The sequence below is a fragment of the Eretmochelys imbricata genome, chromosome 2 (genome assembly GCF_965152235.1).
Source record: "Eretmochelys imbricata isolate rEreImb1 chromosome 2, rEreImb1.hap1, whole genome shotgun sequence".
NCBI lineage: Eukaryota > Metazoa > Chordata > Testudines > Cheloniidae > Eretmochelys > Eretmochelys imbricata.
The window spans coordinates 208191235-208414799 of NC_135573.1; the positions used below are offsets into that span (position 1 = coordinate 208191235).

At 42.2% G+C, this 223565-nt stretch overlaps 2 protein-coding genes across 8 annotated transcripts; both read left to right on the forward strand.

Moving 5' to 3' along the window:
- Positions 1 to 16985: 16985 nt before the first annotated feature.
- OSBPL3 (oxysterol binding protein like 3) lies at positions 16986 to 153699 on the forward strand. Of its 7 annotated transcripts, none has more exons than XM_077811363.1 (24): positions 16986 to 17093; positions 62752 to 62903; positions 66080 to 66326; positions 84227 to 84343; positions 84509 to 84562; positions 84763 to 84876; positions 86001 to 86171; positions 94790 to 94916; positions 96563 to 96666; positions 96784 to 96876; positions 97465 to 97618; positions 103928 to 104058; positions 110542 to 110649; positions 118040 to 118174; positions 118947 to 119040; positions 124541 to 124791; positions 130223 to 130360; positions 133147 to 133210; positions 135848 to 135926; positions 144411 to 144555; positions 146409 to 146553; positions 147215 to 147341; positions 149945 to 150067; positions 151956 to 153699. In XM_077811363.1, exons 3-24 carry the CDS (start codon positions 66234 to 66236, stop codon positions 152050 to 152052), a joined length of 2664 nt encoding a protein of 887 aa, XP_077667489.1. In that variant the 5' UTR covers positions 16986 to 17093; positions 62752 to 62903; positions 66080 to 66233; the 3' UTR covers positions 152053 to 153699. The 7 variants fall into 7 exon arrangements, with proteins under 7 accessions (XP_077667489.1, XP_077667491.1, XP_077667494.1 ...); XM_077811362.1 differs by lacking the exon at positions 16986 to 17093 and adding an exon at positions 18173 to 18369; XM_077811365.1 differs by lacking the exon at positions 62752 to 62903.
- Positions 153700 to 181582: 27883 nt separating this feature from the next.
- Positions 181583 to 207033, forward strand: GSDME (gasdermin E). Its single transcript, XM_077809339.1, has 9 exons — positions 181583 to 181793; positions 183404 to 183596; positions 194129 to 194300; positions 195537 to 195657; positions 199612 to 199800; positions 201687 to 201814; positions 202016 to 202208; positions 204753 to 204826; positions 206312 to 207033. Exons 1-9 carry the CDS (start codon positions 181583 to 181585, stop codon positions 206540 to 206542), a joined length of 1512 nt encoding a protein of 503 aa, XP_077665465.1. The 3' UTR covers positions 206543 to 207033.
- The last annotated feature ends 16532 nt before the right edge of the window (positions 207034 to 223565 follow it).

The window sequence follows — 223565 nt, forward strand, 5'->3', positions numbered from 1 at the left end:
CCTTTCCAGGTATGTGTTGTCTTTCCCATTTTTCTAAAAGTCAAAAGATTGTGTGACAGCTGTTGCATCTAGAGGATGCTCTTGTCACTGCACTTCAGTATTTATTACTCAGCAGTACCATAACACACATTGTTCTTTTCATCTTTAGTTTATTACTGCCTTTGGCTTATCGCAGCTCTGCATATTGCATATTATAATCCACGTGTAAACCTCATGAATTTATAGAAATTGGAGCACCAGATGAGAGCTATGTCAGTAATCAGACTGGTCACCAATTTTACAGACTCAATTAAAAAGTTGCGAAAACAAAGGATGCACATAAGAAATTTAGTTCACTGATTGTTTGTTTGTATTAAAAACCTGACAGCACTGCTATGTGCTTATCTGTAGTGTATTCTAAACCTACACTATGATCCTTGCCTATTCTTGCTCCGAGCACTCGGGGCAAGTCAACACTATGGTGCTACATCGGCACCGCTGAAGCATGTCTGGTAAAGATGTGCTATGCCGATGGGAGAGCATCTGCTGACGACTTAGTGCCTGTGTGGACAGCACTTAGGTCGATGTAACTTGCGTTGCTCGGGAGGGGTCTTTTTCCTGAGTGACGTAAGTTACATCCACTTAAGCAGTAGTGTAGACCAGCCCTGACTTATGTCTCTGCCAGCAGCAAGGTCTCATCGATTTGTTCTTTGCCTCTGCATTTTTGGAGTGCATCTGACTACCCATGTTGGAGCAACTGTTCATTTCTTAGTGTTGGCATATGAATTTCAAGCTTTGACCCCAACCCTGTCCAATGTCCTGTATGGACAGACCTCACTGTGCAAGCAGAGCTCCAATGAACTGTGGATGTGGTGGTGCTAATCCTATAAGGATTCATTGTGAAGCATAAAGACTGAGAGCTCTTGTACATTTGGTCTTCGCTAGGGTGACTGGAGGTGATTCGCTCACTCCTATAAATGTCTAATGTTTCTCTTAACCTTAAAATGTTTCTCTTAATATTATCTGGTGGGACTAACTCTGGGATTAATTCTTCTGGAGGGGCTCCCTAGTATACACCAATTACTTCTACTTGGTAGATCAAGAAGAGATGGACCCTGGTGAGAAGAATTGATCAGTACCGTTAACATTAATAAAGCTATGATATTTGAGGCCCTTGAGACAGTCTGCAGCCTTTGGTAAGAAGAAACAGTGAGACTGGGGCTTTATTTCCCAAATTTATAGTGGTGTGTGTTTTTATTCTAAAAGAGGTTTCATTTGACAGTCCTGAATGCCCAAAATACTTCTCTTTTAAAGAAGCTGGATTGCATGCTAAACAGTATATTAATGCACCTGTTAATGACTTGGTCTCTTTCACTTCTCCTTTCTTGTCTTCCCCCCTCCCCAAATCCTGATTTCCATTATCTGTTATATTGGCTTCTTTAACAGCAGTGGCTGGAGGGACAGATGCAAAAGGGCAAAGCTGTTTGAATTTTTAACACAATAAGAGCCAGTGTTTTCTTGCAAGAAAACAGCTTTGCATCCTGAAAACCAGAGTAATGAGGTAAGAGAATGGAAAGAGAGAGTATTATTGAGCCACAACTCTAAGGGGAGTGCTCAGGTGGTGGTTCTGTTTATCATAGTTCCTTTTCTTACAGCAGGCTGTACAGAGCTGCCTCCTACAGGTAGAAATTGAGACCAGTAGTGTATCTGGGTTGGGATGGTGTGCAAATTTGCAAAAAACCCACACAATATACGGGTCTTATCTAGCAGTGACCTTGAGAATACTGTTGTTCTCCAGGAGACTAAACCATGAGCATCAGTGCAGTTAAGGCAGAAATGCTGAAGCCCTACACCAGTAGTCCAGCACAGAATTGTTTCCTATTTGATGGATGTGTGGTGGTTCTCTCACCTGGCAGTACTCGTGGCTCAAAGCTAATTCCAGTCAGATATCAGGGGCTAGACTGGATCAGTTCTGTATTTCCGAAAATAAGAGGTCAGTGGTCTTTCTCCCTCTTGGCAAGTCAGTGTTATGATTAAGGACTTCAGCTTCACAGAAGTGTTCACACTTTGGGGGAGAACTGTCAACAGCAGAAACATTTCTTTGCGTCTCTGAGACAGTGGTGGGATGTAGGGAAACCGCAAATGCAACTGTTTGTGGTAAGCTGGACGTACTATTCACAAATCTACTTGACTCAGGCCATGCAAGGTCTGGAATGGGGTATCCTGGAACTTGACAAGACCCTAAGCAGGGAGACTAGTATGAGGCTATACCAGACCTTATAAGAGAGGAAACCACTTTGGGGAAGCCTGTTGCTGGAGAGGTACCAAAGGCTCCATGTAGGGCCCATTTTACCAAATTGAAAGATGGGCTGCAGCAGGGTTCTTGACTGGTTTGGAAAGCCTGGAACACAAAGCATGGCAAGCTGGCCAGTGGTCTCGAGAGAGAGTGGGTGCTGCAGAATTTACAAAAGCTGCCCATGCTGATTCAAGACTGTGAAGCACTGGCAATGGAGGAGCTGCTGCACCCAGAATTATCCGGCCCTGGTTTGTAATTCCTGTCTGAATTATCAGTTGGTTTTTCCTCATCTGTGCAACGAGAGAGCTTCTGACAGCAAAGGTTGGTCCAGTATGTTCTCTAAACAGCTTTGCACATAATTGGTAATGACTTATTATGTATTCAGGAGAATGAGCTGCCTCTCCACTGCTGCCAGAGAAAGGAGATCTGTAATTTAAGGAACTGGAGACCTAACTCTTTACCCTGCTCCAATTACAAGCTATTGTTAAACTCTAGCAAATTGTTAAAGCAGAAAAAGTACACGCTCAGCAGCACCAGGTGATCCATCTTATTGCGTTGTAAATCCAATTTTTGAGAAATTGTTTTTAATCCGACATGATTTAACTGTTTGCAGACTTCATAATATTAAGCTCCTTTCAGTACATCTGGAAAAAGCTCTTCTTGGGGTTGATCGGAACTCTTGGAACGGTACCAGTTTTTACCTCTTGTTTCAGAGTAACAGCCGTGTTAGTCTGTATTCGCAAAAAGAAAAGGAGTACTTGTGGCACCTTAGAGACTAACCAATTTATTTGAGCATGAGCTTTCGTGAGCTACAGCTCACTTCATCATGCTGTAGCACAATGTAGGTAGCTTTAAAGATTAATAAAGGTCTCAGCCAGTGTCCACTGTCTCTAATGCATTTGTTGATAAGCCTCTCGAGTGAATTTTCTGTGCCAGGTAGGTCAATAGGCACATCTGCTTGTCAGTGTAATCATGTTACTTTTTTAAAAAAATTTCCACAGACTGATATGCAGGCTCTTTGCAAACAGGCACAGAAGTAGTCTATTCTGTCTGCCCAAACTGGGCTAAAAAGAATACCTTTTAGCAAGTTCTTGGCAGGGCAGCAGCTCGCCAGCTACTCCTCATGGCAATTGCTTGGGGTGTTCTTTGGATGCGATCAGATTATGACTGAAAACTGGGAGAAACCATGAAATGAAGATCTCATTGCAGAACTGTTGCTTTGGCTCTTTCAGAGGAAAACCTTTTAGCTAGTAATAGTTTGACAACTTCCATGTTGGGGCACAGTTGAGTGTATGTAGGCTGTCCTCGGGGAGGCTGCTGGGACATTACTCTTTTTGTAATGTTTATTACTGGTTAAAACCCACTTCACTGTGTTTGACATTGGCTAAAGGAAGACAGGAGTTGATTGATTAGGGTGGCAGCATTTCACCTGCAGTCTGCTCTGTTGTTGCATTTACACTCTCCTTTTGCTTTTTCTTTCCTCTGTCCTGCTGGGTGCTGATTTAAACACTTATTTCAGCGGGATCACAGTGGGTTGTATAGCAGGAATTTGCACCCTGTAAAATAGAATCTTCTAAATGCCTGGAAACCATTACAATGTCGAGTACTCAGGTTGAAAAGAGACCCTACAACACAACGGCCCATGGCATTCAGAGGAGCATTGTTTTTTACTTTTCTCTTGCCTTCTGTGGTTTCTTCCCTTAAAGTTTGTTGCTATTTTTACTAATGCTGGGTTAGCAAAGCTATCTCATGTGAATGACTTTGATCTTTTAGGTTGGAAGGCTGGAGGAAATCATTGCTGTTCAGACAGGGATTAGATCTTTGTTTTCTGGATAAAATCCTCCACAGGCTACTCAGTTCTTCCAGCACATTTTCAAGGAGAATATTTTAGCAGAGAGAGGATGCTGTTTTTCCTTCATTGGTTCGCTCTTCCTCAGTGGACAAGATTAATGTGCAACAATGGAGTGGAATTGTCTAGGGCACTAGCCAGGGACTACAGAGACCTGGGTTCAATTTCTTGCTCTGCCACAGACTCCCTGTGTGCCCTTGAGCAAGTCACTGTGGCCCAGATCCTCAATGAGAGAGGCGCCTAACTCTCATTGATTGCAGTGGGAGTTAGCCATCTAAATATCTTTGAGGATCTGGGGTTTAGTCTCTCTGTGGCTCAGTTCCCCACCTGTAAAATGGGACAAAAGCACTTCCTGACCTCACAGTGGGGTTATGAGGATAAATATATAAAGATGGTAACCGGGACTGTACAACCATCATAGAAGGGGAAGAAACAGTTTTGTGGCTGTATAATGTTGCAGCATTATATCCATTGCTTAAAGATTTCCTTACTACCGTTTGGTGGACTTATTTGTCCCTGTATGATTCCATCTCCTGTCTGCAGAAAGCTGTTTAAAGCCACCTTTATCTGCACCCTCTCCCTGAGCTGCACTGGGGGAGACCACACAGAATCTCAACCAGAATATTTCAGGTGGGTTTTTTTTTTTCTGATTGTCCATGCCTCTTTCTTCCTTCATTCTGGAAGTGGTGTGTGTGTGTGTGTGTGCGCGGATACACACACATACTTTGTGCTTAGCCAATTCTGCACTTAGGATAAATTGGCAGTTTTGCAATGGCAAAAGAAAAATTTAAGCAGGAGCTAAGGCATACAGGGTATATTTCATATGTAAATCATAACTAGAATGAACACAGAGTATTTTATAAGCATTTTATAAGTGTATAATTTGGAAACACTTCAGATGACCTTCCTGATTACAGACATATTGTCAATTGACTATATTCAACAATGTCTGATTTGTAGATCTGTTCTGTGTAGAAATTTAACTGCTTTTAAAATTTTAGGATTTTTTTACATGCCTGTTTAAATCAAGGTGTCTTTCAAAGTGAAGTCTCTCTCAGAAGTGAGGGAGAGTGTCTGGAAAGGAAGAATGGGTGAGAAGGAGAGGAATGGTAGAGAGGAGACAGTGAATATGGTTATGGAATGAATGGGGGTTGGGAGGGAGGGAATAAGTGATTGCAGGGGTTGATGGAATGAAAGGAATGGGGGAAACTGCACTCATAGGCCTTGATTCAGGAAAGCACTTAAGCCTGTGCTTGAATGCTTTCATGAATAGGGATGTTTTCCTGAATTGCCTTTTAGTTTCAAACTCTTTCTGTAGCAGTTCTCTGTTTCTCTCCTAGGAGGAGAATAGAGGGGAGCATTGAATGACATTGTGCTATGTGGGGTTTTTACTCATGATTCCCTTCTTTATACATTTCCACATTTCACTCACTCTTTCTTTGATATCTGCCGAGCCAGATGTTGACTGCTCATTGAAAATGGTAACACTTAGCTCTTTCTTGAGAGGTACAGCTAATTCAGAACTCAGTGTGTCAGTGTGCTGTAGTTCAAGTAAGTTCCTTCCAATGAGCATCACCTCTTTCTCCACAATTTCATTTACAGTTATGTCTTCCAACTACTTACAATAGTTTTCTTAGATCCTTCTGGTGCTCTTAGTCATCCTGCCTAGTTTTGACAAACCAAAATAATTCTGTATCTTGAGCAAATTGTATTACCTCACTCTTTATCATCACTTGCAGACCAGAAATAATATACTGAACATTGGTTCCAACACTGATCATTGGGGCATTTGGTTAATAACCTCTTTCTTTCTCCAAACTAGTTTTTAATTCATGACAGGACTTTACCTCTCACCCCTGCTTATCAAGTTTCCTATGTAGTCTCTTGAGAGGGACTTTATCAAAAGTTTGAAGGTCTAAATAAATTATATTCACATTTCTCCTTTATCCATTATTTTAATTTATTTTAAAAATAATTTTAATAGCTTAGACTTGATTTGCCATCATAAATGTTATGGTTGTTTCTCTATTCTAATATACTCATCTACCTGCCTTAGAAATGCATTATTTCTCCCAATGCTGAGGTCAGGCTCACAAGTCTATATGATTCAACAATTCACCTTGGCTCCTCTTTTAAAAGTGAGCACTTATATTTTCACCTTCCTCTGAGTCCTTCTAAATTACATAGTAAAGGGCCTGATCCAAAACCCTTTTCCACTGTTTTAACTTTGTTCTGGATCAGGACTGTAGTGAGAAGTTTAGTTACTTCATTCTTTAGTTCTCGGAGAACTCTCTCCTATAACCTGCTCCCAGTGATGTAATGGAATTTAATCTCGCTAACGTTTGCATTACCTTTTTAAACACACACCTCTGACGGTGTGTCCCCTTCTTTACCTGTAAAAAAGTAACCTGTGTGTAGATATGGCCTCCCTCTCCCCTACCTTTTGACTGGGGTGAAGAACAGTACAAATAAATCATTTGGCTTTCCTTCTGTTTATTTTTCCTCTTTGACTGTAAATGGAGGTGTTTTGAAGAACTTCACTATTTTTAAGATTTTAAAAATGCACTTGTTTTCTGCATTCTTTAAATATGTACAAAGCAATGCATTGCAAATGTTTGCTCTGGAATTTAGTATAGCTGCACAATGGGATTGAGGAGGTTTAATGCTAGGGGAAGATTACATTTCCCATAGTTAAAGACTTTCCTGCGGGTAGGTGTTTTTTTTTTTTAAATGCTCATGTGGTTTCAAATGGTATCATTTGAGATTAACCAAGTAATGATCGGGTTTCAAAAGCTTTCCACCCTTTGTCTAGGAGGTTGCAGAATGGCGAGGCCACTGTATATACTATTATGCCTGTAGGGAGGTGTGGCTGCACACATTCCAAGCAACCATTTGCCAGGTCCATGATTTGGCTGGATTGGGGTGGCCACGTTGACCTGACTACATATGGGCTGCAGGTGAATGAGTCCCTTTCAAACCTGTAAGCAGTGACCTTTATCTTTGCTTGCTCACATACTGGACCAGTGGGAGGGTGTGGGATGCTGTTTTGTTTTGTTTTGCTTGCTTTGCTCCTGTGTTAGCCTTGTCAGTCACTTGTGTCAAATTCTAGTAAAATGTGCCTGTTATGGAAAGGAAGGGATTAAAGAGCAGCTCCAGGTGACTCCACCCTGTTCCACATGCAAAGCTTGCACAGACTCGAGGAGTTCAGTAATGGTAAAGAATGGAGGTGGGATGACCTGCACTCTGAACTCCTGGGAAGGAGTCCCACAGGAGCTCTTGCTGCATGAAGCCTGGTGGTAGTGACTTTGCCAAGCCAACAAAGAAGGGTCCTGTGGCTGTCTGAAGGTTTATCTTTGTGTTCAGTTCTGTAAGCTCTTTACCCACTGGAAAGAGAGAAGGTTGGGAGGAAGTGATCCAGAGAGGCAGCTGCATTGCACTCTAGGGTGTGGGACTTATTTGCTTACCACTGGTCCCTGGACTGGAACTGGGTTCCCTACCAAACCCTTAGGAATGGTTGACTATGGAAGCCTAAGATTGGTGTGGGGAATATAGTTGAGGGAAGGCCCTGAAGCTAGAAGAGCGCAGATCATGAGACTGGGACCCATGGTCAAGCCCAGGGTCCCTTGCCTAACCCAGAAGGCTATCCCATTGCTGGGCTCTTTACATGTACTCTGAAAGAGGTGGACTTGAACACAGGACCTGGATGAAGGAGCAGATCTTTGCAGAGCCAGAGCAGCCATAAAAAGGGGAGTGCCTGGGAAGAGAAACGTCTGCCATGCCCTTGCCTGACCCCTGGGCAGTGCCAGCAGTGAGTATTCCCTTCACAGTACCATGTATATTTTTTTCTCTCCTCCCCACCGATAAATGTGTTTCTATACAATTGGTGGTGTTTGCGGCTCTGCTGCTACAGCTTTCCTCCACAGAGGGACTCGGAGGCCCATCCCTCAGCAGCCAACACTGCTGCACAAATGGCATCTGCAGAGTAAAGCATGGATGGAGGTGTGCCTGTACAATGGCCCTGTTTTATATGGTATTGGGCCAGAGAAGGGCTTGGCTGAATTATCACCAATGGGAGGTCCAGCATCCAGTTCCTGACTGTAGAGATGGTTTCTCCTTGAGGGTTGGGGACACAAGGAGTACTGGTGAAGTTTCAGCTGTTAACTATTTTGATCCTTTAGCATGAAGTGCCTAATCCAATATTCATGCTAGTGAAAATGAGGTAGGATCAGATCTAAAATAGGGAAAGAACAAGTTTTTTAAATTACTTTAGACAAGTTAGATGTCTTCAAGTCACCAGGGCCTGATGAAATACATCCTAGAATAATCAAGAAGCTGACTGAGGAAATATCTGAGCCATTAGCAATTATCTTTAAAAAGTTATGGAAGATAGGTGAGATTCCAGAGGACTAGAAAAGGGCAAATAGAGTAACTATATCTATAAAAAGGGGAAATAAGGACAACCCAGGGAATTACAGACCAATCAGCTTAACTTCAATACCTGGAAAGATAATGGAGCAAATAATTAAGCAATCAATGTGCAGACACCTAAAAAATAATACATAACAGTCAGCATGGATTTGTCAAGAACAAATCATGTCAGACCAACCTAATACCTTTCTTTGACAGGGTAACAAGCCATGTGGATGGGGAGGGAAGAGGTAGATGTGGTATATCTTGACTTTAGTAAGGGTTTTGTTACTGTTTTACCTGACCGTCTCATATCTAAACTAGGAAAATCTAACCTAGATGGAGCTACTATAAGGTGGGTGCATACCTGGTTGGAAAACATTCCCAGAGAGTAGTTGACTGTCAACCACTGATAAGGTGGAAGGGCATATCAACTGGGGTCTGCAGGGATCAATTCTGGGGTCTGTTTCTGTTAAATATCTTCATCAATGATTTAGATAATGGCATAAAGAGTACACTTATAAAGTGTGTGGATGATACCAAGCTGGGAAGGGTTGCAAGTGCTTTGGAGGACAGGATTAAAATGCAAAATGATCTGGAGAAATGGTCTAAAATAAATAGGATGAAATTCAATAAGGACAAATGCAAATACACTTAGGAAGGTACAAACTGGAAAATGACTGGTAGTACTGCAGAAAGGGACTTGGGGGTCATAGTGGATCACAAGCTAAATATGAGTCAGTGAAACACTAACATTTTGGGATGTTTGGGGATCATTTTAGCAGGAGTGTTGTAAGAAAGACATAAGAATTAATTCTTCTGCTCTACTCTGCACTGATTAGGCCTCGGCTGGAATATTTGTGTCCTGTTCTGGGTGCCACATTTCAGGAAAGATGTGGACATATTGGAGAAAGTTCAGAGAAGAGCAAGAAAAATGATTAAAGGTGGTGTTTTCTAGACCTATGAGGGAAGATTGGAAAAAGTGGGTTTGTTTCAGCTGGAGAAGAGAAGACTGAGTGGGGACATAACAGTTTTCAAGTACATAAAAGGTTGTTAAAAGGAGGAGGGAGACAAAATTGTTCTTAACCTGTGGCGATAGGACAAGAAGCAATGGGCTTAAGTTGCAGCAAGGGTGGTCAGGTTGGACATTAGGAAAAACTTCTTAACTGTCAGGGTGACCAAGCACTGGAATAAATCGCCCTGGCAGGTTGTGGAATCGCCATTATTAGAGACTTTCAGGAGTAGGTTAGACAAATTCCTGACAGGGATGGTCTAGATAATACTTAGTCCTGCCATGAGTGCAGGGGACTAGACTAGGTGACCTCTTAAGGTCCCTTCAGTCCTACAATTGTATGATTCATTGATGTCAAATGGTAGAGGGTTTTCCCCATTATCTTTAGTGACTTTTGGACCAGCCTCTAAGGCCCAGATCCTCAAAGGTATTTAAGCTCATAACTGCTATTGATATTCATAGAATATCAGGGTAGGAAGGGATCTAAAGAGGTCATCTAGTCCAACCCCCTGCTCAAAGCAGCACCAATCCCCAATTTTTGCCCCAGATCCCTAAATAGCCCCCTCAAGGATTGAACTCAGAACTCTGGGTTTAGCAGGCCAACGCTCAAACCACTGAGCTATCTTCTCCCCTCTTGTCTTTTAGGAGCTGGGCCTAAGTAACTGCCTGGAATTGTAATGCTAGTTTTTCCTCCCTTTTGCTGTATCTTGCCTTTGGCAACAAACTTTGCCTGGGGTAACTGACCTATTCTGTGCAGTCAGGGTCAAGAAAGATTTGTACTTTTCCTATCCTCTAAGGTCTACAGCCAGGTGTAAAATGGGAAATATGCCATTCTAGCTCACTTCTAAATCTTTTTAAAACTCAGCCCCTGAAGCTAATGGAAGACTTATAGGTGAGGTTTCTACTGGACAATAGCAGAATTCTGTCTATCTAACTTCACCTTTCCACCAATGAAAAACTAACTGCAGCTTTCTATTAATGCAGCAAGGTTCAAGCTGGACTGAAAGTGTTTCCTACCAGAACACTCCACTCATTTACTTAAGCTGTGGGCAACCTTTCCAGTTTGTTCTAATTTGGTTCTTACATGGTGCTCTATGAGGGCTGGGTACAAATGTGGGGGTGGTGGAAAGATGTATTATCTTTTATTCAGGTGTTATGGTGTAGGTGGTGTGGCCTATGCATGCTGAGACTCCCTGTAATGCAGCCCTGGTATAAAGAGAAAGGGGGAAAATGTAAGTCAGAGTGCATCTTTTATTTAAAAAAATAAAATGGTGAGCTAGTGTGGGTGGAGGAAGGAAAGGAGTGTCGAAGTAGGGGTGTAGCTACATTGCCATCATAGAAGTCATCAGCACAGGCATGAATTCAACAGACCCAACCAGTCAGTAACCACCACAACTAACCAACAAAAATCAGGGAAACCGTGAGGACTGATCCAGTACAAATACCCACCCAGTTACTATGTACTGAGCTGTGGCTATTGCAGCAGTTCACTGTTTACCAGAAAGTATCAGACTTTGCATGTGCACGAGCCTGGAACAAATGCCAAGTACAGAGCCTTCAGCTGCTTCCTTATAGGGACTGGCTATACACCGCGCAGGGCAGAGGTAAGCAAGCATTCAGTGTCCCAGCACTTCTTCAGGAAAAAGGGTAACCATAGGAGGTCTCCAGGCTGAACAACATCACGGTGCACTGACCAACACAAAGGGCAAGCCAGGAGTAGATGTGAGATGTGAGCAGCCCTCACCAACACACAACATGTAGCCTAGGCACTGATAGCATTAGCCAACCAACCATTTTCAGTGTTGCCAAGGCCATGCGTACAAAAACCAGGATTTAGACCCCAAAATCATGAGATGGCTTAAATAACTGGATTTTAAAAATAATAAACGGGGGCGAGGGAAGGTATCTTTCTTCTCAGTTTTGAGGCTTCAGGATACTCTTAGTTCATGTTTGCTGGCTCTTCTCTTTAACTCTGAGGGTTAAAAACTCCTTAAAACAAAAGCTGTGACTTCCACAAAATCACTTCATCCAGGTGCTAGGCTCTGAAGAAAAATGTCATCTTGTGACTTACCTGATTAAAATCACAAGAGCTAGCACCAGTGACTTCTCCACAGCACCCATGAAGCCCAAGCATATAATAGAATATCAGGGTTGGAAGGGACCGGTCATCTAGTCCAACCCCCTGCTCAAAGCAGGACCAATCCCCAACTAAATCATCCCAGCCAGGGCTTTGTCAAGCCTGACCTTAAAAACCTCAAAGGAAGGAGATTCCACCACCTCCGTAGGTAACGCATTCTAGTGCTTCACCACCCTCTTTCAACACCGCTTTCCCACTTGCTGCCTTTGCAGATGCCCCCGGCTTGTGTGTGAAAATGTCATTCTTGTGGGTTTTATCAACCTGCGGAGCATCTTCCCTGACAGTCCTGGTAGTGAACCACACCCACTGATTTGGGCTACTAAGACACCATAGCAGCATCCCATTTCCAGTTTTACATGCTCCAGAGTATCTACTTTATATAGTGGGGGCTTATTTCTGATTAACACTGAATGGGGGAGAGCAAAGAATCAAGTCTATTAAAGTCTACAAGGTTACACTGGTATAGGAGAAAAGGATTAATTAGCTTAATTTACAGTGCTTGTACATGTGATTTTTTTTCAGCATTCTTTAGACCACTGCAGATCAAATGTACCCCTGGTGTAACACCATTGCTTTCACTGGGCACACATCAGGGATGAATCGGTCCCAGGCAGTCAGTAAACCATCTCATTGTGGTTGTGCCTCTGAGCCCCAGTCAAGGAACAGGACCCCATGGTGCTAGGCCCTGTCCATTCACAGAACACAAAGATAGTCCTGGCCCCAAAGAGCTTACAAGTACATTTTCCATTTCTCATGTCTTTTAAAGGAATTGATATTGCATTTTATTTGAGACTCCTTCCTTAGGAATTGGCTGTTATTGCTTCCTACTTTCCAGGGGTAATGTCCAGACCATGAATGTGAAAAATAATTTAAAATAATGGAGGCGTCCACTGGTCTGGACAGACCCTCTCTATATATCAAAACATATGTGATAAAAATTAAATCTTCTCTTCGGTGGGGTTAACAACTTTTCTACCCAGTTTATATAGTTCCAGCTTTGGAAGGGAGTTCCTGGAGTCAGAGTATAATTCTGCGGGACTCCAGCAGAGGGAGTCTGAACGTGAAGAGGGAAAAAATCCTAGGCTGCCTCCTTTGTGGAGGAATCCGCAGGTCTAACCTATGGGAAAAGGCCAATCCAGCAGAAAGTGATTTTTCTCTTTCATTCACCTCCTTCCTCTTCATGTGATCACTTCTGGCCAAGTTCCCTTCCCCTGCCCCTCCCTTGCCAAAATGGAAATTTCCAGGTTTCCCTCCCATTTTGTGTTAGAAAGCTGGGGGACAATCAGGTGATTTGCAGGCGGGTAAGGGTTGGTGCAGCAGATGATCTGGTTGCTTGCCTCCACAGCTATAGACAAGCTGAAACGTCCATTGCAAACTTAGTAAGGCAAAGACAGAGTCCTCTTTTTTTCTTTTTTTTAAACTGGTATGAAATATTAGGCAAAGTTCATTGTTCTTGGAACAACATGGGTAAGCAGCAGGGCCAGAGGCATCGACATTGTGGCATAAGTGCTCGAGAAGGATAACTTGCACCCCAGAGACATTCAGCAGGAATGTAACAGGAGTATAATTGCACATTGACTTGCTAGAGAGCAGGGGGAATAAGTGAAGGAGGCCATGGCCAGGTGAAAGGAGGGACAGACAGATTAGGAAGATAGCCACATTCAGCAGTAGTGCAAATGGCTGGAAACATAACTGAGGGGGAGATGCAAACTAGTTTTACACAAGATCATGGAGCTACTTAGTCTGTAAACACAGCAGAGTGACTAGACACCTTACTGTGTCCAGCCATTTAACACAACAGTGTGGATGAGATGTTATCCTTCCCGGTTCTCAATGGTCACCAACACATACTGGAAAGTAAGGCTACCACTAGGTGGTTAAGATGAGACTCCCCAGGGAGGAGGAGGAGGAAAAGGAGTACTACTAGGGGAGGATGAACAGATTTTAGACAGTGAGCCTGGAGGGACGCTATAAAAAAGGGTAACACGCAAAATGCTCAGACAATAAGCAGTGATGAAGCTGGTCACTTCACTGCTCACACACCTCTGCCACTATTCAAACTGCCTAAGCCACCAGGACACTGCACTGAGTGTAGATGCTTTGCACAGGTGCATTTTTCTTTCTCTCGGTTGCCTAACTTACACTTGGCAGCATAACGTGCACCTGGCACACCATGCCTTTTTCTGTCTTTGGCCCACTTAGTAACACACAAGTCTGACAAAAATGAAAAATCTTAACATCTCATTGAGTAGGATACAGGAGAGGTAATTGTGTTAGGGTTGGAAAGGCTGGAAATCAAAAGGCAGACTCTTTCATTGGACTAACTGGACTTTAACTGTGTACTTTTGAGAATCAAAACCTGGGAAAGAGCAAGATAGATACACACAGGTAGTGTCAGGGTCTTAATTCAGACCATATAATTTAATTCAGAATTACATTAGATCAAAGGGAAAGTGAACAAGGAATATGTAGAATGAAGTTCCTCTTCTTAATAGCTCGGGAAGAATTACAGTGGCATACAGCTCTATCAACCAGAAGAGGAAAATCAAAGCATGAGGATAAAGTGAAGGTTGAGTGCACAAGACCGAGGAATATCTCCCCAGCTTTCCTTTCATTATTGTAAATGGGATGGTTTTGTGGTAACAGATCTATTTAAGAAGAAAAACACTAGTCTATATGTGTACCTGATTTTTGTGTGTCCACACAGTTTCCTCTGATGAATGATAGATACATCTAACTTTAATTTTGTGGTCTGAATTTACATACTGCCATTATATCTCCGTCTTCCCATATCTGGTGGAGATAACAATGTGATTCTTGAAAGTGTGTCCATTTAATGTTTATTTTAGTTAGTCCCACAAAAGGGATCACCTAAAATAGCTGTTCATTATTTGTCAAACTGTAGAGTAGAACAAAAGAAAAGGGAGGGATAGCTCAGTGGTTTGAGCATTGGTGTGCTAAAGCCAGGGTTGTGAGTTCAATCCTTGAGGCCCATTTAGGGATCTAGGGCAAAAATTTGGGATTGGTTATGCTTTGAGCAGGGGGTTGGACTAGATGACCTCCTGAGGTCCCTTCCAACCCTGATATTCTATGACTCTGTGAAAAAGAGGCAGACATCTGAGCCCTCAAAGAGCTTTGTCTTGTCCAAGGTTATTGCTGTCCAGAGGGACCGATTTACACACGTAGGCCACATTCCTTCCTGGTAGAACTGCAGTGACATGAACCCCAGAGATGTGTTTGGTCCATGATGAATAAGAGAACACTAAATCTTGGTAAGAATATATGGAACTCTAAATATCCCTGCCTTTAAGACAGGCTGAAAATCAATATTTTAGACTGGAATTCAGTTTGTCTTTGTTTAGCGTTTGGCTTTGATTTATTTCTTATTGTAGAGCTCTGTAGATATCATGGGCACTTAATCACTTTGCAGCTGGAGGCTATCATAACTTCAGTGCAATAATGGCAATCTTTAAGGGGGTATTGCCAACTTTAATATGCCCCAAAACTTATATTTGGGGGAAAAACAAGCTTTTATATGACCTAAAACCAATAGAAATCTTTACTCATTATTTTAAAATTCCAATTGTTTTCAGACCAATATACATTTTCTTGCAATGTTTGAAACCCATACACTGCAGCACTTGCAACCTAAAAGTAGAAAAATATAAATGAAAGTGAAACTGACGTCAGTGCTTTTCATTGGCCAAGAAATGTAAAAATTGGCCATAAAAAGTGACAAATTATTTGTCTCCTGTAAAGCATTATGAATTATAGTCTACGGTGATTTTAGTAGCATAGGTAAAATCTATATTGTGTTACAATATAGTTTTTCCGCTGCCTGTCTTTTTTAAAGTGCCAGCATTCTCTGATGTATGTACTTCGAACAAATTCATAAGGTACATAGCACAGCGCTGCACGAGTTTTCCATTAAACTGCAGACATAGTTAAGCTGTATTATTTGACATAAATATGATACTGAGTTGGGTCCCACACATTTATGTGGTCGACAAAGTTCCCCCCAAAACTAGGGGCACTGCCACGCTCTCATTTTTTTTGCCTGCATTGATTCCTGTCCCTGAAAACCTCTCCTCTCCCTCTATCCCTCTTTAACTTAAACCCCACTGCGATGGGGCACATTAAGCCCATTTTGTCAGCCTGCCTTTACTCTTCCCTAACATCTTGGCACTGAACCCTGCAGGGCTGCACAGAGGTGTTTGAGGGCCCCAGGCAAAATCTGAAACTGAGCCCACCCACACCCTTCCAAAAAAAAAAATTAACACTGAGGGGGCTTGGAGAGCAAGCCTGCCACTCACTCACCCCATAGTGGCGGCTCCTGTCCTGTGGGGTTGGGCCTGCCTTCTCACTCTGGGTGGTGCGAGCTGGCATATGGGGTCACAGGGCCTCTGGGGTTTGGCCCAGCTGCTCCTCCATCATGACAGAGGACAGTGGGGCAAATTTGAGTGAGTGGCATCACGACCACCATGTGCTACATCGCAATGCCAGTAGGGCCCTCTCAAATGGGCCTTTTGCTTTCCCCCGCATGCAGCCCTGGAACCCAGTATAGTGGCACATCTGAGCAGGAACTTTGTCCACTTACCACAATCATCCCAATTAAGGAAAATGCAAAGCTCAGAACATAAGTTGAAAGTAACTGATTTCTTGGTCAAAGAAAACTGAGTACAAACCCCCAGTTCTCTCTTCCAAGCCCGGGCGTAGCAAGTATTTACTTTGAAAATAAAAATTGTGTGCCATGGCACACACCTGCCCACATCCCTGGAAGCCTTGAGCTAACAATTTGGGAAAGATTTAGAGCACCCATTAAAGAGTACATAGAATCCGCCTAGCACTTCTAACCACGTTTGAAGCACCAAAAAAAAAAAAAAAAAACAAAAAAACTCATTAGTGATTCGGCTTGCTTCTTTTTCAATACAACTCAGCCAAGCATGTTAATTTTAGGGTGTTAATGGCTTTTTTTTCTGTGCGGGGGAGGTTGGATTTTTTTCTTAATTGAGTCTACTGCCTTTTAGAGAGAGCCCTACAACTCAGATTCCTTGTTGACCCAGCCGTTCTCAATCTGGAAGTTGACGGAGCAGATCTTAACCTTAGCATCCAACATGTTCTTGTTGGATGATGGAATATTTATGTCCTGTCACTAAAGACTCCAAGTATTTAATGCGAGGACTAGAAAAATGCAATGTGCAAGCAACTCCCCCTCCTTCCGAGGAGCCAGTAGCGGCAGCCGCCCCAGCGGAGGCGGGACTGGCTAAGGCTGTTCTTTGTTAGTGTACCGAGCGAAACCACAGGATGGGCAAGGACGGAGCCTGTTCGGGGAAAGGCAGACAGAAGTTAGATCTCTGCCTGAAACAGTTTAACAGGGGCTGGGGACCATTCCTGCCTCCTTTTAAGAATTAAGGTATAATCTTGACTCCTTCCCTTACGTTGCTCTTCTTTTCTAGCTCTGCATTGTACTTGTTGGTGTGCGCAGTAAGGTGGGGGTGCGATCCTTGCACGTGTGAACGGACATGGGTAATTCAGCGCATGGACCTTCCTGGTGTCCTTTGAACGTTCCGGGGCGTGTTTGTAAATGGATCTGCCTGGCAGCGTCTGGACAGCCCGGTCCTGTCCGCTCCGCTCCGTGGCTGGGACCGGAGCCCTGGCAGCTCGCGTGACACTTCTTGTCCGCGCCCTTGGGGGAGAGCCCCGTCCCCGCGAGTGTGCCGCCTGCTGGGGGCACGGTGACCGGCCTCCAGCGGGGGCTGCGCGGGAGGAAGGGCACCACACACGTGCCAGGGGTGCTCAGATCTGCCTGTTACCCCATGGGCAGCAGGCATGCTCCGGCCACGGACAGACCGCCCCAGTGGTTGTGGAAACCGCCGTCTCTTGGCTCCGACAAAGGTGCAACAAAGTTCGGAGTCAGTTTGGTCCACTGAAATCCAGGCTGTGCAGCCTTCGGCGCCAGGCTGCTGGGGGCCCAGACCCAGCCAGCTGGGTGCTGAGCACCAGAAGTGCTGGAACGAGGGGTGCTGCCGCACCCCCTGGCTTGAAGAGGTTTCTGTTATACACAGGGCTTGCGGGTTTGGTTCAATGGCTCTCAGCACCCCGGGCGTAGAAACTGATCCAGCACCTCTGCTGAGCACCGGGCTTTGCTGTGCTGCCGGGGGAGCCGGCCCACCCCGCACTTGTTTCCACTAAAGTGCCAGCTGCTGCTCAGAGAGGGGCTGGGAACCTGTCCCTCCGGTTGGCCCCCTGAGTGACAGCTCCCCACGCCGCTGGCAGCAGCGTATTGACCGCCCGCACGCCATCCTCTTTCTCCACCTGTCCGAGAGGCGCCTCTCGCTGACATCATGGAAACACCCGCCCTCCTCAGACTGGCCGGGAAGGCGGGCGCTAGCGCCTCCTTTGCTTGGCCCAGAGTAGAGGTTCTCGTTGGTCAGTCCAGCTGTCAATCAATGAGATGAAGCCCGCCAGCTCTGGAACCTCCCTTGGAGTCAAGAGACCCGAAGAGCCGGTCCCACTGCTCCCTGCTCCAGCAGGCACCCAGGTGGAGCCGCTGAGTTTATGATTCTGGTTGCCATCCCCCGCCCACCTCCTTTTTTGCTGGCGCCTGTAGCGGCTGTTTGGGGAGAAGGGCTGAGCTGCTGGTGTCTGCCTGGGAGCTTCCATTAGCCCGGCTGCGGGCACGCGCTCAGGTAGGTGCCCGGCTCCCACCCCGCTGTGACCCTGCGGGGGGTCAGGGACCCGGCTGGGGTTTGGCACCCCCGACCCCTGCCTGCCCTTGGGGCTCGGCGCCCTGGGAGTGAAGGGACCTTGTTCCCCTCCCCAGCCGGTTGGTGTCCCTGGGGTGGGTGCATTGCTGCTCCTGAGGGGGGTCTTCCTGGGGTGGGGGCTTGTTGCATCTTCTCCCGGGGATGTGAACTGGGGGGCTTCCAAGGGGCGTGGGATGTTGCTGCTAACTCCCGAGGAGCCCAACGCGCGGGGGATCAGTCGTACGGTACAGGTAAATGGGTCTGGTTAGATTTTCCCCCTTGCTCCGTGACACCCCCCCACCCCCCAAAGCTGAAGAGCTGGCTTGGCTTACTGGGAAAAGAGGAGCTGTGCCTTTTGGGGTGTCCCCTGCCAGCCCGGAGAGAGAGTGAAGAGGCTGCGAAAATTGAAGAGGCACCAAGGAAACTTCGTAACAACGAAGTGGCTTTTAAAAACAACCACACACACACTTTTCAGTATGTGGCCGTTGGGAATTAAGGTTAGCTGGAGACTTGGGAGAAAAGAACTGGCTTGGGGGCGAGCTACTTATGCTCAGCCTTCATGTCGCTGCTTGGAAACCTTTGCATTGCCAGAGCTATCAGCTGTCCTGTAAGTTTCAGTGCAAATGTCTGAAGAGGGTTTAGAGACTGTTCCCTCTTATGAAATACAGCCAGTCGGGGAGAATAGTTCCTTTCTTCCTCTAATGTATGGGGAATCTTGACTTGAGATATAAACAAAACACATTACCATGTCAGTCGCTGTATATTCTGGCCCCTCTACTAACGTGTCCTAAAAAGAAATAGGATTTATATATCAGTCTAGTCATCTCTTGAAATTCATTGAGATCCTTAGATGTGCTGTTACAGTACAGAGTATTTATTTTGTTTTGATCACACAATTTTAAAAACAAATCTTGACCAGCTTTGAATTGTGCACCATTCAAGATTTTCATTATTTGTTGGGTTCATTGTGTTTTCTTTGTGGCATTGAAATAGACCTAATTCTAGATTAATTGATATATTAGCATCTGTTTCTAAAACATAATCCTGTATCAATTACTAAGTCTTCAGGGTTGAGAGGTGAATTTCCCGGGAGTCGTTCAGCAGGGAGCCACTGCAGATTTTCCCCTCTTGCTGTGTGCTTTGGAAAATATAACTGGAAGCCAGCTGGCTGCTAAATGTAACTTCAGAGATCTTGAGGATATTTCCAAGTTACTCACTCTCAGCTGATTCTGTGATTCTCTTTAGTAGTAAAAAAACAAAAGTTGCCATGATTTTTCTTCTCTCCTTGTCCACCTCTTTAAGGAAAAATAGGTTAATTAAATCCAATCACTTCAGTACAATTTCCAAACCAGTGTAATTTCCATCAGGACTTTGAGTCCAAATTAGTAAATGAGCATTTAAGTATTCTACTGCATGAAATCCATCTGGTACTCTCAGCTCTCACTTGCTGACTTTCAGTAGTTTAATATTGTGCACCATTTGGAATGGGTATAGAAAAGACTATTTAACTACATCCATCTCTTCCTTGGGAGGTAATGTGTCTGGCTTCCCTGTCTCTTCCTCCCTCCCCCCCCCCCCCCCATTCCCCTAATGATTGTGAGAGTGCTGTTCAGCCTTGACTTCCTTGAGAAGAAAGGATGTGGGTGGCTGTTTTGTTTGTTTGTTTTATCTTTTCATTTTCATTTTCATTGATTAACCACAGATTTTATAATGACAGGTTTCAGAGTAGTAGCTGTGTTAGTCTGTATCAGCAAAAACAACAAGGAGTACTTGTGGCACCTTAGAGACTGACAAATTTATTTGGGCATAAGCTTTCATGGGCTAAAACGAATGTAATGTAATGTAATGTAATTTTGACCCTACTGAATTTCAGAAGAGTATGCAGGTGTGATTAAGTATTTAAAGCATAAGAAATACTCAGGCAAACAGGAAACAATTCTAATTTCCATGATCTTTAATGTAATTATTGGGACCATCTCCTGGTTGAAAAATGTACCAATAATTAACAAATACACTTTAATCTTTTTTTAAAGTTCTTCCTAGAATAGGAAATAAATTAATGAATTGGTTGAATGTTCTGTAATTAGATTTCACCAACCAAGTAGCAAGAGTAAACTCCACAAGCCCTATCACAGCCTTACCATGGAATCACAGACAGGCCCTTGGGGCACTTCAGTCTATCTTGCCACCCAGGTAAGCCTGCCTTTGTGGTAGCTGATCCCTTGCACCAAAAATCACAACAATATTCAGGCTACTCCAAGTCCCAAAGGATGAGTCAATTGTGCCCCAAATCTCTCACCAGAGACAACTCTTGTAGCCAATCCTGTAATTAACTAAAGATTTATTAACTGAGAAAAGAAATGAGTTATTTACAAGGTTAAAGCGGGTGACATGTACACACAAATGAGTTACAATCTTAAATTCCAAAAGATAATAACTTCTATAATAAGCAAACTCCATATATTCTCTAGAGCTAAACTGGGTAGCGTGGGGTGGTGTTTTTTTGTGCTTAGTAATTCTTCCCCTTTAGGATATGTCTACACTTCAATTAGACACCTGTGGCTGGCCCATGCCAGCTGACTTGGGCTAATGGGCTGTTTAATTATGGTGTAGACATTTGGGCTTGCTGGAACCAAGGCTGTGGGACCTTGCAAGGTGGGAGGGTCCCAGAGCTCAGGCTGCAACCCAAGTCTGCGTATCTACACTGCAATTAAATAGTCCCTTAGCCTGAGTCAGATGGCATGAGCCAGCTGCAGGTGTCTAATTGCAGTGTGGACATACACTTGTAGTCCAAGCAGCCAAAAAGAACCCAGTTTCTCCTTGTCAGAGATGTTTATCCATTTCTCCCCATAGTCCAAGCTGGTGTGATGAGTTTGTGAACCACTCTCTTCCTGGAGGGGCTGAAGAATGCAATTAACAAAGTCTTTGTTCTTTGACCCTCACATCTGCTCATTTGGTTTCAAAGGCCTTCTTGTTGGCCGGGCCCTAAAGTTTTCTGGAGGAAGCCAGCATTTGCATTAGAGAAGACTTCTCTTCTGTTTGAGTTCCACAGTTACAGAGGTTTACAATGCAAACACTCAATGTAACCTTATACCATGGGCTACCGAGGTTATAAGTGAGATCAGTAATGTGGCATCCTACAACACTAAACACATTCTTATCAATTTAACATCAATTCTAACAATGCTAATGTGCTGATAAGCCAGACTAGTTTCCAGCTATGCATTTGACAGTGTTCAGTGAGGCCTGGGGGGGGGCCTTGGCATGAGCTGGCACCGGGTCTGCTGATGTCACACGCTACTCCACAGGGAAGGTGGGCCTATTCATGGAATAAACTATTACTCAGTGGTGCATGTGCATGCTAGGGGCTGGTGCAGAATCAGGCTCAGAACAAGGAGGTCGCAGCTGAGAATTATGAGCTTACGTACCAAAGACAGGAAACGCTGGTGAGACTTCAGGTGGGGTTTATTTAGTACAATGATTAACATATAGTTTTGTGGTGCACTTTGCAAATGCAAACACTATATATAAATGCTAAATATTTGACATTTGTCTTCTCACTACAGCTTGAGCAGTTAAAAGCACGACTATAAATAGAGTACATTTCATTCAGTAATGGGCCTCCCCTGCATACATTTGCTGTATTATATGTACTTTTGTTGCATACCATCTAGAGAACAGATGAAAAGTTGCATTATTCTGGCATGCTTAGATTTCATGGATTCTAATGGCAAAAAATGAGTTCTCAGTTGCTACAGTGGTGTTAGCAGTTTATATATTAATTAGTGTTTTGAGTATCAAGGTTTCTGTTGGTTTGTAGCAATTAACCTTTTAGCTAAATTTCATCTTGCTGTGGTGGTCAGTTCAAAGGAATGCTATGATGAATACGGCTGCAGTAGGTTATAAAATTATGGCTAGCTTTTCTCTTAGAAGAGGCTTATTTACTTCACCTGGGGCCACTGAAGCCAGTGGAAACTTTTGCCATGGTTTCAATGGCATTAGGATCTGATGTTGGTGAACATCTTAGTGGTAAAGGCCTGGAAACTCTGCAGTATCGTCATATGTAGTATGAGTGGTGTTGCTGCATGGACTGTTAGCGTAAAGGGCCTTCTAATTAGATCCTCTTTCCCATTCACACACCTTCTCTATTCAGGGCTTTAGGGAAGGTGCCCCATCATGTGATTAATGCAGAATTAGATTGGATAAAACAGTAGCACATATTCTGTTGTGCAGGGGCCCAGAATCCATGCCTGTATCACAGATTGTGCTCCGTAATAAACGTTCATTTTTAAATTAAAAGGTTTTCTTTGCAACAATTTTTTATCACATTTTGTTCATGCTTTAATTTGTCCTCTTCTGTAATTTGCAGATAGCATGAAATGGTAGCTCAGAAATGTGAAATGCATTTCAAAGTGGTGTTAACTCTGAAATCTACAGAGGACAAACTGAATGTCATTTAACTATTTCAATGTTGATCATTTTAGTTTCCTATTAATGTACTTATCCCAGAATTCCATGCTGCTTCTCATGCCTTCTCCGGTACCAACAACTCACGGTGTCTCCTATGCACCTGCCAAAAGCTTCAGCTTCCCCCTGATGGATTCTAGGATGCAGTTTATATGTTGTGCAATATATTTTTGTGGTGGTTTTGGAAAATTAAAGATTTGGTGATAGCTTGTTAAATGTAACATAAAAATAACTTGGGGCTACAGTACTGATTGTTTCATATGTAATTCAACAAAATACTTAGCTTCATTTATATTAAAAAGCAGCTACAAAACTTCCAATCTCCTGCACCAGAGTAAAGGAGTACTTGTGGCACCTTAGAGACTAACCAATTTATTTGAGCATAAGTGAGCTGTAGCTCACGAAAACTTATGCTCAAATAAATTGGTTAGTCTCTATGGTGCCACAAGTACTCCTTTTCTTTTTGTGAATACAGACTAACACGGCTGTTACTCTGAAACCTGCACCAGAGTGGCACAGAATCTAGGACCAGTTTGATATGGAGTTCACAGGGCCTTGACCACAGAGAACAATCCTGTATTGACAAAGAAAATGAGGTCACTTCCATATCTAGCTTCAGAGTCTGTAACTTGGCATTGGAGCTAATTTGTCTCTTACAAAATGTTACCGGACCAAAACTTTGCTGGTTTGGCACTTTCAGTCAGTTACATATATAACTGGCTGAAAGTGAGTGGGATATAATGTATATGGTTTGTTTTTATATACATCAACCCCTACTGGTATTTGGAAGGGGTACATTCTTCAGGTTGTGTGGATTTAGACTTGTGCAAGCTAATCATTTGTGGTGGAGGCATTTAAATCCCAACACACCACAGAGGTGCCTGGAAGTAAAGAGGAAGCTAAAATAATGAAACAATAGCCTCTCTGGGAGTGGAGGAAGGGTGTGTGTGAGTTAATATAGAAACAACTAAGAGAAATTTGGTTAAATTAACCTTGAGCACCTAGACTGACATACAAATCAACAAAAGTAAAAACTGGGATATTATGCTGATGAGTGTGCTATAAGTACCTGTACAGAACAGAAAATATGCCTCTTACCATTGGCCTGATCCTGAGAGATGCTGCATTTCCTTAACTCCTATTCATTCAGCTTCAGTTCGTAGTCTGCTACTCTTGAAGAGTTCTTGAAGCTGCTCATCTCTCTTTATATAAAGAAAAGGAGTACTTGTGGCACCTTAGAGACTAATCAATTTATTTGAGCATAAGTTTTCGTGAGCTACAGCTCACTACAGATGCTTATGCTCAAATAAATTGGTTAGTCTCTAAGGTGCCATAAGTACTCCTTTTCTTTTTGCGAATACAGACTAACACGCTTACAGGCTACTCTGTAATACAGACTTACAGGCTACTCTGAAACCTCTCTTTATATAAAATCTCTTACTTGTGATGTACTTAAGGTTGAGACATGAGTCAATGTTATACTTTTTGCAGCTTCTGAGTGCTACCATAATACTAATAATGAAAGTAAAGAGCTAGTGACTTGATCCAGTTTTAGTATTGCAGGTACTGTGCAAGCTTTACTGTGCAATTCTGCTAGTTCTCTTCAGATACAAAACCCCTACTACTCAATCCTAAGTCATTTCTAAAGAAATTCATATTCCCGTCAATTGTATATCTGTGGTGTGTACAGATGGAAACTAGAATAAGTCTGGAAGCTAACTTTCATTGAGATCTAAGGCATCACTTGAAATGGAGCAGCTAGCCCCATTGTGAATTTCTGGATTTCAAAGTAAATCTCATGTTCACTCATTTCAGTATCGTCTCAAAATCCTTGTGCTTTCAAGAATGGCTCAACATCTATGTAATCAGTAAAATCTAGATCTTAGTGTGCTTTTGATGAGCCATTCAAAGACTGTTGCATCTGTCTACACTTTTCTCGTAATGAAGTATGACGTTGCTATTGACAGTAGAGGCAAGAGAGAGCATCTCTGACATCAGTGTTTATTTTGAACCATTCGTTCAAGTCTGTTTATCTTATCAACATGCCACACGCAGTTAAAAAGCCTAGCTGGTGGTGGTGGTGGGTTTTGTTGGCATACCATAACACTGCAAGATGTTGCTGAGTGACTCCTGATGGAGGCTGTCGAACATTTTCCTGAAATCTATGAAGTTGGTGTAGTTTTGCCATTCAATGCTCTCTTCAAGGATTGTTCTTAGGGTGAAAATCTGGTCAACAATGATCTTCTGGGTTGCAATCCAGTCTGATCATCCCTTTGCTTTGTCTCACCTACTTGCTTTATTCTGCCTAAGATGATACTACCGGAAATTTTACCTGTCACCTGAAAAGACCGTTATGCTTTGCCAGTTGTTGCAATTGCTTAGGTACCTTTCTTTGGTGACTTATTATAATGCAGTTTCCCCATTGTTCTGGAGCTTTTCCTCATCCCAGTTTCTATAAATATGGTGGTGTTCTGACCTCAATCTGGTCTGTCATTTAAAAAAAAAAAAATTTAAAATTACTTTTTTTTTTTTTTTTTGCTTGTATTTGTTTAATTGCTGGTAGAGTTGTGTTAAGTTCCAGGACGTTACAGTTAATTATATGCTTTCCGTCATGCAAGCCCTACAACAGACCACACACAAAGCACACCCACACTGTCACTTCTCCCTTGACGTACATTTGTACACGCTTTGCTCAAACAATAGAGGCATCCAATGCAAACACAGACTCTTAACATCACATCAGCCACAAGTGGAGCCACATGTATGCATGAGACTTCACTCATCTCTGCTTGTGCACACATCCCATGTGTCATTCCCATGAAGTGGAAACCTTTGAGTTTCCTTTCCCTCTTTCTTCTCTCCCCTGCTAGCTTCCTGAATGAAACGTCCCATGAGCCATTATGTTACAAAGCGTTGAGAATAGCAAAGAAAAGCAGGAGGCTCATATCTTGCTACAAGAAAGCTTGTTTAATAATCCGTCTTTTTAAAGTGCTGTGGATTTTATCTTCTGCTTCCCCATCATTTGTCTGTTGCACAGATGGGACTGGATTCTCATTTACCCAAAAGCCCTTTTACACTGTCTTGGCAGTATAAAGAAACCATAGAGTGAATGTAAATGTAATTTTTGCTACCAGGGCCTTCATGTAAATCTGAATCAGGCCCCTGGGACTATTCTTCCCAGAAAGATGGAAGCATTTTATTGTAGGTGGCTGGCTGGCTGAGTTCCTCCTTGAAATGACTTATTTTTAGTGCTACTGAGATTTTATTGTATTACAAGGCTTGAGGCATCCTTATATGTAATTAGTATTTCAATCTAAATAAATCTAGGAGCTGGACTGCACAGGGAAGAAGAAACCAAAGTGCATGCCCTGCGTACCACTGTAGATAGTGGCAGGGTAGCGGGGGTGTTTGCCTGAAACCAGATGTTTATCCTTGTGGAAAACTGAAGTGGGTTTTGCTGGCTCACTGATGCAGGTCCCTTATTACCCCGCTTAGATATCAGAGAGGTAGGTGTGACTCTCTAAGGGAGGGGTAGATCCAGCTGTGGGCAGACCAGACCTACTAGAGAACACAAGGAACGGCCAAGTCTGAGAAGAAAATTTTGAGCTGAAATATACTAACGGAGTAAAAATAACTTAATTTCAAACTCCTAGATAAGGCATTAGAACTTTACATGTGTGATATCTGTGCCTGTGTTCACTGCATTTCACAGCTAACATTTCTATATATTTGAATGACACCTTAAAGTCCTAAATTGAAATCCTGGTTCCGTTGAAGTTAATGGTAAAACTCCCATTGATTTTAGTGGTGCCAGGATTGCACCCTCGCATGAAACTTCTTGAAAATAAAAAATCTAGTAGCAGTCTCCTTTTTCTTTTGCGGAATACAGTATGTTAAGGGAAACGTCTGAAACATTTCCCCCTGTACGAAGTAACAAAAACGTGTACAAGCTGGTTGCCTGCTACCATGACTTCTGTATGTAACTCCTTGTGCACTGAAGAACCCTTATTGATGATCTTCCCTTCTAAAAGATCAAATTTCAAGTACTAGGACATCATTTAATGTTTTCTTATGCATCAAAAAAAAATGGTCAGGCTTTACAAAAGCTGCTTTCAATCTGAGTTGATTAGCTTGATTAGCTGTAACAGGAAAGAAGTACAACTTCCTATTTAAGATCTAGCTGTGGGTTCAGCTATCTCTTTTATTTTCAAACAAACAGCTCATTAATGTTTCATTGCAGTTGAATTGTAAGGTATTGTTAATATCCTGGTGTCGTCATGAGTTGAATTTTCCCATATTTGGAAGTAGTAGGCCACTTGCCTAAGACAACAGCTACTCTCCACTGCAGAGCTACAAGAAGGATAAAGTGGGTCTGTGATGGAAGATCTTCTGTGAAGATTCTTAACTAATGGTTCCACTTCACAGCCTTGATAACTTTGATATAACATCACTACAATAATGACCATTCATATTATGTTGCCAACCATATCTTGCAAAATGACCTTGCATTATTTATTTTCCCATGATTAGGTTATGGGGGAAGCATAAAACAGTACTTTGTTTAATGCAGAAAGACAAATGTTTACCTTTGATACTCTCCAGCTGAACTATTAAATGGTAGGTTTCAGAGTAGTAGCCGTGTTAGTCTGTATCTGCAAAAAGAACAGGAGGACTTGTGGCACCTTAGAGACTAACCCATTTATTTGAGCATGAGCTTTCGTGAGCTGCTTCCGATGAAGTGAGCTGTAGCTCACGAAAGCTTATGCTCAAATAAATGTGTTAGTCTCTAAGGTGCCACAAGTACTTATTAAATAGTTGTTGCATATGGAATGGCTATTCAGATTAATCTCAACTCACTGCAGAATAGAATGCCTGTTTCATTAGAGCTTTGGCTGAAAGCTTTTCTCTTTGTATCTTGCATGTTGGCAAGGATATAGTGCTGTTTTAGCATGGTCTGTTATCTGCTGACTTTATCACTAAGGTTGAACTCTGAAGGGAATTTCTTTCCTAGTGTCATTGCTCAACAGTGGCAAAACTTGTTGCCACTTGCCCAACTATGAGACAATGTTTCTGAACTGCAGGAGGGAACGTGGGCATATGTTGAGCACTATGCTTCACTTCTGCCTACATAACTAGAGACTAATTAGCTTCTGTATTTGCAGACTGATATTCCTGAAATGAGGGAGATGGGGAAGGCAGGAGCTAGGAATCAAAATGGAATATTTTTAGAACTGTTGTCTTCTGTTAAAATGTACTTTTCATATTGCTTGACTGAGTGCCTTCTTTCCACTTCCCCCCACGGCTCTGCCTCCCTCTCTGTAAGCATTCGCGTGTTCTGGCCTATCTAGATAACTGTATGGTTCTCTTTCCCACTATGTGGGTGCCTCAGCTGCTCCTGCACATAGCCCTTCCAGGAGCAACAACATGAAAATGACAATGTTTGTGGTACTAGGGAGCACGTTATAGACAACAGATACAAATCACGAGACAGGGATTAAAAAACAGTGCTAGTGATTGTGAGAAAAATCAAGTATTTCCCTGATGCCAGTGCTAAAATTGCCCTAGGGTATATGAGTAGATGTAAAGAAATGTGTATTACAATTAAGGCTTCTGATTTTTGGTTTTAACATATCACACACACACACACACACACACACACACACACACACACACACACACACACACACACACACACACACACACACACACTCTGAAATCGGTGTTTATCCAATAAACCCTGGAAATGGTTACTTGTATCTAAGGGTTTGTCCACACAGTAGTAATGTGGACTACTGGGGTGTGATTTTTTTATTATTATTTTTTTAAAGCACACTAACATGTTGTGCATTGATTGGTCCATGAAGACCCTGCTGGTGTGTACTAAAGGTTCACTAGTGCACTTGAACATAGTGCTGTTTGAAACAATAGTATGTTAAAGCACACTAGGGAACCTTACAACAAGATTACACATTACAATATGGACTACAGTAACGTATATAATATATGTAAATCATTACAATATATTAGATGAGCTCTGAAAGCCCCCAATTGTTTTACATCTACATAAAACTCAGTGCCTAAAAAATGAAATTAATAAACCCCCCAAAACAAGCCCTAATTATAATATGTATGAGGTTAAAAAAACTAATATGGAACTACAAATAAAAATAACTTTAGGACAGAACAGCAGTTTTAGATTTGAGACTTTACAATCTAAATTTATGACAGAAAATATCTGGTGACTGTATGGAAAGCATATGACCAATGAATCAAGGGACATTGCATTCATCCTACTGTATATTGTCAAGAGAAATGGACTGTATGGAGGTGCACAGAAGATCGTATATGGATATGACCTTCTAGTATATCAAACTGTTCCATTAGGAGTGGAAGGAAGAACTCATGTGATTTCTAGAGCAGTGACCTAATGAACATGGTGTAGCTATGACCATGTACGTGAACAGGGATGTAGAATTAATTGGCCCAAACTATCAACTAAACAAGACACCCAGATAATTGGGGGCAAGGTGGAAATAACTGTACACCTAGTTAGAGGGACTATTTTAATATGTGGGTTTTCTGAACTACAGTACATGCAAGCTATTCAATTCGATGGTAAGTGTTTTTTTGTTTTTTTTTGTTTTTTTTCTTAAAAATGACCTATAAATTTTCCACAATGGCCTCAAAATGTAGTAATAGGTGCTGCTGGGGCTACAATTTAGTCATTCTTGTAAGAATATTAAGAAAAGGAACTGGACAGTGAACAACTTCTGGGATGTGTATGTATTATTGCTGGAAACATTAGATACATTTTTGTTTTGTTTTTTCCAGGAACAATTTTCCGAATAAGCTTAATATCAGTAGGCCTCAGCTACTGGAGGGTGACTTGTACATACTGGTGAAATTTAGGTTATTTTAACATTGTAAAAAAATAAGGGGGCTTCTATAAAGTCTTGAGAATCATCCAGATTTCCAGATGCTTATCAAAGCCTATAGAGCTTGGACTCATAAGATTCATTTCCCCCACCCTCAGACTCATACTTGGAGGAGGAAAATAAATCCTTTCTGGTGTGTTCAGAGGCAGGACAGCAGATCAGTTTCTTCTTTCCTGGTGGGGGTTCCTCATCTTTAGAGCCTTGGTGGGTACAAAATTTGTATGTTCAGCTGATCTGCGATCCGCAAACATGGTCCATGGATATAAAGCTGAAATCCGCAGATTTGCAGGTCTCTACTCTTCTTTCTCGCCTGCTGAGATCCACCCGTTTCCTTCCTCAATGCGTACTCTTCCCCCCCCACTCCCAAAAATCTGTCATCTCTTTTCTCGCTTAGCCCTGGTCTACACTAGAGCTTTAGGTCAAATTTAGCAGCGTTAAATCGAAGTAAACCTGCACCCGTCCACACGATGAAGCCCTTTATTTCGACTTAAAGGGCTCTTAAAATCGATTTCCTTACTCCACCCCTGACAAGTGGATTAGCGCTTAAATCGGCCTTGCCGGGTCGAATTTGGGATACTGTGGACACAATTCGACAGTACTGGCCTCTGGGAGCTATCCCAGAGTGCTCCATTGTGACTGCTCTGGACAGCACTCTCAACTCAGATGCACTGGCCAGGTAGACAGGAAAAGAACTGCAAACTTCTGAATCTCATTTCCTGTTTGGCCAGCGTGGCAAGCTGCAGGTGACCATGCACAGCTCATCAGCAGAGGTGACCATGATGGAGTCCCAGAATCGCAAAAGAGCTCCAGCATGGACCGAACGGGAGGTACGGGATCTGATCGCTGTTTGGGGAGAGGAATCCATGCTATCAGAACTCTGTTCCAGTTTTCGAAATGCCAAAACCTTTGTCAAAATTTCCCAGGGCATGAAGGCCGTAACAGGGACCTGAAGCAGTGCCACGTGAAACTTAAGGAGCTGAGGCAAGCCTACCAGAAAGGCGAACGGCCGCTCCGGGTCAGAGCCCCAAACATGCCGCTTCTATGATGAGCTGCATGCCATTTTAGGGGGTTCAGCTACCACTACCCCAGCCGTGTTGTTTGACTCCTTCAATGGAGATGGTGGCAACACGGAAGCAGGTTTTGGGGACGAAGAAGATGAGGAGGAGGAGGAGGTTGTAGATAGCTCACAGCAAGCAAGCAGAGAAACCGGTTTTCCCAACAGCCAGGAACTGTTTCTCACCCTGGACCTGGAGCCAGTACCCCCTGAACCCACCCAAGGCTGCCTCCTGGACCCGGCAGGTGGAGAAGGGACCTCCAGTGAGTGTACCTTTTAAAATACTGTACATGGTTTAAAAGCAAGCATGTGAAAGGATTAATTTGCCCTGGCATTCGCGGCTCTCCTGCATGTACTCCCAAAGCCTTTGCAAAAGGTTTCTGGGGAGGGCAGCCTTATTGCGTCCTCCATGCTAGGACACTTTACCACTCCAGGCCAGTAACACGTACTCGGGAATCATTGTACAACAAAGCATTGCAGTGTATGTTTGCTGGCATTCAAACAACATCCGTTCTTTGTCTCTGTGTTATCCTCAGGAGAGTGAGATATCATTCATAGTCACCTGGTTGAAATAGGGTGCTTTTCTTCAGGGGACACTTGGAGGAGCCCGTTCCTGCTGGGCTGTTTGCCTATGGCTGAACAGAAATGTTCCCCGCCGTTAGCCACGGGGAGGGGATAGGGTTGAGGGGGTAGCCACGCAGTGGGGGGGAGGCAAAATGCGACCTTGTAATGAAAGCACATGTGCTATGTATGTAATGTTAACAGCAAAGTTTACCCGAAAGAGTGTAGCCACTATTTTATAAAATGTGTCTTTTTAAATACCGCTGTCCCTTTTTTTTTTCTCCACCAGCTGCATGTGTTTCAATGATCACAGGATCTTCTCCTTCCCAGAGGCTAGTGAAGATTAGAAAGAAAAAAAAAAAATGCACTCGTGATGAAATGTTCTCTGAGCTCATGCTGTCCTCCCACACTGACAGAGCACAGACGAATGCGTGGAGGCAAATGTCAGAGTGCAGGAAAGCACAAAATGACCAGGAGGAGAGGTGGTGGGCTGAAGAGAGTAAGTGGCAGGCTGAAGACAGGGCTGAAGCTCAAATGTGGCGGCAGCGTGATGAGAGGAGGCAGGATTCAATGCTGAGGCTGCTGGAGGATCAAACGAGTATGCTCCAGTGTATGGTTGAGCTGCAGCAAAGGCAGGTGGAGCACAGACTGCTACTACAGCCCCTGTGTAACCAACCGCCCTCCTCCCCAAGATCCATAGCCTCCACACCCAGACGCCCAAGAACGCGGTGGGGGGGCCACCGGCCAACCAGCCACTCCACCACAGAGGATTGCCCAAAAAACAGAAGGCTGGCATTCAATAAATTTTAAAGTTGTAAACTTTTAAAGTGCTGTGTGGCATTTTCCTTCCCTCCTCCACCACCCCTCCTGGGCTACCTTGGTAGTTATCCCCCTATTTGTGTGATGAATGAATAAAGAATGCATGAATGTGAAGCAACAATGACTTTATTGCCTCTGCAAGCGGTGATCGAAGGGAGGAGGGGAGGGTGGTTAGCTTACAGGGAAGTAGAGTGAACCAAGGGGCGGGGGGTTTCATCAAGGAGAAACAAACAGAACTTTCACACCGTAGCCTGGCCAGTCATGAAACTGATTTTCAAAGCTTCTCTGATGCGTACCGCGCCCTCCTGTGCTCTTCTAACCACCCTGGTGTCTGGCTGCGCGTAACCAGCAGCCAGGCGATTTTGCCTCAACCTCCCACCCCACCATAAATGTCTCCCCCTTACTCTCACAGACATTGTGGAGTGCACAGCAAGCAGTAAGAACAGTGAGAATATTGGTTTCGCTGAGGTCTAAGCGAGTCAGTAAACTGCGCCAGCGCACCTGTAAACGTCCAAATGCACATTCTACCACCATTCTGCTCAGCCTGTAGTTGAACAGCTCCTGACTACTGTCCAGGCTGCCTGTGTATGGCTTCATGAGCCATGGCATTAAGGTGTAGGCTGGGTCCCCAAGGATAACTATAGGCATTTCAACATCCCCCAACAGTTATTTTCTGGTCTAGGAATAAAGTCCCTTCCTGCAGCTTTTGAAACAGACCAGAGTTCCTGAAGATGCGAGCATCATGTACCTTTCCCAGCCATCCCATGTTGGTGAAACGCCCCTTGTGATCCACCAGTGCTTGCAGCACTATTGAAAAGTTCCCCTTGCGGTTTATGTACTTGCCGGCTTGGTGATCCGGTGCCAAGATAGGGATATGGGTTCCCTCTATGGCCCCACCATGGTTAGGGAATCCCATTGCAGCAAAGCCATCCACTATGACCTGCATGTTTTCCAGGGTCACTACCCTTGATATCAGCAGATCTTTGATTGCGTGGGCTACTTGCATCACAGCAGCCCCCACAGTAGATTTGCCCACTCCAAATTGATTCCCAACTGACAGGTAGCTGTCTGGCGTTGCAAGTTTCCACAGGGCTATCACCACTCGCTTCTCAACTGTGAGGGCTGCTCTCATCTTGGTATTCATGCGCGTCAGGGCAGGGGAAAGCAAGTCACAAAGTTCCATGAAAGTGCACTTACGCATGCGAAAGTTTACGCAGCCACTGGGAATCGTCTCAGACCCGCAACACTATGCGGTCCCACCAGTCTGTGCTTGTTTCCCGAGCCCAGAATCGGTGTCCCACAGCATGAACCTGCCCCATTAGCACCATGATGCATGCATTGGCAGGGCCCATGCTTTCAGAGAAATCTGTGTCCATGTCCTGATCGCTCACGTGACCGCGCTGATGTCGCCTCCTCGCCCGGTATCACTCTGCCAGGTTCTGGTGCTGCATATACTGCTGGATAATGCGTGTGGTGTTTAATGTGCTCCTAATTGCCAAAGTGAGCTGAGCGGCCTCCATGCTTGCCTTGGTATGGTGTCTGCACAGAAAAAAGGCACGGAACGATTGTCTGCCGTTGCTCTGACGGAGGGAGGGGCGACTGACGACATAGCTTACAGGGTTGGCTTCAGGGAGCTAAAATCAACAAAGGGGGTGGCTTTACATCAAGGAGTATTTCAGGCAGGACTTCACGGAGGGTTCCAATAAGAAATGGTGCACCTAAGTTATTGTTCTTATTGGAACAAGGAGGTTAGTCTGGCCTCTGATTGGTACATGGCTAGATTTACCTCGCTGCACCTTCTCTGAGTGACTGCAGTGTGACCTAGAGGAATGAGTCCCCTAGACAGGGGAAGGGGGAAGAGCAAATGAGTACAAAACAAATCTGGTCTATTTCTTGTTTTGATACACTCCATCTATCTTTTACATCTTTGGCTGGCAGCAGACGGTGCAGAAGTACTGCATGCCATCTACATCTCAGGGCTGCTCGGCAGAAGATGGTACGATACAACTGCTAGCCATCCTCATCTCTTGCCTGCCTGGCAGAAGATGATGCAATAGGACTTCTAGCAATCCATATCGCCTGCCTGCTCATCATAAGATGGTTCAATAGGACTGACTGCAGGACTAAAGAGAGTGACTTGATCAAGTCACTCCAAATTTAGTCCCTGCACCCATGTCTGCCCAGGCGCTCCTGATCGACCTCACACAGGCGACCAGGAGCACTTCAGACATGACGATGACGGCTACCAGTCCTATTGCACCGTCTACTGCCACAAGGCGATGGGTTGCTGCTACTGTGTAGCAATGCCGTACCGCGTCTGCCAGCACCCAGGAGACATAGGGTGACGGTTACCTGAGCGGGCTCCATGCTTGCCGTGGTATGGCGTCTGCACAGGTAACTCAGGAAAAAAGGCACGAAACGATTGTCTGCCCTTGCTTTCACGGAGGGAGGGAGGGAACGGGGGCCTGACGATATGTACCCAGAACCACCCGCGACAATGTTTTAGCCCCATCAGGCATTGGGATCTCAACCCAAAACTCTAATGGGCAGCGGAGACTGCGGGAACTGTGGGATAGCTACCCACAGTGCAACGCTCCGAAAGTCGACTCTAGCCTCGGTACTGTGGAAGCACTCCGCCGAGTTAATGCACTTAGAGCATTTTGTGTGGGGACACACACACTCGAATATATAAAACCGATTTCTAAAAAACCGACTTCTATAAATTCGACCTAATTTCGTAGTGTAGACATACCCTTAGATAGGAGGCAGGGAGTCTGAAGCTCCCACTCTGGTACTAGGTATGGGGAGGATGTAAGGTGCTTGGGAACTCAAGTCACTATACAAAGCATGCCACTGTCTGACTCTTCTCCATCCACTCCTTACTTAGCTGCTCTGCTCATATCTGATTGGTCTCTGCTATCAGAGAATGTAAGGCAGGGAGGAGAGTGGAAAGCCCTTGTCACCAGCCTCGCATTCACTCCTTGGCCGCATTATAGGCACACTTTAAAAGTGTGTTTCCTTATAATAGATGTTCAGTGTATTATTTTAAAATATATATGAATACGCTGAAAAGGCCACTCCGCCTTGGCTGGGGCCGGTTTTAAAACCGGAATGACTCCTACCAAAACAGAGCAGTTTGTAAGAGTGTGAGGCAAGAAATTACAGTGTAGAACAGGGGTTCTCAACCTTTTCCTTTCTGAGGCTCCCGCAACCCGCTACAAAATCTCCAGGGTGGGGGGGGACAGGGACTTGGTGCTCCAGGCTGGGAGCAGTGCTTGGGCATAGGTATAGTTTGACTTGTATTTTTGGGGGGCAGAGGACAGAGGGGCTCGAGCAAGCTCTGCATGCCAGGGTCTGGGGAGGGAGTGCCACCTCTACCCCCGACTCACTTCAGCAGGCCACCCAGCACGTCTGGGTTGTGTGTGTGTGTGTAGGGGATGGTGCAACCAAAAATTATAACTCAAAGTGGGGTGCGGGGGCGCAGTTCAAAAAGTTTGAAAACAGCGCAGGGAGAGGGTTGCTAGGGGCTGTGTGCGGGCTGGGGCGTAGCTCAGGATACAGGGAAAGGGATAGCTAGGGGCTGTGCAGGAAGGGTGTACCTCCGGGTACAGGGAGAAGGGTAGCTAGGAGCTGTGTGCAGACAGGAGGGTAGCTCATGATGCAGAGAGGGGGATAGCTAGGGGCTGTGTCCCGGGAGGGTCCCCTCTTGCGGCTGCTGTTTCCCAAGGGCTCTGCCGGTCCTGGAGCAGGTCCTTCCTCCTGGGAGACTCTTACCAGCTGCCCAAGCAGTCAAAGAGGACTGGGAGCTGAGGAGCAGCCACAACCCTGGGCGGCAGCAGCAGGAGACGGGGAATGCTACGGCTTCCTGCTCCATGGCACCAGGAAGTGCATTGCCTGGCTCTGGCTTCCCGCCTCCAACCTGGCCAGGGAGCAGGGCCTCAGGGGTTGGGAGAGAGGAGGAGAGGGGTGGAGCTGCTCTTGGGACTGCCCTGCTCTGGGTAAGGCACTGCGGTTTGGGGTGGCAATGCTCCCCGTGCCCTCCAACTCCACCCATGTGCTCAAGGCTTCTGCCCTGGGAAGAGCATCAGGGCTGTGGGATTCAGCCCCATAACTTCTGGCTTTAGCCCCATGGGGGCCGACACAGGGCTACGGACCCCTCGGTTGAGAACCACTGGTGTAGAAGGCGCCTACAGAGCCCATGAACTATATACTGATCCTTATTTTATGAAACTGTTTAAATATTTTAAGTAAACTATTAGGTCGCTGTCCTAGCTACTTGTAGTAATTTCCTTATTCAGAGAGTAAATTGAGGTAATAAAGTCCATCTAAACCAGTGCTTCTCAACCATGGGTTCTCAGAGGCCTTCCAGGGGGTACATCAACTCCTCTAGATATTTGCCTAGTTTTACAACAGGCTACATAAAAATCACTAGTGAAGTCAGTAGAAACTAAAATTTCATACAGACAATGACTTATCTGTACTGCTCTAGTATAGTATACACTGAAATGTAAGTACTATATTTATATTCCAATTGATTTATTTTATAATTATATGGTAAAATGAGAGAGGAAGAAATTTTTCAGTAATGTGCTGTGACACTTCCGTATTTTTATGTTTGATTTTGTAAGCAAGTAGTTTTTAAGTGAGGTGAAACTTGGGGATCTGCAAGACAAATCAGACTCCTGAAGGGGGTACAGTAGTCTGCAAAGGTTGAGAGCCACTGATCTAAACAACTTTAGTAGCCTTTTTATGCTCTAATGCAGAACTTTGCTTAAGTTCTCAGTGTGCCTCCTTGGCTTCCTTTTAAAGGGAAGTTAAAGAATAAACAACATTCCTCTGAGTGTTTTGCCAGTCCAGTTTGTGGGTGGGGGAAGGGCCAGGGCAGTGAACAGAGTAAGTTGTAGCACCTTGGATCCACCTCTTCTTAATGCAAACATGCTGCTGTAACTATGTGTAATGCAGGTAACAGCTCTTTGAAAGCCACCTTCCTTCCTTTGCAACTCCCACAGTAGTCCTTAAGGCAGATGATCACAACTCTATGACGTTGGCAAGGCTGCACTCTTAGGCAACCCACAGATCCATGTTTTTTCTCTGCTCCCGTGGCACTCAGCTAAAACTGTATGCAACTAAGCTTATGGAGCCCCAATGAATGCCCATGCCCACCTTAGGTAGCTTTCCACCTTCTGTGAGTGGGGAACAAAGAGGGGAAACCCCAAAACAAGAGCAAAAGAACAAAAATAAGTTCAACATATGAAAGAAAAAGAGGTGGGTTGGTGAAATGGGAGAGAGAATAGGCAGTGGGGAGAAGTTGGTGACAACTGTGCAGCAACATGCATGCATGAGAGGAAATGGGGTACCTAACTGTCAGTTATTAGGGGTCTCCTTAAGAAAAACATTGGATGCCAGTGCATCTTGAAAAACAGAAGAGGTGTTGGTAGGGTATCTTGCTGTCTCACTTCAACTTTTATAATTTGCTTTTTTTTAATTACATGAGAAATGCTGAACCCATATATTGTTAGCTGACAGCTAGAAATAAATCTTCAGAGGTAGGTACTGGTTATGAATTCTTGAGATTTATCATTAAAACTGGAATTCTCAGATATCTTTGTTCCGTGCCATGAGACAAGAGTCTCTTTAGTGCTTTTGCATTAAGTCATAGAGAGGACAAATGGCTGACTAGGTTTGAAGAAGGATAGGTGTGCACGTTGCAGTACAACCTGTAGACCAGCATTTTTCAAACTGTGGATCCTGCCCCAAAAGGGGATCCCAAGCCTGTTGTAGGGGTTGCGATATTGCCACCCTTACTTCCGTGCTGCCTTCAGAGCTGGGCTGGCAGAGAGCAGCGGCTGGGCACCCAGCTCTGAAGGCAGTGCAGAAATAAGGGTGGCATGGGTAGCACTAAATACTGACTTCTTGTAAATAGCTTATCTGCGGTGCAGTTCATGCAAACTACTTTAATGTGCAGTTTCTCTTAAAAATCAAGTCCACTGATGGCTTTGATACATAAGCCTTAGTGTGATTTTTAGAATGCACTTAGATCACTCCAGGTACCTGTTGAAGAATGTCTGCCTTTATTACTGCGCAGTGTTTAATTTTTAATGTTGACTTAGTTTTGTTGGGCTCCGTGGTGGACTTTTTTGCCCCAGAAATACTTTCAGGAATGTGCAGTTTCTGTGAAACTGGCACTGTAGATAAAAGCTTGATTGCTTTGTGGTTGTGAAATGGGCAATTGTGTTGCTGGTTCCTCTTTCTTTGGTACCAAACAATTCTTTTGTATCTCTTTCCTTGGCTGTGGTCACCCATGGGCAAACATACTTTATTTCTTAACTTCTTCTTCAATGACTCATATATTAAATTCTTCTGAAATCTCTCTTTGGAAACTTGTGAACTTGGCATACAGATGTGTTTAATCTGTCGGGGCGACCCCTCAATTCGAAGATGACCTTTACCACAGATTTACATATGGGTCTTGAGATGACTCAGGAGTCCGATCCTGGATCCACAGATCTGTCCGTAGTAGGCACAGACATTTTCTGGCAAGGCAGCTGCCTGCTGGGAGAAAATTTCCTTCCTTCCTTCCTTCTCTCTGTCTTTTCAGCTTCTGGGGCCAGGCTCTTCTCCTCGAAGCAGGCCACTGTCTGATGGAGGATGTGGTGCCATTGAGGTCAGTTGGTGGCTTGCTCCTCCCAGCTTGTGATACACTTTGTGTGTCTTTGTAGCATTTCTTCTGACCACCACAGGATCTCAGACCATAGGTGAGCTGAGAGTAGAGGGCTTGTTTTGGGAGGTGAGATACAGGACTTAGAATTCCACACAAGTAGTCACTTTTCTTCCTAAAACTAAATAAAAAGGTGAAAAATTGTCTGCCATTCAGAGTTACAAAATGTTTGGAGGTGGATGCGGTCAAATTAGTTTGTAAATTTCAGTGGAGATTCAGAAGGGCACTGCATTGCAATGGTATTCAAGAATTCAGTTTGTGTAAACGTGGATTATCAATTGGTCCACCAAAAAACAAGCAAAGTGATTTGTTGAAAGAACTTGCTGAGGTATTCAGGAGATGAAGAGCAAGCTCTATAGTCTTATCAGGCTGGTTGATATATCAACAGATAACTTGTGTGTCACACAGGCATGTTCTGTGTTACAGGCTGAAGTTTTGGGGTCTTGCTTACAATGCCAAGAAGAGAGCAGAGCTTGGCTGAATGGAGGAAATGCGCTGTGTGCTGAGGTATCTGACCAAGGGTATATCTTCACTATGGAGTTAACTGCAGTGATGCAGACTTCAGTTACTCCTCTCCCGTTAGTGTCGCTCAAATGAGAATCACTCCACTGCAGGGCAACACTCAAGTTGTTGTATCCACACTGGTGCTGCACTATTTGTGTGTGTTGCTAGGACTTCTGGGGCGTGTCCCATGGTTCTTTGTGCTGCAGTAAGCTGGGCTGTTCTATAAATTCTTTCCCAGTGAATTGTGGGAGAACTTGTCTGTTCTTTCTGGGTATATTGGCGGGGTAGGGGTGGATCGGAGAACTAGTTGCACTCAAGTGATGCTAGCCAGCATCCATGCTACAGAGCGGTTGTAGCATGCTAGCAGCTGAATAAGGCTATGTCTACACTAGCACTTTTTTCGGTAAAACTTTTGTTGGTCAAGGGTGTGGAAAAAACCACACTCCTGACAGACAAATTTCACCGACAGAAGTGCTGGTGTGAACATAGCTCTCCTGCCGACATAACTACTGCCGCTTGTTGTGGGTAGTTTAGTTATGCTGACAGGAGAGCTCTCTGCTGTCGGCACAGAGCAGCGGTACAGCTGTGCCACTGTAAGGTCTTTAGTGTAGACATAGGCTAATGCTTGAGTAAGGCTATGCCCCCGATGGGCCAGTAAAAAAGAACCACCACATCCAAGTTCTGGGTTGTTGGGTGTGGGGAAGACTCAAATTAGGAGCAAAGCTCTAGTTATAACTCAAGTTAACTTTGCAATAAAGACAAGGTTGAACAGTCCTTCCTACGCAGATAGGTCTGCTCAGAAAGCCACCGCTGTAGGGCTGTGGAAAATTCTCCAATTTTGTTTTCTGTGGCTTTTAGTGAAGTGGGATTTTTGGTTTTTAGGCAGAAAAGCAGCTTTTTGGAGAGCAAAATAGTGATGCTTTCTACCTGCAACTCCCTTCTATTCCCTTGACCCATGAAATTACTGTCTAAGGCCTGGGCCTTGTAGGCCATGCTAAAACTGCAATTGTTTTTGGTTTTCTTTGGGCTTAAGCCTCTCCCATTTTTTTTTTTCCTGGTTTGGTTTGGGGATGACTTACTAATGGCGGGGTAGGTGGGAAATCTTTCCTGCCAAAACCTAATTGCTCATTTGTTTTGTTTTAAAATAATCAGGCCAAAGTCTACATATTTTACTTTTTGGAAATTTGAACACTTTCGCTATACATGTTAATTCATCAAACACTTCTGTGGTAGAAGTGCATTAAAAGGTACTCTTCTGCATATGTCACTTTGCTGAGATCCATATTAGAGTCTCTAATGGAATGTATACAAAATATATCTCAATTATAGTTTGATAAATAGCCTGTTTCTAATCAGAATATTTTTGTTTTAATTTTTACAGATATAAATGGTACAAGGAGTTGAAGCTACAAGCTTCTTAGTTTCTCAAGAAGGAATTTTATTACCTAAACAGTGAGGGTATTTAACATAGGATAGTCTAATTTGTGTGTCATTTGGAAAAAATGCTAACCAATGGATTTAGAAGTGTCTGACTAATAAAACTTCTGTGTCACACTATTTCAGCCACCCCTACACATTGCAAGTTCCTGCAAGTGAAAAATGCTGATGGTCTTTTGCTTTGTTAGCTATTTTAATTATTTAATCTTGTAAGGCAACACAAAACAATGAAAAAAAAAGTTTGGATTGATAACATTTTGTAACTATGATTCTGTCATACATCACTTTTTTTTAATCTACCTTTTTAAAACGTCCAGCCCTGGTATTTAACTGATGCTTTTTATCAAAAATATATTAAGAACTAATAAAGTGAAACAGCTAGTATAAAAATACCAAGGAGTCTAGCTTCACAGGCAGCTTATGACTCGGTAGTGGTAATTTCAGGAATATAATATAACAAATGGGAAAAGGGAGAAGTTGATAGCAATGGCTATACGTTAGCAGGTATGAAATGTAGACAATTGGTACGAAAACCTAAAGTCTATGGGTTGATGACAATACGGATTTTTTTTTTAAAAGAACTCTTAGCCATCAGCAATGATGTAAGCCAATTACTAGACAGGGATGGTAATATCAATAATGATTCCTAAAAGGCAAAAGTGCTTAATAAATACTTCCATTGTGTATTTGGGAAGAAAATGAAGTACTTTAATATCTTCTTTAGTTTCTGTCAAAATAGAAACAGCAACTGCTAAAGCTAAATATTTTCAAGTCTGCTGGACTAGAGAAATGAAAAGATCTCTGAGCCATTGATGTTAATATTTAATACATCTTGGAATACTAGGGAAGTCCCAGAGGACAGGATAAAAGCGAATGTTGCTCTAAGAGTTACAAAGGGTAAATGGGATGACTCAGATAAATTGGCTAGCTTGATTTGATCCTGGTTAAAAGGCTGATATAGGATGGCAACGTTATTTTCTTCATGCAGGAAGCACTTTTAAGTTCTATGGTTAGACTAGATGATAATGGTCCCTTCTGGCCTTAAAATCTATGAATATAGTTGTAACCTAAAATTATTTATCTACCCAAGACCTTGTCAGAAACAGCCTCCTGGCACAGGGCTTTCATTACTCTACAGGTGTATCTCTGGGTATGTCTACACAGGAATAAAAAGTCCATGACTGACCTGAGTCAGCTGACTCAGGCTCTTGGGGTGAAAAATCTGTGTAGATGTTTGGGCTCAGGCTGGAGCCCAAGCTCTGGAACCCTGAGAGGGTGCAGCGTCCCAGAGCTCAGGCTCAAGACTGAATGTCTTCATAGATATTTTTCGCCCCACCAGCCCAAGTCAGCTGACCCAGGCCAGCCATGGCCATGCCGTGGGTCTTTTATCCCTTTGTAGACGTACCCAATGGTGCCACTCTTCAAGCCCCTAAAGCTACAAAATGTGATTGTCTTATCAACAGGGGGGTAGCTTTAACTAAAGGTCAGAACTGAAAACCTTGGGTATATTTTAAGGTAACCAATTTAATAATAGGTGGAGGAGGTCAACATAGGTCACTTTTTTTCCTTTTCCTTCTTTCCTCTGTTTGCTAATATAACTCTGAAGCCATTGTACAGTGTCCTGGAGCCTTGGGGGTAGGGATGGCTTCCATTAAGAAATCCACTACTTATTTATTTTATTGACTTTAATCTCATTCCAGGCTAAAATTTCACTGTCTTCCATGGCAGCGCTCTGCTAATTTGGACCTTTGATGCGTTATGATTGGAGAGGGGATCTTAAAGATTCAGAATATGTTAAGAAAAGTCAGTAATGTACTTTCAGCCTTGGTAATAGCCTTGAAAATGCAAACCGATCTTCATAAGGAAAAGAGCTAGAAGCTAGTTACATTTTTTTTTTTTTAAATTAGAACTGACACTGATATTTGTAGATTTTCCCCTTCCTCCTCCACCAGTCATAGTGGGTCACAGGCTTCATGGGACCCCAAAGGCCAGATGTGAGAATCAACTTTCCTTTTCTCCTCATATGTTATGTCTCTTTCTAGTCTAAAATCAGTTTAATGTGTGAGGTTGTCAGACTTTCCTGACGGGATTGCTTGAACTCAGAATGGCTAGAGAAAGTAGATGTTTAGATTCATTGCACTTGTGCAAGTAGAGGAGTGATCCAGTGTAAGTTCTTTGTTATGGTTGTGAATTCTCTCTCCAGACTTCAAGTAGAAACCAAGTTATTAGGAAAAAGAAAAGGAGTACTTGTGGCACCTTAGAGACTAACCAATTTATTTGAGCATGAGCTTTCGTGAGCTACAGCTCACTTCATCGTAGCTCACGAAAGCTCATGCTCAAATAAATTGGTTAGTCTCTAAGGTGCCACAAGTACTCCTTTTCTTTTTGCGAATACAGACTAACACGGCTGTTACTCTGAAACAAGTTATTAGGGAGCCTAATTTCAGCCCAGAGGATGGACTTTGTTGCTCTGACAAGCTTTCATAAAGAAAGAAACTTCCTCAGACATACAGAGCTGGAGACAACTAGGCTTTAAATTTTCTCCACCATCAAAAATAGGCGAGGGGAGGAAAATCTTAGACATTGGGAGAACTTTCATTTTCTTTTGGGATGATGCATTATACTTATTGGTGCTGCCTAAAATGGAAGCCTGGGGTGGAGAGGAGGAATGAGCTTGTTCATAACCTTGGGGCACACTGGGTGTATTTTATGGTCTGCCAGTGGGAGGGAAATTGTTCAATTCCCACCCATGAAGGTATTGTCTAAGGTTCATTACTTCCCAGAGATGACTAGGAAGATATTGTGCATATAGATAGTGTTCTGGAATCTTTGAGAACAATAGCTCCATGTATCATCTTCTCATAAAAATGTATATACTTCTGTCTTGCTTCGCTAGTTTATTGCACTGTTTGTCGTATTAACCAACAGTTCTGAAGCTCGGCAAATGAAAGAATAACAGACAAACTTTTCTGTGGTATGCTAAACCTGTAATTTTAATGTGTGTTTTGAGTTGTGAGCATGTGCAGGATTGTTAGCCCCTACTTGATCTGGCAGAGCTTATTTCACATTCTGTCCTCAATAGTTTCAGATAAGAGTAATGAAAAACATAAATATGTAGCAGGCCCCCAGCTATGCCAGTGATATTGCATCTTTCCTGGAAACTGCCCATCTAAAGAAAATATGACTTGTAACGTCTGAGAATTGAAAACAGACTCACAAGACAAAGAATAGCTGAAGTGGGGGGGAGGAAACCTAAATTGTGCATATATTTTGTTTCTAGAAGTAGCCAGAAATTTTCAATAATTTTATTGCTAGTTGTAGGAAAGGCATGTGAGGATTGCAAATATTATTTCTTATAATACTAAGAATTAATACTTAACTTTCCTATAGCATTTTCATCCATAGATCTCAAAGCACTTTACAAAGAAGGTTGGTATCATTATCCCCATTTTCTTCAGGAATTTGTGAGGACTGCCTCATTCTCAGCTGTCTGGCCTAAGGGAAATTGATGAGTAGGTGCTGGTTTTTTGTTCTCCATGCTTCCCTACTGTGATGTTCTATAGCTACACATTATTTTCTAAGGAGGATCTAATTAGCTAGAAATGACAGGTTTCAGAGTAACAGCCGTGTTAGTCTGTATTCGCAAAAAGAAAAGGAGTACTTGTGGCACCTTAGAGACTAACCAATTTATTTGAGCATGAGCTGTAGCTCACGAAAGCTTATGCTCAAATAAATTGGTTAGTCTCTAAGGTGCCACAAGTACTCCTTTTCTTTTAGCTAGAAATGGCTGCCTTGAGCTATTGACTTCCTTAAGGCTTGGCTCTCTCTCCAATGCGCTCGTAGCATCAGGTAGCCTGGAACTTTTATCTGATTAAGTATCAGGTATTCCTCATATTAAAAACTCTTCTCCAGGACTACAGCAAACAGGACACTTTTAGTATCTCAGACTCGCCAAGTTTGATGCACAGTATCAGACTTTCAACCTCTAAAGCAAGGACAATTCTCTTCTTTTTACACTGAGAATTCTCATCCCAAGAAGTGCACAGTGGTTTTTAGTAAGACTGGAAAGCACAGGACTCAGTCTGGTATAAATGCATGCATACACACACACATGCTGTTTTAAAAACACTGGTTCAGCAAATTTTCATAGCAACTATATTAAGATAAAATTATAGTGTAAAATCAAATCAGTTGACTACATGGGCCCACTGCCTTATGCAATTGGAGACCTACTTTAAAGGCCAAGGCACTCTCTGACTCTTGGTCCAATAAAGCATAGTCATGTAGTGAGAATGATACACCTGGATTCTGTTGAGGGAAATGTCTGGGTGCTGCATGAGCTCTTAACCCTGACAGAAAGTTGCATTGGTCTAATGCCTTTTAATCAAGAATTTCAATGAACATCATTTAATAAAAAAGCTTCCCCCCACGATGAGGCAAGTAAATGGACTCATTTCACAGACTGGGGGGGAATGAACAGAGTGAGTGGTTTGTACCCAAGGTCACACAAGAAGTCTGTGACAGAGCCAGGGCCATCCCTAAGTCTTCTGCCCCCAGTTCTTTACCTTAAAGAAAAAAAATAGACTGGAAGAGGTCTGTTACGGTAGGGTCACTAATATCCTACCTTTAGCCTGTTTAAAAACAAAACAAAAAAAGGTATAAACATTTTAATTCCTGAATTTGTAAATAAATGGCTGCAACTCTTCCATCAACACTTATTTCTCTTGACTGGTACTAACTAGAACAAGTGGCTAAGGTTTTTGTCTAGTGGGTAGTTTTAAATGTGTTTACTGCTGCTCTCAATGCCCATAATCCTGTGTAATTAATCAAGGCCATGACATTTTTTTCTTGATCCTTCTGTATTAGGCTATAACAAACTACTGCCTAGATTCAGGATGGATTGCAATTGGTCTAAACCCTCCCGTTTCAATGCCTTACAATTGTTCATACTCACAAGGTAGAGAGGAACAAAGAGCTTCTAACAGAGTCATTGTAACAGAAGCAGTAATTAACATAACTAAACACAATAGATCTATAAAGAATATGAGCCCTGTGTACTACATTGCAAACTCTTGCAGTAAAGTTTGCGTGCAAGGAAAACTATGGAAAAGTAGTGTCTGATCATTTTAGAAGGAAGTTTTCTTGGCTGGCCTGCACTTTAGGAACAGGAGTAAGTTAACTTCTGGAAGCATTACAGTAGGACTTGTGCAACATGGGATTCTTCACCACCTTTCCAAAAGGCTTTGGAGGAAGCCAAAGTTCTTTCCACTCAAAATTCTTCCACCTCTCACTGAAGTTGTGTATACCCTTTTATCTAGAGCTTATCCACTACTTCAGCCCCATGATTAGATAGACTTTGTGGTTAAAGAAGCCAGTAGTAACCTAGGCACTGTGATAATACAAATAGCAGCAACTTATGTTCCTTGTATCTCGGGTAGTGCAAAGATGTCTTTATTTGCATGTGGTTGAACCCCAGTCTTCAATAAGTTCACATCCTAGTAAACATGGTAGACTCTACCCCGATATAATGCAGTCCTCGGGAGACAAAAAATCTCACCACATTATATCGAACTTGCTTTGCGCCCCCCACCCCGTTCCGCATTCCCTGACCGCCCCCTCCAGAGACCCCCATCCCTAATCACTCCCAGGACACCCCCCCAACCCAACCCCCCTGCTCCCTGTCCCCTGACTGCTCCGACCCCTATCCACACCCCCCGCCCCCTGACAGGCACTCACCGGCAGCGGCAGGAAGCAGAGCGACGCAGCCCCAGCCCGCTCCACTCTGCCTCCCACCCGCGGCGCTCCACTTCCCGCCGCCAGTGAGTGCAGGGAGGTTGGGGAAAAGATGCCCCCCCGAACTCACCTGCGGCGGGAAGCAGAGCGCCGCGCCTGGGAGCTGGCAGAGTGGAGCGGGCTGGGACCGGGCTGCTCCGCTTCCACTGCTGCCGGTGGGTGCGGGGGCATCCCTTCCCCCAAGCCTCCTCCCCCGAGTGACACGGCTGGGGCTGGGGTGAGGGAAGTGGAGCGGGCTGCTCCCAGCCCCCCAGCTAATCTCCCGGGCCACCAAAAGTGCCCCCCCCAGCTTCTGCCTCCCAGACCCGGGGTGGGCGGAGAGAGTCCCTGACCGTTCCCAAGACCCTCTGCCCCTTATCCAACCCCTCGGCCCTGGCCCGGCCCCCTTAACACGCTGCTCAGAGCAGCATTTGGGAGCTTTACCGTGTTGTATGCGAACCTGCGTTATGTCATCACATTATATTGGGGTAGAGGTGTACATTCTATCTTGTTTTATTAGAATGAATATTTACCCAACCCTTCCATGTTCTTTTAAATCTGCCGAGATTCTGAGGAGCTGCTTACAGCAGGTCTACACTTAAAACGCCACAGCAGTGCCACTGTCGTGCTTCAATGCAGACGCAACTACATCTGTGGGAGAGCTTCCCTCGTCTGCGTAATCAATCAACCGCTGTGAGACGCAGTATGTCTATTCCGGGGGTTAGGTCGGTATAACTGTGTCGCTCAGGGGTGTGGCCTTTTTCACACCTCTGAGCGAAGCAGTTTTACTGATGTAAGTTTTTATAGTGTAGACCTGGCCTTATTTGTCTACCAAGAATGGATGGATTAGCAAAGAAGAGATTTGCCACTTTCTAGGTGTGTAGGTCTGAGAAAAATATCAACAATGAATAATTGTCACACTGGAATTTTCAGAAAAACGAGACCTCTTATTGGACTGTATAAGATATTTAAAGGAGTAAAGCAAGCGTGGCTTAGATTTAGAAACAAGTGCAATTGCTAGATTTCCCCTTTCAGTTTTGTAGTGATGTAAGTACTTCAGTGTGGAGACAAGGAACTGAAATTGTGGTCCTGGCATGGGAATTTAGTTGGTGAAGGAAATATATTTGGCTGTTCTCTAGTGACTCCCATTCTCTCTCCCTTTCATCCTCCAGGTAAATGTCATAAGTACTGTTGTCTCCCTTTAGGAATGGTCATTTCCAGCTCCGCTTCCAGATGGAGGGTCACAGTAACAGGACTCGAGAGGCATTTGAGGGAGGAGATTGGGGTGCCAGCATCTATTCGGATTTGAGACGTATGGTATGGAAGCTCTCCTGCGTCTCTTCTGTTAACATGACAGACAGGGGAAAACAACAGGTCATTAAATATGCAAAAGCTCTAACAGTGTCACACAAATAAAAGAATGAGCCAGTTACTTGGTTTCCAAGAGTATATTATAATGGTGGAAACTATAGAAGGCTCTTACATAGGAGCTAGTTAGATCTCAGTGATATAAACTGGCATTGTTGCTTTTTGAGAGATCCGATGAGTACAATGAGTTTCCTTACAGAATGGTCATGAGTAAAGCCTTCTAGAACAATGGAAATGTAGATTATGGGGAAGTTTCTCTTACAGCAGTCTAATGGGCACAAGAATGATTTGTGGCATGCTTTCTCAGACATGTACAGGGTATGTATGTAAATGCTCTGCACAATGAGTGAATGAAAATGTTTGTCTTAATTTGAAATGTGGGGCTATAGCATGGTGTGTTGCTTTAGAAAATTAGCAAGTGGGAAGGAGACCAGTTGTTTCTTTTGTGTGACCAAGTCTACATGTTTTATTTATTATATCTCCTAGAAATGCACTGTCTCTCTATTCCTCGTTTTTGTTTCTGAACCATGGACTACATCTGCAAAGTAATATTTTTTTTCTTTAAATTTGACACATCCAATCAGTAGTAGTGGATGCTGCACTTATTTTTATGGGAGTGGTTAGTGCATGGCTTTGAATGAAAATGAGCAAAGTCCTTTCAATCAGTAATTTTGAAACTTTTTTTGATCTTCTAATCTATAAAATGTGAAAACGGTGTACTCCCCCCGCTTTCCCCCCCACACACTTTCTTTTGTGCTGTACCTTACACCTGGATCATCTTTGCTTTCTTCCTTCAACTTCATTAATTCACATTTCACTCCATAAAACTCTCTGGCTCTGTTCTTGATCTAGTGCCTGGTCAGACCATTTAAAATGAAATAATAAAAATGAACATAAATAATTGTAAATAACTGCAGAGACAACAGGTGATCGCTCCTGAGCATGTATCTCCTTTCTATTGTGCAGTCTCCCTTTCCCTCGCTAACCAGCATGCACATTGTCATCTTTTGTGAAGATTTCTGCCTAGCCTAGGTTATGAACTTCTTAATGGAAGGGCGGTGACACAGGAACATAGAAATTATCATACTGGATCAGCCCAGTGGCCCATCTATTTCATGATCCTGTCTCTAGCAGTGGCCAATAACAGATGCTTCAGAAGAATCCCTGTACTGGACAGTTATGGAATAACCTGTCCTTAGGAAAAGTTTCTTCCTAACCCTCCTTAGGTGGAGGCTGACTATATAATATTATATATTGTAATATACAATATTATAAATATTGTGGCAGCATCTAGAGGCCCCAATTAGTATCAGTGTCGCATTGTGCTAGGCACTGTACACACATGTAAGAGAAGATTGTCCCTGCCACTAACCGCGTACAGTCTAAGTCAGTGGTGTGCAAACTTTTCCAGTTGTGCACAGCCAAGGCTTCCTCCACAGCAGAGCTGCGGGAGGAGCTGGGGCTAGAGGCAGGGAGGGAATGAAGGCAGAGCTGGACTGGGGGCAGAGCAGAGCTGGGATGGAGTGGGATTGGGGGTGAAGCTGGGCCTGGAAACAGGCCTGGGGGCTGAGCAGGGTTGGGGGCAGAGCAGGGCTGGAAGTGTGGTGCTCCCTCCCCACCCTCTGTAGGGTCTGTCCTGGGCACCCCTTCTCCCCCCCACACCCCCAAAAGTTACTCCATGCTCCTCTGGTAGGGCACCACCCCATAGTGTAGGATAGTTACTGTTGATTTGGAAAGGGTTAACTGCACTTTGAATCAAACATTGTCAATGTTAATTCACACCTAGTTTCTTTATTGCCAGTATGAGTTATCCTGACCCTCTGACTTCATCCAGGTGCTACTACAAAAGTTCTCCTGTTGATTGGGTAGAACATAGCACCATCAAAAGTCATCTGGTAACCAAAAGCTGACCTAGAGGAAGAGTAGTGTCAGCTTGTCTCTCTCTTGTAGGCTGGGGTAAGAGTGTGGCAGATCTGCAAGGACAATGGCCAGGGCCATAAAAATGTGAAAAATTGATACAGATGTTCAGTCGTTGTTGTCATCTTCCACACTAAGCTAATCAGTCAGATGCAGCGTTCCTTTGCCATTTGGTCTGTTCCTGTGCAGACGCTAGGACTGAGTCCAACATTGGAACAGACTTGATAGATGTTCAGTGAAATGTTCAAAGATGTTCAGACTCTTCAATGACAAAGTCTTAATTCATAAGTTAGTTGCCTTTTAGTTAAGCACTTGAAATATGTGCTACTTTCTCTGACCAGGATCATCTAATGTACGGTGACATTTAATTGTCTTTAGGCCCTGAGGAATGGGATTGAGTGCAAAACTTCAGTATTGCTTAGTTAATGAAATTCTAGTCTTTGACCTAGAGACAGAGAACATAATGTTTTTAATTTTTCATTTCAAAGGTTGGCTTTATTTGTGATCCAGCTAGGAGCCTTAACATGGTCTCCAGTTAGGATGTGGTTGTTATAACAGGGGACAAGATGCTTGCTGGAATTATTATTTATGCAGGGTATTGCTGCAACACTCATTTAACCATAAATTCCTTTATTAAACCCAAAGGCCAAATGATATTTATGCAATTGCTGTAAACATGCATAAAAAGCCTAAATCAATTTACTACATCCAAACAGTAACAAAACACTTATCTGCATTTGATCAAGATCTTTACAAATGGGTGAAACCCAGGGGTGCTTAGACCCATATTGGCTTGCTCCAGTGTGGTCAGTCAGGTATTGGCAATGAATGCGTTAAGAGTTTACTTTTTATATACCTTTCAACAAACAAGTGATGTCATTGCCAAGTACTGACCTCCGCTAAAAACCTGTTTGAGCCTGTTGACCCCTTTTTTCCAGACTTAATCCCAGATAAGATTTGCAACCTCCTTTCCTCCCTATCTCTTCTCCTCCTCCTCCTCCTCCTCCTCACTGAGCAACAATTTTTCCTTTGCACCTGGGTTCAGAGGCCCTAATTTTTGAGATAACACTGCTATGTGGGATGGGCAGGACCATATTGGCTCATTTTAAGATGATTTTTTGTTTTATTTAAAATAATCTGCAGTTACCCCTGTTGATCAGAGGCCTTCTTTTTAGAAACCTCCCCATGTTTCGTTATTCATTCTTTGAACCAGACCTTCCCCCTGCTTCATTCCTTCTGACCTTGTAACTGATTATTTTCAAGGCCTTCCTTCTGCTTGCTAAACAGGACCTTTACAACACACACACACACACTTTCCTTAACCAAAGTTAAGATAATCCTAATTCTTTAATTTCATATTTATCCTACAGTGCTAATGAATGCCATTTAAGGATTCCCTGCCCCTCTTTCCTTGTAGGGAATATTTCATACCTGCCAACAAAGCAAACGTTAACACTTCTGCACCTAGACCATGAAGTACACCCTTGAAATTTTGAGATACAGGATGTTGATTTTGCCTCTGAAATATGTGAGTAAGACCTAGTGTTATACCAATAAAATAACAACCAGCAGGATCTTATTAAAGAGGAAAAGGCAAAATACCACATTTATTGTGAATACAGAAAGAATCATAGTAAGCAGTTATAGCTATAACATTCCATTCAATCTCATTTATTCACACCATACACACACACACACACACACACACAGATTCTACAAGGTTGTTGTTATAGTTACCAGCCTTAGAGTTGCTCATGCCAAGCCACTGGCCAGGTGGCCTGGACATGAGGACGGAACAGGGCCTTGTCAGATGCTCATCTGATGCTCCTGGAAGTTGGTTTGCAGAATCAGACCCCAAAGTTCTCACTTTCTAGAGTCCATTTTTATAGGAATTTCTTCCTATGCCAGTCTGTGGGAATTGCTTCATCATGCTGTTGCTGAATCAATCAGCAGATGGCACATTCCTGATGGCTCCGTGCTGCCAGATGTTATCTTGTTCTTTGGTTCTCCCATTCTTGAGGCTGTTGGGTGGATTCCAGTCTGCCCTCCGGGGGTCCTCGGGTTATTTCCACTTGACACCTTCTTCAGCCGCCTCCCTGATCGTTCAGTTATTATCCACACCAAACATCCATCCACATACATCCTCTATCTCTATTTTAATCACAATTGTTAATACAACAAAAGGGCGGGGAGTCTCTGGGTGCTGTTTCTGTTAGAGTACTGCTTTGAGTCTCTCTCTGGGCGAATTGCTTTGAGAACAGACTCTGTCTTAGAATGTACTAACGCAATTAGCAGCTTGCAAGTTTCACACAGAGGGAGAGAAACAGTACCAAAAACCAAGAGACCTCTTAATTAGTAATACCCTGGAATTTAAACTATGGGGAATCAAATTCATTTGTGATTTTAATACAGAACTTCTTTAATATGATCCAACACTAGCCTGTGCAAGATAGCTCTACAAAAGCTCAGATACAATGTCATTTGTTCATTGTATTTGGACTGTATGGTAGACAACTTCGAGACCTTAATATTTAACTCCCTATCTAGGGGAGAAACCTATGTTCTTGCATAAGGACGTGAGGCCTGATTGTCCTTTTTCATTTACATCAGGGTAACTCCTTACTTAGATCAGTGTTGAAGGAAGGAAAACCAGGCCCATAGCATTTCTAGAATTGATTTTGCAATGTACAAAATCTAAACATACTAACAAATGTTATCGCTCTCCTGGTGTAGACATAGCCAATCTGTGTGTATTCAGTTTCATTTACTGAGAGAGAAGGAGGAATGCTTGGTTTTTAAATGAACAGTAACTGGATTACTGTGCTTGATTTACTTTCCTATGCACGTTGTGTGGCATCCAACTAATGACAATTCTCGTGTGCTCGTTCGTGCAAGTGCTGCTAGCTTCTTAGATGTGCCTGGGAAGTACGGGGAAAGCGGTATGACCTCTCCCATGTGGGGAATGTAGCTAGCTGTGACACCCACCTGAAACGCTTCTGTATCCAGTGTTCTGGGCTACCTGTAGAAAAGAATTTCAAAAATTAGGTATTTGGCAGGGAGGAGAAATGAGGCTGATAGTAGACAGATTGGCCGTAACAGTTGAGAGACTATTAAAACCACGTGTGGAGTCCCCAGGCAAACAGGAAGACGGACCAATTTGTGGAATGAGGCATAGGCAGTAAGTTACAGCACTTACTGGACGCTGTTTATGCAATTCCAGTACACGGCCCTTCAGGGTAACTGAAGTGCAAGACCTGACTTAGGCTCTCTAAAAATCAGCTTGTTAAACACCACGAAGAATAAATGCAACTTTATTTCTAGTGTTTGGAAACAAGAAAGAAATTCAGAGATGGATGGGAATTTGGGTGCCTACGAACATGGTATCATTTACAGCATATTAAAAATCCAAAGTGGGATAGAGAATGCAGTTCTTGGGTCAGATGAGTGTTTTAAACACAAACTGAAAACTGAGCTAGAATTAAGGGGAGATTCTCAAAACGTACAGAAGGCAGACAGGTGCCCAGCTCTCATGGAAAGTCACCAGGAGTTGGGCACTCAACTCCCTCCCATTCATGCCTTTGACCCCCCCCCCCAAAAAAAACAAAAACACCCAAGCTAAAACCTAATTCTACAAAGATAAAAGTTCAGTGTGAAATACCAGAATCTCTCAGTCTAGGTATTTGGCAGAATACAACTATTTTTCCCTGCTCCTGAATCGTTCAGGTTACTATTATGTAAGCGGGGGGAATGGTCCCACTATTGGGGGGAACTTTCCTGGCTTCTGCACTACCCCGGTGAAGTGGGCTAGCAAAAGGATCTGAGTCCTCACTCCCACTTCCTTTACCCAGTGGCCTCCCTGCCCTTGAGGACTCCCCTTCCACTCTCCTGTCTGGCAGAGTCCTTGTAAGTCCAACAAGGCTGGGCCCAGGATTCCTGGGGGCACTCGACCCCCAACCCTGTTGTGGTCACCTAGGACAGGGGCTAGGGTGTCCCCACTCCAGGATACCCTCTCTGCACTGGGCACTTCTGACCCACTGATTATTACATGCAATTTGAAGCAAATGCAAGTTATTTAATCCACAATTAATTTTAAAAAGAAAAAGGGGAAATGGGAAAGGTTAAAGGAAACACATCAACCCGCTCTGTGGCAGGGAACATTACAAACAGTGTCTCTGGAATGTCAGGGCAGTTCAGTCTGTTCCGTGCAAGTCCCAGGCCTTCTTCTCAGGCCCTGGCTGTGCTGCAGGGATGCTGCGGGTTGGACACTTGCTCTGGTGGTGGCCACAGGCTCTAGGTGGCAGGGCCCTTCTTCCCAGTGTTGTCCCCGCCCTGTCGGGGTTACCAATCCCTCTTCGAGTCTGGCCTGCAGAGCCTGCTGGCTGAGGCATCTCCCTGGCTGAGGCATCTCAGCTGCTCTGCCTCCAGCTCCCTGGGCTGCTTTTCTGGCCCCTCTGGCTCTGGTTGCTGCAGCTCTGCTCCCAGGACAGGGTCTGCTCTCTCTGGGCTGCTTTTCTGGTTTCTCTGGATCTGGCACAGTTCTGCTTCCCAGCTCAGCATGGGCCCCTGCTTTCTCCTTAGCTCGGCCCCACTCTGTCTGACCCAGGCAATTCCAGCTCACACGGAGGACGGGACCTCCCTGGCCTCCTGACTCCCTGATTAGCCTGCCCACCCTGTCATTCAGGCTGACCTGGAGCATTAGCCTCTCTCCATTGTTCCTGGGGACTGGCAGTCTCAGGGTCCTGATTCCCCATCGACCCTTCCCCTTTGAGTACTGGGAGCTAGCAACTAAAACACCCCCACTGAATGTTAGTAAGGGGGCAACAGTCCCTTACATATTATTGACAGAACTCAGTTTACTAAGATGGATCCAAATCAAAGGTACCGAATTGTCTCCTGCTGCAGTCTATTTTTTTTTTATTATTAGCTTTTGTAAACTGCTGAAAGCAATGATAACCTGTTAACATGATGAAATGTCCTATATCTTAACTGTCTTCTTCCAGAAGTCACAGATGGAACTAGAGCAGAGGTTCTTACAACAAAATTTGGGTGGCCTCAGAATGCAGCCATCAACTCTTGCTGGTGGGCACTCTGACCCTGAGAAGTGGGGCCCCCACCAGCCCGAGCCGCCCCGCCCCAGGAAAGCTGGGTTAGGAGCTCACTGGCTGCCTGCAGAGTTCCAGGTGCCCTGTGCCCCAGCCAAGCTGCAGCTGCCTCTGCTGTGCCACACACACACTGGCCCCATGTGTCTCCAGAGGCGCTGTCCAGAGCCACCTAGGAGACTGTGTGGTGCAGGGTGCAGATCCTTGCTGGCTCCACCAGTGCAAACACCAAGGCAGTGTATCCAAGAGCAACACCTGAGTGATTCAGGGCGGGGTCGCAGTTTTGCCTCCCCTCTCCCTAATCTCCGCCATCCTTTGAAGTCTGTCATGGCCGCAGTAAACTCTGCTGCTGGCTGCATGCGGTCACAGTGGCCGCATTTGAGAAATGCTGAGCCGGAATGATGCAGGAGGCCTGTTGCTTGTGCTTTTCATCAATTTTATGGTCCAGCCTCCTGGCCACTGAATGATTTGGCAGGAGTTGTCTCATTACTTAATCTCTCCACCCTCAGCAGTTGGTATTGTAAACCCTCCCTTAGGAGCACCCTCCCTTCTCAGGCTCTAAATCGCTGACCAATTTAGTAGTAGCAACAGCAGCCTGTCTGTTAATTCTCCAGATTAGGGCCAGCTTTAAAGCACAAAATGTCATTCTGACAAAGTTCTGGACGTACATGGCCTTTAGTTATCAGCAGAACTGCTTGGGCTGTAATTCTAGTCTAATTTAAGACCCTCTCCTCCTTCACATTGAAGTACACAGATACACTGTGCGTTCTTTGCTATGCATACTGTGCCCTTTCAACAGCTGCAAGCTGCTAACAGCAAAACTTGTTTGGTGTATGTCAGCTACAGAAATCTGTCAAAGTGAACCTTTTTCCTCATCTTTAAGGAAAGCCTAGAGAGATGAACCAGAGATTCTTTTCCCACATTCACAACAATAAAGCTTCTTTTCAGAGCAACCCTTATCTTGCAAATGAAGGAAGTGAAATCTGCTCAAACTCCTTCCAGTTTTGCTGATCTTAGTGGGTGGTGGCAAGTAGTAGTGAGGGAGTTGGTAATCGGAAATCTGAATTCAGTGGGACTCCCCACTCTTTCCTTTGCTGCAGCGACAAGCATATGACTTGCTTTCTTCAGTTAGAGCGGAGGTGGGAAGATCTACTGAAACTACAAATGCTGATTCATGTAACGTCTTCTAATGTAATCTTTTCAGCTATTGCTCATCTCTCAACATTTATATTTAAACAAGCTTCCTGCAGCAATGCTTGTCATTTTGGGATGATAAAAATAAAAGCTCAGCCATTTTTTGACATATTTTGTGATATCTTCCCAACACAGTACAATAAGATGTTGTTAAGCAGAAACTGAACTTGTCTTTTCAAAGACACTTAAGTTTCTTAAAGGAGAGCTTAGAGAGCCGAGTGGCTTTAACACTGGTGTTTTGAGTTCTGTTTACTTATGTTACTATTCAAAGTAATTTTCTCTTTACCTTTACTCTTCCGTATCTTTGTTTTGCTGCAAATGAAGTTTCATTTTTCCTTTTCACAATTAAGGATTTTTTGAATTGAATATACATTATATTTTAATGTTAATATCATATTGTTTAAAATAACAATCTCAAGAAATGCAAAGCTAAGGTTCCAACGGCACTGTTAAATTGTCTGCATTGCATGTGTATAATATCTATTCCTGACAAAGTCAGTGCTCGAGTTATGCATAAACTTAAGTGTTTGCTGGAGAGGAACCTTATTTCCCCCCCCCCCACCTTAAATCAAGCAAAGGCAATAACCTTCCCTGGAAACTATGTATGCAACAGGTTTCAAACTTCATGTTTGTCTGAAAAACTTGTGTCTGTGTTTAAACATTTCCCCCCCCTTTCCTTCTACACACACTTCCATATATATATATATATATATATATATATATAATGCCAGAGAGATTTAACAAAACAAAAATTGCATGCACGCGCTCTGTCTCTCTCTCTCTTTGGTTTTGGGTTTTTTGTTTTTAATTACATAAATATCTCTTCAGCTAAAGACCAAGCATAGAAAACAATCACTGAACATGAATGTTTCAGAACATTGTCTCTAATAAAAAAAAAAGTTCTTCCTAGAATGGACACAATCAGCACCGGCTTAGAAATTTACTTTCAATGTTGATGTTTCCTCAACTTTACACCCTAGTCTTGTCATGTGTGGAATTATTTTTATGCTTTTAGCTCTTTGCTTCTACTAAATAGGTCTTTTTGCCAAAGCACATTTTAATGAATTTAGTCAGATGGATTAGTACAAATAAAGGAAAATCTTTAAATTGGTCAGGATTAAAGTTTCGGAAAAGTCTAAAACCATAGGTGTAACTATCTTTGTGGCAACCATATTGATTATCTAGAAAGCCATCTTGCTTATTTCCCCACACACACACTTGGAAAAATAGAAGGGAGGGAGGAAGAAAAAGAAAATGGTGGGACTTCCATTTTTTTGGCGGTGTTCAGGAGCAAGTTTAAAACAGGAATTGAACAAATTATGGAGGAAGGTTGCATTTGCTCTTCTGTATAATCTAAAAATAAACCCCAGATAACTGAGTTATAATAGAACCATAATTTTAAAACAGCCATGGAAATGCTAAGCAGCGAGAAAAATAGTAAACGGTGAATGAATTATAAAGTGTCCATGACAACTCTGTTGCTAGTCTTCTCAGTATTTTCATTCAGTGGTGACTGGAGCTAGAATTGAAGTGATAGAGCACTCCCTAGCAGTAATAAGACAGATTGTTAAATTATAGTACTGACACGCCCAACTCAGTTGAGGTGCACTGTAAATTCTGTTTTAAACACAGTGCTGGTAACTCATTTTAGAGCAACTTCAATCTTAACTTCTAGAAATTCCAGGAAATGAGGAATGCATCTGCAGCTTCTTCAATTACTTAAAGAAAAGGCAGTTATCCAGTAGGCTGCAATAACCTATACAGATCTTGATTCTGCAAAGCGAGCCACCAGTGCAGACCGTAGGCCCTCATGGAAACCCATAAAAGTTTCCATAGGAATAAGGATTTGTACCACTGGCTCCTCTTCCTGGAGTGGCACCATGGTTTGCATTTGAGTGCTATACTGTAGTTGGAAGGATTGACTCTTTGGGAATAAGGCAAGTCCATTAAGGCTCACGGACATCTTTCATATTCTGGTCTGTCTGCAATAGTGCTAAATTCATTATTAACTCAAATCCTTCCTTGTTGGCCAATTTCCTATTTACAATTTACAGACATCATAGATATTAAATTGACCTAGGTAAAAAAAATTTAGCTTCTCAAAATCATGGAATTTACTACCTTCAATATAAAAAGGAGTATCAGACTTAAATTTAAATTCTAATAATGCCCATCTTTTCAAATAGTGCATCCCCTTAGTGGGACTCCAAGGCATCCTGGAAAGGGCAGTGGAAGCGAAGGGTCCTTTTTTTTTCTTTTAAGTGAATCTCTTTAAATTACACTAACATTTTCCCAAATTCAGGAAAGGCAGGTCCTTCACTAACAGACAAAATTCTGAGTAAAATTTTCAAAGGCAGCTAATTCCCATTTTCAAAAGTAACTTTAGGCTCCCAAGTCACTTACATACTTTTGAACAGTTTATTTTTTAAAAACAGTACAGTATCACTTAATATAACCTTTGCTTAAACTAGAAACTTTATAACCAAGACTTCACAGACTTGTACATTACTGTAACTGTATCAGTGGGTAATCTTGTCACAAACCATGAAGAAAAGAGTGAAAGATCTGTTGGATCAATAAAATGGAATTGCCATCCATCTCCTTGCCTATTTTAGAAAAGTGAATTTCAATCCTACGTGAGGTCGCAACAGCTGTTTAGAAGATTTTTTGAGACCGTGAAACCATTTTCCCTTTGTTTTACATCCTGCTTGTCATTAGGCAATTTGGTGTGCAGGAACGTGTTTATAATCTAGCTGGAACAGGTTCTGTGTTCTACTGCATAAAAACAGCCATTGTGACCTTTCCCTTCCCTTTAATGTCCAACTCTATGTTTAAGATCATATTTGCTCCATCAGGCAATATTTGTAAATTGAACATGTATATATGCAGTTCTATATCTTGTGGCTGTTTTGTTTTGCACATTTTCCAGTGTTCTTACAAAATAAAGATGAGATGGTGACCAGGGCACTTAGTTCCTTTATCTAATAAATTACTATATTCATAGCACATTAATTTAATAGTACAGAATCTAGTAATCCTACAATCCAGCAAGAGGGTTCTTCATGGTTACAATGACAAAGAATCAGTCAAAATCTATGTAATGGGTATAATTATGTTATTTCAGTTTATGAAACAGAATTTGAGAGATGTAAGCACACTAAAATAAAACTGATGAGTGGGAAAATTGATAGTGTGTGCGTGTGGTGGCTGGAAGGAAGGACCATAATTAGATAGGAGGAGGGGAAAATGTTTTCCTGTCGCCATTTGTTGTTGCCTGAGTGCTGTTGAATGGAGAATCCTATATTTATTCTGAAGTATGCTTCTGGGCAACTTCCCTCCATGCATAACTATACCAAAAACATGAGACCTCAATCCCACAAAAGCCTAAGCATATGCTTAACGTTAAGCATATGAGAAGTCCCTTGGAGTACAGTTGCATTGAGTTTAATGGGACTACTCTCATGCTTAAATTTAAGCATGTGCTTTGTGTGATTGGGGCCTTTGCAAAGAGTGTTTGTTTTTTGTTTGCACGCTGGCTCATTTCTCCGGGGCAAATGTTTTTGTAAACACAGTATTGTTGCAATTTTCCCATGGCCCACTAATTTATGGGGGAGGGGGGAGAGAATTTTCAGATACAAGTTCAAGAGCTCTTTCAGACCATTTTTTGTCATGTTTATCTCGTTATTGTATATGAACTAGAGTTCTTAGAGGGTTGTGTTTTGTTTTTTTTTAAACTTTCCTGGCATTAAGGGAATAGCTGTGGAACTTTTCACATACCAGTGCAGTTGATTGAAGTGGTGAGATCCTCCAGTAACTCCCTCACTCTGTGAGCAGAGCAAAGAGAGAAGTGAAGCCATGGCATATTGAGTTGTGGAGGATTAAATTATCTTCTGTAGATCAAAGGAAGACCTGTGTCTAGTTACCATGCTCATTGGTGGTGAGCTTTAAAACCCTAGGTGGTGATAGAACTTCTCAAAGAATGGAAAAATTAAAAATCTGCAAAAAGTGCAGTTTTTTTCCTAATTTATTTTAATTGAACCTCCATTTTCAAAAATTTCCTGTGATGTCCACTAGACAGGTATGTAGCAGAGTTCCAGTAGGAATTGGAAGAAAATACATTTTGCTTGACAGTATTTAATTCCTAGGATAGATAGCCCAGTCCTCTCAAACCTTTGTGTTCCTTCACTATTTCCAAATTATTGCCTCCAGAAGACATGCTGGAAAAAGTAACCAATGCTCCTGAGTGATACCCAATATTACTGCTTGAGAGGGGTTCATTAGGCAAGTTACTGTAGGGTCCAACACCCTTTCGTAAGTATGTTCACTTCCCTAAAGTGGCTGAAGCATCTCTGCTCTTGGCTTACCTTTAATAAACCCAGAACTATCTGTGTCATAATCATACCCTGTTGCTTTTTTTCCCCCTTCTCCCTTTTCTCATTGCACGTCAGGATGTAGCCTTGGAATTTCAGAGAATTCCCCACCCCCTTTTTTTAAGGCTCTCCAATGGGTTCTGATATGAAATGATAGAATCATAGGGTTAGAAGGGACCACAAGGATCATCTAGTCTAATGCTGCCAAGATGCAGGATCTGTTGTCTAAACCATCCAAGACAAATGGCTATCCAGCTTTTGTAAGCCTCCAGTAAAGGAGCTTCCATAACCTCCCTAGGCAATCTATTCCATTGTCCATTGATAAAGAGACATTGATGCTTCCAGAGTTCTAGCAGCAGAAGTGACTTTGTCTCAGTTCAGACACTACCAGCTTAAGATGCTGATTTCTTTTGCTGGCATCTGCCATGTTACGTGGCCACGGGAAGGCATGCCACTGAACATCAAAGTTTAGGTATGTTTTCATCAGGCTGTGGTATTGAAATAACCCTGTAGAAACAGGACGAGAACTCATTTTTAGAAATCTGGGATGAGGGAGAGATTGCTGCTTTAAAACTTAGTTCTCTTCATTAGATACACTACTTCCATTATTTCCCAAGGCCTACTCCTTTTTAAACAGTAGGCGATGACACCCCACCCCACCCCCCAAAAAAAAGCAGCCAGCCACTTCTGAAATCTGGAAGCTTAGTGGTAAACATTTTACATTTGTAACCCATCTCTGGGTTCTAATAATTAAGTATCATAAGTGATTGCTTCAGAGCGTTCTTACTGTAGATGAGGTGGGTGTATGCCCTAAAGAGTTACATCGTTTTCAAATGTGCTTTCCTCACTGAAAACTACACATTGTTCTCCTGTATGCTCCCTTATCTTCTGTTTCTTGCTGCTAGTAAGGCACTGCCTCTAGCTGAGGGTAAGAAATGCACTTTCTGCTGCGGCTGTCTTTGGTACCTCTGCATTAATTGGTTGCAAGGGAGTGCTTCAGAATGATTCTGTCTGGGTTCCCTATTTATGTAACAGCCTTGAATGCTGTATGTTTGTGTATCAGCTGTCAAGTGATGGTCTGGAGGCTTCTCTTGTGTTCTGGTGGCCTTCCACGTTATAGTGCAATGTGCTGCCTACCACTAGCCAAGAGTCTTGAAAAGGATATTTTAAACTCTTAAGGCCTAAGACTGGCTGGAGGTAACTTTGGTCATATTACTTAAATGTAGCTGAAAATGAAAACACGTTATCAATTGGATCATATGGCTAGTATGAGTGAGTTGATTAGATGTATGATACAGTCATTACAACTTGCAATTTTGTCTGACAGGTTTTTTTTCTTTATTTACAGATTAGTGCAATCTATATATGCAATATATTTCACACATCTGTTGGATAGCTCCTTGGATAAAAATTAATGCCTGTATAGTACATTCACAATTATCCTTGTCACACCATACATCGAATACTCAATTTCTGGGGTGGGCAGGAAGGAGGTAATTTAAATATTTTTAGGGAGTGCACATTGACTGACTTCCGAATGTATGTAACATCTCGCTAATATGAAAGACTGAATCAACCCAAGGGTTAAGGAAACAGCAGACATGCTTGTCTAGCTCCACGAGAAGCTTGACATTAAGGAAAATATCAAAGAAAAATATGCCTCAGACTTATTCTAGTGCAATGTTCCTTAAATTCTCCTGTTTCCTTTTGGATTAGAATAGGTACTGTCTTTTCTCATGGGTGATTAACTACAAGCATTATCCATCAGCTACCAAATGGTCTTTAAATGGTTTATGCTTTTTGAAGCTAGTTTGTAAATAACCTACTTAACTTTCTTCATTAAAATAGTGGTGCCTAGGTACTATGAAAGCCTGACCCAGGACTCAAGGAAGGGTTTAGGTAAGGGGAATAAATTTATATTGCAGTAGCTCTCAGGAGCCCCAGTCATGGACCAGAACCTCCTTGCTCTAGATACTGTAAACACCTAACTAAAGTAGTCTCTGTCTCAGAGGTTACAATCTAAGTAAGCTCCAGTCAGGCTCTAGCTGAAACCTGTTTTGATGAATACAGCCTGTTTATTTTTTTAATTATGGGTTTTTTTTGTTTCCAGTGGAGTTTAATAAACTGGTACTTTAACCATCAGAACTGCTTCTACAAGCATTTTCTTCAAAAGGCAACCTAGAAACTTAACAGTATATACATAATACTACGATTTGTCTTTTCTCCTTCAAGACTGAACCTTGTAATCCCTTGGAAATACAGGTATCTTCTTCCAAAAAGACACTACCAATATTTCTCATGTTTGTATTCAATTCTTTTCTATATAGATGACTCTTACCTTTGGGGAACTATGTTAGGCTGTCAGATTAAAGCTGATGTTTTCATAGTTTTCTGTGACACTTTACAATTTAAATTTTTATATGGTGGAAAAGATGTTTAAACTAATTGACTTATTTTCCAGCACATAGACTAGGTAGATATGAAAGCACTTTAATTGGATTAACACTAACTTTCAGGGCAAAAATCTGGTTTGTTGGTTGTTTTTCATCTCCAATATAACACTTATCCAACAAAATAATTTGAGAATTTTGTTTGCCAGCTAAATGTATTATTTTAAAATAATACCACACAGAAGACTGCTGACTTAATGTGCAAAGGTTAGTGCACTAGGAGTGCTGCAATGACTTCCATTGGTTATTTTTTTATTTTCCCCTGCCTTCCCTGTTCCTCCATTCATAAAGTGGATTTCAGTGACAGAAAACTTGCATCTTACTCTGTCTCCACATTTAAATGCTCACTATAGCACTTTTTACCCTAATTAACTCTGAGCCAGCTGCAATTAGGGTAAAAAGTGCTATAGTGAGCATTTAAATGTGGAGACAGAGTAAGATGCAAGTTTTCTGTCACTGAAATCCACTTTATGAATGGAGGAACAGGGAAGGCAGGGGGAAATAAAAAAATAACCAATGGAAGTCATTGCAGCACTCCTAGTGCACTAACCTTTGCACATTAAGTCAGCAGTCTTCTGTGTGGTATTATTTTAAAATAATACATTTAGCTGGCAAACAAAATTCTCAAATTATTTTGTTGGATAAATGTTATATTGGAGATGAAAAACAACCAACCTTCCCCTCCCCCCGGACTATTATCGGATGCCTGAGCCATCCAGTCTTGTGAGGACTTTGTTTTAATTTGACTTTAAAGAATGGTAGGGCTAAGTATCTCATTTAAATATAAGGTGAATTAGGTAAGAAAAATACTGTGGTTTAGATGAAAAAGGGGTATTTTGGTAGAAACTTTATAGTAAGTCTTCCATTAAGTTTTCTTAGAGGAAAATAAGTTTTTAATTTTCAAAAAGATCCTCTGATATCTAAATTCTGGTTTATAGCAGCACAGAGGTATTGTCTGAAGATCTGGGGAAGACAGCACTGTATTAGGTTACATTTGGACCTTATTTTAAACTAGCTTTTTCAAAAAGGAAGCTTGGATTCTTTAAAAATGTGTGCCTTAGGCCTCTCCATTTAGTAGGGTTGCTCTAATTCATCTGGCCTCTGAATGTATTTCAAACAAAACAAAAAAAGCAAATTAAACAAAATAAAAAAACCCTGCTCAGTGCACACTGAGACTAATGTACTACTGGAGTGTAAGCTGGCACAACTATTTATTTAAGGCAGTGATTTATTTAAGGCAATGGAGTCACATGCACTTACATCAGCAATAAATCTTCCTCCACTGTGTAGAAACTTCCTTACTTTTCTAAGCCCTTCCTCCTATCATGGAAATTCTTAGGCTGCTTTGTCCATGAGCAGTCAAGTATGAAGTGATACACAACTTGCACAATACTTTTTTTCCCCAGGTTTTGAAAAATATGACTGTCTCCTTTGTTGGGTGAAAAACCATTGCCATGGCAACCATTGCCAACACTGCAAATCCGTCATTTGGGGTTTCCATCAAGTTTTTTACACGCACACTGCAACCACCACTGTTATTAGACAAGTTATTAATTAATCTTCCTGCCACTCAGTCACAGAAGTGATATAGTTACCAATTTCTAACTCCAGGTACAGTTAGTCATGCCCACCTGTAAGTAGCTAAGTTTGCACAATTCTTCGCTAAAAATGAAAGCAACTTCTGGAGCTGCAAATGTGCACTGTATCAAAATTCTCAAGGAACCTGGGAAGTTAATTGTGTTCTGGTTTTTCCCTTTTTGTGGGATATTTAGTTTCTCCACACCATTCACAAAGGTTCTGTTCTTTTCTAACTTTCTGAATTTCTTGTTTTTATGTAATAGCCTTGTTCAGGTATTTTTTTTATATTTCTTGTGATGGGGTTAGGACTCACCACCGCTGGCGCCTCCCACTGGTTGCTCCGGGAATTAGCTCTGTCCAGTCATTGAGCACCTTTTTCACATGGTGCCTTGCCCTTCATCCGCTCTGTTGCTTTGGGGACACTCATTGCTCCCTGCTCAGCAGGGTCCTCTTCAGGACACTGCCCTCCGCCCATGCCCACTGCTCCAGTCCCACCTCCTCCCAGGAATTTGGTGTTACTAGCACTCCACAATCTGTACCTGTTGTAGTGGCTGGCTGCAGCCTGGAAGTCTAGCCCCTTATCGCAGGGACCAGCCACAGCCTGGATCAGGCCACGCTCCTCTTCAGCCAGGTGTAGCACAAGGGGAAGAGGGGGACCCAGGCCCCGCGCTACTGAGGGTCCTTGGGTCGGGACCCATAGCAGCAGCCTCTCTGCCCTCCTTCTTTCCCCTTGCCCTGCTATTGTCCCTGGGCCACTTTCCCTTTGACCCTATGCCCCTGCCTGGCCTAGGCCGGCAGCCTCAGGTTTTCCTTGGTCAGAGCTCCCCAGCACTGCTCTGTCCAAGATGCTACCTTTCAGCCTAGGAGCCAGTCCTCCTCCCTTGACCACCAAAGAGAGACTACCCACTCCCTTCCTGAGCAGCCTTTATATATGGCTAAGTCTGGCTCTGATTGGCTGTCTCTAACTCAGCCTCTAATTGGCTCCCTAGCAGGCCTTCTCTGATTGGCTGCCCACCTGCACCGCCTCCCTGGCCTGCTGAAGCCCCATCTAGGATAGGAATGGGGCAGCCACTCCTCTACATTTATATATAAATAAATAATGCAATATAAACTTGCTCATGGTTTGGGATAATTTAATCTTTAAAGAGATGCTTGATGCTGCATTTGAATTGTGTTCTTTACAAGCAGTCAGATGGTATCATGACTTTCAAATGTCAGAGAGAAACAACAAGACAGTGGGCTCTAACTACTTGTTTTAAAATTATCCTAAAGCAGTTGTTCAGTTAATTTCTAATAACAAATAGTAGTGCAGTCCAACTACATAACCAAAGACTTTCTTATGAATTCTCATGTTTCCAAATAACGTGGACTATATCTGCTGCTCATGTGTTTTTGGTTTGTTTCTCTTAGGAATCTCCTTGGGGCTCCAAGGATGCCATTGGAATGCATATGGGTAAACAATGACTCTTGCCCATGTCTCTCCCATGTCTTCCAATACACTTGCTTAATTCCCTTCAGATGGTGTTCTAACTGAATAGACACAAAACAAACTGTCTCTGGGATCATGAGTGAAGAAAAGAGCTTGGGTATGTCCCAGAAAGTGTTGTCACCTTCAAGAAGTACCAGCAGCTGCTCCTCCAAACAGGGAAGTCGACAGGTAAAGTAAACTTCACTCACTCCTATTTGTTTGGGGGGGTGGGGGTGGGAATTCAAAGTATTAGGAGAAATGGTCCGTTCTAGTAACCTTGATGAACAAAATTATGTGTTTATGGGTCTGTTGTGCAGTTGTTTGATCTTTTTTCCTTTCTTTTTCCATTTTTCTTTTTTTTGCCAGTGGCAGCATCTTGTCTTCAGTCCAGTGAAATAAACAGATATTACTGAGTAGCAGATACCTATAACATTGGAAAGGGCAACCGGGAATTCAGTTAATGCCATGCTCTCGCTCTCTAGATGCAGTGTGCCTATAGCAGGGGTGGGCAAACTTTTTGGCCCGAGGGCCACATCTGGGTATAGAAATTGTATGGTGGGCCATGAATGCTTGTGAAATTGGGGGTTGGGATGCAAGAGAGGGTTCCTACTGGGGGTGCAGGCTCTAGGGTGGGGCCAGAAATGAGGAGTTCAGGGTGCGGGAGGGAACTCCGGCTGGGGGTGTGGGCTCTGGGGTGCAGGAGGGTGGGACTGAGGGGTTTGGAGGGTGGGAGGGGGATCAGGGCTGGGGCAAGGGATTGGGGCACAGGAGGGGGTCAGGGTGCAGGCTCCATGTGGCACTTACCTCAAGCAGCTCCCGGAAGCAGCAGCATGTCCTCCCTCCAGCTCCTACGTGGAGGCATGGCCAGGAAGCTCTGCACACTGCCCCTTCCGCAGATGCCGCCCCTGCAGCTCCCATTGGCTCCATTTGCTGGCCAATGGAAGCTGCGGGGGAGGGGGGGGTGCGGAGCCCCCTGGTTGCCCCTATGCATAGGAGCCAGACGGGGGACATGCTGCTTCCGGGAGCCACACAAAGCAAGCCCCAGACCCTGCTCCCCAGCAGGAGCTTGAGGGCTGGAATAAAACATTTGAAGGGCCAGATGCAGCCCCCAGGCCGTAGTTTGCCCATCCCAACCTATAGTCTGCTGCTGAATGCTTGGCTTCTGTGGTTTGGTGCTTAGAACCCCTAAATCTCCTGTAGAAAAGGTCACCACAGTGATAGCTGCCTACTCAAGCCTTCAGTGGCTTGTGTGTGTGTGGAGAGGGAGTGTGTGTGTGTGTGTGTGTGTATTTCAGTTAGGAACATTCTTTATCTGCCTATGTTGCCAATATTGATACTGAAAATCTGCCCATGAGTGCAGATTGCTGCAGTGGCACTAGGGTGGCCAACTGTCTAATACACAAACCCAAACACCCGTGCCTCTTCTCCGAGGTCCCACCCCATGCACTTCATCCTCCCTCCCTCTGTCGCTTGCTCTCCCCCACCCTCACTTACTTTCATGGGGCAGGGGGTTGGGGGGACCTAAAAGTGGCAATACTTCAACAAAAAAACTTCAAAAACAGACTCCAACGAGAGACTGCTGAATTGGAATTAATTTGCAAACTGGATACAATTAACTTAGGCTTGAATAGAGACTGGGAGTGGATGGGTCATTACACAAAGTAAAACTATTTCCCCATGTTTATCCCCCCTACCCACCCCCCACTGTTCCTCAGACGTTTTTGTCAACTGCTGGAAGTGGCCCACCTTGATTATCACTACAAAAGGTTCCCACCCACCCCCCATCCCCCCGCTCTCCTGCTGGTAATAGCTCACCTTAAGTGATCACTCTGGTTACAGAGTGTATGGTAACACCCATTGTTTCATGTTCTCTATGTATATAAATCTCCCCACTGTATTTTCCACTGAATGCATCCGATGAAGTGAGCTGTAGCTCACGAAAGTTTATGCTCGAATAAATTTGTTAGTCTATAAGGTACCACAAGTACGCCTTTTCTTTTTGCGAATACAGACTAACATGGCTGCTACTCTGAAATCTGTCATTTGCTTTTAAGATACTTTTTTCTTTCAAGCATTCTTTTTTTTTTCATTATAAGGTTAACTTTAAAAAATTACAAGATATAAATGAAGTTTGTTCTTAGAGATAATGTCAAGCAAGCATTATTAGCACACAGGATTTCAGTTATAACTTAATAAGATTTACATGAGCATGGCTAAATCCCACTAAAAGTATATTGCATAGTAAAAGCATTCGTACATTTGCAGGCACAATTTCTGTAAGAACGTGCACAATAAGACTTCAAAATAAATACCCACTGGCATGGCTCAGCTTTGCTGGCCAGAGCATTGGGGTAGAACTCACTATCCACCCACTCCATGCCTACCTTCTCTATGAGGATGGGGGGGTTGCGAGGGAGTTGGTGCTGTGTATTCTTACTCATGGTCTGGGTAGCCTTCACACAGGGATTTAAGGAAGGGAGTGTTTCTTATATGGGCATATAATCCAAGCTATAATCTAGCCCTGAGTGTGAAAAGATTACAAGTCTAGCACATGGAGCATACCTTCACCCTACAAACCTTTGTCTGGGTTGTCTTAGCCATCTAGCCTTCAACCAAGCCATGTTGTCTGTTAGGCACTGGCTAAATTGCTCAACCAGATCAGGTGAGATGGAGGTATAAAGCTGGATGCCAGTTGTATCCAGGAGGCACCACAATTCATATCTCCTCCTCATAAGAGTATGAGACCTAGTGATATACCATCTTCCTGATTTAATTAATACTTAGACCTTTCCTCTTCTAAAGAGTGTGATAAATGTAGTCAATCATCACAACACTCTAAATGGATATTATCTCAATTTCACATATGGGAAACTGGAGCATGAAAGTTGAGTGACTTGCCCAAGACCTCAGAGAAAGTTAATGTCCGAGTCAGAAACAGAATTCAGCAGGTTTCTTTGGTAGAGGAGAACATTGGTAATTGGTAGAACATGTGACCATTAAAGCATGCTATCAAGCTGAGATATGGAGGAGGAATGCTGAAAGCTGGGGCCAATACTGCATTATACAGTTGAAATGCAGAATGCTTATTTCTTAGAAATGTATTGCTGAAGAGCATATGTTATCAAGTGTGGGTGGCAGTGAAATCTTTTCTGAAGGATTTTTTTTTTAAATGTGGATTTGTAATTACTTATTGCCAGATATTTTTAATATTTTTCTCCCCTTTTTGGGGGTGCAAATATAATAACTTAGTAGGCTTGACACTTAGAGTACAAGCTCTACCCAACTGCCCAATACAAGCAGGAGATCAGGAGGCCTTCTCTCAGTACAGTCTATTCCTGTCAGAAATGTAGTACTTTGAATTGAATTGGTGGACTTTCAGCATCAGTAGTCAGAGTTCCCGGAAGTGAGCTTGTCTTGACTACTACGTTACTGGTGCTCATTGTTTAACTCCACAATGATGTTGGTGTGCCATAAATGACTGATTCTACACTAGACTGTACAAATCAAGATCTGTTTTGTGGAATATTTTAAATATTGTTTTGATTCTACACAAACACGGTCTTTCCCGTTTGGATATTTACCTGCTAATAACCAGTAGGTGGGAAATACAAGAAATATAAAATTTGACTAAGAAAGATGGCTTGATCACATGTAACTTTTAAAAGTTAATATGTTAAGTATGACTGTCAAGTGTTCATGAAATTCAAAAAATAATGCAATGTTATAGAAAATATTTCTTTTCTTTCTGTTGCATATGAAAAAGACAGACACTTTGGACCAAATAGTGCAGTATTCTACACATTGTAGATCAACTAAGAAGGAGGAGGCATGCTGCTAGATGACTTGCTGTTCATGTTTAAATAGAAATGTATTCTGTTCTCTAACTGTTTCGGTGCTAGTGAGGAGAGAGTAATCTCTATGTAGCTCAATTTAAATGGGTTCTGAAGTTGATTCTCCCAAAGAGAGGGAGGGAGCCCAGAAAAGAAAAGGAGTTATGAGTCTTCACAAAATCTGCTCATTCACCCTTTAACATGATACTGATACTGATGCTGATGATAGCCACGCTGAAAGTTATCTGGTGGGTTTTTCTGGTAACTTGTGGGGGAGCAGAAATTTGTGAGGCTGGATTATATGGGGAGTTTCTATTTGGTACTGTCAATTGGATTTGACAGAATACACATCGCATTGTTAATTAATTGCCCTCTTCTCCCCAAACCCTTCTAACTGGTGAATAATTGCTGCGTTCCCATCCCTGCCACTGTCCAGACATCAGACAGACATTTCCCTCCTTCCCCATCCCTAGAGACAACACCAATCCTTAAATGAAAGAGACTGGTTATTTTTACTAGGTATTTAGGTTTCTTCTCCATCACTGAAGAATTTAATTTGCTTAAATTACAGCATTTACATTGCTTGTTTTTCTAAAACAACTTTTTTTTTTACCAAGGTAGTTTTATGAAACTGTAGGAACTAAAACCACACTAGCTGAAAGAAAAGATCCAGCAGTGCTCCAGAGGGACAAATAGAGTACACTCCACTATTTTTATTAGAAGGAGCCCCAAAACTACAGCTTACAATTTCAGATCCTCTGTGGGAAGGTGAAGAATATTGTTTCTAATCATCTAGTATTCTCCCCTTCTTCCATTCCAGTGAGGAATTTATTCCCCCTCCTTCCTGCACGCACACCCATATGCCCCTTCCTGATCCGCTTCAGTCAGAACTGTCCTCTTTATTTTCTGCTATATCAAGACAGTGTTGGCCAGCCACCTCTTTCCCCTTTGCCTCAGGGTCTCTGCAGCTGATCTCATAGGACAGGACAGTCCTTTAATCAGATTAAGTGAAAAGAAACTGTTACAAAGCACAGGGGAGAAAGGGATCTTGGCAGACGTTTTGTGGAGTAGTGGGGTACGCGTTACCAGTTTCTCAAACTCAAGCAAGCAGGGAGTGCTACCACAAGTGCACTCGGGCCCCAGAGAAAGGGAAATTTATTTGGGACTGTGGTATTGTGCGACTGATGGAATAAGGGCACCTCCTGGGATCAGAGTATTTAGTCTGATGTGATGTGACTGCTCCTTCCCACAAAGCAGCATATGGCACTGGTGACACTTATGTAAAGATCCCCGTGATGCAGACCAGAAATCGTTATGGCTTGAGAGATTGGTTCGAGTGGGGTTGCGGAACTTTCATTTTAGGACAGTCTTCCTTCCGTCGCTAATCCTAGTGCCCTGTTTCTGGCAGCCTGAATACATTTGCAGCATGACCCTGAAAACACTGACAATTTAATCCCTTCCCAGGAAATGGGACTGACCTTCACCTTTAAGCCTCAGTAGTTGGTGTGAAATGATTTCCATTTCCACACCTCCCACCCCCACCCCCCGTAATGCAATATAATATTAGGCCATAATTTTAAATATATTTGAGGGAGGGAAAAACATCATTATCTTTTTCAAAGTTTAAAATTGACATGTACAAAATAAATAGTGTGGATGGGAAAGCAATACATTTGTGAAATAAGCAGATACAGTAAGGAAAGGCACTGAGAGCTATATTAAAATCTTGTACTAAAAAGAAAATTCAGTAACTTTTGCCAAAGTTATGAACCATAACAAATGCTTTAGTTGCTGCTGATGCAAAACCTTATCCTCCACGAAGCCGCTTTCTATTTTTGGCACTTTAAAACATGCAGTACATCTGGCTGCATTTTATACTAGAAGGAAGTCTGGCTTCAACTATATTCAGGCATCGATCTGAGAGCCACTCAAACTCGTTACTTCATTCTTTTCTCCAGAAACAAAATATAGCCTTGAGGAGTTTCTGATGTGCTGTGTGGTAGAAAATCAGGGGGGTTTTATTTGATGAGTTAATTTAATGCCAGGTTACCAGACCTTGAGACCAAAGTCCTTCAGAACTGTTCCATGGCTGACCCAGACCGCAGCAGTGCAAATTTCTTCTGCTGACCTGCCTCAGCCCTTGGCCTTTGTTGTCACTGCTGTCAGAGGTAATGGTTTTGCTCATTCTGTGTTGATGTTGGTCCACAAGGAAGTCAATTTTTGTTCTAACTGAAGTCGCTTTCTGCCGCAGCATTGCATTTTTGCATCCCTGCCAGTCTGGACCCGGACTGTGCTGCTGCTATTTACTTTTTTTTAATGTAATTGAGCTTCTCCAAACTTAACCTTAGTTTTGAGTCCCCAGCAGGGGTAAGAATCAGCAAGAGAACATGCTATAAATGCTGCCTGTAACTGTGAAGAAATCTTATGTTCCCGCTCTGATATTTCAGACAGATTAGAACAGAGAGACAGCCAGACTGATTTATTTGACTTCATTTTAAGATCATTGGCTGAGCAGACCTGTCTAACTGCAGTAGTTCCTTCGAGCAGCATACGACCATAGATCCTTTTTCTCTTTTTCTTTTTTTTTTTCTCAAGATGAGACAAGTTGTGGATAAATTGCAGGCCACATCAGTTCCGTTCTGTTCAGCGTGGTGTGCTCTTTAAGGGGCATAAGATTCAAATCAAGGGAAAATTGCATCTTCCAAAAGAAAAGGAGAGACCAAGGAAATCAAGGGTTCATCTGGGAGTTATTTGATTCCTGGACCTTCTACATGTCTGAGGTCTTTCATCGTTGCTCAAGTGTTGATTATTACTGCAGGACAAGAACCTGCTAGTGGCTGTGTGATCACCCACCTCTCACCCTAACCATTTGGGAACTATAGAAACTGCCTTTTCCTATTGCCACATATCTCTAGGGTGACCATATTTCCCTATGCTGAATACGGGACACCTGGTAAAATTACTCCTTCAAGCGAGTTCAACGACAATCGTACAAACATTCAAATTAACATTAAGTTGACTGAGCCTCTGTTAAAAAGAAATACTGGGTAGTTGGCTTCTTTTTATTTACCTTTTTACATGGGGAGGGTTGACACACACCCCAACCCCCCCCCACACACACAGACAGGGAGGGGTGACACACACATACTCCCGCTGTGTGAGAGAGGAGTATGGGAGTGACCGACCAACCTGACCCTCCATGCCTGGCTGAGCCCCCGGACAGAGCTGCCTCTTCTGGTACCTGGCATCACATCTTCCTGAGGTAACACATATGGGGGGCATGCAGGGTCACATGCCCCCCTGCCTGATTTCTGCCAGAATGTGGCCAGCAGCAGCCTTTCGGCACTGTGCAGGAGGGAAGGGATAGGAGCTGCTTCCAACCGCAGGGGAGGAAAAGTGGGGGTGGGGGGAAGGGATGACCTGGCCTGTGTCTTTGCAGAGCTCATCTCTCTCCCACTGCTCCGGTGTGGCTGGAAACAGTTTGTCCCTTCCTGCCTGCATAGTGTCAAAAGGCAGTTAACACCTCCAGGTGGTTGCTGGCCACCAACATAATTCAGCCACCTCCTGTCCCCTGGTTACCGTGCAGGCAGGAAGGGGTTAAGCCCTCAGGATGCATGGTGCACCAGGGCCCAGGGAGCCTCACTGCAGGGCAGTGCCGTAGCCAAGTTCTAATATCGGGGAACGAACACACAAAAAAAGGCACCATCCAACATATCAAATTACTAATTACATACTTTTAAATTCATTATACATATTTATTTTGTACTTAAAATAAAAACACAAGAATAATATTGTTTTACAAGTACATGCTTTGCATTTAAAATATAAAAACAGTTTTACAGTATGACATCTATTTATATTGTATATAAAATCAAAACATAATAAAAACGTGTTGTTTACTTATTTTATATTTCAAAGATAAGATCAAAACAATATGATCTATGAAGCAACTACAACAGCCTCTTTCGTCTAAGCTTCATTCTAGCAAAGTTATCTATTACTTTATAATAATCTATTTCAGTAGCCAATTGTCTTTCAATGGAGAGCAAAGCAAACCCAGACAATCTATCTTCACCCATTGTAGAGCGCAGGTAGGACTTTATAAGTTTGTCGGCTAAAGGATCGTTCCGCCAACTGCTCTACTTATTGGCAAGGTCAGAAAAATGTGGGACAATCTTGAAAGGTTAGGATAAATGGAACACATCATTGGCGATCATGAATTTCAGTACACTGTTGATGGTGAGTTTCTCGTCGACGCTTGACTTTACCCTAGTGCTAGTGCTCATTATCTCTTTGTACATGTCTTTAAATGAAAGAAACTCTTCCACAATTTTGGTTTGACTGTCGATCACATCTGAGTATGTCTGCCAAAAATTCTAATTTGTTCACATTATCCTCTTTGTCAAAATGCTTTGGATCTAAACCACTAAATTTGGCAGCCACATTTTTAAACTGCTTGAATCTTTTACTCGTGCTATTTATAATAGAATCTAAGGACACTAAGTAGGATTCTGAATTTCTCCCGGGCATCAGATATTCCTTCTTCATCCTCTGCAATTTCCTCATGGAATCTTTTTCTCTCTTACATATTCTGTGCTGCTTATATTCCGTAGTAATATCACATTTTTGAGCCAACTCAGTGGATTCATTCTCAATCTGCTTGAATTCAGATTCAAATTCACTTTGAATGTTTTGCATATCATTTTAAAAAATCTGAAGCAAACAAGAAGCTGTTACCAGATCTAGACTACTTTTCTGTAAATATGTGGATAAATGGAAAGCCTTCTCTAGCACTTTACTCCAGAATATAAGAACAACTAAGAATTCGTAAGTATCGACTGTTGCCAGAATACCCTTTGCCTCAGTGAGCTGTTTAGGCCTACAGTTTATCTCACCATCCACAATTCTTTGCAGGGCAATTACTAGTGCTGGAAAATTTTGCAAGACTGCCTCTACTGCTGACTTTCTAGACGCCCATTTGGTATCGCAAAGTTTCTTTAGAGTTAATGCAAAAGATTTGATAAGATTGCATTGTTCTTCTTTTAGTAAACTGCCAGGAAAAAGAAATATACAGACTTTCTAGAGTTCCAAAAAACAACCGAGTTTGAATATTGGAGCTTAATGCATCAATCAGAATTAAATTAAAAGTATGCGCACAGCAGTGTGTAAAGAGTGCATTTGGAGCAATTTCCCATATGCTAGTTTGGAGACCTGATATTTCACCCGACATGTGCTTGCTCCATTGTAAGACTGACCGTAACACATAGTTATTGATAGCCCCAAGTTTTTGATTGCTGAAAGAAGAATGTTGAAAAAATCTTCAGCACTTGCTCCAGGTAATTCGCTGAATTGTATAAATCGTTCCACTGCATCACCGTTTACTGTTCCATATCATAAGGATAAAGAAAATTGATCAGTAGAGTCAACAATTAAGGCAAAGTACTTTGATTTCAGCTACTATCTTTGATAGAAGTTCGGCTGATAAGGACTGTATCAGATCATTTTATGTGTCAGGACTGAGATGTTGCATTTCGATCACTCAGTAATAAATGTTGTTCCAGTAATGTATCATTTTTAGCCAACAGCTTAATAAGTTCCAAAAAATTGCCGTCATTTGTACTTGGGGAACCTAAATCTCGATACTCGCGATGACCACGGAATGCCAATCCCTGAATTCCCAAAAAGAGAACTGCATCTATAATACGTCATAAAATCATCCTATTTTTTCTATCTCTTTCCTTTCCACTATTAGAAGACCAGCCAAGACTGTTCTATCATTGAACAAATGGAATTTGGTAAGGAAAAGTTCTTTCTCTGCTTTTTTATGACTTTCACTTTTTTCATGATTTTCAGTTTTGTGCATACCTTTAGCAAAATTCTTGCAACCAGTTTTTGGATCACTTCAAGCATCCGACCGATTTGCAAAAAGCCAACAAGCAAAACAAATCATAGTGTTTGCTCTTGGTGAATAAACCAGCCAGTGCCAGTCAACTGTACGAATACTTGTTTTTGTTTGTACCAAGTTGCACTGAAATGACGTCCAGCTTCATCTTTTGGAAAACTGTCAAAATTATCTTTAAGTCCTGGCTGACAAGGGCCTAACTCAAGCAGAGCACGTACTAGATCAGGTGTTACAGGTGTGTCACAAAACAAGTGTGGATCTGTTGGGTATTCCCTATGTGTGTCAACGATAGCACGGAGTCTTACTGTGTCATTCTTGTCCTCTGCATGATAGTCTGCTGAAGTAATCAGGTCTTCTGAGGACTCTACTTCCACTACCTGTGCAGCCGCAGCAGCCTGGATGCTGTAAGCAGCTCCTAGGTTGAAGGTAGGTACTAACAAGTCTTCAGATGGTTTTACCTCTGGTGAAGCCGCAATGGCCAGGGCACTTTCTCCAGCTCCTGGGCTGAAGGTAGGTAGCAAGTCTTCAGAATGTTCCACCTCTGGTGCAAAAGACGTCGTGGGTGTGTCGAATGAAAAGTAGGCCTCCAACCTCACATATTTTGATGATTCTTTTACTCGATTTGCATCTTCCTTCATCTTCTTTCTGTCCCACCTGGATAGTTTCTTCTTAGTGCGCTTATCCATCCTTTATCAGAAACAAATAAAATAAATATGAACAATATACGATTGTTTTAAAATGTGATTTATTTAAAAAACTGTCCACACAGCAGCCAGGTCAATTTCACAGCTCTATGAATTTGATGCCCGTCAAATTGGGTCAGCAAAGTTGAAAAGGCACCACTTCATTCAAAACTAGAGGAGAAGCGAAAACAATCCACACACTAAGAAGTAATCAAACAGACTGAACTATTTGAAATTATCCAAAGGGTTCAGCATTTCTTTACACTGCAGGAAACCATTCTTAGGAGTATGCACAGTTGTGTGGGTGCCTGGGTGAGTGAGTGTACGTGTCAACCGATTTAAAAAAGCGCTGACAAAAGGGCAAAGACAAAATGTTTAAAAAAAAAAAATTGTGGGCCTCTTGGCCCTTGCAAGGGATTCACGTGTTACAAGACTGATGCTGGAGTGGTAAAGTGTTACAGATATACAGACAACATTTCTACCGCATTTGATTATGGGATGGAAGCTTGTCCAGAAGAAAATGAGACCGCTCAAAAATTACTTGGAGGTACCTGTATCGGAATGTGCTCTTTCGTCGGCGTTCTTTTGTCAGCACTTTTTTTGTCCTGCGTCACACAGGCGCCAACTTTCCTTGGTGCCGGTGGGTGCTCGTGCCCCTGCCCTGCCCTGACTCCGCCCCCTCCCTGCCCCTATTGGACCCCTCCCCAAATCCCTGCCCTGGCCCTGCCTCATTCCCCCTCCTTCCCCACCCCCGGCTTGCCGCACGAATCGTAAGCGCTGGGAGTCAGGGGGAGAAGCAGAAGGCGGCGGCACACTCAGGGGAGGAGGAGGTGGAGCGGAGACGGAGGTGAGCTGGGTGAGGGGGCAGAGCAGGGACTGGGGAGCTGCCAGTGGGTGCTCAGCACCCACCAGTTTTTCCTTATGGGTGCTCCAGCCCTGGAGTCGGCACCTAAGGTGCCACTTTTGGAGAATGTGCTCAGTGGGGAGCGGCTGCTTCCCCCTCCGCCCCCCCGAGCTACATTACTGCTGCAGGGGCTTCAGCGAACCCAGCCAGAGAGGTGACTCAGCAGGGGAGGCTGCCTAGGGGATGGAGCAGCCCCGTGTTCCATGGAGACAGGACCCAGGGGAGGGGCGGGGCAGGTGGGTGGTGAAGAGGGTGCTAAGCCCCTGGCTTGGGAGCTGCTGTGGAGCCTGCAGGTTCAGGGTGTGAACAGGCTGGAAATCGCTCCCCGCCCCCGACCATGCCAGAGCTTAGCTGAGGGGCGGAGAGGCTTCTCCGTGCCAGCACTGTGCGGGGCTTTGGCATGTGCAGGGCTTGCCTCCTCCTGGCCAGTGCCCCAGGCCCAGCCAAAGGCAGTGGGGGAAGGAAGGGGGCTGCAGGCCAGGCTGTTAGTAAGCTGGATGCTCCGACCAGGGGCTGGTTCTCTGCACAGTGCTGGGAGCAAGAAGCGTCCCATTGTAGGGGATATGGAGGAGCAGCAGTACTGGAGGTAAAGCAGGGAGAGAAGAGCAAGAGGGGGAGCATGTAAAGGGTTGATGGGTGGGCAGCAGCTGCCACCTGCCCACACTCGCCAGCCACTGGAACTTGCAGCCAGTGCCAGCCAGAAACAGGACAGGGGCAGAGCCCTGCTGGCTGAGAGCCGGTACACAGTGGGGGCTGCGCAGACTGGCAGAGGGAGCGGCTGGCTCCACGTGCTGCATCTTCACACCACCACCAGCCTTGCATACCCACCCCCATTGTCGGCCACTGGACATGCCCCCCACTCCTCCCCCAGCCACTTGCTGCTGGTGGGCGAGTGGTTGGCGAGCAGGGATCCGGCTAGCGGCAGGACCCGCCAGTCCTGATGAGGGGGAGACAGCAAGTACGGGACAATTTGTCTGTTTTTAAGAAAAAGTCGGGACACCTGCAAAAGGGCTTAAATACGGGACTGTCCCTTTAAAAACCAGACATCCAGTCATCCTACATATCTCTGAAAGTTCAAACAAGAAGTCTTGTGACCTTAAAAGCATTTTCTTGTGTTTTGCCAATCCAGATTCCTATTGGAGCTGATGCCAGCTCCGACTGTTGTTCAGATTTGGAGAAATATGAGATCTGAGAAGACCCCTCTCCTGATCTCAGCTTTTCAATCACCCTGACCCCGAAGAGCATGGCAAGAAGCGTGTGCTATTCCTCAGTGCATTTACTTGAGCTATTGCAAACAAATTTATGCCTCCAAATTGATGCATTTTGATGAGCCTTCTTTCTAGTCTTTCCTCATCACCTCATGTGCCCCCATCTGCTATGACCCTCTCGTCACCTGTGGACTCCACTTCTTTGTAACCTTCCCCCTATACAAGTGTCCTGATTCCCCTGTGCTCAGGTGTTGTCCAACCTGGAAATTGGATAGTATTCTGAGGAAAAGATTAGGCATGAGCTCTATTATGCTCTGATCCTTTTCAATATGTTCTTGTTGGTTGAGAGGAGTGCAGATTTAACTATGAATAACTAATTTGAAATGATAAGGTTCAGCTTCTCTCCCACCCATCCCAAGTGAAAGTGTTTGTGGTTTGCTAAAGAGCTTATGTGAACATGCTTGGTTTGTTTTCTTCTATGACCATTAGATCAGTAGAAAGTACTGTAAATCTCCTGCACTTAGGAAATTATTTGCCTTCCAAAAGATTGAAGACCTTTCTATCAGATCTATTCTCTGCTTATGCTTAACAAAAATGCACAAGGACTGAACCCAGATGATCAAGGACTTCCTCAAACTTGTCAAAAAAACAAATGATCTGTAGTGCACTAAGAAGGCTCCATGTTCAGTAGTTCAGTTCTTATTGGATTTATTCTTTTTCATTATAGGCTATGATGTTGGGTGCTGCTATCAAGTATGTTTGGGCTAAAGCAGTGGGCGACAGTTGCTATGTATAATGCTTGCTTGGGAATTTTTTTCTCTGAAGGGAGTAATTTAATTGATGGGGAAGCCAATACAACTCTTAAGCAGTTGGCTCATTCCAAGGATAAAAATCTGTAGAAATACCAAGTACGTTTTCAGTCTTTTAGCTACATTGGTAGGCTCTCCAGCCAAGGAAGACTTCAGTTAAATCCAGCAGCTTTTCTCTAGGTTTTTTTTCTTGAGCACCAAATTCGAAAGCAACCCTTGTAAAGCTGAGCTTAGTGGAAAATTCTTCCTTAACAAGGAAATTTATCCATTAACCTTTTGCAACGGTTAGTATAATTGTGACATTTTAACGTATTCCCGTTACTTAACTAATGTAATTGAAAATCACTGGTTTCCTGTTGAAAACAGCACTTGCTGTCAACTACTGTACTTGCATTCTGTTGTGTGCAGTGTTTCAGTTTACACTGCATAACTGTATGCTTTAGTCAGATTACAGTGCTGAAGCTAGAATGAAATTAAATGATTGAACACTTCTGTAAAGCATGTCCACTTCTCTGATATATGATGCGGACAGCTTGGAGCTACTCCAGTGGTGCAAAGATGTTGTTTAGGTTTAGGACTAGTCTCTAAAACTTGGGTGGTGCAGTGTGAGGCTGGACTTCCTTATGCCCAGCTGCCAGAACAGCCTTTTCAGGCCAGACTAGCATCCAGATGGTGCCAGGATTACATAGCACTGCTTTCTTCTGGGGTGGCACCTGGGGCTCTTTGACAACGTCTCTGTGAGTCACTTTCTGTTTTTAGCCTGAGAAACTTACTGAAAAATCCTGGATGAGGTCAGAACGTTTTTGGGCAGAATGATGACGACATGAAAGAAGCCTTGACTTTTTTCCAAACCAAGTGTAGCAGCACTTCACTGGGCAAAAGAACCTTCAAGACTAAGTAGGGAAGACGTAGTCTATGTTAAAGCTTAGTCTCCAGCTTCATAGCCTCATACAGCATTTGCTGAGTTTCCTGGGAGCTGCTTCCTAATATCATGCTTCTTCAATGATTTAAAATGGCTGGGATTATGTGAGAGTCAATAGACCCCAATAGACTCCAACCCCTTAGAGGTTGGAGTATTCCATCCTGCGTCACCATGGAGGCAGTTTCATTATAGACTCAATCACCTTTAGTATAGAAAGGATGGTGGAACATACACTTTCTTTGGCTTTAAAGAGTATACATTAATACATGTTGTTGGGATTCCCTCGGAGACTTACCTACACGCACCGCGAAAAACCCACAACACCTTTATTTATGAAATTATAGCCTGCTTTAGTTTTTGCATATATCTCTAGCAGTAAATAGTCAACTAAGGCCATGGTTCTCAACCAAGGGTACCCCCTGGAAGACCTCTGCATATGCATACATCAACTCCTCTAGATATTTGCCTAGTTTTACAACAGGCTACATAAAAAGCACTAACTAAGTCAGTACAAACTCAAATCTCATACATACTGTCAAGGTTCCTCCCCCACTCTGAACTCTAGGGTACAGATGTGGGGACCTGCATGAAAAACCTCCTAAGCTTATCTTTACCAGCTTAGGTCAAAAACTTCCCCAAGGTACAAAATATTCCCCCCGTTGTCCTTGGACTGGCCGCTACCACCACCAAACTAATACTGGTTACTGGGGAAGAGCTGTTTGGACGCGTCCTTCCCCCCAAAATACTTCCCAAAACCTTGCACCCCACTTCCTGGACAAGGTTTGGTAAAAAAAGCCTCACCAATTTGCCTAGGTGACTACAGACCCAGACCCTTGGATCTTAAGAACAATGAAAAAGCATTCAGTTTTCTTACAAGAAGACTTTTAATAAAAATAGAAGTAAATAGAAATAAAGAAATCCCCCATGTAAAATCAGGATGGTAGATATCTTACAGGGTAATTAGATTCAAAAACATAGAGAACCCCTCTAGGCAAAACCTTAAGTTACAAAAAAGATACACAGACAGAAATAGTTATTCTATTCAGCACAATTCTTTTCTCAGCCATTTAAAGAAATCATAATCTAACACATACCTAGCTAGATTACTTACTAAAAGTTCTAAGACTCCATTCCTGGTCTATCCCCGGCCAAGACGACTACAGACAGACACAAACCCTTTGTTTCTCTCCCTCCTCCCAGCTTTTGAAAGTATCTTGTCTCCTCATTGGTCATTTTGGTCAGGTGCCAGCGAGGTTACCTTTAGCTTCTTAACCCTTTACAGGTGAGAGGAGCTTTCCCCTGGCCAGGAGGGATTTCAAAGGGGTTTACCTTTCCCTTTATATTTGACACATACAATGAATTGTTTATACTGCTCTATATTCTAGACACTGAAATGTAAGTACAGTATTTATATTCCAATTGATTTATTTTATAATTATACAGTAAAAATGAGAAAGTAAGCAATTTTTCAGTCATAATGTGCTGAGACACTTTTTTGTATTTTTATGTCTGATTTTGTAAGCAAGTACTTTGTAAGTGAGGTGAAACTTGGGGTATGCAAGACCAATCAGACTCCTGAAAGCGGTACAGTAGTCTGGAAAGGTTGAGAACCACTGAACTAGGGGCTAGCTTGATTGATTGATGGGAGGCCCTATGCCCCAGGGGTACCCATCTAAGGCCTAGTTACCTCTCTGCTTGGATCCTTGCTCCAGGGGAGAAGGGTAGTAATTTGCTGTGATCCTCAACCAGAAGCAAACTACAATGCCCACTACTCTGGCTCACTTTTGGCTGATTCATTGGAGGACAGAGCCAAGAGTTCATCAATTCACCACCTACTCCATGTCTACCTGCTCTGTGTGTCGTGATCAAAGGTCCAGGTAACTTACTTAGAAGTGTAAGGGGGCAGAGAGCCTCCTGTGGATGTATAGTTCAAGCTACAATCTAGCCCAAATGAGGAAAGATTAAAAGGATAGAACGTGGAGCATAACTTCTGATTTCTAGTAAGGAAAACCATGTTTTTATAAGTCTTATTATAAATAATACTTAAGTGATCACTTAAAAATATTGCAGATTGGAAGGGGTGAGGAAAATATTCTTCTATAACACAGCCAAAAAAGGAGGCATAACCAACAAAGGGCAACATGCAAAACTTTTCCTATAATAGGAATTTAAATTAGGGAAACTGGACATTTAGCTCATCTTTGGTTTGTGGAATCCCATTGTGAGTTAAATATTGTGTTGTGTTATGAGATCTGATTAGTGCCACCCTTCTAACTCTTGTGGACTGTTGTTTAGTGCTGGGGAATATTGATTCTCAGTGCAGGAAACTGTTCTGAAGTGCAAGGCAGGGAAAATAGAGGAACAAATTGAGGAATCCTCACCAGGGACACAAGTAAATGGGGGAATAATTTTGCTTAAACTGTTTATGGAATGCCTGCTTTGTGGTATCTTGCTATTCTACATCATTACTTTATTAATGAATATATTGCTTTACCTAGCTTCCCAAGGATTGTGGGGAGTGGATTATTGTACCTAGACACTTGTATTTACTGTAGCTCCCATGTCAACTAATGTTGCACAAAATGAAGGATTGATGTGCCTCTATATTTGTTGACCTCTTGTCTCTATGTGCTGGTCTAGTTTGGCTCTACCGAAGGGGCAGTGTGATGGTTCAGACTAAACTCTTGTTGGGTGTTCTAGATATAAAAATCTTTTGCAAACCAGAATTGTTTGAACACCGAATAAATAGAGGAATGCAACAAATACCATTTTAGAATTTTTTGGTAAAGATTTCTTGGAAGTGCTGTGTGACCCCTCTGCATGTTACTGCTTTGTATAATTTAAGTAGGGAAGCCAGGTACCTAAAATATTCCCCTTCCTGCTGTCATTTGGTAGGGCCAGTGTATTCCATTACAGTAGTGTTCCAAATCATTAAAAGCCAGAAGGTAAAGGTAAGATTATCTAGATTTTTTTCCCTCCCTCTTTTCCTCCCTCATCCTCCCCCTCCACTCCTGCCAAATATGTGGCTATGACACAAAGATCATGTATGTACTACTGTGAAAAATAAATTTCCCCCTATATATAGAATATTTTTCACATCAACACCTAACCAATAAAATAAAATAAATTGTCTGGTCCAATGATAGTTGAACCAAAGTCACTACATTTATAGGAGGATGCCTCTGGTCAGAAATCTGGGAAGTTGTTATACTTTCATTAACATTTTTCTATAAATAAAAAATCATGAACAAAAATCATAGAATCAGCAGCAGCTCTGTTCCTACCTGTATGTCAGATTACTTCAAGGTCACTCCTTTAGGACTGTCATGCAGAAGAAGAAAACGTTTTCTGTTGGCATTTTCATTTAGGTTTTCCTCCTTTGCTCCTGCCTCTTGCATGTCTCAGTACTTGAGTTGCTCATCTAGCTTTGGGTTTGTTGGTTGGTTGGTTGGTTTTTTTGGGCGGGGGAGGGGAGGACCTTGAGTTGCTCACGTGTGCTGAAAAACATGCCAGAAATCTAGGTTTTTATGGTCTGCTTTACAGGCAATGATGCACTAAGGAGATCTTTTTCAGTAAGAGTTGTTTTTACCCATATTAATATAAAGGTTTTATACTAAACTGTGGTGTCTCCTGTGGCTATGTACTATATGTAAATAATCCTGGTAGGCACATACATTCAATGAGACATGGTGTCAGAAAAATTGCACTTCTTTTACTCACTCTCTCAAGGTGAGACTCTGGTCTCACTGCGTTTTATTCAGAGAAATGTTTTCATTCTGTTCCTTTATTTAAAAAAAAAAAAAAGCAGGTTTGGATTTTGTGTTTTAATAGGACAGCTGGGAAGTTGTAGAAGGACTGCGAGGAGTCATGAATTATACTCAGGAACCACAGAAACAGGAAGGCTACCTGCTGAAAAAGAGGAAATGGCCTCTGAAAGGCTGGCACAAGGTAGGAAAGAAGTGTGTATCTTAGGGTTAGTTGCTATTTAAACTTAACTCACTTGGTGTGTTGTCCTTTGTTGAAAAGTTAACAGCAGAAGATGCCCTTTTAGTGGAATATATTGTATCATTTCCTGCTCTGCTATAAAAGGTTTCTTTGCACTTCTGATTACAGAGATACTTCTTCTTGGACAGAGGAATTTTGAAGTATGCCAAGTGTCAAGCTGATGTAAGTTGTCTCTCCCTCGATTTTGTGGTATTTCATATGAATAACAGGACTTGGGTCATGTTGTGAAAAGGAAAGATAGATTTTGAATTTCTAAACTACAAGATGAATTAAAAATGTTGGTCCTGCCAATCAGTGCATCTCTTCTCCTACCCTGCCTCAGGCATTAATGCTAATTTTCTATATAAAATCTTTCTTTGCAGGTAGAAAGAGAGAAGCTGCATGGCTGCATTGATGTTGGACTTTCAGTGATGTCTGTAAAGAAATCAACAAAATGTATAGATTTGGATACAGAAGAATACATATACCATCTAAAGGTAATTCTTCAAGGCAATCGTATTCTGTATCTTACCAATCAAATTGTAAAAATATTAAAACATTGTGATGTACCTAGTGATCTCTGTGTGTGTGTGTTGTTGGCCTCTTAATAAAGGGTGCTGGAAATGTTGGTTAACTTGAAGGAAAAACGTTTTAAGTTCTGCAGCGGTTGTCAAATTTGGCAAAACTTTATAGTTTGCTGAGAAGCAGTTGATCTCCTTTATTTTGCTGTAGTTCAGTTTCTGGAATTTGTAATTTCTTTAAAATCTCTCTAACTTTAAATTTTGTCAAACACAAAGTCTCATTGTTGGCAGCAATTTTTAATACTTAAATTAGGTACTCCTTTTTGTGAGATGAATATGTTGGGGGGCGGGGAGGGAAATGGACCAGAGTAATTAGATGCTGCTGTTGTGCCCTCTGGCATCTTTTCCATTATGTGAGCGTACTTGCACTTATCTAATCTATTAATAGGACATAATTAAGAAGGAATGTATTTATTTTATCTGTGGACTATATTCTGTAGTTTTAAAGTTGTAAGTTTATCTTTTTTTTTTTTTTTAAACCTTTAAAGCAAATAAGTTTGGAAGTAAAACTGAAAACATATATACACATAGACACACAACTATGGCATGTGCAAAGATTTAATGCTGCCATGCTTCTGTGAGTCTAAGTTGAGCCTGTCTTCTAGATGACAGGCTTACAAGACTTGTATTTAAGTTCACACTATCAGGCCCTATGTAGTAAGGTACACCTTTTTAGGATAGCACTTAAGCGTGTGCTTAAGTCCTATTGAAGTCAGTGAGACTTAAGCATGTGTGTCAGTGTTGCCCTGAATAGGGATGGACTCAAACATTTGTTTGTGCTTTCCTGAATTGGGGCCTTACAGAGAGACTTCAGCTAACATAGTGTTCCTCTTAAACTGCTCCATGAATTTTTTTCTATGTTGTATTCAGGCAAGTGATGAGTACTATTTAACAGGCACACTTTATTGACGCTTTGTCAAGAATTCAGAACCCTTTGAGGCCACCTTATAAGAAATAAGAAAAAAATAAGATCTAGTTTTGTCTAGTAATTTAAGGTTGAACCATGACTCCCTATCATATAACTTAACTATTTTCTGTAGGTGAAATCTCAGGAACTGTTTGACGAATGGGTAGCAAAACTGCGTCACCACAGACTGTATCGTCAAAATGAAATTGCCATGTTTCCACATGATATCAATAATCATTTCTTCCCCGCGTCCTCTACCGCAGACTCTGTACCTGGTGTGTTCGACTCTGTCTCAGGTAGAAAGGTAATGATGAGCTTTCATCAAGGATTAATGTAGCTTGAGTTCCTCTACCAAACCAAAAACTTAATTACGGTCTTTCACAAACTGATAAAGATTTGGTGTAAGATGTAAACAGTAAAATGGTCTAAGGCAGGTGGTCTCAACCTTTTTCTTTCTGAGGCTCTTCCCCCCCCCCGCCACCCCCTACCAACACACTATAAAAACTCCACAGCCCACCTGTCCCACAACAACTGGCTTTCTGCATATAAAAGCCAGGGCTGGTTTTAGGGGGTAGCAAGCAAGGCAATTGCCTGTGGCCCCCATGCCACCAGGGCCCCTGCGAAGCTAAGTTGGTCAGGCTTTGGCTTCAGCCCCAGATGGCGGGGCTCAGGGCCCCAGGCTTCAGCCCCATGTAGTGGGGCTTTGGCTTTCTGCCGTGGGCCCAAGTGACTGGCCATGCTTGATGGACCCCCTGGAGCCTGCTCAAGGGGCCCCGGAGCCTTGGTTGAGAACCACTGCTATAGAATACTGTACAGTTATCCTGTGTTTTTAAAATATCATTGTTTAAAGTTGTATTAAAATTTAATTTTATTTTGCTTTATTTAAACAGTAACAAGGCTAGTATCGGAAAAGTTATAATCTTTTTATGGTTGCATAATAAATATCTTTGGTACACATGAGTTTTGCTGTCAGAATGGGAAAAGTAACTCTAGATTTTTACTTAAATTTAAGCTTTGTCCATTCATGCTAAAGTGGTGAAAATGTGTGGGTTTAACATTAAAACTTAGATACTTTATGAAATTGTTTGCTATAAGAACTACAAAACATTAGCAATCCAATATTATAAGTAATTAGGCTTCCTTTAAAAAGGTGCAGTGATGATAAAACTGTAAATCATAAATTTGCCAATGTGTTTAATTGACATGAAATTTTCTTCAAGATGAGTTGTTCACACAGATTCTAGTCTTACCATGCATGCACCCCATGTGCACGAGTTTGGATTCTTTTGGCCAGCCGCAGCAATTGGGGCCACGCCTGCACCATAGATATCCTTGTGCTAACCACCCCATACGCACACGCTCCTGAGGGAATAAAGGGCAGAATGGGTCTTTTGGTTCCTTTTTTACCGCCTGTGGCAGCAAGTCAAAACTCCTGCAGTGTTTGCCTGCTTTTCTGTATACTGTGCTAGCGTTAATTAGCTAGTACTCTCGCTAATTATTTACTAGTTGGTTATTGCCCACTTCTTTTTTTTTTTTTTTTTAAAACAAATATCAGTTTAGGCTAGATGCACCCATCCTACCAATATAGCAGAAGCTTTAAGACCTGTAAATGCTGGGTACTTCTGGTGCCTAATCTGCCTAGGATAGGGACATGTAGAGCATTTTGGGGGAGTATGTCACTCTTTCTCTAGCTACACTCGGAAAACTAGAAAAGTCCATCTGAGCTGTTCCACCTTGAGAGCCTGATGCTCTCCTCCTGGGACACTGAAGGAAGTTCGGAACTGGACCATAGTCATCTGGGTGGCCCCTTTCTATTAGTGCACCGGTGAGCCAAGATTCTAATCTGCGCTCCCAGACCACTATTTCTTAGAGGCTTTGTTTGCTATTCCAGCGTTAACAACTTCTGATGGGCAGAAAAGAGCACCACTGCGGGGCCAAGATAGGTGCAGGTCACCTTCACCCTAGCAAGCAGAGACAGAAGAACCATCAAACTTCTGGCTTGGCTTGGTTTAGGCTCAATCTCCCAAAGCCCAAAAGCATAACCAGGCCTCTTGAAGTACCCTAGTACCAATTACCAAGACAGCATCAGCAGTAGTCCCAGAGTCTATGGACCTCTCTCTCTTTCTCACCCAGTGTTGAGATTGATGCCGAAGGACTGGTAATCTTGGTATCCAGAGCCTTGGCACAGTGTGTCTCAGTACCCTGAGTCCTGGTACCTATTGCCTCCATACCAGTCATCTCAAAAGAGTGTTCCCCAGTACTAGCTATCTTGGTACCCAAAGCATACACTGTACCCAAGTGACTTAACTGTGAGCCCAATACCCGAGTCACCCCTCCTTAAAAGATTGAAGGTGGTGATATTCAAGCCACCAGCTTCTGAGTATCAGTTTATCAGGTTAAGAAAGTATTTGCAGTGGGGTGGGCAGCCATACTCTAGAAAGCCTGCATCTTTTACTGTCTCCAGAGCTAGATCCTCCTCCCCAAAGAGGTAATATAGGTCGTTCCAGCCATGCCATCTGGTGCGGTCTCAAATATTGGTAAGGCAAGAGTTGGAAAGTGAGGAAGAGCATTAGCTGCAAGGAGGAAAATCATCTCGTCCTCCGTGCCATCTTCGCATCCTCCCCAGATGGGGCAGTGAATTCTGCAATGTCTTCCTCAGTGGATGACTTCAGGGTGTTCCAGGAACATGGCAAAGACCCTGGGTATACTACTGGAAGTGGTTCAGGAGAAACGATATCAACTCATGGACATCTAATACCTTTCCACACCTGGCAGGCTCACCAGGCCCACAAAATGAGGGACTATTGGAGCCTGAAACACACCCAAGTGAGCCAATAGATCATTTTCAGATACTAGCTCCTTTCCAGGGAATTTAGATATTTCTGTTCATAGCCAGTACTGGGTTTGCTTGTAGTGGCCACTGTCCAGGAAACATAAAAACAGGGACCTCCCAAATGAATATTATTTATTATGAATTATATATATTTATTTGGGGTCCTGAGAGAAGACCCCAAATAAATTGGACCTCTTTAGGTGTCAGGTATACTCCTCAGTCAGCTTCCAGATGCATATAACTAATTATCAGGCCCTCCTCTCCAAGTATGGGATAAATTATCAGGCCCTCCTCTCCAAGTATGGGATCTAGCTTATAGATAAGCTTCCAAAAGCACATCAAGAGAAGATGAAGGTCCTTTTGCTGAAGGACCAATTGACAGACTGTGCTGAACACATTTAACATATGTAATATGGCCACATTGGTGGCAATGAGTAGGTCTTCCTGGCTGTAGTCTGTAGGGATCCCCTGGAAGGCCTAAACAACAATTGACGACCTTGCATTGGCGGGTAGTGAATCTCTTAATTCTAGGATGGATGAGGCCCTCTGTTCCCTGAGACCTTGAGGACAACTCTGTTCTTGAGACTGGAACACAGCAGCCCAAAGAAGGAAGCAAACATGTCAACAATTGTCCTTCAAGCAGTGCTTCTCTGCCTAGTGCTGTTGTCAGCCCCAGAGGACCTCAAAAACACAAGAAAGATGTAGCTGAAGCAGGAGAAGTAGAAGTTCCACTAGAGATGACTCTCTGCCCTTCTCTCTGCTTCTGCACATGCTGTGATGTCCACCAGGCAGCAGGTCTGATGCCAACTTCAAGAGCCCAACAGAATTTTCTGGAATCTTTGCCAAAGGGGGGTAAAAAAGGAAATTGCATCTTATTTTTGGAAAGCCTGGACTGGATCACCTTGGGCTGGTGGCTCCTAGAGATTGCGAAAAAGGGATCTTTCCAGTTCCAAACCCTTCCTACCCTTTATCCCCACCCCATCAATTTTCAGGGACCTGTCTCGCAAGATACTGTTAAAGCAAGAAGTGGACTGCCTTCTACAACTGGGAGCAGTGAAGGAGGTGCCTTCAGGGACAGGGGGTCTATTTCTATTATTTTTTCTTCCCAAAGAAGAAAGGGGGTGTCTCAGACCTTTAATGTCTGAATGAAGTAATTTTGTTTCAAGTTCAGGATGGTGACTTCCCTCATCAGAGCCTCAAGACTGGTTTGCAGCTCTTGACCAGCAAGACACCTAATCATCCAGCCCACAGGTAATTGCTCAGAGTCTTGGTAGGAACACAGTAGAGTATCCTGCCCTTTGGTCTTTCCACAACACCAAGGGCATTACCCAAATGCTTGGCAGTTGTGGCTGTTCATCTAAGGAGACAAGGAATCCAGGTTTGCCCACATCTTAACTGTCTGATCCAAGAAAGATCACACCAACAGGTGACCAACTTGAATCCAAGTAACCTTAAAGCTCTTTACCTTATTGGGTCTCAAAGTCAACAGAGCGAAATCCACACTGACTCAGACTCCAAGCGTAGCATTCATAGGAGCAGTGTGAGATTCCAGGTCAATGAGCTTACCTTCCCAGCTTCAAGCGCACACATGAGCATCCATGAGAACTTACCTGGGATTTATGGCCTCATGAACCTAAATGATATAGTTTGCCAGACTTCACCTCCACTCCATACAAGAGTGGCTGAAATCAATGTATCTACAGCAGGCATCACATAGACATAATGGTCATGGTCCCACAAGAAGCCCTCTTCTCATTAAACTGGTGGAAAGACCCTCTTCATGTGTGCAACCCCTTTGCATCTCTACCCACTGAGACTGTGAGGATGGACACCCTGGGGAGCTTATCTAGATCACCAATCCCCCACTACAATAACCTTGCAACCTCCCCTCCACACACACACACACCCCTCTTTAGGTCAGGACCCCTACAGTTACAACACTGAAATTTCAGATTTAAATAGCTGAAATCATGAAATTTACTATTTTAAAAATCCTATGACCATGAAATTGACCAAAATGGACTGTGAATTTGATAGGGCCCTAATTATGACAACAGACAAGGGGAAGCAAGAATGTCTTTGCTCAGTAAGGAGGGCATGCAGCTCTGGAGTTGGTGCATTTTGAATCAAATTGCACCACTGGCTGTGTACCTTCCCAGCCTTCAGAACAGCTTGGCAGATCAACTAGGCAGACAGTTCTCAGACAACTAGTGGTACAGTACATCTTTCACAAGTAGGGATTCCCAGAAGTAGATGTTTGCCCAGACCATGACAAGTGTTAGGCATTCTGTTTCAGAGCGGGGGCTTCAGCTCAATGGCCCGTGACAGATGCTTTTTTCACCCCTGGACACTGGGACCGATCTATGCTTTTCTGCTGATCCCCACGATACAGAGGATTCTTCGGAACTAAGGCAAAAGGCAGGACTGAGGATTAGGATAGCCCTGGCATGAGCCAGGCAGTTCTGGTATTTGGATCTGATGAATCTCTCAACATAGCCACCAAGCACATGACTTGCTGTGGCTGACATGGTCTCACCGAACAATAGTCAGATCCAGCATCCAGACCCAGCCTCCTTACATCTGGCAGCCTGAAAAGAAGCTGCCCAGCTGGAGTTCAGAACAATCTGATCCACAGCAGAAAAGCCTCCGCTGGACTTATTTAAAGCAAAGTGGAGGAGGTATTCCAGTTGGACATTTCAGCACCCGCTTTCTCCCCTGACAACACCCATTTCAGCAATTATGGACCCTCTATTAGCCCTGAAACAAGTTTGACTTTTTATCAGCTCCATGCAGCAGCAATAGCTGCACTTACAATATGACCCTGAATAGGAGTGTATATTCCCACCCTACAGTGGTAGGGTTCCTTAAGAACCCTCATTCATGTATTTCTCCCAGTTCAGGAGCTCCCTCCCCCTTGGGACCTCAATATACTATTAGCAGGCTTGTTGGATTCTCCCCTCCCCTTCCCCCTTGAGCCAAAGCTATTTCAGAATTCTGGGTGAACCTATTCACTCATCTCCCAGTATTCTTCCCCAGGCCTCGCTCCACCTCCAGGGAAGCAAAACTTCACCCACTTGATGGAGTGAAGGGCACTGTTTCTCTACAGTGATGGGACAAAGCCATACAGAAACATACCTAGACTGTTTGTAGCCTTTGTAGAGAGGGTCCTTTCAGGCTAGGTAAGTGGGTCTCCAACTGCATAAGGCCGTGTTATGAGTTAGCCAGGCAAGAGCCAGCCCCCTAAGCACATTAGAGCTCATTTCACTAGAGCTCGTGCAGACTCTGCTGCCTGCTTGAAGAATATCCCTATTTCTGAAATCTGTAAGGCAGCTACAGGGAACGCAGTCCACATCTTTAAAAGACGCTATTCTTTTGTAGCTGTGTCCAGATGGAATTCCTGCTTTGGTAGGGATATCTTGCACTCACTTGTTTAGGTAGCACTCCTACTACCCACCTCTGAGCAGAGACAACTGCTTCCTATGGACGATCACTGAAAAGAATGGTTACTTACCTTAGAGTACCTGTGGGCCTTTGAGATGTGTTGTCTGTATGGATTCCACGAACTGCCCTCCTTCCCCGCTGCTACAGAAACCTACTCCTCTGGGATTCTGTATTGGCAAAGAAACTGAAGGATGGTTGGATCCACTCCACCCTTTATGCACACGGGTGGGGAAAATGCAAGGATATCTAAGGCATGAAGGCTCCCCCAACGGACACTGCTGCCTGAAAGAATCTGATCACATGCATAGCAAGAGTGGAACCTGTGTGAATAACGCTACTTGAAGAACCAGAGGTACAGTAATGTAACTTTATTTTTAATATGAAATACTTTAGTGTACTGCCAATTTATTAACCCAGCTTTGAAGTCAGTGGAGGCATGCCAGTTTACACCAGCTGAAGATTTGGCCCATGGGCAATGTTCTCTGCTACACATTGTAACAACTTGTAGAATGTTTGCATTCTAAGGGTTAACATTCTCTTTGCGAGTCAGTGTGTCCAGCTAGATGGAGCTATAAAGGCGTTTGCTTCCTTTCCTGCCTCTTTTTTGGCAACTTCTCTCCCCCCCCCCCCCTCACTCCCCCAATTTGCATATGAATTGTAGGGCAAAAGTAAGTTTCACATTATGAATTTTGGAGAAGTAAATGTGGAATGTGTGTACGAAGTTGTTCTAAATTGTACATCTTTATAAACTCCATCTGTACATTCCAGAAGGTGGGTAACATGTTTAATACATATGGATGGTTACAGCTTTCTGCAGTGATTTTAACGAACTAGAGCAGCTGTATGGCTGAGCAACCATACATTAATTAATGATAAAGTTACTAATTGATATTTACTGTCTTGGTTCTGACTAAACAAGCTGTATTTAATACAGTTATTCTAATGTCAGTATATAAAACCAATAGTATCAATAGATATAGTATATTCAGTTTTCTTCCCACTCCATAAGTAAAAAGGACTAAAGAAAGGCAACAAGCTTATTACTATAGAGGGATAGAAGAGACTTTCATATGAAGATGGATTTAAGGCTTGTATTGCTTAGTTTAGAGAGGAGCTGAGCAAGAGGAAACATGAAAGAAGAGTATAAAATAGGTGATAGAGATTATCTGGGCCCTTCCAATTAACCTTTCTCATAATACTAGAATAAAGGGGACACACAATGAAATTGCAAAGGAAGCAATTTAAAATGGATTTTAAAAGAAATGTTTTATGAAACTTCTAAATTAGCCTGGGGAACTTGCTCCTGCAAGAGTCTACTGAGGGTAAAAAGCTTACTGGGACCCAAAAAAGGCTTAGACACTTGTATAAATAAGAAGTTCCTCTGTAGTTATTCTAGATAGGATAAGAGTATTATTAACCAACCACCAACTCATTTTAGTGTTAGGAAGAAACTTCCCCCATAAGCGTGTTACTGCATAATTGGCCTTTATGGGGGATTTACATGTTCTGAGGCATGTGATACTGGTTGCCGTTGGAGACCAGTAATAGAATAGCAGACTACATCAGCTATTGGTGGATATAGCATGGTAATTCTTATGCAGCAGAGGCATATAGTCAAAAGGATACTAAGGACTATCATTCAAGATCCTCATAATTGAGTCAGACCAATGGTCCATCTAGGCCAGTATCCTGTCTTCTGACAGTGGCCAATGCCAGGTGCTTCAAAGGTAATGAACAGAACAGGCAATCATTGAGTAATCCATTCCCTGTTCAGAGGTTAGAGACGCCCAGAGCATGGGGCTGCATCCCTGACCGTCTTGGCTAATAGCTATCGATGAACCTATCTTCCATGAACTTATCGAATTCTTTTTTTGAACCACATTATAGTTTTTGGCCTTCTTAGCATCCCCTGGCAATAAATTCCACAGGTTGACTGTGTGGTGTGAAGAAGTACTACTTTGGTTTTTAAACCTGCTGCTTATCAATTTCATTGGGTGACCCCTGGTTCTTTCCTTATTCAATTTCTCCACGCCAGTTACAATTTTATAGACCTTTATGACATCCACACTTAGTCATCTCTTTTCCACGCTGAAAAGTCCAAGTCTTTATAATCTCTCCACATATGGAAGTTGTTCAATACCTTTAATCATAGGAATATGAACATTAGTCAGTTCTTCAGATAACATCTGGTGAAACTTGCCCCTTTCTTTAAAATCTTCCTAACATTTAAACTATTTGTGGTTTGTTCCTTGTTTTGCTGAGTCGGAAATGGGGAGAACATTAAAGGCAGATGATGTGCTATTCAATTTACTACTCTGACATAACTGGTTTCAAGTGTTTAAACCTTTTTAAATCTACTTTTTAGCAAACCCAGTTCTTGTTGGTTTTTCTTCTGTATTTGGCTTTCTGTTGCTAGTAGCTGCTAGTCAGCTCACTCCCTTATTCAGATTTTCACATATCTATAAGGGGTGGTATTAAATAAAAAATGTGCATATCTTTGTTGACTCATATATTTGTGACACCTTTGGTGCATATAATCTTCAGCAGCTTCTGAACCTGGTCCTTTGCATCTGGATGCCATAATGTATCTTCACCACAATAATAGATTGTCTTTGTATTAATCATTCATTTCTGTTTCTTTGGAACAGGCAGACAGCATGACAAACCAGAACTCATTGCGAATTGGAAGTAGCTTACAGTTTTCCTGTCCAAGTAGTGAGTCCAAGATTCCACCTTGGCTGCAGTCTTCTGAGGATATGGAAAAATGCTCAAAAGGTTATGTTATTTGAAGGAACTTCAAACTATTAGGTTATTTCAGATTTCCTGACTGTACCTGGAATTGACTGACTCTGTAAGGGCTGTCCTCGTGTAGTGTTTACGTCTGAAAATGATGGTGGTAGCTTTTTTTTTAAGTGAATGATGTCCACATTTTATAGGAATAGTCATTTTCGAGTACTTCCATTTCTGGGCAGCCAACATGAGACCTCTTAAAGAGGCCTGACTTTTTCAGAAAGTTTTGGGCATCAATCTTCCGATGATCAGGCTTTGAGGTGCCTCAAACGAGGCACCCAGAAATTGAAGCATCCAAAATTACTAGCCATTTTTGAAAATCTGGGCCTTTGTGGACATCACAAGTGCCAGCCATATTTACAGTCCAAGAGCTTGAGGTTCTTTTGAAGTTATTTCCCTGTAGAACAAAAATACATCAGGAGCAGTTTAAGCTTGCCCAATCAATATACCTCTATCCTGACCTAGAAGGACCCACATCTAGGGGTGAGAAGATAGTACAGTCTCCAAGCCTGTGGCATCATTGCCCTCTCCACTAAGGGGGCTGACTAATGCCAAACTGTGGTAACAATCTTTGTGCTGCTGACACCAATCTGTTACAAACTAGACTGCAAAGACAAGGTGAATCAAAGTAAGACTTTAACTCTGAGGTGGGCAAACAACGGCCCACAGGCCACATCTGGCCCACAGGACCGTCCTGCCCGGCTCTTGAGCTCCCAGCCGGGGAGGCTAACCCCCAGTCCCTCCCCTGCTGTCCCCCTTCCCCCGCAGCCTCAGCTCACCGTGCCACCAGCACTCTCAGCTGCAAGCTCCTGCCAGGCAGCGCGGCTGCCAGTCCTCATAGAATCATAGAATATTGGGGTTGGAAGGGACCTCAGGAGGTCATCTAGTCCAACCCCCTGCTCAAAGCAGGACCAATCCCCAACTAAATCATCCCAGCCAGGGCTTTGTCAAGCCTGACCTTAAAAACTTCTAAGGAAGGAGATTCTACCACCTCCCTAGGTAACGCATTCCAGTGTTTCACCACTCTCCTAGTGAAAAAGTTTTTCCTAATATCCAACCTAAATCTCCCTCACTGCAACTTGAGACCGTTACTCCTTGTTCTGTCATCTGCTACCACTGAGAACAGTCTAGATCCATCCTCTTTGGAACCCCCTCTCAGGTAGTTGAAAGCAGCTATCAAATCCCCATTCTGAGTGGCATGGTAAGGGGGTGGGGCGTGTGGGGGGGTTGGATGAGGGGCAGGGATTCCCGGGGGGCAGTCAGGGGACAGGGAGCAGGGGGTGGTTGGATGAGGGCAGGGGTTCCCGGGGGGCAGTCAGGGGACAGGGGTGTGGATGGGGTCGAGGCAGTCAGGGAGCAGGAGGGGTTGGATAGGGCTGGGGGGTCCCAGGAGGGGGCAGTCAGGGAGGGTTGGATGGGTTGGAGGTTCTGAGGGGGGCAGATGGGGGTGGGGGCCAGGCTGTTTGGGGAGGCACAGCCTTCCCTACCCGGCCCGCCATACAGTTTTGGAACCCCAATGTGGCCCTGGGGCCAAAAAGTTTGCCCACCCCTACTTTAACTGCATGTAAAAAATTACATCCCATGTCTCCATTTCTTGGGAGAAACTGGAAGTATTTTCTCTTTCAAAACAGATCTCTCGTATTGTCACACATATTTAATGGAAATGAGCCAGCTGTTACAGAGCATGGAAGTTCTCCACAGGACATGTTCAGCACCTGCTATAAATGCCATGCAGGTCAGTTGTGAAAATTATTACGTCAGGGAAGTGGGAGGGGTGTCAAGGTGTTGTTTCTTCTTAGCAGTATTGTTTTATGACACCTTCCATTATTCTTGTTCCCTGTGTTGTTAAAAGGGGGGACCTTTTGAAAGTCCAAAAAAGGAAAAAAGAATTCACAGGAGGTGGCGGCCTAGAGTTATTGGGAAAGATGCTAAAGGAATGTTGCAGGTAACTGGAACAGCCTCTTTCCTGCCCTAACCCAACTTTCTCAAAATACTAACCTGCTTATTGATCCTTTCTTGCTCTATCGCTTTTAAGGACATTTGAATCCTTCTAAATCAAGTAATATGTAAGATTGGATTTCACAGTGACTGACATCCATAGCAAAAATCCCATTGATTTAAAAGTGGCCAAGATTTCACACACGGTCTCAACTGACCCTCTGTTTCTGGGCCCAGAAGCCATTGCAAATCTTACAGTGCTGTTTAACTATCTGTTTACCTAATGGCTTCCAGAAATCATGTTGTTGGGGACTAATAAGTTTAAACCATGGTACAACAATATTCTCTCCAGCACTCCCCAGACCAAAAATAATGTTTCCACTAAATTTTTGCCAAATCTCCAAGTTTGAAACCTTTGAGCATGTTCTTTCCTATTCTTTGGTTTGCCAAATGTACTATCCATGCAAAAAACCATTGCTGATCAACAGCAGTTCTTCACATGCTGTTGTCTAAGGCCTGATTGTACATTGTCTGCAATGTAAATGCAAAACTTTGTCTTGTCATATTTTACCAATTGTAAATGTCCTCCATTTAGGTACCTACAGTATTTTCTGCCCCCATGCGACTGCATGCTTCCAATCCTAATTTATCTACAATAGATTTTGGGGAAGAGAAAAATTACTCTGATGGCTCTGAAACATCAGAATTTTCTAAAATGCAAGAAGACTTGTGTCACGTTGCACATAAAGGTGAGTGAGATTCTATGTGTTTCTTGTATGGCTATGTGAAGTGTCAGCTAAAATAATAATGTCATACCTGAGCCTGGCTTATGTGAAAATTTGAAAGTCCTGGATAACGTCACTTCCCATCCCCCTGCTTCCCAGGATGTGACAGGCACTGAAATGCGGTGGGCTCAGGTCATCAAAATAGTAGCTTAACTGTTGAATTATTTTCTTTTCTTCAGAATTTTAGATTTGGAGCCAGAGTACAGTCTGAGCCCTGTCCAAGTCCAGAAAATGTTGTGGTTTCACAGTTAGAGCCCTGTGCAATGCAAAATGTGGATCCCACATCTGATCTGCAATCCGTGGCTATAAAGTGAATATCTGCAGATTTGCAGGGTTCTACATGTAATACATAAATTGAAACTCATTTTGTGTATACTTTTTTTAAAAGTTGATTCTTTTTAAATAGACTTCAGTTTTCCTTTAGCTGCTTTTCAGTTCATAGTACACTCCAGTGGTCTCTTTTCAAGGGCAGAACCCCATCAAACCCAGAGACCTCAGAGTAATAAGCCAGTTTGAATGGAATTGTTGGAATTTCCACTCCCCGTTGAATGATGGCGGCCTGCCTTTCCACCCAGTTTTGTGTGTAATCACTCAAGACTCTGTTATCCTGGGAAGAAGCAGTTGTTCTAAAATCAGTTTCTATAAATGCAGCAGTATATTGCTCCTGTGTGTGTGAGCGAGAGAGTGCCAACTCTCTCGCTCATGTGTGTGTTTTCTCTCGCTTGCGTGTGCACACACAGTAGGCATTCAGGATGGTTTCAGTATTTCAGAGCTAACATTTGTTTGTGATGCAAGGGTTGCTATGGTAGTAACCTATTTTTAGTGAATACCGAAGAGTAAAATCTCATGGTAAGCAACCACTAGTTCAAGCTGCCACTGAACAGCCGTCTCTGCAAAAGCTCTTTTTTCCATAGCTATGCTTTGCTAACATGAAATAACCAGCCAGCCAGTCTTTCTCTCTCTCTCTTTTCTCCCCCCACATCCCCACCCCACCATCTACTGTCACACCCTAGCAGTATCTTTTTATTTGGAGGGTGGGGGGAGTAAGGAGAGTCCTAGTAAATAAGGCTGTTATGAACAGGAAATTAAATGACTTTTTTTTGAAGCATTCCACCATTCTCAGTGGTTTGAGCATTGGCTTGCTAAAGCCAGGGTTGTGAGTTCAATCCTTGAGGTGGCCATTTGGGTCAAAAATTGGGGATTGGTCCTGCTTTGAGCAGGGGGTTGGACTAGATGACCTCCTGAGGTCCCTTCCAACCCTGATATTCTATGATTCTGTGATTAATAAGGACATCTCACAGAAAACCCACTTTCGCTGGCTATGCAGCAATGTTATCATAAACATTCCTCATTTGTTTTTCCCCTGTGGTGGAGGTATGTTTTAGATACTGTACTTACATAAGTGAACTCTCTTACCATTGAGCTTTGCAAAATCACATGTGGTCAAAATTAGATATGTTTTTTTTTTTTTTTAAATGCAGTAGCACCAAATAAGATGTTTTAAGAATCTTCTTCCTTGAGATAATCGTGGCAGAAATATTGCTCTCTTAGAAATGAAAATATACATCATGGCTATAGGCTTTATGCTAGAAACCCAAGTGCAATACCTATTTTTTGCTGGGGTGATTGTTGGCTCAGTGTCATTTAATGCCCTTCTGTGAAGGGTATATAATAATTTCTTAATGCTGCTTTATTTCGCGCTGCCTCATCTATACTTCTGAAATAGGAAAATAATATTTTGAATGGAGGAGAGGTTTGTTTTATCTTTTGTGAATTAAACAAAATGTAGCATTTAAAAGGCATAGTCTCTTTAATAAGTCTAAATATGTGCTGATACATGTCCTGGAGAGTAGAGAGAGACTTTTTTTTTAAGGCATATATTATGTGGTTGGAGATCAGACATGTTGTCATTTCAAAATTAAGAATTTGGGCAGTGAGAGTAAAATCAGCCTTTAGTTTCACATCTGAAGTAATATTTTTTTGAGAGATTAATCGAATACACATTCTAGAATGTTATCTAAAATGGTTCTGCCCCTCTGACTCTGAGTATATCCTCAAATAATATTTGAGGAGAGAAGAGTTCCTGTGGGAACTGCACTTGTAAAACTAGCTACAGCTGATATACTTGTCTTTCTGGTGCATTTCTCTAAAACATTTGAGAATGGTATAATGAATAAAAGCTGAGAACCAGAGCATGATGATGACTTACAATGCGGCATTTTAGCATAAGAGCTCAAGAATAGTTCCTACTCCTCGGGGAGTTTAGATACACCAGCTCACATATTTAACTCAATCCCCAGGTGGGTCGGTAGAGGGCCCGTCTATTTTTCCATCTGCCAGAGGTAATCTCAGCTTACCAGTCAAGGTCTGGAATGTGGCCAAAGAGCTAGTACACTTCTCGGTCTGCCCTGCCTGTTTTGCTTTCCCATATCTGGTTCCAAATGTCTACTGGCAGCCACCCTGAACTGTGCCTCAGTTTCCCCAGGTTTGATCCTTCCATTTCATCTGTAGTCTTGGTCACAGCCACCCTGAGCTAAGCCTCAGTTTTCCTAAACTTGGGCTTCAACTTCAGGTGGTGCCTTGGATGCAGCCAACTTTGACCTGTCCCTCAGTTCCCTCCAAAGGTGGTCCTCAGTTATGGCTGTAATCTAAGCCACAGCCGCCCTGAAATGTGCCTCCATTTCCCCAAGAGTGGTGTCAGTTATGGGTGGAGTCTTTGGCCACTGCCACACTGAGCTGTACCTCAGTTTCCCCAGTTTTTGTCACTTGCAGAGATGCTCACCATACTGCATGCCCCCTCCTTGCAGGGGAAGCACTGTGTCCTTTGGCCCTGTCCCTAAGCTCCTTCTCTGAGTTGGATCAAAAATGTTTTTGATCTGTAGTATTCTGCCTGCTGGGGAGACCCCCCCCCCACCCTCCAGGCATTCACTCTGCAGTGGGGGGAGAGCCCAGGCAGCCACCCAACCGGTCCCCTCTGCGGGATGGGGAGCCACTCAGTGGCACACCCATTGCCCACTCTGTGGTATGGGGACCTTGGTCAGTACCCACCACTGCAAGAGGACACTCACCTTTCCTACTCTCGCTCAGCCTGCCCTCCCCCGCTGCACATGCTCTCATGTATGGATGAGGAAAACCCTCCGCCAAAGGAAAACAGCCGCCCTTCTCTGGGTCCTGCAGCTGCCTGTCACTGCTGCTACTGCCCTGTCCGACTGTGGTGTGATCCTGGGGTGACTTCAGCCAGTCCTCCACTGGGACCCTGCTGGTCACCCTGAGGCTCCTCTGGACCCCCAACGCCACATGGTGGGGCCCTGGCAGGCTCCTCTGCCTCCTCCTTGTTGCAGCTGCTACTGATGGGCGATTGAGAGCCTTGTGGTGTCCCCCTTACTGACTAGGAGGGGGAGGTCCCCTTCCTCCTGTGCCTCTGCACCCCCCACTGCCTGGGGTACCCTAGCTCTGCATCCTGTCTCATATGTTTAGGGATCCTCACCCCTCCCAGGCCAATCTGAGGTCCCCCATGTGCTGGGTGGGGAGGATTCCCCACCCGCCCAATCTCACCATGCTGCTGCGTCTGGAATTGGTGCTGTTGCTTCCAGCTTGATCCTGGTAAAAGGGCTTTTCTGAGGCTGCATGGGGTATAAATCACCCCATTGTAGGGCGGGGGTCTTAAAAGGGCCAGCACCCCTTTTCTTGACAGCCAGGCAACGACTGCCCACATGGAGGCTGTGCGGCACACATTGTAATACTTCCATTAGGAAATGCAGAATGGCTACGTACAACTTAATGCAGTATTGAAGGCTCATCACCCATGAGTCTTGTAGTTGTTGTATCCTATTAGCTTGACTACAACTTGCTGTTTGATGTTAAAATCCGATGCACCATCTGAGGCACACTGCGCATACGCTAAGAAGATTGCTCTGGTAATCTCATGAGGGTTGGAAATCAGATTTTGCACAGTGCTGTTAGAACACTACAGTCCATTTCTTTTAGACATGTGATAAATTATTCCTCTGCTCTTAGTAACCACTGTAAAATTGTGAGTGGGATTTCATAAATGGCTTCCAGTGCAAAGTAAGCTTTGCACTGCATATGGCACAAAAAGTAATTAGGAGTATGACTAGAGTATCTTCTCTACATCGTAACTATAGGCAAAGATTTTCAAGTTGGGCACCTAAAATCACTAGTTTCTTTTGTAAATCTTGAGTGCAAGTCTCTGGGACCCAGTACCTGAGTCTGATCCCTTGGTTTTAACTCAAAAGACTCACTGACAGCATAGACAGAGCTGGCTGTACAGCACTATAGGTTTCCTCCCAGTAGGGGCTGAGCACACAGCATTCCCTTTTGATGGTTACTGGGAATTGTGAATGTTCATTCCCTTTTATGATCAAGCCCCTTTAGGGCTTTTCTTCACTGCAGAGTAAACCTGGGCTCTTACTCGTGTGTTGCCCCAACATCTCTCCCATCCACACATACAAACCTCTAATCTGAGTTGGTGTTTTACACCCCGGCTAACTGGTCCATCCAGTGGTATAGGCTAAAGCCTGGGTTAAGCTTTCACTTGGGATGGTAACCTGTCCACTTTTCAGTGAGGACACAGGCTAAGCCAGTCAGGGACTGATTTTTCTCCAGTGCCTCCCACAATTTCCCCCATATACCCAGAAGGACAGACAAATTTTCCCGCGATTCACTGAGCAGTTCAACTTACTGCAGCGCTCAGAACCATGGGATGTGTGCCCAGAAGTCCCAGTGATACATACAGGTGAGTGCAGCACCAGTCTTGACTCAGTAACTTTGCAATATGATCACTCACACCTGAGCTAGGCTGACCCGGGTGCCGACTGCCTAAGATAACTCTGCAGTGAAGACGTACTCTTGATAGAACTAGTTGCTTTCCTCTCCATTTACCTTTTCATTTGGCTCTGTCATCCTCACTTCTCACAAATCTTAAGCCCCCATCTACTCTGTGAGCATGTGAATGTAGTGTTGCCAACTCTCAGTTATGTGCAAGTCTCATGATATTTGGTCCTACCCCTAAATCTGCAGCTCCTGGAATCAAGTGAATAAAAAAGTACTGTATGAGAATTTCAGCAAAGTTTCTAGCCAACATGGTTGAAGAAAAGCTTGAAAAAAAATGAACCCATGTACCCCCAAAATCTCAAAAACCAGAAAGAAAATGAAAGGATTCCAGAATGTATTACTACTTGAAGTCTTATGTTTTTTAAGCTGATCTCATGAAATTTTTGGGGCCTGACTCATGATTTGTGAACACTTGAGGTAGGAATGGAAATAGAAGTGTGAAGTTTGCATAGTATGCAAGTTACCTACTAAACAAATTCAATATCTTGTTGTTTGTTCCATTTAGTTCTTGTAACTTAAATGTAAATATCCCCACACAGATAGATACAGCATGGCCCAAAACCACAGAGCCCTGTTCATGAGCAAACTATTAGCCTATGCACAGTTGGATTGCTTCCCCTGTGAATCAGTTAGCACAGGTTAGCGTGTCTCCTTGATTTTTCACTGGAAACGTTACTTATTCAAGGAATGCAGGATAGATCCTCAAGTGTTTGGAGGCTAAAACCATACTGAGGAAGGGAAGCAAGTTAATGTAGCATGTGCAGTTATAATGCTACCATTTATAATAAAGAATCAAAATACTTTGAAAATACAGGAGCACAGAGCATTTGTCATATAATAAATACTTAATTTGCAATATTGTGGAAATTGCAGATCCCTCAATATTCAGCTTCTACCCAGGCAATTTTGCCAGCCGTCTGGCTGATGGCAGGAACCCTGGACATCCCAGGCAGCTGGCGGCCAGGGCTCCCATTGTCAACCCCATACAGTGACTGTAATATAGTTTCAGTAAAATGTCTGGTTATCAAAAAATTTAGCAGACATAACATAACACTTGAGGGTTTATATTGTTCCAGCAAATTTGTCTTTTAAAAAAAAAAAGTGTCTTCTCTGGCTTTTCCAAATTACCACAATTAATAAAGATCCATTATTACTTTACTTTTTCTATGTCTTGTCCGTAACTCAGCAGCAATTATTTGACAATCATCCGCGATCAAAGTAGGGCCTTTATAAGGAGCATTTTTCCTAGTAAAAATCCAGGTCTTAACCTTGGGTAACCTTGCCTATCTTTAGTGCTCTGTCCCCACAAGTCTTATTTCTGTCACTGTATATTAAGCTGCATTGAAATGTTGTTTCACAACTGGCTATACAACTGGTGGCATTTTTCTAACTGTCTACTTTTTAAAAAAATTATTTTAGCTTACGTCACCTTAAAGTCGGCTTTTAGTACAATCTCCGTTGAAAGAGAGAAACTGAAGCAGCTGCTGGAACATGATGCAGCCTCATCTCCATCTGCACAAATAGCTGGGTTGAAGAATGCCTTATCATCCGTAAGTAATATGTCGAGTTCAGTGAAATTCAGAGGGATTGGTTATAACAGTTCATAAGATCTCTCATTCTTCAGTATCTTGGGTTATATATCTTATTAATACTAAAGCAAACAGACTATGTATATGGTGTTTCATATAATCTGCTTATTCCAAACCTTGGAGGTGTGGATGTGCCCCTCAAATTAACAGGACATTACTGTGCAGAGTTAATCTATCAATCATGTATTTTATTAAGTATTGGAAATACTCTGTTGAATCAGAGCTGCTGTTTGACAGTGATCCAGAGTTACTATTTTCTCTAATTTGGTGCTTCGTACTATACTAACAGTACAAATGGCTGTTGGAAACTGCATAACCCGATGGATCATAGCTGTGAAATTATTCATAATCCTAGCTGTGAAATTATGAAGCCATGTGGCATTATAAACAGAACGGTCAGAGAGCAGATTCTAATTTTAAAATTTCTATTTTATTTTTACAACCAAGGTGTGGGGAGGTTTGTATTACAGCAGTCAGGCATTGCACAACATGCTTTGGCCTAAAGTCATTTCTTGGACGGCTGAAACCTTTGGCTGCCCCTGCTAAACGAATCAAAATGCAACTAAAAACAGTAGTTCTGCTTTCGCTAATGCTTGTTCATAGTTTTGCATTGATCAACTTTTTTCACTGGATTCTGGTGAAGAAAAGACTGCTATAAAATACAATCCCTGGTCTGGCACCAGCTTAGTCTCAAGCAGTCAATTTGAGATTGATTTTGAGATTCCCACTCCCAAGACTGTTGGTGATCAAACTCCCGAGATTCACATTGGTTGATCTTCAGAGAGGGGAGAGTTGTCATTGCCTCTCTCTTAGATTGTAACTTATCTTGCAACCTTCTGGTTGGAGGTGGTAGGGACTCTGCTGTGGGTGAACTGATATAACTTGGTGCACAGCTAGAGTTAGCATAGGTGGTAACTACGATTCGCTTTCCAGAATCTCTGCTTATGGAAAGAGTTTCTAGCTCATAGCATCTCTACTAGTCCAACTTCTAGCTGCCTCCTCTCTCCACAGAAATCAGAGGCAGCTGAAGCTTCTTGCATGCCAGCTGTGTTCATTTGACCACACCTTTCTGTTTGCTTCCCATGAGGCCTGCTTCTGAGAACTAGATAGGTCACAGCTGTACAAGCTGTCATTTTCCAAAGTTATTTTCTTACTACTTTTAAATCAGTAAGGGGGAAAAAAATGCTTAGTTTAGGCTCTCTGCACAGAGTGGACAGTCAGTTAGTTGAGTGTGTAACCTTTTCCCAAAAGGCTAAATATTGATCTGCAGATGCTTCCTCTTGGATTCCCCGTGAAAAACTCTCTGCCAGCTCCCATCCCCTTCTGTTGCATAATAGGACTAAAAAAAGGGAACGTCACACTGAAAAGAGTGCTCCGTCTGTGAAGCTCTACACTCCTCAGCTCAGAATCCACTGTGAGACCTGTTCTCAGCCTGTAAAGCTAGAGAAAGTGATAGTGCAGCAGTAACCTGATCATCCCATGCAGCAGGGAATGTTCAGGAAGAAGCCAGGAGCTTTCTTTGCTGGCATTTGGAAGGGTGGATGTACATCAAGAGTGCAGCAGTTATGATCCAAGTACCAAAACTCTTCCTGGCTAAGATCTGCTTCTTTTTAAATAGAGCTCCAGTCAAAATCCCCACAGTCCTTACCAAGATGTTTAAAGGATTTCTGGGCAGCCTGAGTTAAGTGCTCAGTGTAGCAGCCTGTGAAGGTGATCAGGAAGATTTAAAGAGAGAGAAATCATTCTACTACTTTCTTCCTGGCTCTGGAGAGAGGGAGGCTGAAAGACAAACTCATTCCTATCTTATCCTGTAAAAGGCACTCCGCTCACAAACAAAAGGTACTCTCCCTTGCTGAGAAGGCAATAATCCTGTCCTTCACAAACAAACCAAGAGCAGCAAATAATCAAAGAAAAATCCCTCTCCTTAGGCTGAATGCTACAGGAAGGAGAACATTCTGCAGCAGACCATAAAAATCAGGAATGGGATACATAGGAGGGTGTCAGTTTTTTCTTCCTTTCCATTGCTTATGTAACACTGTAGATTAGTAATAACTAGTGCTGTTCATCTAGCTAGTTGAAGGGGAAAGATAAATACCTACCTTCTGAATTGAAACTCATTGATTCTTGGTGGTGTGTATGTTGTTTTCCCTCCTCCATCATTTCCTCCCCCTCTCCCCCGCCCCAATATAATCATGAATAGATCAGAGGAGGCATTTCTTTGGGAGAGGGGGGAGATGAGTAAACAAGATCAAGAAAAAAAAAAATCTGGTTCAGATCCTGAAAGAAGACTCAGTGATGGCTTCTGTAGCTGGGGCCATGGTGCTCCCATCAGAAGGTGATTTTTCTTTCTAGTAAACATACTCAAAGAAGAACTGAAAATATGTTTAAGGACTCTTGAGGCCTTCATCATCAAATATTGACACCTACTTGCTTCATGAGAGTGGTGTTGTACTGGTGCAATCATTTAAAAAATACAGACCTCTCATCAACCCAGAGGATTTTTTTGTCCTTTTATGGATAATGTCAGTGTCCACATTTTTCATAAGACACTAAATATATATGCAATGTTTTTCACCCCCAGGGCTGTGGTCTGCAAAACAGTGGTTAGGGGAGGCTACTGTGGCTGAGACCATGGAAATCGGAGGGACTCACTCAAAAAGCCAATAATTATGCATCCGATGAAGTGAACTGTAGCTCACGAAAGCTCATGCTCAAATAAATTGGTTAGTCTCTAAGGTGCCACAAGTACTCCTTTTCTTTTTGCGAATAATTATTCCTGTAAGCTTGCAGATGAAAGGTGGTTTGTCTGGTGGTCATTTCCATAATAGGGTTGTCAGGAATCCATCTGCACCTCTTCCTGGCTGAGAGCTGGCTCTTTTCAGTATATCTCCAGGAAACACTGGAGAAAGTGTTGGCAGGGAATATAGAAACATGCAAATGACCTTTTGTCAAATTATTCTAAGAGCCAGAGGAAATATTTCAAACCCAGTTACAGTAAGCAGTCCTTTGGCTGTATTCCTAGCAGAGATTTCCCCCAGAAGATATATGGTATCCAATAATGAAAATTCTGGAACAAGAACACCGGAGGCTGACCTTGTCTTTCCCCCTCCTCCTCCTCCTGACTAAAAAATCCTGCACAGTAACCGGAGAAGATGACTGAGGCTGAACACAGAATTGAGGGTATTTCTCTTCTTTGTGATCCAGCTGGTCAGCTTCAACAATAAACACCTGGGTCTGAGAAATTTTGTGGCAAGGATATGTGATAGTCCTCCTCCCAGCTCCCTCTCCATACTTCACTCAGCCCTGACAAGCATCAGACCTTCCAAAAGATAGATGGCCTATACTTCACTCAGGGCCATAGAACCCATCTGACCAGAAGAGTCTCCTGGCACTGCTCCACCTTCTTCATATGGGAAGAGACCCAGGAGAGTGATGGTTATACTAAACCCCCAGTACCTTATTAAATGGATAAAGAAATCCACATTCAAAATAGGAAACTGCAAGATCAGCAGTAACTGCAAAATCTCCAGAGACTATAACTGGCAGAAGCATTTCCGGTTTTCAGGGGCGGTCATTATGAGATTGTGTTTCTCATACAGATTAGGCCTATACCTGGACAAACCCCAAAAGGCTTCATGAAGCTACTGAGGGGCAGACAGTAATGAATTTTTGCCAGAGCAGAGCTCCTGTACCTCTGTTTGCTGCATCAGTTATGAATATAAAAAAATTGTTTGAGCCCCAGCACCTCTTCCATTACAAATTAAGCACTAGTGGCAGTCATTATTAAGCTAGGTTGTCAGGCCCCCTGCTCTATCAATTCCAGGATGAACCAAATCTCTTCAAGAATCCAGGGAACCAACAGCCAAAGCCTTAATTGATCTCTAGGAGTACTGTATCCACCCAAACCTGAAGAAGGGACACTAAAAGAGACTGTCCAGCCTCAGAATGGAAATAGACACCACAGGATGCTTATAATACTTACAAACCAAGAGAGAAAGGGATAATCAGACTCCAGAATAGATCATGCAGATTCCCCAAAAGACCAGTTCTCAGACATTCAGACGTGTCTCAAAATTTTGGGATCTGTGATGACGCAAGTTTCTTTTATACACCATTGCAATCATCTCTGTGCATCCGGTTCTCAGATGGATCACAGCCTGTTCAACCAGGTGAGTATCAGCCACCAGGGTTGAGAGGTCTCAGGCAACGGCACATATATGCAGAGGCCACCTAGCTATGCATGTCTACATTCACCATACATTATGCAACTGATGTACAATCTTCCACATATGAAAGCGAGAGTGTCCAAGAGGCAGTCCATACATACGCTCCTTAAAATGACTTTAGTTTTTGGGTTGCACTATTATTTAGATTATATGCGTTTATCTGAGCCTGCCCTATCTTATTACTTATAGTTTGTTATTCCCTAGACATTTCAGGGCTAGTGGAAATGCTAAGAGCTAGAATTGAACGTTCTTAGCTGAAAACTTCCTTTCTGGGGAATGGTGTGTCCACTAGTCCGTCACGCCCACTTAGATTACACTGTAGACTTCACATTTTATCCAGCATCGATGCTGCCTTTGTAACCTCTCAAAACTAATTTTATATAGTTATTTAAATATTTTCTATATGCAGTTTAAGGGAAAGTTTATTTCCAAGTTATCAAGTTTATTAGTGAAGTTTTTTAAAGATATTTGTGTTGTAAATTCAGCTTCAGAAGCACTTATTTGGGAACTAAACAGGGCCTTGGCCAAAAAGTTATGGCTTCCGGGTATTGAGTTTCAACGGCATCCAGTTTCTGCAGTGAAAGTACACACTCAAAAGTCAGGACTTAATGAAGGCTCTATTACCAGAAGGGTAAATATCGGGAAGGAAACGTTTCATAGTGCCTCTGCAAATCTTCTAATGTTTAATGTTTCCTTCCTAAAATTAACAACTCATCTTGTTTATGAAATGGTGAGGGAATATTTGTCAGGGTCTTAGGCACCTGATATAAGGGGTTTGTTTGTTTTTTGTTTCATCCTGACTGAAACAAGTGAACTCACCTCCCCGTCTGTCTTACTTCAGTATTTAAAAACTACCCACTCATGTTTAAATGTAAAGAAAACATTCCCATTTGATACAGTGTCGTCATGCTATATGTAAGTGGTTTCTTTTCATAATAGATCACCTTTGTATTATTTTTTTTTTATTATTATTATTATTTGAAGAGATATCTGCTTCTGAAATGGAGTATAGAATGGGGCATTCCATTATCACTGGTATGGAGAAATTTGTGTTTTAACTGTTAGTGAAAACTAATTTCAAAAATTAAAAATATATATAATTTCAAAATGTTTAGTAATAAAATATTTGCACTAAACAAAGTCTCACAATATCTTTCTCAGTTTGAGGGAGACAGAGCTAGTCCCATTAACTTCATAATTCTGTTTGATCTTGCTCAAACTACATGAACAAAACCTAATGTTGTTGAATTTAGGTGTTAAAATATGAAAAGTGCCTTTCCTCACTTTCACTTCTGTTCCCCAGTGTTCCAGCCACTCTGCCAATGGAACTGTCCCTCTGCCATCACTAGAGTTCTTGGAGAAACACGCTTGGCCTCTGGTGCATAAGGACTGTCCTGTGCTCTCTAACACTGCTTGCTCCATCCTTGCCCAAGTAGCATAGTGTTTATAACCCACAGGTTCTGATGCAGCAGAAAGAAGTGGATTTGGGGCAGTTTTAGAGTAGCAAAGCCAATCATATGGCTGCTCTGGGGATTACTTTTAGGGAAAGTGCCAGTAGTCTGGATGTGCTGTTAGAGATGCAGTGGCAAGCGAAGGGAAGTGTTTTATGTCGGGCTGAAAGGAAAATGCATGTTTCTAATTGCACAGCTTTATAGTTCTGGGGGAAATAGTTTGAGTTAACAGACATGATTAGACAGGATAAGTTGTAGAAGGGGATAGAGGAAAAGACCCATAAACTTTAAAAAACCAGCGTATAGCCTCTGGTGGCCTAAGATTTCCCATAGAATCATAGAATATCAGGGTTGAAAGGGACTTCAGGAGGTCATCTAGTCCAACCCTCTGCTCAAAGCAGGACCAATCCCTAATTTTTGCCCCAGATTCCTAAATGGCCCACTCAAGGATTGAACTCACAGCCCTGGGTTTAGCAGGCCAATGCTCAAACCACTGAGCTATCCCTCCCATCTCCCCATTGTGTTTATTTGAAGTGTCTCTTCCCTCTTCCCCGCCCCCAAATACTCATGTTTGAGAGAGGAGCAATGTCTGAAGTATTTGTGATATACTAAATGCAGGACCAATAACAGGTCATGTATCTAGTGACCTTTTTTTCTTTTTTCTGCTTCATTCAAAGTTTTCTTCTGCTCCTTTTGCACAATGAAGCCACTGTCTACATTAGCTAAGAAAACTTTATAGCCACAATACTTTTTGTTAAATGTTCCAGGCCATAGCACAAAACACAGATCTTAAAGACCGGTTACGCAGAATACATGCCGAGTCTATGCTCCTTGATTCAGCAACTAATGCAAAATCAAGTCCCAGTTTGGTGAAGGTGGGTATGGATTTCCTGTTTCAGTGGTGTCTGTTGCTACAAACCCTTACACTTCGACTGTTGCATAGCTGCGTACTGTCTTGTTCCTCTGTTCCCCATGCAGTGAGTTGTATTAGCAAAAGGAGCTCCTCTTCCCTCATGCGTGTGGCTCACATGATGTTGCATTGTGCAGTATTAATTTAGAACAGTTTTTCTAAACACTTCCATTGCTTTTTGCTGGCAGGTCCTTTGTTCTCCTTCTGTTACTTGCCCCTTGCCTTAGGCATGAGCAAAGTCACCCCATCATTCTATCTGGCATTATTTTCTCTCAACGCTGTCTGTTCTCCTTGATCATTCTTGTGTTCCCTAGTTGCTATTGTCACCCGTATAGCAGCTTTAACACAGAACCCAAGTAATTGCAGAAGGGGAAGGGTAACTTTACTGTAAAATACATTAAGTATTGTATTTTGGGTGTATTTTGTTCTATTGAATTTGGTTTGACTCCTTGTTAGTACAGAACATCAGCTGCCAGGGTGTTTCACTCAGGGCTAGTTATATTTTTAGATAAGTGCTAATAACTTGCAAAAATAGGTCATTCTTCTAGTTAAAAAAAAAAAAAAAAGCAATGGAAAAATGAGATATATGAGCAGTTTTAGCAATTCAGTTTTCCTTGTATGTAGCTAGGATGTCCCCTACATGTCTCAAATGTCACTTATAAATAAAAAAGTTACCCCTTGAAGGAAAGAGAGAGAGAGAGTGTGCGTGTGTGTTCATGTTCTGTTTCTGGTGGATTTCCTAAACGTTAAATCAAAGAAACTTCTGTAGCAATTGTATAGTAAACGTTTCATTAGAAGTTGAATGGGAGATTTCATTTTGTTTCATGTCCTCTGTAAAGTATTAGTTAATTTCCTTTATTTAAAAAAAAATAAATTATTCATTTATTCAGTTAGTTCAACTGTCTTGGTATAATGTACCATTTGAGCTAGATTTTGGTCACACTTGTAGATTTTAAAGTGTAATTGATTGTGCTAGTGGTCTTTGCTTTTTATCCCCTTGAGAATTTGAACAGTGTTTCAAAAATGTATAACAGATCTTCTGGATGTTAGCTTATCTCAGACCAACTCCTAGCCTTGAAAAGATTTTCTTATTAATACATAAAAGGCCTTGCCATGACAATGGGTCAGCGCTGAAGCAATGTATATACCATGCAGTACATGCCTAAATTCATAAAGAAAAAAACCTTTAATGTTTCATTCACAAACTGTCCATAACTTGGCTCAGGATTTATCTTCGTTAGCTCAAGGACCAAGGCACTTACACTGGACCTGTTTCATTCTAGTTAAATGTATTCTGGAAGACGGTTAGAGCAGTGTACTCTAGAGCAGTGGGAGTGGTGAGAAAGAGAAAGGGCCACTATACAAAATTTGATTTAAGTGCACTCAAGGATACTATTGCTTTGCCATTCCAAGCTTCATGTGTCATTTTTCAGGGTAAATCTAATTTATTTGGAGGGTGCTAATTGATTTTATCATGTTGAAAAGTATTGAATTTTCACAGGATGGGCAACTTTATTCATCCTAACTCTCTTGATGCCAGAAATTGGCAGGATGTCTTTCTTAAGCTCCGGTTGCACTCTGGCCATGGTTATACTCCAGAAATATACTACTTATTTTTACTTTGACTGTATGATGTCACAGGGCTTTGACTCAGCGACAGCTTCTCTCTGCTCTCTACGGTCTCCGGTGTAATCATGGCACTTTGGTAACAAATTATGATGATAGACCCTGTAGAAATCAAACCAGTGTGTGGGAGGGGGCAAATCTAGTTCAAGATTTAGGGTAAAAGTTTAGTTTGTCCGTATAGCAGCTCATGACTTTACTTTATTGCTCATCTTGGAGTCTTATGAAGTAAAGAAGAGAAAATAAAACTCCCACATAGTAAATTGTAAGAAACTACCAGATTCTCAGATGGGACTAATTAGTTCATCTTGTTGCTTTTTAATATTGTTGTCCGTCATATACGCAATCCCAGGAACAAGAGTTCTCCTGTAAGATTTAGATTATTAGATACCTTCCTCCTCCTGACAAAGAAGAAGATTGTGAAGCTTTAAATATTGTGAAGTCATACCTTTTTTTTTTTTTCCCTTCTTCTGTTTTATCACAATTTGTATAAGAAAAATCAGTGCTGTTTTTGGTATGTTAATTCACTGATCTTGTACAGAATTTCATAGTACAGTAGAATCTTATTGACTGGCATAAGCTCCCATGGAAATGCACCTCAATTAAGCAATCCTCCAAATTCATCAGAGCATCACGGATATGTGGCACCAGTGCACTTCACTTCCTTAAAGCATTGCTTTAAAAATATAAAGCACTAAAACAGTCTATTAAATGTAAGAGATTTGATTATTAGAACAAAATAGGGAAGCTGCAGAATGAAAACTTTATGCTGTTAAACACCTGGAAACTATTGCAAATATGTCTGCAGATAACACTGGGCTAGCTAGTGCTTTTTATCCTCAAAAGGAGGATCAGCTCAAAAGAAACAAACAAAGAATGGGGAGTTAATGAACTATGGCAGGGAAGTTTGGGTAAGCAGGACAGGGTTTGTAGCTGGAAACAGATTTGGCATCATATGAAGAGGAGTGGAACCACCTCAAAAGATCATGGATTGTGGGGGTGAAAGAGGTTTGTGGACAAGGAAGATGGGGTGCAGGAAGGGAAGAAGGGAGAAAGAGAAGTGGTGGTGGACCCCTGAAGTGCAGGTGGCAATCCAAAATAAGGAAGTGGTGCATAAAGAAAGAGAAACAAAACATAGAATATCAGGGTTGGAAGGGACAGCAGGAGGTCATCTAGTCCAACCCCCTGCTCAAAGCAGGACCAATCCCCAATTTTTGCCCCAGATCCCTAAATGGGCCCCCTCAAGGATTGAACTCACAACCCTGGGTTTAGCAGGCCAATGAGCAAACCATTGAGCTATGCCTCCCTCTGTCTGTTGCTCCCTGTAAAATGAACTTGTAAACGACCCACAGTTGGCTGGCAAAAAGACTACTATAGCATTACAAAAATGAGACTCAGAGGGAAGGAAGATGGTGCTGCAACACCATTTGTAAATGATGACTAGAGGAGACTGCTAGTAACACCCGAACAAGCAAAGGAGAGGTAGAAACAATACTCTGAGTCTTTCTGAAATGAGGCGAACCCCTTTCAGGTGGAGTTGCCCGCATCTGAGCCTAATGTGGTGCTTGAGCCTGACATAACGGAGGGAGAGGTGAGAAATGCGGTCTGGAAAATGAAGAATGGTAAAGCAGTGGGACGTGATGAGGTGACCGTGGACCTGGTGAAAGTCTTGGGTTAGAGAGAGGCATAAAATAGATGAGCAGAGTGACTAAAACGGACTGGTAAGACAAGAGATTCCCCCAAGATTGGTGCAAGTCTATCTTGATCATAGTACATAAGAAGGGAAGCATCTGTGAATGTGGAAACTATTAAGAATTAAAGTTACTGTTGCCTGGGATGATGGTACTGGAACATATCTTAGATGCTAGGATTAGAAGATGGTGGAAGCCATCCCTATATAAGAACAGTTCAGCTTCAGGAAAGGATGAGTAACCACAGATACCACAGATGTTTGTCATTCCGCAATTGATAGAGAAGGGGCTAGAGTACCAACAGGATCACTCCTGGGCTTCTATAGACCTAGAAAAGGCACCTTATAAAGTGGACAGAAGGATACTCATACCAGTGCTGAGGAAATATGGAGTTTCTCATAATTTAATAACTATGGTGCGTGCACTGTGTAGATTACCCAACATGATCCAAACATGTTTTGGAGCGAGCTCCTTTTGAAGTGAAAGTTGGACTGCATCGGGGGTTGACCCTCAGTCCTCTCCTGTTTACCATATTGATGGATGACATCGGCAAAAACATCCCAGTGGGAAAAAGTGAGAAGCTACTTTATGCATGGTATGACCAGCTAAGCGGTCATACTAGTTTCCATCCCATGCCTAAGACTGAAGTCACTTGGGTCAGTAAAGTGCCACAGGGAAACTGGATATAAAGTTTAATGGAGTACCATTAAACCAGTCTGGCCAATTCAAGTAGCTTGGCGGCTGTGTTAAGGAGATGGCAAGCCTGAACGTGAGATACAATCCAGACTGGAGAGTGCTGGGAGTATGTGAAATAACATCTCAGGGGTTGTGAATGACAAGCACATGCCACTGAGACTAAAAGCCTAATTGTATAGAACTATGGTGTGCCGTGCAGTGCTACGTGATTCAGAAGCATGGGTTCAGGGCCAATATCTACAGGTGTTTGAAATGAGATGTTTTCACGCAATAAAGACAGGTTTCAGAATAACAGCCATGTTAGTCTGTATTCGCAAAAAGAAAAGGAGTACTTGTGGCACTATAGAGACTAACCAATTTATTTGAGCATAAGCTTTCGTGAGCTACAGCTCACTTCATCACCTACTACAGGACAGGCCTAACAAAGAAAATAACAGAACGCCACTAGCCGTCACCTTCAGCCCCCAACTAAAACCCCTCCAACACATTATTAAGGATCTACAACCTATCCTGAAGGGATGGCCCAACACTCTCACAAATCTTGGGAGACAGGCCAGTCCTTACTTACAGACAGCCCCCCAACCTGAAGCAAATACTCACCAGCACCCACATACCACACAACAGAACCACTAACCCAGGAACCTATCCTTGCAACAAAGCCCGTTGCCAACTGTGCCCACATATCTATTCAGGGGACACCATCACAGGGCCTAATAACATCAGCCACAAGTCCACCAATGTGATATATGCCATCATGTGCCAGCAATGCCCCTCTGCCATGTACATTGGTCAAACTGGATGGTCTCTATGTAAAAGAATAAATGGACACAAATCAGATGTCAAGAATTATAACATTCATAAACCAGTCGGAGAACACTTCAATCTCTCTGGTCACGTGATTACAGACATGAAAGTTGTGATATTACCACAAAAAACTTCAAAACCAGACTCCAGCGAGAGACTGTTGAATTGGAATTCATTTGCAAATTGGATACAATTAACTTAGGCTTGAATAGAGACTGGGAGTGGCTAAGTCATTATGCAAGGTAACCTATTTCCCCTTGTTTTTTCCTACCCTCTCCCACCCCCCCCCCCAGACGTTCTTGTTAAACCCTGGATTTGTGCTGGAAATGGCCCACCTTGATTATCATACACATTGTAAGGAGAGTGATCACTTTAGATAAGCTATTACCAGCAGGAGAGTGGGGTGGGGGGAGAGAAAACCTTTTGTAGTGGTAAAACACCCATTTTTTCATGCTTTGTGTGTATAAAAAGATCTTCTATACTTTCCACAATATGCGTCCGATGAAGTGAGCTGTAGCTCACGAAAGCTTATGCTCAAATAAATTGGTTAGTCTCTAAGGTGTCACAAGTACGCAATAAAGAGTCACACAAAGAGAGAGATTGACTTCCATTCTAATGCTTTCATTTTGCAAAGTCTGTGATGTGGCTGGCAAAATCCAGGAAGCACAACTTTGCTGGTTTGGATACATATAGATGGTAAATGAAGAGGGCCTGGGGAAGATAGCATAGCAGGAGAGGGAAGTAGGAAAAGAGACCCTGAGGAAGCAATGGTTGAATTGCATCAAAGAAGGTGGTAAGCAAGTGGACATTGGTGTTGCCTTGGTCAGACGAAGGTGGTAGATGCTTGCAACACAACACCGCCCCGGATGATGGAATAAGGGGAAGATGTGAGCTATTTATCGTGTGCTCAGTCACTAAAACTCATTGCACTGAGTGTGTTCCCTGACAGTTACCTAAGCAGGGGCAGCCATTTATTAGGCTACCAGTTAGTTAAGTAGGTTCTACTATATTGGATCTTACAGTTAACATAGGTATATGCAGAATGAAACTTGAGGGCAGTAACGTGCTCAGCAAGCCACCTTGTCCTTCTCCCCAGGAGCTGTAGAGGTGTTAAATAACAAGGACGCTTGTTCCTACCCACTTCTTTTCCCTCTCTATACCCAGTAGACAGTCCAAAATAATGAGTCTCTTGGTGCTTCTCCTGCCATCACTAGCCTGCCAGCAGCATCACTGTGCCAAGTACACAAAGACTGTTTAAGACTTGCTGTGGTCTTAAATCCCCATTATAATGTATAAACTCTGCTATGAATCCCACAGCAAAGGCTATTTCCTTTAAGTAACCTTGGTAATATGATATTCTTCATTAACAGGGGGTGCTGCACATAAGGACTGGGTGCAGTACTACTGCTGCATAAGTGGCCTAGCAGCAGGAAGATAGCTAGGAAAGCAAGACCTTCATTTAGAATACTCTTTGGCTCCTGTAAATCTTTGTATGCCAATTCACTGAACATCTTGTGTTTTAAACAAGGCTTGGGAGGAAATAAATGACAAATTTGCAGAGGCTAGGGGAGAGTCTTACATTTAGTGCCATATCCATTACAATCAGCCAGGAGTTTTGGGGGATGATGGCCTACATCCTACAGATGGAGATGCTGACATATGGCTACAATACATTCAGGCGTGGATTGGGCAGGGGTTGTGATACTGACCTGCATGACTGGGTGGGGCTAGTTGCTGGCACCCCCTGTGGCTTTTCTAGTGCAGTTAAGAGAATCAAATGAGGCGTTCCCAGAAGTAAAAGTCTTGGGATTTTGGTGATAGACCTTGGGCTCATGTAATAGGGTGAGACCTTGTGGGCTGAGGTCCCCACCTTGTTGCAAAGTCCCTCCCCCTTGTGGTGGGGAGGCTGCTAGGACTCTAAGAGAGCCGCCTCCTTGGTGGGAGGGAGGAGAGGGGAGGCTGAGGAGAGAGCTGCCCCATGTTGTGGGTTATATGGTAAGGAGCCCTGTAACCCTGCACTGGAACCGATTAAGTGCCTGCTATAGAAGAGTCTGTGTGATGTGTGGCTGATGCCCCTCCCCTGTGTTAAAGTTTAATAAAAGTTGTGGCCTGCCGCTTAATTCCATGCATATGTCTGTTCCCATTTTGCTGTTGTGTCCACATCAATAAACGGAGTTTTTGTAGTTGCTCTCCTTTCATGGGGAAACTATGTACACGCATGCATTTAGCTCAACGGATCACTTGACTGTTACAACATTTTAAGAGCTGTTCTTGAAAAAAAGATGCATATGCAAGAGCAGTAACTAATTCTGCAAAATACACATTACTGAGCTTCACTTTGTCATTTGTGTGTCTGATTCTTCTGCTTGTCCCCTCTTTGAAATGCATGCTTGCTACAGTAAACTGTGCAGGGCGCATGCGTTCATCTGTGGCAACGTTTAAGCCCTCTCTCTGAGTCGTATATCTGTTGGTTTGTACGTACATGTGCACTTTGCTACTTACCATACTTTTCCCTAAAAGCCTTTTATTTATTTTAAACAGGAAAATTCAAGAGAAAGAAGCAGAAGCCTGGTTCACCAGCTCTCCAGTGAAAGTAGGCTGTCTGTCACGGACTCTCTCTCAGAGTTTTTTGATGCTCAAGAAGTCCTGCTGTCTGCAAGTTCTTCAGAAAACGAGGTCTGAGCACAAATATCAGAATATCTCTCTGATGTACCGTATTTCAACATATTTAACCTTTTATCTTTTTTGCGTGGTAATTGCAAACTTGCTGATCTACTACAAATGAAATATTTTGGAGGATTTCAACGTCACATACACTTAATTGTTTGCTACTCTCTTAAAAAAATAAAACAGTTAAAAAGTATGTACGGGAGGTGGCTGAAGAGGGAGAACAGGCAACGTAGCTTGCACACCTGATTTTAAAATAAATATAAGGAATGTATTTTTGCAGCATCTGTCCTGAGTCATCCTACAGGAGCTGCAAGAAATTTTATCAAACTATTGTGTATTTGTACGTTTTTTTTCTTGCGGCACCTGTAGGTTGACCTATGGCAGATGCTACTGCAGCATGCAATTTTAAACTTTGTTTTCTATTTCTTGAAATATAAGAAAGTCTTATAAGTCTTTAAGTTTTATAAGCTTTTTGGAATTTCATGAAAGGCCTCTCTCTAATTTTTCAGGATCAAAGAAAACAAGTTTTATATTCAATAAAATAATAATTTAGTAATGATTTATGAAATCTTTTTAGTGATGGATCTGTGATCTGTACACCTATTTGTATTGTTAGGCTTACCTGTTGCTTCTATGCAGCACAGAAACACAGAGAAAACAATACAGATCTCTTTAAATGACGGATCTTTTTTCCGTTAATTTCACAAAGCATCATAACAGTTGTCAGGAGTAGCATAATGCAAACTTATTTATATTATTTCCTTCCCCTGCCCACCAGGTATCCGATGATGACTCATATGCCAGTGATATAAGTGATAACATCTCAGAGGATAATCTAAGTAACGACATTGAGAATGAAAGGCAAACTTTGGGTAAGATTGGTGTTTTGTTGTATCCTATTCTGAGAAGAGGCATTTTCTTACCAGAAATCACTCTGGTATCACAGATTTCAAGACGTAGACATTGGCTAGTTTTTGCTTTCCTTTTAAGATTTGAACTGTTTTTGGAGTGGTGTTTTTGTTGTTTGGATACTCTTAGTGCAGTCAATTGTGCTCTGATCATTTTAAGGTGGGAGGGTTGCTGTGTATCAGCACAGACACTTGTCTGCTGTCTGTCACCTCTCTGCAGAGACCTGCAGCTGCTCCCAAGCTTCTTTCCATGACCTTGGGACCCTATGGAGTAGCTAACCCCAGGTCCTATCTCTTCACTAAAAGGTAGATATTTTCTCATCACTCTGGATCTTCAATACAAACTTGTACCCTTAGATACCATTCAAATCCACAGAATAGTTACGGTTAACAAAATGCAGCTTATTTAAAGAAATGTAAGAATAACTCTACACTGATAGGCCTGGTGTATGACCATAGTACTTTCCTCTTCTTGGTTTTGTCTACACTAGCACTTGTCAGCAAAACCTTTGTCAGAAAGTGGTGTGAAAAAACACAACCCTGACTGACATGAGCATCTCCTGCCAACATAGCTACCGCCCCTCTTTGGGGGTGGTTTAATTAGGCCAGCAGGAGAGCTTTCTACTCCCGGCATAGAGTGGCTACACAGGAGACCTTACACCAAAGCAACTGCAGCGGTACAGATGTGCCGCTCTAAGGTCTGTAGTGCAGATGTAGTCTTTGTGTTTAGGGCTGTTGATTAATCGCAGTTAACCCACACTATTAACTAAAAAAAAATTTAATTGTGATTAATCGCAGTTTTAATCGCACTGTTAAACAATAGAATACAATTGAAATTTATTAAATATCTTGATGTTTTTCTAATTTTCATATATATTTTATTCTGTGTTGTAATCAAATTGTATATTTTTTATTACAAATATTTGCACTGTAAAAATGATAAACAAAAGAAATGGTATTTTTCAATTCACCTCATACAAGTACTGTAGTGCAATCTTTGTTGTGAAAGTGCAATTTACAAATATAGATTTTTTTTTTGTTTTGTTTTTTGGTTACATAACTGCACTCAAAAACAAAACAATGTAAAACTTCAGAGCCTACAAGTCCACTCAGTCCTACTTCTTGTTCAGGCAATTACTAAGAGAAACAAGTTTGTTTGCATTTGTAGGAGATAATGCTGTCCTCTTCTTATTTACAATGTCACCAGAAAGTGAGAAATGCCATTTGCATGGCACTTTTGTAGCCGGCATTGCAAGGTACTTATGTACCAGATATACTAAACATTTGTATGCCCCTTCATGTTTCGACCTCCATTCCAGAGAATATGCTTCCATGCTGATGAGGCTCATTAAAAAAAAATGTGTTAATTAAATTTGTGACTGAATTCCTTGGGGGAGAATTGTATGTCCCTTGCTCTGTTTTACCCACATTCAGCCGTATATTTCGTGTTCTAGCAGTCTCAGATGATGACCCAGCACATGCTGTTCATTTTAAGGACACTTTCACTACAGATTTCACAAAACGCAAAGAAGGTATCAATGTGAGATTTCTAAAGATAGCTACAGCACTCGACTCAAGACTTAAAAATCTGAAGTGCCATCAAAAATCGGAGAGGGATGAGGTGTGAAGCATGCTTTCAGAAGTCTTAAAAGAACAACACTCCAATGTGAAAACTACAGAATCTGAACCACCAAAAAAGAAAATCAACCTTTTGCTGGTGGCATCTGACTGAGATAATGAAAATGAGCATGCATCAGTCTGCACTGCTTTGGATGGTTATCGAGCAGAATCCGTCATCAGCATGGACGCATGTCCACTGGAATGGTGGTTGAAGCATGAAAGGACATAGGAATCTTTAGCGCATCTGGCACGTAAATATCTTGCGACGACGGCTGCAACAGTACCATGAGAATGCCTGTTGTCATTTTCAGGTAACATTGTAAACAAAAGGCGGGCATCATTATCTCCTGCAAATGTAAACAAGCTTGTTTGTCTGAGCGATTGGCTGAACAAGAAGTAGGACTGAGTGGATTTGCAAGCTCTAAAATTTTGCATTGTTTTATTTTTGGATTCTGAGTGTTTTTTATACATAATTCTACATTTGTAAACTCAACTTTCATGATAAAGAGATAGCACTTCAGTACTCATATTAGGTGAATTGAAAAATACTATTTGTTTTTTACAGTGCAAATACTTGTAATCAAAAATAAATATAAAGTGAGCACTGTACACTTTGTATTCTGTTATATTGATTTCAATTACATTTGAAAACAGAAAACATCCAAAAATATTGAAATAAATGGTATTCTATTGTTTAACAGTGTGATTAATCGTGAAATTAATTGTGATTAACAGTGCGATTAATTGTGATTTAATTTTTTTAATCACTTGACAGCCCTAATTGTGTTCATTGAAATATCTTGCTGATTGCATGGGGACCTTGCATTTTTCATTCAAAATAATGATTCTTTTTAAAAAAGAGAATGGGAAGAAATACATAAAACCAACATCATATAAATATGCTTTTCTCTTTTCCTGGACTATGGAAAGCTGCACTAAGGAGTTATTTGGTTACAAGGGTTAGAGGCTGGAACTATAACTTTCGTATTAGAAGTTCTGTGCATGCCGAGTTCCTGGTTCCCTGTTCTCCCTCTGCCACTTCAGCTTAAATCAAGATTGGATGTCTTTCTAGAAGATACGCTTTTAGCTGAACCAGAAGTTATAGGATTGATACAAGAATCATTTGGTGAAATTCAGTGGCCTATGTTCTGCAGGAGCTCAGACTAGCTGATCATAATTGTCCCATCTGCTCTTAAAATCTAGCTCTCAAGACAGCTCAGCATGTCCGTGATCTTCCGCACTGTGTAGCAAGACCATCTGTTACAGCTCTAGGAAACCATCACCAAATTTTTCAAATGTACACTCCTAAAGTTAGACACTGAAAGAAGCTTCCTGATTATTACAGGTGCTCAACACCCACAACTCTAAATGAAACCAGCGGCCACTGAAAAATCTGCACTTCTGGAAATAGAACATTGTATGTAGGCACCCAAAGTATGGATGTAAGTGCCTAACTGAAAAAGCTAGCCTTGGTGTCAAGCCTCCATTAGCATGGTTAGACTATACATCTGCTGTTTATCTCGGATTATGTATGTCCTGATGTATTTACAGCTGTTGATATTGCTTTTAATAGGCCACATCTTTGGTGACTTCCATGGAGCTACAACAACTTACACCAGCTGAGGATGTAGCCCAAACTATTTAGTTCAGTTGATTAGTCCTTGCTATGCAATCTGAGGGTTTCAAAGGGTGTGACAGCATCCCATTTCAAAGAGCTGTTTTGAACCAGAATACATTTTTATCACTTTTGTTGCCTTTTCAAAGGAGATCTCCTCCCTGCTGGGGTCTAGGAAAACAGCTTCCTTTTGGGCTGTCTTTTTCTTTCTTTCTTTCTTTCTTTCTTTCTTTCTTTCTTTTTGGATGTTAATTGTCTTCCTCCCCCATGGGAAGGTCTGAGTCAACCTCTTTCTGAAAGGGAAGTCATTCAAGTATGTTAATTGTTTTCTTACCCCAGGTGGGCTCTCAAGTTCAGGATGCTTGCAGTCTTTTATGCAAACTAGCATTGTGACAGATTGCATGTAGGCAGGAAAATAATGTGCAATAAATTATAATTCACCTATTCTGTGTTGTTTGTCATAGCTACCATGCAGGGATGAGAGTTCAAACTCTTAGTCCTTCATTCTTGGGTAATCAGTGTCTGGGAGAACCGCAGAGGCAGAGCGCTCTGGGCAGCGCTGTGACTGTGTGCATTGGCAACTTTCTGGAAGTTCACTGGTGCCCTTAAAACAGTGCTGGCAAAGTTGGCAGCAATAGCGTAGCCCAGCCAGGTGCCACTTTTCTACAGTGTCATTTTGGCATGGTCTAAGCAGAGTTAGACAATGTAATGTAGATGGCCACTATATTTTTACCACCCTCTCACCATTGCAGGCACCAGTGGAGTTTTACTGGTGTTAGTACAAAGTGGGGAACTTTTTAAAAATGGACAAACTCTATTTTCATGGGCAATGCTTTGCAGGAAAGTGTAGACAGACTATGGAGGCAGTCGTATCCATCCCTCTGAGTGAGACGTGGCCTTGAAAACTCATGTGGGGAAGACAACATGGAAAAGGAGGAAATGATGTACTGAGGCAGCACCCAAATGTACCAGGATCAGAGATGGGCGCTGTAGAAACAAATAGACACTGTTCAGGGTGATTGATTGAAAATAAGCTGGTGAGATAGTGGGAGGGGTGAGAGGAGAATATACCTGATGATGGTTTAGACAAATAGGGTGAGGATATAGCTAATCCAAGTATTCTACTCAGGCCAGTTCACACTCTCTGGGCTAAGGCTTATCCCTGTGGTGTGGTTTTTATTTAAAATCTATCTCAAGTCATTTACTATAAAACTTGGAACTATTTATCGTGCCCAGATTGCTCTGACACCCCAACACAGAGCTCAGCCGTTCTCTTGGATGTGTGAGTTATCCTTTTGAATGTCAAGTAAACTCATAGTCCTCCTGTGGCCTTCTCCAGCACATAGGTGTGTCGTGAAGCTAAATTCAGTAATGTTTGTATTTGGGTACTTGGATGAGCATCATGGAAAAGCCTGCCAACAAATATCTGGTGTTTGCCTCCAGCAACAGATTTTTCCTGATATGAGGAGTCTATTAATTCAGTATAAAGAGATGAAGGAGGAGGTGTTTTCACACTTGGGTTCTGGAAAGCACATTTTTGTCTTCTAAAAAGAATGTCCGCTTAATTGAAGATCTGTCAGGAAGGCGTTTTTTTGTTACTTAAATGTACATGAATCAGTCTCTTGTAAAACAAGATAGATATCATATGTGCTCTTTAGAGGTGTAACTTCTAAGAGCCTGTGGATATGTCTGCACTGCACTAAAACACCCGTGTCTGGGCTATACCAAGTGACTCGGACTTGCAGGGCTTGAGTTGCGGGGCTATAAAATTGCAGTATAGACATTCAGACTCAGGGATTCTCCCTTCTCCTGGGGTCCCATAGTCTGGGATCCAGCCTGAGCCCAAATGTCTACATTGTAATTTTATAGCCCTGCAGGCCGAGCCCCATGACCCAAGTCAGCTGACATGGGCCAGCTGCAAGTGTTTTATTGCAGTGTAGACCTACTCTTTTAGGCTTTTACAGAGCATTTCAAGGGATTCTTTTCAAGCATTTATGCTTCATATATATCTCCATAAAACTTGCTTGGTTTAAAATCTTGTTTTAAATGATCAGTGTACAGCAGATATCTTCAAACCACAAGTCAATATTTGAGTCACATGGGGAGCGAAGCTTTGTCTGAAGGATAAGGAAATTGCTGATGCTTTAATACATCCATAATGTCTTCAAAAGAGATGATACTGTAAGAAAACAATGAATTGCTTAATGTGCTTCTGGCATTTCCTTCCAGATTGCATTGCTGAAAGTGGGATGGAAAGCCATTCCAAGCGGAGAACGTGTTTGCCGGCTCCGTGTCCTAATACCAGTAACATCAGCCTGTGGAATATCCTGAGAAACAATATAGGGAAGGATCTCTCCAAGGTGGCCATGCCTGTTGAGTTAAATGAGCCACTTAACACTCTTCAGCGACTTTGTGAAGAACTGGAATACAGCGAACTACTGGATAAAGCAGCACGTACCCCGAATTCATTTGAAAGGATGGTAAAAAAAAAACATACCTTTCCAATTCTGAGCAACATGAGATGTAACCGAAACAGAACACAATGGATTTTCTTAAGCCTAAGAGAGCAGAAAGTACTTTTTCATTTCTTGTGCTTACAGCACAGAGGGGCAGGTTTTTAAAAGAAAACATAACTAGCTCCTGTGATCTGTGTTTGACATAATTTCCATTGTCCTAACAGAGTAGCCATTCTTAGGTATCTGATTCTCCTGCAGATTTAGTTAAGGGAGAAGCTTAGTTCTGGTCTGTATTGCCTGTCTTCTCTCTCAAAGGTTTAAAATGTGATTTGTTTTGTTTTGTTGTGGAACTAATATGTTTTGTTAGGGGGCTTATTCCTTCACCCACTTACTTCCCTGGTCCTTCTCACATGAACAGAGAGCAACAATACCCAAAGTCCAAAGGTGCAAACAATTCGATGTTTATTGGGGTGAACTTCCAGCAAGCATGATTCCAGTTTCCTTCCTTAGTGTCCCCCTTCCCAGCTCTGACACTACAGAACCTTATGTGTGTCCCTGTTCCCATTTCCACCTTTAGCTAAACATGATTTCAATTTCCCCACCCCTATTCCCTGTTCCCAATTCCCACCCACTTCCTGATTGACTGACTGCAGACTATATAGTAAAACTTGAGTTCTGCTTAGCTATACCTTAACCAATCATTTTACTGAAATTTAACTAACCAATCCTAACATATTGTAACATGATTATGTAACCAATTATATCCCACCACCTTAATTAGTTTACACCCAGCAAAATTAATTATACAGCAGACAGGAACAATCACAGAACCAGACAGAGATTATACAGACAAACAATAGCAAAGTGGGAACTATAATGACAAAACAATACAGAAGTGAGGGTTTTATATCCCAGCTATGGATAAGTGAGTTCTTGCCAGACAGGATGCTATCAAACTAAGTTTCCTTTTACATTTTCTACGCACTTCCCTTTCTCTGGAGGCGATAGGCACTATCAGGACAGGATTGTATTCCTAACAGCCCAATAGCACCTTCTTTCAATGTGACTAGTTTGGAATGTGAGGAGGTGACCGTTCGCTTCCCGGCTTATGGCTGCCTCTGTTGCTTAGCCAAAGGCCTTCGCCTAAGAACAGGGCCTCAGACTGTCACAGTAAGAGAAGGACCTTACACTGGCAGACAGTGATTTTGATTCTTTCTTTTATACCTCTACCTAGCCAAGTGATAAGAATACACCTAAATTCTTAGAGCCTTTACAGACAGGCCTGAATATCTATATCCTAACATGCTTCACTGATTAACACAAATGGTACAATATCTATTCTGCTTTCACAACATTTTGTAAGTGCATGGGGGGACACAGAGATGACCTGTGCCTGCCAATTAGTGGGGGAGAGGGGCAGAGTGAGGGCAGCCAGCTTCAGCAGTACAAGTCCAGCTGCAAATCAGGAGGCTGGCCTGCGATCCCGCATATTCCCGCCCACACACACCTGCGTCCCCTGGAGGGGGGGGAGAACACGTCCTGGGTCTTCCAACAAAATGTTAACTACAACAGTATTAACAGAATGAGCTACCTTTTTTTAAATCAGATTTTTTGTGTAAAGCTTTTTGAGTCACCATCAAATATTTGCGATCTCAAACTGGGCAAGAGATGTGTATTTGGTCAAAACACAAATGCCCTTTTGAAGTGAAATTTTTGAAGAGCCATTTCTCCTTTACTTATCGCCAAGACGGGACTTCACGTTTCTTCATTTCCTGGGCTAACCACCTAACTCAGCACTGCTGGGCAGGCTGGCTAGGGTGTGCATTTGCTATCGGAAAGACAGAACTTTGAATTCAGAACTTGGCAGGTAAGGGAGGGAGAAATGGATTTCAATCATACCTTGTTTCTAAGTGTAATCTCATATTAATATTTTAAGTCTATAATTATATTCTAATTGGTTTAAAATCCCTTATTAGCATTTTTAATGTTTTGGAACTAATGCTTTGCAGTTTCCCTTGAAGTGAATAAACATGATGAAGTGTCACTGTTCTCTTCTGTATTCAAACAATCCTGAACAGAAAGTTTTAAATTCTGTATAACAAAAACTTAATCCCACTTTTAAGATCCTACCTCATTTCTGCTGATTCTGCTAGAGGTATACTTGAGTCTGGGTCAAAGTAAGTAATGTCTTAAGGTCAATTATCAATAGACATTATTTTCTCTCTTCTTTTTGCTCGAGAATGTGTATTAAAAAAGGAAATAAGTAATTGCCTTTTTAGAAGGAAATAAAAACAAGACAATTTTTTTTTTGATCCTTAGTTGTCAGGGAAATTACATTCGGGAACAGAAATAGGGAATTCTCCAGCATGAGAACCCCCAAACCAGGGTTAATGTTAATGAATGTCCTGAAATCCCACTACCTTGTAGTCTACTTCTGAGTGTTTCATTTACGGATTAAGGTACTGAGATTTGAGAGGGAGCACATCTACAACACAGTCTAGGGCTTTCCCAAGGAAAGGAAAAGGGGAGGGAGTTTCCTTGGAAGAAGGCAGTGAAGGAAAGGAGAGATGAATCAAGGTCCACAGAATAACTTCCAAATTTTCAGGTTTCAGAGTAACAGCCGTGTTAGTCTGTATTCGCAAAAAGAAAAGGAGTACTTGTGGCACCTTAGAGACTAACCAATTTATTTGAGCATGAGCTTTCGTGAGCTACAGCTCACTTCATCAGATGCATACCGTGGAAACTGCAGCAGACTTTATATATACACAGAGAATATGAAACAATACCTCCTCCCACCCCACTGTCCTGCTGGTAATAGCTTATCTAAAGTAATCTTCAGGTTAGGCCATTTCCAGCACAAATCCAGGTTTTCTCACCCTCCACCCCCCCACACAAATTCACTCTCCTGATGGTGATAGCCCCCCCCCACACAAATTCACTCTCCTGCTGGTGATAGCCCAGGATGGGCTATCACCAGCAGGAGAGTGAATTTGTGTGGGGGGGTGGAGGGTGAGAAAACCTGGATTTGTGCTGGAAATGGCCTAACCTGAAGATTACTTTAGATAAGTTATTACCAGCAGGACAGTGGGGTGGGAGGAGGTATTGTTTCATATTCTCTGTGTATATATAAAGTCTGCTGCAGTTTCCACGGTATGCATCTGATGAAGTGAGCTGTAGCTCACGAAAGCTCATGCTCAAATAAATTGGTTAGTCTCTAAGGTGCCACAAGTACTCCTTTTCCTTTTTCCAAATTTTCATTCCTCGGACTTTTCAGTTCTGCAGAGGTGCTAATAACTATCGGGGGGGTGGGGGGGGGATTTGTATCTGCCACCTATTGTAAAGGAAACTGGCAAGATAAAGATTAGCACACAATAGACAAATGGCAGGGCAAACTGGCTGCGTCACTTATGTCGGCAAAATGTATGTTGCTATGGGGTGTGAATATTACACACACACACACACACACACACCCCCGAGCGGCGTAAGTGGTAGTGTGCACTTCTCCCGCCAACATAGCTATTGCTGCTCGTTGGGGGTGGTTTAATTATGTTTACTGGAGACCTCTCTCCCATTGGCATAGAGTGACTACACAAGCTTTGCTACTGTCAGCTCTCTAGTATAGACATAGCCTTAATGACCCCACACAGAAACCTAAGTAGACCAGTAAACTGTTGCCTTAGAGATATGAGCCCCTTCCCCATGTTTTAGGGGTGGGGGACAAAGGATATGGTTTCATAAGTCTAGGGACCACAGGTGTACAGTTAATGTTTTGAGACATTTTCTAATATAAAATTTGAAATTGCTTTTTAAGCAGTTTCTCGTTTACTGGTTTCTGTTCTTTGGAATGGCATTTTGTTTAAAGTAATTTTTTTAGAAGTACCGTTTTTATGTACATTTTAAATTGGTGTCAAATTCTGAGTTGCTTTAACAGCTTTTTCTTTACTGGACCAACTTCTGTTGGTGGAGGGGACAAGCTTTTGAACTTCAGAGCTCTTTCTCTGCTCTGGAGAAGATGACAAGGTGAGACAGATTGTTAAGAATTAAGGGTCCACATGTTGTAGAAGACTCCTTAAAATGAAGTGGGTATGTAGCACATCTGCAGTCCTAGGCCATAAAATGAGCCATAAAAGCAGTGTCTCTGTTAAGCCCATGATTTTTAATGTCTAGCATAGTTATTAAATTAATTTCCCAGGCTTGTCTTTTGAAGATGCCATGTAGGTTTCCTTTTGAAGATGAGAATTGAGAGGTCAGATATACGGTGTACCACATCCAGTGCATCAAATGCCCCAACAACTATATGGGTGAAACCAGATAATCACTATGCTTTCAAAAGAACGTGTACAGCAAAATAAGACAAAAACACCCTATCACCCATAGACTAATACTTTTCACAAAGCGATCACTCCATATCTGACCTCTCAATCCTCGAAATCTTGTCCCTTCCACCGACAGAAGTTGGTCCAGTAAAAGATATTACCTTACCCACTTTGGTAACATGGTCTGTGTAGGCATAATCAGAGGATGTTGTGAAGGCCAAGACTATGACAAGGTTCAAAAAAGAACTAGATAAATTCATGGATCCATCAATGACTATTAGCCAGGATGGGCAGGGATGGTGTCCCTAACCTCTGTTTGCCAGAAGCTGGGAATAGAAGACAGGGAATGGATCACTTGATGATGACCTGTTCTGTTCATTCCCTCAAGGCCACCTGGTATTGGCCACTGTCAGAAGACAGGATACTGGGCTAGATGGAGTTTTGGTCTGACCCCGTACGGCCGTTCTTATGTTCTTACACATGTTCTTGCAGTTGCGTCGCTGTAAGGTCTCCTGTGTAGCTGCTCTATGCCAGTGGGAGAAATCTCTCACACCGGCATAATTAAACCACCTCCAACGAGTGGTGGTAGATATGTCAGCAGTGGGATACTCTTTCACTGACATAGCTCAGTCTACAGCGGCGCTTTTGTCAGTTGGGGTATTTTTTCACACCCCTGACCAACCAAAGTTTTGCTGACAAAAGTGCTGGTATAGACATAGCCTTTGTGTGTCTCATAGTCTGGGACCAACAGGGCTGCAACACTGCAGACTAACAGCTCAAGTATTCTTTGATCCAGCATTTGGAGTTCACAGACACTGTGTGTGTGTGTCTCTCTCTCTCTGTCCATTTTTGGGGTGTGCCTCTGATTTCATTTTTTCCTGCATAGTTGTGAAAGGAGAAATTGAAGTACGTTTTAATCTTTTATGAATTTGGATCCTTCCTATTTTTAATAAAGGCCTTGAAATGACTCTGCAAACTGAGTCACACCTCAATGCTCATGTTAAAGGTTGGCTTGCAATAAGCCACACATTTGCAAACTGCAGAAGAATGTAGTATCTGGCATCTGTATGAGGCCTCTCTTTTGTCTATATAATGAAAACAGTTAATGACCAATTAAGCAAAATCCTGTTTATTCTCAGGTGTACGTGGCTGCTTTTGCAGTATCTGCATATGCATCCAGTTACTACAGGGCTGGGAGTAAGCCATTTAATCCGGTGCTTGGAGAAACCTATGAATGTGTCCGGGAAGATAAGGGCTTCCAATTTTTTTCAGAACAGGTACTGTATATTGTGCCTTTAACTGTCCCACTAGTCACTTAATAGACTGTTTAATTCTGTATACATGGCAGCAGTCCTCTGGGGCTCCCCACAGAATGTGGGCATAAGTCATATATAGCATCTTCAGAAGACATTGCAGAATTATAAGCTATAGAGATCACTGCACTATCTGCTAAAATGTAGCTACTTCTGGGGTGGAACATGGTAGCAGCCATTATAGAAGTGCTAACATTACACACCAGTTTACGGCCACAAAGCAAAGAATAACAGCTTATCTACTTGAAGTAACAGAAGAACTTCCCTGGGCAAAAGCCAATTGCCTATATTGAAAACTGGCCTGGACTAGGGCACGTATTCATATTCTTGTGAAAAGTTTCATGTGATCTTTAACAATCAGTAATAGTCCAGACCTTGTTGTTGCATTTCAGCATGGTGCCCCCTCATACTGCAATAAACCAACTGTCCAACCAGCAACTTTCTGTAGCACCCTGGGTTGTCTTCAGGTACTGGCTGGGTCCTTACTCTATAAGATCAGGGATCTCCCCTCATGTAGTTGTAGGCCATATACAGCGAGGCAAAGAGTCTGAGTATTTCTGCAAATAATCTCCAGACAGGAAGATGACTAAAGTATAGGAAATATAATACCAGGTTAAAAACAGGGCTCTACCAAAAGCAGGTGGGGTTATTGAAGCACTAAATTAAAAGGGGGGGGGGAATTTTGGTTACTATGGTATTCACTGAAGTAACAGGTTAAAAACTGTTTCAGCTCATCTAGACATGATAAAAAGGCATGGGGGAAAAACTGTGCCTATTGTAGGACTTTGGTCACAGGTAACCCTAAATTAGAATCCATTAAGAAACAAGTTTTTTCTTAAACTGTAAAGGCAGAACCTGGAACAATAGATCTTAAGCAGGTGACCAAAAAAAGTGCTATGTAATCTTAACCTAGCCCCAGGAAATGAGTCACAGGCATTACTGAGATGGAAATATGGGAATGGGTAGGGCAAGTATCAGGTTTAAAATTTCATTAGTGTTCCTGGTTCTCCAGTTTTATGGTGATGAAAACCATTGATTTGTGAAAATTGCACTGGCATAAAACCGACCTAGAGTAAGGAAGTGGTGAATCAGGCCCGCTGTTGCAATGTCACAGTAATTTCAGTTAATGTGGAAAGATTTGCCCTGCTACCCTGTATAAAGCATATGGTTGCCAACTCTCCAGGATTGTCGTGGAGTCCCCAGGAATTAAAGATTGTCATGTGATGAAACCTCCAGAATACATCCAACCAAAACTGGCAACCCTAATAAAGCAAATAATAAAAACACTAACTTGTTTGTTCTAACTTGTTAGGAATCTAAGAACCATCATGGAGGCTTCTATTATCCTACAGACACACTCCACTATGTGCATATGTTCAATAAAAATGAAAGGTAATACAGTGAATTTACTGGCAAGAGGGTGAGGGAGCTGTTGGCAGGTACAGAGAAATACAGAAAGAACACAACATGCAGCAAGCAGGGCAGCCAACTTCTTGTCAGATCTATTTAGATTGAAAGTTCTTTGGGGCAGGGATTGTCATTTACCAGGCATCTGCCAGCACCTAGTTGTGGCCTCTAAGTGTTACTATAATACAGATAATAAATGAGAATAATTCTGCTCTGTTACCAGTGTAAATATTTAGCTAGAGTATATTTTAGAAACTAGGGTGAATGCAGTGCCATCTGAGAAGGAGACTATCACCCCAATGTGGGTTAGAACAGTGCTAAAGGTTAGCTGTATATTAGACTCACCACAATACATTAAAGGATATTCAATAAGGACATGAATGCCTTTACAGAAAAAACAGAAGGATTTAATAAGGAATAAGAGAAATTATAACGGAGGAGAAAATAAATTGCATTATTTACATGTCCAGCTAAAACAGAAATGTGACTCCAAGTAGCATGCATTTACTCTTGACAGAAAATAAATTTCTTTGTCTCATTCCTGTTACTTGTCTGGCATTGAATGTCTGTCATTTAACACAGTTCCTGCTCACAGCTATCAAGAAATGAATGTGAATGTGATTGCTGCTGCTTCTACCCTGTGTGGTTGCTTTACCACACTCCTCTTCTTTCTTTCTCTGCAACGTCAAATTTATTTATTTATTTATTTTACAACCCTGGCTTTATTTGGCGGTTGCCCTAATTCAGATCTACGCAACTACACAAGCCCAATTCTGAGGAAATGCTGTGGTTGAGGTTTTCTGCTGGGAAGAACAAGTGCAGAAGACTGCATATTGTAGCAGCTATTGTCAGAAGATGGGGTTATGTGGTCTGATTTTTCCCAGAGGTGCTGAGCAGCACCAGTTTCCAATGAAATTAATGGGATTTTTGGGTATCCGCAGCTTTAAAAATGAGGCCAACTTTCCCTTTACTCTGCTTACACCAGAGGTGAACTTGATCCTTTGTTTTTGCACATCTGTTTGTGGCTACTGTTAATACATTCATGGGTCCTCAGGCCATATGTAATTACCACATGAGTGACACTGTGCAACATATGCAGTTAATAGTTCACCCAACCCACAAAAGTCACAGGTTTTTTCTTTGTAATATTTGCTTGAAATCCCACTTTCCACAACCCTTTTTAATCATCAGTGGTTATCGGTTTATTCTACTAGCTCCCCTTGAGGACAAAATTATGAAAAGAAAATGAGGCATTTAAACTGTAAAATTCAAACATGAAAAAATGTAAGCAGATTCTAATGAACTTGTTAATGTTAATGCATTTTTTCCCTTCTTCCAACTAGGTCAGTCATCACCCACCAATATCTGCATGTCATGCTGAATCTGTGAATTTTGCTTTTTGGCAAGGTAATTCTTTAGTTTATCATTAACTGCTGTCATTTTCATAGTAGCTTCATTTTATGTCTAACATTAAACATCCAGACGAACAATAAAGGCAGGCCTCCCCAGCTGTTCAGTAATATTAGAACTGCTCTAGGCAATCTCAGCCCCTAGACTATGGCATGCCTGTTATAACGTTTGTGAAATCATTCCTGAATAATAATGAATGGTATTTCACCGGTACAAACGTCTGCATTTCTAAAACAACCTGGAAATGTTGTTCTGTAGCTTAAATAAAGCACTGGAAAAGTTGCATCTCAAGTTTAGAAAAAAATTAAAAATGTGATTAGAACTAGAAAACTAGGGCCTGGTCTGATTCATTTGCAGGATTTACCACATTTTAATTCCACTCCCACCTCGACCCCCACCCAAGAGATTTGGACAAGACAATGGAGAAACCTATGTACCATTTTTTAAAACTGAAACCATAAGGAGAAAAGGAAATCATTACAACATGACAGGCATTTGTGTGGTTTGACTGTTTAGCCCCTGTCTTGGGATTCCCAATTTTTCCAAAAAAACATGGGTGCAAAGACCTTGCCTGCTTCACAACTATGGCAAAGTCATGGGACCTAGTTACAACAGGGTTTTCCCTTGACCAATATACTTAGTCTAAGAAATAGAGTAGATGGAACTAACCATGTCCCCATAACTGAGTTAAACCCTTTGAACTTGAGAGGTTTGACAATGCATGACATATCTGGGCTACTTTAAGTCTGTCTTTTAATTGTATTGTCTGACTTCAGTATAGTTATTACACCTGTGGCCATATTTAAAATAATTGGGGCTCTTACTAGTCTGTGTTTTCCTCTTTCCTCTTTCCAATGTATTCCTCTTCCTTGCAAATAAATACAAGACAAGAGTCCTTTATTCTTGACCTGAAATAGCTAATCGTTAAAAGTTCAGGCAAAAGAGCCAGACAATGTACAGGGAAGACTGGATAGTATCATCATGGCAAGGAAGAAACTGTCTAATAAAATTGAAGACACTGATACACATGGCTGGTTTTGTGTTTGTTTTTTTAAAATACCATCTCTGGCTATGATAACATCTTGTGCATTGTGAGAACAAAATGCTCCTCCAGAAAGAATCTGGCCTTGTAAATGAGAATCTAAAGTTTCCTTTTGGGTGCCTGAGGAGACAGAATCAGGGCACACGTAGTTCATTAAAAAGTGGTCGGATGAGCTGTTAGAGAACTCTGACAATGCTTTGATTTTTGCTAGGAGAATGGGGCTAAGGCTGCCACCTCTTCCCACAGGACAGTCCCCATCATTTGTGCAACTCTAAGCATCAAGAAATTTAATCCTAAAGCAGCTAGTGTGTGAGGAAAGTTCTTCGTATGATGTGAATGTTTCCCAATCCTACATCCTTCTTTGTTAAAAGGAGGGAACTTTGGTCTAGTCCAGGGTTTGCTGAGCCTGGCAAGGCTGTCAGGATGGAGTATTTTAGGCTCTCTAAATTTAAGAGGCTCCTTTCCTCTTGAGAGAGCTGTGGTTCCTGGAATTCGATCATTCGTGTGTTTTGGAGGAACTGGATGCTGAGTGACAGTTTTTGTGGGGGTCTTCTGAAGAATATTCCTCTTTCTGCTCCTCCGTCCCCACCCAACCCTACCTTGCCTTTTCTATTGTGACTCTGTCCTCTAAGCTGGCTCTGATGCGTCTTTCTCATTCATGAGGTCATTAAAACTCTGTGAGGCAGGAGAGTGGGTTCTGACCGTGCTGTTTATTCTGGTAACCATTTTTTTCCACATTGTGAAACTGAAACTTTTGGTTGCCTATTCCACTGTCACATGTTAAGGAGACTTTGATAAACACTGGTCTCTCTATTCTTCTAAAGCACCTACCATCGCAGCGTCTGTGCTTTGACTTCCAGTTAACTCCTCATTTGGTACAAATGTTATCCAAACTTTCTGGATTCTCATGCTACATTTTTCTTGAGATGTTTCCAATATACTGATCTTTAAATATGACAGCCTAACTACATAAGAGACCATAAAGCATCTCATAACTATCTGTACAGTACCTTAACACTTAAACTTTGTGAGAGGTCTGTGTACCATTGACATGTCTGTTATATGGCAGCACTTCAGGTAATGTTGATCTTCTACTTATTATGTGATATGAAGTTGTGACAGGGTTCCCCGGGTGCAATCTAGACTGTGGACTGCTGAGCCCTCTGTCCCACCAACCTGAGGTATCCCTAGGGTTGCCAGGTGCCTGGTTTTTGACTGGAGTCCCCAATTTCAATTTCCTTGAAATATGAGCTTTGCTTTTGGAGATGGCCTCGTTCTAATAAAATATTGAGTGTGAATGAAGTATATGTTATCTAGGAATTGTTCATTCCAATTCCATTCATTTGAACAAAATCGGATAAAGAATATTATCATTTTCTTCTGCTTCTGGCTTTGACTTTCTGGTTGACATGTTAGACATGCATCCCTTGGAAAAATGAGAAACTATATGGAGCTTTGCAGGTCAATAGCTGAAACTTTGCGTAGGATCTCAAACACTTTATTACATAAGGCTTTTTCAAAATAATTCCTCTCAGAAATTGTTTTATTGACCTGTGTTTACTACTAAATGTGTCCATGTTTTTCTGTTTCAGATGTGAGATGGAAAAACAAATTCTGGGGAAAGTCCATGGAAATCGTTCCAATTGGTACAACACATGTAACTCTGCCAGCGTGAGTGCTGCATCAACATATTACTATCCACAGACAAAGCAGGGCTGCATTTACAAAATAGAACCACAACCACAGTATGGTAGTGTACCTCTCAGAGCCTTTGCTATTGGTTTAAAGTCTAAAATCCTTTAGCAGTTCTTCTGTCCATACACAGTTAGAATTGTTTTACAAATACTTAGAAAATTAATTTATCCTTTTTTTAAGAGAAGGCTGCAGGCTTCATACTTGTGGTATATGGGGGTCACGGACTCTTTTCTTTCTTTGGCTACATTAACTGCTCTTAATAATGAGAGCGCTCCTTGGGTCAGGGACTCTGTTCTGTGTTTTCTACAGTGCCTAACACAATGATCCTGGTCCTTACTGGGCCCTACTGCAATATAAGTAATTACTATTAATAATAAATAGCAAAAGCAGCATATTCTTTTGTGTGAAATCAACAGCTAACGTGATGAATTACACAACTTCAGTGCTTAATAAATATCCTTTGATTAAAAAGAAAAGAAATAAACAAGGTGTTCCTGTGCTGCTGTGGCACGAGTATTCATTACTAGATCGAAAGATTAAAACTCCATGGTAGAATCTGGCCTATTTCAATCTTTTGTTGCAAAACACAGGTCTAAAGTTTGAGCAGCGTTCCATTTAAATCTGCTATTTCCTAAACAATAAAATTGAATTAACCTGCCATTTAAAAGCTCTGGCTAGACAGACAAAACTTGTATGCATCTACAGATTAAACAAAACATGTATTCATTAGCTGGCAATGCTAACACTACATCAGGTTCCTTTCTGGGCTCAGGGGGTGGTGAAGTAAGAAGAGGAGCTTTATCATGAAGAGATGATTGAGTCCACATTTATTAGTTTATTCCTGTTAAAGTTGACTCTGCACTGTGTGGTACACCAAGAAGACCATACATAGATCTGTGAAATACAACCCACAAAAGTTAAAGGCTAAAATCATTCTCACTAATTGTTCTTCATTACCTGAATTCATGAGCAAAATGATGTTGCTCCCTACCCTCGTTCCATGTAGTTTGCTTTGTTGGTGCAAAACAGCCCAGTGAAGGGTCATTTGAGTGGCTGCCTCCTCCTTTGTTCTCGTTGTAATTTAAAAGGTATCCTTGATACTGAAGGTCCTTTAACTTTGCTGTCCCGGCTAGTCTGCTTGTCCCCTGTTTTGCTGAATTGGCACCTTTTGGAAGCAGTGACTCTTTTCTGAGTCCTAGAATTATTGACTCAGTAGAGCACTGGACTCTAAGACCTATAGAAATAAAATACTTCTTCAGACTAAGATTTTCAAGGTGAGAGAGAACAGAGGAGGAGTTGAAAAGACTGGGGCAAAAAGGAAGGAATTGATTCGCCAAGCACCATTCCCACTTTCTCTGGTTTCTATAGAAGCAGCAATAGCCTTTTTTCTATCTGGATATCTACTGTAAGACTTAAAGGTGGGGTTCCTCACACTTGCCCCAACACTATTCCTTGAGAAATATTCACAAGTGTACTCCTACCAACTTCCTCTCTCCACCCTGCCTCTCTACACCCTGTCTCTGTGTACTTTCTTTCCTCTTCTTCATGTCTTCTTTGTCTTTTGATGTCCTAGATTTCCTTTGCAACACAACTTGTAAAATCTGTGAACACAATTTTATCTATATCTATATCAGTAAATGTTCATGATGCAGGTACACTGTGCCGCATGGGTCCCTGTCCCAAAAACTTCGGTTCTAAAAACAATCCTGTATAATGTCATGTAAAGCAAACTCACGACCATGCATCACACTCACTGAAATGATTAATGGATAGGTAGGTTTATAGAGAGATTTGGAGGAAAGGGAAGGAGTTTGGGCAAATATTAGATAAAGAAGCATAGTGTAATGGTTAAAGCACAGGATTGGGAATCAAGATAACTGGGTAGTAATCCTAGTTCTTCTATCCACTTTGAATGATTTGAGGCACGTCACTTAAAATGCATTTCTAGTCTGAAAAGTGATTGCATAAAATGGTATTCTGGAGTTCTAGGTTTGAGTCTCAATGGTTCTGTCTCAAATTTACTCAGTGCAGAATTTTTAAAATATTTTTACCAGCTGTAAACTCAGCCTGGTATCTGAGAGCCCAGTTGCGGTTAAGTCTTCATTGATGCTATTGAGATCATGATATGGCCCTCAGATACTTTATTACCAGTGATGATACTGGTACATGAAAGAACAAGATAATTCAGCTTGACTTTCAGATCTCAGGTTGTGTTTGCAGATCTGGAGTAAGTTTACATCTTAATTGGAACTTCCAAATTCTTTGCAGTCATTGACTAAAACTGAAAATCTGTTCTACGGATACAGGTGTGTCAACTCCTTTCTCCGCTCCTTGATTATCAGTGTACTAGCTTGCTGTAATGAATGGAGTACATGAAGGTTTGTGTACACTGGATTGGGTAAAGATATGTCACTCTGTAATAGTAGAAGGCTGGGACCCTCCTCACATTTTTGAGGGTAAATAGAGAGCGTACATGGTGTTCCATTCCACAGAGGGAGGATAAGTGAAATAAATTAGGTTTCAGAGTAGCAGCCGTGTTAGTCTGTATCTGCAAAAAGAACAGGAGTACTTGTGGCACCTTAGAGACTAACAAATTTATTTGAGCATAACCTTTTGTGAGCTACAGCTCAAATAAATTTGTTAGTCTGTAAGGTGCCACAAGTACTCCTTTTCTTTTTGTGAAATAAATTAGACTTTCTGCCTCATAGTGGAATCGTGGATTTGGAAATGCTGGTGTTTCTGGACTGTACATGGAAAATAGGGGATGATATGTTGTGGTCTCTTGTAGAAAGTCTGAATTGGGGAGGGAGAAATCTGTAGATGGAGGGTAAGAGGCAAGATATCAGTGGTTTGGGGCTGGTGAACTGGAAGATGGTCTGCGGGCCCTGTGCAGTTTGCAGGCAATGATCCCTATGAAAACAGTGTTCAATGTAGTGTTGGGTGCAGGAAGGTTTCTATAGGTAGAAGATTGACAGAATTAAAGTTGGTTTTGGAATGTGCAATGTTGTATTTTTAATATGCATATATATTGGAGACCATAAGAACTGTGAGGATATTTGAACACTTATCAACCTTCCTTTAATTGTTCATTTTCAGACATTGTTAAATGTTCATTGTTTTTAAAAATGGAGAATTTGCTTGGAATATAGATGTTAATGTTATATAATTACCTTGTTAGTTTATTTTATTAATATTTTTTCCTTTTGCTCTTGCTCTAGTATGCAACTGCCTCTTCAGGAACTAATTAAGTCTGTGTTGTTATGCTCTTACCTAGAGCACAAACTCACTTGTGCAGTGAAGTGCATTGAAGTCAATAGACTCCCCTTGACTTCAGCGGACTTTCAGTGAGGCCCTAGATGTTGGTGAGGGACTGTGAACAGTGGACACTGAACAAAATGGGCATAGATTCATAGATACTAAGGTCAGAAGGGACCATTATGATCATCTAGTGCGACCTCCTGCACAACGCAGGCCACAGAATCTCACCCACCCACTCCTGCGAAAAACACCTCTCACCTATATCTGAGCTATTGAAGTCCTCAAATCGTGGTTTAAAGACTTCAAGGAGCAGAGAATCCTCCAGCACGTGACCCGTGTCCCATGCTACAGAAGAAGGCGAAAAACCTCCAGGGCCTCTTCCAATCTGCCCTGGAGGAAAATTCCTTCCTGACCCCAAATATGGTGATCAGCTAAACCCTGAGCATATGGGCAAGATTCACCAGCCAGATACCCAGGAAAGAAAGTAGTAACTCGGATCCCACCCCATCTAACATCCCATCACAGGCTATTGGGCCTATTTACCATGAATATTTAAAGATCAATTAACTACCAAAATCATGTTATCCCATCATACCATCTCCTCCATAAACTTATCGAGTTTAATCTTAAAGCCAGGTAGGTCTTTTGCCCCCACTGCTTCCCTTGGAAGGCTATTCCAAAACTTCACTCCTCTGATGGTTAGAAACCTTCATCTAATTTCAAGTCTAAACTTCCCAATGACCAGTTTATATCCATTTGTTCTTGTGTCCACATTGGTACTGAGCTTAAATAATTCTTCTCCCTCCCTGGTATTTATCTCTCTGATATATTTATAGAGAGCAATCATATCTCCCCTTAGCCTTCTTTTAGTTAGAGCCAAGCCAAGCTCCTTGAGTCTCCTTTCATAAGACAGGTTTTCTATTTCTCGGATCATCCTAGTAGCCCTTCTCTGTACCTGTTCCGGTTTGAATGTTTAAATGTCCAGTTCTTAAACATGGGAGACCAGAACTGCACACAGTATTCCAGGTGAGGTCTCACCGGTGCCTTGTATAACGGTACTAAAACCTCCTTATCTCTACTGGAAATACCTCGTCTGATGCATCCCAAGACCGCATTAACTTTTTTCACGGCCACATCACATTGGCGACTCATAGTCATCCTATGATCAACTAATACTCCCAGGTCCTTCTCCTCCTCCGTTACTTGTAATTGATGCGTCCCCAGCTTATAACTAAAATTCTTGTTGTTAATCCCTAAATGCATGAGCTTACACTTCTCACTATTAAATTTCATTCTATTACTATTACTCCAGTTTACAAGGTCATCCAAATCTTCCTGTATGATTTCCTGGTCCTTCTCTAAATTCGCAGTACCTCCCAGCTTTGTATCATCTGCAAACTTTATTAGCACACTCCTACCTTTTGTGCCGAGGTCAGTAATAAAAAGATTAAATAAGATTGGTCCCAAAACTGATCCCTGAGGAACTCCACTGGTAACCTCCCTCCCTCCAGCCTGACAGTTCACCTTTCAGTAGGACCCGCTGTAGTCTCCCCGTTAACCAATTCCTTATCCACCTTTCAATTTTCATATTGATCCCCATCTTTCCAATTTAACTAGTAATTCCACATGTGGCACGGTATCAAACACCTTACTGAAATCTAGGTAAATTAGATCCACTGCGTTTCCTTTGTCTAAAAAAATCTGTTACTTTCTCAAAGGAGGAGATCAGGTTGGTTTGGCACGGTCTACCTTTTGTAAAACCATGTTGTATTTTGTCCCATTTACCATTGACCTCAATGTCCTTAACTACTTTCTCCTTCAAAAATTTTTCCAAGACCTTGCATACTACAGATGTCAAGCTAACAGGCATTTAGTTACCCGGATCACTTTTTTTCCCTTTCTTAAAAATAGGAACTATGTTAGCAATTCTGCAGTCATACGGTACGACCCCTGAGTTTACAGATTCATTAAAAATTCTTGCTAATGGCCTTGCAATTTCATGTGCCAATTCCTTTAATATTCTTGGATGAAGATTATCTGGGCCCTCCAATTCAGTCCCATTAAGCTGTTCGAGTTTCACTTCTACCTCAGATATGGTAATATCTACCTCCATATCCTCATTCCTATTTGTCATGCTACCATTTTCCCTAAGATCCTCTTTAGCTTTATTAAAGACTGAGGCAAAGTATTTGTTTAGATATTGGGCCATGCCTAGATTATTCTTGCCCTCCACTCCATCCTCAGTGGTTAGTGGTCCCACATCTTCTTTCTTTGTTTTCTTCTTATTTATACAGCTATAGAACCTTTTACTATTGGTTTTAATTCCCTTTGCAAAGTCCAACTCTACTTGACTTTTAGCCTGTCTCACTTTATCCCTACGTGTTCTGACCTCAATAAGGTAGCTTTCCTTGCAGATCCCTCCCATCTTCCACTCCCTGTATGCTTTCTGCTTTTTCTTAATCACCTCTCTGAGATGCTTGCTTATCCAGCTTGGTCTACAACTCCTACCTATGAATTTTTTCCCCTTTCTTGGGATGCAGGCTTCCGATAGCATCTGCAGCTTTGATTTAAAGTAATCCCAGGCCTCCTCTGCCTTTAGATCCATAAATTCTTCAGTCCAATCCACTTCCCTAACTAATTTCCTTAATTTTTGAAAGTCAGCCCTTTTGAAATCAAAAACCCTAGTTGCAGATTTATTTTTGTTAATCCTTCCATTTAATTTGAACTGAATTAGCTCATGATCACTTGAACCAAGATTGTCCCCTACAACCATTTCTTCTATGAGGTCCTCACTACTCACCAAAACCAAATCTAAAATGGCATCCCCTCTTCTCGGTTCAGCAACTACTTGATGAAGGAATCCATCAGCTATCGCATCTAGGAAAATCTGAGCCCTATTATTATTACTAGCACTCGTCCTCCAGTCTATACCTGGGAAGTTAGTCTCCCATGATCACACAGTTTCCATTAGTATTTACTTCATTAAAGACATTGAAGAGGGCTCTATCCATATCCAAATTAGATCCTGGCGGTCTATAGCACACCCCAAGCACTATCACAGGGGAGGCTCTAATAGTTTTCTTCCCCAATGTGATTTTTGCCCAGACGGACTCTGTCTTATCCATTCCATCGCTTCTTATTTCTTTACATTCTACCTCATCATTGATATACAATCCAGCTCCATCACCTTTACCTTTATTTCTGTCTTTTCTAAGCAGCACATACCCTTCAATACCTGTAGTCCAGTCATGACTACTATTCCACCATGTTTCTGTTATCCCTATAATATCTGGTTTCACTTCCTGAACCAGTAGCTCTAGTTCCTCCATTCTGTTACCTAGGCTCCTCGCATTGGTGTACAAACATCTTCATTTTTGCTGTTTGGCCTAGCTCACATTCTGTACCTGATTAGGCATGAACATTCTACACCCAGTGTGACCTGTTAGACTGGTATCCACACTGCCCTTCCTCCTTATATACATTCTCCTACCCACGGCTGTATCCTTTCTTACTTTGTTTTCTTCCCTCTCAATGCTAAAATCCAGTGTGGCGATTACCTGGACATCTCCCAACCATCTCCCCCAAATTCCTAGTTTTAAAGCTCTCTTAATCAGTTGTGACAGCCTCCATCCTAGAAGTCTATTTCCTTCCCTACTCAGATGAAGTCCATTCCGAGAGAACTGTCCTCTGTCCATGAATGCCTCCCAGTGGCCATACATCCCAAAGCCCTCCTTATAGCACCACTCCCTGAGCCATCTGTTGATAGTCATAATCTTGTCACACCTTTGTTGCCCTTCTCTCTAGGAACAGGCAGAATCCCACTAAAGATTACCTGAGCCTCGATTTCCTTAAGCGTCTTCCCCAGACTAGCATAGTCTCCCTTAATACTTTCCAGTGAGAATCTAGCTGTATCATTTGTTCACACATGAAGGATAATTAGGGGATTCTTTCCTGCTCCCTTTAGGATCCTTTTCAACTTCAGGTCTACATGCCGTATCTTAGCACCTGGAAGACAGCACACCCTTCTATTCTCTGGATCAGCTCTGGTTACAGGCCTGTCTATTCTTCTCAATAAGGAGTCCCCATTCACATAGACCTGCCTTTTCCTGGTGACGGTGCTATTCTGCAGTCTATCCCCTGTTCCCTCTGGCTGCAAGTTCTTTCCATTCCTATTCTCCCTTGTAATCCTCTTCAACCCATCCTGTATCCTCCTGGGGCTCATATTTGGTGTAGTCTCCATTGACTTGTCCCCTTTTCTGATAGGACTAGCCGCTCTTCTCTTCTTCCTTGCCCTTCCACCTTCAGTGACTACCTGCTGAGTCCCTTCTTCATTTTCCAACTGTGCAAACCTGTTCTTGAGCTCTATTTCTCCTTCACTAGCCTGTCTTTTCCTCTGCCTGGTTCTTTTAGTCACATGCTTCCACTGACCACTTTCCTCACCCAGTCTCCCCTCAGAATTCCTTAGTCCTGCTTCCATCTGCAAGTCTGAGCTTTTCCCTTCAGGTACCTCATGTCTTTGCTCCATAATCTGCTCGAACCCCTTTCTAAACTCAACCAAACTTTCCACCTGCATATCCAGACCTCGGATCTTTTCCTCCATCAGCTCTATCAGACAGCATTTCATGCAGACAAAACTCTTACGACGTACCCCCTCCAGGATCAAGTACATACCGCAGCTTCCACATCCAGTCATCTTCATTGTGTCTTCCTCTACATGAGTCACTCCCACTGCTGCCTCTGTATCTGTCATAGCCTTCCCACCTAAATCCTGTTAATCTGGGAAACACAAACCACACCAAAACACCACCACCCGCAGCAAAAACAAACCCCAAACAAGCACCACAATACAAACTCCCACTGAAACTCCCCTGTTTACAGCTCTGTTTGCTAGCTTCTGTGCCGTTAATGCTTCTTCCCTTAATCAATTGTTATATGCAATACGAGCACTGTTTTTTTAACTTTGGATGAGCTAAGAGAACTAACTGAATTCAGTGCTATGGTTTACACCAGAAGTGCAAAGGTTTTTCAGGGAAATTGATTTTCTTGCTGGGTCATTGTGCTTGCCCCGCAGGGAGGGAAAGGGGAAAGGGAGAGAAGACTCATTTAACATTTTTGAATAAGAAAATTCCTCCATTAGTCATTGTTATGAGTTCATTGGTTATTTTAGGGATGGCATCATTCACCTCTTTATCTTGCTTTAAGTTTCAGAGACCATTTTGAGTGGAATAAGGTGACTTCTTGTATCCATAACATCTTAAGTGGGCAAAGATGGATTGAACACTACGGCGAGATCATCATCAAAAACCTGAATGACGACACTTGTCTCTGCAAACTGACTTTCATAAAGGTGTGACTTTCACTCACCGCAGTGGTGTTAATACTTTTTCTGATGAGCACTGCTGTAAGGAGGATGCTATATAGTAGAGCCATGCCCAGCAGGGTACTCTTGTTCCTTGGGCTGCTTATGAATCACATTTTCCCTTTGATCTAATTGTAATTGACACAGGTGCGTTGGAGATTTTTGTCCATCAGGGGGAGAACCGAACTCTAAAAGAATTGCATTTCATTCGGGAGGGCCAGGCAGAAAGTAAAAGTTGCTGCTTGGTGTGAGGAGACTCCTGATGTATGGAAAGAAACCACCAGGGTCGGGGAAGAGTGGGCACTTTCCAGCTGCCTCTGACTAAAGACAGGCACTAGGTATCCACTAGTGGTGACTCCCCACATGCCTCTCACTAAGCCCCTGTGGGGCAGTCTGTTCTGTTTGCTTTCAAGTTGTCTTTTACCAGCAGCTGTAGATCTAGCACTCACAGGCCAAGTGCCTAACAAGACTCCAGCTGAGCAGCCAGCACTCTGCTTCTCCCTTTTGTGTACCCAAAGCACTAGCTTAGCTGGGCTGTTGTGTAAGGCGTGTGCTTCAGTAGGAGGCATGAAGTACTCCTGACCATCCAATTTAAAGTTATATCAGCAGTGGGTTAAAATGGCTTCTTGGAAGCACATGGCAACTAGAAACCCAGCAAGGCATCTGTTGACTAGGCTGGTTGCTACCTGACTGAGACTTTTGCATATCATATTGAGATACTTGCCTAAATCCTGGTTCTCCTTATCTAAGTTTCTTGGCGCAAGTATTTGTTTCATCCCTTCCATCCACATGGTAAGTGCTGTTGCATGCACCATGCATCTGCAACAGGAGAAAATAAACTACTGTAAAACATCCTTTGAAATTTCATTTTTGTGTTCATTTGTTCCCATGAGTATTATGACAGGTTTCAGAGTAGCAGCCGTGTTAGTCTGTATTCGCAAAAAGAAAAGGAGTACTTGTGGCACCTTAGAGACTAACCAATTTATTTGAGCATAAGCTTTCGTGAGCTACAGCTCACTTCATCTGATGCATACTGTGGAAAGTATTCTCCGTATGCATCCGATGAAGTGAGCTGTAGCTCATGAAAGCTTATGCTCAAATAAATTGGTTAGTCTCTAAGGTGCCACAAGTACTCCTTTTCTTTTTAGAGACTAACCAATTTATTTGAGCATAAGCTTTCATGAGCTACAGCTCACTTCATCGGATGCCTTAGTCTCTAAGGTGCCACTAGTACTCCTTTTCTTTTTTCATGATTATTATGTCACTTTCTAGGTAACACTGAAATGATTTTCAAATGCTTATTTTTAACTGAAAAATTACAAAGACATTGTATACAGTCCGTGTTTGGAACTGAGATTTTAAAGTTTGAGATGTATTGCAAATCTTAAGTATTCTGCATTGTAAACTGGCTAAAAGTGGAACTGTTTCTCTGAGCATCAATCTCTCAAATTTGCAGAAGTGAAGGAGTTTAGATAAACAGGGCATGGATCTGACCCATCTCTGGTTCTGCCTTGGGATTTGTAAAATCAAAGTCCAGTCCCTGCTTTACCTTTCTCTGCTTAACTTTGCCCTTTAAAAAAATGGAACTTTCAGAGATTTTTATAAACATTTAAAGGGGTTTTGCAAGTCAACTAGTTAAAATTACTGGGGGTTGCTTGATGTCTGTAACACTGTGTAGTGTAGATGAAAATGAATGGATGTGTGTCCCAGATCTTACATATAGCTATTCTTTAAGAAAAAGCACCCTCAGATGAGTCCTACAACAATAACATATCTAAATGGCAAAATAGTTCATACTTCCAAATTTGCAGCAATGTTGTTTCTGTTCATTTTAACTATAGGCAAAATATTGGAATCCTAATATGCATGAGATTGAAGGCAGTGTCATGGACAGAGATGGGAAAGTAGTGCATCGGCTTTTTGGGAAATGGCACGAGAGTATATATTGTGGAACCCCGTCTTCACCAACCTGCATATGGCGAGCAAGTTAGTAACCAGTATAATCAACACTTGTGCAGAATTTAAGTTTGCTTGAGAATGAATTTACCCCTATGTTCATACCTCATCTCACGCTACATGTTAGGTCCAGGTTTATTATTATTGTACACAGATTTGCTCTTCTGCTTGTAATGTGTAAAACTTAAATCTGAAAAGCTAAATTGTATAATTAGATTTCTCAAATATTACTTCTGGTAAAGAAACTAATCATGGATTTTTTTTTCTTTCTGCACTATATTCCCCTTATTTTGGGTCTCAATTCCACATTTGGGCAAGTGTAGGTGTTAGGGGTTTATTTCTAAAAAATAAAAGGGATGTTTTTAAGTTTCTGAAGATGTTTAGTGGATGCCTGTTCTTAGAAATTAAAGATGGGCCCAAAAAGTTCAGTACTGCAATCTGATTCAAATATGAACTCCCACAAAGTTAGGTGGTTTGCACCCATCTCTCTCCAAAATGGTATCAAGCTGTGAAGTCATGCCCTTCTGCAATATGTAATGTATTCATTTTTTATTTATTTTGACTGAGATTCCAAGAAGCTATTTGGGGTGGTATGAGCTTTAAAGCCTTAACATATTAAAATAGCAGAACTTCATAAAAAAAAAAAAAGATAAAAGCCTAATTTGCACTCTTTATACATGTTTCTTTTTAGATCCCATGCCTAAAGATTATGAACAGTGTTATGGATTTACACAGTTTGCATTAGAGTTAAATGAACTGGACCCACAGACTAGGCCATTCCTACCACCTACTGACACACGATTTAGGCCAGACCAAAGGTAACATGTTCTGCATATATATTCCTTATTCTTTATGTATTTTTATGTCTGATTTTGTAAGTAAGTAGTTTTTAAGTGAGGTGAAACTTGGGGGTACGCAAGACAAATCAGACTCCTGAAAGGGGTACAGTAGTTTGGAAAGGTTGAGAGCCACTGGTCTAGTTCATCCTCCAGAGCTCAGGCAGGATTAAGTATACCTACACCATCTTTCACAGGTGTTTTCCTAACCTATTTTTAAAAACCTCCAGTGTTGGGGATCCCACAACCTCCTTAGGTAACCTATTCCAGAGCTTAACTACCCTTATAGTTCGAAAGTTTTTCCTAATACCTAACTTAAATTGCTCTAGCTGCAAACTAAGCTGATTACTACAGCTATTCTGTGGCCATGGAGAACAGTTGATCACTATCTGTTTTAGAACAACCTTTTACATATTTGAATTATCATGTTCCTCTTCAGTCTTCTCTTATCTAGACTAAACATGCCCAATTTTTTCAACCTTTCCTCAGACAACTGTGATTTCTAAACCTTTTATCATTTTTGTTACTCTCCTCTGGACTCTCTCTCCAGTTTATTCACATCCTCCTTAAAGTATGGTGCTAAAACTGGACACAGTACCTCAGCAAAGGCTTCACCATTGAGGAGAGGAGAGTGGGGTGGGGAGGGGAAATTACCTCCTGCATCTTAGATATGACACTCCCAGTAATAAATCCAGAATGACATTTGCCTTTTCACAACAGTATCACATTGTTCACTCATATTCAGTTTGAGAGAGACAAGATAGGTGAGGTAATCTCTTATTGGACCAACTTCTGTTGGTGGAAGGGACAAATTTTTGAGCTTCTCAGAGTTTTCCTTCAGGTCTGGGGAAGGTAACCAGAGTGCCTGAGCTAAATATAACAAGTTGACAGATTGTTAAGCGTAAGGGGTTCACACATGCTGTGGGAGACCACTTAAAATGAAGTAGGCAATTAAGGGTTAGCAGTCAGGGTGTTATACATTTGTTGTAAGGAGACAGTATCTCTAAGTCCATGATTTTTAGAGTCTAGTGGAGTTAGGAATTTAAACTCCCAGGCTTGTCTTTTGAAGGTGTTCTCTAGGATGAGAACTGACAGATCAGATATGGAGTGATCACTTTGTGAAAAGTATTCACCCCCGGGTGTTATGGTGTTTTGTCTTTTATCACGTTTCTGTATGAGTGTCTGGTTTCACCCACACAGTTGTTGGGGCATTTGATGCACTGGATGAGTTACACCACGTGTTGTGATAAGCATGTGTAGGACCCATGGTTATTGAACAGAGTGTTGGGGAGGGGGATACTGATCATCATTAAGGCTACGATTTAGTCATGTGTATTTTCAGTAAAAGTCATGAACAATAACCAAAATGTCACAGCCAGTGACTTGTCTATGACTTTTACTAAAAATACCCCTAACTAAACCTTAGGTGCTATGGGAGGGGGCTCCTGGACTGATGCCCCAGGACAGTGCCTGGGACCAGTTGCCTGGGGCTGCCAGAGCAGCGGCCAATACGGCTGGCCCCAGGGCTACCCCAGGTGCCTTCCGAGACTTCCATGAAAGGCTCGCAGCCTTAATCATCGTAGCAGTGGAGATATGTCTGCAGATTTTGCATCTATTGTTCTGGCAGGATCTGGTGCCACTTCCAGTTAATGTGTCCTGGCCTGTGGGGAGCTTGCTTCTGATGATGATCTTGGCAAGATTAGGTGGTGGTTTGAAGGATGGAATATGGGGATCAGGAAAGATTTCTTTCAGTATGTGGTCCCCATCAAGTATGGATTGTAATTCTTTGACACCACCCCACAATGGAACCCCTATGGGGTAGGTGACAGCTAGGGCTGTGTTCTCAGTGAGGTGTTTTTTTCTGTATTGAAGCAGATGCTCCTAGGGTATTTGGGTGGCCCATTCCATGATGCGATTTACTTCTCTGGCAGAGTGTCCTTGTTTGGTGAAAGCAGTTTTAAGTGTGTTTAGGTGTGTATCCTGGACTTTCTCTCTGGAGCATATTCTGTGGTATCTTTGAGCCTGGCTGTAGAAACCAATTTCTTGGTGTTGCTGGATCTGTGGAGGTAAGTGTGGTGATCAGTGGGTTTCTTGTATGTAGTTGTTCTTAGGATTCCGTTGTTGAAGATGATGCTGGTGTGGGAATGTTCTAGAGAGTGTTTGATGGACGGGCGGTGATTGTTGAAGATGTGGTGGAAATCCATATTCAATTTGTGATCCCTATAACCCCCTGATCCTTTTCCGCAATACTGCTGTCTACCCATTTATTTCATTTTTTTTTATTTATGCATTGGATTTTTCCTCCCTAACTATGGTCCTTTGCACTTGTCTTTATTGAATGTAATCTAAATTCTAATCCTGTCCTCCAAAGTGCTTGCAACCTCTCCCGGTTTGATGCATCACTTTCTTTTTATGTGAATGAAAAATCTTGCTCTGCTGATTTTAATTGTTCACAATAGCTGAACTACAAACTGCAGGATCTTAGAGTTCAGATTCTGAAACTTGGAGTCAATGAGAGGGCATTGCAAAAACAAAGAGTGGAAGCACCAATAATCTTTGGCTCTTATATCATTGCTGTACTATAGGTTTCTAGAGGAAGGGAATATTGAAGGAGCTGAAATGCAAAAGCAAAGGATTGAACAGTTGCAGAGAGAAAGGCGAAAGATTCTAGAAGAAAACAACCTGGAGCATCAACCTAGATTTTTCAGGTACTATGTAAACAATGGCAAATACTGTAATTTAGTGAAGTTTTTGCGTCACAGCACTGGCTTTGTACCACCATGGGGCAGAGGGTGATTATTTCCATAAGTCAACTTTTACAACCATGTTTTTTTGGAACCTGGCCATATAAACTTGCTTCAGACTTAGATTAGTAGCCAAGGAGCAAACATACCCTTCCCCATGACATCCCTAAACTTTTTTTGTTTGTATTTGTAATCCCGGAAAACAAATCTCAGTTGGCAGCCTCCATACCAAGGCTGCAGATTGAATTTGCCTGGGGAATGAACTTGTCTTTTCATCCCTTTGAGTAAGAGTTAAGACACACAGTTGAAGTGGAAGGATTAAGCTTGGCACCTGGTCTGTGTAAGCCCTCTCTGCATAGCCCTCCCAATGAAGTCGACAGGAATTCCATGTGCAGCAGGTTTGTTTCCTGGGCTAGCAATCTGACACTTTACGCAAGCAATGAAGTCACTTCCATCATTTGAATGTGTTTTGTCTATATAAGGGGGGAGAGAGAAACCTTGCATTCATAACATAAAATGGCTAACACAGGCTTTGGCAACTACAAGTTTAAAAGTGAATGTTGGAGAGAACATTGCACTTACCTGTCATGTCCTTGGTTCAGGATCTAGTAAGAAGGTTGGGGCCAGATTCAGAGTAGAACAGATATCTATTGAGACAAAAGGCCTGGGGATTCATGAGGAATTAATTCTTTGCAGTGGAGGTAGGTGTCTTACTTTTAGAGGGAGAATTTGTGAGAGAAATGTAGGAACATTTCCAATGTACGTATAAAGAGGTGACTAAAATACATTCCTTGTGTGTATGAGGAGTGGGGATGAGTTAACCCCGATTAGTAGTTATAACTGATATTGGGTAAACTCGGATGGTAACTTGATGATTTTGACGAAAGGGAAGCAAGCTTTGCCTCCAGCGGGCTAACCAGTCAGTGTAGCAGGTAAGAGACCCAAGTACTGTTTAATTGTGCATTCCCCCAGATCCTTTATTATGAAGAAATTGTTGATCTATTCAATATTCCCCAAAGGCAGATTGCAGGAGGGAATGCCCCTTGATTTGGAGAAACAAAATTTGGTTAAATATTGGGTAAGATGGAACATATGTAAAATGTATATTGGTAGAAGTGTAATTATGAGGGTAGTGAGCTCTAACAGAGAGCCAGGGCAGGTCAACATGAAGGTAGAGTTACTCTAAGAGTATGTGGTGCATGTGCTTTGGTTTAAATTAATAGGGTAAAATCTCTAGCAAGGCTGTTACCCAAACCTTAGTTCAGATATGGATTATACAGGGTTTACCTTTGATTACTTGGATTTTCTCTCTTCTAAAATGAGTAAACCTGGCTTTATTTAAAATAATTTTAGAGTAAATGGCTGTTGCCATTGCATAAATGCTCTACATTAGATTAAAGTTCGATTGTAATCTTCTCAAAGCAGGACCTGTCTATACGTACAGTGCCTAACTCCATGGGCCCTGACCCTTGATTGAGGCCTCTATGCACTGCCACCGTAAAAATAACTGCCATAAGCCATTCCTGGAGTGAAGTTAAAGACAGGTCCAGATTCAGACAGTCATAGTGTGGACAAAAGTAATATCGTGGATCATTTAGGAAAACCATTCTCACAAGGGTTTCCAGGAAGTTGGCTGTGAACCTTGAGGCAAGGGAGAAGCCTAGAGCCTGATTTTAAAAAGTACTGAGCACTCACCATTCCAGCAGAAGTCAAAGCAAACTGTGGGTGCTTACCACCTCTGAAAATCGGACAACTCAAGACCTAAACAGGGGTGGCAGAACCAAGAAACCAAAGGGCAGCAAAAGTACAAAGTTCAGCTATACATTCAGGAAATCATTTAATCTTTTGACAGGAAATCCACAGATGACTCCTGGGTGAGCAATGGAACATACATGGATCTTAGAAAAGACCCTGGTTTTTCCAAACTGGACAATCCTGTTCTCTGGTGAGAGAGGACCTTAGAAGATGCTCATCTGTGTTTCTCTGATTTATGTGTGTGTACAGCTTCATACATTAAGTGTACCTTCTAGAATTGTGCTTCATTTAGAATTTGACATATATATTTTCTTCATTTGATTTCTTTACTATTTGATTGTTACCATGATTGTCTGAATGTATAAAAAAACTGGTTTTATAAACTATTTAATAAAATAAACATTATTGAATGTTAATGGCTGGGGAGGGGAGAAAAAGAAGCTTTAACACTACTTTTCCAAAAGTTAATAATGCAAATTCAGATTTAATGTATGCCTTACTGAATTACAAAGGAGAAAATACCAGCCTCTCCTGGCTGTGCTAAGAAACATGAATGGAAGCCATGGTTACATGAACTTTAAGTGGGCTACCAAGGTTGGAAAGACAGCTTTTAATTACTGAAACAAAGCGAGTCTGCTGGTGCTGGAGTCTGAGTAACCTTTTTATTTTTTTCTGTAGAGATTAAATAAATTCCTGTTTTTATTTGCTTGTCACTAGCCTATTTAAAAAGGTAATAGTGAGCTTGTATTTGTGGTTCTACTGCCTTACTTAGACAATTGTACCCTGCTACATGTAACACTAGAAGATCAGGAATCACCACCAAATCTTCTCACCCAGAATCTTCAAATTTACAGCCCCAAAAAGGGTTTGGTTAATGCTTGAGCACTGACGGGATGAAAGAAGATTTTTCTCTCTTTTCCAGTAAGTAAAATAGACATAGAGCACAAAATTTTCTGCTTCCGTAGCTGGACTTCTTTTATTTACCTGAAAAAATCAAACAGGGATACTTTTTAAAAACTTAGTAAAGTAAATTATTGTGTTAAAGTAACGTTTTCTTAAATACATTTTTGATATATTCTACCTCTTATTATAAGCAGCGTATTTAAGATCTTGTATTAAAAAAAAAAAGACCATCTGCCTTATAATTATATGTATGGAATCTTTGATCTTCCTTTAACTGCTTGTTGTGTTCAGATAAATATTTAAGTGTCTTGCACTAAATTGGTTTTATCTCTTTTCTGTACTCTTTGTACATATAGGTAGTATTTTCATGCAGATCAGAAGTATGTCTATCAAACCACAGCAGAAAATAAATGTAAAATTGCACATTTGAGTGGAGGTGGTGGGGTGTTCCCTCTTCCCTCAAAATCAAAGTAATACAGTAGCACATGTAGCAAAACAAATTGTACTCTCAAAGCAATTTACATTCCTGGCCATACTAGAACCCAAGCCTGATCCACATTTTCTAGGTCTGTTGCATGCAAACCTTTTGCGAGACTCTCTGTGGTAACAACACTGAAAGGTTTCCACTGTGCAAAAAAAAGAAAAAAAAGAAAAAAAAGAAAAAGTAAATTATTAGTGGAGGTTTTGAGATTGTACAAATTAAAACACAAGTGAGTCAAAAGTTGTTGCTATGTTTAACCAGTTTATTATTGGTGCAAGTTGCAGCTAGGGGAGATGAAGACTTAAGAGAGATCAAAAGCTTTGAAAAACATCCAATTTACTGTGTGCTGATGCGGTCTTAAAGAAAACCCTTTAAATATTAGATCTCTTTACTGCAAGTTTATTGTATCATGTATAACATTAAACAAGTGCTATAAAAGTTGCATTTTAAAACTGTTCTGTGATGTCAGTTAAATTTATTATTTAATTTTGCCCGGTAGCACCTTTACAATTCCACTTCACTGATTTCGTAGCCACAGCTGCTACCTTAGGAGCTTAACTCACTTTGCAAATCAGCCTTTCTCTCATTTGCACAATGTTACTTAAGCATTGTTGTCTTTCATTTAATCTGGCCTTTAAAGATGCAGGACACACTAATTGTTTAAAGTCAGCAATTTTAAATAATACATGCTCAGCGTGAGACAGGTGAAATCTGGACTTTCTGACTCAACAGGAAAACTGATCCACTGGGCATAGTTGGAGTGTTTTGAGAGAGAGTTGTGGGAATTGCACAGTCCGATCCGTTATTGCATCTCCATCTTAGTTTATTTTCTCATTAACAATCAAAAGCTGTCTGAAGAATTAATTGCTACTTCAAGATCAGAGGGGGGATGTGGGAGGGGGGTCACATGCCCCCCAGATTGGTTACTTGGCTTGTACTGAGCTTGCTCACATGGAATGAGCATGCTCAGTAACACTGCTGAAGTCTGCGGCCCTCACTTTGCCCCCTTTCCCCCACTCTCAGCAGGCCCAGGTCATCTCTATGTTCTAGTTGTCCCTGTCGTCAGTAGTTACCAGGCATTCTAAATAGAATCTTTCCATCACTATTATTTTCCCACAAAATTAACTTTAAAAAAGAAAATTCTCAAGGAAAATTTGAGGAAGGGACTAAGGTGGTATTTAAGTGTTTGTGTCACAATTAGCAAGTGTCACCATTGCTGTCAGATGTGACCATTATTATACCTTCTGCATGCTGTCTGGCTTTTTTTTTTTTTTCTCCAAATCTGTGTAATATGCTTAATTCATTAATAATCAGAAGCTGGCTCAAGAACTGTAAGTTAATGGAGTCCAAAGCAGCAGGCTGTTGCCAACTCTCACAATTTTATCATGAGTCGGTTTAGGAATATTTCTAGCTCTCATGATTGTGAGAAAAGCTTGAAAACACGAGCTCCTAAAAACTCAGACTCCAGAAGGCAAATTAAACCCAAATGTGTCATTGTTTTAAAATCTCATGATTTTCTAAGATAATCTCATGATTGGGGGAGGGGGAGTTTGACTCATTATTTTTGAGCACTGTGAGTTGGCAATACTGTTTTGGGATATTTGTGACCATTTAAAATCTTTAAAACTTTTCTTATTACATACCCCCTTCCAGATATACCAGCTGCCTCCATACCCCTACCCTTCTCTTCACTGATACTTTGTGTGTTCTTCTTAAAACAACCTGTCTTTAGCCATTTGTCCCTATTTCACTGTTGCGTACAGATATAGTGCAACGTATACAACCAAGGGGGGGGTGAGGGGAACCCTAAATTCCCTAGCTCAGTTAGACTGGACAGTTGCTAGACAACTGAACCCATGCTGTACGGTGATTAGAGGTGAGGGTTCTGTGTATCTCTGTTCTCACTGGTACATCTTGAAGTAAATTAACTACCGTATTATATATAACAAATTCCCACAGAGTTTTAAAGCTTTGTCTGACTAGCCTATTATGAAAATGCAGTAAAATAAGAAAATCCACCAATTTCTCCCATGTACCACCCCCCAGAGATGTTTCATGTACCCCAGGGGTAAGCCTACTACAGTTTGGGACCCCCTGGATAATTTAGGACCTAAGCTAATGCAAAAATGCATTTTTACCAATGACTCGGTACACAGGCCTAATCCTTCACTCCTCTTTCAGGCAAAACTCCTAGATCAGGAAGATGGGTTAATTTTGTACTACGCCAGTTCTTATACTGTGGTACCAAAGGAATCCAGAATATTTCTTGTATATCGAAGTAAAACAATTGCACCTGGCAGTCCCTTCTCATTGTATGCTTCCCAGGTTTTCAGCATGAATATTAACTATTGGGAAAGGTAAAGCTACTGAGAAAGTTAGAGCTGTGGTGTTTCTCTTACACCACATTTCCACTGCTAGCTGACTCTAGTTGTTGATCCTTTAGTTAATTACAAATAGGTTCAGATGTGGAAGAAAAATGCCTTGAAAACATTCTGTGTGTGTGCACACAAACCCATTCATAGCCCATATGTGTAAGCAATTACTCATGGCAAGATGAACATGCAGTTCACACCAGCCTGCTGAAGTATAGTGTAGCTTTTCTTTTTAATGACTAAATAAATAACATTTTGTTTAATTTAGATTTCTGTGTAGTCACACTTCCTCCCTGCATACTGAGAACAAAATATTGTGTTTTCCTTTCATATTGTCCATTTTTCAAAAAAACTGCATTGAAATAAAAAGGCCCTGACATCTGCCCACAAAACCAAGGAAGCTGTTAAAATAGACATGCATCTTTAAAATAAATGAAGAGCAAGTATCATTGCTACCATCCTCTATTCTGGGGTGTTAGCTGGTCTTGCGCATCTTATGAGCTATAGCCAGGGATTCTGGCTTTCTGTCTTAACTCATGCAACTATCTGAAGCTACCTCTTCTGGTGGTGTTATTTTAAACATGAACGCTGAAAAGAACTGATTCAGTCACCTAATTTGTTCATGAGAAATTAGGAGCTGTCATGACTTCAATTTTACCGACTTTTCAGTGTTAATTGATAAGAGCAGACTCCTGAACTAAAACACTGTAATTGGGAGGAAAATTTGAGTGAACATAGGGAAGCATGCCTTTGGATTTTCTAAAAAATTGTAGTAACAGACATTTTGAAATGAGTCAATTTGTGTAAAACAAACACTGAATTTCAGAAAAGTGGTAAACGTAAAGCCAAAATCTCTAATTATAATACTTGCAGAATTTCAGGAGTGAGGTTTTAACTCTGTCCATTTTGCTGTTGTTGGTTTATTAGACTTTAAATAGTTTTTCCTCACACGCACACCTTTCGGTATGTAATTATTTTATGGGAATTAAACAGTAGTATAGCTTATATAGGACAACCTTTTTGGAAGTGTAAAATTTGAATTATTTTTTTAAGAAGCAATTCACATACGCTGCCAATCTTTACAGAAAGTCAAATCACTGACATGTCCAAGCATCTGCAATCAGAGTTTGTTGAAGGGTAAACCAGTTTTGACATCTATAGCCTCTTCTGCAGAGAGAATATTTCTTCATTTCAGTTTATTCAACTAGTTCAGTTCAATGACTAGGTCATTCGCAGTTACGAAACCAAGAGGGGGTTGAAAAAGCGGAAAGCTTGTGTTCCTCTTCCAAGCTCTGAATAAAAGACTGGGTGTGAGAGGATGAGAACTATTAGTTCTAAAATCTTGAAGGGCCTCGTGAACCGAAACAGTCCATTCAATTCATTAGCTACTGCTACTTCTGTTTAATAATTCAGTTGGTTTAAAATGCAAAAGATGATTTGATAACCTTCTTGATAAGAAAGTTTGTATCTAGCAGATAAGAGTGTTGTTTAACTATTTTGTGTAAAAAAAAAATTTAAAAATGCTCTTTTGGTGCATTTTAAATTGAATTTTAATTTGTATGCAAATAGACCTTGGCACAAATCACAAGTAAAAAAATCTAGTAAGTAAAATATGCATAATACAAAAATGTACAAGTTAAGAATTGGAATAAATGTGAGTTAAGCTATGTAATTGCTTAAATGTGTATAGATATAGCATAACTATAGTAGAGTTCTAAATTTAATGTGAGTCTATATTTAGTTGCAGATGAACACATTTTAATGGTTATTAAACCATGAGAGTCCACCTTTCTTTAGGAAAATAAAAAGTACAAATGCAAACAAGATTAAAATGGATTATCTATTTAAATAATAAAAATTTATTTGAAAGTGTGATTTAAAATTGGCGATTTCAATCACTTCAATCTAAATCAATCCACCCTACTATTCTTGGTAAGCAGAATCTCATTAAAATCTGTTGAAATTTTGACCAGAGCAGATCTTAGTATTTTTTTGGGTGGGCCTGTGAAACACCTGGTTGCTTCTCAAGATGTAACCAACTCCCATCTGAACTGACCTGAAGATGTGGGAGAAGGTTGCTAAGATGGTTCTTTGGGAGATATATACCGGACTTAATGGACTAACTTACATTAAAAGGGTTGGTAGTGGGGAGGAACACTTTCAGTTCCTCTAAACGTGGCTTTCTGCTGCGGAAGCGGCTCCCGGCTGCTCGTGTTGGAGCTCTGTTTATGGGCACTGCACTACACACGGGGGGTGTGATTCCCCGGCTTGTGTACACATACTTGCACTAGCTCTTACCGAACTAGCATGTGTGTACACAGCAGTGTAGCCACGGTAGCACAGGTGGCGGCAGGGGAGCAAGTACCGAGCTACCAGTTTGAGGCAGGTTTGTACTCTGTATGGCTAAGCCTCCGCTGCTGCTCTGTGCTACTGTGGCCACACAACTGTTTACCCTGGTGCCATCTCGATGAGCACTGTGCAAGCATAGGGTACACACGCAGGGTAGTCACATCCCTAATGCCTAGTGTAGCTGGAGCTAGAGCTGCCAACACTTTAAAAAAAAACAAAACAAAAAATGGTTGCCAGAGGCAATCATCCAAATGAATTCGGGACCAGAGGACTGCTAGGTTCCTCAGCTCCTGAAAGATGTCGTGTCTCTTCTACTGGAATTTAGCATGGCTGTCTTACCGCCAGTTGGAAAACTTCCAACTTCAGACCAGACTGCAGAAGCATCTGTTAAACTTTTTGCTGAAACTATTTTGAAACTAGAGTTAGAAACTATTTTGTTTCCCATATTGGGACAGAGGCGAGGGAGTGGCTGCAGGGTTTCACAAGTCCTAAAGCTCTTCTCTAGTTTTTACCTAATAGAGTATTGCTACAGTGTTTGAGAAGCCTTCCCATTGCACCCCCGGCCAGTTTTTTCTGCTCCTGGAGTTGTTCCAACGTGCAGCAGGATTTTTCAACAATGCTACACCCCAGTCCACCCTTCTGTCCCCTTTTAATGTTTAAATTGTGATTCATGTTTTTATTTTAATGAGTGCAAATAAAGACCAGATAAACACTGGTATAGTCCTAAATTATTGAATGTTAATTTCACAATTTACAGCCATATACATTAACACACACTTTATGTGTATATATAGTGGGTATAGCGTGATTGCCATTATAAAAAGACACTTGCCAACTGTGGCCATAGGTTTCTAGTCTCAGTATCTCAAATACTACTGTGCAAGCAAATGCTGACTTTTTAAGGATGACTATTTAAGCTGAGATGTAGTGCTGGACGGGAGTAAGATTAAAGAATGATCCACTGGAGGCAGGTGCATAGCCCTGTATTGATTTAAGAGTGTTAACTATATAAAAAATGTTCAGGCAGTGCTTTCAACATCCCCCAACAAAATAGACACCTTTAATTTGTTTATGGCTCTTGATAAGCTATCAGCTGGACTTCATTCACACTTGTATGTGGCACCCTAGAATTTCAACAGCTTATTTTTCATCGGCATAGCCTTTGTCACGTAGCATGTTGTTCCTTGGTTGTTACCCAGCAAATACCTTCAGGTTGGACAATAGAGCAACAAGAACTGAACTGGAAAAACAATCTTCCTGGAAGCAAATAATCAATGTCATTTTTGCTGGTTTTCTGAGTTAAATTTTTATTTTTTAAACAAAACCTGTAAATCAGCAGCATAACAGCAGCATCGATGTAGTATAGGTTTATATTTATTTATAGGTACTCTTACTGGGTACTCTTATAAATCAGTCTGGTTTTGAGGGGAGTGAAAAACTTGGCAAACAAATGGCACATGTAAACCAACCATTTTGTTTAGGGTTATTCTAACAAGTTTGTGAACTAAGACTCTGCCAGCTCGGTTTCTCTATAGGCACGTCACAAGATGTGCAACTTCAGCATGTCACAATACATCCAGCTTGTTTGGGTTTCTCCATATCTTCCATAAAGACTAAGTAGCACCACCCTGCTTTATATGCTGTATTATAATGTTGATGGGCTCGTACTTATGTCTCACTCATACTGTGATCTAAGAAAGGGCTGGTCTATACTAACACTGTAAGTCTATCTAAGTTATGCTAGTTCAGTTATGTACATTATGTAACCGAAGTCGACATAATTTAGGGCAGTGTAGACACTGCTGTAAGTCAACCTATGTCAACAGGAGAGCGCTCTCTCATCGACACAGCTTCCGCCCTTCGAGGAGGTGGACTGCAGATGTCAACGGGAGAGTGCTCGCCTGTCATCGACTTGTGGATGGGGGGAAGCGGTAGATGTGGTCTATCTTGACTTCAGTAAAGCTTTTGAAACTGTCTCATCTGACCTTCTCGTGAACAAACTAGGAAAATGCAACCTAGATGGAGCTACTATAAGGTGGATGCAAAACTGGTTGGAAAACAGTTCCCAGAGAGTAGTTATCAGTTGTTCAGTCATGCTCGAAGGGTATAACGAGTGGGGTCCCCTAGGGATCGGTTCTGGGTCTGGTTCTGTTCAATATTTTCATCAATGATTTAGATAATGGCATAGAGAGTACACTTATAAAGTTTGCGGACAATACCAAGCTGCGAGGGGTTGCAAGTGCTTTGGAGGGTAGGATTAAAATTAAAAATTTTGGACAAACTAGAGAAAGTCTTAAGTAAACAGGATGAAATTCAATAAGGACAAATGCAAAGTACTCCACTTAGGAAGGAACAATCAGTTGCACACATACAAAATGGGAAATGACTGCCTAGGAAGGAGTACTGCGGAAAGGGATCTGGGAGTCATAGTGGACCACAAGCTAAATGAGTCAACAGTGTAACACTGTTGCGAAAAAAAGCAAACATCATTCTGGGATGTATTAGCAGGAGTGTTGTAAGCAAGGCCCGAGAAGTCATTCTTCTGCTCTACTCCATGCTTATTAGGCCTCAACTGGAGTATTGTGTCCAGTTCTGGGCACCACATTTGCAGGGGTGGGAAGAGGCGGGGCAGGGGCAGGGGCAGCTTTCCTGGCTAGCTCAGTTGGCTGGGGGATCGGGCTGGCCACTGGAGCAGCACGCAGCTGCATAGGGCACCAGGAAATTTGGAGCAATTTGGTGCCCCAAATTTCCTGGTGCCCAATGCAGCTGCGTAGTTTGTATATGGGTAAGGATGGCCCTTGTGTCAATTTAGTTGGTAGTGTAGACATGGCCAAAGAGACAAAAAATACAATTGTCTGTTACACAATTTAGTTTCTCTCTGCCGCCTCTCCTGCCTGGACACCCATCCCTATCCCAGTGTACCAGTGGAAAACTCTCTCTCTCGCTCTCTCCATTCAAAATCATCCCCAAAACTCACTGCTCAAAGGCCCACAAATGCTGTCATGTTAGTAAATGCTAAGCCCACTGTACTATTTTAAACCAAGTAAGCTATGTTTAAAGGCCTGCTTCTGACCCTCTCCCTCACTTTGAGTATTTCCTTACTTCTAGAGTAGTTGCAAAATCAATGTACTATCCAGAAATGAGTAAGGTATTGTTCAGGGTGAGTAAGGGTGGCAGAAATCGATCCTAAATTAGCACCATCCTCTGATCTGCATTCTTGTATTATCTGTTTAGGGGATAAGCTCCTCAGGGCAGGGACTCTACCTTCTTTTGTTAACCCAGAAAGGGTATTCAACAGGGAGCTACCGAATTTAGCTACCAGCCCCCATCCTACAGACTCATACTTCTCCTGCATCTGTCACTGGGGGTGATATTCATGGGAATAACACAAAGCAAACAGGATATAAAATACAAACAAGGTCAAATTTATTAAACAGGACTCCCAACTAAATAACAGTTCACATTGACGGGTAACACAAAGCACTCGGTTGTTAATTCAACAGATTGGCCTTAAACCAAGGTCCCCAAACAAACATAAGGTAGGTATACAACTAATTCAGGTAAGTCAGTACATCACTGGATCACAGGCTATCATGGACAGAGAACACACACACAGATCCAGGGCCACAGCAGGTCACCAACAACATCAGGAACCAAAGACCACATGACACAGGATTCAGGAGCGGACACACTCAGGATCAGAAACAGGAATGGCAGGCAGATCTTCTTTTGTTGACAAGTAGTCTTGGCTAGGACACCCTAAACACTGGACTGCCAACAGGACTGACAGTCTCTGGCACTGGCTGCACAAATTTTTTAAGCCCTCTTGTTACTGAGCAGATTACCTACGTCACATGGCACCATCTTTCCCACCTTAACTGAAAAGGGCACCAACTGGCCCAACAAGAAGTGGTACCAAGATGGTGGACAAACCACAATGTAAACAAAATGATGATTTTTAAAAATTCTCTCTACACCTTAGGCCTTGTCTGTACTACCGGGATAAGTGGACCTAAATTATGCTACTCCAGCTACGTGAATAACTTAGCTGGAGTCAACATAGCTTAGGTCGACTTACTGCAGTGTCTTCACTGTGCTGCGTCGACGGGAGACGCACTCCCATTGACTTACCTTACTCCTCTTGCTCTGGTGGAGTACCGGAGTTGACCGAATCTAAATTTAAAATCGAAATCACATTTAGAGTGCTCTGCCATTGATTTAGCGGGTCTTCACTAGACCTGCTTTATCGATCGCAGCAGCCTCAATCCCTGGTAAGTGTAGACATGGCCCTAGTTTTGTACAGCTTGGGCTATGTTGCTCATGCTTAACAAATAATCAATACACAGTGCCAAATCCCGCTTTGAGAAGTACATCCAGTATCTCCAGATTAACCTTACTGAAGTCATCTGGGATTCACAACCATATAAATGAAAGCAGAATTTGGCCCATAATACAAACTGATGAAAGCCAGCTCCTCGACAGAATTTGGCTCCTATTGCAATCACTAGGGGCTAGTGGTACTATTGGAAAGATGAGTGAAGTTAAAATGGAATGTAAATAGATTTCTCAGCCATCAATAACTCTGCTATTCTCAGTACCGTCCAGGCTGCTACTGAGGGCAATCCTCCACTGAGTAAGGTCTTAAGCTAACAAGCGGTTACAAAGTCCCAGATCATCAAAAGTAAGTAGGCTCCCTCTTCCATTGAAACCTTTGCGGATCTGAGCCAAAATGTTAACTAGCTTTCCCGTTAAAACTTAATAAATGCCTAAATGTATCACCAATTGCATTATTGTATGTTGCAGCTGTTATAAACAATTCCTGCAGCTTCTAATTTTGAGAACAATAAAACAAGTTTAGCTGAACCCAGATGTAAACAGTTGTCATGTATTAAAGATTATTTTAAATGGTTATTTTTATACAAATTCTTTCCGTACTTGTTACTGTTTTGAGCTTTGTACAATTTTGTTTTACATGAGAACTTTTGGGAGTTGATCTACAAGAGAGGGGGAGCTTTCTCAGTTCTGCTGAGTTCAGTGGGAGTTGAGCATACTTGGAATCTCTCAGGATCATGTCCTTTCTTGGTTTTTTTTGCTAGTTCCTATGTTTCGAAAAGTGTATTGTGTATGTCTGAGCTATTACAAATATTATACTGTTAAAAAAATTAAAAGATGTATTTGATTTTCAGTGGGGCACTAGAGACTGGACACTATTCAAGGAAGGTATTTTATTCATTACAGTTATCACGACTGTCTATTTTGAAGACACTACTTCCATAGTCAGAATCATTTCTGCCTCTTCATTTGCTGTAAAAATACTGGATCATCCTACTGTGTAATTTATGGCTTGTTTTCTCTCTCTAACCAGATTAGCTAGATGTTAATAAATATTACATATGAAAGGTCACAGAACATCCTCATTTTTGTTCAGATTTATTTCAGCTGTCATTTATACAGACGCCAACAATTCTATCTGCTGTAATGCCTTATGATTTTATACTTTCCAAAATCGACAGGCTGGAAGTACTCTCGTCTGGTGGAGCTGATGCATCCCTTCCACAATCCCCCTAGGACTTAACTTTGCCATTCCCCAGCAAGGTCTACGTTGACTGTTTACCCTTATCTGCATACATTATAAAACACGACATCATGGATATTATGCTGAGGAGGGAATGGAAGAAAAATCACAGAATACATACATTTACACCAAAGAGAAACTTAATCTTAATGAGAATGATCAATAGAAAAATGCACAGCCCAGAAATATGCTATAACACAGCTAGAGAGACCACAGTCTTCACATTCTATCGGCAACAAAACCTTTAAACATAAAACTAGTACTTATGGCTGCAGAGAGAACATGAATGTGAACCAGTACAGTGCTTTCTTCTTGAGTCCACACACAGATACTGAATCAATAGCACTATGGTGGAAATCTTGCCCTTCCTTTTATGGGTGCAGGGGTCCTGAGATGTAGTTTGGTTGCACAGGGGATGGGTGGAATGGGATGTGGCGAGCCCATACAGATGGAATATACTCTGATCAGCCCGGAGCACAGCTCTGCTCCATTTCCTACACCTGCTTGTAGAGAGGGCTTTGGGGGCATGCCATGGTAGAGCTGGGAGTGTGATCACTGAATTCACTACCATAACATTACAGTGATTTCACTCTGCAGAACAAGCATAGGAGCCCAAGGTAAGTATGGCTACAGTGAGTGAGAATTCTTTCCTGCTAGTTCCCTTAGGGAAATCCAGCCACTTTGGCCACATGCTGGATTGAGGATTTGGCCTTATGTCAGTGAACTACCCCTGGTTCATATCAGTGAGGTGTTAACATCTTCATGATCATTTAAATGGTAGCTATTTCATTGCTGATTATGTTGATAGAAACATCAGCTAATGTACTTGAGCCAGTGTGGCTGGAGGAATTGTAAAGAACATTTCACAGAAGCAAACGTTTTTTTATAAAATATTTGATTGGGGGGTGAGAGCAGCAGGATCTTCAAAGCTCAAGAGGAATAGGGAGCAGAGACTGAAGACCTAAGGGGAAAGGAAGATGTGGGAGAAGAGATGAGGGGAGGGAGTAGAGAAATGTGACAATTTGAGGAGGAAGATGAAAGTGGGGTTTTTTTTTTAAGAATACAAAAGACAACTTGCAGACAACTTACTAGACTAGACAATGTATTAATGTGTTGTATGTGTGTTGAGTTAATGGGCATTAAAAATGTCAGACTTCACAAAACATTTCCACATAGCCTATAGGATTAAATTCTGCAGCTTGTGGTATAGTTTCTACAGATTGCCAATGGCCATCATAATAGACCAAGCATCAGCAGTGTACATAAACAACACAATACACAGTTCCTACTTCTTAGGAGCTTCCAGTCTAAACTGGACACAACACTTTCATGAGCCACATTTGCTGTACTTACGCTATATTCTCCAAGTGTCCTACAGTAGTCTCCATTTTAAAAGTCAGCTTTTGCTACACGATGACTTGAGATGCTCCTACTACTGCCGCTAAATAGAAGGATACATTTTGACATTCGAGATACTCTAGCTCTATATAAAGAAAAGGAGTACTTGTGGCACCTTAGAGACTAACCAATTTATTTGAGCATAAGGTTTCGTGAGCTACAGCTCACTTCATCGGATGCATCCGTTGCATCTGATGAAGTGAGCTGTAGCTCATGAAAGCTTATGCTCAAATAAATTGGTTAGTTTCTAAGGTGCCACAAGTACTCCTTTTCTTTTTGCAAATACAGACTAACACGGCTGTTACTCTGAAACCTAGCTCTGTATAGGAGCTCTTTGCAAATGTTAAGTTTTTAATAAAATCATTTTAAGTTTCCTATCTTGCAAATGCTTATGTCCATGCTTAATTTAAAACACATGACTTAGTTCCATTGGGTTATGCATGTGCACAAGAATTGTTAGGACCAGGGCCTGTCTGTAAATCAGGTCAAGTAGAAAGCCTGGATGCTGTAATATATCACTATTTGGTGTATGCTTCTGACTTTTTCCCCGGTATCTGCAACATGACTCTTTATTTGTTACTGAGAAGAACTAGTTCCCAATATTGTGGGTCAGAGTCTCAAATTATATAAAACAGCATAGCTGCATTGAACTCAATGGAACTGTGCTGATTTACACCTGAGGATTTGGCCCCTTGAATTTATCAATGTAATTTTTACAATTTTTGGAAAAACAAAACAGTTAATACCTAGAATAGAAGAACTTGTACATAGAGTAATTTACACCAGATGAAGTTCTGGTCTGTACCTCCACAGACTTCAACAGTGATTCAACTTCTTGTAACTTGTTGAGACATTACTTTCTCTTATTAAGCCTTATTTAAAATGTTTCCTGTAATTCCATCTTAACTTCTGTTGCCCCAAGGCCAACGAGAGTCCTCAGAAAAGAATTATATTTGCATAATTAACAATACTTTTCTTTTACCAAAAATTGAGTTAGAGGTATCACCAAACATATCATTACTGGAATATTTAAAAATGGCATGAAAAGATTTGATCTTGAGCAAAAGACTGCACTAGAAACTAGTTTAAAAAGAAGTATTACAATAGGTGGCTTGAAACTTATTTTTCTCTTTGTTTCTTGTCAGAACATCGCTGCAATGTCTGGAATTTTGGAAGGATTACATAGATTTATCACTAGACAGGATTCTGTCTAACAGCTAACAGAGAGAAGTGATTGTGAAATGGTGCCAGACACAAAAGTAAACAGTGGTGGTCAAACTGAAGATGGAGTGAAGTCAAGAGATCATCCTTCTTGTATTCAATGTATGCTGCTTACCCATTAGTCAAACAAATAAATCTTCTGGAAGCAGCTAAAGACAGAATTGTTAAATAGCTTTGAAAAAGACAGCATTTTCTTAAAGGTTTTAAAATTCTGATCTTAATCCTGCAATCCTTCCTCAGGCAAAGCCCCTACAGATTCCAACGGAGGCTTTGGCCAAGTAAGGACTATCTGAGGAGGCCAATAACAACAAGTGTAATTTATTTTTAAAGGAAAATAAAATTATATCGTGATCTGATTTAGTTCTGTATATATCAAAACATGGCAAACCCACTCCCTTCTCTGTCCTAAACTGCTACCTAGCCTTCTTTCAGAAAATAAACAAAATCCAGACTTTTGTGCCTGCCAGATTAAATGTTGGGGCAGGGAGGACAAAAGGAGGCTAGCAGAAGATGGATGCTCATTTCCTAGTTAGCCACTGCAGTGCTTGTCCAAAAAAAGTTGACTGCTTCAGTGTGTTTAAGCGATAGAAACTCTGCCTCAAACAAACTCATTCTGTTTGTCCTATTGTACAGTGAGGGTCTTTTGTTCAGGGATACTTGAAAGGAGTTCAACTGTCTTTATTCAGAAAATAATTTAAACCTTCCGTGACAGGGTGCTGAGCAGAAAGACTGCAGAATCAGCCCCCTGCCACGCCAGCCCCATTTACGTGAATAAAGTGGAGCTGGCTGGAAGGAACATTGCCCTAATTGGGGAATGAGAGCCAGCTGCCAGCCCAATTAGCCCAGGGCTATATAAGAGGCTGGGAAGAAGGATGCTTGTCTGGCTGGCTGGCGGGCATGCCCGCCCAGGTTCAGACACCAGGAACCCAGAGCTATGAACGTTGTATGGTGATGAAGGTGGTGGGAGCATAAACTTGTAAATAAAAGCACCAGTGGTTTCAGAACCCAAGGTCTCTAAGTGACTTTATCTGAGCCTAGCAGAGGCAGGAGCCAGGAGAGCTCTGTTACACCTCCTTCCAACCAAATTTGCAGCTGGTAAAAGAGGCCCTGATAGTAATTAATCAGTTTTGCACAGCTCTTTGAATATGTAAAGTACTCCAGAAATGCTATGTTATTACTTTTTCATTAATACTGGGCTGACGAGGGTGCACACAAATGACAGTGTTTACCCACAACTTTGAAATGACAAGGAAAAAAAGGACATATAAAATTCATGGAAATTAAGTATGTGGGCAGGAAGTGCTGGTAAAGAGAACAAGGGAGCACTCACTTTGCCTGTACTAGTTAACCATTTGTTCCTGTTAGCTTAACACTGGCTAGCAGGAAACAACTTGTCTTCCCCCTCAGTCAAAGGCTGCGTCACTCCTCTCCTGATGCACATCCAGTAATTCCTGGAGGGCCGTGGCTCTGCCTCATCAGTCCAGGCTTAGACCTGTTCCATGGAAGGTAGTATGTCTCCAACTGCTGCAAAGTGAAAAGGCCACAGCCACCCATAAGAAAGCCATTGATGGAGGCTACTTGCATCACCTTCTTCAGCAGCCATTCATCTGCTTACCTTCCAACCTACCCCTCTATTCAGCTCTGCAGAAAGCTCAAAAGGAGAGAGGAGCTGGGGAGCATTTGTTTGAATCCTGTGACTGAACACCCAGCTTACGCTGTAAACTCTTTGAGGAGGGACTCTCCCTTTGCTCTAGGCTTGCATAGTGTCTAGGTACTACTGCAATAGAAATAGGCTAGGCAGAATTAGATTTTTTTTTATAATTGACTGTTTTTAAGCACATTCTTATCAATTTAAATTTTCACAGTTGTGCAAAATGCTGGGTTTTAAGGATTTTTTATTTTTATTTATTTAAATTTTCACCATTTGAGGAAATTATGTGGGGGGTGGGTTTATCCGACTATGAGGGGAGTAAGACAATTGTTTAATGACAGTAAAGTTAAAGCTGTATAACCATTAAACAAACTGTCAACATCACGTGAAAATACACAAAGTAAATAGATTTGCATCAAATTCTTACTTTGCTTATCTATACATTTCAATTAGCAATGGCAGTATTTTTTCCTGGCTTCTGTGTAGGGTAAAATTGAGATTACTGACATTTACCAATAAAAATGTTATCTGTTCAAACCTAAATATAAATAGTAATAATTATCTGGAATGGGGCAGTTTTGGCCATTTCCACTATTCCACTGGCATACTGAGGTGGTTGTTAAATATCTCCCCATCTGCTTCCTCACAGGTAGCCTCTTTGGTTTCCAATTTAGGTCCTGTGTATTTGTTCATCATACCTGGTATCTAATTTCCCACTCAATTGGCAACGCTTGTAATTTTCAGCAATATGCCTCCAGTGTTGCCAGCTCTTCTTACTTTATAGCAAGTCTCACAATATTTGGTGCGTGAAGCCCCAGCTCCTGGAATCATGTAATTATGCAAGAATCTCAACTTCGATATAAAAGGAAACAATAAGTGAGTTATTGTTGAGAAGAAAAGCTTGAAAACTTGATCCAAGTGCCCCCTAAAGCCTCAGAACCGGATGACAATTATTTCAAATCCCATGATTTTTTTAAGATGATGCTTGATTTTCAAACATTTGAGGTTGGTAAGTCTGTGTCCCATATCTCTGTGCTGCAAACATTATCAGCTTATGAACTTTTACACTTTAGACACTAGGTGTCATCAGAGCACATGCCAATTCTGCAGTGACAGGGAAGAATTGGTTGTGGTCTGTGTAGAAAAGAGACTGAGGAAGATGAGAGAGAGCGAAAGAAAGGATTTTATTGAAGAAAATGGGAGAAGGAGAAAACATGACACAAAGAATGAAAATGGGGAAGGGAAAGGGAGAGAAAAGAATCGAGTAACATAAATGTTATAACAAAATAATTATGTAATAACCTACTCTGTGTTGTTATAATCATATTATTAAATAATTATAGTGCAGGAGCACCTAAAGGCCACAACCAGGTTCCGCCCCATTGTGCTAGATATTATACAAATACATAATTGTAACAGTCATTGCACCAAAGAACACAGAGTCCCAAAGATATATTGGTGGTGAAATATAAATATGAATGGCCTGATTTTCAGACATGCTGAGCACCCACAACTCCAGTTGGAGTTAACAGCTTGGATTCTCAGCACTTTTGGAAATCAAACCCTAATATTTCTTATTCTAGTATAGTCTGTCATTTACTTCATAAACTATGTGAAGGCAATCTCCTAAATATATAAGACAGAAGAAGAAAGGAAAAAGTAATTGCTTATAATCTTTAGAGATACTGTCAAGAAGTTTGGTTCCAAATTTTAATCTAGTATATTTGCAAAAATTCTTATCTTCTGGTGTGGAATATTTAAATACTTTGGATTTTTTTTTACATTTATGTAGGACCTACATAAAAATGTTTTGTGCTCTTTTCTATTGTCTTCATAGCTATTCCTTTTGCTTTATTTATGTTAAAATCCTATATCTTGGACAATGCAGCTTTCAGGTGGTCCTTAATAAAACATTAAAAAGACCAGATGGTTCTTAATAAGGTATTATTTAAGCAACCTTGGAAGTAGGCAAGAAACATTATCCATACCTAACCCTTAATTTACCACTGTTACACAGGAAATAAAGAGGACATTTCTATGTTTTATATTTAGTCCATGTTTTATGGTTTTAGTATCACTTAGCTACTGAAGGATTGAGTTTACCAGACCTATTATCACATATGCTTTCCATTATATTATATGAGAGGCACAGCTGGATGGTTCCTAAAGCAACCCGCAAGCAAAACACTATGCCACTTACTAGGAAGGAACCATCTTCTTTCTGACACATTTGATCAATCTCCTTCAATCATCTGATCTAAGAACCATCATATTTTTGGGTCTTCAAGAGTAGATCTTTAAAAAGGTCTAGCAATCTCAAAATCCCATCTCTAATCCTCTCCAACCTTTCCTTGAGGAAGAGGAAAAAAAGTTTTAGCAATGATATGTGGGAGTCCAACAATATAATGTACTTCTCAGCTATAACTAAATATTGTAACTTCTTTCTCAAAGCCAAGTTCAACACCTCAGACACAAGCGGTGACTTCTGCATTACATTGAAATCAACTAACAAAACTATATTGAAGTACATTCATCTGTCTATCTAGGCTCCTTTATGTCCATCATCACCATAGTATCCAAGTGCCTTCTGCTTGAAAAGATTTGTAAACAATTCTCTTTCCCTTTTCCTCCTCCTGTAAGGGAGTCAATAAGCACATAAGAAAATTTGTCAAAATAGCTCCTAAATGTCTTCTGCCTCTAACCTCCTTCATTGGCTTTTCAACCACTGTGTCCGTGAGACATACACTACAACTAACAGCAATGGTGGGAAATTTTTTCAAAAAAATCTTAGATTCTTCCTAGTAAACAAAACAAGCAAGGTTTGGGGGTTCTTTGTTTTTTAATGAAAAACTATTCTGATATTTTTCATATGAAATGAAAAAGCCAAATCGGGGGAGGGAGGGGCACCCAATTGCTCATTTCTTTGTTGGTTATCTTTAAACAGGAAATTTGCTCCACAAAACAGCCTTAAATTCTAAATAAAAACCCAAAATGTCCCCCGTCTTTCTACTTCATCCCACTTCCCAGAAGGAATCTAGACCAGTGGAGCCTTCTCCAGCCACTTTGATGGCTGAAGAGGCCTGAAATGGAACCACAAAGAGCTTTGCAAGATTTTTTAAACTCTTATTAGAAAGAAATCATGCAGCATATATATATTAATTATTCTCTAATAGGCACAGATGCAGATGGAAAGACCTCTGAATGACCATTAATAGGACTTTTATTCAGTACATATTAATACATGCACATAATTAAAGGATTGAAGAGAAGTACAAGTCAGGCCATAGATCTACAGTACTGACTATTTTCTGTCTAAGCAATTTCCCTTTGCAGAAAATTTTGTCCTTACATCAGTGATTGAAAAATAAATCAGTGTGATACTATTATATAAAATAAAAATATAAGCTGTAGCATTAATCAGTTCAAGGAAATAATCTTTCTACAATACTGACACCTGGTGGCTTTTAAATCTTATTTACTCTTTTACCATAGTTCAGACACAATGTGAGAGGATTCTCACACCAAGGCATTTGAGGAACATCTTAACACTTTTGAATTTTTCACTTCAGACTTCTCTGCCTGCATATTGTATGGGTCACTATTTACAGGTGAAGTGTACTTTCCATTGGTGAAATTTTGAGATGTAACTTTTTCAGTTCTTGATCAGCTTGCTTCATTTTGTCTCCTTTTTTTGTTTGTTTGATTTTTGTTTTTCATTTGGGTGATGTAACCGATTGGGTTACATCCCTGTCCTTTGCTGAATGTTGTTCTATCCTGTGCCACACTGACCACACGTTTACAGTTTTGTTCTGGTTCAGCTAGTAGTGCCTTTCTTTCATGCAGCTCTATACAATGGACTTCAAGCGTCTGCTGTTGGTGTCCAGCACCTTCAAGAAGTTCAGAATGTGGCAAGGAGATTCTTACACAGGCTACTCTGATAGTCTGTATTTCCTCAGCGCCTTGGCCACTGTGTTGGCTTCTTGTTCACCAGTGAAGTAATTTCATAAGAATGACCACACTGGGTCAGACTAATAATCCATCTAGCACAGTATCTTGTTTTCCGACAGTGGCCTGTGCCAGATGCTTCAGAAGGCATGAAAAGAACAAGGCATTTATTGAATTATCCATCCCCTGTCGTCCAGCCCCAGCTTCTGGCACTCAGAGGCTTAGTAACACCCAAAGCATCCCTGGTTGCATCCCTGACCATCTTGGGTAATAGCCATTGATAGACTTATTCCCCATGAACTTGTCTAATTTTTTTTTTAACCCATTTATACTTTTGGCCTTCACAACATCCGCTGGCAAGGAGTTCCACAGGTTGACTGTGCATTGTGTGAAGAAATACTTCCTTATGTTTGTTTTAACCCTGCTGCCTATTAATTTCATTAGGTGACCTGTGGTTCTTGTGTTATGGAAAGGGGTAAAATAACACTTCCTTATTTACTTCCTACATACCAGTCATGATTGTGTAGAGCTCTATCACATCTCTGTTTAGTCCTCTCTTGTCTGAGATGAACAGTCCCAGTATTTTTAATCCCTCTTTGTATGGAAGCTGTTCCATGCCCCAATCATTTTTGTTATCCTTCTCCATACTTTTTCCAATTCTAATATATTGTTTTTTGAGATGGGGTGACCAAATTGCATGCAGTATTCAAGGTGTGGGTATAGCATGGATTTCTGTAGTGTCATCATATTTTCTGTCTTCTTATATTTCCCTCTGGTAATGGTTCCTAACACGGTTAGCTTTTTGTCTGCTGCTGCATATCAAGCAGATGTGTTCAGAGAACTATCCACAATGATTCCAAGATCTCTCTCTTCCTTCTATCAGTTTCAACTGCCCTACATGTCTGAACATCACCTATTTATATTCTGACTGAAGTACGAGTGATTACTCATCTGCCACAGGCATCCTTCCATATTCAGTGTTCCAGGGGTCAGGTTTGCCACCAGTGTATAATGTGTGAAAACTAATAGAATTGTATGGTTTTGAGGTATCATCATTCTGATACCTCGACCTAAATAACTGTCTCTTCCAACCACAGTGAGTGTATCTCAAAACTGTCAGGATTCCTGCCATGCTGCAAATTGGATAAATGACAGCTGGCTAAACTTAAACATTGGTAAGATGGAAATATCACTGGGGGAGTGAGGAGGATTTCACTTGTTCAGTAGAGCGCCTGACTATCAATAAGAGACAGCCCAAGCTGGCTGACAAGATTCACAATTTGTGGATACTTTTTTTTCCCCTATTGATGTTTCCACAGTGATCCATTTCACTGACATCTTGGCTGGATTTCTCAAATGAGCTTCACTAGGCACTTCCATGTACAATGACTCAGAGGTTGTAACTGCAAAGAGTCCAAACTATGAGAACGGATGACACCTGTGGGTGGCTAGTGGGGGAGATTCTTACTGTCATCTGCAAGACTTGGTGACTCTGCAGCTGTGGCCTGATCCTGAAAGACTTTGAGCATTTGCACTGAAGTAAGAGAGAGCTGTGGGTGCTGAGGATTAGGCTCTATTTTAAGGGGTAGGCTATGGTAGGGATTTTTGTTTTTTCTGTCTTTGTTTTTATATTATTAGGCCGTGTTGCCTTTATAAAAGTTTGTCATTAGTTTTTGTTTTGTAACTTTTCACACTGTTTTTTTTTTAACTGTAACTAACTAAAAAGTAAGTATTATTGAGTCATTAAGGGTATTAATGAGGGCTATTAAGGGATGGAATGTCAGATCTAAACCTCACTAAAATGCATAGGAGAAGCTGAGACATTTGGTAGGATGGAATGAAAAACTGGTAATAGGCCTGCTTTAAAAAAAAAAAAAAAAAAAGGAACTGTTACCAGGGTCTGTTAGTTAATTTAAGGTCATCTGACTTTGAGCTTCTTTTTGTTCCAAAGCCCAATCTTGGGCCTATTAACACCTAGTGATTTGACATTTTTGTCATTATGGCCGAGATCCTCAAAGGAATTAGGTATTAGGAATTAGGTACCTAACTCCTATTGATTTCAATGGGAGCCTAAATACCTGGATCTGGGCCCATTTCACTGCAGCCTAGAACTCCTGCCCCCAGACTCTCAAGGAAGCTACCTGTTGTGTGGTGTGATTCATGTGAAAAAGGCATCTCTGATTTCTATGCAAAGGTGCACATTCCTTGAAAAAATGACTTCCTTCTGTTTCTGCAGCCCGGTGTAAAAGCCAAATATATTTCTTTTGAATCAGACCTTTGATGTCTTTAAGAGCAAAGTTAGGAACAGAGCTACATTTAAAGATCATTTAAAGATCTTATAAGTATATGTATATGTGTATAAGTATATGTGTATGGTGTCATACAAATAGTTTCACAGTGTATTTCATAAATCCCCCCGCTCCATTTTATATGTTTTTTTATTCACTTGCATCTTGTTTTATACCATGTGGCTTCAGATATGGGACTAGATTGGGGATTGGACCTACATTTATGTTAGGAAATTAATGTTTCTCTTAATTCTTATGAAAGGTATCAGTTGGATTGCACTGGAGACTGAACCAGGAAAGTAAGTAGCAGAACAGGCTTCCCCAAGCCATCCTGACAAAACGTGCCTCCAGTATGTTATGGAAGGACTACATCTCAGAATAGGAGGGTAATTCAGTCCCCATGAGTCATTCAGTCCTTGGACTCTGCTAAGTCTGACAAAAATGCCAATTGTATTTGTGATAACATCTTTTGAGTTGTAGACAACCTGGAGAACTGGGGTAGATGCCAACAAATTTATTTTATATGGGCAACTGAACCTCCAGCAAATTTTTGGTCACTAGTGACATGAGCCAGATTTGAATAGGTGACTTAGGCTTTGTCCTCACTGATGACACAAAGGTGGTGTGTTTTTTGTTTGTCTGTTTATTTTTACAGCAAGGTAACTAACACATAATAGTTATCTCACTGTAAAATCTTCAGTGGAGACAAGGACTTATAGTGTTTATCAGGAGGTAGCTAGGTGACGTCAGTATTATACACCCTGCCTTTGGCAGACCTTGCTTCATCTACTTAATAATAACATTAAAGTGCCTTATCTCTGCTGTGGTTTCACAGTGGGATAGCTCATACACATTAGTTATTATCCCTAAACAAAAACACACCTACAAGTATCTTGTATCCACTTTGGATTTTACAGCGAGATACTAATTAACTTGCTGTAAAAACACCACCTTTGTGTCAGTGAAGATAAAGCCTTAGAGGCAATTCTAGTCCCCAGAATTAGCCAATACAATTATCTATACTATGTGAATAATTATGTTTACCATCCTTATTAAAGAACACTAAGAGTTATAGACAAAAAGCACTAAAGTGCAAAACATTACATTTTGTGTACGTGTGTAAAGCCTCATGTTAACATGGCACTTTTTTAATTTGGTGGAAGCACCTTTCATGTTAATTTAAATTACAAACACAGTTATATTGTTTCCTGAATGGCAAGGAATGAAAATAATAGGGCTGTCGAGCAATTAAAAAATTAATTTTGATTAATCGCACTGTTAAACAATAATAGAATACCATTCATTTCATAGCATGATAGAATCATAGAAGATTAAGGTTGGAAGAGACCTCAGGAAATCATCTTTTCCAACCCCCTGCTCAAAGCAGGACCAACCCCAACTAAATCATCCCAGCCAGGGCTTTGTCAAGCCAGGCCTTAAAAACCTCTAAGGATGGAGATTCCACCACCCCCCTAGGGAACCAATTCCAGTGCTTCACCAGCCTCCCAGTGAAACTGTTTTTCCTAATATCCTCCTCCACTGCAACTTGAGACCATTGCTCCTTGGTCTGTCATCTGACAAACAGCCGAGCTCTATCCTCTTTGGAACCCCCCTTCAAGTAGTTGAAGGCTATCAAATCCCCCCTCACTCTTCTCTTCAGCAGACTAAATAAGCCCAGTTCCCACAGCCTCTCCTAAGAAATCATGTGCCCCAGCCTCCTCATAATTTTCATTGCCCTCCGGGTCTTCACTAGACCCGCTAAATCAACACCCCACTGCATCGATTGCTGCTGTATGGATCTCCCCACAGTGAAGACAAGTTCCTAACTGCATCTACAGTGGGTGGTTAGGTCAATCTAACTTTGTCAAACAAGGCGTGAAATCTTTCAGAGCCTTGAGAATTGTAGGTAGGTTAATGTAATTTTTAGACCAGGCCTTAGGCCCGAACCTGCAAACACTTCCTCCTGCGCTTAACTCTAGGGGTTACGCCAATAATAAAGTTTCACATGAGCATGTTTGCAGGACTGGGGCCTTACTGATCTGGTGGAACTGCTACCTTCGCTCCATTGCCTGGGTGTTCACACTAGGGTTGTCAATTCTGGTGGGAGGTATTCCTGGAGGATTCATCACATGACATAATCTTTCATTAAAGATTAATCTTTCAATCCTGGAGCTGGGTTGGCACCACTAGTTCACAGGGTGCCTTCTTCTCAGTGTCTCTGCAGACTGTCACCACAGCTGTGGAATTGTGGGCCGCTGAGGCACGTGTCATAGGAAACACTCCACCCCAGCGTGGCAGCCAAAGTCGCTGGTTTTGCATGTTCTGGGCACTCAGACTCTAGACTCCCAAGGGCTTCCCAGCTGCGCGGAAAGAAACCATGATGGGAAGGGCAGTTTCAGCCTCTTCTGCAGCTGGTGTTTCCCCTCCAGCTTCAGCTGCTCGCTTTGCCACTGACCCCGGCGAGAAGCGTCCTTGTGTGCCCGCCCTTCCTCTCCCACAGAGCGTGCTGCCTGCCGCGGGTCTCTTCGCACACACCCCCGCAGCCAGGGAGCCACCCCCGTCCCAGGTGTGTGCGTGCTCGCAGCTGATAATACCCCCCTCCCTCCGCGGCCAAGTTAGTTACTACTTTCCAGCCGCGCTGCCGAGGCCCGGCAAACTCAGCTCAGGAGTGAGGCGGTGCTGGGCGGTGTGCGGCTGCGGGCGCCAGTCAATGGGCTAGAGAGCGCGGCGAGCATCCGTCCCCCGCGGGGCGGGCTGCGGCGGGGTGAGCCACGGGCGTGCTGGTGAGTACGAGCCGAGCGCGCCGCGGTGGCGGCCCCGGCACGCCGGGAAGGCGAAGGGGAGACGCCAGCCCTGGGGAGGGGAGCCGCCGCCCCGCGTCCTCCCTTCCTCCTCCCGCTGCGGGCGCCGGCCCCAGGGGCACTCGCCCTCCCGCTCTCTCCCTTTGTTCTCCTCGCCCCGGTCCCCGTCGGTGTCCCCGTGCGCGCCAAGCGCTGGCTGCTTTTAGCGGGGCTTTAGTGACATCGGTGCCATGTCGTGCCTGGATGCCCTGAGGGTGATTGCAGGCGGGCTTGGGTCAGTCTGGCTAACCACGGGTGTGTGTATCCACGCCCCAGGGTTACAACTGCAAGCTGCTGTGTAGACACACCCTAAGGCCTAAGTATGGCTTGGGGGGGCTTAGGGGTGTGTGTTTGTGTTTTTTTTTTTTAACTGAAATAGTTATAAAGAGACCTTACACCACAGATTCCTCTGCCCCTACAGGGATGAACTGTACTAGCATAAGCAATTTAATCCAGTGCAAACTGGGTCCCTGCTAGGATTTCTTTTTTACTGCTTTAATTATATTGCTGTAGGAATGCAGTACAACTCTGTAGACTAGCCCTTAGAGGCAAAGGCTGTAGTTCATCAGAATTGGAAACAATCATCTTTTCAGTGCTGCTAAATAATGTGCATGTGATTGCAGGGAGGAGGGCCTGAAATTAACTCGTTTGAGGACTGAATAACTGCATGAACTTTTTCCGAAGCCTGAATGGACTATTGTGATGACCCAGTCTGACCTGCGTAACACAGGCTCTAGAACAGGGGTGGGCAAACTTTTTGGCCCGAGGGACGCATCGGGGTTGCGAAACAGTATGGAGGACTAGGTAGGGAAGGCTGTGCCTCTGCAAACAGCCTGGCCCCTGCCCCCTGACTGCCCCCCCGAGCCTCCAACCCCCCCGCTCCTTGTCCCCTGACTACCCCTTCTGGGGACCCCCTGCCCCTAACTGCCCCCCCAGGCAACCCCTATCCAACCCTCCCTCTCCCCTGACTGTCCCGACCCCTGTCCACACCCCTGACAGGCCTATCCAACCCTCTCCCAGCTCCCATGCCTATCCAACCTCCCCCCCTGCTCCCTGTCCCCCGGGACTAGTGTACTTAACTGCCCGCCCTGGAACCCCACCCCCTATACAAACTCCCCCCCCATCTCCTGACTGCTGCCCCCCCCCCGAACCTCTGCCCTATCCAACTGTCCCCTGGGGCCTCCTGCCCCTTATCCAAACCCCCTTACCCTTACCATGCCACTCAGAGTGGCAGGACAGGCTTATTTGAAAGCCTGGGAGGTGGGCGGGCGCAAGCCGTGCTACCAGCATGGCGGCATTGCTGTAGCAGAGGGGAGACAGCGGGGGAGGGGACAGGGGTGAGCCTCCCTGGCCAGGAGCTCAGGAGCCAGGCAAGACAGTCCTGTGGGCCGCATGTGGCCCGCGGGCTGTAATTTGCCCACCCCTGCCCTAGAACTTCCCTAAAATAATTCCCACACTAACCTTTTGGCGTTTGCTTTTATGGTTTTTAAACATTTAAGTTTGTCCAGAAAAATAAGGCAATGAAAATAAGTTCCAAATTTTGCTATAACAGGGTAATAAAATTTACATGCTACTTGTTGCCGCCTACTCTCTTTACATGTGTCTCAGTATAGACTCAGGCCTCATTAGAATTCAAAGGATATCTCCTCTGGTGCAGTTCTTCACTAAATATAAAGTCTAATAGCTCTTTGGACTGTCAAGCTACTTGTTCAGACTTGTTTGGTGCACAAGGACCCTCCTATGAAGTATTTATGTACAACTTGAATTTGTAATCAATGTTCTAACATTCTGTAGTATTGCTCTCATCCTCCACATCTGCCTTCCTCCTCGTATTGCCTAAGGCTTTGAGCAATTTTGTTCTTTAGTCAAAACTGATTTTTTTTAAAAAATTTACATTTTAATATACTGACAAATGGGAAATACTGACTAACTTTCATGAAACTTCCTGTTTTGCTGTCCAGAGTAAAATGTACTCACTTTCACAATCCTCTTTGCCCCTTGTAAAAATGTTCCTGTAGAATTAATATTCCTAAATACAGATTACTGGGGTAATGTTCCTAAACATATAGCTATGGAATTGCAATAAATGTATGCAAATATTATGAAGCACAGGGAGATGTTTATTTAACTAGATCAGGGGCTCTCAAGCTGGGAGTTGGGACCCTTCAGGGGGTTGGGAGATTATTATATGCGGGGTCGCAAGCTGTCAGCCTGCAGCCCAAACCCTGCTTTGCATCCAGCAGTTATAATGGTGTTACATTAAAAACACTTTTTGATATATTTGGGGTGAGGGGTGTCGCACTCAGAGGCTTGCTATGTGAAAGGGGTCACAGTACAAAAGTTTGAGAACACTGAACTAGATCGTTTGTTTGTTTTTTATTTATTTGTACTATTATGGCACCTACAAGCCCTAGATATGGACCAGAACCCCACTGTGATAGGCACTGCACAAATACAGGGGGGAAAAAAGACAATCTCTACTCCAAAGAATAATGAGGCGTCCATCATGGGGGGCGGGGGTGGGAATGAGTTTAGCTGACATGTTTTTCCTCTGCATCTTTTTAGTGATGTTCTTATTAAACACTGTCCCCTCCCCGTCCCACATGCAAACTCATTTTAAAGGCTTAGCTCAAGTCCCCAGTCAAGCAAACAAAACACCCCTCCTCTTCTCTGCTGGTTTCTTTCATCAGTTTGCAATAATTTGTTTCATTTAGGCATGGGGGGAATAGCTTTCCCTCTAGTTCTGTCAATCCAAGCCCTGGTCTAACATAAACTTCCAAAGCAAGAAAATTCAAAGGTAATGTCCTCTCAACAACACTTAGCGCCCTGCCCATCCGCCAGCACACCTGAAGTTTTTTAGGAAACCCGGTCGAACATTGTTTTACCATTGAGACTAGAAGTGTCCCTTTGAAACAATTCTATCTGAATGGAAGTCTTTGAAAAGGTATATAGGATTAGTTGGCATCAAGTTCAAGGAGACAATAATATTTCTATGAGCAATGGGTTTAAAATTTGAATTGAAAAAACAAGGTAACTCCTTCATGTAGCAGAAACTAATCTTAACCGAAAGCTGTTCTAGATTCTTCCATTGAGATTCAGGTTAATCTAGAGACTTCTGACATTCCTAGAAGATGAGGCTGCTGTAGAGTAGACTGAGGTAAATGATGTGTCATTTTTAGGCTCCATTTCTGCAATTGTATCTGTGTGAGTGGTGAACCTCCTCTCTGCATTAACCTCTTTGAAGTCAGTGGCCCTCTTCATACGTAGAAGGGTCTGCCCATGCAGACCTGATTACTCGTTATTCTGAAATGGAGTCAAAGGATATGCAAACCACAGGTGTATGCGTGTACTGAGAGGGGGGAGGAGAAGAAGAATATGTTCCTTGGGGATAAGAAGCCATTGGATATTTGGAAACCGGTAACAGATACTTTAGCAGGGAGTGAGAATTTCTCTGGTATTCCTCCTCCACTGCAAATAATTTGTCAGGTTAGTTCCAGAAGTCAACTTCACCGTAGTAGAATTCTGTGGGGGAAACCCTGCCTGTTGGTGGTTGAGGTTCTTCCCTTCCAAATATAAATGGAGTTGAACGATTGTATTTTACAATGTTCTGGAAATGCGTTCCATACTTGTACATATGCATGTCATTGAGCCTAAATGATGCGAGTGGGAGTTTGAAAATGCAAGAATCTGAACTAATTTAGAGCTAAGGAATTGATCCACCAGCCACTGAAGTTAGTGGAAGTATTCCCATTGGACACTGGACTGTGCCCCAAGTACATTGCAATAGCAGATTATAATGAAAGTGCTGAGAGACCTTTAGGTAAAATGTTGTTTGACTTTAAAACATTGTAAAATTCCTTCCATTTTTTGTGTAGTCAGGAAGTACCTTTTACTAAACTTGCTTAAATATAGAACTAAGAGTAGACCACAGGGGTCTCATGAGAAAATACCTGAACGTCAATTGGTTAACATTGTGTGAAGTATTATCTGAAATGGAATTTTGGGAGTTAACGGAACGGCAAGTTTCTGTCTTTAAAGATATTTTCTTCTTTCCCTCTATTTAATAATGAAACGAGCTCTATGGCCAAGCTCCCCTCAGTATTTTTTTTTCTGTCTCTTCTGTCAATATGCACCAATGTTCACTGAGTGTCTGTCCTTGCTTTGAAGTCTGTCCTCCCCTATCATGGTTTGCACCTCTAATTGACAGATCTAATATCTGTGTGGAACAGAACAGATAATTAATGAAGAATGTATGAATATACAGCTTCAAAGAAAAGAAATGGACAGATAAGACATTTTACATTTCAACTTGAACTCTTCAGTCTTCGCAGTCAGATTTAAAAGAACACTGTCAAGTTAAAAATATTTCATTCTGAAAATATTTCACTTAATTGTTGGTACAAGTAACACGTAGGCATATAAAAACAGAGATGGGAGAAAAATATTTTCCTCAGTTTATGAACTTTATGTAGTCATTTTCACTGTTTCTTCTGTATGGTTCCTCTTTTAGAAGAATCTTTGTGAAATGCACTGACTTAGGTAGAGGAAGGCCATTAAACAAAAAGTGATACTAATACGGACATTCTCATGTTAACTCTCTAAAACTCTAAGCTTCTTTAAAGGGGACAACTAAGCACTGATACTTTCCAATTGTACTTTTAAAGCGGATTTGTCCTTTCAGATATTAGACGATTCCACAAGATGTTTGCGAAAGCAACAAAAAATTTTGTGAGAGAAACTGACTGTGGCGGTGATTTGATCCCTGTATCCCGCTTGAACGACTCAGATAAATTACAGCTTCTCAACTTAGTAACAAAGAAGAAGAAATTGTGGTGCTGGCAGAAACCAAAGTACCATTTCTTGACAGTCACGCTGAATGATGTGCTTACTGAAGACAAACCTATAAAACCAGGTAAAACTATACTTGTATGACATTACAGTAGATAAGAATGCAAAGTACAATCTGTTCTAACCATTATTAAATAAAGTTCTTATAGCATGTTACTGTAGGGTTTCTTTTGGCTCTGAAATATTCAGCACTTTTAAATATGAGATGGTTTGATCTTTTCTATGCTTGACTTGTCATTTAGCTAATAACAATACTAATAAAATGTTAGTTAAAAAGTGAAATGTCTTGTCCAGTGGGAGTAGTGTGATTGAATGCTGGAGACTCCAAATGACAGTGTTGTTAAATGTTATTATTTTATGGCTTGACATTCTGAAGAGCTCTTTCAGAGTCAGTGTCAGGCTCCAGTGTGTGGTAATACTGTGCTGTCATAGTGCACTCTAGATGAGAGCGCACTGTGATATGCTCAGCAGTTACCCCTTGCCATTCCACAGGTGAGGTGAGCTGCATCTCATAATCCTCAAGCCCTGGGGCAAATGATGAATTTGGGGCAAATCAGTCTTGATGGCTGTCTGACCTTTTATAATACATATTTAAAAAATGTTTGTTTCCGATGTTTAATTAGCTGATGTGGAAAAAAAGGTTTTATATTGATCCCCAAAACAGAAACAGCGCAGGTAGCAGGAATGCAAGCTTTCCCACAGGTCCCCACCAATATTTATCAACCCTGACTTGGAAAGTCCAGCTCCAGTTGCATACAGAGGAGAGCTCAGTCTTCCTGCCTGTTTATTCCTTGTCATCTCTGCCAAAATTGAAGACATTTGGTCACAGGTGACTAAACCTAGATTTGATTGAGTGACCAGCAAGTGAAGGAGTCTGGGCCTGATTCTGATACCGGTTATACTGGTTTATACTAATGTGTACCAATGAAAATCTACTGGTGGTAGCAACAGTGGAAGCATTTGTGTAGACAGGGCTCAGGCATTTTTATCCCCATGTTGTCGTCTCCTGTGTGGAGTGTCTGTACTTGTGTTTCCTCAAGTTGTGTTACTCAATGGTGGGAACCACTGCTAGGCCAACATTCGAAAGGTAATAGCATGGCCAAGATCAGTATCTCTCGGCAGGCATGACTATACAACATAAACAAGTAATCTGAAGTGATCTATGTTTATAACTTGCACATTACAGTTCCCAATTTTGAGTTCTGTGCCTAAAGTGTGTTATATTTTTGGCATTAAAGGCCATGATCCAAAGCCCATTAGATCAATGGGAGTCTTTCCATTGGCTTCAGTGGACCTTGACTCAGGCCCATGATGAGACAAACCAAGATAATGGAAAATAAAAAGCTGAAAATATAGGTAGTTGAGTTGTGTATGTATTCTGTGTATGGCAGGAAAAAATCTCTAGGGTACTTTATAAAACTCTCATAGGATTTGAACTCAGTACTGTAAACATCATACATTTCCTTAAAATGCCAAAATGAAAAATAGTGTAAATTGGGGGGGGAAAAGATGGAACAAACAAAAATAAGGGTTGTAGGCCAGTTAACTCTTCTGTGTGACTTTATTTACCTGTTCATATTTTCCACAGGCTTCTGTTTCAGGATCTATTGTTTTCAAGTCTGCATTAGTCATTTTTTATTGTGGGTTTGTTTTTGTTTTTTTTTCTTTTCCAAGTTGTTGTTGAGTCTGACTTTGTGAAATATGAGGGGAAGTTTGAAGACTTTGTCAGAGGAAGTATTGAAACTTCATTTGGAAAGATCAACCTGGGTGCTGGAGGAAAAGGCTTTGTAGAAAGCCAGTCTTCGTTTGGAAACCTAAAAAAGCAGGAGGCTGATTTGCAGCAGCTTATGAAAGACCTCAAGGGAAGGTATGAGTTTTAATTTTGCCATCCATGTAAAGCTTAAAAAGGAATAATGAACATGTGAAATATATCTTTAGGTGGCTTATTTTTATGCTGAATTTACACGTTGAACTTGGAGCCAAATCCTCCCTCTGTGGGGCTCTGTGTGGGTGCAGGGATCTGTTTGTTTTGGTGGTTAGTGCAGGACTGGAGCCTGAGTTTAGACAGGTTGTAACCAGTGGGAGTAACAAACCACGGGAGAGGAAAAGGGAATGCCAAAGATATGGACTAGAATCAGGCAGTTTCTTGGATTTTAAGTCTTGTGTAAGTCTTGATGGATCCAGTAAGAATACTTTTAATGTATATTGGTTGTTTACAAGGTAGAACATTTTGAGGATTTTCTTCACCAGACGTCTAGGGCAAATACTCATGGAAACCAAACTTCAAATACCCAGTATTCTAGTAAGCAAGCTTTAAAATCTGCTCTGAGTGTTCAAGCTAGTAAAACTTGATTGCTCAAATTTAATAGGAGTGAAATACAAAAGGGGAGCAATATGTCAGTGAAAATTCATTTAAATATTAAATGAATAATCAAAGAAAACATTTTACAGCACTTTCCTATCACTAATACAAACTATCACTTATAACCTGAGGAAAAATAGACTTCCGAAGCCCGGGGCTTAGTTCCATAAGATACGGAGCACCTCCTGACAATCTCTGCCTGCCCCTAAATCCCATATAAGGGCATCATACTACAATGAGTTACCCATGGACAGACCCCCTTTGTGGAACCCAACTTACTTCAGTGGGAATTTTGTGCACTTTTGCCTTACGAGATTGGGGCATGAATCATATGGGAGTCAAGGGTACTCAGCATTTGGTAGAATCAAGCCCTTAATCTGTTTGGATTCAATGCAACATACTTTAACAACCGTTGCTAATGCTTTGATGATGAGAGGTGGCAGGTGTAGAAATGAGATGGAGGAATTAGTTTTTTCGCTAGCTGCATGATAGTTGTCCAAAGCAGTGTAAATTTCCTTTAAACAGATCCTCTAAAAGTAATCAATTTCTCACAGTAAGGATTGCCTGCTGTTCTGCTTGTCAAAGCCTTTACAAACAGCCATTGAAAGGCACCTTGTTACTTTCTTAGTAAATTTCCTGATTAAAAACATAAATATCCTAGCAAATGTGTGTGCCATGATTCAAAAATGAATTTATATGTAGTATAAAGGGGGGAAAATACTCTCAAGATTTAGAGTAGCTGTCATGACAGTGACACACTAAGTCATGCCTAGTATCCCCTGGAAAAGATGAGTTTTGAAAAAGCTAGTTAGCTGCTCCATTAGAATAGGCAACTCTCCCATAGCAAATGGAAATGTACTGAAGTTAATCCAATGTCTGTGGGCTCACAATCTTCACAGTAATTAAACCGCATTTACAAACATTATCTGTATTCCACTCGGGATGGTCATAAGGTATACACCAATCTATGAATACCTAAAATGAAAATTAAGATCCCAATGATTTGTATCATGTTTGTAACTGTAGTGTATTAAATTCATACAAGCCCTAATCTAGCAAAAATATATTTGGCTTCTGAAGTGTGGGAACGCACATGGGACTGCAGAATCCTTGGTTTGTTAGACTCAAACCAATTATTGAGGCCCTTAATTTTCTGAAGGTAATATGCACTGTATATGAGTCTCACTGGATTGTTTATGCAGATTTTGCACTGGAAGTATGCCAGCACAATATGCCTGCATTGCACCCAAGCATCTGGCTCATTTTCTCTAGAAATGACACTTCATAACTTAATGCTTATGATACAAAATATATTGCCAATATTCCAGCCAGTCCTAGTTTCACTGGGAGTTGGGAGATTACAGAACAAGATTAATTTGCAGTTTTTCTGTGTCCCTGGTCATAAGCAGTATGGCCCTTAGAATTTACCATGCTGAGGCAGTTCTTTAAAATTGAAATTTCCTGTATTTGTATCTTAGTTATTTCATGATGTGCCACAAATTTTTCTCCAGCATCTACCTATTATCTTACTCATAGAACATTATGTGATAACATTAAACACTGGTGAGCTTGAAACTGAGGGTTTGATTTTAAGCAATATATTATCAAGGGAGTGTAATTACTTGATTTCACCTAATGAAATGACTTATCCAGGGTTTGTTGGATCTATAATTATTCTGTTCATTTTTAATGTGTGTCCTAACTGTTCCTTTGCAAAAATGCAGTGCTTATTTTGCATTACTTGAATTGTGATATAATTCAGAAGTTTAAATAAAGTTTAAAAAAGAATTTGTCCTCCATGTACATAATACATGATAGTGTCCTGCGTGGTGTAAAATCAGCTTCCCTCCACTTATATGTACCTTCTAAAGGAGAACCATAGTAAAGCTCAGAATTAAATTACAAAAAACCTATGGTGTATCCCCTTTTTTAGCAAGGATTTAACAACTGAATGGTGTGATGTAAGGTCCTGCATAAATAAAACTTCATTACTTTTTTACAAAATATGCCCTACAACATCTGTTAACCTAATATGAAGTATCAAAAATAATTAAAATTAAAACACTCTTGTCAAATACATGAACAAAGTGCATTTTGTGATACATTATCCTTGCTCTTTTTTGCTGTTTGCTGAACTAAGTTGCTATTTCACAAAATGCAGTAATTCACTGTCTTGCAGCTGCTTAGAGTGAATAAATGAGGCTCTACTACTAATCAATTTGTTAGAAAATAAGCTCAAGAATAATTGTTTTGTTTTATACCATCATAGAACTGTAGGAGTGGAAGGGACCTCAGTAGGTCATCTAGTCCAATCTCCTGCACTCAAGACAGGACTAAATAGTGCTAGACAGTCCCTGACAGATGTTTGGAGGTTTTTAAGAACAGATTAGACAATGGGGGAGATTGTTCCAGTGATTAATTGCCCTGACAGGAAGTTTTTCCTAATGTCCAACCTAACCCCCCCCCCCACTGCAATTCAAGCCCACTGCTTCTTGTCCGATCCTCAGAGACTAACAAGAACAATTTTTCACCCTCCTCTTTGTAACAACCTTTTATGTACTTGAAAACTGTTATCGTGTGCCCTCTGTCTTCTCTTCTCCAGGCTAAACAAACCTCCCTCCCTGCCCCCATCTTTCCTCATAGGTCATGTTTTCTAGACTTTTAATCATTTTTGTTGCTTTTCTCTGGACTTTCTCCAATTTGTCCACATCTTTCCTGAAATGTGGCACCCAGAACTGGACACAATACTCCAGCTGAGGCCTAATCGGTGTGGAGTAGAGTGGAAGAATTACTTGCTTCCAGCTCTCCTCCAATACATCCCAGAATGATGTCTGCTTTTTTTTTTTTTTTTTCAATAGTGTTACACTGTTGACTCATATTTAGCTTGTGACCCACTATAACCTGCAGATCCCTTTCTGCAGTACTCCTCTCTATGCAATCATTTCCCATTTTGTATATATGCAATTCCTTCCTAAGTGGAGTACTTTGCATTTCATCCTATTTACTTTTGGACAAACTGGAGAAATGGTCTGATTTTGAATTTTAACCCTATCCTTCAAAGCACTCACAACCACTCCTAGTGTGGTATCGTCCGCAAACTTTATATATGTTCTCTCCATGTCATTATCTAAATCAGGGACCAGTAACCTTTGGCATGCAGCTCTTCAGGGAAATCCGCTGGTGGGCCAAGATGGTTTGTTTATCTGCAGCGTCCAACGGTTCAGCCGATCGCAGCTCCCACTGGCGGCAGTTTGCCATGCCACGCCAATAGGGGCTGTGGGAAGTGGCAGCCAGCACTTCCCTCGGCCTGCGCCACTTCCCATAGCCCCCATTGGCCTGGCACAGCAAAGTTCTTTAAAATGGAGCCAGTGGGAGCTGTGATTGGCCGAACCTGCGGACGCTGCAGGTAAACACACTGGCCCGGCCCATCAGCAGATTTCCCTGACGGGCCACATGCCAAAGGTTTCTGATCCCTGCTCTAAATCATTTATGAAGATATTGAACAGAACCGGGCCCAAATTGAAATATGTTCTGGTATATTCCAACTTAAAATTCACGTTATTATTGCTTATGCAGTGAGTTAATTAGCCAGATTTATTTATATATGCCTAAACTGAATAATGGTGGGAGTTTTATTGCTGTTAATCTTGTCCTTCTTTCCCCTCCCTATTATTTGTTCCCCCCATTTGTCAAGTAATGCATGAAATTAAATTGTAATCTCATCAAGGCAGGGACCATGTGTTTGTATTTGTTCTTTAAACCTAAGGGGTTTTTGAGCACTGTTGGAAATACTTAGACTGGTAAGATACCTCCACCGGTTATCTGTTCAATGTAGATTTCAATCAGTAGTATTATATGGCTTAAGTGAACTCATAAAACGTCACCACTCAGAATTGCATACAATCAGGTGAGGGGGAACAGAGTACAGGAAGTTGGAAAGAAAATTCTGGAGCAGTGTCCCCCTTTTGAACTCAGTCATAAGTCTTTTAGTACTCTCAGGGAAGATGTGGCATAGAGTAATTGTCTGGTGTCTCTGTAAGGGAACTGTGAAATACTGTATTTAAGGACAGGTTTCAGAGTAGCAGCAGTGTTAGTCTGTATTCGCAAAAAGAAAAGGAGGACTTGTGGCACCTTAGAGACTAACCAATTTATTTGAGCATAAGCTTCCATCAGCTACAGCTCACTTCATCGCAAAGTGAGCTGTAGCTCACAGAAACTTATGCTCAAATAAATTGAAGGATATTATAGTAAGTATTGTGTTATGGTGTGATGGTAAGTAATCAGTCAGAAAACTGATATTTTAAATGGCTTAATAAAGGAAATAATATGGAACTGTTTAGTGGAATGTGACAGTGGATTAGACTGGTGTTCTCTGCTGTCTGAGACCCGGCTACAGGCTTTTGTTCTGAGAAGGAATAAAGCTTTACAAGAGTTGACCTTGTAAAGTAGGAGGTAGTATCTGAATAGAAGAAATAGGCTGTTGTGTTTTATAAGTGAGGTGGAGAAGATTGAACCGACTAGCATGTTTCTGTTGAGTAGGTCCGAGAAATGCATTTTACAATGTGAAGAAGTAGGTGCATTTCTTTTCAGGGGGAGTGTCGCATACATTTGATTGGTGCAGCTAGAAACCAGTTCACGTGTGGAAATGGTTCTTCAGCAGCGTAGTTGATTTTTAAAGTGGAGAGCAGAAATATGTGGTGCTAGGAGATAGGCACACTCACTGATGGGCAACGTCCTAAGGGCCCAACATTGCAAGCCCTCTCTTTGTTTAGAACGCCCAGCAAATAGCTGAGTACTTAGCATAAAGGTTTGCAGGTTAAGGCCTTTCATCTTTTTCCCCTGGAAAATCTAGGTAGGATTGGATGGAAGAGTGGTCCTAGCCCGCCTGAGGAAACTCTGGCTGCTGGGGACCTGAGGAGGCCACTCAGCTGGTGGCTCTAGGTTTGTTTCTCTAGATTTGTGATCCTTTACCTATTAGAATGCAGTAGTGCCAGATGCTGGGCTGCTTGTATCCGCCTGTCGTGCTCCTTCCTTTTATTGGCTCCTCTCTTTTTCTCTTTGCTGCCTCTGTTCTGCAGCAGAGAGAGAGAGAGTACTCAGTGCACCTATTTACCCTTTCTTATAATACAAGAAGAGAACTTCCAATAAAATTGAAAGACAGTGGGCATAATCCTGCTCCCATGGTAAGTCAATTGGAGTTTTGCTGTTGACTTCATTGGGGGCAGGATCAGCCCAAGTGAGTTTAAAATTGATAAAAGGAAGCTTTTATTACACAATGTATAACTAAATGATAAAAGCTTTCATTTCATCTTGTAACTTACAAAAACACATACAGAATTAAAAGTAAATATATCTGTGATTTGAGGTATCCAGCATTTCAAACGTTTTATAATGTTTCCTTTGTAAAGCATTTCAGCTCACCTTTAAAGAGTTTGAAAGGAATGCAGTGGAGCGATAGGAAGTTAACCCAGATCGATGATGATGCTGTAAAATAGAATGTGAAAGATTAGAGTGATATGTTGCTTACCATAAATAAGAGCATTTAAAATATGACTTTTGAAATAGAGACTAACAAATTTATTTGAGCATAAGCTTTCATGAGCTACAGCTCGCTTCATTGGATGAAGTGAGCTGTAGGTCACGAAAGTTTATGCTCAAATAAATTTGTTAGTCTCTAAGGTGCCACAAGTCCTCCTTTTCTTTTTGCAGATACAGACTAACACGGCTGCTACTCTGAAACCTGTTGAAATAAAAACTGCAGCTCCATTTGTGTGCATCCTCAGTCATTTTAATGTAGCCCTTCCTGCATCTCGTGGTAACTATGCTCATAGTACAAGGCTAAGGAAAACTGAGTGAATGAGGTGTCTTAGGCTTGGCCTATACTACAGAGTTAGGTTGACATAGGCAGCTTATGTTGACCTGTGTCAGTGTCTACACTACAGCCTTCAGCCTTGCTCCCACCGATGTAAGTGCTGTGCTACACCGACATAACTCCACCTCCATGAGAGGTGTAGGGCTTACCTCTGTGTAGTTAGGGTGATATGAACCTGTGTTTCTTACATCAGCTGGTGGCTATCTTGTCAATTTCATGGCTCCCCAGCCCTGAAATTGACAAGAAAGCTAGCTGCTGTCAGGTCTCCACTCCAAGACAGGCTTGGGCTGCCACTCAGGCTCCACACCAGGAGCCCTGCTGCCCCCCAGGGTCCTGGGACTCCAGGTGCAGATCTCACAGTCTAAGGCAAGAGGCTCCTAGCGGGGAGCTGTGTGGAACAGAGAGCCTTGGCTCTCTCTCTCTCCGCCCCCCCGCCCGCCCCACACACTTCCCCTCTTCAGTCACTGTGTTGTCCTTAAAAGACTCATTTCAGGATTAATTATTGCCATTATATATATGTTCACATTAAAGTCAGTGAGGACAGGAGGGAGGTCGCTAGTGTACAGGGACCATATTCAGGAAAGCATTTAGTGTATGTCCTGTTGGAGTCAATGGAATTGAGACTTGAGAATAGGAGGCTTCAGTTTTGACACAGGACTCTTAGATGGTTAGCTGTACTCCAGAGTCAAAAGTTATAAGAGGGTTTAGGCCGAACTCCATTGCAATAGATGAAACTGAACTCTGAAGGGCCATTTATTTTAACAAAATTTAAGCAGGTTTTGAAGTACTTCTTGAGTTAGTACTATTTCTGGTACCAAATTAATCTGGTTGTATTTTTCTACATTCTCATTTCTTTTCCTATAACTGGATAGAATGGAGGATGTCCTATAACTTTGTAACCACCTAAAATAGGCACAAAATAGGTGGAATGAAAACAAGAGAGCATGGGGGAAAGGTTCTGGTGTTGCATCCCTGTTGGTCCGTATGTTGCCTATTGCAAGTTCTTTGAAGCATGGACCCATCTTGCTGTATATCTTCAAGATGCCTAGCACACTTCTGAATACTGCATAAAGCTTAATTATAGTAATAATATGGAAAGTGTAATCTCTGTTAGTTACTATGCTGCTCAGTAGCCCCAGTTTTGCATGTCGGTGGGAGTTTCCAAGAACACTGTTGTTTGTGACCATTTGAAAATTCTTGGATTTCAAAGAGCCTGACCTTTCAGATATAAAACTAAGCTTTACAAAAAAAAAATCTCAGGAATGTTTGGGTACATTGTTATAATAATTATTACATTGCTTTGATATATTTTGTTCCTCATCTGCACAATTTTTAGGGTTTTTAGACCATTCTTTCTGAATGACTGAGCTTTCACAGAAACAGAGGTTTCTAAATTCCACACTGATCAAAAATTGTCTGACAGTATGGTGTGTTTCGTTTTTTTGAGGGTGGGGGTGGGTTAGTTTTTTGTTTTTAAAGAACCAACCTGACTTAAATCTGATGATGTGCTGTCTGTGTAACGTCTGAAGCTCCAGAAACTGGGGTGTCTAAACTTTTTTAATTCCTAAAAAAAAAGAGCTAGAGATGTATTGATTTAAATGAATCTGATGCAGAACGTGTCTCTTGTATTCTATTTTCTGGGAATGATAGTTTAACCCATCTGAATACCCCATTTACAGTAGAATGGAGAAGAAAAGATTAAATAACTCCTGCCAAGGATAGCAATCTTTTAATCTTCTAGCTATCTTGCTAGCTAGAACTGTCTGTTAATAGAAGGTATGACCCCTCTTTTAGGAACCTCAGATGAGTATTTTGAAAAAGGTTGGTATAATTAACACATTTTAGTTGATGGAATACGGTTAAAAGTTCCTTTAACTTCACTGACAGGATTGAATCCTGTCAATCATAGACCCCAGAAGATGTGGTAATGAAGTATGTAATCCATTTCTTAGAAAAATTTTGTAGTTTCTTGACATTTTTAGGGCATGATTCTGGTACCCTTTCTCATGTTGAATAGCATCTTACTTCAGGAGTGACTTCAGTGGGACTTAAGGACATGCTTAAGTGCTTTGTTGAGTTGGGATGATTTGCTAAATTGGGGACATAATAAGGTGCTACTCAACATGAGTAAAGGGGGCAGAATCGCTCCCCCCTCTTCATTTCCCCACCCCGCCATCTTTTGAATGTGACAGTTCTGGTAACTGATTTTTTTTTTTTTAAATGTATCCTTGACCTTTGCAGGTGCATTGGAACTGACACAGGGAATAACACTGAGGTAACCTTTTAGTCCATGCAAGGGCTTTAAGCTAAACAAATTCACGCTAGAAATAAAGCCTGCATTTTTAACCATGAGGGGTAATTAACGATTGAAACAACTTCCTAGGGATAGGGGGGATTCTCCATTTCTTGAACTTCTTTAAGTCAAGACTGGATTTCTTTCTAAAAGATGGATGCTATCACTGAAATAAAGTTATGGACTAAATAGTTTATTGGGTGAAGGTCTATGACTTGTGTTATGCAGGAGGTCAGACTCGATGATTTTAACAGTCTCTTCTGTCCTTAAAATCTATTAAATGTTATCTACTTCTACCATGTAAAGTACTTGGTTAGTTGTGACCCCAGTTTACCAGCCATGAGTCTGACTAGACACTAAAATGGATTTATTAATAGCAAGATTAGAAAACGGAGGTAATTATTATAGGTGGGGTTGGGAAAATGTCATCTTATTAAGGTTGCCTGATATGTCCTATTATAAGACCTGTTTTCAGTTGTTTATAACATTGCCAAACTAGCTGATTCGTCTGAAATTTTCCACTTTGAAGGTCTGTTTCAAGCAGAATTTTTTTTAACATTTTTTAGCCAAAACAGTTGCATTGTTTCTGAGAACAACGCTAGGGAAAAAAATCTTGTTTTGCCCATTTTAAAAAAATTCTGGTGTCCTTTTCTTTGAAAACTGTAGTTGGCCCCATGCTTTGGAGCAGGGACTTGAAATTTGCAAGAGGGTGATCTTTGTGTCAGGGATGTGCCTTTTGCTATCCCCTGATAAAACTACCCAAGTTACAAGCTTTTGAAAAATTGCAGTTCACACATGGTCAGTCAAGACTTGCTAGAGCATTCCAGCTAAAATCGTGGAAGATTCTGTCCTCACTGAGCATGCTTGAACTCCTTGCAGCTACTGGTGTTGACCAGACTGTACATGTACCGTCCCCATAGAATGACAGAACATGGTCCAGCCCAGGGCTACAGAGGCCAAAGCTGGACTTCCGCTATAATGGCTGCTCTGTGCCACAGTGGAGCCAGTCTCTCCTATGCTCTCAATGATACCTCACCCCTGCTGGCACACAGACAGAGAAAGCTGTCTGATCAAATGCAGAGGGGACAAAAAACAGAGCAGGGAGGAAGGAAAAGGAGTAGATTGGGACAAGGAGATTTTTGGAACAGGGAGCTGGGACTGGGAGGCAAATTAATTCTGGTATTTTCTAGCATTTGAGTGCTTGACTTTGCAGCCTTAATTTTCTTCTAATAATTTCAAATTACACCCAACAAATATTGGCTAGTAGACAAGGGTGTGAGATAGGCATCCTTAGGTATGCCACTGGATGGACCACAAATATATATATATATTTTTTGGTACTTACTGCAGTCCTTATTTGGGAATTGGCTATTATGTGGCTCAGTGACTTCAATGGGGCTATGCTTGTTAGTCAGCAATAGACTGAAGCTAGTGGGGCAGAGTCTCATCTGGTGTAAATTGTCATAGCTCTGTTGAAGTCCATGACAACTGACCCACCAGCTGAGGATATGCCCTTATGTTTGCAAGATCGGTTTATTTATTTTGAAATCACAAAGGAGTCTTAAATTTGTCTGAAGTTATTTGGCTTTTATTTAAACAAATAAAAATAACTAAATAGCCTTTTTGCTGGAAATGAACCAAGAATTCACTAAATATGGTGGGATTTAAATTGTTCCAAACAGATCATTAGAGTCTTGCTGCTACCAGATAACAAAAGAGAACATAATAATTTGAGGAGGATACTCCATACTGAAACCATTTATACTTTACAATAAAAGCTTCTTACAAAGATTGCTGGGCATACAATTAAGAAGAATGTTTTATCAGCTGCAGTGTTTATGCTATTAATACCCTTTTTTTTTTAAATTTCAGAACAATAAATCTAAGCAATAATTTACTGCAACAAGTGCTAGGAAGAAAACATGAGGTACTATGTATCTTGACAGAAAAGATCGTAACAACTCAAAAGTGTTTGGTGTCTGAACATATTCAGACGGAAGAAAAATATGGTGGCGTGGTGGGACTCCGTACAAAAATTGTAAAGGTAAAAAAACAAAACAACCCACCAACCATGCAGCGCGCACACAAATATTTCTTCAACGTCATTAGATGCCTTAAAAACCTCAGTTATGGTATTAAAAAAACAATAACTGAGAAAATTTCCACTTTTTTTTCCTCCTGATTTTGGACAAACCATATTATACCTGACCATATCCTGCCCTTGATTTATTAATTGATCGAATAGATCTGTTTCTTCTCTTACTGCTAGAGCTAAGCACATAACTGGCAATGAGCATGTTAGCTAATTAATTTAGCCCTTTCTCCTCCATATGAATTTTCTGAGAACAGATCACTTTCTTCATATGTATTCATTATTTTTAAGTATTTGGCAATTTTTGTCTATTGTAAACTGTATCCGTTGCAAATGGTTCTCCACAAGTATTCGATACATTGTTTAGTTGTCACTGATTGGTAGAGTTCCCTAGTTGGATGAGCGTGCAAGCTCTTTTGGGGTGAATCTAGAACCTGGTTTCCATGAATGCTCTTGGCATGTGATTCAGTTTTTGTGAACATTCATGCCCACGACATATGATAACACAAATGTTAAAGAAACAGCACTTTAAAGGGGCAAGAGCACAGCTGAAGCCAATTCGTGTAAAAATTCAAGTGACTATTTAGAAACCAGATTTTGCCATGTCACCCAGCTCCACGGAGTACGAGGATCCTCATTGTTTGACCGTTTTCTTCAGGTGCGTTCAAGGTGCTTCTGAAATAACTGTAACAAACTGAGGCAAAATCATCAGAACTACCAACAAATCCCCACTGTAGGGGCACTTCCACTGACATAAAGCTGGCAAAGGTACCTGCTTTACCAGTTCTTGTGCACCTGGTTGTAAAGAGGATGGGGATGAGCAAGAGGGGTGTCAGGATGGGAGGGCAGAGCAGCAGTATGACAAAGCGAGGACCAGTTTTTTCCCCTGACTTCATGGGACTTTACACCAGGAGCATAAGTGAAAGCTATCCCCTGCACACACTGGGGCTGGAAGCTGAGGGTTGAGGTGCTGCTCTTGTCTCTTACCACAGGGCTGAGCTCAGGCCCAGAGAGCTTTGTTAAGGTAAATGTTCAGACCTCTAATATCACATGTGATCTTGATTTGGGCACAGTGGAGAGTTGAGCTAATGCTTTTCCTAATCTAATTTTTGTTACCCTGAAGTTCATTTTGTGTGCAAGCTGCTCTGTAGTTGAATCAAATAAACAGTGGATGAATCTGTCCCCCAGGTTTCAGTGAGTGAAAATGGGAATGTGAGAAAGGATTCCAATGTGGTCTTAGAGATTCCTGCTCCCACCACTATTGCCTATGGCATAACTGAACTGTATATAAAGCGTGATGGTCAGTTCGGTAAGTACAATGCCCGTTTTCTTTTGCATGTAGCTCTGCTATGGAAAAGAGCTACCTCCTCAAGTAAAGCCTTTCATTCACCTGCAGGCTTACAGCACCTGGTTCTTCGTTGCCCTGCATCTTGCATAGTCGTTTACACCAGTGCAAAATGGGCATAAAATGTTGCTACCATTTTTATTTAGTAGCATTTTATACACTCTTCACACTCACTTTTCATTAGTATAAATAACTGCATAAGATGCAGGGCAACAGTCAAAGTATTGCCTGTCTGTACAACGCTTTATTAGAAAAAATGAAGAAATAGTGTGAGGCTGGTAGTTCATGAGCTTTACTGATTTTACATTCAAATGAATATAGATCAGCTCAGAAAAAGACTGTAAAAATTTCCTTGCCATGTTCAGTCTTTGTCTCTTGGTTACTCCAGATCAGATTCACTCAGATTACTCAGATTGGGGTTGGAGATTTTGGTTTGTTTTGCTGGGTTTTTTGGTTTGTTTTGTAACTCCCTGCTCTGGACAGTCATCTGGGCTCTTCCTTGTGTATCATAACTACAAATCCCAGACCCACGTGAGGTTACAGAGGATAATGTGCAAGAAGGAAAGAACCCAGGTTGAGTGTGCAGTGCAGGCAGTTAGAAAAGTTAGCGCATCCGAGATGAACTGTAGATGTCCTTAACATGCAATTGAGATGTAAACCTACAATGCATCTCATTTGGGTCTGTTACAGGAGATGATGGCCAGCTGGAATCTGGACTGACTTTTTAATCTCCTGATGATGAGTTTGTAGGACTGGCAGGAATAATAATAATAAAAAAAAATTGTAAACAAAATGTATTTGACCTAAAGTCATCGAGACACGATGAACAGGAAAATTCCATAAGGCCGTGCATTTTATAGTCGCTTTTCAGAACTGAACTGCATTTCCCAGTTAACTACACTACGCTGAATCAGGTCTTAATAAGACATCAGGCTAACAATGTGTATTAAAATATTATTTAGTAAAAGTTTGTGGCTGGGAATCTCTCCCTGGGAATATCCTGTGTTCTGTCAGCTGGCTAGTGTGTGCATGCATTCATTGATCCGTATTCTCATGTGTTTCTTCACTGCTGCCTCACCCTATTTTCATTTTAATTATCTAGTCTTTCCCTCTTCATAAACAACATATGTCTCATGTTGACTCTATTTGTTGGACTTCATAAACAACATATGTCTAGTGTCTTTTTTTTTTTTTCTTAATTTTAGTTTGTTGCAACAATCCATCCATCCCTTCCCTTCCTTTCAGTGGGCAGGGAAACCAGTGGGACTAACTGTAGAGTAAGGTACTCTTCAGCAAGAGTAAGAGTGGAATTAATATCTGCTTAAGAATATAAGAATTGCCATACTGGATAAGATCAGAGGTCCATCTAGTCCAGTGTCCTGCCTCTGATAGTGGCCAGCTCCAGCTGCTTCGGAGGAAGATGGAAGAATCTCCATAATGGATAATTATCGAATAACCTTCACATGAGTCTTGTTTGTTCTCATTTCTATCAGTAGTTGGCTTATGCCCTAAGGCATGAGAGTTTAGTCTCTCTCTATCTCTCCTCCTCTCTGTATATACACTCTCTAACATGGCTAGGGAGGGTCTTAGCTATAAAAATGTCTAATTCTTTTTTGAATCCTGCTGAACCCTTTAGCACAGTGATTTTTGTGTGTCTGTGTTCTACAGGTTAATTATGCACTGAATATAAAAACACTCCCTTTTAAAGGGTTGAATTTTTTTCCCTTTTGATTTCATTTTGTCCCCTTGGTTTTGTGTTACGAGAGCGGATAAATAGTAGCGCCTGGCTGATTTGCTTTGTACCATTCATTGTTTTATATACCTTTGACGTGTCTCCCCTTAATCATCTTAGTGTCTCTGCGTCTCATCATTTTCATTGCCCATCTCTGGATCTCTTCAGTTCTTGTCACCTTATCTCAAACATGCTGGCAGAAACAGATGACTGTGTTCTAGGAGAGGGTGCACCAATGATTTTATATAGTGGCATTACGATATTTTGACTTTCCAATCCTCTCTGCCCTCACCCCCACCTCTATAAAGAGTCATGCAAACTTAATGTGCTATAAAAATAATGAACGATAGTAACAATACAAACTTTCATAGGCTTGTTTGCTTTTGAATCCAGATCTGTTATGGGATTTGACAGTTGTGACTGCCTCACTTATTTTCACATGATGCTGTGTATGTATTTCAGTCACTGGCCTCATTCTCCCATAAAGGGCAGTTGGGTTTTTTGTTGTGTTTTTGGTTTTTTTTTTTTTAGTGATAGCTTCTCCCTTCAGGTGTGCGTATGTAAATCACTCTAACAGTAATGGGAGTAACACAAGCATACTGAGACAAGACTATACTCCTTAGTCAGTAATGCCTTGGCTGCTGCCCTTGCTGGGAAAGGCTTTTATTTGTGTTAATCTCTTTCTGTTCCTCTTCAAGTTGTTTTACAGGTGACAGCAGCTTTCTGAAAGATTGCTTTTTTTCCCCTTCCTTCTGTAGCAGAGATTTTTTTTCCCCCCCTCACCCTTTGAAATACCTGTTTACTTTTGGACTTTCTTCTCTTTGTCACATACTACTTTAAAACTGACTTACTTTTTTTAGTCTACCCATTTGTTTTGCTACAAAATGCCATGGATGGTATATGGTTCAATATCTTTTTGGGCCATTAAATTTTGTAATAACATACAGGGTCTTGGATTATTTCACATATATTATTCTTTTGGGCATGGCCTAGTGGTCTGAGCATAGGTCTGGAAGTTACAAACTTGCACATTCTAATCCTGGCTCTGACAGTGGCTCCCTTTGTGTCCTTAATTTCTGCCTTGGTTTCCCCATCTGTAAAATGAAACTTGCCTAACTCTCAGGGTAGTTACTGTTTGTGAAGAACTGTAAAGCTGGACGTAGTTGGGTAGACAGTACTCTGTTACTAGCGATAGTCTTCCATATGATGAGCCAGATTGTGCCCTCTGAATTGAGTAGAGAAGGGATCCTCCACACACAAATGTCCCCTCTCTTTCACAGAAGGGTGGATCAGTGCCTTCTGTGGCATTGCTCCCACCTCCTTTCCAGTAGCCCACATAGAAATCTGGCTGGGGGCAAGGAAGTGGCAGCCCCACATTGGGTGGGGTAGAGGATGTACATCAGCCCATCGTGAACTGACCGAGACTAGACTGGAAATGTAATGCAGCTCGAAGCTGTATTTCCTTTCCCATGGAGTCTCCTCCACAGTGGGTGTCTCCCTTGAAGGGTAGTCCTGGAAGCATCCATGGCCAGAGGAAGACCCTAGTGATGCGACTCTGTGGGAGCCAGGCTGCTACTGAGCTAGCATGGACCTGGCCTCTCACTGATCTATGGGGCTTAGGGATGGACCTTCAGCCTTCCAAAAGCCAGGCAGCCCCATAGAAGAACCAGGGCAAAGCTCTGAGGGATGCTCATGGAGTTTTCTGACTTATAGCTCTTTCACAGGGGTTTCCTGCAGGAAGGGGTGATCTGGCCCACTGTATATAACATCTAGTAGTTTATAGATAATGTGAGAAATATATAGATCCTTCCCTCATATATAATATGCAGGTTTTAATTGTCCATGAGGAGCATTGTTCTAATTTAGCAGATTGCTTCTTTTCTTGGTATTTGCTGAACGGATTATTAAATGCATCCACAAAATCTTGTCTCGCGTTCTGTAGTTAGTACCTGTTTCCATTTACATCAAGGCAGATCTGTGCACAGTACTGTTCTAAATAAGCAACAACATATAATGTTCATGTAGACAGTGACTGTTAGCCATTTTTTTCCATCTACAAGAAATCCGTTACATAGCCTTCCTGAGTGCATGTTTCTAATGTCTACATTGAAAGTTCTAGCATTAATATTTGCTTCTGTCCACTCATGTGGTTTTATTTATTTATTCACTTGTGTTTCTAATTACAGAATTCTGTCTGCTAAATGAGCAAGAAGGAGGTTTTGAAAGAGAAAACACAGAAGGCTCATCTTATCCATATTCTTTACCATTTAGAGACTCTTCCTTTCTATATCAGCCAGACGCTGTGGATAGTGACAGGCACTCTGGAGATAGAAACATCATTCCCAGCGATGCGTCCTTAAGTGTACTGAAACAAGGTATTACCGGAAACGCTTTATTTGATTACACTACAGAGTCTTAAGCAAGATAACAGAAGGAGGTATTCTTGCAGAATAGTACATAGAAATTATGCTGTCCTGTTTTAATAGCCTCTAGCAATAACTCCTTGGTGATCACTTAGAAAAAATTGGAAGATATTGTACTTCTGGAATGAATGTATGAAGGGAATGGGAGTAAGTTGTTTCTCTCCTAGGAACATATTGTTACCCTTTGTCATAAATATAACCTTGTACAGTTTTGGTTTTACATCCATTTTATTATATCCCTGCTAAACTGCACAAGATTAATAATTTATGTTGGCACTGAAAAATGTTCATTGAGAATATTTGACACATGATGTGAAAACATTCTCTTAGTAAAGCTTCTCGGGGAAGGTTATTTGACATCTCCAGAAATACAAAGCAGTTTTTTCTTCGTGAACCTCTCTGAGTTATGAGAAACCTTGAAAAAATCAGAGTTGAACACTAGGACTAAACTCAGATGTGAGCTAAATGGCAGTGCAAATTACATGTTGGTAAATTAAGTGGCTAGGGAGTGGAAAGGTACAGTTGTACCAAAACAACAAACAGGAAGGAGTAAGAAGGCCTAAAATAAAGGAGGCCCCATCCCTCTTTTATATTGCCTCCAGTAGTCCTGCCTTTACACCCACTTCCACATACCAAGGTGTAATTTACCAGTTATGTCACCTCTGAATTTGGCCCTGAGTTCAGTTTAGTCAATAATTTATGACCAAAATAGCCATTTTATTGCACTAGAATAAATCCTATTCTTCTCTAGTGTAGACTTGCTTAAGAGAACTTCTCTTTGTAGGGATAACAGGTTTGTTTTTTTGTGTGTGAAGGACTCTGTGTTGCACTGTTATTTCTTAATACCCTCTGTGCCTGTCTTACTTAAAGAATTGTCATTCTGTTTCTTTGATTAACCTACCCTATTTATTGAAATGCTTTTATATTGGAATAATTTGGGGAAGGTGTTTGACCTCCTTCCCCCTTTTCCTCCCATCATGATGTTCTAGTATTTGTATAATTATTTGGTTGACCCATATGGAGAGACACTACCTAGAGTAAAATTATTGTTTTCAATGTCTTATAATTGATGTGAAACAGGCATCTTTAAAGATCATGTGTTTGTTTGACAAGTGTTACATTAGGCTTTAAAAGTAACATCCGGCATCTTCAGGGATTAAATAAAAAAAAATCCCAAACCCTATATTTCTGTTGTTGACTGGAACTCACTGCTGGAATATTGATTTCCTACTCATAAAACATCTTGGCTTAATACCACGTTTGCACTGCAGGAAAAGGAATCTAATAAACTGTAGTTGAGTTTATAAACTACACACTGTAATAGGTTAAATATTATGTAAAACATAAAACGTATGTTTTTTGGTCAAAGGAGAGAGGTGTAAAGCTGGTGATGATGAAATATATGAGGACAGTAAAATAGTGTTACTGTCTGAGTTTTTAATTTTGAAGTATGAACAATATCATCAGCCTTAGTTATTCATGATGTTTTACCATAATATGAAGCAGTTCAGGAATAAAATATTCTGGTTGAGAAGTAAGACTACCTGGTTCTAAAAATGAACATCCTACTGGGAATCATGAACAGCTTTCATGTGAAAAACAGTATTAAAATATTGAAATCTTAAAACTGAATATTGATGCCTAATAACAGTATTTATTTTCTCTGTTTGCACTGACACTTCATTAATTTGCAAAGGTCACTAGTAAAACACACCTGTAACCAAATGTGTCCTACATTTCATTGTGAATTCTAGAGATTAGTGATTACAGAATTTTAGTTGCATATACTGGCATTTGTAAGAGTCATGAGTTTAACATTGTGTTTCTTTCTTGGAAAGATCTGTTGCTATTAAAGATGCAGTTCCAACCCTTTGTGAAGCTTCCAGAAGACAAGCAAGGAGCTTTAAATAAAATATTTTATGAGCTCTTGCATCATGAAGAAATTGTGATTGCACTGGAGGAGGTGGTAAGATGATGGAACTTTTTTTTTTTTCTAAAAATAATAGAGCTAACACGTCCCTCTATTCAAACACTACTTTTATAAGTATTCTTTAACAAGTTTTGTTGACTTCAGTGGGAGGAAGATCAGGGTTTGTTTCTCTGTCTAGTTTAAAATGTGAGAACCTAATAATGTATCTTTTTTTTTTTTTTTTTTTCCTCTTTCCAGTTAGATAGTATTTTCACAGGAGAAGAGCCGGATTTTACAGACCTGAAGGAGTTGAAACCTCCACAGCAGCAAAACATAACCGACTTCTTGCAGCTGGTCGGGTACAGTTTACAGAATGAGCTGTTGCAGAAAGACCAGCTTCATTATAAGGGCCTCTTCTCAGCTGCTCACATCCTGATCAGTGCAGTGGCAGGTACAATGGAGATAACTGCAGCTTTCCCACTTAGAAACTCCTCTTTTGTGTACAGCATGAATTTTTATTTTGTAGGTAAATTGCAACAGCTGGGTAGCTTCAGTACATGTAGTGATTTCTGTTTCAGTTTTATGGGGCTAGGGTGGATAGAGAAGAAAGCACTTTGATTCAGGCTAAGAATTAAATTCAAACCCCTTTCACTACATATTTTACAAGTAAAATTTAACGTTCCCTGGAAATCATTTGATTTGAGGTTCCATTGAAGCCAGACCTTTTCACTCAGGTTTGTAAATGATTTGCTGTTCTTGTGCATCCAAACCCTTCATATCTAGTGTCTCAGGGTTGCACTGTAGGTGCTGGCTTCCTTGTATTTGCTGAATATGTGGCTTATGTTGAAGTACAAACCATATTTAGCAAAAATACTTTAATATGTAGATCTGTAATTAGAGGGTTTTTATGCTGCCACAGAAAAAGGAAATTAAACATAAATGTAAATGAATGCCACCCTCACAATGAAATTGGCACTACAGTGTTAATTAAAAGCCACCTGCAAATCCAACTTTCTTTCTCATAAAAATCTTCATTCCATTAAGTCAGGTGTTGAGAGGAAGTGAAGTGTGATATTGGGTAACCATGTAGCACTGTACAGTGGAAGGTCAGTTTCTGTGCAACTACATGGCACCAGTTTATGAAAGATAAGAGACATTTTGAAAGCATGACCCAGTGCAGAGATTCAAAAGCAATTGAACAAAACAGACCTGTTGATGTACTGATACTTTTTATAGTCTGACAAGTAATGTACAGTTCATCAGATGTAACCTGGCTCTGGACATAATATCTAGATCTGACATTCTATATATACCTGAAGCAGTATCCGTAACCAGAAAGCTGCTTTGTAGCTGTTTTCCACTGGGAATTATAACAATATGGATTATACAGTGTGTCTCTCATATTAATGTTGGGGCAAAGACCCTGTCTTCCTTTAAGCCCAAATCCTCTGTCCAGTACCCAGACCTAATACCAGGCCTGGCACTAGGATAGGCAGGAGACAAGGAGAGAGAAATTCTCCCACCCATGCTGGAAAGCTGCCTTTACCACCCAAAGGCTTACATGGCCCTCCTAGCTCCACCCCCTGCCAACCTACTTGCACCGCCCGATATGCTGCTGCTAGGTTCACGCAGAGCAGGACTCCGCAACACACGGAGAGTGTACACGCTTAGTGCAGCTCCTAGCATCCGTTTCCTCCCCCACGTAGACTTAAAGGCTGTAAGGCCAGAAGGGGCCATCACGATCATCTAGTCCAGGGGCTGGCAAACTTTTTGGCCTGAGGGCCACATCGGGTTTCCAAAATTGTACGGAGGGCTGTTTAGGGGAGGCGGCGTGTCCCCAAACAGCACACGCCCTGCCCCCCCCACAACTCCCCTGACCTTTATCCAAACCCCCCCACCCCCCCCAACCATGCTGCCTGGAGCACTGGTGGCTGGGAATGCTACAGCTGCACTCCCATGCGCCACAGAGCACCGGGTCAGGCCGGGCTCTGCAGCTGCACTGCCCCAGGAGCTCATAGCCCCCCCCACTGCCCAGAGCACTGTGCCGGCGGTGCAGTGAGCTGGGGCTGCAGGGGAGGGGGAACAGTGGGGGAGGGGCCGGGGGCTAGCCTCCCAGGCCAGGAGCTCAGGGGCTGGGCTGGAGGATCCCGCAGGCCATAGTTTGCCCACCTCTGATCTATGGCCTGGAACGTGCAGGGGGTCAGACTAGAACCTCACCTGCCCACCCGCTCCTATAATAGAATCATAACCTCTGAGTTACTGAAATCCTCAAATTATGATTTGAAGACTTCGAGTTACAGAGAATCCACCATTTGCACTAGTTGAGACCTGCAAGTGACCTGTGACCCATGCTGCAGAGGAAGGTGGGGGGGCAAAAAACCCAGGGTCTCTGCCAATTGGACCTGGGGGGAAAATTCCTTCCTGACCCCAAATATGGCGATCAGTTAGACCCTGCGTATGTTAGCAAGAATTTTATGTAGTAACTCCAAGCCCTCCCCATCTAGTGTCCCATCACTGGCCATTGGAGATATTTGCTGCTAGCAGTCACAGATCAGCTACATGCCATTGTAGGCAGTCCCATCATAACAACCCCTTCGTAAACTTATCAAGCTCAGTCTTGAAGCCAGTTAGGTTTTTTGCCCCCATTGCTCCGCTTGGAAGGCGGCTTCTGCTGCCTGGAGAGCTTGCACACACACAAGGAAGGGGCTAGATTTGGCTCTTATGGATGTGCAGCACAAAGCATACTGACAGTGCTCAATAAAACACATAATAGTCTTCAGTGGTGGGTTTGTGTTGGTCTCCAGAGCACTTTATACTAATCAGGACAGCACTGAAGAGAAGCAGTGGGGCTGTCACTGCCCAGCAATGGAATTTCATAACTGTGTGTGTGTAGGCTTAGCTTGTTCATATACATCCCTACAGGCTACTTTTTAGCAACCAGCCTGCTTCAGAGATCATGGAAACTTAACTCTTCTTCTTCTATCTCCTTCCACAGAATTGTCCGACTACACGCTGGCTCTGCTGCGTGCTTGCTGTGATATACAAATAGTCCCTATCCTGTGTTGTTTGGTAAGTAATCCAAAAGGGAGTGGACTGCCTTAGTGTTCAGAGGTCAGTCCTAGTGACTGTAAGGAGTCTGTAGGCTCTGGCTGATTGTATCTGTCATTAAATAAAGGAGAGGTCAGAATATGCTACAAATTACATCAGTAGGCATTGATTAAGCCTAGTCACCATCTGGTCCAGTGTTTTAAAATGACAAACAGTGCAGCTAGTTTAAACCAAAACTGGATTTCTTCCTTCTGACACGTGGCATGTAGAAAACTACATGAAATGTGAAGCAAGAGAAAATAGGAACTTTGGTTCAAGTGTCAAAGGTCACAATTTTATTTTACTAAACATCTAATTAGACCACTTCATAAACCAAAAACCTGCAGTGGGCATCAGAGGCAGGTGAGGTAGGAATGCATTGTGAAAACAGTAATATGTAGGCAGTGATAAGTTTGAAGTGCAGAAGCTCTGAGTCTGCCTGTTGCAATACTTTGTTAGAGGTTGTGAGGAGAGGGGTGGGAGTTCTCAGTTGCTCTAGGTTCTGTTGGGTTCAGTGACCAAACTTTGGTAGGGAGCTATAGGCAGGCTTGTGAAGAACAAGGATCAGAGTGGAAAGTCAGCTAGGGGAAGAGGAGCTGAACTTGCCATCTGGAAGCAGAATGACTGGTGTCGGGGAGGGATCAGAGGCCTGCAGAGGAAGGATAGGTAGCTGAGGTTGTAGGATAGGCTGGAGTGCTCTTGGCCATGGACCACTCTGTCCCACTACACAACCATGCATGTAGGAACCCTGAGCTTTGAACTTCTTTGGAAGTCCTCTGGCCAGCTGAAACTGTCACAACACCCCCTCGATTGCTGGTCCAGGGGCTTACGTTGATAGTGGCCAGAAAAGATGTGGGTCTCATCCTTTCTATCTATCGGAGCAATGGCAGTCTCTATAGGGCACTGGGGGCTAAGGATTACATATGGAAATAGTAGCCCCCACAGTGAGGACCTGAGCAAGAGGCTTCACTCAGCTGCTTTGAGGAAAAGGATTGCAGTTAAAGCATCACTTTCCTTTGACACCGAGCCCCTACTTTAAGTGAATGTTGGGGCAAAACGAGCACCTCCATTGTCGGTGCCAGTCTGAGATATCTTGGGCCTGATTTTTTTAGATTTGCCAAGCACCCCAAACTCCCAGGGAAGTCACCAGGAGCAGCAGGGTGTCAGCTCCTTTGAAAGCCAGGCTCATGTTATCTCAAATTGGACACCAAAAACGGAGGCATCTAAAATTAGTGGACGCTTTTGAGAATGTCTGGGTGAGCTTAAGTCTCCATTCAGTCTGAATGGAATCCCACTTGTTAATCTTTACTCTACCTAAATGTATCTTTTGGCAGCAAGACAACATATTTTCTCGTTTTTCCAGAACCTGAGTCCCCTGAGTTTTACTGTAGAGAGCAAAGATCTATGATGTCAGAAACTGTACTCTATGAAAATAGCTTTAACCTCTTTCTGTCTATATAAACACAGCCTAATGTCGCTTCAGCTGATGGCACTTTGACACTGAGAGATCCTGCCCTGGCCCCCCTGACTGACACAGGAAGATTTCGCATAGTGCAAAGGCTGTTTGCCCTGTCAAACATCAACCTTGAAATGATGGAGTCTTCAATGAAAGCTGTAACCATGAAAGAACCTAGCTTTTTCCCATTCATTCTTTATATTGCCTTGTATGGATTTTATGCCTTAGGTGGGACCATCTGAGGAAAAAAGAAAAACCTAGAATAATAGCTGAACATACTGCACTAATAAATGCCAGATCTGCCGTGCTATAGAACCCTGCAAATTTTGCACTCATGTGCCTGGGAGACAACTGCAAATCACTGAATTTTGTAACCAAGTGGGTGAGTAAATGAACATGAAAAATACAAGGGCACTGCATCCCAGCATGGTCATTGTTCATTTAGGGCCTGGGCCTGCAGAGTGCCCTCAAGTGCTACTCAACTCGGCACCTTGCAAAAGCAGGCGTTTATTTTGTCAGTAGTAGTTTAGATTGATTTATGGCAATACTCCACAGTATAGCAAATACGCCATGTCTCTCATTTACTTTCCTAAAACTAATCAAATTAGTGATTAGACCTCACTACAGCATCTTTACCGATCACTTTTTTGTGCAAGTTTCAGCAGCATGTGATGTTTGTTACACCCTAAACTCTCGCTTAAAAATGTAATGATTTCTTTTGAGGTGTATGTATGTACTTCACTCTGGTTCAGTCCAGGCAAACACTTGTTCTACCCTTCTGACCTCTTCAGTGTGGTGATTTTTTAATAAAAGTAAAGTATTTGTTCTCAGTGCATTACTTTGCTATCTGTCCTCTTTAATCCTAATTGGGGTGTTTTCCTCCTCGTGTGAATGGTGATAAAATATCACTGCTCTAAAAATACAGTGCAAATAATTGTAAATGTTGGTTTGGGAAGATTTCAGTTAAAAGACTGAGGGTCATGTTCTTATACTGCATGTAGTGGATGGTAAAGTGAACAAAGGCAGCATTGTGGAAGTGTGCCTAGGCGGGAAGAATGGTTCAGTATCTAGGGTGCTAACCTGGGATTAAGGAGATTGGGGTTCAGTTCCCTGCTCCCTTCCTCTGTGATTTTAAACATGTCATTTAGGGCCAGATTATCAAAGATATTTAGGTGACTAAAAGTACAGATTGACACCAAGGGATTTACAAGCTAAGATTGCAATGGCCGTTAGGGTGCCTAAACTGCTTTGGAGCTTTTGGAAATCCCATTAGGTGCCTATCTGCATCTTTGGGCACCTAAATACCTTTTAAAATCTGGTCCCCGGGCTCTGAGCCTCCATTCCCCATCTGTAAAACAGGAGATAATAGCACTGCCTTACCTCACAGGATGCAGGGAGGATACATACATAAAGATTGTGAGGTGCTCAACTTCTATGGTGGCAAAGGCCACATAATTCCTTTACTAGACACACACTGTCTGTCCGATGAAGTCAGCTCACTTAAGCTTATGCTCAAATTTGTTAGTCTCTAAGGTGCCCCAAGTACTCCTTTTCTTTTTCCAAATACAGACTAACACAGCTGCTACTCTGAAACCTGACACTGTCTATCGTTTACTGTAGTCATGTGTTAATTTGTAAGTGGGGAAAGTGGAGTCCCTTTGTCTAATAATAATTAACCTACTTTGCTGTTTAACTGCCAACCACTAACTCTTTGAAAGCATTTTCATTGTAACTGTGTAAATTATCAACTGTTTGAATTTAACATTTGATCTGAAAACAGAACCGTAACTTACTTCTTATTTTGTTCCATTGTGTTTATACATTATGGACATAGTCAGTCTCTTGGGCAGAATACATCACCCCACACATGAGCAATTAGAGCCCATGGCACATTTGACTGAAATAATTTTGGGATAAGCCTGCATACAGTATTTTGCTCAAGGATTCAGTGACAGGGTTAGACTAATGGATTTTTATGAGGGCTGAATCCCCCTTCCCTAGGGTTCAGAGGCTGGGCTGCACTCTGAGCAGTGGATTCAATGCCCTGTCGACACAGCTACTTTTAGTGCAAGGCTTGTTGACCCAGCTGGGAAGCTTGCTTCCACTGGCTCCAAAATGCTGTGTAGGCATACCCAGAGTAGAATGGCCACAGATCCGCTCCAGAGTGGAAGGAGCTTTCTACCCCTGTCTGTTGGTGAACAGAGGGAAATATGGCTAGAGACTTGCATAAACTTTCTACCCAGAATTCTTCCATTGATGTGTCAGGAGCCACCATACTAGTACACAAACTCAGAATTGCTGGGCTAATGGAACAGAAAGGAGAGTAGGAAATGGCTTTTACCTTGGAGCAAGGACTATTTCTGTTTTAAGGGTCCTGTATGGTACTGATTACCTGCCACTGCCGTTGTGTGCCTTCTTTGGGAAGACTCTTCAAAGGAAGATGAAACGGGACAACAGCACAGTTGAATGAACTTGTGTGAGGCTCCTCCTATACAGCCCATAAATAAAGCTCAAGTCAATATAGCTAGGGTAGCGGGTGACATCTTCCGACAGGACCAAGCACAAATTCCCAAAGGGCTGGAGGCAGGCATGCCCACATTCATCTCAGGACTTTGGACAGCTGCTTCTGGGAGCTGCACAAAGCAAGGGCGGGCAGGGAGCCTCCCTTAGCCCCAGTGTGCTGCTGACCAGACTTTTAATGGCCCAGTCAGCTGTGCTGTCCAGACCCCCCAGGGTCCCTTTCTGGACAAAAACCAGATGCCTGCAACCCTACCTACCTCCAATTGCCCTCCCTTCCAACAGCCCCTCGCACTGCTTTGACTCCCTCCTCCCAAATCCCCCAGCAGTGGTCTTTTGAGGTTTCCCCCTATTTACCCCTCAACTACCAGTAGTGCCACTTGAGGCCTCAAGCAGGGGTGAAGGCCACACCATGCAGTTCCTTGCTCCTGGAACAGTTGGATCAGCTCCATGAGCTAGGGCCCCTATAACCTAGGATGTTGTGACAAATCAAGTGGTGGGCCGGAGTCTGGGTGTGGGAGGACTTACAAGTTGTGATCCTGCAACAAAACCATGACCTGCTTCTGTGCACCACCTTGCTCCCTCCTCACTAGCAGGCTGGACTGGGCCCTTTGCTATGGCTCAATGCTTGGGATCAAGCCATCCTGGCTTTACTCTGCCTTGGGCACTACTGGGAGAGAGTGGTGCAGTTTGGGCTCCTGGGTGGGGCCTGCACAGGGAAAAAGCCTGGCAGAGAAAACACTATTCCCAGGGCACCAGCTCCTCCGCAGTGTCCCTCCCCCACAGTGACAGCTCCTCCTTGCCCCATGGCACCCTCCCCAGATGCAGCACCTGTCCTCTCCACCCACAGCCAGCACCCCCTCCTCCATGCCCCCCCCCCAGAGGCAGCTACCCAGCACCTCCATGGGTGGCAGGTGAGCTGCTGGCTCAGGGAGGCTAGCCCTGGTCCGGCCCTCCTTCCCCTGCCGGAGTCCAGAGCCACACACAGCCCTAGGGCTGTCAGCCCTGGCCCCCCTTCCCCCCCAAGCATAGGGTGGGCAGCCTCAGCACTGGCAGCCCCCCAAGGGGCTGGGCGTGGCCCCTGCCACCCTAGTCCCAGCCCCATCACGCTTCCATGAAGACAAGCAACCAGCCTGCCTGGGCTGGGGCCAAGGGGGAAGGGCAGCTTCCGGGCAGAGCATGGGCAGGGTCACACTGGGCTGTTTGGGAAGGCACAGCCTCTTCCAGCCTACAATACATGCCGCCCATGGGCACCTCCTGCCCTAACAAGCAGCATGTGGGCAGCCCCACCCCTGCCAGCCAGCAGCTGCCCAAGCTCCTCTGTCATGTGCTATGGGGTCTAGGAGGAGCCCCACCAGTTAGGCGCCGTACAGCCTCTGAGGTGGCAGCAGCACGAGCAACTGGGGGATCAACTTTTACTGAGTGAGTTAGGGGAGGGGGCACCTCTCTCCAGCTGTGTGTGACACCTGCCAACTACCCCACGCACCATCTCTTCCCCCACCCTGCTCTGCTCTCCCCACCTCCACCCCGAGCCACCATCCTGCCCCTGTGCCACCCAACCCTCATGTGTACCGTCTTCCTTCCATGGGGCCTGCTCCTCTCCCCTAGGGCTGGGAACATCAGGCACATCCCCCCCCCCCCCCAAACTTGACATGGCCAATGTCCTTCCCCTGCTTGTTCTTCAGGACACCACCCAGGAGGGCCAATGGCCCACCATCCCAAACTACGATACCATCTCCCCTATAACAAGATGGTGCTAGACACCCTGCTGCCTAGATGCAGGCGTCCCAGTGGTAGGCCAGCTTCCTACACATGCATGTTGAGGCTCCCACGCAGGGGGCCTGCTGCTGGGGTGTGAGATTTCCACAGGCCCAGCTTGAGCTGGAAGGATGGTGCCAGGCTTCCTCTGGCAGAAGGACCAATAGTAGCCTTGCCTCCTAGGGGCGCCATGGGGGGGGGGAAGGCAGTGCTGGCTCAGTTGAAGGGTGCCGTGTGGGGAGAGGTGCTGGGGCCGGGGGGGGGGCAGGGCGTGCTCTGCTGGCTCAGGGTGGGGGATTGATGTGGGGGGCTGTGCAGGAAAGAAGGCCTGGCAGTGGCAACACGGCCCAGGCACCACCATCCCCTATGGTACCCTTCTCCAGAGCCAGCACCTCCCCGCTCAGTGGCACCCCCCTGATGGCACTGGGAGGGATGTTGGTGTGTGGGAGAGGGAGGTGCTCGGCCGGGGGGGGGGGGGGGGGCATTGGCTCTGAGTGTGTGGGTGGGAGGTGCTGGCTCTTGGTGGGCGGTGCCATGGAGGCAGGAGGTGCTGGCTTTGAGTGGGGGGGGGGGGGGGTGTGCCATGGGGCAGGGAGGTGCTGTGTGGGCAGTGCCATGGGTGAGGGGGGAAATGCCAAGGAGCTGGCTCTGAGGGTGCCAGTTCGGGGATGGTGGTGCCCACAGTGTTGCCACTGCCAGGCCTATTTTCCTGCACAGGTCCCCAAGCCAGCAGCCCCCTGAATGTCAAAGATGGACATGGGTGAAACACTGGTCACAGTCAGAAGCCCTTGCCACACCACTGCCACTTCCCTGAAGCCCCCCCCCCCGCATCCCTCCCTCCATTACTCACTCTCCCCCACCCTGACTCAAGACTGGAGTAGGGGGTGGGGATGCGAGGGGGCGTGGGGTGAGGGCTCCAGCTGGGAAGATTTGTGTGAAGAGGCTCCACAACTGCAGGATGAGTAGAGGTGGGGCTGCTGGGGGCACACATGGGTTATTTGAGAGTGTGGGCGGGGTGTGGTGTGGTGGTTAGAACTGGTGCAGTCATGAGGAGGCAAAGTTGATGGGCTGAAGACTGGGGCACATGTAAGGGCTTGGACACCATTGATGAGGGGCACAGATTTACATGGGGCTTTGTAAATAATTGCTAGGCAAGGAAATGGGCAGATGCGGTGGCGGGGGGGGGGGCATGGCCTTCATGGGAATTTTGGGGACACCATCTACAAATTTGTGTCATTTGACCTCAGCTGGGTCTTCCCGTAAGACAGGGGTAGGCAAACCTTTCGGCCCAAGGGCCACAGCTGGATATGGAAATTGTATGGTTGGCCATGAATGCTCATGAAATTGGGAGTTGGGGTATGGGAGGGGGTGAGGGCTTCAGCTAGGGTTGTGGGCTCTGGGGTAGGGCCAGGAATGAATTCAGGGTGCAGGAGGAGGATCAGGGCTGGGGCAAGAGGTTGGGGGGACAAAGACTCCAGCAGGGGTGTGGGCTCTGGGGTTAAGAAGGGTGGGAGGGGGATCAGGGCTGGGGCAAGGAGTTGGGGCACAGGAGGGGGTCAGAGAGTGCAGGCTTCGGGTGGCACTTACCTCAAGCATCTCCGGGAAGTAGCAGCATGTCCCTTCTCCGGCTCCTACGCAGAAGCGCGGCCAGGTGGCTCTGTGTGCTGCCCCATCCGCAGGCAGGGGCAGCATATGGAGCCCATTAGCAGCCCCTACATGTAGGAGCTAGAGGGGGGATGTGCCACTGCTTCTGGGAGCTGCACAGAGCAAGCCCCCGACCCCACTCCCAAGCAGGAGCTCAAGGGCTGGTTTAAAACATCTGAAGGGCAGGATGTGCCCCCTGGGCCATAGTTTGCCCACCCCGCCATAAGAGCTCCTGCACTGGGGGCAAAATACATTTTTCACTGTGAATTTGAGAGATGTAGTAGCACTGTAATTGTCCCACCCACACTGGGGATAGGCACTAGGAGCTCAAGAGGATAGTGTGTTTCGGTCTAGCATCTTTTTAAAAAAAAAAAAAAAAAAAAAAAAAAAGATTTTTGAGGCTAATTTCATAACGCTTCAGAGGGAGAGATCTAATTCCCCCCCCCCCCAGGTTGGAAATACTGCTGTGTCACTGCAGCAGGGCCCCTCCCCTTGCAACTATCCTACGGCCAAGAGGAGACAAGAGCTGCTAGAGCAGTGGAAGGGAGGGGAAGCAGCAGCCATGGGGTAACCAGGACCCCCGAGGTGAAAGCTAAGGAAGCAGGAGAAGAGCTGTGCAGCTCATGGCTACCATAACTGCTCCTGCTTTTCCAACTGTCTCTTGACAACTAGTGACACAGGGACGACTGCTCCCTGCCTTAATACACATGACATGTGCCTATAGGTAAATGGGTAACAGGTGCCAGGGGCTGGCGCTCATTTAGTCCTGTGCAAAACCGAGGAACAAAACTCATGCACTGAACTTGGCTTCCTCTGTGAAGCCCTCCATCAGTTGCAAAGAAGAGCTCCAAGGGGAAAAGGTCAGGATCTTCCCTGTAGCTCTGCTAGGATATGCCTCAAGGAAAGGTGGAAATGTGCCCACCCCCCTATTGACTCCCCCTCTTCAGCAGGCACAGCCACCCACTTGAGTGATGGGGAGCCTGGAGCCCCTTCCCTTGTTAGGGATCATTCTGAGGGAAGCAGCTCCAGGAGAAGCAGCAGCAGGGGGATTTTGAAGTCCCTTCTGCTGCCAGCTGTTCCTTTTACAAGTGCTAGTAAAGAGGGTTGAAGGAAGGTTGGACGGACGGAGACAGGAGCAGCAGAATGAAGCTGGGGTGTTCTGTAGCAGCTCCCAAACAGCAGGGCTGGCTCCCGAGCCAAAGTTTTAGGATTTGTCTAGATTAGTAGGTAAGGTATAATGTGTTTGTGGTAGCTAAAATCGATTTGGCACTCACCTTGGCTGTAACTCAAGCAATTTAGCATGCTACAGGCAATGTGCTTGTCTAGACTATGCTTTCAAAACACATCAGCACATTAGTGAACAGGTGCAAATATCACACCTTAAATTCTAGTCTAGACAAGGCTGCAGCCCCTTGGATTGGATTGGAGGCAGAAGTCCAATGCCCACCTGTGAACTGCTCCTTCCTGCACCCGTGTGGGAAATCAGAAGGAAGGGAGTAGCTGAGAGGGAGGGGTTGCTGAAAGAGGGGTTGGACTGGGAGTTGTCCTAAGAAACCTGCAGTTCTGTCTCTCTTCCTCCTCCTCCAGGTCCCCTGCTCTGTTTGGGGGGCGGGTAGAAAGGAGCGGTGTTCCTCTGCCGAAGTTTCTTCCCACTCCCCAGCTGAAGGAGCGGTAGGCAGAGCAGGACTGAGAGGATCTCCCTTAGCCAACAACCGCTCTCAGGGCCCTTCAACGTTCTCGGTTAGGTTTGGAGAAGTTGGGGAGAAAGCTGTTAACTGAGTGCAGCTTTGACCCACTCTGCTTGCAGCAGGCTGGGAGCTCTGTGACTCAGGAAAAGCATAGATAACAGCTCCTCCCGTTGCATATGAAGGGAATAGCTGGGGGAGGTTGTGTGAGGGATGCTGCAGGAAGCACGGGAAGGTGAAGGAACAGACAGGGCAGTCATCACCTGGCAACCAATCAAAAGACTGGCTTATGAGTTGCTGCAGAGGAGGAGGGAGGGGAGCATTCCAGGAGGAGTTTGCTGTGCTCCAGCTGCTACTCTCCCCCTCTCCTTGTGCTGTCCTTTGCGTGGGGTTCCATTTGGAAAGCTGACTTTCATGGCAGCCATGGGTTTCAGTGGGAGCAGCATTTCATTGCACTGGGTGCTTGCCCTCCACAGCAGAAGCAAAGCGTTCCACATCTTTTCTTCAAGGATTACAGAACACAGACTTAGCAAACCACTTTCTCTATCCTTTGTGCCACCTCTTGCTCTGGCCACACCAAGAGATGCAGCCCCACTGTTCCAAAGCCTTCCTGCCTACGGATGAATGACCTGAAGTAGGCCAATGTATCTGCCACCCTTTCACATCACGTTTGGGTCACTTTGGATCTTTCTGAAACACTCCTTCAGTCCTGAACAAAGCTGACTAAGGTCAGTAGAACCTTGCAGGGACTTCAGTTCACACAAGGATAAGGTTGACTCTGGACACATGTATGATTCATTTCTAGGTGTTAATGGAGGCCCTTGTAATTGAGCCTATCTTGCACTCTTAACAGAGCTGTAGTTAGTAGCTCTCTTCCTTTCCCTTTCACCCGAACAAGGGAGATGGAAGGTACAAGAAGAGAGGGTGGGATCTGGCATTGAAGAAGTCTCACAAGAATAGCTAACAGCTCAGACGAACCTCCCAACAGCTGTAGGCACTGGAGAACATACAGCTGCTGCTGTCACCATCTTCCTGCCTCCTCCAACTCTTCAAGACACAGACGTAAGAGAATGCAAGCCAGCTTTCATCTTTTCTGTTCTGCAGATAGACCCTTTCTAGAGATTAGGTATAGGACTCTTTCATAGATCATGGCTACTAAAGCGGTTTCTGAAGCTACTGGTGGAACACAGAGGCCTGCAGGCCTCCAGTGCTGAGGCTACAGGTAGAATAGAGGTTGAGGGCATGTTCTTCCCAAGTTTTCTTTGGTTATACCAGCGGCTGAGGCAGCAGCTTCCTGCCCCTGTGCCCCCACACACACACTTTCCTGTACTAATAGCTAACCCAGAACTGTGGGCCTTGTGTAGCAAATTGGTAAGCTCCTACGGCCAGATTTCTAGTGGTATTTAGGCACCTAAAGATTCAGATAGGGCATTTTGAAAAGCTGAGTAGGTGCCGAACTCCCAATGCTTTTTATGCACCTAGGGCCTTTTGAAAATCCCCCTATTTGAATCTTTAACTGCCTACGTAAATTTAAAATCTGACACCTTGTGTTAGTCCTGAGTAAGGAACTAGAAGGTGTTAGTATTCACAGCTTAGAGGATTTAAACCATAGATGGGTAAACCCTTCAAATGACTCCGACTACCAAAGTTCAGGAATTTGGGACACAATTTAATGGGTTTGGCTTATTTCCCCCCTCTAATCACAGTGAGTTAGGCACCAAGCTCTGATAGTAGAGGAGGGTGTGGGAAATATCTATGGTACTTCTATGCTCCCATCACTATGCTGTCAATGTGCCTCAGTCTTTGAATGCATTTATCCTCACAATATCCCTGTGAAGGGATGCTATTACCCCATTTTACAGATAGAGAAGAGAGGCAAAGAGACTAATGCCCCACGTCACAGTCTGTGGCAGAGTCAGGAATTAAACATGGGTCTCCTGAGTTGTAGGCTAGTACCCTAATCACTAGAACCAGAGGTTCTCAATCTTTTCCTGAGGCCTCGCCCCACACATGCTATACAAATTCCATGGCCCAGCTGCGCCACAACTGTTTTTCAGTAGATTAAAAGCCAGGGCCAGCATTAGAGGTGTAGCAAGCAGAGCAATTGCCCAGGGCCCTGCAAAGCTGAGTTGCTCAGGCTTTGGCTTTCTACCCTGGGCCCCAGTGAGTCTAACACTAGCTCTGCTCTCTGGTTTATCGTGGCAGACCCCCTGAAACCTGCTCACTGCACCCCTGGTTGAGAGCCAATGCACTAGACCATCCTTTCCCCTTTAGATAGCGGTGGTAGCATTTTTCTAGGAAGAATACACCTTCTTGCCTTTGAGACAGGGCTGTAGAATAAAGCTGTCTGCCACAATGCCTTCAGCAGCTAGTCCAAAGTAGGATGCAAGGGTACAGCCACCCTACTGGAAGGTGTTTCCTAGCCCAGGTATTTTATCTACGGCTCTTGTAAATTCCTGGACTGGCGTGGACTCAAAAATCTGGCTGACAAACTCCAGAAAAGTTGCCTTTACAATTGCATCAAAAGTATCATTCTGGTTAATTTATTTTGAGCCACACAAGTGAGTGGATCTGAAAAGGTGATCCACAAGGCTGTATCCTTGATAAGCACAGTCAGTACTGACTACTCCTTTGTCAAAGACCCTTGGTGCTGGGAATACTGGTGTTGGGGCCAATTTCTGCACATCAAGAGAGCAAACTTCAAGGGCTTGGCCACTGATGTGGGCACACACGAAAGAAAGTCCAGTGGCACCCAGAGATCTGGCAACTTACATCATAGGGCTAGGGGAAAGCTCCAGGGCAGCACTGCAACCTTTCAGCCAGCTTCAGGGATGACCAGGTCTGACTTGGCCAGGTCCCTGAACTTGCACTGCTACTGAATATTCCCAGTTTAGTCTCCTCCATGCACCATTATCCATCATTTCTTCTAAGGACAAAATACCTCATTGGATAAGGCAGAGCTTAGTACCATCAATTTCAAGAGTCAAGTCTTAGACAAAAAGAACAGGAGGACTTGTGGCACCTTAGAGACTAACCAATTTATTAGAGCATCAGCTTTCGTGGGCTACAGCCCACTTCATTGGATGCCTCAATACCTCAATAAACAGCAAGAAGTTCCAGGCTTAGAAGGGATGAAGAAAAATGATAAAAGACAAAAACACCCTATCACCTGTGGGTGAACACTTTTCACAAAGTGATCACTCTATATTGGTCCTCATTCTCAAAGGAGAGCTACTCAATGCTTTCAAAAGACAAGCCTGGGAACTTAAATTCATAACTTTGCTAGACACTGAAAATCATAGTCTTAAAGAACTAGATTTATGGCTTAATACAACAATCTGTAACCTACTATTGCCCCCGTTCCCCATTTTTGTCCTATCACTACAGGAGTGTTAACAGGCCACTTCACCTTGAATGGTTCCTTAGAGTATGTGCTAAGTACTTGTACTAAACTATCTGTTTGACCCGGTATTTAGTAGTGGCACTCTGAGTACCTTTCCCAGTCCTGGGGAAGAGCTCTGAGTAGCTGGAAAGCTAGTCTCTCTCACCAACAGAAGTTGATCCAATAAAAGAAATTATCTCACCCACCTTGTCTCTGTATAATCCTAAAAAATAAACTATACTTGAGGCAGGCAGTTTTGAAGCCCAAAACTCTGAAGCCACAGAGAAAACTGAGGCTTTATTAAATGTTTCATGGAGGAGCCCAACTACAGGCACTAAGGCACCAGTGTTCCCAAAACACAGACACTGAAGCACCAAGGCAAGGTGACAACTCACCAAAACCCTGACAGGAGATGGAACAACAGAGTACTGCAAATACAGGCGCTGGCAAGGCCAAGCCAAGGCAAACTGAGAAAAGTGCCTAAAAAAATCTTGACCAGAGACTGCTCCTGGTGGAAGACGAGACGAGTTCCTTCACTAAGGAAGAAACTTCCAATAGTTTTGTTGCCTAAGAACAGTGGTTAGAGCCCTGAGTGGTGCACACAACCACTAGTAGCAGGGAAAGGATGAGGGTCACTTGCAAAGTTCTACCTTTCTTTGTGCTGTAAAGAGCACAAGAATTTAAGTGTGCAGGTTTCCTTTGAGCATGAGGACTGAGAAGTCAGATATAGTGATCATTTTGTGAAAAAAGTGTTCACCCGCAGGTGATAGGGTGTTTTTGTGCTGTAAGAGCACAACAGCCAGAAGACCTGCCAAAACACGATCTCTAGAGCGGAAAAAAAATGTTTCCATTGGCATACATGGAAGGAATAGAATGGTTTTCCCAAAAAATTTAGAATAGATCGTGGTGTTACACAAGCACCAAAGTGCTTCTGGATATCCAAGGACCCAGGGTATTTCCCCCCTAGATATTTTTAAACTTAAAAGCATACATCCCACCAATATAGTCTCCACTTTATGACTCTTTCAAGTTAATTACCTTATTGGAAAGTTGCCTGTTGGCCTCCCAGAGAGAGTTTTGGATAGGCCATGTCTAAACTAGTTTCTCATATAAATTTTCAGTGGAAGTGTTAAGAGGCAAACTTTAGGACCACTGCTACTATTTTAGACACAAACAGAAACTTTAAAATATCTGTTTGATGAAAGAGGTTCAAGCCATTTCTGTAGAACCGAAGACTTTCATTTCATTTTTACATCTGGCCTTTTTCCTTGTCCACTTCTGAGAACAGTACCATACTTCACATGGAGTGAATGTTAAAACTGATTTTTAGTAACTAAGGAAAACTACTACATTTATATGCTTCGGGCTCAAACTGGCAATCTGATTCTTGAGGATAGACCTGAGTCCATGTGTAACCCCTTTGACTTTAATGGGATTCAGCCCTGGCAGAAAGATTAACTGGTGCTGATCAGATCACAGAGCCTTGGTTTGTATGATGTCTGCCAGAAGACTGTAGCAGAATTTCTAGGTATACTGATTAAGTGCCTTGGTTGACAGACAGTCCACTTGCAATACCAGAGGAATTTTTGCACTTAAGAGAATAAGATGGCTCTAGTTAGGGATTTATTGAGGTAGGATCTAATGCAGAGATGGGCAAACTATGGCCCGTGGGCCACATCCGGGCCGCGGGACTGTCCTACCCAGCCCCATAGCTCCTGGCCTGGGAGGCCAGCCCCCAGCCCCTCCCCCGCAGCCATGGGGGCAGCACTCTGGGCAGCGTGCTCATGCAGGGCAGCGCGACAGCATGTCTGGCTCCAGCCAGGTGGCACAGCTGCCAGACATGCTGCTCAGAGTAATGGGCCAGGGATGGGGGGTTGGATAAGGGGCAGGGGATCCCAGGGGGCAGTCAGGGGACAGGGGATCTGGAGTAATAATACTACTAAGGGGGTTGGAAGTGGGAGTGGTTGGATAGGGGGCGGGAGCCAGGCCATTTGGGGAGGCACAGCCTTCCCTATCCAGCCCTCCATTTCACACCCTGTTGTGGCCCTCGGGCCAAAAAGTTTGCCCACTCCTGATCTAATGTGTAGTGTGGTCTAATCTTGTCAACTTTACTATTTGGTTAAGAGTCACAGTATAACAAACATGAAAAAAAAAGACTACATTTTCCCCAATATTAAATCTTTATTTTATTATATACAAAAATATTTTGTTGCGAATTAACAGAATTTCACATATTTGTACATTATTTTTATGCTGGACTATGCATGACATGAAAAAGATGACTGTGTAAAAGACAACATGATAATGAGGGGAGATCTTAGAATACAAAATGATTAAAAACGTAGTCCGACATGTCAGCTGATTTTATCCATGTAAAGATATAATACTAACAGGTCCCATTTGTTGGACCTGTTCCATATATCGTGTTTCTTAGGCAAAAGTTTAGTTGCTAAGTTATTTTCACAGTCTTACTTTAGAAAATACCACTCAACAGTTAGTTAATGTGGCAATGACAAGGTTTTCTTAGTTTTGTTTTTTGCACTGCTGAGACCTGTATACATCAGAAGAGAACAATTTTTAAAACTCACAAGTACCAAGTCTAGTTTTAAAATTTAATAAGCTACACAAAAAGCATGCATGTTAACATCCAAAAGAAAAAGCCACTTGTGAAAACACGCAAGGTAAGTCAAATCTTAATTCAAGGGGACAGAGGCATATTTAACATAAATGTAAGAGTTTAATTTGACCAAAATCTTGAATTTCTTAGCACAATCCCTGACAAAAACTCCAGAGTTTAGACTCCTTCAGTAATAGTGGGTACCCTTACTGTACCACAATATATAGAAACATTATACGTAGGAAGTGTAAGATTTGTGGGAGAAGGGCATACTCAACATGCATTTTTAAAAGTCAAGAAAAAAGTCTATGGAAGTAATATTTTGTACATCATGAACGCAGTGTGATGTCCTGGACTGTGTTTTGAAACCTGTTCAAAACTGCACTGTACCAGCCAATATACTGCCATCCAACGAAACCCCGTGTTAAGAGGAATCTTGTGACCCCTTATTTGAGAGGTCAGATAGTACAGAAAAGCCACTTGGGTTCTGGAGAAAGCTTTATTATTCTTCATGTTCTAGAGAAGGGTATCTTATGGAGCAATATTTAGGTCAGCCTTACAGGTGCCCACCTATCTTGTCCTTGAGTTTGGATAACAGCTGCAGAATCTCATTAAAAAGAAAGGAGTACAGGCGAAAGTGTCCCCATAGCCAATGTAACTCTTTCACGCTTGAGGACCCAATCTTATCTTAGCAGCAAAGGAAGGGGAATCCACGCCCATGAGCATGAAAGTTGAAAATTATGAGTACCAAAAGTCTTTCCTTCTAATGTACATGTATGATTTCACATTTACTTCAGAGTAGAATTTACCCCATAGAATAGAAATACTGCCAACTATAAAAGTAATTAACTGTTTATAGGTGGGTTTACTTAACAGAAATGGAACTACTTACTCTGCAGAATGCCTTTAGTCAAGATGCTTTTCATATTTTATACAGTTAAACTAGAACTTGAATAGAAATACAACATACTGCGAACGACGTAAAAGACAACATATTGCAAATAATTTCTTACAGACAACACCCACTGACTTACTTGGGAATTCTCTATGCTGAAAATGGTGATGGACATGTTAACCACCACTCCTGTTATAAACTAATGTACCAAAATATCCCTTTTAAAAACAAGTAGGACCTGACCTTTTTCTACACTGAATTTGGAGATGTAAATTATACTTAATCTCTCCAGGATTTAATGAATGGGGCAGAGTTCTAATTGCAGAAGCATGAACCTGCCTTTGAACACATGCATGTATGTTCCCCACTGGGTTTCTCAACTGGTGCATTTTGAGGCAAAAACCCCTATGGACCACACTAAGTTTAGAATCTAGCCTCATATCTGTATCACAGTAGTGCCTAGAGGCACCACCTGAGCTGGGGACTGTATTGCAGTAGGCATTATGTAGACACAGTGAGAAACAGTCTTGTTTCTAAAAGCTTACAGCCTAAATAAGCCAGACAAAGTGTGGAGGGGAAACAGAGGCACAGAGAGTGGATCTGACATAGGCAAGGTTATACATCAGATCAAGGGCAGAGCTGGAAAAAGAACCCAGGTCTCCTGATTGCCAGTCTAGTGCCCAACCCACCAGATCCACATTGTCTTTGCTGTAGCTAAAATAAGGAACGGTATGGACACACAAACTTTAAAAAGGACACCCAGCCAGGCATTTTTCATATTTCATAAAACATTTTTCTATTTCATATTTGCATCATCTGGAAACCTAGGACAGCTCTTGAGTGCTGAGCATCAGGCATTTTGTAAAATGAAAGCACTGAAGTTTGATTTTAAAAGACATAATTAGGATAGCATGTAAGGAGCCGGTAAAGTAGGTCAAATTTTGAGCCTTCACAATCCTTGACAGTCTTTTTAAGCACAGACATTCAAAGTTAAGGTTGACTTGCCATCCTGTTCCACACAATTCTTGCACCTCAATACACACAGAAATTCTGATCTGAGAACACTGCACAAGGCAAAAAATAATACTGTATTGCCCACAAGGCTGAGGTTCCTTGCCGGTGTCAATTTATGATACTGCTCTAATTTCACATCTTTTATTTTATATTTACTAAACATTTTAAAAGCCCTTCATAAAATATATATAAGTTGACAGGTTCTATTATGGTTTACCACACTGAACCTTAAACAGACTCGGGCTTGTCACAATATTTAGAAACTTAAGTTGAATCAATAACGTAACTTTTAAAGAATAGAGCTATTATGAACTAATCAGTTATGCACCCAAAGTATTTGCATTAAAGTTTAGTTTGGTGTTTACTTAAATTAGTTTACGAAACAGGGAGGATTGATTTATATCGAAGTGATTTAAATCAGCAATCAGGAACCCTTTATTTAAATAATCAATTTTAATTGTGTTTTGTATGTGTACTTTTTAGTTATTTTCTCTAAAGAAAGGTTGATTCTTATTCGTTGGTAACCATGAAAACATGTTGATTTGCAACTAAATATAGCCTTTACACTAAACTGGTGTGTTTGTTTTGCTAATCAGGAGGATACATTATATCTATACATATTTATTTAAGCAATTATGTAGCTTAACATACATTTATTCAGATACTTAATTTTAAAATCTTTTATTATGTTAGGAAACGGTGAATGATGCATTTCTTATTTACTAGATTATTTTACTTATGATTTGTTTCAAGACGTATTTGGATGGATATTCTAATTCAATTAAAGATGCACAAAATCAGCTTTTTAAAAATATTAAACTACCTTAAATGTGCTACACGCCTAAGAAAAAAGTTGATCAAAATATGTTTTGCATTTAAAATTAAAATTGAACTGATAGTTTCTGGTCACTTTGTTCAAGATTTTAGAACTAGCAGATCTCATCCTGACACCTAGTCTTTATTCCTAGGTTGGAAGAGGAAAACAACCTTTCCACCTGGTTTCTTAATTATGAATGAACTAGTAACTGAATTGAACTAGTTGAATAAACAAATAAAATAAAATACTGCTTCTGCACCTGCAGAAGAGGCTACTGCTGTCAAAACTGCTGTGTTAGCCCTTAAACAGACTTTGATTCCAGGTGCTTCACCAGTGATTACTACCAGCTCAGTAGTTTGATTTTCTTTAAAAGTTGGCAGCAAAAATTGATCGTTTATTATTTTTGTATTTAATTTAAATTATTTTAATAGATAAGTTTGACAACCTATGCTAAGGTCTATTTCAAATTTAAATAGATATTTTAAAAATAAACCTGCATTTAATTTAAATTAAAAAATCCAATTTTTTCTTTTTAATCTTTTAAAAGAAAGCATCAATTTTTTTCCATCCTGCCTTGGAATAATTTGTGGTTCATGACATTTTGATTGCATTCTAGCACAAAGCTAGCGTTCACAGGATGAACCCAATATTTCCTCTGTAACTCTATAGATACACACACAACATTTTATGGTACCTCATGAACTGCTTAATATAGATAGAAGTTACAGATACAGAATAAATTTTTAGAGTGAGCAAACATATATTAATAATCACCACCATCCAGGTAGAGATATATGTGCCAGTTTTCAATCTCTCTCATATGCAGGAATATTTCCTTTGGATTAAGTCTTGGTACATAATATGATTGTGTACATGAACATTTTTTGTTTTGCTATCCACGCATGCACACATTCACTTCCCAGCTATTTGACCATT

Bases quoted from the DNA above. Each gene is read 5' to 3' on its own strand.
- OSBPL3 (XM_077811363.1), top strand. From the start codon at position 66,234: ATGAGTGAAGAAAAGAGCTTGGGTATGTCCCAGAAAGTGTTGTCACCT. The intron at 84,877-86,000 runs GTAATTCTTCAA...TATTTTCTGTAG, and splicing joins AATACATATACCATCTAAAG to GTGAAATCTCAGGAACTGTT. The intron at 119,041-124,540 runs GTAAGATTGGTG...ATTTCCTTCCAG, and splicing joins GAATGAAAGGCAAACTTTGG to ATTGCATTGCTGAAAGTGGG.
- GSDME (XM_077809339.1), top strand. From the start codon at position 181,583: ATGTTTGCGAAAGCAACAAAAAATTTTGTGAGAGAAACTGACTGTGGC. The intron at 195,658-199,611 runs GTAAGTACAATG...TTCTAATTACAG, and splicing joins AAAGCGTGATGGTCAGTTCG to AATTCTGTCTGCTAAATGAG. The intron at 202,209-204,752 runs GTACAATGGAGA...CTCCTTCCACAG, and splicing joins CCTGATCAGTGCAGTGGCAG to AATTGTCCGACTACACGCTG.